This window comes from Mytilus edulis, chromosome 2 (assembly GCF_963676685.1).
Source record: "Mytilus edulis chromosome 2, xbMytEdul2.2, whole genome shotgun sequence".
Lineage (NCBI taxonomy): Eukaryota > Metazoa > Mollusca > Bivalvia > Mytilida > Mytilidae > Mytilus > Mytilus edulis.
The window spans coordinates 84,869,977-85,100,714 of NC_092345.1; the positions used below are offsets into that span (position 1 = coordinate 84,869,977).

At 32.6% G+C, this 230,738-nt stretch overlaps 10 protein-coding genes and 1 long non-coding RNA gene across 18 annotated transcripts; 5 read left to right on the top strand and 6 right to left on the bottom strand.

Annotated features, from left to right (window-relative positions):
• The first annotated feature begins 6,259 nt into the window (after positions 1-6,259).
• On the top strand, positions 6,260-25,075 carry LOC139513199 (uncharacterized). Its single transcript, XM_071301481.1, has 8 exons — positions 6,260-6,346; positions 9,498-9,583; positions 11,129-11,443; positions 11,817-11,895; positions 16,918-17,042; positions 17,927-18,001; positions 18,786-19,010; positions 22,538-25,075. The coding sequence occupies exons 2-8, from the start codon at positions 9,517-9,519 to the stop codon at positions 22,687-22,689; spliced, it is 1,038 nt and encodes a 345-aa protein (XP_071157582.1). The 5' UTR covers positions 6,260-6,346; positions 9,498-9,516; the 3' UTR covers positions 22,690-25,075.
• Positions 25,076-27,187: 2,112 nt separating this feature from the next.
• On the bottom strand, positions 27,188-33,010 carry LOC139513200 (uncharacterized). The gene is made up of 5 exons (XM_071301482.1): positions 31,716-33,010; positions 30,901-30,996; positions 30,260-30,370; positions 29,146-29,241; positions 27,188-27,705 (listed from the first exon to the last, which is right to left on the bottom strand). Exons 1-5 carry the CDS (start codon positions 32,962-32,964, stop codon positions 27,329-27,331), a joined length of 1,929 nt encoding a protein of 642 aa, XP_071157583.1. The 5' UTR covers positions 32,965-33,010; the 3' UTR covers positions 27,188-27,328.
• A 1,723-nt stretch (positions 33,011-34,733) lies between these two features.
• LOC139513202 (uncharacterized) lies at positions 34,734-39,949 on the bottom strand. The gene is made up of 6 exons (XM_071301485.1): positions 39,793-39,949; positions 39,040-39,205; positions 37,794-37,879; positions 37,383-37,460; positions 36,281-36,295; positions 34,734-34,965 (listed from the first exon to the last, which is right to left on the bottom strand). Exons 1-6 carry the CDS (start codon positions 39,860-39,862, stop codon positions 34,850-34,852), a joined length of 531 nt encoding a protein of 176 aa, XP_071157586.1. The 5' UTR covers positions 39,863-39,949; the 3' UTR covers positions 34,734-34,849.
• Positions 39,950-51,037: 11,088 nt separating this feature from the next.
• On the top strand, positions 51,038-63,399 carry LOC139513201 (tRNA (cytosine(72)-C(5))-methyltransferase NSUN6-like). Of its 2 annotated transcripts, none has more exons than XM_071301483.1 (11): positions 51,038-51,191; positions 54,162-54,311; positions 55,789-55,890; positions 58,027-58,120; positions 59,111-59,267; positions 59,439-59,599; positions 61,260-61,300; positions 61,693-61,822; positions 62,112-62,269; positions 62,816-62,941; positions 63,227-63,399. In XM_071301483.1, the coding sequence occupies exons 1-11, from the start codon at positions 51,105-51,107 to the stop codon at positions 63,383-63,385; spliced, it is 1,365 nt and encodes a 454-aa protein (XP_071157584.1). In that variant the 5' UTR covers positions 51,038-51,104; the 3' UTR covers positions 63,386-63,399. The 2 variants fall into 2 exon arrangements, with proteins under 2 accessions (XP_071157584.1, XP_071157585.1); XM_071301484.1 differs by lacking the exon at positions 51,038-51,191 and adding an exon at positions 53,714-53,755.
• Positions 63,400-66,838: 3,439 nt separating this feature from the next.
• Positions 66,839-67,396, bottom strand: LOC139511050 (uncharacterized). Its single transcript, XM_071297620.1, has one exon. It carries the CDS (start codon positions 67,394-67,396, stop codon positions 66,839-66,841), a length of 558 nt encoding a protein of 185 aa, XP_071153721.1.
• A 10,419-nt stretch (positions 67,397-77,815) lies between these two features.
• On the bottom strand, positions 77,816-193,574 carry LOC139513206 (putative ferric-chelate reductase 1 homolog). Of its 2 annotated transcripts, none has more exons than XM_071301495.1 (13): positions 193,565-193,574; positions 91,691-91,807; positions 89,357-89,548; positions 87,328-87,429; positions 86,206-86,356; positions 82,412-82,516; positions 81,897-82,012; positions 80,970-81,047; positions 80,332-80,403; positions 80,027-80,126; positions 79,367-79,522; positions 79,035-79,135; positions 77,816-78,249 (listed from the first exon to the last, which is right to left on the bottom strand). In XM_071301495.1, exons 2-13 carry the CDS (start codon positions 91,748-91,750, stop codon positions 78,157-78,159), a joined length of 1,326 nt encoding a protein of 441 aa, XP_071157596.1. In that variant the 5' UTR covers positions 91,751-91,807; positions 193,565-193,574; the 3' UTR covers positions 77,816-78,156. The 2 variants fall into 2 exon arrangements, with proteins under 2 accessions (XP_071157596.1, XP_071157595.1); XM_071301494.1 differs by lacking the exon at positions 193,565-193,574 and adding an exon at positions 93,619-93,817 and having other exon boundaries at positions 91,691-91,805.
• Positions 104,504-106,734, top strand: LOC139510698 (uncharacterized). Its single transcript, XR_011661960.1, has 3 exons — positions 104,504-104,685; positions 105,571-105,651; positions 106,454-106,734. It is a non-coding gene; the product is annotated as an uncharacterized lncRNA (long non-coding RNA).
• On the bottom strand, positions 111,358-112,720 carry LOC139511051 (uncharacterized). Its single transcript, XM_071297621.1, has 3 exons — positions 112,651-112,720; positions 112,132-112,207; positions 111,358-111,955 (listed from the first exon to the last, which is right to left on the bottom strand). The coding sequence occupies exons 1-3, from the start codon at positions 112,718-112,720 to the stop codon at positions 111,466-111,468; spliced, it is 636 nt and encodes a 211-aa protein (XP_071153722.1). The 3' UTR covers positions 111,358-111,465.
• LOC139513203 (arylsulfatase B-like) lies at positions 132,649-153,493 on the bottom strand. Its single transcript, XM_071301486.1, has 14 exons — positions 153,181-153,493; positions 146,339-146,450; positions 144,915-144,966; positions 143,412-143,515; positions 141,770-141,876; positions 141,452-141,510; positions 140,666-140,767; positions 140,260-140,323; positions 138,985-139,082; positions 137,362-137,498; positions 136,691-136,749; positions 135,994-136,117; positions 134,479-134,615; positions 132,649-134,220 (listed from the first exon to the last, which is right to left on the bottom strand). The coding sequence occupies exons 1-14, from the start codon at positions 153,287-153,289 to the stop codon at positions 134,048-134,050; spliced, it is 1,437 nt and encodes a 478-aa protein (XP_071157587.1). The 5' UTR covers positions 153,290-153,493; the 3' UTR covers positions 132,649-134,047.
• LOC139511052 (uncharacterized) lies at positions 157,088-193,839 on the top strand. The gene is made up of 30 exons (XM_071297622.1): positions 157,088-157,222; positions 158,389-158,506; positions 160,737-160,848; positions 162,217-162,268; positions 162,860-162,963; positions 163,301-163,407; positions 163,680-163,738; positions 164,141-164,242; positions 169,391-169,454; positions 170,073-170,170; positions 171,317-171,453; positions 171,748-171,806; positions 172,221-172,347; positions 172,600-172,730; positions 174,824-174,995; positions 178,977-178,995; positions 181,477-181,594; positions 184,504-184,615; positions 184,929-184,980; positions 185,632-185,735; positions 186,670-186,776; positions 187,008-187,066; positions 187,583-187,684; positions 188,953-189,016; positions 189,747-189,844; positions 191,466-191,602; positions 192,027-192,085; positions 192,341-192,467; positions 192,801-192,931; positions 193,617-193,839. Exons 2-30 carry the CDS (start codon positions 158,410-158,412, stop codon positions 193,787-193,789), a joined length of 2,883 nt encoding a protein of 960 aa, XP_071153723.1. The 5' UTR covers positions 157,088-157,222; positions 158,389-158,409; the 3' UTR covers positions 193,790-193,839.
• Positions 193,840-197,315: 3,476 nt separating this feature from the next.
• Positions 197,316-221,813, top strand: LOC139513205 (arylsulfatase B-like). 6 transcript variants are annotated; one of them, XM_071301488.1, is made up of 17 exons: positions 197,316-197,412; positions 199,737-199,823; positions 200,192-200,386; positions 201,468-201,585; positions 202,125-202,236; positions 203,309-203,360; positions 204,006-204,109; positions 204,448-204,554; positions 204,797-204,855; positions 205,358-205,459; positions 207,944-208,007; positions 209,935-210,032; positions 210,397-210,533; positions 210,816-210,874; positions 218,972-219,098; positions 219,386-219,516; positions 221,579-221,813. In XM_071301488.1, the coding sequence occupies exons 4-17, from the start codon at positions 201,489-201,491 to the stop codon at positions 221,749-221,751; spliced, it is 1,422 nt and encodes a 473-aa protein (XP_071157589.1). In that variant the 5' UTR covers positions 197,316-197,412; positions 199,737-199,823; positions 200,192-200,386; positions 201,468-201,488; the 3' UTR covers positions 221,752-221,813. The 6 variants fall into 6 exon arrangements, with proteins under 6 accessions (XP_071157589.1, XP_071157588.1, XP_071157593.1 ...); XM_071301489.1 differs by having other exon boundaries at positions 197,340-197,412; positions 199,737-199,758; XM_071301487.1 differs by lacking the exon at positions 200,192-200,386.
• Positions 221,814-230,738: the final 8,925 nt, after the last annotated feature.

The following is a 230,738-nucleotide window of genomic DNA, read 5'->3' on the forward strand; positions in this document are numbered from 1 at the left end:
GATGAAACAACTAATGGACTAAAAATATAATTTATTACAAAACCATTTAAATTTTATGAAAAACATCTTAAATGAGATGAAGCGATAACAACCACATGCACTAGACTCCTGACTTGGGACATGCTCTTAAAATGTACCGGTAATGTGCTTAAACATGTTTGTTAGCACTCGACCCTCCCATAACCTGAGACAATGGTTTACTGTAATAGCACACAATAAGAAATAACCCCTAAAATCAGCCGAAATTGGTTTAATTCCAAAGATCAGTATGAAATATAAAAACAATAGACACAAAGCACTGAGTTAGAATACTCTAATACTTAATATCGAATTGCTACCATATTGGGATATATGTATGGGCACATTTGACAGTTAAAAGCCACAGCTACCAGACTGAATTTAAGCAGAAAAATGTTTTTGGTGATGCTTAATCGAATTCTACATAAGTGACTGCTTATATACTTGGATATCTGGATATATGGTTACATGATGCAATGAACAGAACGTAATTAATGATTTTGAGGTCACTACATCACTGGTCAAGGTCGAAGCTTCTTAAATAAATCAAATTTGTGCAGCAAAATGATTTCCAGATGCTACAATTGAAAATCTAAAAGTCATGCCGTCTCATGGAATTGCAACCTTAAAAGATCTTAAAATAATGATTACAAATTTAAAGAATGAGCGGTGAAGATTCCTTTTGATTTTGAGTCCCGCTTATCAAAGGTCATGCTACTAAGTAGAGACTAAAGTTTGTTTAGAAAAGTGTTTTCTCATGCTAAATCAGTTACTACATATGGGATTGCAACCCTATTTCGTTATATGGTTGCACATAATTAACGGAAAATCTTTGAGTTTAATGTTTAAGGCCACAACATCAAAGGTAATAAACTATTGTTAGTTTTCTCGGAGCCTTTTTTAGCAGACGGTGGTATGAGCTTTGCTCATTGTTGAAGGCTGTACAGTGACCTATAGCTGTTAGTTTCTGTTTCATTTGGTCTCTTGTGGAGATTTGTCTCATTGGCAATCATACCACATCTTCTCTTTTATACTGAATTTGTGCAGATTTTTTTTCTGTATGCTCAATCAAAATGCTTCATACCTTACTTAGATATATGGTTACATATGATAAATATACTACATGTCTCTGCTACCAGTAAGAGGAAGACCCTTAATATTTATTATCACAACATTTAAGGTCATAGTTATTTAAAAAGGTTTTGGGTTACAATACTATTGTCTGAAATCCTTACCGAAATGAAATTAACCATATCTGAAAGTAACTTGAACAGAAAAAACTATGCCTTCAGGCTAATATTGAAGCTTCTCCTCTTTATATAAGGTGCTTTGGGTATGTTAAAATTAATTAATGCACTTGTATGTATTCACACTCACCGGCCAGCAAAAATTGTGAAATTGTAGAGAAATTTATGTTCATATATCCAAAATAGGTTTTCGTAATTTGGTCACCATATAATTTCATTTATAAGACCAAGGCTGTACTCCATTCAAACGAAATCCCCGTGAAACAGGAGTTTCTTGTTGATTGAAAACCCCCACTTATAATGCAATATGAAGAGCATAAAGATTTATTTAGATAAGATAAGCTATTTATTAGTTTAAAATGCAAAAAAAGTCAGACCAAGCGTACTGTAACGTCACGAGGCCATCTGTCACACAATCTTATTTTTTGCATAGTTTTTAGAAACAGTTTATTGTCATACTTTACTGATCTTTACTATAATCAAATTCTCATCATTAAAAAGACCATTTTCCGAAAGATGTTTCGCAAATTGTAATTTTCCTCAAGCATTTTTTTCTTGAGACGGAAGCAGTCTATCTTTTTTTTTTTTTTTTTATTGAAAAAGTACATTGATTTGCCAAAACATGGGATTCTCCGAACATCTACCAATTTGGATAGAAACATTTTAATTTTTGGAAGCATATCCATCAGGTGATTGCTGAGTAGAGGCTCCTTTGAGTTTAAAATTTCAGTCATAATCCTATAGAAGATTTTAGAGCCTGAATACGAATGCAATGGAGAGCATTCTTAAGTGAGCTAGTTAATACAGCTGTATTCACTAGACTTTGAATGAACTCCAAGTAGTAAAACAAAATGAATTGAAGTTTTACTGATTCCATAACATCGGCAGTTACTGAGTATTGTACATTCGATTGAAAATACAGACCAATTACAATCAATCATATTATTTCAAATGTATTGTGACTGGTATGTAGTTTTATAGAATTTTTATGAATGCGTAATGATTTTTGTCGAGCCTTCGACTTTAGTCGGCGGCGTCCACAAATATTCACTCTGTGGTTAAAGTTTTTGAAATTTTAATAACTTTCTTGAAATATCCTGGATTTCTACCAAACTTGGACAGAACCTTGTTTATGTTCATAAGATAGTATCCAGGAGTAAATTTTGTAAAAATAAAATTCCATTATTTCCGTATTTTACTTATAAATGGACTTGGTTTTTCTGCCAGGAACCATTACATTCACTCTGTGGTTAAAGTTTTTAGAATTTTGATAACTTTCTTTAGTATCCTGGAATTGTACAAAACTTGACCAGAAGCTTGTTTATGATAGAAGAAAGTATCCAGAAGTAAATTTTGTAAAAATAAAATTTCATTTTTTCCGTATTTTACTTATAAATGGACTTAGTTTTTTCTGCCAGGAAACATTACATTCACTCTGTGGTTAAAGTTTGTATACGACCGCAAAAATTGAAAATTTTTTGGTCGTATATTGGTATCACGTTGGCGTCGTCGTCGTCGTCGTCGTCGTCCGAATACTTTTAGTTTTCGCACTCTTACTTTAGTAAAAGTGAATAGAAATCTATGAAATTTTAACACAAGGTTTATGACCACAAAAGGAAGGTTGGGATTGGTTTTGGGAGTTTTGGTCCCAACATTTTAGGAATTAGGGGCCAAAAAGGGCCCAAATAAGCATTTTCTTAGTTTTCGCACTATAACTTTAGTTTAAGTAAATAGAAATCTATGAAATTTTGACACAAGGTTTATGACCACAAAAGAAAGGTTGGGATTGATTTTGGGAGTTTAAGTTCAAACAGTTTAGGAATCAGGGGCCAAAAAAGGGCCCAAATAAGCATTATTCTTGGTTTTCGCACAATAACTTTAGTATAAGTAAATAGAAATCTATGAAATTTAAACACACGATTTATGACCACAAAATTGAACTTTGTTTGATTTCATCAAAAATTGAATAATTGGGGTTCTTTGATATGCCGAATCTTACTGTGTATGTAGATTCTTAATTTTTGGTCCCGTTTTCCAATAGACAACTTTCGAGTTCGATGCATTTCCGTCAAAAACTCTGGTTTTAGTGAACGTCATTTGTGCGTTTAGGGGCGTCGTCACTTCCATTCCAATGTTGAGCGAGTGGTTGGAAAACTATAATTCTATATTGTACGAATTATTCGGCAAATTGAATTCTCAAAATTGACAATCAGCATTGCTGTCATTAGGGAATTGTCATTAAGTACCTACAGAACATCCATTATTTCTAGTTTATCCTGCACAATGACGATCACTAAGACGCTTGATGAACGTAAATAGTGCAGGGATACAGGCGACCCCCCTCTATCTGGTAAATGACGTCATAAAGGCTCGTATAATTGAGGAGTTTTTTCCGGTGACGGATGAACTCGAAAGTGGTCTATTGTCTACGTCTACATTAAGGTCCAAAGGGTCCAAAATTAAACTTAGTTTGATTAAAAAAAAAGAATCCTTGGGGTTCTTTGTTATGCTGAATCTAAAAATGTACTTAGATTTTTGATTATTGGCCCAGTTTTCAAGTTGGTCCAAATCGGGGTCTTTCATTAAAAATTGAATAATTGGGGTTCTTTGATATGCCATATCTAACTGTGTATCTAGATTCTTAACTTTTAGTCCCGTTTTCAAATTGGTCAACATTAAAGTCCAAAGGATCCAAAATTAAACTAAGTTTGATTTTATCAAAAATTGAATTCTTGGGGTTCTTTGATATGCTGAATCTAAACATGTACTTAGATTTTTTATTATGGGCCTAGTGTTCAAGTTGGTTCAAATCAGGATCCAAAATTATTATATTTTATATCATTAATACCTTTCACCAAGTAAGTTTTCAACAGATTCTGAAAACCTCAGTATATGGTCCGAGACCACAATTGTCGTCCCTTGTTTTTCGTACAACGAATATAGTCCCTAGTGTTGACAGTGGGTTACTTGCCATTAATTTTTATACCCCTTCCAAATTTATTTCTCCATGTTTATTGCCTCAAATTGCAAGTATGGGGGTGAAATTACACTGTAAAAAAATTTGGGTCCAGAATTTTAAAGGAAAGTAGTGATTTGGTCCAGCTGAAAAAGGTTGAAAATTAGCACTTCGGAAGCTGTCAAAAGATTTCAAGACGCCCTAAACATAAAATTGTCCATATTTTGAGTTAGAGCCGATGAAGTTTTTTATAATTTTGATATAATTTGTCCCAAAAGTAGTACAACACACTGTAAAAGTTTCTTTGAGAAAGCGCAGGTGCGATTTTTTTTATTTTCATTTATGTTCTAAAACTACGAAATAATTGTGTTCTCGGACCATATCACCCTTTGCATGATTTTTAGGTGGATTGGTACTTAAGTATTGTGCAATAGCAAGAAATTTTCAATTGCACAGTATTCAGCAATAGCAAGAAATCTTCAATTGCACAGTATTGTGCAATAGCAAGAAATTTTCAATTGCACAGTATTGCGCAATAGCAAGAAATCTTCAATTGCACAGTATTGTGCAATAGCAAATATTTTCAATTGCACAGTATTGCGCAATAGCAAGAAATCTTCAATTGCACAGTATTGTGCAATAGCAAATATTTTCAATTGCACAGTATTGCGCAATAGCAAGAAATATCTAATTGCACAATATTGTGCAATAGCAAGAAATTTTCAATTGATTGGAGTTATCTTTCTTTGTCCAGAATAGTCGTTGAATCAACTTAAATCATTGTTTTATACAATACACAATGTATATTCACTTTTACTACTAACTGATGAATTAAAACAATCTTTACCATTTAGTGATAACAAGCACCTTTTGTTACAGTTTAATATTTTATGATGTATTTAAATGAGTAGTTATTGTTGCAAACTCCATTAGAAATTTGAATTGAGATCAGTTTTGGAAAAAAGGAAAGGGGGATGTGAAAAAAAATGGGGGGGGGGGGGTTAAATTTTTCTCATTTCAGATTTCATAAACAAAAAGAAAATTTCTTCAAACATTTTTTAAGAGTATTAATATTCAACAGCATAGTGAATTGCTCAAAGGCAAAACAAATATTTTAAGTTCATTAGACCACATTCATTCTGTGTCCGAAACCTATGCTGTGTCAACTATTTAATCACAATCCAAATTTAGAGCTGAATCCAGCTTGAATGTTGTGTCCATACTTGCCCCAACCGTTCAGGGTTCAACCTCTGCGGTCGTATAAAGCTGCGCCCTGCGGAGCATCTGGTTTAAATTTTAGTAACTTTTTAAAACTATCCTGGAATTTTACAAAACTTGGCCAGAAGCTTGTTTATGATCAGAAGATAGTATCCAGCAGTAAATTTTGTAAAAATAAAATTCCATTTTTTCCGTATTTTACTTATAAATGGACTTAGTTTTTTTCTGCCAGGAAACATTACATTCACTCTGTGGTTAAAGTCTTTTAAATTTTAGTAACTTTTTAAAACTATCCTGGAATTGTAGGACACTTGGCCAGAAGCTTGTTTATGATCAGAAGATAGTATTCAGAAGTAAATTTTGTAAAAATAAAATTCCATTTTTCCTGTATTTTACTTATAAATGGACTTATAGTTTTTCTTCCAGTTAACATTGCACATTTTTAAGATTCTTAAACTAGCCTGGATTTTTACTAAACTTGGACAGAAGCTTCTGACAATCAAAAGATAGTATCGAGAGGAATAATTTTATTGATTTTTTCATCATATTTGTTGAGTGTGTGATTAGAGTAAAACTAGGCGAGACACTGGGTTCTGCGGAACCCTTAAACATTTTTATATATACACCTATTGATTTAAATAAAATGTTTCATTACATTTTATGCCCTCAGAGTTTTATAATTATACATCTCAAAATTCTCTTTATACTCTATGCTGTATCACTTTAGAAGCCGATTTATTAAAACACAGTTGTAGATTTAAAAATAACTTATGTACCGTGATTTAAATAAAACATGACATACTATTTTAGGTCTATTTATAGTACAATTAAAACCGTGACGGTCTATATTACTATGAATAGACAATGGAATTTTCGAGACATTAGCTTTCGTATTGTGAGATTAATGGTAAGTTCCACTTTTCTTCCCAAACTGATACTAATCCTAATAAAGCAATCGCTTCGACATTAATCTGAACACACAACGGTTAAAGTTTAGAGCAATACAAGCGTATGTACAGTATGTGGAACTGCGTCCATATATTATATATATAGTGCTATAATGATCTATAAGTGATTGTTCATGGCGGCGAGCCGATGGTTCATTCTAGATGCATTTTCTTTCTATAATAAAATGCCTGCATTACTGAAGCACCTATAGATGATACTTCACAAACGTATCAAGATCCTTTGCATAACCAACTAGATGTCACTGTCATTAAAAGCATTTGAGAGCTCACCAATAAGCTTGAAAACATCAGGCTGTTTAGGGAATGAAAATCCCAGATAGACTCAAAAGTAGTTTCATGTTTTAATAAGAACCTAGATATATTCAGAACATCAAGAGCACAGATGCTGAAACGATTCGTCTCAGTGCTTTACATATCTATGATTGAATTCATATTGAACATAAAGGTCTAACTACAAATATCATATTAACTTAACATTATCAATGATCTCCAGGAAAATCAGATGAACCCATGCCACACAGACATGTAAACATTACACTCATTCTCTATACCGAATATAGTGGTCATACTGCTTATATAGCTATAGTACCTGAAAACCAAATATAGTATTGATCAATGAACCGTGAAAATGAGGTCAAGGTCAGACAAGCCATCACAGACAGATGTACTTTTTTTCAATCAGTACACCAAATACAGTTGACCTATTTCTGAAAGTATTGAAAAAACTGACAAAAACGCGAAAAATTATCGTTGACCAATGAACCGTGGAAATGAGGTCAAGGTCATATGAATCCTGTCAGACTGACATGTACACCTTACAATCATTACATACACTCAAATATGACATATTGCTTATAGGAATAATAATATCTGATAAACCTGACAAAAACCATAAAACCTGGCATTGGCAAATGCACTATGAAATGAGGTCGTTGTCAAACGAGACGAAACACAAAATTAACAGAACGATTTGGATTTATAATTTCACTGACTGCACCAATTTTGTTTCATAGGAAGCAAATTATTGCTGATCAAAGATATAGGAATTTACAAGATATTTTATATATCTATATCTGAAAATAATTAAATCGTGAAACAGAAAGAAAAACTAGATGTGACAAAGCGACATGAATGGTCTCAAAAAGTTGAAAAATCTGCAATTTCAATAACACATGTGGAGACAAACATGATGGTAGTTTCACATAAAAAAAATCAGCTCAAAATCTGGAGGCATACCAGTCCTGTGATTTTCAACAACTTTCAAAGTTGTAAACTCTTAATTTTGGCAAAAATTAGCGGAGCGGAACGAAACTTAAACTTGATCTATAACTCATCATGGTTAGCTCACATATAAAACAATCAGCCAAATATCTAAAAGCATTTAGAAAAGGGGTCCGCATAACTGTGATTTTCAAAAATTTATCAAATTCCATAGGCCGTAATGTCGGCAAAAATTAGCGAAGCGGAAACTTAAACTTGATCTGTAACTCATCAAGGTTAACTCACATTCCAAAAATCAGCCCAATATCTGAATGCGTTTAGAAAAAAACTCTGTATAATGGTGTGTTGCGGATTGACGGAATGACGGAATTACGGACAAGGGTAAAACTATATGGCACCGACATATTTGTTGCGGGACAATAAAAACAATATTAAAATCCATATTGAAATTAACAACTGACAACTGTCAGATGTAAAGTCAACGTGAGATCGACATGACAATGTCAGCTGGTAATCAATCTAATTAAAGTATTGATCTCTATTTTAATTAGATTGAGTTGTTAATTCCAATATGGATTTAAGCCAAGGCTACGTTTTGAAGGCCGTACATTGACCTATAATGGTTTACTTTTATAAATTGTTATTTGGATGGAGAGTTGTCTCATTGGCACTCACACCACATCTTCCTATATCTATTAAATATTGTTTTTTGTGTGTCCTTTATAGTATTTTTTTAACAAATTTTTGGAATGTTTTGTAATCTTACAAAAGTCTTCTCCTCTGAAACTACTGAGACAAATTTAAGCAAACTTGGTCACAATCATTATATCAAGGGTATCCAATTTAAAAAAAAAAAGTCCGATGAACCCGCCTGCCAACCAACATGGCCGACATGACTAAAAATAAAACATATGGGTAAAATGCAGTTTTTGGCTTATATCTCTGAAACTAAAGCATTTTCAGCAAAGTTGATCTATCTGTTCTGAAAATTTCAGACTGTTCAGACAAACTGTTGTTGGGTTGCTCCCCCTAAATTAGTAATTTTATAGAAATTTTTCAGTTTTTGGATATTATCTTGAATATTATTAAAGATAGTTATAAACTGTAAACAGCAATAATTTTCAGCAAAATAAGATCTACAAATAAGTCATCCTGATCAAAATTGTAAATTTACCTCATAAAGAGTTATTGCCCTTTTGAGTCAAATTTTAACAGTTTTTCGTAAATGTTTGTTATCTTTTACAAAAGTCTTCTCACGAAACAACTGAGACAAATTCATCCAAACTTGGCCACAATCAGCATTAGGGTATCTAGTTTAACAATTGTGTACGATGACCCTGCCTGCTAACCAACATGGCAGCCATGGCTAAATATAGAACATGAAAGAAAAATGCAGATTTTGACTGAATCTCTGAAACAAAAAAGCAAAAGTACAACAGTTATAAAATATCAGGTGAGCGACACAGGCTCATTGGAGCGTCTAGTTTGAAATTTCGAATGCAAACTTCGGTTTGTGTTACATTCGCTATGGATATTCATTGTCAACAGTTACACCGTCATTCCATTATGGCCCACCAAATCATGATGGTATGAAAGTATATTTATGATGCTCATTAAATGTCGAAAATGGGTAGAGATACACGATACAGACTTTTCTTTAAAGCAAAAATAAAAACCCTCTTAATTTATTCACACAAACAATGTTAGATGAATACAAAAAAGTCAATGAAAACGTAGATATCCGTACCGATGTCATTACACATACAATCATAATAAAACCAAATATATAATGTCCTTTTGCTGTCCTGTTATGCTGTGGCTGTGCAAGTTTTTATTTTGAATAATACATTTTGAAAATATATTTTGTAGGTAAAGTTTTCCTTAAAACATGACACATATGCAACAGCTCGTTATTATTCTATTCCTGGGAAATGTTTTCTTTTGTCTAGCAGAAGGTAAGTTACGGACAATGACTGAAATGCTAATACTACTTTCGTTAAATGTATTCCAAGCTTTCTCGGACTATCGGCTTTGTCATACACAAAAAGTTTTTTTAAATTATATATCTCTTTTCAGCCTGAACATCTTATTAGATTATTCTTAAAATATTCAACTGGTTTTGAGTTATGACTGCTGAACAACGGTATACTACAGTTGCCTTTATGTATCATGCAGATACAAATAAGAAGATGTGGTATGGGTGCCAATCACAGAGACAACACTCCATCACAGGTCATTTTTCATAAAGAAACATTTTTTAACAGGTTGTCCTCTTCAACAACATACACAGTAAGAAGAAAAACAGTCATGTACAATTTACTTCAATCTGATTACATTATAGATCCTACATGTGTCTATGCGTTGTGTTCAAATCTTGAAAGCGAAGCCTGGACAGAGGATTTGTATTTCAATAAGATTGAATTGATTTGGGATGGTGGACGATATACACCCGTTTTCATATGAAAATCAATATAACAAAGTCTTGGACATAACTAAGAGATTTAATGCAAAAAGTCAAACACAAAAAAAAAATGAACTCCGAGGAAAATTCAAAACGGAAAGTACCTAGTAATTGAATAGAAAAATCAAAAGCTCAAACACATCAAATGAATGAATATCAACTGTCATATTCCTGACTTAGTACTGGCATTTTCGTAGAAAACAGTGGATTAAACCTGATTTTATAGCTAGCTGATCCTCTCAATTGTATGACAGTCGCATCATATCCCATTATATTGGCAACGACGCGAGAACCAAGAAACAGACTGAGACACAACGAGCAAACAAGTCAAAAATAGGGGCACATCAGCCAACATTGTGCCACAACCTTAATCAATATAAAAACAAACAAATATGTAGCAGAGAAGCACAAGAAGTCACATAGACAATGCACACTAGCAAAACTGAAAGACAAGATTACAAAATTTACAATAGCACAATTACGTGATGTATAAGTACAGAACAACGTCATATGTATCAAAGAAACACAGAAAAGCATATAGACAAAGCACATTAGCAAAAATGAAAGACAAGAATACGAAAATTATCATAGAACAATAACACAATAATGGGATGTATAAGTACAGAACCACGTCATATGTATCAAATAAACCAAATTATAATCTTCATCCTAGTTTTTCTTTAGTGACAAGAACTAAAAATGATGGTTTATATGAATTTCTGAAGTAAATAAATAAAAATTATGATTTTTTTTTAAAACATTATAGTTTTGCCCTGATTGTTTCTAAGTGTTTTTAAAATTCAATGTGTTTTTTAGTCTGATAAATAGGCAGCTGATTTTGAACATCGCAACTTCTCTTCATGTCCAAATACTTTATACATTTTATGATTGTAACAAATAAAAAGAAACGGCATTCTACACACACAACACTTTGTATTTGTTTTAGTTTTTGGTATGCTGACCATATAATATTTTAAAGATTAAATGAGTTCTTCATGAATAAATCAGAAATATATTGCTTTTATTTTATTTATTACAGTAAAATGGAGTGTTCAACAGAAGGTTAACAGTTATGGCCAAAATCTTAAACTATTCTGTAAAGTTGACAATTGTTGTGTTGCAAATATGACAAAACGATGGTTTGGAGGGCCTAAACAGAAACCTTTATGGTTATCGTCAAGTAAAGATTCCACCGAGAAATCTGAAAACGCGAAATATATTTTCACAATAGAGAAGAATGGCTTTGGACTTGTTATAAAAAATGTAACTGTTGAAGACATGAATGTCACTTACAAATGTTCCTATAATTTTGAAGAGGATAGTGAAATGTTATATTCATACAATGCCTTCAGTGGTATGTATATACACTACTGACACTACTATAAGAATACATTTGTCTATATAGTCTACCTTATCCTACATTGATAATAACATCATTCATTTAAATATAAGAACGAACGGTGCATTTATACCAATAAGTTCCTTTTTTTTTATTACCGGGTCGTCCGATTTTCTCCGCACAAAAAAATCTGGCTGCCATTATCAAGGATTTGTATAGTGAGACTATACAAATTTTATAAATTGGCATTTTTTTTCGATTTCAAGGCGAATCTTTTTGGAAATATTGAAAAGTCGAATTTAAGGCATCATTGTTGTAAATGTGTATCATGAACAAAGCATTTTTCTCGTTAGATTTGCAAGTTGTAACATTTTATTTTGACTTGTAGATGAACAGGAGGATAGCGAGAAAAATACCAAAGGACAAAATCCTGACGAAAACAGTTTTAACTATTTCCATGTTATTGTGTATGTATAAATTTGATAGATTTGTCTTTCCTATGCTTAAAAATAAACATGACAATTCATACTGCATGATGGCTTGTGGCACCGTTAAAGTCCACAATTCCTCTTAAGTCCACAACACCGCTAAAGTTCACAACAATTTAGAGGAATTGTGGACTTTAACGGTGCCACAATGGCTAAATATTCAGTCATTGAACTGGTCGGGACCACTACCTTATATGGAAATGCATAAATTAGCATACTTATGTTCTCGCACATGTAATTGTTTATTTACATGTGACGCAATTTATTTTTACAAAGGTTTTTGACCAATCCACTAAATAAGTCACAATGCATGATAGACTACTACGTGTTTACAATCAACCAAGAACACGTGTTACAACCAGGGATGGGGTAATCGTAATCTGTAATCGTAATCGATTGTAATTGATTACATTTTTTCAAGTAATCGACAGTAATCTGTAATCGAAGACATTTTCGATTACATGTAATCGTAATTTAATCGATTACAGCAAAAATTTGGATGTAATCATCGATTACTTTTCGATTACATTTCGATTACTTTAGTAAAATAGCTTGATGAAAAATAACCTATTTCAGAGGAAAATATGTATGTTATCCCTTTGTAGTACAGATAAAATATTATGCATCAACAATACTTGAAGGCTAAGCAACTGCCTTATTTCTGTCTATTGTCTCAAGCTGCATTATGAGCAACCAGATCCCCTACCTAAATTTACTTTATATCTAGCTTTTGAAACAAATGGATGTATGTGCTTGTCAATAATTCAAGAGCTATGATATTAAAATAAGAAAATAGATTTAAAATAATAAAATAGATCTTAAATAAGAAATGTGTCTGTCTTTTGTTAAGTTCTGTACTAAATTTTTTAAAGTAGTCAGCTTATTTGTATTAAATTTCCTGAAAACATCATTTTCAATCAGAGTTGAAATTAAAGCTTAGAATAGATACACATTTGATTTCTTAAATGTTATGATATACACGCATGTAAATAAATTAAATTAAAAAAGAAAAGCAAAATCCTTTTAACAATGAACCAACAGCAATGCATTGCAATTCTTTTAAGAAAGAGATACATGTATCCCTTTGACACTATAAATATATTTTGTATATAATGATTGGAGAAGGTAAAAAATCTTAACAACATTTTTGCCTTTACTAATGAGATGATCAAAGTCTTCTAATCAATAACAAACATACTTTGTTTTTATTTCAATTATCTTATGTCTAATAAAGAAGGAAATTTACAATATTTAGCCCCAGGTTATAAATTGTATTCCAGTGGGAGTTAAATAATCTGTAATTAGGGTGGTTATTTAAACAAAAGGTTTAAATCATGCATGTCATTATAAAAATATAACTATGCTAAAATATTTTGTATTTAAAGAGTAAAAACAATAAAGCCAACGTAAGTCAGTAAGAAAGCAAAACTTTTGAAAAACAATTAGTTATGATTTAGTGATTGTTGTAATGCGATGACATCTTTCATTTATGTTGAAAGTCAAAATTTTAAGATTTTTTAAATATTTCTAATCTTCATTAAGAGATTTGATCTAAAAAACAGCTATTAACTTATAATTTAGAAACAATGCTTTAAATGATACATTTGGTAAATTTCTTAATTTCCACAAAACAAATGTTGAGCAATATAATGGTGTTTTACTCATGTTATTTTTTTGTTGAAACGTTGAAGCATGTAATTGACAGTAATCGAAAAGTAATGTAATTACTTTTGATAAAGTAATCGATTGTAATCGATTACATGCTAAAATTTGAGTAATCGATTATTAATCGATTGCACAAAAATCTTTCATGTAATCGATTATTAATCGATTACATTTGTCAGTAATCGTGCCCATCCCTGGTTACAACACATTTTTTCGTGCAATGCGGGATTCACAATTTCGCTTAGTTTTTCATTTTGTGTATCCTCATTTATAGTTCGTGATATAAAGTATTACTTCCATGCTCAGATTAACGAAGAGTTGTTTCTATGTGAAGAAAAAAGGGTTTGAATAAGCCATTAACATGTTTGATGATGGCACAGAGATTTCATGTATTTATCCACCAGAAGCAACGAAACAACAGCGAAAAAACACAATTACCCATGAGACAAACTTACTGGTGTAAAGTAAGCCGTCGATAACAGCCGGTGCTGATATTCAAGAGTACAGCAATGTTCGTATAGATAATTAAAGGCAAATGTGGGATCCTTGAATTTTGTGTTCGTAAAAAAGACGAAGAAATATTTACATACATGGAGTGTTAACAAAATTTATAAGTATTTTTGTTGGTCACATTTCAGTATATGGGACTTCCAAACTGTTCCCCCTTTTTTTTTAAGGTAGTGAAGTCAGCAACTGTAGTTTCAGTTTGTTCGTTTTTTAACGGGCTCGGACATTTGCCAAACTGAATAAAATTATTACAACTGATTTCTTAAACCTGCAAAGTAAAACTTTGGTTGGCTTGCTTGCTTTGTTTGTATAGTTGTTTATACAAACTTTGAAAATAAGATTGACATCTTTAAAACAATATATATATATATATATATATACAACTCGTCTAAACATCAACCCAACAATGTTAGATCTGTAAATTTGCTTTTGCAAATTTTTGGTTCTTCCCTCGCCGAGATTCGAACCCATGCTACTGTGATATCGTGACACCAAATCGCCTGCACTGCAGCCGTCCCGCTAGACCACACGACCACCTGGGCCCTCAAAAAATGAGCTTTCGGTGGGCATGTGTTACCTTTCCACGTCAGTTTTTAATCTAGCGGCGTACTACAGTACATGATATATAAGGCATGAAGATGTTATTGTTACAGATCAGCTAAATTATCTATAGTAAAGGATCCTACAAATTAATGTAAGATACAGTCACAGAAAATAATTATATTCATAAGTACGTCTGAGTCAGTGACAACCCTACAACAGATGTATCCATCGGATCGCCATCAATGATGGTGATACATGGCTGTGTACATAATGTATATACAACTCGTCTAAACATCAACCCAACAATGTTAGATCTGTAAATTTGCTTTCGCAAATTTTTGGTTCTTCCCTCGCCGGGATTCGAACCCATGCTACTGTGATATCGTGACACCAAATCGCCTGCACTGCAGCCGTCCCGCTAGACCACACGACCACCTGTGCTCTCAAAAAAAGAGCTTTCGGTGGGCATGTGTTACCTTTCCACGTCAGTTTTAATCTAGCGGCGTACTACAGTACATGATATATAAGGCATGAAGATGTTATTGTTACAGATCAGCTAAATTATCTATAGTAAAGGATCCTACAAATTAATGTAAGATACAGTCACAGAAAATAATTATATTCATAAGTACGTCTGAGTCAGTGACAACCCTACAACAGATGTATCCATCGGATCGCCATCAATGATGGTGATACATGGCTGTGTACATAATGTATATACAAGTCGTCTAAACATCAACCCAACAATGTTAGATCTGTAAATTTGCTTTCGCAAATTTTTGGTTCTTCCCTCGCCGGGATTCGAACCCATGCTACTGTGATATCGTGACACCAAATCGCCTGCTGATCTGTAACAATAACATCTTCATGCCTTATATATCATGTACTGTAGTACGCCGCTAGATTAAAACTGACGTGGAAAGGTAACACATGCCCACCGAAAGCTCTTCATCAAAAACTACCTCGACCAAAAACTTTAACCTGAAGCGGGACAGACGGACGAACGAACAGACGGACGAACGGACGGACGGACGAACGAACGGACTCACAGACCAGAAAACATAATGCCCATAAATGAGGTATAAAAAGTAAAATTCTTTGGATGTTTTAGTTTTTAAAATTAGGTGCTTTTGATTCTGTTGGTTGACAGTTTTGTATTTTCAACTCTTTACCCTACACTTCCAAACAATTTTATCAAAAAGTTTTCTTTTGAAATAGTTGTTTGATAAATCTGATTGCAAACATATTTGCTGCAACGTATTTAAAGCCATCTTCTCTACAGACAATGACTATGAGGCAGGTAAATAATCTGCTAGATAAACTAACTGGAGGTGTGCTCGGATAATTGAAGCTGTTAATTTTTATCCTAGATGATGTTCATGTATGTTTCTGCTATATAGTTTATCAACAGATTGTAGGTATTCCTATGAACACAAAAATGCGAAACTTTAATAGCTGACTTGTTCTTGTTGACTTTTATGAATCACAGATTATAGCCAAACTCAACAACACGTTTTCTTGATCATATTTTGTTCGTTAAATAATTAACAATTTACCAAATATACTGCCGAAATTTACACAAAGGAACTATAACTTTATTTAGAGTCCATTTTGTTGTTGGGATGTATAAATACCCTGCCACTTCCGGTCTGTGGTTTTGTTAGATGTCTTTCTGCTTAAAATGTATTCATCTGATGAGTAAAACCCTCTTTAAACGATTTTTATAGTTTTTTTGTTGTACTATTACACCATTTTTCTAGGTTAGAGGGATCGAGGGTTCGGCGCCAACAAACTATTTTTGTCCCGCCACATTCTATATGTGCCCGTCCCAAGTTATAGAAGCATGCCGTTATTTTGGGGTTGTCTTTTCTTGCTGTTTCTTTAATTTGTTTTTCGTTTTTTGCTTTGTATAGTTAGTTCTTGTTCTCATTGTTCCAAGTTAATGTCCAAACTAGTTTAACCCCACCACATTCTGTATGTGTATACAAGTCAGGAGACTGAATTATTCAGGGGTTGAAGTTTTGCTGCATATCATCATTGTGTACATAAACCAGACTGTTAGATTTCTCGTTTAAATTGTTCAAGATTTGCTATTTGTTTTGGGTCTTTTATAGCTGACTATCCGGTATGGGTTTACCTCATTGTTAAGGGTCGGACGAAGGCCAATAGTAGTTAACTTCTGTATCATTTGGTCTCTGGCGGAGAGTTGTCTCATTGGCAATCATACCACATCTTCTTATTTTTGTATTATTTTCAAATTTTATAAATGTTTAATTATGCTTTCAGGCCATGTGTTGTCGTCTTATTTCTCCTCGCTTCCATAAGTATATTCGTAGTCTGGAAACATGCCAAGTTGAATTCATTACTGTTTTTATGTAAACAGAGAAGAAAGAAGAGACAAGAGGGAGATGGTATGATATCTTTTGCTAAATGCGTCTGCACACTTTTTTGTGATATCATTATTGCAGCTTTTGAAAGTTAACTTAAGGGTAAACATTGTAGTTAGTTTATTAAAAGTAGGTTTTGATGAAGAATATGGTTATATGATCTCTCCATTTTTTAAAGCCAAATTAGAGTTTTGAGCCCCAATTTCACGGTTCACTGGCCATTTTCTATCGCGCAAAGCGAACACGTTTATTTAGTTTTTCGACACGATCAGTCAGACTATTTTTAAATTTACCACTATAAGATATGGGGGGGGATTAGCATTCATAATATGTTTTTTTGTCATCTGCTTGACCAGAATATTTTTTTCATCATATTGGGGATCAGAATATGTTCCCCCCTGGAAGGTAACTTAAATTGTCGTTCCCTTAACCCGTCCTTGAATTCTATTTGATTTTGTTTTGCATGCCGATGAGAAAGAACGTTAAAAGTATTGCTGGTAGAATCCTTTAACATTTTTGAAATGGCTTTGTCAAATTGGTTCCATGGATAAATAAAATTTATAATTTCATCGTATATGTTTTGGGATTATATTTTTAAGTTGATGACAGTTGCTGCAGACATTTTTAAGTTTATTTGAGTTATGTGCTGATCTCATGTGTACAATTCTTACCAGAATTTCATCAAATTTATATCATAGGTTTATATCAGCAATGTGTCGGACAAAATTGAAAATCAGTGCCTATCCATTTTTTCTTAAAGAGTTATGCCCCTTGTAAAACATAGTTTTTAACCGGGGTTTGAATTGCATTTGCTTTCAAGCTTTAATTGTCTAGGATAATAATTAAAAAAAATAACAAAGCAAGTTTTGTCAAGCACTATCCATGATCAATTTCTCGATTATTTGCAGATGTTGAGATCGCGCTAGAACTCGAAAATTTGACATCAGAAGATAAGGAAAAGGAAAACAGTTTACATGGAAAAGGTATGTTTATACACAAGATGCTAATATACCAGAAGTAGTTGTAGTTACCAATTTTAATTTTTACGACCACAGCAGTGCTCGGTGTTCTTTTTAGCCATAAACATATGTGTACTTTAAGTTTTAGTTAACTTAGTTTTTCCTTTAAAAATATCAGTTTCATTGGAATTTACAGATACAAGTTTAATGTACTGAACTTCTGTGAACGTCTATTTTTTTTAAAGCAAAGATCAATGAAAAGGTGTAAGGACATATTAAAAGGCCGTATTCGCGGAAAAAAACATAGTTCTTTGAATACGAGCAACATTAAAAAATGCTTATAAAAACACGAAAGATCGAGATCTTTCCCCAGAATAAGAATCTGAGAAATTTTTTTTATTAAACACTGCAAAATTGATTAGTTCTTAACTTCTAAAGTGGTACATATTATTACTTATAACAAATTAACTGGTATAGATAAATAATGCTTGCAACAATTTTAATACAAAACATTACACATAAGTGATTCAAAAATACATATTTGAGTAATTCCTCCAATTGATGAAAATATAGGAAAAAAAATATTTGTGATTCTTCATCCTTTGAGTGGCACGTTACCAAGTGATTCATATTGCACCACACTTATTTTTGTTTTTGTTAAAATTTTCTCTAGCTAGATTTATTCTACTGAAATTTCTATATTTTTTGAAAACTTTATTTTTAGTATAATGAACGGAGGACAGATTAGATAACGTTTGATCGAATGTTACTGTATGTCTGTCTTGTCTTGTTATATTTACATTTTCAGGCATTGATGCTAATGGTAAAACTGACAGCGAGTCAAATGAAATAAAGAGAGATTCAAAGAATGAAGATTATACAGAAGTCCTTGTTGAACAAACTGATGCTATCAGAAAACCAAAGCCTAAATATCCTACCTTTAGTTCTGAAGAATTAAGAATAAAGAGTTTCACCGGTATAAGCCATGAATTACCGCCCAGCATATTGGCGAAAGCTGGATTCTTCTCTTATGGTAAATATTACTTTGGTTTTTGGAATTGTATGAAAACAGTACAAAAATATTAGGGTGATAAAAATTCACCTGCTTCCTTGAAGTTTCACATATATTTTAGCGCTTTCTCTAACAGCGAATATCACGATGATTAATTATAAACTAAATGTTTTTGAGTAACTTTACTTTTCAAGTACAAAGACACATATTATAATAGATAGATATAAACCTTAAAGGAGCACTAGCTGTCAAATTCATATTTACTGATTTGACTCAAATTCTCATATTTGCTTTAAAAATAAAAGATATTAATAAAATAAGTTATAATACATAGGCTCAATAATATGTATCAACCTTTTGTGTGTATTTTAGTCTAGACGCCATCTATTTAAACATCGTGGTGACCTCCAAAAACTGCCGACGGTCATATAACCCGATATAAACATATTAATACAGAGATTAATAGATAATGAACTCGTGCAATTGAATTTTCTAGATCTGTTAGATTTCTTATAATAAGTAAAAGATATTTGTTAATCATCTTTTTTACATTCAGAAGACTGAGTTTTTTGTGGATCAAATCGGTCAATGAAACGTTACCCATTTCTTGCTAAGGAGTTAATTTGAAATTCACATGAATTGCAAGTGAATAATTCCTAACCGTTGTTTCATAGCTTATTTTAACAAACAGGCTTTTAAAAGCGAATTGTTATTTCACTTTTTCACTTTCATTATTGATTGAAAAAATAAAATCTTATTTTTTTACATCTCGTAGCTACTGCACCTTTAAAAAGAAATAGAAAATCGACAAGACAAAACAGATCTACAAGTCAACATAGCCAAAATCGCCCGTCGATAGATATAAGAATATGTGGTATGAGTACCAATAAGTGCTAATGAGACAACTCTCCATCAAAGTCACAATTTGTAAAAGTAAACTATTATAGGGCAAAGTACGGTCATCAACACGGAGCCTGGGCTTACATCGAACAGCAAGCTATAAAGGGCCACATAATTACTAGTGTAAAACCATTCAAATGGAAAAACCAACGGTCTAATCGATATTAAAAACGAGAAATGAGAAACACTAATCTTATGATCCACATTATCAAGCGACAAACCACAACAACAAACGACAACTACTGAACATCAGATTCCTGACTCAGTACAGGTGAAAAAAAAATGCAGGTTTAAACGTATTGCATAGGTATACGGTTGAACTTTCACCTTTATCTGAAACCATAGTGTAACATCACAACATAGAAAGAAAAACTATAAAGTATCAATTGAACTCAATCAAAAGTCTCCTTATTGGATTTATTGCCCTTTAATGACTTTTTTAGCTCACCTGGCCTAAAAGGCCATGTGAGCTTTTCTCATCACTTGGCGTCCGTCGTCGTCGTCGTCGTCGTTAACAATTTTTCAAACATCTTCTCATCTGAAACTACTGAATGGATTTGAATGAAACTTAAAATGATTGTTCCTTAGATTATCCTGCACAAAGTGTGTGCTTCGATTTTTGATCCGTCAAAAAACATGGCCGCCGTTACTTAAAATAGAACATAGGGGTCAAATGCAGTTTTTGGCTTATATCTCAAAAACGGAAGCATTTAGAGCAAATCTGACGGGGTAAAAATGTTCATTAGGTCAAGATCTATCAGCCCAGAAATTTTCAGATGAATCAAACAAACCATTGTTGGGTTGCTGCCACTTAATTGGTAATTTTAAGGAAATTTTGCAGTTTTTGGTCATTATCTTGAATATTATTATAGATGAAGATAAACTGTAAACAGCAAAAATGATCAGCAAAGTAAGATCTACAAATAGGTTAATATGACCAAAATTGTCAATTGACCCCTTAAGGGGTAAATGTCCTTTAATGACAAATTTTCACAATTTGTTCATCATATTTGCTAACTTTAAAAAATCTTCTCCTCTGAAACTACTGAATGGATTTGGATGAAACTTAGCATGATAGTTCCTTAGATTATCCTGCACAAAGTGTGTGCTTCGATTTTTGATCCGTCAAAAAACATGGCCGCCCTTACTTTAAATAGAACATAGGGGTCAAATGCAGTTTTTGGCTTATATCTCAAAAACTAAAGCATTTAGAGCAAATCTGACAGGAGTAAAAATGTTCATTAGGTCAAGATCTATCAGCCCAGAAATTTTCAGATGAATCAAACAAACCATTGTTGGGTTGCTGCCACTTAATTGGTAATTTTAAGGAAACTTTGCAGTTTTTGGTCATTATCTTGAATATTATTATAGATGAAGATAAACTGTAAACAGCAAAAATGATCAGCAAAGTAAGATCTACAAATAGGTTAATATGACCAAAATTGTCAATTGACCCCTTAAGGGGTAAATGTCCTTTAATGACAATTTTTCACAATTTGTTCATCATATTTGCTAACTTTAAAAAATCTTCTCTGAAACTACTGAATGGATTTGGATGAAACTTAGCATGATAGTTCATTAGATTATCCTGCACAAAGTGTGTGCTTCGATTTTTGATCCGTCAAAAAACATGGCTGCCCTTACTTTAAATAGAACATAGGGGTCAAATGCAGTTTTTGGCTTATATCTCAAAAACGAAAGCATTTAGAGCAAATCTGACAGGGGTAAAAATTTTCATTAGGTCAAGATCTATCAGCCCTGAAATTTTCAGACGAATCAAACAAACCATTGTTGGGTTGCTGCCACTTAATTGGTAATTTTAAGGAAATTTTACAGTTTTTGGGTATGATCTTTATGTCGGTTACGCAGGTTTTATTTGAACTTGACCTCATTTTCACAGTCCATTGCTAAGTTTTAAGTGTTTGTGTTTTGGTCTCATTTTCTTTATTTATAAACAGTAAGTCATATATATTTGTAATATTGAAGAATTGTTAGCTGTACATGTTTGCCTGGCATGGTTCAATATGTTCAATAAGGCATTGTTTACCAGGTGAGCGATTCAGGCTCTTGAGAGCCTCTTGTTTTCTTTTTATTTTGGTATTTTCCCCTATTATCTTGAATATGATAGTAAATAGCTAGAAACTTGAGGAAGCAAACATTACAATCATAACAAGATTCAAAAGTAAGTCAGTATGGGATAAATCGTCAGTCGACTCCTTGTTGGACTTATTGCCCAATAACAAGACCGTTTTCAAAGATTCCTGACTTGTTCGCTTACATACAATTTATTATTTACTCATCAAATTCTAAGAAATATATTTATTAAATTTTACAACCATATATAAAATAATTGGTTTTATTAAATGATCATACAGATTTATAAACGTTGTAGTACTATGATTCGAGAAAGACAAACATCTCTATAGCTTAAAAAACGCGTTAAGTGACTTTTATATAGTTCATCTTTACATTGCTTATATTTGCCATTAGATGTAAATGTAATTCCATAATATTCATAAAACTTTGCACTTTCAAGCTTTTTTTCTCAAAAATAATTTCGACATTTTTAGATTTTCCTGATTAATCTAAAAGATACCCAATATTTTTTATTATTCATTAGTGCCAGAAAAAAGTATTTTTTTTTACAGGAAGAGACAACTTTGTTCGTTGTTTCCACTGTGGTGGTGCTTTGAAAGATTGGAAGTCAGGAGACGATCCTATGAGTGAACATGCCAAATGGTTTCCACAGTGCAGTTTTGTTAAAGATAATTATAATGAATATGTTCAAACGCCACACTAAGATGGTGCCCACGTATAATTTAATTGTATTATAAAGGCGACGGTTACCAAAATATACCTTTTTGGCAATTGAGAACGTTGATCTTGAATAACAAGCTTAGTAATGAAAAACAAACGTATAGCTAACTTTAATTAGTATTAAGGGTATGACTTTTAGATTTTTCGGAGGGATTTATAAGGATGAATAAAAATATTCGAAAGCTGACCTGGTAAGAACTGAAAGTATGACAGTATGAAAATGAATAGTCTGTCATACAGAATGCAGGATATCATTGTGTACAAAATTGAAAATATTTTGATAATTAAGTCATACACCAACCTGTCAATAGGTGATCCGTCCGTAAAAAACATCTCCCCTCTGAAAAAATCCCTTAATTCAGATATCTATAACGGTTTGTTTCAAAGCGAAAGCAGACATAATCTACAATTATTGTTTGTCATCAGTAGATTCACAACTTTAAATATTGCTGGGGTATTCTGCTTTTTTTTTTAGTAACTGATCAAATTATAACTGATTAAATTTAGTGAAATTACGTATTTATAGGTAAACGTAACTATATAGCCTACGTATGTTTCAGAATTCAATAAAATTACTTGACAAGATATCCCGTGATGTTGATAACAAAAGCTACTTATTAAATATTTGTCTAAAGCTTTTAAAAATCTCAGTCGAGAGAATAGCTGGAAAGTCAACGTCTCAGTATCTTGTATTCAGATGAAAAGGAATGAAGATGTCCTTCTGATTGGATAATTATTTTTGCTTATGTTCTGTGTCAAAGTTTTTATGCCTTTACTCTGTACTTATACATCCCGTCATTGTGTTATTGTGCTTTTCTAAAATTTTGTATTTTTGTCTTTTTTTTTAGCTTGTATGTTTTGTCTGTGTGCCTTTTTGTGCTTCTTTGTTACATCCAGTTTGTTTTTATAGTAATTTATAACACAATGTTGACTGCTGTACCCTTATTTTTGACAATTTTTACCTATTATGTCTGTTTATTTTGTTCACACAACGTTGTCAATATAATAGAATTTGATGCGACTGTAACATAAGTGAGGGGTTTGGCTAGCTGTTAAACCAGTTTTGATCCGCCGTGTTCTGCATAGGAGAATTCTTGTGCCAAGTCGGAAATATGACAGTTGTTGTTCATTCGTTTGATGTGTTTGAGCTTTTGATTTTGTCATTTGATTAGGGACTTTCCGATTTGAATTTTCCTCGGAGTTCGGTATTTTTGTCATTTGTCATTTTACTTTTTAATCACTTTTATGACTTGACTTTACATTTTGTTTTGTGTACATCATTATGACACCTGAATATTGTTCCTGTTAGAAAATACAAAAATACATTTTTTTTTATCTTGAATGATTGTTTGACATCATTTGTAGTTAATAATACTGGCATTCATTTTTATTTGAAGTCAATTTTTTGCATACTAGTTATTACGGGATTTGTGCATATATTTGGCCTATAAGCTTTTTTAACATTATAAACCTCATGAAAGCTATTCCTCTGAGACCATTTGATCATACTCAAGGATTCTCTCTTATGTATATACTATTTAACCATTATGTGCTGTTAACTTTATACAACGTTGAAACTACGCCATTTAAGTGATACAAGAATAAGGACAATATTTATGCTCTATGGGCAATTCTATTTAAGAACCATTTACCTCAACCCTTTCGTTCATGGTAGGATTGTGTGTGATTATGTCAAGCAGCAGATACTATATAATTATAGTGTTGAGAAAGAATTTGATATCACTTAATTCATCAAAATGTTTATTGTACAAATCTTTCTTAATAAACATTTATATGTAAACCAATTCCTGACGTTTACAAAAAGGTCAGTGTTCTAACAACGGTAAAAGTAGGTATAGTTACCGCTCGAAACTGTCCATCCGTACCAAAGTAGAAAAGGTTTGTCACAGTTTGCTTGGCAAACAGGGAATGTGTTTACATTTTGTTAAACGTGTAATCAATTTTGAATTTGCAGCTGCAACTCATTTTTGTTTATCAATAGTTTGAAATTCTATAACACTCATTGAACAAAAAAATGGAATTACTTTATTCATGTCCAATTCAACGTTAAGAGCATCATCTTCATTCGTTATGCTAATGTACATATTTAACTTAATCTATTGCTTGCAGACCCAGTATTGGTCTTGTTTATTTTAAAACCTGCATTACTTTGCGTTGATTTGTCTTTTACCAGAACAAGTTTTTCATTTGTTAAATATCTTTGCTATTTGGTTGAAATCATATTGATATGTTTAACTGCATTTGTATTTACCGCTTTTGATTGTAAATGCCTTTTATTTATGTAATGTTATAAGTATTGATATATACGTATGTTGTCAAACATTTTGTAAATAAAGAATTGCATTGAACTTTGTTGATGACCATTTGTACCGCGATTTTGATTTGATAATATCCAGAGTGAAAATATTTTTTATGTGTTCATGTAATTGACTGCAATATACCTCATTTTGATTTGACAAGTTTTGAGGGGGTTAACTGATGTTCGACATTTTTAGCATTTGGGCTATAATTTCTGAAATTTCCTGACAACTAGTTTCAATCAATGTTATGTCACTTGAACATTTTTATTATTTTGAAGACCATAAATGTTAAAAGTGACTATATCAGTGTTCATGAAAAGTGACAGCCAAATTCAGACAGGTCTGCCATTTTTGAGTGTGCTGGTGGTACTCATGTTCAGCTCAAAGTGAGGTTGTTTTACTCTTATTATAGGCTGTCTAGTATTTGGGTCAAGAAAGTATCTCTTCCTTGCAATAAATATGGCCATTTTGGATATGAACCATATAATATTAGTTATTGTGCACATTGGCAAAATTTGATATGAATATAATTGAAAACAAAACTTTTCTACAATTACAGGTAAACCAACTAAATTTCCACGGACCATCAGATTTGTAGTCTTGATGGTCACAAAGACCACCAAAAACTATTTTTTTTAGAAACTCTGTCGTAATTCCATACGAAATTAACACATAGTAAAGAAACACTTACTCGAGCTTCGCACTTGGATGATAATGTGATGTGTGTAACTTATGTCACACAAACTACCCCACAATGCCGTGTAAGGGTCGATTACATGTCACTATGAGATAGATATCGAGTCCCAATTTTTTTTAGAAGTACAATAATGAGTGAAAAGAGACTGGAAACACTAATGTACCACCTTTCATATAATTTAAATCAATTAATGCTTATACATATTTTAAAGAAGGTCGTTTGATCTAACATTGGGATGGTGGGGTTTCTGATTTTTTTCTTTATCAATTTTACTGTTTTAAATTTGAATTTTAAACACAATGTTTTTAAAAATGGCTTTGAAAAGTTTTATTTTGAGTGTACCGCATGAATAATGTTCCAGATTCATATTTCGTACACACTGGGTGTCGTATCACTGGACTGTATCAAACCAAACAGAACTAATGGAAAACTTCTGTCATAGTCATGACTTGGTACTCGCACTCCTCGAAGAAAATGGTGGTTCTACTTAGCCAAACCTCCCACTTGTATTACAGTTATTGATATTTCCTTTTTAATGACAAATTTGGGTAAGCAACCCACAAGTAAACCAACGACCTAACATATACTGATAAAGCAATAACAGAAAAGGTTAAATGACATAAAGCAACCAACAACTACCCTGAATTACTGGTCCCTTACTTAGAGAATGCAGAAAAATGAATGTATGGAGCATTTCTATCCTTTTGTACATTGTGATAAGTTAGCATTGATAATTTGTATATTCTCTACAGTAACAAGTCTAGGTAAAAAGTAAAATCACAAAAATACTGAACTCAGAGGAAAATCCAATCGGAAAGTCCATAATCACATGGCAAAATCAAATGACAAAACACATAAAAAACGAATGGACAAGAACTGTCATATTCCTGACTTGGTACAGGCATTTTCAAATGTAGAAAATGGTGGATTAAACCTGGTTTTACAGCGCTAAACCTCTCACTTTGATGACAGTCTGATCAAATTCCGTTATATTTACAATGATGCGTGAACTAAACAGACATAATAAATGAAATAGTAAAAATATGGGTACAGCAGTCATCATCGCGTAACAATTTATAAGGAACAATTTAACAGAACACAAAAAACATCTATCTACAAACACATAAATTAGATTACATATAGTTGCTTATCTTTTCTTCTAGATTTTGTGAAATATCTAATGCGTTTTAGATTTATCTTAAAAAGAACTGTAAATATTTTGGTATACATATAATCAGATCATCAACTAAAAATAATCAACACTCTTATCACAATCTGAATTTAAATTTTCAAACCTGATAATTTATTTTGAAGCTTGAAAAAGTGACCTTTGCCAGCGGATCACCCCTACCACTCCACGTCATTGGTGGATGCCATAGAATTGACGTCGCATGTTTATGAAGGTCAATGTTCAAAGCTTGACGTTTAATGTTACATTCTATTCAGAACGGAAGAAATCGAAGTTTTATCTGTATAAATTTTATTATCATTCAATATTACAAATGTTGAACAATACATATTTTTCAATGTCCGCCGCTGCTATCTGCCATTTTAATCTTTGAATCTCGCATTTCTTTTGTTCTCTGGATTAAAAACACATGCTACTAAACTTGAAGAATAGAGAGACAAGATTCTTCACCACCAAATACATACATGTGAAAGTGTCTTGGTGATAATGATATTATGTCATTCACCTCCAATCTTTCAATAATTGATGTCGAGGTGGTTTGGTAATATCCCGGCATAGATGAGAACGCATCCGCTATTGTGTAATTGTTCTTTAGGATATTGAAAGAATACCTGGTAGTGTTGGTTTGAATGAATACAGTGATCAGATACAAACCAGCTTTTTCGGCGGTAAATATTCCACTCTTTTCAAGTGATTTTGTGTTGTTAATACCATGTGCAGTTCTAATTTTTTTGAACGGTATTGCTTGTCCATGAGACACATTTGCGTTTATTGAACATGCAGTAACAACGGCTGAAATAACAAGAAAAATAATGACTCATTGATATGGTTTTAAATATAAAATATATGGTGTGTTTGAAAAAGATGATGTAGCGGTATGACGTCAATGACAGATGAAAAGCGAACGACACATTTAACCAGAAAAGACATCCAAATTCAACATACACAGCCAATTTTGCATAGGTACTATTTTTGTACTTAAAGTCTGTAGTACTGAAAATTTACTTTTGAAATTTAGTACTATTTCTTTACTTTAAAATTATTGTACTTTTTACGTACCTGTATTTTACAGTACTTGATTTGTACTTAAAATGTTGGTACAGAAATAATACCAAAAGCGATCACAATATTCCATGTTTAAAAATCATAATTTTAAGAGAACTATCAAAATGCTGAAAATGTAACGTTGTAACCAAAAATATGTAGTACTTTAATTTTCAAGTACAAATCAAGTACTGTAAAATACAGGTACCTAAATATTACAATTATTTTAGAGTAACAAAATAGTACTGAATATGAAAAGTAGATTTCCAGTACTACAGATTTTTGGTACAGACATAGTACCTATGCAAAATTGGCTGTGTAGAGTCCTAAGACTTTGCCATTTTATTTTTTTATTTGTCTCGGATGAAGATAAAATTCAGTAACAATTAATAGAGAATATTAACGCCATATTTTGTTTTTTGACCAAAGATCACTTTGCATTCACAGGCGACGGAATACGTTCATTCCCGAACTGCATTGAATATTCACCAAATGTACTTTTTTCATTTGTCAAAACTTTAGTATAGATTGAGGCGATAAACAAGCTATACATGAAAAAAATACATTTCTAATTTTAAATAATTACCACTTCGATCAATTTGATGTTTATGACGACTTAAAATTAGGAAATATTCACAGTTTCAGACAAAACGATTTTTTTTATAAGATGTTTATGTGAATACCTATCTTTTTGTGTTGGGTTGTTGCTGATTTTAATTTTTATCAAAAACATATGAGCTGCGTCAGGTAGAAATCTACCTTATGCATGAGCATGTATAAGACTTCGATTGATTTTGACCATTCGAATACGAAATAAATATTATACTGTTTTGTAGGGGTTTTATATCAACTGATTATAAGACAATTACAGGCTTTGCATAAAAAAAAATTCAATCGGAAATTAGATGACAAACATATTGAGATATTTATTTACATGTGGTCGAATTCTATTCGACACTGCTCATATGTGGAATAATCGACTATTTTTTAATCATATACCTCATATGACTAGTAAAAGACATTGCATGTGACAGTTCTGCTCTATTAAAAGTGACAAATCATTATTAAAATGTGCATGCTTTTTAATGAAAAGAAGAATTTCTATATTTTTGGGTAATTTCAGGGACAAAATAATGGTTCTTTTCTTATGTATTCCTTAATATTTCTATATATACATCATTTCGATACCTTTTTGTGCTGTTTGTTCCAATTGCTGAGTTATGTTACTTTGGTTTGACTGTAATCTGAGTATTCTTTTATCAACATCGTTGTCTGTTTCCCTTGCTTAAACAAATGATATGTGAAAAATGTTAATTGTGCTCAATTTCAAAAATGACTATAGGCGAACATTAACTGCCTTACCCCTAATTTTGACTTTTTTACCCTTTATGTCTGTTTGTCGTTGTCAATATAATGGAATTTGATGCGACTGTCGTACTCGTAAGAGGTTTAGTGCTATAAAACCAGATTCAATTAACTATCTTCTACATAAGAAAATACCTGTACAATTCAGAGTTAAAAGAACAAGTCAACATTATCCATTCGTTTAATGTATTTGAGCTTTTGATTTTGCTATCTGATTATGGACTTTCGGTTTTGAAATTACCTATGAGTGCAGTTTTTTTTGTGATTTCACTTTTTAGAACAAGAAGTATTACATTTATAAAACGATAAATTCAAGCTAGAATTAGCCGTACTTTGATACAATTACCCTTTTCCCTGCACGGCAAGTTATCAGTTTAGATTTTTTACCTAAATAGGACCTTTAAAGCAAATTTTACACCATACTCTTATTGCTCATCAATACAACGTTAATGTATGATCAATTCACCGTTAATAGGCATACTAAAGCATTTAAACGCAATTAAAAACAAAATTCTATATGTTTCTATCGTTTCTACCACGTTTTGTTAATCGATAAATTTCCACCAACTCCTATCTGATTTATCGGTTTTGACAAATTATTCTTACAAGCCTGTTTGATGTTTGCGTGATTCATATACATGAAACCTATGTCACGTATGATCTCGAATGTAACCAATGTATCGTAGGAAGCAGCTTTGTTCACCACTGTCACTGAATATGATGTATCATCAGCTATTCACTTGATCATTATAAAAGGGTGTCACTATAGGACACAGTACACTATAGTGTACTTGAACTTTCTATCACTTCAACGCACCTGGTTGTTATCACGTCTTCCTTTTTTTCTCTTATCTATGACTAAGAATTTAATTTTTCATTCGGTGTTATTTTTTAGAAATCACTGTCATTATTAAAACCTATATCGAATAATTGTTACCTTTCTCTGATATATTGTGGACTTCTTCCAGTAATGCCTTGTAAGCAGCAACATTCTGAGCCTTTTCTATAGTCTTCATTTTGTTTTCTAGATGTTGATCCATTTTATTGACTGAAAGGACATTATTTGAAATGTGTACCTTTATATGAATTATATCATTTGTCTTTATTCATTTTTTATACTCAAGTAACTATTTTTGTTTTCGACGTAGGAATTAAGAATAAAAAATAAAATAAAACGACTTGAAACATTAAAAACTTTTCATCGGTACATTATACAAACGGTCATCGTTAGAAAAGAACCTAAAATCTATTTTATAATGCATTTTTATTTGAAAAAAGTAAGACAATCAGTAAAATAATTTAAACATTTGCGTTTATATTTAGAACAAATTTTGAATTTGTACTTTTTAATGCCCAGATGTACATTTATTGTGTCAGCATTGTTCAGAAAATTAATGTTCACAATGTATAGATGTGAATTTTGAATGTATATGTTATCCACTTACCCTTAATGTTGAATTGAAATGAACAAAAAATAATAGTTAAAATATTGTTCAAGTTCGAATTTTATACAACAAATGTATATAGCAATATGCCTTACATGTTAAAATGTAACGCATGATTGAACATTATGTATACCTTGTTCAAAACATTGGCTGATATTTTGTTCTAGATTGGAATATGTTATATTCTGTTGCTCTGTAAGACGTAACGTTGTGTATTCCAGTTTCCTGTCTGAAATATGAAGGTGGTATATCTAAGAAATGTTTAAACCAGCAATAGATAGAAAACAGGTTTAAAACTGCCATAATCTACTGAACCCCAATTATTGGTTAAATAGAAACACATCAATCAATTCCAATTGTATATTAAAAAAAATATCACAGACCCGACATGTATGTTTTTCTCACACACAAAAAATTTGACTAACCAGTTTTACTAAAAAAATTTAATGTAATATGATAATAGCTTGACCTGCTAATAATTGTCAATTTTGCTCAAAAAATTGTTTTGGGTTGATAAACATGTTAAAAACTGTAGAGTATCAATATACTCAATTTAAGCAAAAATGGCTGTGTGTGGCTTGTTTTCAAATCCCCGGATACGTTTTTTTTAAATAGATTCCGTAAGGAATATACAGGTAAAGTTTGGTATATTTATCTCAGTTTCAAAAATGCAATAGCTAATATTTGCTATTTGGCCACGTGAGACAATATGTGAGGGAATTGTGTTTGAATAAGTCGTTATGAGATTTAAGAATAAACGGGTACACTTGTTAGTCTATTCTTTAGCCATTCCAAAAGTTTTCTCTGTTTATCAACGAAATTTTTATCGGTGTCTATGCTCTTTTTTCATTACTGATTAAATAACTCTTGCTGAAGGTGAAGGTGTATAGCAAACCTTTGTGTCTGTTCAATTAAATAATAATTTTCGAAATTATCTTGTGCTTTTACCTGTTTTCTGAATCATGTCCAAAAGTGCCAGAAAATCTTGACTCCTTGCGTTGATTTCGCTCTTCATAGAGGCAAGCTTGTAATTATTGTCCTGTATTACTTTCTCCAAATGTTTGGTGTCATTGGATAGTGTTGGTACACTGTTCAGACATTTCTGTAAGACCACTATATCTGTTTCCATTTGACTTCGTTTAGCATCTATTACTGCTTTGTTTTGTTCAGCCGCAATCCTATACTTGTTCAATGAGATGGTATTATCCCTTAGAATATTAAATTCCCCTTTTAGCTTCATTATTTCGCTTAGAAGAATTCCATCAGTCTTTTTTTGTTTTCTAGATTCATTTTTTGATATTTCGACGTGTTCATACAACTCAGTTTGAAATGAATCAAAACTCATATTTAAACTATGAATGATAGTGGTAAGAACATTAAACTTGTTTTCAACCAATCTATTGTTCTCTGATATTTTTTCACTGTCGTTCTTGTATTTCTGTTTCAGATCAGTAAGATCTTCATGTAAGCTTATATGACTTTTGTTCAAAGATCTTGAATTGTTTGTTAATTTGTTAAGTTTTTCTTGAACCAAATAAAGGCTAGAATTATTCAACACATCAAATTGCTGTCTTAGAAAATCTAATTCAGTTGTCATCAGTTCTTGTTTGCTGTAAATATTCAAAATTGTCTTATTTTCTGCCCATATTAAATCAAAGGAATCGTTTACGTCTTTTCTCAGCATCTCAACTTCATACTTTAATGCAAGACTGTATCCAAAATATTCATAATTTAGATTGTCCACGTCTTTTTTAACATCTGCTAATTCTGCCGTAGCGGCTTTGCAAGTCTCTGTCATATTAGTAAATTGATCTTTTAATATCATTGTTTCGTTATCAAATTTATTACTAAGCTTTTCCAAATCTAATTCAAATAACCGGTATGTATTGTTCAATTTTTTTTTAAAAGCTAGCATTTTTTGTGAGAATAATTTTTCGAACTCCTCATGTATGAATTCCGTAAGATTTTCGAAATGCGGGTTGTTCTCAATTATTGATACATGCTTTGAATCTATTTTCTCAGCCCTGGTCGATGTCGTCGGAATATTACTCTGGCTGTTCAATGTTATTACAGGCACGTTTGTTTGACCACCTACTGTCGTCAATCGGTTTCTTGTTGAAGTCGTCGCATCACCAACAAAAAACCCATTACACACAACCAGAGTTGCAAAAACTGTCACAGTTATACTTCCAAACATGATTTTCTACCAGATAGCTTTAAATTGAGTACTGCGTTCTTTTTAACATGTATATATATGTATCGGAGATCCCGGAAGACCAATGAAGAGCTTCATATACTTCCTTTTAGATATAACAAGGGTGTGAAGCGGTTCTTATCTACTCAATGCACAGAGGAATGACGTGACAACCTTAATCCATAAATAGTTTGTTTTATCCAACAATCAACAATAGTTATTATAAAGGCTGCATAATTGTTACAGAAAATGACAGTACTATTGCATGTCTGTATATTTACAAAGCCAAATGAACAATTCTTTCGTATTATGACATGTAAATCTCATAGTGATAAGGGAAGCAGGTAAACAAAGTAGTCCTTTCAATAAGGGTCATTTATCAGTGTTTGTTGCAGCCGTATTAGTGTTGACATGTCCATGTTAAACAATGATTAATTGTATAATATATGTTAGTTTTTTTATTTGCGTCTTTTGCGCCTCGTGGTTGTTTAGAGTTGCTCACTGGTAGATCTTACAAGGTATTATTATTGAAAAAAAAACGTAAAAGTGTTTTATTGAGCCATAGGATTAAATAAACGGTCAAATGTAAATATGTCACATCCTGTCTAAAAGTAAATGTATCAAGCTCTTCGTTGGTATGTTAAATTTACTCATCTGTTTGACAACATAGGGAAAAAATACAAACGGAAGGTAGACTTGTGAAATACTATTCTTAATTTTATCTGAGAAACTGCTGTTGAAACAAGCAAAATACCCATATCAGTACATGCTACAATGAAGCATAAAGTTTAACGGTCGTGGATTTTGTCAAATACCTGATAATAGAATAATCTGGTGTCCTTATTTTGTGATAATGACCGTAAAGATTTGTTTGCGCTCTGATTTTTGCTGTAGTGGAATTTAATAATGTACAAAATATGATGGTTAACATTACATCATTTTAATCCTTTATTTTGAGAAATCCCTGTATGAACTTTGGCTGATGTAAAAAAAAAGAAGCAATTCGTCAAAAAAAGATTCACGGTTGCACACAACTTCATTTAATCATTTTGGTATTGGTTTCTTTCCAACTTAAACTGTTGGAGAGGGATTGGATATTCAGAGGGTCCCATTTGGTCCTAAACTTAATGAAAAATGTCTGCATCTGTTACAGAAACTGTATTCCTCTGTCTGAAGCTCAAGACTGGGACTATTCTTAAAATATATCTATATCTCAACGATATCTGTACATAGAAAATCGAATGAGGCCAATTTGTGATTATAATGACTCATAGTGTGGGAAAGTTCATCACATTAAGAAATTGTTAAGTCATTTTTCTATGAAAAAGCTAAATATAAAAAAAAACAATGTATATAAAATGGTAGAGCATATCAATTTGAATGTACACATACCATGAAGATGTCGTATCGAAGTTATTCCGTCAAGTTTGGTTTATTCTAACAAAAATTGTAAGATTTGCTTACAAATTTTACATACAGTTATAAAAAGAACCATACTTTGCTATATATGAAGCAAAAAATCAATCTGATCAAAATACAAGACACAAGGTTTGACCTACATAGGTAATGAAGTGATTATATCAAGTTTCGTTTCAATCCAACGTAAGTAAGAGAAGATATATTACGGGGGATGAACAGATGGACGGACGGATGATCAATACCACTCTGGGGTACAGAGAATAATGGGATATTTGATTGGATAATCTTACTTACTAATATAAAGTAGTGGTGTGGTCAAGATATTCACCCGTATTTAAATGCAGACGACAGTATTATGATCTCATTTTAATGTAATTGTTTTCATAATATAAAACTCTATTTTTTCACTATAGTGACCTTCCATACTCTGTCGACCATCCTTCGTGAGAATACCATTTCTGTGCCATTGCTATCCATGTGTTTTACAATTTTGACCGTTATCTGGAGTATTACTCTCGGACCCAGTGCATCTCCAGTCAGTGCCACTAGTTTTAGAACATGTAGATGGCACGTTGCATTTTAGTACTAGAACCAGAAAAGATATTACTGGTTTGAATCATGCAGTATGTACATATACAAAAATAAGCATTTTACATATATATATATAATAATAAACTCATCATAGAAACCAGGACTAAATTTTGAATATACGCCAGACGCGCGTTTTGTCTACAAAAGACTCATGATCAGTGACGCTCGAATAAAAAAAAGTTAAAAAGGCAAAATAAAGAACGAAGCTGAAGAGCATTGAGGACCAATATTCCTAAACGTTTTGCAAATACAGATATGGAAATCTATGCCTGAGGTAGAAAAGTCTTAGTATTTCAAAAAGAATTTAGTGCATTTACCTTGATTTACACTATTGGCCACAGAAACAAAACCCAGATTGCTTGTTTCTAAAAATACACTATAACTTTAGGGAGAACAATACTTATTTAGAAAAACTTATACCGTATAAGAAGAAATGATTGCCTTATACCCGAGTTCTTGAAATCAGAAAGTACTCTCACTTTATTTTATTAGCATTATCATGTAAATGCAGTGAGCCAGTGACCTCACTTAAAATTTGCTTATATGTTGGTCAAAGTCTAGCCAATGAACTCATATGTATATATATAATATTGAAACCATGTGTTTGTGGCATAACATCTTGGCCACAAGTTCATCGTATTCTGTTTAGTATTAAATTTATATTAAGATCCATTTTGTTACATCTCGTGATCAATTTTATTTGGCAATCGCCAATGGCAGTCAGCAGGGTTTAAGAACATCAGTTGTTCGACCTGTTAGTCAAATGCGTTTTGTTTAAATATACTTTTTCACCTTTTAGGTCTTTTGGAAAATGTTGTTTGTGCTGTATTTAGACCCTTCAACAACGAAATTTGTTTTACATGCACACATATAAAAATTGCGATTTTTATCCAACGCAATCGTAGGTTTGAACGTAGTTTTCAATTTAGACTCATCTATATAAATATATATATGTACCGAAAATCTTTAAATGTTATTTTCACAATTTTTCTCATATGTTTGTTCTTGGCGATAGCGGTTATTTGTTAAGTGTTTCCAATAGAATCGATAGCAATTCGAATTGAAAATTTTAGCAAGTCAAACTGTTATAAGAACTTCAGTTCGAAAGCAAGCTATATGGCCAAATAGTTTTGAATTTATTCAGGTTGAAAAGATCCCTGTATCAACAGTATATGAAATGCCGATTAAGTAAAGACCCTAATATTCGACTTAACTTGTAACGTTAGCACGAGCGCGAAAGAGTTTCCTGAATGTTAACTAGGAGATTTATCATAGGTTAGTTAATAATAATAATATATGTAACACTTACATGTCTTACTCATCGCTGAAATGGTAAAAAAATTATGTTGACAATTTGCACAAGAAGTCGAAACTTAGAATATGCATACGAATGAATTATTTTTTATGTGTAACAATAAACTATATGTCACAACGTAGATATAATTGACGAATGAATATGAACTTAAATTAGATTTTTCTTTTCTGTTCTTACAACTTTTAAAAGGACTTTTTTGCAGTCCTCAATAAGATCGGACGAGTTCAAAAATATTTTAAACCTGGATGGATTCAACGTAAACTCAAATATAAGATGTCGATCAGAACACTCACAAATTTGAGAAAGAATATTATTTCATAACCAGTGAACATTATTTCGTCTATTAAAAAAACGGAAAGTTTACAAATTTTTTAACTGGTCCAATCTTAGATATATCAGCGATGGAAAACATTTCTCATTTAAAATTGACAACAAAATCAGCAGCTGAAGGGGCCAGATTAAAATCCTTCTTGATTCTCAAAACAGTTGAATAGATTCGATAAAAACCTTTGAAATGTTTTTTTTTTCAAATATTTATTGGAGGCAACTGCATTTAATTACAGCAACATTAAAATCACAAGAAAAAAAACCATAACTCTGACTTCAAGTATAAGTATGTGAAGTGGGTTTCAGCTTTGAAAGTTAGGTATATCACAAACGTATGGTGAGCTGTTAAAGCCAATTCGAGTTTTCATGTTTTCGCCTTATCCAATCAAAGGTGAAAACGCAAATTCAAAAACGTAAAAACGTGGATTCGAAATCGCAAAAAAACGAAAAAGCTAAGTCGATAACGCAAAAACGCAAAATAATTTCACTTCTCGTTTTCAGTTTTAGTTTGTTACCCCGATTTTGTTTTTTGTCCATAGGTTTACGAGTGTTGAACAGCGGTATACTACTGTTGCCTTTATTTATTTCAACTTTAATGAAAAATTCGTATATCAAGTGCGCTATCGTATCTTTTTAACTAGAATTTTACACGTAGTTGCATACATAATTCCGTTGATATGAACAAACATTTTTTTTTTCAAAATAAAATATTCGATAACATGTCAAATTATCTAAAAATATGCAGACTATAAGGAAATAGTTTACTTACAAACCCATAGTTCAGGTTGTGATGTCAGCTTGTCGGGTGTACAGATCTCACAAAGTTTTGGCGGAGTCGTCATTGTAACTTATAAAGAAATAAATAATTAAAATTTATGTGTATGTAGTTTATATGCAAACCAATTATTCCATGTAAATTAACAAGGAATAAGTAGCATAAACATTTACTTCTTATAGTAGCTTAGCGTATCAACAAACTAAGAGATCTTAACAGGTGTCTAAATAGAAAATTTTCATTGGGGTTTCATAGAATGCGGATTAACTAAAGCAAACGATTTGCATAATTGATAAATTATTAGAGTTTTTTTTTTTAGAAGAGATCGCTATCAACAAAAGATAATATAGAGAATTAGATAATGTTTGTTTTAGTCTTTGTTGTACAAAACTTAATCCATCTTACAGAGTTTTGTCTGTATCACTACTATTGCATCGTCGCATACATCAATGATCTTTATACATCTATATGTGTCATTATTGGCCCCTCGTCTGAAATGAGAAAAAAAACGTCACATCATTTACAGTTAGAAACAATCATACATTTTCCCTCTAAAAATCTTAAAAATACTGAACTACGAGGAATTTTAAAACGGAAAGTCCCTTTCAAAGTGCAAAATCAAAAGCTCAAACACACCAAACGAATGAATTACAACTGTCATATTCCTGACTAGGTACATGCATTTTCTTATGTAGAAAATGGTGGATCAAACCTAGTTCCTCACTTGTAAATTCCATTATATTGATAACGATGAACAGACATAATAAACCAAAATGTCAAAAATAGAAATAAGAGCAGTCAACATTTTGTTTTAATATTAATCTCTATAAAAACAAACAAATATGTAACAAAGAAGTACAAAAAAAGGCACAAAGACAAAGCACATTAGCAAAAATGAAAGACAAGAATTTAATTTAATGATTATTTACGCTATTTATATCGAAATAACAATATCTTAAAAATGAAAACTTCGTCTAAGATATTTAATATTTCGGTAATGTCATTGGCTGATTGCTTCCAGGGTCAAATATTTGATTCATTTTAAGGACGAGAACACATTATCAATTTATGTTCTGAAAAGAAGGTTTCATAAACTTTAACTCATAACAGGCCACCGGCTAGTGGTTGCAAGTGTTTCTTAACGTTACCACAACCCTAGTCTCTACACGAGGCAAAGATATATATATATATATAACATCTCCGTTCCGACCAGACGTGAATGCGTTTTACACATCCCGCACAGCCAGACGGTCGCTCTGCTTTATAAAGGATATTACTGCCGGACAGGAGAATTATAGGGATTGCAATATTTCCACACCTCATTAAATAGTTATCAAAGTTACCAGGATTATAATTTAGTACGCCAGACGCGCGTTTCGTGTACATAAGACTCATCGGTGACGCTCATATAAAATATAGTAAATGTAAAATAACAAATTTTGTAGATTAGCAAAACCACTGCTTAATATAACAAAAGTCATTACAAGTTGCGATGAGGAGAAAACTTGTACGCCTCTTTGTAGCCTTACGATCAGAAATCGAGTTCTGAATTGACTATTAAAGGGATACAATGTTCATGTTAAGGGAGCGAATGAACAGTTCAACAAAACAGAACAATCGTTTCTAATTTCCCTCAATTACATTATTGTACCTGTTTACAATGAAAGATCCAGATCTCTCAAAGCAAATTATTTTATTATTTTGCTGTGTTGATAATTCCAGTGTATACGGGTTTGGAGTAATAACCGTGTCGTTTGCAGCTTCATTATAAAAGAGGTTATCTTGCAGTTTGCACGGATAAGAACAAAACCCACTGCCTAAAAACGAAAATAAAAAAGTTGAAATTACAAAACATGCGTTATCTTTTGTAAAATACTTATCATTTCTGTTCTATAGGTAAGTAACAAATTGTATGTAATAGAATCTTAACAATTACTTGAATGTGACCTATCAAATGAGTATTATCACCTGGTTTGTACTTACATGAGTAACACGTCAGGTATGTGCCAGATATGGAGCATAAGCTGCCTACCCTTCAAGCGTACCTTATACTTTTGGCTGAGTTCGTGTTGTTACGTCATTAGTTTTCTATTTTGTATTCTGCTGTTTGTCGTAAACTTGCTAATATATTCAGTTTAAGAGAAAATATTTTAAACGTTTTATGTAAAATACCTAAGTATATGGATTATTGCTAATTGAATTAATTTTCGGCATTTCTTTTCGTTAATATTTTCAAAGATTATATGCATTCAAGTTAAAAGAAATGATAATCCAACAGTGGAAAAAGTATTCTTTCAAAAAACATACAAAGCATCTCAAACTGAAATAAAACCGGTTGTATATAGGAATCATATCAATATGACAACAACACATATTTCGTAAACATAAAAATAAGATTAAAAACCTGCTGATGCTGGTGGATCTAACAGCAATCCGTGACACGAAACAAACAATATTGGTAACAATAGAATCATTCTTCTCGTGGAAAGTAAGTGCAAATGTCTCAATATTGACACGTATTATGTAATAGATTACTATCTGTGCAAACAGTTCCTTGCAAAGTTCAGGGATTGTCTGTCTCCTTACTAAAAGATAATGTGGGAAAATTAGGTTATGTAGTAAACTTTGAAGGATTCGGCAGTGTTAAATTATGAATTGAACAAATTCCTAAAGAGTCTACCTTAACTATACCATATTCAACTGTTACAAAATTTAAGTAAATCTTTATTGTAGAAAACCACAATTTTAGAAATTTTTTGACTTATTGTTTGAGTGCAACTAGCATTGTGGCAGTACCTGCATTGTTTTATCATTAGGTTCTTTGCCCGACTAATATCCAATACTCATCAAACCAGTCAAATCAGTGCTTTGTATGAAACTGATTTGAACTTATTGGTCAATATACCATCCAGTATAGTAGTAGTAGTTAGACTAATGCTCTGACAATCCATTCAGTATGATTAATTGCACTGGTCATCACCAAGATTTACCATCTCATACAATCAGTGCTTATACTTTGGCTTTGGTTTCCCGCAGTGTAATACATCCAGTATTTTCACTGATTGGCCTCCACCATCCCCATTATTCATCCCATCCAATATAGTCAATACATCTGCCTAAATTATTCATCCCAACCAAAATAGTCAATGTTCAGCCCCCAATTATTCATCTCATCCAATAAACTAGTTCTCAATGCCACTGTCTCAATTATTCATCCCATCCAATATAGTCAATACCCCTGACCCAAAAAGTCATCCCATCCAATATACTAGTTGTCAATACGAATCCTTTTTGTCAGTTATTGTCGGCGATATCTATAAGCCTTTCAAAAATTCGAGGAAAATTAAAAAAGGAAAGTCCCTAATCAAATGGCAAAATCAAACGATAAAACACATCAAACGAATGGACAACAACCGTCATATTCCGGACTAAATACAGGCATTCTCAAATGTAGGAAATGTGAATTGAACCTGGTTTTACAGCGCTAAACCTCTCACTTGTACGACAGTCGCATCAAATTCGCAACAACTGTCATAGTTCTGACTTGGTACAGGCAATTTCTTATGTATCATCCATCAAGTAAAACCATCAACATACCCCAAGATGATCCATTATTATCCCCAACGTTATACTGACTTAACTGGATAGTTGATGATAGGAACAATCAGTGTCAAACGGGTTTTGGGCTATACAGACAACAACATCACGCACAAAAAGTCATTACGACAGTAACGAGGAAAAATTGTCAAAGGTTGAACACGGACTAAACTGAATAGATGACCATAGGAGCAAGGGATAAATGCTTGACACTAATTATGCTTGATAGATTGCACTGAATGTTCCTATAATTATTCATCCAGCAAAATAAGTGTCAAGCATTTATCACTGTTTTTGAGAAATGAGAATGTTGTATTGGTGGCAATTATACGGTTGTGTCTGACAATTTGTCACGACTCGGGCCGATGTTTAGCTTGTCTCACATTGTAAACATTAATATAACTTAATTACTGAGAAAAAAAAATCGTTTTTAACAGCAAGTTTGGTTCAAATTCGTCAAAATAGGAAAAGAACATCGTTGATGAATTATTCATTTGCCAGTGAACAATTCTACCTCATTTAATCTGTATTCATGTGACCTGAGACTACTATACGTAATCTCAGATGTGACCTTCAACTTTACAACTTGGGTTGAGATAGGTTATGCGTAAACTAGGTGTGTTCAGTTATGAGAATGAAAAGAATGTCAACATAGAAAGTGAAACAGTAGTAAATCATATATTTCACTGATTCGATCCACAAAACTTATTTTTATAAGGTAAAAAACAACGATAAACATATTTTTCAAAACAAAATATAAAAATCAAACAGACATAGAAAAATCCAATTGAATGTAGTGTTCGCTATCTATTTTTATATCTATATCCATGTATATAGCTGGTTATATGATTTTCAGCAGTTTCCTGGGGTCACCTTGATGGTTTATCGGATTGTATCTAGAATAAAGTACAAACGAAATGTTGATACATATTTACGAGTCTATGCATCATCAAATGTTTATTATAGACTTTTTTGCAATTTGGATATACGTTTTAGTGTGTCATACATCAAATATGAGCCTTTGAATAAAATCAGTTAACATAAATTTTACCGTCAATGTCCCTTTAAAGACTTCAACCAAAATAATTGTATGTACTTCAACTTATAATTTGTCAAATAAAACGTAACTTCATTAGCAGAAACTGATGGCTATATAATCGGTGTCATCCAGCACGAATCTGCATTTCATGAATCATTTTAAAAGGGATGTACCTTCACGTACATTCCAGGCCTTGAATACGAAAATGAAAATTTATTAAAATCAATCAAATAATACACACTGTCAGAAATGAATTTTTAATTGTCTTAATTGTGTCTTGTGTGTTTACTTTAGAGCTTCAAACTTCATGCATTTCATGTAAAATTTCAAAATCTAATGAAAATAACCTCATTATATGAGATCTTAAAGGGAAAATTCGCGATTTTTTACTTAAGGTTTAAATATGTTCATTATGACATAATATATATATTCCCAAAGTTTTGTTGCTATATGCGCAGTAATAAAGAAGAAATTCAATAATTAATGAAAAAATATTGACTACTTCCTGTAGGTCGTGACGTTTTCTCCTGGTTTTTGCATGCCGGGATTTAAAATACAATCCGATTAAAAGTCTTGGTGTTTTAATCATATTTTAACGTAATCGTAAGCGCGCCGATGACTAATGATATATCTTATAACCATCCGATAATACGAAAATAAAACGCACAGACGTGTAGTTGTACACATTCATGAGATAAATTTTCTATATTGACCGTATATATTTCGATTTATTTTTGCAGACAGCACAAGAAATTATTATTAATTGTTTTGCTTTAATATATGCTTTTTCAGACTGATAAAGTGAATAAATTAAATTATTCCATATTGGTATTATTTTAGTAGGTTTCTCTATATGAATTGGATTTTGAATAAAAAAGCATATTCACCTAAGAAAGTGTTATTCACCGCGCTAAACGTCACGCGCTTTTACATGCAACGTTATGGTAAAATGTTTCATGTAAAAAATAATTGGTATATGTTTGTCATTAGATACATTTTTTTCTCTCGGACTATGGAATAAAACAATTACTGTCTTTTGTTTCGGTAAATATGGGGTTTTATTGACTTTTGAAAAACTGATATTCACTTCGGCCGTCGGCCTCAGTGAATATCAGTTTTTCAAAAGTCAAAAATTACAGGTAAAAAGGTAGTGAAATGTTGTGGGACAATCGGGAAGATGTTTGTGGGACAATTGGGAAGTTTGATTGTGGGACAATCGGGAATTGTTTTGATTGTGATTAATCAGCTTTTATAGTGTGAAGAAGGTAATTACAGGTAACTAATCATTTTCTTGTAAAATCTGAGAAAAAAAACATACAATACAATACAATACAATAATATTTTATTAACGTCTCACCATCAATAATACAGTATAAACATTTCACATTATAAAAGTAAATCTTTTTAAAATTATTGATGCCATTCTAAAAGAATCATGAGAGACGGAATAAAAGAAACTAGTATTTACAAATTTTCAAAAAGCAATTATAAAACAAAAGTTAAATGGTAACACATATTTACATCAATTATCGGTATAAAAAACGTCTTCTACGGTCTAAAATAAGCTTGCAGGTTTTGGCACTTTTTTGTATCACATTAATATTATCACTCGCTAAAATAAATGAAAGTTTCAAAAAATTCGGTAATAGACTAAAATTTTCGTGTTCAAAGTTTAAAATCTTATACAGTTCGTCTCTTAGATCGTCGTATAACGGACATTCAGTTAATACATGCTCCTCGTTTTCAATTTTATTGTCACAAACAAAACAAGTTCTTTGATCTACTGGAAGACTCTCGTAGCGTCCTGTCTCCACACGTATTGGGGCAACACCACAGCGAAACTGAGAGTAAGCTCTTCTGTGTGAAGGTATAATCAGCTTATCTAGGTAAAGTTCTGTATATACATCCTGTTTAAATGTTCTATATGTACGTAGTTTGTTACCTCCTGGTCCATTTCGTCTAGTAGTGTCTTTATGTAGATCTTCATTCCATTTCTGTTTAAAGTCAGACATAAGTTTTACGTGTATAGCATTGTTAACTTGCTGCTTATCAATATCAGTGTCATTAAACCAGTTCGCTATACCACATGATTCGAATAGACTATAAATTCTAAAGTTTGAGTTTTTGCACACTCGATGACGCCTGAAATTCTGCTCTGCCCAATTGTCTATTTTCTTATTTATTCTATTTTCATCCATATATCGTAACCGATTCCAATAGTTTATGATAACCCGCCATTGTTTCCCAGACGGTGGTGTCCATCCCGAATCTCCATTTACTGCAACGTTTGGGGTATAACGACCAACTCCCATGAAAAAACGGATGGCTTTGTTTTGAACTGCATTTATACACGAGAATGACTTATCTCCCCATACTGCAGCACCGTAACTGATAGTACTCCAAACCATAGAGTCGTACAGCTTTGTAAAAGTTCCAAAAGGTAAACCTCCTAGTCCCTTGTATTTCGATATTACAAGTCCAAGTGCTCGACTAGCTGCTGCTGCAATATACTTTGCCATGACGTTATAGTCCAAGTGTTCTGTAAAAACAAAGCCTAAATAAGTGTAACGTTCTACTGTCCGTAAAATGTGGTTTCCGCAATGAAAGGTTGTTTGACTTCTCGGGAGCGAATTTGGCCGAAAGTGAACTATATTTGACTTGTTGTCGTTTATTGTCATCTTGTTATCGGTACACCATAAATCTAATGCATCAAGTAATGTTTGTAGCTCTGTTTCTGTGTTTGATAACAACACTAAATCATCGGCATAAAGTAACATGGACACCTTTTCCCCATCGATGTCAATTCCAATATCTAGTGAATCGATATATGTAGCTAATCCGTTTATATACAAGTTGAAAAGTAATGGCGACAACAAACAGCCTTGTTTAAGACCACATTGAACGTTGAACCAGTCTGTCTGATGTCCATTTATGCGAACACAACATTCCACGTTGTAGGGATGACTCCACTCGAAAAACACTTGTTGAACAGTTTCTTATTAAATATTTTATTTTGCACATATTAATATGAGATAACAGCAAACATAGAATATAATGTAAAGTCATGAAATATCAGATATCAAGCACTACTCATTTCTTCATTAATGTGGTCCGAGTACACAGTTATTTCGTAGTGCATTTCTTTTAGACAATAAATGAAAATTAAAAAAATCCCACCTGCGCTTTCTCAATAATATTTTTACAGTGTGTTGTACTACTTTTGGGACAAATTATATCAAAATTATAGAAAACTTCATCAGCTCTAACTCAAAATATGGACAATTTTGTGTTAAGGGGGTCTTGAAATCTTTTGACAGCTTCCGAAGTGCTAATTTCTGACCTTTTTTAGCTGGACCTAATCACTACTTTACATTAATATTTATGACCCAAATGTTTTTACAGTGTCATTTCACCCCCCAACTTGCTATATGAGGCATAAAACATGGAGAAATAAATTTGGAAGGGGTATAACAAAAATTGGCAAGTAATACACTGTCCACACTAAGGACTATGTCTCAAACCAGTATTTTAGAACACAATTGATAATATAAAGCACACATACTATAGAAGGTTCAACAATAAACCATACATAATACATAAGTACATCACTAAAGCCTAATCATACACAATACAAAATATCATATAAATCGTAACAAATCTAGTCCAAATGTAACAAATAGGAGGCAGTGTCTGCAAACTGAAATACGGTAATATCACCATTCTGCAGTTGGGTGCGGCACTTGGGTCATCTTTTTCAAACTGCTGTGCCATCCTTCTAAGTGGTTTGTTGTCCTTGGTCCTTCTGTTTGATAATGATTACATAGCTGTTCGTTTGCTTCAACCCAGTACGTAGTGACGTCATCTATGAAGAAAGTTGTTGGATTGAGTAAAATCTGGTGTTGGGTGCAAGCAGTCTTTAGGTTCCAGTAGTGAGAAGAATCTGGTATAGATGTCCTTTGACTTCCCATGTAATAGTGCAAACACCAGTGGGAACATCAATCAGTGCATGCAGAGTGTATAGCTGTTCAAAGATTGATGGACATGTGTAGAAGGTACCATCATCGTAGATTATATTGTTGTCGTTGTTTGCCATGTGTTGTAGGTGGTTGTCAGTGGCGAATACAAGTATCTTGTCGTAAGTACCATCATTGATTGGCAGAAATCTTTCAGCAGCTGTTGTTTGAGTCCACTCATCCTTGAGGTCAATGTTCAGTAGAGATGTTGGTAGATGTGGTTGACGATAATGAGTAGATTTTATCGAAGGGAAAGTTGTGAGCTGTTCAACCATCTGTTGAGTATCGTCATTCCATTCTGGTGTACGAAGCTTGGCTATTTCCTGTTTGTAGATTGCTGGCACATAAGTAGTATCTGCTCTTCATCTTTTCTTTTTGTGTTGCTATACTTTGGTGACCTCTAGTTTGGCTGGGTTTGGGGGATGGTTGTGTACTAGGTTGCATCCAATTGGTATGTTGTTCAAGGTGCAAATAGTTGAATTTATACTCTTCTTCAAATGTATGCATTTTAATTTTTAGAATTTAAACAAAAAATATTAAACCTGTTTACTTTTTTTTTTTAAATGTATGCATTATTTTTATATTTATTTAGAATTTAAACAATTCTTTTTTTTTTATAAATGTTGGTATTTGTATTTATTCTTTAAACAAAAGTAACATTTTAGATATTATTTTAAATACGGAATGTTATATTATTTAGTGAAAAGTGAATAAATTTCTTAATTAAAAAAAATATATCATTTCTTTTACCAAATAAAATGGATGCAATCCAAAAATAATACTTTGAAAAGGAAATAATCAATTCTTGTTATTTTAACAAAATAAACACAAAGTCTACTGTTTATTTAAGAACATTTCACTTAATAAAATAATGTGGGACAATCAGAACTTTTCATGTGGGACAATCAGAACTCTAAAATTTTAAAAAGTGGGACAATCGGGAATAAACCTGTATTATTCCCCGACAATACCTGTGAAAGGCCTGTATAAAGGTGAAATGTTATTTGCAGATCGGTAATAAGCTTGGCCTCCGGGGCACACCGTGCAGGTGTGACTGTCTATTCGGATTAGTGGATTATACGACAGGAGACGGTCGCGGGTGTTGACAAATACAAGTGAATCGCCGTGGAATTATTTAATTATATTTGGTAATTCTGTTTTATTTGAATTCAAATAAGTTTTAAAACTAAGAAATGAACCGGGTAAAGTCTGGAAATTAAATTTAGTTGTAATGTCGGAATGAAATGATATACACTTCTATCATTTATTTATGTTTTATAAACAGGGAAAAAAGAACTAGTTTGACAAAATCATTTTAATTGTCCTAAATAGGCAAAATATGTACGGGAACACTTAAATCTAGACATTTAAAAGCCATGACCAAACGAAAGGTGTACCTGTATTTCATTTTTACTTCTAGCGTTTGGCATTAGATTTTAGCTGATACTACTATAACACATAGTCTCAGATTTTAAATTATACCTAAACCGTAATTATCTTTTGCTTAAAGATCATCATGATGACTTATACCCAAAGGTTATTGTTAAAATATAGTTTCGGGTAATGCCTTCCCTCATAGCTGATTAAACCCAAAACTTATGTTTAAAATTGCCATTTTTAATGTCTTATAAGTCAATTTCAACATGCTTATAATATGTTTGAGACATCACAAATGACATTTTTGACCTGAAACAGAACTAAGGTTATTCTTAAAGAACGAAGAATTTTACCATTGTTTCACTACGGGCCAAATGATGGCTCTGTTCATGATACATCTTCTTTCAACAACTTAACTAGTTAAGTCTGCTGTTTACTTGTTACAGCAAACTTTATTTAGTTAACTTTATCATGATATACCGATTTGGTATTAGTCCGGATTATAATCAATGACATCATAATTTAGTCTGAAATATGTCAAACAAGACCATATTTCGATGTGCTACTTAGAGAGTTAAGAATAATATGAAGAGACAAATATCCTCGTGTGCAAAAATGGAGACTTTCCGGAGGATCCTCGGTAAGTTTAAGTTTCAGTTGGAAAATTTCAAGTTTTTTGCGGTCATATGGCGGATTGTGCGTTTTGTCATTTGATTCCGTTTTCACCGACTTAACACACCCACATGTATTTATTCGTGATAGTTGATAAATAATTGTGTTACTGTGACAAAACATTATTTTTAATTTTTAACTGCTATCTGTATTGTGGATACTTTCCAGCACATCAGCAATGTGACGTATCTCTAATCCTAAATACACACATTTTATGTTTTCATAATATCTTCTTGTCAGTGTTTCTTCCTTTATAGATAGAATTTTCATTGGTTGAGAGATGTTATTGTTAGTGGTACATGTAATAGTAGGCACATGTGCACGTAAATGACCTTAAAGATAAGAGAACAAAAATAAAACGAACTGTAAATGGTCACCTTTGTAATGTTCTGATATTTAACGTATATTCAAATAGTTTTAGCAGAAAATGCTACTAATTTATAACCTTATTTTCGTGAAATGGGTAAACTCTATTTAGAGAGTGTACATCATTTTTAGATAAAGTGTTTTGTTTGTCTTCAATTTCTGAAACAAAATGATTTGACCTCAGACCTAAATACCATAAGGATTCGTTCAAATACGATGGCGTTAAAAAAATGTTGTCAACCCTGAAAAAAATACATCAGAAACATTTTTGCATGATTTATGAAATCAGCTTTGTATTAGCAACGATTTAATGATAGCATATTAAACGATACATGACCTGAATAAGGTTGTTCGAAATCAGTGCTTAAGAATATTGTCCTTTCCTTGGCATAAAGGGGCACCAGCTAAGATTTATACAAAGAATTGACATACGATTATTTTTGTTTCAAGTATTAATAAAAAAGGAATTAAGAAATAATATTTCGTTATAGGCAGTCCATAACTTTGGCCAAAATGTTTCAAAAATAAAGCTGGTCTTTCTGTGTTGTGATGTTACATTAATATTTCTCATTTTTTATATATAGATTTGACCGTTGGTTTCCCTGTTTGAATGATTTCACACTTGTCATGTTTTGGACCCTTTATAGCTTGCTGTTCGGTGTGAGTCAAGGCTCCATGTTGAAGGCCGTACTTTGATCTATAAAGATTTACGGCCATTCAAAATTGTGACTTGAGTGAAGAGTTGTCTCATTGACACTCATACCACAGCTCCTTATATCTATAAATGTCGCAGATGTATTATTGACTTACAACTGAATAACGTAACCTCAATGAATCTGTATTCATGTACCCATCAACTTAATTAACCCATACTGAGCTAGATATCGTTAACGCATGAGCCAGGCGTTTTCAGCTTTTAAATGTAAAAGAGTAGGAGTCAAATAATTGATTCAATGTCAATAGTAAAAGTGAAACAAGGATTAAAAACAATTGATAAAAACAAAGATTAAGATAATTTTTTTTAACCTTTATGAAATAAAAGTGACCTACAAAAAATGCAATTGCACGTGTTCGGTATCATTTATATTTTAGATTATATTTATGTTTTATCGGGTATATGACTGTTATCAGTCTTCAAAGGTCATCTCGGTGGTTCATTAGATAGCTTTCAGACTAAAATACACACGAAATTCTGATACATATTATCAAGTTCATGCATTGCAGTTTGTTAATTGTTTATTTTCGACTTTCAACATCTGAACCATGTTGCCAACTGCCATTACCTTGAAGTTAAAATTTTAAGAAAAAGTACCGAACTGGGAAAATATCGGACATTATTATCTTTATAGGAAACATATCTATACGGTCTCTGTTGTAAATACCTATATATATATATATATATATATATAACCTACGTCATTTTTGAAATATAAGAATTGCTTAAATCAGAATACTAGATTGATGTGATTCATTTTACAGCATAATCATGCTGATGAAGGATATATGTAAATATAACATTTAATGTTTCCTTTTCATTGCTTATAATTGTTTTTGCAATCTTTTTAGGCGTATGTTTTGTATGTATGTATGTATGTATGTATGTATGTATGTATGTATGTATGTATGTATGTATGTATGTATGTATGTATGTATGTATGTATGTATGTATGTATGTATGTATGTATGTATGTATGTATGTATGTATGTATGTATGTATGTATGTATGTATGTATGTATGTATGTATGTATGTATGTATGTATGTATGTATGTATGTATGTATGTATGTATGTATGTATGTATGTATGTACGTAGATCCCTCCGTTTACGGAGCACCCCTCGAGAGCTGCGAGGGTACAGTGGAATCCGTGTACACTCCCTATCGGGATTAATGGAGATGTGTCACTAACGTATTTACAATGTTCAATATTTACAAGGACAATCCCCACCCAACACCAGGGAGTGTTAGGACACCGGGCAGAGTCTGTTATTATGGTGGAGGAAGCCGAAGTACTCGGAGAGAACCACCGGGCTGCTCGGCGGGAACAGACAAACCGAAGAGATATCAGCAGATTGATCTCCAGGTCAAAGTCGGGAGCAACTTTGACCAACCGAGGCCCCCATAGTACCCATTCTAGTTTAAACTCCGGTCTGGGTACCAGAGATGTGTGTGAGAGGGTGAAAATCGCCCTTCTGATGTACTGATATTTTTAGTACCAGTTTTAATAGTATATAATGTCTCTGATAATATCAAAGACATATAATTATGTGTCTCTGATAATACTTAAAGACTAGATACAAATGAGTACTTGAGAACTGTGATAGACTAGATTACCACTGTAGCCCAAGACATTAGGATGACCCACACAAGTTATTGAAACGTATTCCCTATGGGGTCCTTTATTATGTTACATGTCACAGGCACTTGTTTTCTATCCATGGGAAAATCTACTATCCCTATATATTACGAGTTCTTGTAATATATAGGGATAGTAGATCTTCCCATGGATTGAAAACAAGTGCCTGTGTTACATGTGTACGGATCTCAGTGTCTTATTATGAGGTTCTCCCACACTGGGAGGAAATGTTTTCAGTAAAAGGATTTATACGTTCAAACGCGTTTCGCTCCCCTGTAGAATTTGGAAATCACGATCATGGAAAAAGAAAATATACAACCTCACTTATTGTTAAACGAAGATGTTAATTCCTATTTAAGAGACAATTATTTAACTTCAAATATGGTAAACTACTCTTAATGTTACTTATATCTTACACAGGTATTTAGGGCATGGATCCCCCTTTTTTGGACCTCACTAAAATTGGTGTTTTTTTTATATATTTACAATTGTCTACAATTTATAGACATATATCAAGTCTCAACAATCCATAACTAGTCGATTACAATACCTTTTTTACTATCCATACGAGCCCCAAGTGAAAAAAGAATAAGCTTATTTTTTCACTTGGGGCTCGTATGGATAGTAAAAAGGGTATTGTAATTGACTAGTAATGGATTGTTGAGACGTGATATATGTCTATACATTGTAGAAAACTGTAAATATATAAAAAACACCAAACAATTTTTTTTTTAGTGAGGTCCAAAAAAGGGGGATCCAGGCCCCAAATACCTGTGATATCTTATAACTATCAACGTTATTTTGTTCTACTTGTAGACCTACAATAGGCTATCAGAGAGTTGTAATTATGGTGGTCACTTTGTTTACTTGTATATTCTATTTATATGGGGAAATCGGTTAATGTTAGTATTACTAATACTTCCGTAACTCTTTCTCACGAGACTGGCCATGTTATTATTCTTGTCTGGACTTCTTGCATGTGCCCGACATCCGGCAGGCCGGCCTCGTTGTCCCTAGGAACTATAAGTTTGACGTCACTCACTGACGACTGTGTTCAGGGCAGTCTACACTTAGGATTTGAAATGAGCAGAAGCTCATATCATTTGGCTTGCAAATATGGAACTTTACAATGACAAGTAGACTATCCACCAGCATATATTTTATTATTCTTATATGTAACTTATATTCAACCATAACGTTTAAGTTTCTAAATAAACATCTTGTTTATATTTACGTGTTTTACATAGTTTGTCCAATATCCCAGAACTTTGGTAGACAACGGGAAAGGAAGGCAGTGGAAACTCCACTCCTGTTACAGAGGTAGCAAGTCATTTCGACTTTTTGTACCATGTGTCATGAGTGGATCTTGGTCTAGTGGTTACGACCGATGACTACAGTGCTGAAGGTCCCGAGTTCGATTCTCACTCAGGGTGCTTAAAATATCAGTACATCACTCACACACAATGACACACATCTCTGGTACCCAGATCGTACCTACCTACCTTCTTACCTAGCATCTATAACCATTTTGTACCATTGCCATTTTATACCTGTACCTCTACCATATTGTACCATATGGAAAAAATGCTTGATGTTACACACAATTATGGTGTCACTTTTGGGAACATTGTATGTTAATGTCAAAGTCATGTTCTAGGGACGTGTTGTAATATTGCCTTTCAGTATAGTCTATAAAAACATTTTTTTTTTAATTAAAGAAGATAAGGGTATACCAATGTTCAGTGAAGCAAAGGAAAATGTGAGGAAAACATATTGTTTCCATGATTGAAAGAAGATGTGAAATATACAGTACATGGCCCGATTATTGGCCATAAGGATTTGTCACCTACAATTTGTTTCTATTTATTTCATATAAGCATGATAAATCTAGTATGTTTTTTTTTAATCAGTAAAATATAAACACCTATTTGTATCAGTAGAAAACAAAAATAACTGAAGAAAAAAATATGACCAAATAAACAAAAATACTTCAGACCTTTCAACCCATACTTTGTAAAAATCCAACTGTACATGTTGTCAAAATATAGTTTTACATAAAATACTCATAAATTTAAGTTCACTGACTGATTGATTTTTTAAGTCACTTTCAGCATACTTTAATTGATATAGAAGTAGATTTTTTATTTTTTATTTTCATCAAATGGACTCACAAAGAGGTTATTACAAAATAAGATATTATTTTAGACATCAATAAAAAACATACATATATGGTGTCTAATTTTTTTTATTGGTGGAGGAGGCTTGATTGCACAGAGAAAGCAATTAATTGATGGATAGTTTACTAAATGCGAAAGGTAATTGCTTTCTCTGTGCAATCCCGCCTCCTCCACCAATAAAATAAAAATAGACACCATATGTTTTTTTATTGATGTCTAAAATAATATCATTTATAACAAAAAAATTTGTACTGTATAACTGTTGCGTTATAAAAAATCTCCTAATTTGATTTTTTGCAGTTGTACCAAAGTTTGGGTCAAATTATTATAAGTTAAAAAATTGATCAACATTCTAATAGACAACTTTCGAGTTCGATGCATTTCCGTCAAAAACTCTGGTTTTAGTGAACATCATTCGTGCGTTTAGGGGCATCGTCACTTCCATTCCAATGTTGAGCGAGTGGTTGGAAAATTATAATACTATATTGCACGATTTATTCGGAAAACTAAATTCTCATGATTAACAATCAGCACTGCTGTCATTAGGGAATTATGCTCAAGTACCTACGAAACAAAAAATATTTCTAGTTTATCCTGCACAATGATGACCACTATCAACGCTTGATAAACGTTGATAGTGCATGGATACAGGCGACCCCCTCTATCTGGTAAATGACGTCACAAGGCGCGCCTAAATGACGAGTTTTTTCCGGTGACAGATGAACTCGAAAGTGGTCTATTGAAATGATTATTTTACATGTACATGAACATGTATGTTGCAAGTTATAATTGAGTTTTCACTTTGGTCTTTGGACAATTTGTGTAAAAAATGTATTTTTTATTGTTGTTTGTTCTTGTTTTCTTTAACCATACATGTACATGTATGTAGAATTATAAAAGATTAGAAAAAAAGCTACAAACTGAAATTTATATTAGTGGTGGCGAAAAAAATAATTGAAAGTACATGTAGCCTAAAAATATTGTTATGGCTGAAGGGGTGGGCGAGAAAGAAAATTATTTTGTGTAAGTGTGAATCAGTTATATAAAACTGAAAAACAAATGCATGGAGGTACAGTACTACCTACTGTCTCTTAATTTTGATCATTATTGCTTTCTGTTCACTTTTAAGTATTGTGATATCTTACATATACATATATATACGATCTTTTTCTTTTAGATTTCTGCTGAGGGTGATCGTGGTGATGACAGATTTGAACATTTATTATTTAGACTAGGCTGTCCACCTCTGTTTACAACATTACGTATCAATACACTTATTCATGATACAAACACAGTCATTGCTTCCCTTAGAAAGGAAATAGAAAAGGTAATAAAATACACTAATATCCCTTTAGAATGATTCAACTAAACTTTGCTAAGGAACTGGAGTATATGCAAATTTATTGCATGTTATGCATTCTGAATTTATCTGGTCAGAAGGCTATGTGATTTTTTAGTTTACTCTTCAGTATGATCTATAGAAACAATAACTGATCAGCAGGATCAGGCAAAAACCTTATGATATGAGTTATGTTTTTGTGTGTTTTGTTGCAAACTATGGACATGATTCAATGAATAAAGACACTTAACAGTTAATGGATGATACAACAATAATGATTAGCATGTCATGATCAACTGAAAAGTCAAAATGACCAACATCATAAGTCCACTCCTTATAGAAGTTATTGTCAATAAAGTGTGATTTTTACCCATGTTTATTTTGCACTGTTTTCCTGAAAATATTCAAAATTTTCCTATTTCTTTGTATTTATTATATGCAAAAATATCAGATCAGCAAAAAGAAGCTCCTTTGTCATTACATATATTAAGTGTTATATTCTTGTGACATGTAAAGCACATAAAAAAAAGAATTTTGTATTCCTGTATTGAATTTTTGTGATGTTTTTGGAAATCAGTAGTATGGGTACATTATAAAATATGTAGATGAATTGTAACCAAAATCACTCAAACCAGGAACTTTTGTAATAACTGTTTTCTAAGCATTGCTTTTTTTTACCAATGTTATAGAATAAATTTTCTTAATTAGTGATGATCAAAATTTTCCAATGTCACTGATGCCCAGGAATTTAAAAGGGAAACCTTGCCAATTGGTAAAGACCATGTGATATTCATCCATTAGATACCAAGCCCTCAGAACAATGTCTTGCATCAAATAAAACAAAAAAAATTTACAAGTTTACTTTCAAGCAAACAATTATATGTATATCTATATATATTTGCCCTATTTTTAACTTCAAAAACCTTTACTCTTCATTATTTTTCTCACGTTGAGAAACACATTGTGACATTGTAATTAATTAACCAAGCTTTGTACGTCAGTGCCTTATTTCAGTATCTAATGTCCTGATGTTGACTGGCAGGTGAAACATGTGGACCTGCTTTTAAATAAAATTGCAGTTTCATGAAGTGTTTGTGTCAAATGGGTACTTTATTTGATAAAATTATTGACAACCATGTATACCAAGGTATCCATTTAGGGAGCTTCTAGCAAGAGTAAACACAAAGACATTGGTTCACTAGATTGAGTTTTCTTACTTGATCAAAGAAAGACAACTGCAGGTTTTCATCCTATTTCTGATCAATATGTGGATAAACAATTTCATACTTTGGTGAATCGATATGCATCCAATAGTGTCATTGAAACATAGTGGATTTAAAATCTGATTGAGATTTTGTTTATTTCAAACTTAATCAAAATTTTATTGTGTAGTCATTGTCCCATATTGTTATTGTTTATCTTAAATAAAGACAGATCAATTTCAGTTTTTGAATTTAAATTTCAGAATTACAGATTACGAGGATTAGACATGCCAGATATATGCCTACATCCTGTTCTCCATGATACAATAGTTATAAAAAACAAAGGACCAGTGTGCAGAGAAAAAGTAAGGTATTAATGTGTAAAACATTTTTCTTGGTTTTCGCACAATAACTTTAGTACACACAATGTATAAGTAAACAGAAATCTATGAAATTTTAACATAAGGCTTATGAGCATAAAAGGAAGGTTGAGATTGATTTTGGGAGTTTTGGTCCCAACAGTTTAGGAATTAGGGACCAACAAAAGTCCCAAATAAGCATTTTTCTTGGTTTTTGCACAATAACTTTAATATAAGTACATAGAAATCTATGAAATTTTAACACAAGGTTTATGACCACAAAAGGAAGGTTGGGATTGATTTTGGGAGTTTTGGTCCCAACAGTTTAGGAATTAGGGGCCAAAAATGTCCAAAATTAAACTTTTTTTGTTTGATTTGATAACAAAATTAATTATTGGGGTTCTTGTATATGCCAAATCTAACCGTGTATTTAGATTCTTAATTTTTATGCCGCACCTATGATAGTAGAGGGGCATTATGTTTTCTGGTCTGTGGCTCCGTTTCGTCCGTCTGTCCGTTTGTTAGTTTGTCCCACTTCAGGTTAAAGTTTTTGGTCAAGGTAGTTTTTGATGAAGCTGAAGTCCAATCAACTTGAAACTTACTGTAGTACACTTGTTGCTTATGATATGATTTCTAATTTTGAAACCAAATTAGTGTTTTGACCCCAATTTCCCGGTTCACTGAACATAGAAAATGATAGTGCGAGTGGGGCATATGTGTACTATGGACACATTCTTGTAAGTCCTGTTTTCAAATTGGTCTACATTAAGGTCCAAAGGGTCCAACATTAAACTTATTTTGATTTTAACAAAAAATGAATTCTTGGGGTTCTTTGATATGCTGAATCTAAACATGTACTTAGATTTTTGATTATGGGCCCAGTTTTCAAGTTTGTCCAAATTTGGGTCCAAAATTAAACTTTGTTTGATTTCAACAAAAATTGAATATATGGGGTTCGTCAATATGCTAAATTTAACCATGTATTTAGATTTTTGATATTTGGGCCTGGTTATCAAATTGGTCCACATTGAGGTCTAAGGGTCTAAAATGGAACATTATTTGATTTCATCAAAAATTGAATTCTTGGGGTTCTATGATTTGCTGAATCTAACCATGTATTTAGATTTTGGATGTTGGACCATAATAGGTAAATGTCCAATTTAAAATTTTAAGCTTTTAAGTTTAAGTTCTTATACCACATTCATTCTGTGTCAGAAACCATTGTTGTGTCAATTATTTAATCACAATCCAAATTCAGAGATGTATCAAGCTTAAATGTTGTGTCCATACTTGCCCCAACTTTTCAGGGTTTGACCTCTGCCGTCGTATAAAGCTGCGCCCTGTGGAGCATCTGGTTATGACATAATGTAAGTAAATATGAAGACATATATTCTTTCCCAATTAATGAAATCTATGCTACATAACATTAATGGCATTTTTTGGAGTGCCAGGATGTTCTTAAGCAACATGTTTTAATTGTGTTTAACCTTATTTGAGAGATATAAACATGGACTCATGTGTATGCTTTTTGTGCTCTAGGCAATTTTTGTTCAACATGTACATAAAAGATATTTGATAACAAACGAAAGCTGACTGCAGTAATATAAATAATGTTTTTATGTTTATACAAGCTTTTTGGAAAAGCCTATATCGGGCAACATCCACTAAATCAGTTTCTCAACTTGATTCTAACATAGAAGAAGTACAATGACTTGACATAGCTTGTCTGTTTATACTTTGACGTTTCTGCACAAACATTTTACTTATGATATATATAAATGTAAACCTAGATGGTTACAATTAGTCACAGTCTAACTTTATATAACTTATTTGACCTGGAAAGACGACCCAAAACAATCAAAAGAACATTATAATGTATTCCTTGTCATCTGAAATAGTTAGCAAAAAAATGCCTTAAATTAGTCTGTTTCACATAATTTGACCTGAAACATTATTTTTTTTGCTACAATTGTCAAAATACCAACTGCATGTTGTTAAAATAACTGAATCATAAGAAAAGATAAGCCTCAAGCTATCCAATTGAAGACTAGACATGTACAATACCTTGAATCTACCGTTATTATTTAAAAAAAAGTTTTACCTACAGTACATGTTTTATTATTAGTGCCATTCTATTTATAGGTTAAGAAAGAAGTCATTGTAGATTTACTATGTGGTATGGCTGTGCTGAGAGGAGCTGATGTGTTTGTACAGGGTATCTTAGGGTGCCCCTCAGGTAAGTTTGTTGATAAACTTTCTGACTCCTAGCAAACGTGAAAGATCGATATTTATATAAACTATTGTATGTATCAAATATGCTGTTTTCATGTCATTGCAATTAGGAAAAATCTCTTAGACATTTGGACAGTAGACAGGGGGACAGCAGTTTATTTGCACTTTATTATCAAATGAATAAAAAAAGATATGGGGTATATGTCAAGAGACAGTTACACAACAGCATAGATAACGAAATCACTAGAGGGAAACACATTTTTATGATTTCATGGCCTAAACTTATATGGCAGGGATGTTCCCTTCAAAAAAGTATTGTTGATTTGTAGAAACAATTTGTAATGGAGATAGTTTAAACATTGACAGTGATTGCCAATAGATGTGACAGTGGTATAACAGCAAAACATAGGTGCAAACTGTAAAAATCAGTTGGAAATAGTGTTACTCATCAGATTTTCATGAAGCACAAAAAAACAAAACAAACAAAAGACCAAAGTACTAATCAAGAGTACCCATTGTTTCTGAAACTCTGTATGTCATGCACAGATAATGTAAGCAAAAGATCACCTATATTTGATAAATGGCATGGTTGTACGGTGTACATGCTTGTCTGGCAGTTTTTATCTGATATTGACCTGATATTTTCATATTTCATTGGTAAATATTAAGTTTTAGTGGGTGTCTGTTTCTCAGATTCTTAGAAAAACTATATTAGGTGTACGGATTGATTTACAGCATACATATTCATCTTTTAGGGTTCATTCGACCTCAACCTTATTTTCATGGTTCATTGGTTGATTAGGCCATTTCCTCAAATACAATAAACAAAAGGTAAGCTTTCTATGGTTTGTGAAGTGATAGGATGATGTTCATGGTAGTCTGGCAGGGTAAATTAGACCTTGATTTCATTTTCATGGTTCATTGGTCAATGTTTAGTTTTATGCTTATGTCTTTTCTTCAGGATATTAAGAATCATGTTGATGATATTTTTCAGGTACTAGAGCAGGAGACAAAGTATCAGTGTATGCTGATGTAGATGGTAAATGTTTACGAGGACTAACTAAAACATATGATGGACAGAAATTATTTGTTGGTAATGGAATTGTGCAATTTTCAAGAGAAGAAATTTACTGCAATGAACAACCACTTAGGTAAATTCTTTATTCTGTTTTTATTATTATCTGTACACAAATATAATGTATTCCAGTGATAAGTTATTCTTTAAAATGAAGTTATGAAGTTAGAGACTAGATATTTCTTAGTAGAAGAACATATTTTTAATATGTTTCAATTGATATACATGTATATTTTCTTTATTTTAGTGGTATAGGTGTGTTAATGGCAGAACCACTGTATGAAGCCCCTAGTTTGAGTGGAACATGTGTCGATATGATATTTCCTCAAAATTTACCTTCCATTGTATGTAGTCATATACTAGATCCACAGCCAGGGGAGACAATTCTTGACATGTGTGCTGCTCCAGGTAAATGAATGGTGAAAAAAAACCAATATTTAGTAGATTCTTTTTTATTTGCCACTTTTCATATCCAGCATATGATATTGTTAATTTTTGGTATGCAAGGTAAAGAGAGAATCTGTTTTGGTTTATCAACTTCTTCAGTTTCAATCTTGAGTCTTTAAACTTTCTAAAATGTTTATCTGAATATTTGCAAATATCTCTTATCTAAACATGAGAATATTTGTTTTGATTTTCTTTCTTAATGGTTAAAATTATATTTCTACAGCATTCTCAATGGAGAGTACCCAATTTTAACCAGTTTTCACTGCTAGTTAATATAAATAAGGTCCTAGAAGAATTTTTTCCTTAGTTTTTACAATTTATACAAATCGGTGGATATCACCTTATCATTTAGCATTCTAACTGATGTTCCCTAAACAGGCCTTAAGTATTACCATTTGAATAACCTGTACAAATCAGAAGTTTTTCTATCAAGCTGATCTTTAGTCATTGCCCTATTTTGACTTGTAACTATTTTTAATGTTCACATTTATTACAATTCCACCTCCTATAAATTAAGGACAATAGAATGTTGATAGATTCTCAAAAAGGTACTTTTATCCGTAAATGTTTGTGGGGTGACAGGCAAATCTTTCTTGATAATGGCTACTTTAAACTTGATTATAAATGAGTAATTGAAGGCACTCGAAGTATTTATTTTGGTGATGGTAAAACTTTTTTGATCAGGCTACTCCAATTTTGATATAAATAGATTATTTGAGGCACTAGAAATACATGTTTGAAATATGGTATAAGTCTCTATTGATAAGGCTACTCCAAACATGCTTGTAAATAGGTTAATCAAGGCACTAGAAATACCTGCTTGAGTGGGTGTTGATAAGGCTACTCCAAACATGCTTATAAATGGGTTATTTGGGGTACTAGAACTACATGTTTGAGTGGGTGTTGATAAGGCTAGTCCAAACAATAGGTTATTGAAGGCATTATAAATAAAAATTTATGTGGCAATAATTCTCTCTTTACATGGGTAGTCCAAATATCATTGTTAATATGTTATTGGAGGTTTTATAAATGAAGGGTTGTTTTGAAATTTCAACAAGAAATCTGTGAGAGTTAAATATACATTGAAATTTTTATACACTGTAGACACAAATAATGGATGAACATTATTGATTGGTATTGTCATATAGCAACTCAATGAAAATGCACAAACAGAAAGTGTGCAAGTGTCATAATTTTAATATAAACATGTTGCAGCAAAACTCATATAAGTCATAAGCTTTATTCCTGAAATTAATTTCACATTAAGCCCTTTATCAGAAATGGAAGAATAATCGTCTATTATTTAAGTAAAGCTAAGCTATAATATCGAAGTATTACAGAAGATGTAAAAAGTTCACAAGGTGTAGTTGATTTAAGTTATATTTATACATTTATTAAATCAACAAGAATCTGAGAAAAAAACACTAAAATACTGTTGTTGGAATTTGATGTGAATGTCATACAAGTGAGATGTTTAGCTAGCTATAAAACCAGGTTCAATCCACCATTTTCTATATAAGAAAATGCCTGTACTTTCTGTTTTGAATTTTCCTAGGAGTTCAGTATTTTTGTGATTTTACTTTTTTTTCAATTCAAATGAGTATAAAGTTTATATTTTCAGGTGGAAAAACAACTCATTTAGCTGTGTTAATGAAAAATAAGGTATTTAACATTGATATTATTAAATTTCTATTTCTAAGATGTAGTTGGAAGTGTAGTCTAAAAGTTTGCAGGTTTAATTAGAAAAAATAAGACTGAATACAATTAGGTGGGTGATATACATTTTTTTTATATATATTTACTGTATTGATGAAAGTTTGAGATATGAATTATTACATGTATTTACACCTTCGAAATTTTTCAAGTTTATAATAAATAATTTGAACTTTAAAAAACCTCAACAACATTATTCTTTACAACATAAATTCTGTAATAAATTGGAAGGTGAATAAATCATTCATAATACAGATTTTAAAGGGAAAATAGAATGAAAATATATGACAAAAAGATTCTATTTTCTTAAAAAAAAACCTTTTCATATTTATTTATTCAAGGGGATATTAGTGGCAATAGATAAAACTGTACAGAAAATTGAGAAGATACAGACACATGCTAAAGAATGGGATATACATATGATTGAGACATATCCTTATGATTCCACAAAGATGGTGGACAACAACGCAGGTAACAAACAGAATTACAATCACTCTTATTAATATTATTTAGTTTGGTATTTTTTGTTATACATTTTCAAGAAGATTTTGATTACTGATGCAAAAATATGCATTTATGCTATAAGGCAATGGAAATATAATTAGCAATATGTAGTTTGTATACTGTCACTAGGATATGGAATAACCATACAGTATTCTGCAGTCAATATGATACGGTTTCCATGTTTTATTTTGTTAAAGTCGGTTTGTTGTAATTGAATATTATGTAGAGTGAGTATATATTGTTATTTTCATTTCAGATTCTTTGAGTGGACCTCCTTTTCCGAATGAAACTTTTGATAAGGTTTTATTAGATGGACCATGTAGTGCATTAGGACAGAGACCATCTAAAAGAAATAAAATGTCATTAAATAGCTTAAAATCTTATTCTACTTATCAGAGAAAATTACTAAAAGCTGTAAGTAAATTTTTAAAATCATGCAAAAAAATGGATTACATCTAACTAAAGGAAAACAGACTAAGTGTTTATAGTATGAACTAGAACATTTATGTTAGATGATTTTTAAAGTTTGGAGAAATTATTTGTCTGCCTTGTATGATTCTATTGATTGAACTAATGACTAAAAAAGATATTTTGTATTTACTAAAACCTTTAATTGATTATAAGATTTTTATTCTTTTAAAGAAAGCATTTTGCCTTTTGAGAATTGGAAATTCAGATATAATATCAGCTGTAGTAACTGTAATTCTCCCTAGGTTACAGGTATGTAAATAACAGATATCCCTTCATGAAATTTTACAAGCAACAAGAGCATGCAAAACTATAATAACAAATTTAATAACCCCCAAATATAGAACTGATAAATTAGATGCAGATATATATCTTAAAAAGATATTGAATATTTTATTGTCAAATGGCTTTTTTGTCATCAACAGTCTTGTGATTGAAAATTAATATACAGTAAAAAGGTTTAATCTTTTTTATAACATTTATCAATTTTAGGCAGTTCAGCTCTTAAAACCTGGTGGAACATTAGTTTACAGTACATGCACTTTTAACCAAGAAGAAAATGAAAAACAAGTTGTTTGGGCATTGAAGACATTTTCTGAGTTATCTCTCGAACCACAGGTATGTTGTCGCATATCATAGAAATAATAGTTCTTCCTTCAAATGCTTTGACTTAATTGGAAATGGAATAACTGAAACTGTTATAAAGTTAGTATATTTTATTAAAATAATTGTTTTTGACACAGATAAGTTGACTTGCATGAATCTCATCCTTTTGAGTTTAAGTAATATTTTAAGATTTAGGTTTGAAAAATATAAAGGGTTGATAGGAGCTTTCTGAAATTAGTACTGTTCTGATTGTGACTTCAGTAGTTATGTATTTGACCTTTAACCTATCATCTACAGGTACCACATTTGGGACAGATAGGACAAGTATGTGAAGGTCTGACTGATGACCAAAGACAAAAGCTTCAGTTTTATGATCCTGGTGCAATTTCCTCACAGCTATCTGTTGATAATGACACTATAGGATTTTTTATTGCAAAATTTAAGAAAAATAAATGAATGATTATAAATTGCATGACATTTGTTTTACTTTTTAATTCAATAAGTTGAGCTACCTTTAACAAATTATTTGAAGTTTTAAAAGGTTGCTAGGGAAGACTTATCACTGGTTGTGTTGGAAGTATAATTTTTTCAAAAATTTTTTCATTTCAAAGTTGTACATGTACCCTTGGAAAAGCTAAAACTATCAAAATTTTAGGTTACCAATGAATTGCATTCAATTTTTCATTTAAGTATTAGGGCAATGTCTTGATATCTTAGGGGACGAAATGTCAACCAGTAGTTGCATTGTTTCAGTTGCTTAAAAACTCAAAATCAATATTAGGCCTTTATCTCAGTATGCAAACACCTGCCTATCAACTGAAGACTCATCAGAACTAGACTCAGTTGTACCCAAATCATAACAAATGGAAGGCAAAACCAAGAACGAAACAGAAGACCATCAAACATGAGAAATTTCGGAAAACTGTTGTAACTAGCTTAGGTCATGTATGTCTGGGTTGAACAAGATCAGTGTATCGAATGAATTTAATGATCATGAAAATAAAAATATTTATATTTTGTAATGGCCTTTAGTTATGGTTTATTGACTTTAAACTTGAGGAGTGAATATGGTTAATATGGTAATTGATCAGTTTAGGATGAACCACTTTAATGTGACAAGTCAAGGATATTCTGAACTTAGTTGTATTATCATAACCACATTTTATTTCAATGATGTAAATTTGGTATCGTACACTTAATCATGGTCTATTTACTTTGAATGTTCCTGAGTTAATATGTTAAGTTTGTAATCAGGTCAGTTTAAGGAGAATCATTAGTTTCAACTATTTGAAATATGTTGTATGTAGTTGTATTTGGATTGGCGCATCTTATATCCAAACAGTTTACATGTCACTGTCCTTCATCATGGTTCATTGGCTATGCATCTTTGATTTGTCTTTACTGTACATTATAACTATTCCACATGCTCAATTAAAAGATCGTATCGTTTCATCAAACATAGCTTTTTTTGTGACCACAATTGGAATCGATTGAAGCACTATGCAGATCACTAATATAACTCAAAAGGCCATAAAATAAGGCCTAGAAAAAAGAAGATGACGTTTTTCTACATTAGGTCATGAATAATCTTATTTTGTGAAGAACCACACTAATGCCTACAACAATTAAAGATGTTTTCACAATGCTGGACTTTTTTATCGACAACATATTTGTTGAGTTTAGTGTATTGATATTTCGGAAGTAGGTTTTCCAATGGGTGTTAATTGTACACCATTACTGTCCGACATGGTTTTTGTACACGTGTGTGGGGACGATATCTTATAATATAACTCTGATAAAATACACAACAGCTTTGTAGTTTGACGTTTACTAGGTACTAAGAAAAAGATAAGGTGACGTCGCCATTGTGACGTCGACCTTGGTTACAATATTTCTTCCGAGATGTTGCCGGTCCCGCGGTCTTCTCGACATTCTCGGGGCCTCAAAAAAAAAAATTACTTTCCGTAGAAAAGAAAATTGAAATACAATATATATATAACACTAAATTAAGATTAAAGTCTTTCAAAATAAAAAAATCACAGTTCTTTCACAGTTGAACTAACGTAGTTCATAAAACAAATTCGCATTACAGTCCATATTCATCGCGTAACACATTTTTAAATAAATATGCTTGATCACTTTACTTCGAGAGTCCATAAAAATATTTAATGTTCCAATTAATCGTTGTCGTGTTTCAATGGTAGCTTTTCATAATCTTTGTAGTTGCCAAACTCTATATAGCTCTCTTTTCCGTGTACTCCTGGAGATTCTATTCCTTGATCTTGATCTTGATAGGTTTACGGTGATACATCCAAGGATATTAATACACCGCGCGTTCGTCAAGTAATTTACTTAAGTTGGACCCCCTTACAATTTCACTAAAGGTTTCAGCTGGTTCTTCTGCTGTCTGTATTTTGGTGAAGATATCCGGTGGTAGTAGGTTCCAGTCTTTAATGGTATTTGGAATAAAACTGTATTTTAATGTGTCTGTTTTCGTTTGGAGTCTGAGAAAATGTTGACTGTGCATGTTCTTGGTTGTACGGGACGGTTTTTTCAGTTGGTCAGATGGTAAGTTTGCTTGACCGTGTATATTCTTGGAGAAAAGAATTAATCTGTTTTGTGTACGACGGTCTTTTAGAGAGGGTAATTGTAGCTGATTTAAGATCGCTGTCATACTTCCTGGTTCGTAATCAGTGTAGTTTGATGTTATAAACCTAGCCGCTCTTTTCTGTACATTTTCCAGTTGGTCTTTGAGATATAGTTGATGTGGGTCCCAGGCAGTGCTTGCATATTCTAGGACAGGTCGTATCAGTCCTTTATAGGCCTGGAGTTTAACTTCAAGTGGACATGCGGATAGATTTCTTTTTAGTAAACCTAATGTCCTGTAAGATTTATTGCATATCTCCTCTATGTGCTTACCCCAGTGATGTTAACTCCTAGATATTTTATGGATGTTAAAAATTGGAGCTCCGTATTTTTCAAGGTGTATTTAAATGATGTTATTTTCTTTTTCCGACTCTATGTCATCATGTTGCATTTAAGGGAGGTACCATTTGATTTTTAGGGGGGGGGGGGGGGGGGGGGGCTAGGATGAAAAATTTTGTCCTGCTTTTTTTAAGTTGTAATCTCTGTCCTGCCTTTTTATTTTTTACTCTATTCGGTCCTACCTTTTTTTTTACTAGTTTATCCCGACTTTTTTTACACAAATTGTCATCCTGCCTTTTTTTTTAACAAGTTTCTCATCCTGCCTTTTTTTTTTACTCAAAACTCCTGTCCTGTTTTGTCAAATTTCATCCTAGCGCCCCCCCCCCCCCCATAAAAATCAAATGGTAGCTCCCTAACTGGTTGAAATCTCATTCCCCAATCAGTCGCCCAATTACCAAGGGTATCTATATCCTTCTGTAGTTCAGCACAGTCATCTTCAGTTTTAATTTCTCTGTAGCATACACAGTCGTCTGCAAACAGCCTCTGATGTTACGTTTTCTGCTATGTCGTTGATATGGACCAGAAATAGGATTGGACCAAGAACCGTTCCTTGAGGTACTCCTAATAGGACTGACGATGTTTCCGATTTAACCCCATTTACTATCACACACTGAGATCTTGTAGATAGAAAAGCGTCAATCCAATTTAAGATGTTTTTGGGCACGCCATATTTGTGAAGTTTACTTTTTAAAAGCTCGTGTGGTACGGTGTCAAATGCTTTTTCAAAATCCAAAATAAATATATCTGTTTGTTTCCTTTTATCAATAGCAGTTGCCCAGTCATGTATAACGTTGATAAGTTGGGTTTCACAGCTGTGTCTTCTTCTAAATGCATGTTGACGGCTATTTAGGATGTTGTGCTTTTCAAAGTGCTGCATTAGGTTTGAGCAAATGATGTGTTCTAGTAATTTACAAGTGATACATGTTAGTGAAACTGGTCTGTACTTGGGATGGTTCTGTCGTTCTTTTTGAATAATGGGCATATATTAGCAATTTTCCATTCATCTGGGATGGTTCCTCTGTTGATGCATTGTTGGAAAAAGTGAGCCATTACCTCTGATATGTTAGGTGCCAGTTCTTTAAGTACTCTTGGGTGTATACCATCAGGGCTCATCGCTTTTGATGCATTAATATTTTTTAGTATCTTCTCTACCCCCTTGGTTGTTACTATGATGTTTATTATTTTGTCTACAGGAGGAGTTTTGTATGGAATAGATTCATATTCTGTCTCTGTATATACACTTGTAAACTGAGTGTTCAATGCCTCAGCTTTTTGTTGGTCTGTATCTGCGGTCTTTTTATCATGAGTCTTAAGTGGTGGTATTCCCTGTTTGTCTGCTTTCTGGTTTTTGATATATTTCCAAAAGGGTTTAGAGTCTTGTTTTAAATCGCCTATTAAGTTGTTGACGTAGTTGTTGTGGGCTAATTCAATTTCTTTGTTAATTTTGCATCTTAATTCTTGCCATTTTCGTTTTAATCTCATGCTGTTAATTGGTTCTTTTATAGTTGACGTGTGTTCTGTTCTTTCGTTTTATCATGGTCTTGATGTTATTATTTATCCATGGTATTGACTGTTTTCCTTTTAATATTTTAGTTGGTACATTTATTTTGGTGGTTCCTAGTATGAATTCTTTTATCATGTTCCAGTTTTCTTCCACATTTCTGTTGTTTTGATGGCCGTTGAAGTATTTGTCTCTGGTAAAGTCCCTTGAGTCATCTCTCATCTGATTGTAGTTTCCCTTCGAGTATTGGTAGGAGGTCCTTTCTGGTCTTATTTTTCTTTGAAGTGTGCATCGCAGAGTACCCATTACAATGTCGTGGTCGCTCAACCGATCAGGTGAGTGGATATCTGTGAACTGCCCTGGTAATGTTGTAATTAAAAGGTCTAGTGTATTACTTTCCCTGGTTGAAAATAGGACGAGTTGTTCAGCACTAGCTTCCTTTAGTATGTCTATTAATGCTTGGCCGTCACTACCATTAAGGCATGTGTTGGTATCTTTATTTAGGTTTGTCCGCCAATTTATTTTACGGTAGTTAAAATCACCCAAGATGTGAATGCATGGTTACTTGTTTGCTTTTCCTAGTTTCTTGATTTTATCCATTTGGTCCTTAAGAAGTTGTATTTGATCCAAAGGGGCATCAGGTGGTCTATACCAGCTACCTATGTAATGCTGTTTTCCTTGCAGTACTATTTTGCTCCAAATAGATTCTGATCCATTTTCGAGCATCTTCATAGGTGCTGAGTCAAGGTGTGTTTTGACGAGTAGCATTGTGCCTCCCTCATTGCCTGTTCTGTCGTTGCGGTATATATCATAGCCCAATGTGTCTGGAATTAATGCATTGGTTGCAATGCTGTTGTTGATTTTGGTCTCTTGCAGCGCTACTATGTCGGGGTTTTCAGTTTGTAAATATGCCTGCAGTTCAATTATTTTCCTCTTAAACCGTTGATGTTGATGGAAACCATTCTGATCTTACTGGTATAAATGTGTCTGTTTTTATCTGCAATACTACTACATGTGTGGGTCTCTTTGTTGTTTATGAGTGTATCAAAGATATTGTTGATTTCTATGCCTGATGAAGTACTTGAGTATGATGTTGATAAGTTTGTTTCATCACATAATGGACAAATCCATGTACAATTTGTTGCTTGTATGTTTTTATATTCATCATTTGACACTATTGCACAGGAGTTATGAATCCATGTTTTACATCGGTCACATTCGATTGCTGGATCACATTTATGTATGTTGCCCGAGCTAATTCCCTATGGTGCAACGCAGTTTTGGCAGAACCATTGATCATTTGTGTTCTGTAATTTAGTGTACGTTGTGTTGTCAATCGATGTACATCGTGCATGTATCCATAAACCACATTCATCACATTGTATTGCTTTGTCATTTCTTTTGACTAATTTACGACATATTCCGCAGCTGTTTTGAACAGGACCTGGGTTTTGTTCAATTCCTGATATTATCAGAAGAATGCGAATTAAAAGGAGAGATGGTGGATTTTGTATGATAGCGATGTTCCAGTGTTTTTTACTACCATGGTGTGTGGTGTTAAGGTAAAGATGTACATACCTTTGTATCTGCAGAACAGTTGCAAACACAGACCTTTTTGTAGAGTGATCTTGGAGAGACGATGTTCCTGTGTCTTCATCCATCCATTTCCAAAAAGTAACAAAACCATAGCTGTACCCATGATGTATTTGGGATTCATGTTGTATTTCAAGATGTCTTCTTGTCTTCCGACTCTGATAAGATAAACTCACGTAAAAAGTCGGGGAAAACAGTTCTATTTTTATCTTGACTGCACAATAATCAACTCCTGTAGCTTCAATCTTCCTAAACGCTTCTAAGTATATATTTCACAGACTTAAGAGGTACTGAGTGAAAATAAAGTATATATTCATCATTTAACACCATTTAAATGTATTTAAATAAGTTGGTTCGAGTTAGCAGTGGTACGAGTTTGCATTGGTACGAGGTTTTTTTTTGGTGGTACGAGTTGACGTTGGTACGAAAATTACAATGGTACGGGATAACTATAATTCATAATTCATTTACGGAAGCAAGTTAACTCGATATAAGATGTCGTACTTTCGTTCGTACAACTGTGAGCGGAATCTTTCGGGTCAGTGAAAAGGTTTTCACTTCTCTGGTCGGGGTTCGCGGTTTGTCCAAATTCATTACATAGACTAGTGATGTCGTTTACCACAGTTACGACATGAGCTTTTCGATTTGCTGTGTACCGAGGCAGTTGAAGCATAAATTGTTGCGTTTAACAATAGCGATGCGTTCATCTAAATCGCGTACTTTCTTGCAGTTGGCAGCTAGGCGAATGAATATCTTTGCAGAAAATGCACGGCTTTTCTGTTAAATGCTGATTAACATTTCTAGTACTTGCGTTGTGTTTTCTTTGTGAGTTAGCACCGGCGAAAAGGGTAGAATACGAAATATCACTTTCTGTCTGTGTAACTTGTCCGGCTTCCATGATTTGTATCTCTTTGTGTATACTTCTTCTAAGATCTCGTAATAGCCAACTTGTCGTACCATGCTCCCGCGCGAGATGCTTTCTAATTTTGCCTGGCAGTTTGTTGATTATAATCGGGACTAATAAATTACCGTATGAGTCCTGTGTCTGTCCAAGCGATTCGAGTCCTCTAACTAAACTCTCAATTATGTCATAAAACATTCTCAGGCTTATGAGGTCATTCCGGGGTGGCGTAATATCAAGCAGTGCTTGTAGGTGTGCTTGTGTTATTTTATGAGTCTGTCCAAATCTCTCTATCAGAACATTTACGGCTTCGGCATAGTTAGCGTTAGTTAGAGAAAATCCGGCAATTGTCTGAGCGGCTTCGTTTTCTAATTGGGCCTTCAAATAATTAAACTTCTGAACATGTCAATGTTGGGTTGTAATGAACTACCAATTCGTAAGAATCCCAAAAGCTCGGCCATTCTAATATATTGCCATTTAATGTAGGTAAAGTTAATTTTGGCAAACGGTGATTGCTGGATATAGCGTACGGGACAGTATAGCTTGACGTGGGAATTGATGTGGCAATTTGGCTTGTCTCTGTTAAAATTCGAGCGGCATCATTTGACTGTGGCAATGACGGGGCGGCATAACTTGTCTGTGCAATTTCGGGTGAACTAGTAGGGATAAACGGTGGACTGTCTACATTTAAAACTTGATAAGACGAATGTGATGGTTAATTGGAAATAGGTTGTGATGTTTTATCTATGAATATCTTAAAATGTCTCAGTTTAGTAACAACATTTGTAGTATACTCATCTGTGTCTACGATTTCCGTCTCTATATCCTGTTTCCGATGCGTTCTCAATTTGTTCATTCAGTTTGTCGAATACTTTCTTCTTCTGTTGTAGATTTTCGTATGTGGCTAACAGCTCCTCTGTGTCGAATTTAGAACTTTCTTTTGCGTCGGCAAATTTTCGTAAAAGTCTGGTAACGGCACTACGATTTCCCGTTCTTCTTGATTTCAGCTTTGGTAACTCCATTAGTCACGGCACCATAAATGTGGGGACGATATCTTATAATATAACTCTGATAAAATGCACAACAGCTTTGTAGTTTGACGTTTACTAGTTACTAAGAAAAAGATAAGGTGACGTCGCCGTTGTGACGTCAATCTTGGTTACAATGTTTCTTCCGAGACGTTGCCGGGTCCCGCGGTCTTCTCGACAACGTGAAGCAGAATTCACATTAAACATTATCTTGGCAGGTACTTTAATTTACTTACATCTATATTGATGATGTTTTGTCAGTCAATAACAATTAATGCTTACATCTCATATATCAAAGCAATCTTAAGATTAAAGATAGTACCAAACGTATAAGGTATGTTTTTATTTTGATCTTTTCCTCGATATTGACAGAGACCGACGAATTCAAACTAGAATCTATGACACACATGATGATTTCAACTGCAATTGTTAACTTCCACTTTCTTAGCATTAACATACCCCTGCTCCTGAAATATCTTTGACATATGTTTTAACGTTGAGTATTGAGATTATGCAAGTGTACAATGTCTTAAGAACAGTTGCCCTGTTTCAGTTGGTAAGATTTCAGGTAAGTTTCATTAGCCATATAAAAACAAGTGTATTTGAAAGGATAAGCAAACGGGAAATGTCCATCTGAGGCTGTCTTTGTTCTAGAAGTAAAACCAGAGATGAACATGGATAGTCCCTTAGTTTTAACACTCAATAAAAGCTGTATCATTAGATAGCATTTTGGTCTAATGCGGGAAATTGCTGGCTTCTCATCGAGAATGATAGCCAAACTTGATTTAAAAAATAAGACGACATTTAACTATAGCAAAATGAGTAAATGTATTCCAAGGTGTTTGAACGGTGAAGTATCATCCTCAGACATGCGTTTATGGTGCTTAGCATCACGTTGCTAAATTCATTTGGACAAAATCGTCTTAATATGTCATTTATGGTCGGTATTTACAATATGCGATTTTTGTATCCTTAAAATGATGTTTCCTCTAATTTGCAATCGTTGATACATCTTAAGCTTCTTACAACCCACTTATAATGAAAGCTTTGTCAAATTCCTTGTCCAATTATGCAAACAATTAATCAGATATAAAATATTTATTCCCAATTACGGAAATACAACGTATAATACCGATACTTCATTAATAAGTGAAATATTTACATTTTCTTATAAATTGCATGCTACTAAAGTGCTTTTCTGGAATGACCTTCATCAGGAACGCCCAAAGGCAAATATTCCGAAGCCAAGAATGTATTATAACCGAAACAGTTGAAGTACTCTATTACCAAAAATAAGCTTAAAGTAACAACCAAGTCCAATTAATATCAACTTTGCCCGAGGAAACTGAAAACTTTATAAAAGGACAACAGTAAGAAAGGTTGGTTATTAATCATGTCAGTTCCGAAGTAGAAACTACTGAGTTTATCACACCTTCAGAAACTTATGAAAAAAAAATAGATTTATAATAGTTTGTATTATGTCTTGTTCGGCTGTAATGTCCTGTAGTGTTCATACAATAAACATCGGGATAAAGCACAATTTGATAAAAATTATTGCACTTTTACAATGTGTAAGATGTGTTGCTAATATGAAAAAAGTAAAATCACAAAAAAACTGAACTAGAAAAATTCAAAGCGGAAAGTCCCTATCAAATGGCAACAAACACGTAAAACGAATGAGCAACAACTGTCATATTCTTGACATGATACAGTAATTTTTCTTCAGTAGAAAATGATGGATTAAACCTGGTTTTATAGTTAGCTCAACTTTTTTTTTGACTCTTTTATTTATTGTGTCTGTTTAGTTAACGCATCAATGTAAATATAACGGAATTTGACGAGACTGTCATCAAAGTGAGAGGGTTAGCGCTATAAAACCAGGTTTAATCCACCATTTTGTACATTTGAAAATGCCTGTACCAAGGCAGGAATATGACAGTTCTTGTCCATTCGTTTTTGATGCGTTTTGTTATTTGATTTTGCCATGTGATTATGGACTTTCCGAATTGATTTTCCTCTAAGTTCAGTATTTTTGTGATTTTACTTTTCACTTGTATGACAGTAGCGTGAAATTTCATTATATCGACAACAGTGTGTGAACAAAGCACACAGACATCATAGGTAAAAATGTCAAAAAGGGATGCAGCAGTCAACAGTGTGTAATTGTCTTAATCACTGTAAAAACAAACAAATATGTAAACAAAAATTAACCATGGCACAATAACACAATGACGGGATGTGTAAGTACAGAGCCACGTCATATGTTAAAAAAAAAAACACAAACAGGAATAAAGACAAAGCATATTAGAAAAACTGAAAGACAATAATACAAACATTAACATAGAACAATAAAGGTAACACAATGACGGGATGTTTAAGTACAGAGCCACGTCATATCTAAAATACAAACACAAAAGGCATATAGACAAAGCATATTAGCAAAAATGAATGACAAGAACACAAAACTTTTAAAGAAAAATATCACAATGACGGAATGAATAAGTACAGAGCCACGTCGAATGGGTACAATAAAAATAGACTAAACAGTAAAAGTAATATTCGTAAAGACAAATAAAAGAATACTGTAACATGTTATTAAGATGATAAACAACGTCTGAACCCAGAATATTATACTTCCATACCATCATGTCTTGAATATGCATGAAATATTTGCCACTGGACGTTAAGCAACCAACAATCAATCAATCATGTCTTATTTGTGAAGTTATGAAGTGGGAGTATTTATCAACAAGATATTGATACTGTCCGATGAACATTTTTAGAAAAAGGACGAGACGTTATTTGACATTGATTTTCTGTCCAGACACTAAATGAAGATTCATTTCATATTTTTTATTTTCTTAGTAAGAATGTGTATGATATTAGAGAAGATTTGATTGAAATTTTAAGGGTACTAAACTTACATCATCAGACTAAACTTGCATCATCAGACTAAACTTGCATCATCAGACTAAACTGTTATTGTTATTGACTGATCATGACTAGAACATGAGGTACATAATAGGTAACAGACTTTTTAACATCGGTAAACTACTGTCGCCTTTATTTACGAAGGAGTTTAATTATCAGATACCGAGTCACCTTCAACTACTAAACTTTTATATATATCTATCTATCTACCAGGGCACAGTGGTCACAATCCAAATAATTCATCATTTCATTAACTTCATTTAATACTTGTGCTGTTCTAGTTTTGCCTTTTTTTAAAATTAGTGTACGTACGTGATTTTAGCAAGAGCAAACTTTTCTAAAATTGACAATTGTATCAAATTGCACATGATCTACTAGTATGTCTAAATTGTATACCTAACCACTTGGGCAGCAATTATGTTGACAAACAATATCATTGCTATGATCATTATCTGTTTACAACATTTTTAATTATTCCAAACACTAAGAGTTTTATACCACAGGCATATTGTTGGCATTAACCGTATTTGGCACAATTTTTTTCCGATTTGCAAACCTCTTCTATTTCGTGTTTGATTTGACCTTACAACTTTATTTATTCGGTTATCACTTATCTGTCTCTTCTATAAATCGAGTTTCCGTCATAAAATTCACAACCTAGTATCTTTGATGAGTTCTCGACGTTACTACTGATGTACCTTTTGTTCTCGATGGTATTATCAGCTAAATTTCATCATTTTGTGTTGAGATATACAACATATTGTCAATTTTGCTGGTAAAATTTTATTGCAAGTTTTTTTCCACCCGAGGTGAAGATAGCCTTAACAGTATTTGGATTTCTTTTTTTTAATTTTGTTTGCGATCTTTAACTTCGTTTTCATTTTTTGTTTAGTCTAGCGTCACTGGTGGGTCTCATTTAGACAAAAAACGCTTGTACCTTTGAGCCTTACAACTAAGTCGATCCCACTACTGGTGTTAGTCCATTTCGATGGTATAACCAGCCAAATAATTCGTACATTGTGTTCAAAAGAATATATCCTTGGTAATATGTTTGTTTTGTTTTTAAAAATCAATTATTCGAAACACGCAGGTTTTACATAGTCTTATCAAAAAAATATGTTCGGATATGCAAATAGGTCAACTCTCCACCTGAAACATTACGACGTCGAATTATGTCATATTTTGAATTATAACATACACTTCCTTAACTTGGTGTTTGATTTGCCCTAAACTTTTTTGTTATTATTTACACTAATTACTAAATAATCTGAAGTTACGCGTTTGAAGTAACAAATACGTGGTACTTTAATGAGTTTTTACAACCATTGAGTCGATTCCATTGCTGGAAGACATTTCATCACCAGTCAAGTAGTCAGCAATGTGTGTTGACACACATATTAACATTAAACTTGAGACCAAAGATACCAGAAGAACATTCAAAGTCTAAAAAAAAACCATTAGACAAACAGTTGTTAACAAAACACAACATAGAAAAGTAACAGTTGATTTGGTTCCTTCAGTTGTTTGTAACCGAGATTTGTTTTCGCTTAATCAATTTTTGAACACTTATATACCACTGTTGCCTTTATTTGTCGTAAAATTTTGTTTTCAACGACCCTCATTGTCAATTACTAGTCGGAAGTCAATATATTAGGTAGACTTAACAGTATCTATTGTATCCTTTATCACAAGTACGATGCGATAGATGCGTAAATGTTCAAGTTCTGTTTGACATATTAGAAATATTCCGATCCCTAAAGCCTTTCTGACCTATTGCTTATTGTGCCTTAGACGCATTAAACAAACATTTTGGTGTACAATGCTCGTCAACTAGTGGTGCTTGATTTGGCCTTCAAATTGAAAATCTAAAACAGTTAGATTTGGTATATCAAAGAACCCCTATAATTCGCATTTTGATGATAGACTCTTTTGACCTCAATGGGGACCAATTTAATAACGGGGCCCAAAAATCAAAAATCTAAATACATGGTTAGATTAAGCATATCAAAGAACCCCATATATTCATTTTTTGTTGAAATCAAACAAATTTTAATTTTAGACCCCAATTTGGACCAACTTGAAAACTTGGTCCATAATAAAAATAAATAAATACATGTTTAAATTCAGCATATCGATGAACTCCAAGAATTCAATTTTTGTTAAAATCAAACTAAGTTTAATATCGGACCCTTTGGACCTTAAATTTGAAAACGGGACCCAAAATATTTTTTTTTACGTAGACCAGTTTTCAAATTGGTCTACATTAAGGTCCAAAGGGTCCAAAATTTAGCTTCGTTTGATTTAAACAAACTTGAATTCTTAGGGTTCTTTGATATGCTGAATCTAAACATGTTTTTAGATTTTTTATTATGGGCCCAGTTTTCATGTTGGTGCAAATTGGGGTCCAAAATTTTAACTTCGTTTGATTTCAACAAAAATTGAATGTATGCTAAATCTAATCATGTATTTAGATTTTTGATTTTTGGGCCTGTTATTAAATTAGTCCATATTCAGGTCAAAAGGGTCCAAAATTAAACTTTGTTTGATTTCATAAAAAAAAAATGAATTCTTGGGATTCTTTGATATGCTGAATCAATCCATGTATTTAGATTTTGAATATTGGACCATAATAGGTAATTTTTAACGTGCATTAGACCACATTTATTCTGTGTCAGAAACCTATGCTGTGTCAAATATTTAATCAAAATCCAAAATTAGAGCTATATCAAGCTTGAATGGTGGGTGTGTCCATAGTGGCCCATATCGTTCAGAGAATGACCTCTGCGGTCGTATGAAGCTGTGCCCGGTGGAGCATTTTTTAACCTATAATGTCAAATCAAACAGACCTAAAAAAAATCCAATTGCACGAGTTTGCTACCTATATATATATATATATATATATATATATGTTTATATCGCTAATATGACCGTCGTCAGTCTTCAAAGGTCAATGCGATTGTAAAGTAGATTGCGTCTAGACTAAAATACACACAAAACGATGAAACAAATAATCTATACCATGCATTAAACACATTTATTTAAAACAAACAGTTGTTGACATGACACGGGTTATGTTCTTCTCATATATTTCATGATAGTATGATACTCAACCCCTAACGGGAGGGATTGTGCCTGATATTCATATGATGAAGATATAATCTTTCAATCATTTTAATTGAGGTCTGGAGCTAGCATGTCAGTTAACTGCTAGTAGTCTGTTGTTATTTATGTATTATTGTCATTTTGTTTATTTTGTTTTGTTACATCTTCTGACATCGGACTCGGACTCCTCTTGAACAGAATTTTAATGTACGTATTTTTATGCGTTTACAATTCTACATTGACTAAAGGTATAGGGAGAGGGTTGAGATCTCATAAACACGTTTAACCCCGCAGTAATTTTGCGCCTGTCCCAAGTCAAGAGCCTCTGGCCTTTGTTAGTCTTGTGATTTTTAATTTTAGTTTCTTGTGTATAATTTGGAGTTTAGTATGACGTCCATTATCACTGAACTAGTTTACATATTTTTTAAGGGGCCAGCTGAAGGACGTTGTCTGCTCTATGGTCGGGTTGTTGTCGCTTTGACACATTCCCCATTTCTTTTCTCAATTTTATTGTTAATAGTATATTTTAGACTTATTATAATATGGCTATTTGTTTCAGTATGTTACATTAACTCAAATATTAGAAGTTTAATCAAATCGATGAAAATGAATTTGACAGCCTATGCCCCTTTAAACTTAAAGTTATATTCCAATGAAATAAAGTATCGTTAAACATCCATTGATGTGTCGTTGTTTTGTCACCGTAAATAGATAGTTCGATATCAACAGTCAAATATTCAGCAGCATTGCTTTAGCATCGAACGGACTGCAGTTGATGTCAACTCGTTGACGTATTATTACATTAAATCATTTATCTAAATGTATGGCAATAATAAGAAAATAAAGTATGAGCATATTTTTTTTTAATATCTTACATGTTAAAAAGAGGAAGTATAAATCGAGATAATGCAAAACATAAATATTTTCCAAATTAACCATCACACTTTCAAACAATTAAATATCACATATACATGTATATAAATTCTTTAAAAAAAACATTTATAAAAATATCGAAAAAATATAACAAAACAACAATCAGTTTAAAGTTTCAGTATAATTCCTCATAACGTGCACATGATGTCTATAGATGAATAAAGTGAGTAGAGATATACTAAAAGGTAGTGTTATGAGTAGAAGCTTCTTGATGTATATCAGATCACTGCATCCATATATTACTTAATTTTCTTTAATATGCAGCTAAGACAATCATGATAGACAAAGTAAAGGCAGTAATAATCCCAATATGAAGAAACAAGAGATAAGTCTTCAGTTTTCCACACTACAAAGAAAATAATATTTATGAAATTTCATAATGATACTCATGCAAAAGCATTAGTCGGAAAAAACGTGTAGCTCATTATCTAACATGTTTTTCAATTGAAAATAATTTTCAAGTTTCGAATCGAAAAGCGATTACAATAGAATGTTAAAATTAATTTGGCATTCATTGTTTTCTTTTTCTCTACGCAATAAAGTCGAGGGTATTGCACTTGAAAGCATGTAAGAGTAATGAGTTCAAATTACCAAATATATGTTTGAAGTAAGGTATGAGATTTTAGATTACCTTTGCATAAGTTTGATAATATCTCATATATTTGTATTCGGATCGATGCCAAATCATTGTTCCCTTTATTTTGTTACTTGCTTTGAATCACTTTTTTTCAATGTTGATGCTGATTTTGATTGATCAAACAAGACAAAGGAGAAAAAGCTTGTCGCAAATGATAAACCATACTCACCCTATTTTCAATGAGGTTAAAAGAAACTATTATCATTGTATCTTAAATTTTATGCAACTGTCATACAAATGAGAGGTTAAGCTAGTTACAAAATCAGGTTTAATCCACCGTTTTCTACACAAGAAAATGCCTGTACCATGTCAGGTATTCATTGGTTCTGTGTGTTTGAGCTTTTGTGATTTGTTTAGCGACTTTCTGTTTTGAATTTTCCTATGAGTTCAGTATTTTTGTTATTTACCTTTTTATTGTTCATTCTAAAGAACATTATCTTGTGAATTCTTTTTGTGCAATTTTCGAGATTTTAAACACCATTATAACTACTTACATATTGATCTTGTTCTTTCTTTTCTGGTTCTTGTGCCTTCTTTTCGTTTTCATCAACATTTGTCTTACTTTCACCGATAGAATTCATCTTTGTATCGTATGCTGTAACATGTAAAAAAAACCGTATAGTTACATTACCAACATTTTAGCATGATAAATATTTGATTTATGCACTTATTACTCATATATTTAGTTTAGTTATCGAAATAAACAAGCATACCTTGGAATAAATTTTCAGAATTTTATCCGAAATAGGACAGCAATTCAAGTTATCATTAAAAAATACATCTAGTCAAAAGGTCAACCAATATTTAATAAAAGAGCAATACTTACATCCTGCTTGAGATTGTTTTCTTTTTCCTGTCCGATCAATGAACTCCAAAATAACTTCAAACGAAATCTGGTAAACGACAAATGCTACCAAGACATAGATGACATCGAACGGTACATGAGCATCATCAATAGACAGACCAATACCAATGGTGAACACTGCAAAACATAATTCAGATTTTTTTCAAATGATATCACAGTACTTTATACTTTTGAATTGACACAAGTTGAAATAACCACACAATCCAGTAATAAAATAATTATTTTCACGGTTAACCAATTTGAAAACCCATTTTCGTATAATATCTGACAATTAGCTTTAGTTCGTTTCTGTGTGTGTTACATTTTAATGTTGTGTTTCTGTTGTGTCGTTGTTCTCCTCTTATATTTGAGGCGTTTTCCTCAGTTTTGGTTTGTAACCCGACTTTTTTTTCTATCGATTTATAAGTTTCGAACAGCAGTATACTACTGTTGCCTTTATTTAGCTTTAGAAACGTAATGTTTTCGCAAGAGTTTAAAATATATATTTGATTCATTTATGTTCTACTTTTCAATTCCAGTGTTTATTTGCTGACAAATTTTGTATTATGTGTGTTTCTGTGGTCTATATATATAAAACTCAAACACACACTTTACCATCTCAACAACTTAAATATTACTTACCTCCAAGAATGTAGGACAAAAGTCCCATTATCAAGTGGGCCCAGTTGAAATAAGGTCTGAATTTGTGTTTTGGTCCTGGACGCAGAAATCCACCAATGCACTGAAAAAGTCAAAATAAATTTGGTTTGATTGAGGAAGTGATAAAATGTTTGCTCTTTCTTTGGTTACTTCATGTGATTGTGATGTTTAATTATTTAAAAAAAAATATAATTTGCTTTTCTTCCATAATTCATTATGAACAGTGCCTTTAATGTATGAACACATTTTCTATCACTACGTGAGTACTTTAATAATTGTTTACTTACGTTTAGAACTGACACGACTGTTACAATCATTCCTAAAACAGGATGTGCGTTCTGGAAGCTAGATCCATAAATCTATTAAAAAAATCAAGATGTACATAGAAATAAGAATATATTTTCCGGATTAACTGTAACGCGGATAAAATATTATATATATGAAAAAGAAACAAACGTTTGGTAGTATGCTTATGTACTGAATTGTCTGCATGATCAATTCACATTTGACAACGTCGAAACTTAGTTTGGAATATTTTCCATATTAGGCCACAGATAGGGTATCCAATAATAAAGATTTTGTTTCTAAATAGCCAAGATGCATGATGCACATTGTCATTCCAATCGGATCTAGCTTTTATATAAATTATCAACAAAATCATTATTTACCGTCACAAATTCATATCCAGAAAGAGGGAGAACTTTCCAAATATCTCGAGTTAGGTATTTTGGATTGAATTCAATTCAATAATAAAGCATTTATCTCGTTTTCTACTTTAGTTTGTAAGCAAACTTGCAGAAAAGTTAAGTTTGCCACATAAAGAAATGATTATGTTTTAATGTTAAACATATAATTTTAGTAGCATTTTTTTTTAAAAGTAGCACATTACCTGCATTAGTTTGCTTTTAGTATTCGAAACACCTACCTCGAATTCTCCTTCGAATATAACTATAACTGCAATCAAATTAAACAAGGCCGCAGCAATCATCAGTGCTCTGTGGACCTGGAATTTGAAAATTTTGAAATAGAACTATAGATTGGCAAACATTTTTTTACACCAGTTCCATTTGAATGGTGACTGTAGACTAATCAATTCAATAGACTAAAATGGGGACATTTTCCCCGTTAAACTTGTCCATTAGTCTTAATTGTTGTTTCATTAGAAAAAATATTACATTTACCTACTTTAATATTAAATTTTGAAAGAAAAAGCCTAAAGATGACATGTTGCTACAAATTTGATAGATTTTGACAATGTTCAACAGGACATCATAAACAAGATCTTTTTATTGGAAGCTAATCTCTGAATTATCTAGCAGATACAAATTAAGGTCAAGCGTGTCCTTTGCGGCATTTTTTGAAAAAACTAAAAAATTTGAAAAGATATCTATCATTGAGACATCAATAGGTTTATAACTCAAATTCCAGAAGGATCCAACAATCTTGCGATTTGACTCTGCGAGTAAAACAAGTAATTGGTTAATTTGCCATACATGTTTTAAACATCACATAAGTAAAATAACATTTTTGTTAAATTGTTGGTGCCATAAAGGTATTTTCAAATTGTATTATGAAATATTCAATCAACAAAGAATATAATACATATAGTAACTATGTTGTTTAAGCTGAAACGGGTTCATCAAAGTGTAAACACGGGAATATTGATTCAGTGTACAACAAAATCGACTTGGACATATTATTGGATGTTAAGTAATATGAAAAGTTTGACTTCGGCATAATCATTGCATATAATTATATAAAATAAAAACCTTCCTAATACGACGACGACGACAATTTTTTGGAAACAAATCAGATTAAAAATGTTCATATCATTTGGACTGAATTACCGTACCTGGATCCATATAGCTGCGCCAAACAACTTCTTGCTGATCCACATAGGCTTGTAATATCGTGCCAGTACAACACCAATACTACAGAAACCAACCCAGGCGATAATGGTCAGGCATCCTGGAATTCAAATGAGTGTACCGTTGCAGATAATGAAGTGAACGTGGTTTGTTATAATGTTAAAAAACATAGGTTGGTTTTGATTCTAATTAACTATGTCAGAAACCTAAATAATCTCTTATTTCTAAAGATAATATAGATTGATGTCTAGCTAAATGCTATATTACATCTTCACCATCCCATCCTAGATGCGAATAGAGAAATTATTGCCTACTGATATATAGTTATCAAAAGTACCAGGATTATAATTTTATACGCCAGACGCGCGTTTCGTCTACATATGTCGTTATTCAAACTAATTGGAATCATATAATTTTCAACAATTGTCAAGTAAGACGAAAAGGTAAAACCGTTATAATCTAAATCATAAGAATCTCAATTATACATCTAAAGACTTACCGTGAGCTTTTACTTTTGGCTTTCCTAATTCCCCTACATCCTCGTAGGTTTGCAGATCAACAACCTTTGAGGAAATACCCCAATCTTCATGTTCATGTTTTTCGGCTACAAAATATGAATAAATCAGCAAATTTGGACTAGGGGCTATAAGGGCCATTTTTGGCCCCACCCCCAAATTTCATTTAATTTGTCATGTTGTAAGTCTATACCAAAGACCTTCTGAAAATAATTGAATTTTGGGTCTAGCTCGTTTATTCTGTTGCCTAGCAACCGCTATAATGGCGGAGTTAAACTCATCAAATATGATTATTATACAGCTTTAATATATCTATATTTGAAATTGAACCTGTTTAGCATGTAGTGAACTTTACACTTGTACACTATTTAAATATTACATAATTAATTGCATATTTTGGCTAAATTCACTGTTGTTTCTCCCTAGCAACACATCTGTGCCCATGGCAACCGCAATTTGTTTTCTATTTAACAAGATTTAATTTTAAATATATTGCAACTGAAACGCAATTTAAGATGCAAATTGTAAAAAGAAACAAACTCCAAGGTTAATATTAAGGGGGAAAGCAATATTGAAACATCAACAAACAAAACAAAACACCGGGTATTGCTGATATATACAGATTGTGCATCTGATGCTGAGTGGAGTCTCACTTATCAGCGACAAGAAGAATAATATAAAGACAAGACACATTTACCGCTAAGAAATCTTAATATTGATTATGTTGAATAAATAGATACAGACACATGCATTAAAGGGTGTTTTCAAAAGTCAGTGTATTTCCTTTACAGTAGTTATGTTTCAGGAAGGGGTTGGGGTTGAAGGGGGGGGGGGGGGACACTCCTATTTACACCTTTTTAAGCTTGAATAAGTGAAAAGTTAAGAAAACTATCAGAAATATATGATAAGGACAATAAAGATCCCATAACTTCTTTGACTGTCAACTTGTTTGGTGTTCCCGGTGTGTCTTTATCAACCAATTTTTCTATTTTGACACTTAAGTATTACTCTTTTACATAAAACCACATGAAACCAAATCATTATGGGAAAAGGTAATGTTTTTTCCTACGCAATTTATGAAAAGGTATCTATTTTTAAAATGTAAAACTAGGTGAGGTGACAAAACAGCGGCACCACCTATCAATTAAGTATTGAAGTACACCCCCTCTAAACATATGTAAAGGATCGTTAGGGTTGACTTTTCGAAATTCATCTTATTTTTATTATCTATTTCAGACGTCTAGACTTATAACCGTATCATTCTATAGCATTACAAAATTGGAACATGCTACTATATCAAATAAATCTGTATTCTTAAATTTTTATTATAGTTCTTGTCAATGTGACTAGTTTACTTTTCGCCTTCACTAATCTTAGTGTCGTATGACTTGGTCTTTGATCATCATGACAATATTCATTATATATTCGTCAAAATTATTGAAAACAAGAATGTGTCTTTAGTACATGGATGCCCAAATCGCAAGACTTACAATGGCCAGAAAATCCTGAATTAGGACAGGCCCAAAAATTCGGCAGGCTTAAACATGTTACTTTGAGATCTCAAACCCCCTCTCCCTTTACCTCTAGCCAAAGTAGAAAAAAATCAAACACAATACACACAGTAAAATTTACTTCAAAAAAAGTTTGAGTCTGATGTCAGATTCAACTACCTTGACCGAAAACTTAAACCTGAAGCGAGACACAAGGACAATCGGACGAACAGACTAACATACGCACTGACGAACAGACGCATAGACCAGAAAACATCATGCCCACAAATGGGGCTTAACAACAAAACCGGGTCACATTTAAAAATTTACACTTTATTTTTACGCATGATTATATAACTATTCAAAACATAACCTTTAAAAAGGTAACAGACATGTAGTATGCTTACAGACTTAAGGCCTTGCGGCCATAAAACTTTCGAGCACGATTTTTGTACTCAGACTCAAGAATCAACCAATCAAAATACTAGATTGTTTGTTTCGAGCATTTATTTTGTACTCGGAGTACTGAGTACAGTTTTATGACCGAGAGCCCAGGCTCTTGTTTCTATGCATGGAAAGGTCAATTATCCATATATATATACATTTGCGAAAGCAAATTTACAGATCTTACATTGTTGGGTTGATGTTTAGACGAGTTGTATATAATACATAATGTACACAGCCATGTATCACCATCACTGCTGGTGATCCAATGGATAAATCTGTTGTAGAGTTGTCACTGGCTCAGACGTACTTATTTATATATACCGTACATGTATATACGGATATATGGATAATCTACCTTTAAATGCCGTTTCCGTTTTCTTACCATCAAATTTTATAGAACTTGTTCTCTATGCACATTACCCACAAAGACACATCCAATTGGAATATAGGTAGTTTCATTTTCAAAATAAATCTCGTGTTTCTCGCCAATTATGGAAATTTAAGTAAAATAATCCCCCCCCCCCCCCTTTTCGTAACATAGATCATGGATCTGACCCTAATTCCAGAGAGAGAAGATTGCCCCATTCAAACAACAGATTTTGAATTGATAATTAGCAAAAACATCAGAAATGTACAGATTTTGTTATATTGAAGGTCTATCTAAAATTTCATAATTAAAAAAAAAAAATGTCCTCAAAGTTGTTATTGACTCCCTTACATGTACATATGAAGTTCATTGCTTTCAGATTTTTTAAAGAAATTTAACTAGATAAACTTACGGAAATATAATTAGGAATACACTTTACATTCATAAACAAAAAAATAAGTTTCTATAGGCATAAGAATGTATAAACTAAACTTTGTCAGATGAAAAGGTCCAATTTGGACGGCAAATTTCAGCTTTTTATTGCTCCGCTTGGCTATGAAAAATATAAAATAAACTATCGCACCAACCTTGCACCAAAAAGATTTTTTATCCGAAGTTTGATATGAACGAACTTGTCAAAACGTTAAAATTTCTATTTGGTGCAAGCATGGTGCGGTGGTCAAAATTTATAAAAACCATCAAATTTTCTGTATTTTTGCTTATTTTCCCAAATATGACGTCATTTGCACCTACCATTGTGACGTCATTGAACATTTTTTAGTTAAATAAAAACATTTTTTTTAAATCATTGACTCATATTCTAATAATTTATGGAGAAAAATCTGCTCTGTTAGAATTCTTATTATCTTGTAAATCTGGGGCCATTTTATGCCATTAAAGCCCCTACTCCTTTATAGATTATATCATTTTTCAACGGCTGTTCAAGAGTTTGCAATATGATGAGATTCGTTAAATTAAAATATAAAGACACTAAGCCAAATGTTCCAAATTAGTTGATAAACATTATATCGTGCTTTACATCCGTTATGTCATTCAATATCAACGTAAAGGAATTAAGATCTCCTTTAATATTAAATTTATTTTTATATGTTATCCCCCCCCCAAAAAAAAGAAAACCCCAACAAATAACAAAAATATTAACTTCCAGAAGCAACCAATTGATTTCTCACCTTTTGAATTGATCTTAATTGAATCATTCAAGACGATTCTTTCAATGAAGAGCTCTAGTTGAGTAACCTAGTTGCAATTGTTAGATCAAACTTGTTCATATTATTTTTTCAATTTCCTTTAGTCTGAAATTGTCTATCATAATTCAGAGGCAATAGTTGTTTACTGCTGTTCAAAATTTAAATCGATTGAGAGAAAACAAATCCGGGTTAAAAAATAAAACTGAGGGAAACACATCAAATACTAGTATAAGAGTAAAACATTTAAACCGATAAGTAATACGTACAATCCTTCATTCTTCCAATGGCCCAAAAAAGATACCAATCAGTAAGGAGACTAGTAATCTGAGGATCTGCTGTAGTGTTAGCACGTTGGAAAGAACAATCCAGTATACCATTGGTGTAACTTCCACTTATTGATGACAAACCAGTGGCTGGCTGCAAAACGTAAAATACACTGATAATAACAAAGTCATAAGCATGGTTAGAATAATATGTAACATTGCCGTAGCAGCATGCCAAATAATAAAACACTTGACGTCCTGACATTGAAAATGTCTCCACAGACCAACTAGCAAGGAATTGAACTTCAATGAGTTAAACTTGGTAAACATTTAAAAACTTCCATTATGTCTATTTGCGGTATTATAAAACTTAATTATAATTATAAAATGATGATAAGATAATGTTATGAAAAGAAAAAAATATGAGAACCAACTACATACAGGAGCGTCAAAACAATATATAAAATGGAACTTGGATTATCTTTATACTTCATTTTTTTCTATACAGATGGTGTCCCCGCACGAACAATAAAATAATTCTTAATTTGGTGATTATATTGTATACATCTTTCTTATCGAATAAATGTAACAACAGACATAGTTCAGTTTACCTAATATCGTGACTTACATACAAAGGAAATGACAATATGGGTGGTTTGAGAACAAAACTGTACAACAAAACGGATGACCGTAAAACCTTCGAACTTTTGAAATTCTCTTTTCAAGGAAGTAAGATTCAAGCAGCGTCTGTATATATGGAGCATACACCTCCCAATTTGTATGATATTCCAGAGCGTTCGTATCCTTTCTTAATTTCATTAAAAGAGGGTTGCTTAAAAGGAAGCTATTCAACCAAAGGTTCCTAGTTGTTGAGTTGAAGTTATTGCTCCGACGGTTATATAAAAGCAAATTTTGATGTGATGTGGATGAAGCTATAGGAACACAAACAATTACAGGATAATGTACTCAGGGGCGGATCCCGCTATTTTAAAAGGGGGTGTTCCAACCCAGAACAAAGGGGAGTTTCCAACTATATTTCGCCATTCAAATGCATTGATCGTCCAAGAAAATGGGGGGGGGTCCAACTCCCGGAACCCTCCCCCTGGACCTGCAAATGGTACTTACAGTTGTGGTCATTTCGTTGTCATCATCATCAACATTAAACGAATTAACGACGCTGAAGGTGTTACCATTGGTCATTACACATTCTGTTACACTATCATCACCCTGTAATTTCAAAATATTTAGTTAATGCACCATCGTCGTGTAATGATTTGACAATGAGATACTGTACCACCATTATTTAATGGTATCAAAATCAATTACAATCAAACTGTAATAGCAGGAAAATGATAGTTATCAAAGGTACCAGGATTATAATTTAGTACGCTTATAAGTTACATACACACTGTATATGATTCTCAAAGTGTAATTGTATTACAATCCGTTACAGTCAATCTGTAACCATGGTATGATGAGAAATAACTGTATTGTGTTTTAAGCTCCGATTGCATCAATATTGTATTACAATCCGTTACATTCAATCTGTAATCATGGTATAATTAGGAAATAATGTATGGCATCAATTGTGATTTGATGGTCGCAAATCAAAATAAACCGTATTTGGCACAACTTTTGGAATTTAGGATCCTCCATGCTCTTCAACTTTGCACTTGTTTGGCTTTATAAATATTTCGATATGAGCGTCACTGATTAGTCTTATGTAGATGAAACACGCATCTGGCGTACTAAATTATAATCCTGGTACCTTTGATAACTATTATAAACGACGTTGCATTAGAATAATCAGCCGTAAATCTGAGATGGTATGACAATCGGGTAAAACTGTTTCCATCAATTTGTAATGGTATAACAATAACATTGTTTGAATAAAAGATACCATAATATGTAGCAATCAGTTAAGTGCGTAAATAGTCTTGCACCTGATTATCTTTGTCAATTATTTAATACTAACCAAAATGTTAATGCAAGATATTCATTGCGTTCATCGGACAGTAATTGTCTTTTCATACCACGTCCGAGAACAAATTTTATGAAAAAAAAACCTTTTCAATATTCCAGTACAGTTCTTTGGAACAGTATTCCTGTTCGAATAAAAACGATAGAAACGATAGAACAGTTTAAAAAAAGTTTTTTTTTTTTTTTTTATAATTTCTTGTTTCTAAACTAAAAATGTAATTATCAGATGAAATTTACCTATTATATAAAAGTCCATTTATTTATCTTTTACATTTAACATTAACAAAATATGTTCATGAACCTATTCTGTATGTTTTTCACCTTTAATTTTGCATAAAAAGTATGTACGTAAATGTATATATTATATTATTGTATATTTTGAAGTACTCAGAGGGCATCAGGGGAAATTAGTATTGTACTAACTGATTTTACCCTCTTTAAATAAAGTATTTATTATTATTATTATTATTATTATTATTATTATTATTATTATTATTATTATTATTATTATTATTATTATTATTATTATTATTATTATTATTATTATTATTATTATTATTATATGTTACACTATCCTGGTCTTCCATCACCTTGTAATTTTACAAACAATCAGTTAAACTTCCATCACCCTGCATGTAATGCAATGAACATCAGGTTACACTATAGTCTATAACTGTTGAAAAGTGTTCTTTCTTTGAGGAATGACTGTAATATTTTTTCTGTCTTTGAATAAATTACATAAAAAATTTGGTGCACACTGAATAACGCGCGTAGCGGGTTATTTAACAGTGTGCACCACATTTTTTTATGTTATTTCAAATAGACAGAAAAAATATTACAGTCTTTTCTTATAATTTAATTCTAAATTCCATTTTAAACCGTAGAAAACCATGAAAAACGTTGATGACGTCACGGTCACATGACTTAATTATGTCTATGGGCTGATAACAAAATAACGTCAGCCAATCAGATGACGCGTTACATCCAAAATTAAATTATTTCTGTATATTCTGAATAAGGGTGAAATACAGTACGGACAATCAAATGATTCTACCAGACAATACAATGTATTGTGTTATTTCAGTTTAAGAGGGAGATTCGAATAGACGGAACTAGGTAAAACTTACAATATCATGTTCCTTATAAACAAAGCTGAAGAAGTAGTAAGACTTACCATTTTCTTGTCACTCGAGAAACCAACTGCAATATATTGATCTATGGATGACATTAATGACCCCTTTATGGTAAAGTCTACACCAGCTGATGTTTGTACCCATGTTATAAGATACGTACATCCGTCCCATGATCTGCAGTCACTAAAGCATCCTTTTGTCACACCACAACCCGAATCTTTAGAAAATCTTGCCTGAAAGGTGTTAGAAAATAAAATAACAAAAAACTCCAAGGAAAATTTACATCGGAAAGTCCCTTGTCAATATCAAACTCAAAAGCTCGAACACATCAAACGAATAGAGCTCTTTAAATTTCAACTTATTTGCAATGATTTAATCAATTATATTGTGTTTAATATTTTCATTTATCATATACTTAGCATTGATATGATAGCTTTTGCATATGTGTAATGAGCGGAAGTACACAAGCCATAATTTCGCACCCGGCCTGATAACCCATATCAGCCCGGGCTGATAACCCATATCAGTGGCGTCTCGTGCAAAAACCCATAACAGTGCTTCTCGTGCAAGTTACTTCCGGTGTTTCTGGTATCGATTGTTTCCTTTTCCATTGTGACGTCAGATATTTTTTATGACGACGTCAAAATTTACGGGAACTTTTGTCCCCAAGTTAGTACTTCACTACTTGCTAACAAATGCCATTGACAATTAAGATTCATTTTATAGTACAACAAACATTGTGTAAAATGATCATAAAACTCTTCCAAATTTTCAATGTTTCAAAATGCCTCTATAGGAAATGTTACGATACATATATATGGAGATAGTGATGCTATTGTTGGAAAGTTATAGTATATTTGATTCATAATTTAACTTCTTTATAAAGTTTTTGACTGTTTTAGTTATTGCATTTGTTTATTTGCCTTATTTAGTCCTGGTATCTATGATGAGTTTATTTACATAAAACTATTGTCGGAAGTATATGATAAAGCGATTAATACATGGCCTTTTCCATATCAGCCTGGGTATCATCCCTCGACCCATATCAGCACCTCGACTCCGTCTCAGGTAGTCCGAGATTACTCTGACGTCCAACGGCTGTTTTGCCAGACAAGCTGGGGCCGTGGGACGTCAGAGCTCGTCCCATATCAACAAGTGGATATTTGCCCACCCAAAATAGATGCGCTGCTTCGTCGCTTCTGGTGCCGATTGAGGGCCTTGGAATTGTATAAATCGGGCATCAATCTGTTAATTTTTCATTTATCTCTTCATTTATGTAAGTTTCACCTACCTGCCAACATTTATCTTTCCATATTTTAACAGTTTTCACGGAGACCCATCGATTTCTGCATTTTGACTTTCATTTTCAAAGATTATCACGTGATCACGAGAAAACAGTGCAAATGACCATAATGTAACACCTCGTGCATTTACGAAAGCTTCCGATTGTTAACGTGGTCGGAACTAAATGATTAATACCGATCTCCTGTAAAGGAGGTGACAAATCATGGTTGGCTTTTAAATGTTAAACATCGATCTCCTATAAAGGAGAGGCCCCTCATGGGGGGGTCCTAGTAATCACATAATCACCATTTTTTTGCCAATATAATCACATAATCATTAAATATTTGCTTATCTTTAGTAATCAAATAATCATAAACTAAAAATACAGTCCTAGGTAATCAAATAATCATGAAATATTTGGCTTAATAATCAAATAATCATTAAAAAAACGGCCAAGTAATCACATAATCAAAAACTCCATGAGGGCCCTCAAAGGAGGTAAAACAATATATAAATATTTGCATATTTGAGTCTCGAGGTCACGAACTCTCTCGTAACTTGACGTCCATTTGAAAGTGAAAGTCAAAATGCAGAAATCATTGGGTCTCTGTGAACACTGTTAAAATATGGAAAAATAAAGGTTGGCAGGTAGGTGAAACTAACATAAATGAAGAGATAAATGAAAAATGAACAAATTGATGCCCGATTTATATAATTCCAAGGCCCTCAATCGGCACCAGAAGCGACGAAGCAGCGCATCTATTTTGGGTGGGCAAATATCCCCTTTTTGATATGGGACGAGCTCTGACGTCCCACGGCCCCAGCTTGTCTGGCAAAACAGCCGTTGGACGTCAGAGTAATCTCGGACTACGTCTCAGGCCGATATGGGGGTCTCGGGATGATACCCAGGCTGATATGGAAAAGGCCATGTATCTCTATATAATACCTATATATCCTTACTTGTATGACCTAAAACAGAAACAATTATTTTGGACAAGTGACAGAATGTAATTCCAAAAATTGCTTTATATCTATTTTTAAATACGAAGCACTTGTAATAAGGCACATACAAATAAACATAAACAACTTACATTTGCAAATAAGATAAATCCCAAAAGGAAGAAGACCGTTACAATGCCGGTAGAGTCCATTCTTACTAACTACTGAAAGTGAAGAATGGCGGTATCCGTTGGGCTTGAATGTCTCCTACAAAAAATAAGATATTATTCTACATCTACCTGCCAAAAATTATCAGCTAAAAAAATCAATTATTTTATCAGAAAAATGTAATCTTTTAAAAGGGCATAGCTATTGGTAACCTTAACAGTATTGGCTATCAGTAATGGAATGTCTTTTTGGACTACGGAGTTAACTTTTTATCATCGATTTTTGTATGTTTGATTGTATTTATTTGAACGTTTTCACAGAGTTATAATTAATCTATTTTTGAATATTTTATCATCATGTACATTTAGTGAGAAGAATAAACACTGCACACTTTTAGTTTGCAAAACACTCATTTGCAAATCCACCGCCGCCTTTCCTCAGAGCTACAGAGTCATGTATATAACCAAATGTGCGGAATTACATGGGATTCAATAAACTCATTGCATGTTTTCTGTTAAAATGAATTTATATGGCAAATTTCAAAAACGAAAATCCCCATGAGACAGAGTAAAATCCCTTGGGATTGACCATTATCCAATGAGATTTTTTTCGTGTCCCATGGGATAATTGAAGCCTAACTTGGCTTTAGTTGCTGAATTTCTAAAGCTTTTAAAATGAAATAAAGCTGACTTTACTAATTTTGGTCCGTCCGAAAGAGCCTTTATCAGAATAACTCAAATCCCAAAATTTGAAAACCAGATATATGTATAACTACTTCCCTTCGCGGTTTCGGATCTTAGTTTTTCAAATTGATTTTATTGATCATGTGAGATTTTTACCAAAAACCGGCTCAGAATATTCAGATGTTTCCATATTTTTTTTGACGTTTGTATGAATTATAATGGCCATGCGAGCCCTACGAACATGCTTTTTCTTATTCTTTCGATAAACATATATACAAAATTGAAATAATTATTTTGAAACCAAAAGTTTTGTCGAACGATACCATGATACAAGTGTATCATTAAAATACTCAAGAATCAACAGTCGTGAGAGAGCTCATTAATTTGGGTTGTCTTTTGGCAAACTGTCGAGCACTTTCCAATGAATTAGATAGGAAGTGATAATATTAGGTTCAACTGAAAAATTGGAAATGACAATTGCATTAAAACCTTTATTGTATTAATATTTACATCCTTCGGGAAATAACGTTTTAAGTTTTAAAAGACTAAAATAAAATTTCACTTTGAAAATTTTGATGTCGAAAAAAGACTTCTAACTATCTAATAAACACGACTGTATCGTTGCTGTTGAAGAGTGTCAGTTAGTTTAAACATATTTTATTGTCCAAAAAAACATTGACAATAGGATTAGACACAAGTTTTGCAACTTAGAACGTCTTCTCCATTACATACAAATAATAAATAACCGAACAAAAATGAAATACATTATAATAACATCATAAACAATATTAATATGAAGACATGAAATTAACGAGAATTTAAACGACATGGCTCATCTATTTCTAAAAGTGTCAGTTGTCATGCGATCGTGCCTGGTGGAGTATCAGCATGCTTAAGCACAACGAACAGATAGTCGATCAATCAACAAACAATTTAAATCATCTGCGTACAAATAGGAGGAGACGTATACCATAACTTGAAGTCGAATTGACAATACTTTAAGCAAGTCACAAAACATGTTGTTTACTTTTCTATATTTTTTGCTTCAAACAAAATCAGTTAATGTTGCATTATCAAACTTCGTCTTGATATTCTTAAAAAAATATTCTATTCAAAACTACAATTTCAAAATTCATTAAAACACAATTATATTATTAATTTGAATCGAACATACGGGGTTATAAACTAATTTATTTCATGTCAGTTTGTTGAATATTACAATTTCTTACCTTCAGTTAAACAGTTCACATAGCAGAATGAAATACGAAGAAGGCGGGTTTAACTATATATACTGGTTAGCATATCTTGTCATTTTAAAAGGCTAAAATTAGAAAAAGACTGGGTCGATTCAATCCTATACTTTTAAGACTGAATATACGCCAAGGTAATATTTACCTAGTTACGTTTTAAAGGTATATTTTTAAATTCGATCGTGATATGATTCAATAGACATCTCGTGGTTCGTACTCGCCGATTTTATAGCTATAAATACGTTACCATCATAAATTCTGAGTGTAACCCCAATTGCGTCATAGGTCAGATGGAAAATCCCAACTAAAAATAAACGTACTCTCACTGGTCCGGACATATACCCCTGTTTGCCCATATTCTTCCATTCAATTTCCATCTGCGACATCGGTCACACGTGCACATCAAGTTTTACAGATTCAACAGAGAAGTGTTTAGTTTTTTGAATAGCTTAATTGCTTTTCATATATATTGTGTATTTTATTGGAAATATATTCCCTTGTTTTGTTTAAATTTCTAAACAAATTATTTGTGTTTTTGACTAAAGTAATTTATTATGGACTTTAATTTGAATAGTCCGTATGTAAGTATTCCTGGTTCGGACTATCTCTTAGATGGGTCACTACCTTTAAGTCCCCCCCAAACTACCAGTACATTGACCGGAGTTTCGACAACGGTGTCTGGTATTGCTACCTATCCGACCTTTTCACAAGGTTCGGCCATGCATTTTGGGGGGGTACCTACGTCAACTTCGGTGACTCATACTTTATCTAGGTCTGTTAATTCAGCGGGTACTATTAGTTCTGTCCCAGGTACAGCTATGGGCTTGAACTTGCCAGGTTCTAGACCCCCATTATCCTATTGTGGGTATATGCTTCCCAACACGGGCACACAACCTTTACCCTCATGGTCTCAGCCACCTTGGCCACAGTCTTACCCTTATGGTGGGTTTATGCCAAACCAACCTGGTTTTTGGCCTTATAGGGACAATTTCTATGGTCCCCCTTCTGGGGTAGCTACTGCACCACCTTTAGCTCCTGCTCTACCCGTAGCAGTATCTTTGACTTCTGCAGTAGCTCCTTCTACCACCGTACCTGACTCTCAAGCTTCTAGTTCTTCTCATGGTACTCAGGTTTCTGATCATGCATCACCTTTGGATGGTTTACAGAAGTTACTTTTAGACTTTGGTGAGTCTTTCAAGGCTGAATTTAGTACTCTATCCAGTCGTATGACTCTACTGGAAAATAGAGTTTCTTCTCATCAACCTTCTCCAGCTAAGTCTGTAGAATGTGATGAGAGGGAGGATGACGAGCTTTCTGTTTCCCCTGGGAGTCATGAAAGGGCTTTCCTCACTGATGAGGATGTTGAAAGTTCTTCTTCTCCCAAGGTATCGAAGACGGCCCCTGAGCCTTCTTCTAAGTCAGCTCAACAACCTCCCACCAAGGAGACTGAGGATCCTCCTTCCTTGAAGGATCTTAGGGATAAGGTGTATACCTTGATGAGGGATGAAGCACATATCCCTTTTCTCTCTCCTTCCAAGCCGAAGAAATCTTCTTCAACTTTTGAAGCTTCCTGTGGTATTTCTCAGGATACTGTGACTTCTCACAATTCTTTTCCTGAATCTGGCCATATGACTTTTGCTTTACAATTTATTAATGAAGGTATCGCTAATTCTGCTAGTGAAAAGGTTGCTAATAACAATATCTCAGGATTTGGAATGTCATCCTTTTCTGATCAGGTTAAGTACAAGGATTTTGATATCTTTGATTCTTCACTGGGTAGACTTGTTCCCAGTTGTGACAAATCTATGTCATCTTTATTGGGAAAAAAGCCAGTAGATGGTCTTCGTCTCACTCAACCTGTTTGGTCAAAGACTGAGAATCTCCTTCGTAGTGCTTCTCAAGTTCTTGGCACAGCCGAACATTTTCTAGCTGCAACCGGACATTTGCTTAACAGCGAAGATTCGGTTGTTCCAGCAGAAGTACGATCTTTCTTACTTCAACTGGATAAAGCTTTAGGTTCATCTCAGTTGCTTTTAATGGGTTCTATTGCTAATTGCACCCTATCTAAAAGAGCAGAGTTTCTTGAAAACATTTCTATCGCTGAGCCTTTGAAAGATTCTTTACTGAAATCTCCACTCTCTGACAAGATGTTTGGTTTACCCTTACAGCGGGTTCAAGAGGAACTCAGCAAAAACCCTCCTCCAGTCAAAGTTAGTGTACAAGTTACTAATGGCAAGAGGTCGGTTAATGCTACATCTAGTTCTAATAGTACTTCTGCTTCAGGTGGTCCTCCTTCTTCTGCTAAGAAAAGGAAGAATAACTACGGCAAACCGCAGAACAAACCCAATAACTCAGGAAAAAGCTCAGGTAAGCCTTCTGGTGGTTTTAAGGGTTCCAAGAAACCTGGGTCTAGTACCTAGGTTCTTGCCCCCTCGTACGTTATTGACAGCTTCCCCAGGGAAAAATTTACAACAAGTTCCTCAAAAATCAATACCAGTAGGGGGGAGGTTAAGTTTTTTCCTAAATCAGTGGAAGAAAATTACCTCAGACTGTTATGTGCTGTCAATAATTCGAGGGGGATTAACACTTCAGTTCAAGAACCCACCTCCTCTATCTGCAGTTCCAATAAGTTTGTCTCATACACAAGACCCAGTCAAGTGTCAACTTCTATCAGTAGAAGTGGACACTATGTTACAAAAAGCTGCAATAGAGGAGGTGTCGATCTTAACTCTGTCTCCGGGATTTTATTCCCGTCTTTTTCTGGTTCCAAAGAAGACTGGAGGAATGAGGCCAGTCATAGACCTATCTATTCTGAACAAATTTCTTATTGTTCCCCACTTCAAAATGGAAACAAACAGATCCATCAGGGCTTCAATCCTTCCAGGAATGTGGACTACTTCTCTGGATCTTTCAGACGCGTATTTCCACATTCCCATTTCCAAAACTTACAGGAAATACCTTCGCTTCGTTTGGAACAACAAAGTTTTCCAGTTCAAGGCTCTCCCTTTTGGCCTGTCTACAGCCCCTTTGGCTTTTACCAAAATCATGCAGGCAGCTATAGCTCACCTACATTCCCTGTCTATTCAGATTCATTCCTATCTGGACGATTCCCTTCTCAAGGAATTTTGCCCAATCAAATTGAGGGTTCAGACAGACTTGGTCATCAATTGTTTTCTGTCCCTAGGCTTCCTTATCTCTTGGAAAAAGTCAGAGATAATTCCGTCTCAAGACTTTGTTTTCCTGGGAGAACATTTCCTAACCAGTGTAGGCCTAGTCCTCCCACCAGAGGAGAAATTTACAAAACTATGTCAGAAAATACATTTATTCCTGACGGTTCAATCAGTCACAGCACGTCAATTCTTGCAACTTCTGGGTCTATTGAACTCTCTGGCAGATGTAATTCCATTGGGACGACTTCACATTCGTCCGCTTCAGTTTTATCTGCACAAGTTATGGATTGCAGCTTCACAAGAATGGGAAGCATTGATTCCAATCACTCAGCCTTTATTTCCACACCTTCAATGGTGGTTAGTACGGGAAAATGTAATGAGGGGCCTATGTCTGTCCCCTCAAGTTCCCAGTCTAACATTATTCACAGATGCCTCCACCCTCGGTTGGGGAGCATATCTGGAGGGGCTTACAATCTCGGGAGTCTGGAGTCCAGATCTTTTGGAAGAGCATATCAATGTATTGGAAATGAAAGCAGTTCTGTTTGCACTGAATCATTTCCAAATGTCTCTAAAGAATCAGTCTGTCATTCTGGCCACGGACAACACAACAGTTGTAGCTTATCTCAAGAATCAGGGAGGAACTCATTCACCTTCTCTTTATCAGATAGCCAGAGACATTCTCCTTCTGTGTTTTCAACTCCAGGTTCATCTAGTGGTGAGACATATTGCGGGGCACCTCAATATTCTAGCCGACACTCTATCCAGATCCCTTGCTCCAGTAAACACGGAGTGGGAACTACTTCAAGTAGTTTTCAAAGCTGTGACTCTTCATTGGGGGTCACCTCAGATAGATCTGTTTGCGACCAGTCTCAATCACAAACTTCTAACATTTGTGTCTCCGGTTCCAGATCCAAAATCTTTTGCGGTAGACGCAATGAGCCTATCTTGGAAAGGAATGTTCGGGTACGCCTTCCCTCCTTTCAGGTTTCTCTCCCCAGTACTTCAGAAAATAGCAGGGGAAAATTGCAAGATCATAGTTATTGCTCCAGCATGGCCAAAACAGTCTTGGTTTCCAGACCTTCTGCGCCTATCATGTGCTTGTCCTCTAGTTCTACCTCTGAGACCAGACCTTCTGTCTCAAATCAAGGGCAAGGTTCTTTATCAAAATCCAGAAAAACTTCATCTACACGCCTGGCTTCTCTCAGGGTTAGCCTCAGAAAGAGAGGTTTTTCTGAAGGAGCAACCAAGCATCTCACAAAGTCTGTCAGAGACTCCACTAGCATTGTCTATGATGCAAAATGGTCAATCTTCTCAGATTGGTGTAGTGAGCGGGAAATTGATCCTTTCCAAGTCACTGTACAACAATTAGCAGACTTTCTAGTTTTTCTTTTTGAATCCAAAGGATTATGTCCCTCTACTATTAAGGGATATAGATCAGCTATCTCAAGAACTATTCATATTTCTGGTGGCCCAGATTTTGGAATCAATGAGCATATTTCTCTTTTGGTTCGTAGTTTTAGTCTTGAAAGACCAAGACAAAAAACTTTAGTTCCTAAGTGGGACCTTGGACTAGTTTTATCCTTTTTAAAACTTCCTCCTTTTGAACCAGCAGAAACAATAGATTTAAGGTTTCTTTCCTATAAATGCTGTTTTCTTTTAGCTTTGGCTTCTGGACGGAGAAGGAGTGAAATCCATGCCTTCTCTATTTCTGATGCTTGCCTTCGATTTAACAGGGATAAATCTTCTGTTACTCTTTTAACGGATCCTGCTTTTTTGGCAAAGAATCAGATTCCAGATAAGGGTGCAGAACCAGTTGTGATTCCTGCACTCCCTAGCGATTCTATTTCTGTACTTTTATGTCCAGTAAGAATCCTATCTATTTATCTGGAAAGAACGTGTAGTTTACGTTCTGTTTCTAACTCAAGACTCTTTATTCCTATTAAAAAAGGAATCTCAGATCTTTCTGTTAAAACTATTTCTACTTGGATATGCAAATGCATATCTTTAGCTTATGGTTCTTCTAAGGCAGAACTTTTAAATAGTTTTAATGTTAAAGCTCATGATGTTAGGGGTATCTCTACATCCTGGGCTCTGTTTAACAGTGCATCTTTAGAAGAGGTACTGTCTGCAGGTTTCTGGAGAAATGAGAACTCTTTTATATCTCACTACCTCCAATCTATGGCTACTTTTGCCGAAAGTTTATACTCTCTTGGACCTATAGTTTCAGCACAAAGATTGAACTTTCCTCCTGTTTCTTCTGTTACAGGGGATTCAGCTTTACGTTAGATTCTGTTACTCAGAATTTATGATGGTAACGTATTTATAGCTATAAAATATTCAAATTTTAAAGTAAATTTGGATTTTATTAGATAAATACTTACCATCATAAATTATAGGTCCCACCCACCTCCCCTTCATCCCCTTTCCTTATGTTTCTGTCTTGAGGAAATTGAATGGAAGAATATGGGCAAACAGGGGTATATGTCCGGACCAGTGAGAGTACGTTTATTTTTAGTTGGGATTTTCCATCTGACCTATGACGCAATTGGGGTTACACTCAGAATTTATGATGGTAAGTATTTATCTAATAAAATCCAAATTTACTTTAAAATTTGAATAGTTAGTCATAGTTGCATTACGTAATACAAAAGAACACATGACATTTAATTTAGATTACAACGGCAAAACCATTTATTGCAAGAGTATAATACTAAAATGTACGAACTTTCTTCTTCAGTTGACCTATTGAAAGATACTGCACGATAATATCAAAAAAACAAACGCTGATTAAACCTACCTGAATAAGATTTGAAGTCCAAAGACATTTTACGATCAAGATCACGATCGCTGATACCAACAAAAAATAAAAAATAAATATGTATAAATATTTGAATACTTGGGAAGCTTAGTTTCTTAAAAATTTCCATATGTATCAAAGGATAGTTATTTAAAGATATACAGTACATTGAATAAAAAACTCGCTCTGGTTCAGTATTGGATCTGCGGGATAAATCGACAGAAGCAAGAGAGATGTACAAACAAATACATTGTGGTGGATACTAACTGATTTCGACGCCGAATGTATGTAATATTGCAGCTGCAGTTGTGAGATGGACTGGGAACGTGCTGAAACCTTTACATTGACAAGTCCGAATTGCAGTTGATATCTTTTATTTATTAAAGCAACCTAACTTCCTTACTCTATTAAAAGATATTTACAAATATGGCAAAGTTGAGATATGATATATATCCTAATTATTATAAATATTGACCACGCCTTCAAATAAGAAAACGTCACTTTGACCATCTTTTTAACTGTTTTTTTTAACCCTACTGTTAACACATTTGCTACCAAACTTAAAAACAAAATTATGATATATTTTGAGCAAATTTTGTTATCAAATATCTGTCACTATATAAACACTTGGAAGTTATGACGCATGTCGTGTTACCTAGCATTCATAACATTAGTAAGTAGCAGGATAATGATTGGTCACTGATATAACGGTTTGCGCCTAAAATATACCCTTTTGTGCTACAATTTTCACAAAAATGTATCCTTTTGTGCTTCAACTTGCGCCATGCAGTTGTACTTTTAAACCACTAGATTTCAAACTACCTAGTATCATGCGTCATTTTATCATGTATGCTGAAAGCTTATCTAGCAGTTACCATTGGCGTATTCATTTCATTAGATAACATTAAAGGTACCAATTTTATTGCATCAAATGCACATGTGACATTTTTTTCAACGACAAAAATGTCAAATTTGTCAAAATCAAGATGTGCCAGTTCATTCTTCAAAATTAGAATTAACAAAAATTATGATAATTTCAATTTTTGAACACACCCGTTTTTTCAATGTGTATTCATTCTTAATGACCAGCCTAATCTAAACGAAGTATATTGATTTAATTGTATCTTATTATTGTTTCCTGTTAAGGCACATAATTACAATATGATCCTCAATAAAATTGCACTAGAGTGGTCACTAATCAAGACTAAATATTTAAATAGTCGTTATAAATACCAATGAGCACAAAACTAATCTAAAACTTATATTTATTTTCAGAAATGTCAATAAATAATTATCTTAGTTGACTTGAAGACATTTATTTAGTATTTACATGTACAAAAAATCCAGATAATAGCACAGTAAGAACAAAGAGATTCTGCCTATGTCAAGCGATAAACAACACTAGACTGATTTGTTCCTTCAAGGTACCATAATTCATTTAGAAGTGAAGTATATAACTGGTAAATATAGACATTTTGATAATCATACAAACAGTATTGTTCGAAAATGAATTCCATATTTTGGCGCACTTATGAATACCCATGGAAAAAATTGGTATATCTTGAAAATAACAAATAGCAAAAAGGACTGGAGCTTTTCTGTAATGGTTGTGATATATTATATATGATGCTTTTTGAAATTAGCGTTTGCCATATGAATTAATTATATTGGCGTATTAAATTTGTGATGAAAATACGATCGTGTCATATAATCTGACGGAATGTATCATATTTTCACCCTTTTCATAATGAAATTGAGCCAAAGTTTTCTTTTATATTTATCATCCGAATCACCAAAAATTGATTTGACCAACTTCGAATGTTTATTCAGTGCTAAAACACGATACAGTTAACAGTTGTCGCTTTCAAAAAAGTATTGTTAATCAGAGATTACTCACAAACTTTTTAGCTGTTTCGATTTAGTTCCATTTTGATAAAAGACTACAAGGTATACGTAATCAAAATGTTTTTATGACATACCATACTAAATTAAGCGATGAGTTGCTTATTTGTTTTGTAACGATTTCCACAACGATCTTTGGACGAGTGATTAAGTAAAATACTATTGAATAAATTGAAAAATCAAAATTCTTTCCCCTTGTTTCCCTTTTATATGCAGATACACTATCTAACAAGCAACACATGTAATTGATTTTTGACAGGAAAGAAGCGAATTGTCTTTGTACAAAAGGAACTGTCTTCTAGGAATTATAATGATCTGTTCTTTAGCTTTAGAAAAATTGTTAAATATAAAATTGATGACTGAGAATAATTGGTATATATTTTTTTTTATCAATGCATTACATCGGTACAGAGATAACAAAAACAAATAATAACAATATGTACAAAACAAGTGAGAGAGGTTACATAAGTTACAAGCCAGGAGTACAAACACAAGTATTTATATTTTTTTATAAAAGAGCAAAGTTTCTTAAGAACTGGTTTTCTTGTACTTGACATAAGTTCAGAGAATTTAACTGTATTTTAACGTTTTGTTTAAAGATAAAAAACGAATAAAAAAATAAAGAATAGAAAATAATGGAATGCTATAAGATATAAAGAAAATGCAAAAATAACAGAATACAAAAATAAAGTCCCCCTCTCGCAGTCTCTCATATGTTGTCTGCATCTCTCTTTTTACAAATGAACCTCTCCTTCAACTGTATGGAAGTTTGTTGAACAGGTCTAGTTCAGTATACATTCATCTAACCAAGGACTTGTCTTACTATATAAATTCTTGATCTAAACCTTTCTTTTTATAAGGACCAACCAATTAGTTATGATTCCTGTGTTTTAATGTCCTACTTAGTATTCAAAGACTATGTATTATAGCTAAAACTATATCTGGAATTTTCAAATATTGTATTTTGAATACTTTTGTACTATAGAATGAGGGTGTATAGTGCAGTTTAAGGTGAATTGAAAAATACATTAAATACCGTAAGATCGTGACGAAATTTTCATATCTATAAATTGAATCATTCTTATAGCTTTATAAGTAGTTATTTTTGCATGATCGATTTTTCCGGGATTGTTTAATATTTAACTGGACGATCTTGTTATTCAAATCGAAATATTAGGAATGTAAAACAATCTTAAAAATGTGTTTATCAACACAGGGTATCGTGAGATCACAATAGTATTGTATTGAAGAGCTGACGTCAATCGAACGGGGTTTTACTATATGCAGTGTTTACAAAGTGTGAATACTGAAATACCATTTCTACTAAAAACAAGCAAACGAAAAGTTTAGTTAATTACAACAGCTATTAAATTTGAGCTAAGTATAACTGTTCAACTGTAAAATCGGAAGACATATCGGAGCTGTTTAAAAAACCGATATTATACCGTTTGTAGAGACAATGACTGGTGTGTTATTTGATCGACAAATAGATACACACAACATGTATATTGAACTTGCACCATTTTATGGACACAACTGGAACCGTCTATAGAGACAATGTAGGCCTCCGACAATGAAAACAACCCAAGACATGATCAAATGTGAACTGATTCATTCGATAAAACCAGACAACGGGTGCATCAAAATCTAATAATATATGCTGCCACCTGTTATTTACAGATTTCTCATTTTGGATAGTAATATATATAAATGAAGATGGGTTAGCCATTGTTCTAGTTGTGTTATCGAAGTATCCTGCTTTGAACATGAATGGTCCCCTTCTTATATCATTTCAAAGTATTGCAAGTCATGCTTATTGTTACTCTTAACTACGAAAAAAAACCAATTTCATTATCTTATGGTTTGTGCACGTTAAACAAACAAAATGTCACTCAGGCAAATGAAGTTGATTATGTTTTTAAGTTTATATAAATGATGGTATTTAAACACTTAACCTTAAAAAAAGGAGAATGAAAATCAGGACAAGTTCAATTAACACCCCCTCATTTTATACAATCTATATCATTGATTCTTTTTAACACATATGCTTATGGCTTAGGCCTAGCTGTAGCTTAAGATCGTAAAATAAGGTGATTTTTTTATATTAATATATGATTGTAAAAAAAAATATTGTGTATTGTCATAAAAAAAACTCTGCTAATTATGGGTCTTTGAAATAATTTTGATAAATCACTGCTCACTGGGATCACATCATAGACTGTACGAGTTTTGATTGACGGATCGCAAAACATGATATGTGTACATTAACATCGGAAAAGTACGAGTATAAGAGAATAAACCTGAATATGAAACGTACGCAACTAAAACATATATTTGAACTGACTCAAATACTCGAAGGCAATGCGTTTTTGAGAGTTGTGAAAGTGTAAATAACATAGGAGGCATGATACAGACTTCCTAAAGTATATTCTGGCACCTCTATTTCTAGATACTCTTACACAAAGCTTCGCATGTTCGCATTTTTCTTCGTAAATTGTACACTGCCACCCTTATTTCTAGCTACTATCACACAAGGATTCGATGTTCGCATTGTTCTTCGGTAATAATACACTGTAACCCTCATTTCTAGATACTATCACCCAAGGATTCGCCTGTTCGCATTGTTCTTCGTAAATTATACACTATCCCCCTTATTTCTAGTAGCTCTCACACAGGATTCGCATGTTCGCATTGTTTTTCGTAAATTATACAAAGTCACCCTCCTTTCTAGATACTCTTACACAAAGCTTCGCAGGTTCGCATTATTCTTCGTAAATTATACACTGTCACCCTCATTTCTAGATACTCTCACACAAGGATTCGCATGTTCCCATTGTTCTTCTTAAATTATACACTGTCACCCTTATTTCTAGATACTCTCGCAAAAGGCTTCGCGTGTTGCATTGTTATTCGTAAATCATATAAAGGATAACTTAAAAGAATTAATATAATTCATGCGCCGACACAATCTGATCAAGCAGTTAATTAACTGGAAAATGAAGTTAATCGGTTTTATATGTATTTGGAAATTAATCGGATATTTCGCTCCTCTATAAAGTTATCGGAAGAGATATTCTCTGCATTCATAACCAGAAATTTCTTTAATTGAACATAGGAACAGAATGAAGTATAGCAGTTTTATGTTTTTAGTGTGTTTATTGACACTGACGGTGTCTGGTAAGTTACTTTTTAATGTATATAAGAATTAAGGTATGTGGTATGGTAGTCATTGAAACGACCTGCCGCAATAAAAAAAAAACTTTGTAGCATGGAACTATAGTCATGAAAACAACTCGGCATGACAATGTAGGAAATTCAAACGAGTAACAAACGGTCGGTTCTATGCTGAAATAATAAACGTAAAAAAACACAGATATGACGGACAGAAAAAAATGACAAACACTGAATTAAAGGCTCCTTCCTCACATTGAACTTGCTATCAAATGTGTTGGGTTAAATTACTTTGCGAGCGCTCAAACCTCTACGGAACCTGAGAAGATGATGTAACAGCACAACAGAAGAACGAACCGGAAAGGAATTGAGCACCAATTAAATTGACGAAAAAGACTAAACACAACTAACTGTAACACACAAGTCATTTAGTTTCAGTAATAGTGCAAAAAACTTATTACAGCTGAAGTTTTGAGCTATTTATAGACATTTTCAAATTTGATCATCAGCATTATCAAAATTCAAAAGACTCGTAGATGAAGCTCTGATACTGTGTATTTTTTGTCTAGATCAGAGGAATTTTTGAAAATAATATCAGGGGAAATAAGTCTTACCTCTTTCACTGGTTTTGAAGATTTGTGTAGCACCAGTTTAGTCTTTACGTTATTTCAGCCAGTAATAATTAATGGAATAAATGTTATTTTGGTCTAACATGGGATAGGGTCACGGAATAAAGGAAAGATTTTAAGTTTTATCTCCGCAACAAAGAGCATACAAATCCGACCGTGCAAGACCCTTATGCATAGTCAAGGTCGTTAAAAACCATCCTCGTCATATACAAATCTGTAACAGAACAAGGTCATTCAGTCTTCACTATCTAATGGTTTTCAGGATCATTTACCTTACCAAGCAGTCTATTGCAGAAAATAGCAGATTCAGGGTCTTTGAAGATTGCTGATAAAAGAGTTCAGCGTAAGTAGTTTGATCTATGGGGCCCTTTATAGCTTGTTGTTCGGTGTGAGCCAAGGCTCTGTGTTGAAGGCCGTACATTGACCTATAATGGTTTACTTTTATAAATTGTTATTTGGATGGAGAGTTGTCTCATTGGCACTCATACCACATCTTCCTATATCTATGAAATATTGATGTTTTAACAGAATGTTCTTTTGTTGACAAATCTCTTTCTATACGTACAATTTCTTGATACTACCTAAGAAAGAATCCGTAAGGCAAATTAACTAACACTTAAGACAAAGATAGACAACATCATTGTATCAAAAGACGTAATGATAAACAACGTGAGCCAACAAAACATTACATAGAAAACAATGGTTAAAAATTTGAAACTCGTCAACTAAAAACAATCGCATTGAATTCAGAAGAACACCATTGCTTGTAAATTGTTGGTGCATTTGATCTTTTTTCGTCTAAAGAGTTGGCAGTATTCACCAATACTTCAATTGATCAGAATTAATACGAAATACAAGTTTGATAAATTTGACAAGTTTTGGTAAAATTTTAATTTATGCAGTTATTGGGATAACGTTAAGAATCATTGGTCAAGTAACTCTATCATGAGTCTATGTTTGTAGTTTGACAATTAAAATACATTAAACTTCAAACACAAGTTAAAACTTGAACACTGTTAGCACGTTATACAGTCTACATGTAAGATTAACCTTCTAGTTTAAGAATGTTCTTCCGTTTCCTCCAACAAAAGTTAAAGAATAAGAAAATACATTGCCTTGATTCAGTTTTATTTTGCTATTTTCAGAAAAGATGAACTTTGTTCGACAAAATGGTGATGGAAAATCTTTTAATCAACTGGTATCTTACTTATATAATATTGGTAAAATGTAACTTTGTTTTAAATTTTGAAAGATAAAATCTGTTTCGTCGTTTGTATTTGTTGAACAACATTGATGACGTGTCCATGAACTGGAAATTTATCAGCACACTATCTAATGACAGCAGTGCAAAGACGTCGTTCGTTGTTTTCTTACATTGTAGTAGATTTTTCAGTTATTCTCAGACAATATGCATCTAGGGGGTACAATATTTTCATTATTTCTAATGTGATCCACTGTTATTTAACCAATTAAAGGCAAAACCAAAAACGAAGTGGGAGAGCAATAAAAACATTAAGTTTCGAAAAGTTATGAGAAATACTGTTGAGATCTGATGAGGCAATTTATGTCTGGAGGAAGAAAAATGCCTCCGTGTTTCGAAAAATTCAACATTTTGTAAGAGTAAATCTACAGAAAATGAACATATAAATAATATTTCTTGTCAACACAAACATGTACGTGCAAAAGTGGTGAATACAATCTGGTGATACACTCGGATACGAAACGTCCACCAGGTGGCATCGATTTAGTGGTGGTCAGCAAAGATACCAGGCTTTTAATATGGTACACCAGACTCGCGTTTCATCTATATATCATGCATGAGTGACGTGGTATGGACTATTTAACACAATATTATAGGTACTTACGTAGTTTCCGGTAGTTATTTCCTTACTGAGATAACACAGATCAGGACGGTTGTGTATATTCTAATTAATGTTAGTATTTTTAAGGTCTTTCCTCTCCGCGAGGAAAGACCTTATTGTTTTTCTAATGTTTTTTTTTCTTTTTTTTCTTCCAGCATTTTTTTGCCACGCCCTCCTACCGCCTTTATTTGACTTATCAATACCAAAATTGGACCTTAGATAGACCGCAACATGAACTTTTACCAGATGAACTTTTGTAGGATTTCACCATCCCTTTTAGAAGTTATCTCCCTTTTATTGATTTTTTTCAACATGGTCCCCCCAAAATAAGTTAAAAGATATCATGACTTTATTTGGACAAAAGGTAAATTTCATCATGATGTATTACCATATGAGGCTGCATAAAATTTCATCATCTCCTTTGAGAGTTATATCCCCTTGAAGCAATTTCTTTTATTTGCATTTTTCTCAAAAAGTATTAGAGATAGAATTTAATTGAAAATGACAGCATGTATAAGAACAGATGGCAATGTTTATAAACATAAACAATTAATTTGTTACTAACCATTATAAGGAGTTATTTCCCTTTGAAAATTAAAAATAATTTTTCAAAAATTCTATTTCGAGAACCGGAAGTCATAGAGACTTGAGACCTACACCAATGATCTTAAGTTCATGTGACCTTTAATTTGCACCCAAGGTCAAAGGTCACCGAGTGCAAAGAAAAATTACGCTGCAATTTCAAGCTTGCATATTAAGAAAACGATAAGAGTTTGCTGCATACTTACAGCGTATAAAATGTTCCTCTCGACGAGCTCTACATTTTATACACTGAGCTCAAAAGAGTCCAACTGTCTGTTCAAAAGTTACGACGGGATGATTCTCAAAAGTATAGTATTTTGTGTATATCTTTTTAAAGGTAACAGATATCAACCTACTATAAACTGCAAAGATGATCAGTAGTTCAATACCTTCAATTTGAGGTCAATATCAGGTCATGATGAAATTTCATCTTGACCTTCACATTATACTATGACCTTGACCTTGTGATATTTGAAAGGTCAAGTGGTCCTGAGTTGAATGATGATAGTCCCATGTCTCTACGACTTCCGGTTCTCAAGTTTGGTATTGCATCATATATTTGATGATTAATTGTGACCTTGGTAAACTTTGAAATTGTCCCAATTCTTTTTCTATAATGTTGTCCTTCAAATGCAGATCATTTATCATTTAACAGATTTGAGATATCTATTGTCGTTTAAGAGATAATGCAGTTTGAAGTTTTGCAAGCGGAGGCATGTATTTCTGAATCAACAAGAGCTTACCATTTAAAATGTTTTAGAAATTGAAGAGGTTGACACAGTTATATGTTTGACCAAATACCAAAAACATTCCATGGAAAAAAACACCAAAAAATCAATTTGAAATTTTCAAGTTTTGCATTGACTTTGTAAGTTTCATAACTTCTATTTATATAGTTGATATTGAATCATTATTTGCACTTTGTCAAATGGGGTCATTTGATATATCAAATTGAAGGTCTTAATAAACTCTACTTAAAAATGAAAATTTTAAACCCCCTTTTCATCCCAGGGGGACGGGTGGGGTCATTTAGTGCAAACATTCAAATTTCTCAGATGGTAAGGTTGTCGCATATCAAATGAAAGAACATAAAGCGTACATTTCAAATTTCAAATTGACGTCCCGCAAAAATTGGTTGGATGGGGTCATTGAGTGCAAAAAATAAATTTTCTTTTACGATAGGATTGTTGTATATCAAATGAAAGGTCATGATGTGTACATTTGAAATATCAAATTCCCAACCTCCAAAAATTGGTTGGATGGGGTTATTAAGTGCAAAAATCAAACTTTTTAGAACATGGCGTTGTCGCATATCAAATGAAAGCTCATTTACCCTGTGTTACATATATCATACTTCCGATCTCAAAAATGTAGGTGGATGAGGTCATTAAGTGTAAAAAGCGAAAAGTTTCAAAAGGTATGCTTGTCGTATATCAAATTAAACGAAAGGTCATACAAAGAACATTACGAAAACATCACTTTTACAGGAAAGACCTTTCAATTGTTTTACAAACAATTGAGATACTAGTTTTTTAACTTTTTTGTTTAAATAACTTATACTATACCAACTTGACCTAAGCTGTTATCTTTTTCTAATGTTTTTCAAATAATCAATCACATGAAATTGGTATTTATCTGTATTCAAGTTCAGAAAATATAAACTAAGTGTTATGTAAATAGTACGTTAAGTAAATGTTTAAAACATAAGGCCTTAGTCCTATAAGTAAATGTCATTCACCTAGTCGCACTCTGATCTCAATAATTGACAAATTTACCACTTAATTAGCTTCATATCTTATTGAGTTTAAAAATGGAGTTTAAGTTTCAGAACTTTTACTAGTTTAACTGAAAATTTCTACTTACTTACGCTTTAACTAACGCGTCTTAATCTTCTAGAAGTGTCGATACAGATTTGAGCTGACTAGCTTTTTAAGTGTAGAATCCGACTAAATATAATATGGCTCAAATTAACAAAAGTTCATTAGGTTCACCATTCACACAAGTTATAGCAAAATTACTCATCTGGTCTTGCACCCATTTTATAGGTTGTTCTTATCTTGTACTTATCACGCCAGCGTCTCATTTAAGGAAAAGGGCTTGGCGATCACAAACATGTTTAATCAATCTTTATTTGCCTTTATCAAGCCAAGAGCTCGCAGGTCCAATGATTGTCTGCCATAAAACAATTACAATGTTAAAATTTCAAGTGTCAATTAAAGGTGTTGGGTTTGTTTTTGCTATTGATCACGTTGGCTCTCATCCATACCCAGGGTACCCTGCGATGAAGAGCCTTATCCCTGACAATCATGCAACATCTTCAAATGTTTATACTGATTGTGATTTGAATTGAAGGAATTTGATATATAAAAAAAACTAGCCTAGCCCCTTAAGCCTGTAAACATATTCGGCATAAGTCGGAAATCTCGTCAGTTGTTTCATTTGAAATTATATCTGTTCTTCGATAGTCTTTGACTGCAAGATTTATTAACAGCTTTCAAAAATCGTTTCAATTTCAAGCTTGACAAGATGTGAAAAAGGTTGAAGACTGTTTGTTGACATACATCTAGTGTGTAATTAGCTATTTGTAGCGTTATGTTGCTCTCTCATTGTCAGAAAATAGAATTGAGAATGGAAATGGGAAATGTATCAAAGAGACAACTATCCGACCAAAGAGCGGAAAACAGCCGAAAGCCACCAATGGGTCTTCCATACAGCGAGAAAATTCCACACCCGGAGGCCTGCTTAACCTAAACAAACATTTGTACTAGTTTAGTGATAATGGACGTCATACTGAACTCTGAAATATAGAAAAGAAACTAAAATTTAATAATCATACAAGACTAACAAAGGCTAGAAGCTCCTGACTTCGGACAGGCGCACAAACCCGGCGGGGTTAAACATATTTTTTAGATCTCAACCTTCCTCCTATATCTCTAGCCAATGTAGAAAAAACACACACACAGCAATACGTACAGTAAAACTCAGCTTAAAAGAAGTCCGAGTTCGATGTCAGAATAGGTAACAAAAGAAACTAAACAAACTGACAATGATGCAAAGACAATATGTAAATTTATCTTACCTCCTATACATTTCTAGGAATATGATTGGTTAAAAGCGTCCGCGTGGAGACAATGTATATTTGATATTAGGTTAGTAGGGAGGCGGGGCTTATTTCATACACGGTTAGTAGTGGAGTAACGTCCCTTTATATTCCATATTGGGTAAGAAGGGAGGTGGGGCATATTTCATACACGGTTAGTAGTGGAGTTATGTCCTTTTATATTCCATATTAGGTAAGAAGGGAGGCGGGACTTATTTCATACACGGTTAGTAGTGGTGATGCGTCCTTTTATAAAAACAAAGCGGTACTGAGAAAAATCTTAAAGGTTCAACAGACGAAGAAATTGATGATTAAGATTGAAATAAATTCATAAAACACATTTAAACCTATTAAGTTGTTATTGCTGGCATCTAGCTGTTTTTGTAGGATCAATGAAAGTAGTTTCTTAATGCTAACAGTACTGAAGACTTGCTCATTTTGATAGGTCACTAGTCTAAATTTCACCCTTAAGATAGTCGGTAAGATAAATTTGTTACATAGTGTGCTACTAACACACTATGTAACTATAATACTGGACTATAAACCATACAAAATATCGATTATTTGTTGCTATAATTGAGTTAGCCGATAATGACGATAAAATTATTGATTATTAATCAGATTCATAGCTATCGATAAAATCGATATCATAATACGTGTCCTCGTTGTATTCATCAGAAGGTACTGTATTATATACATTGAATGAAGTTTGTTCATCCGACAAGTCACCAGGTTGTTCCATTTTAACTGTAGACATTCTGTCATAGTCTTTATTGGGTGCACGATCCTTAGGAAAATGATTTATGGCATGATAACCGTCCAGGATCATCTTGTCTTCATTGGAAACCATGACATGATATTTACTCGTTGAAGATTCATTGATTTCACGGTGTCGTGTATGATCGATGTGATTATATCGATCCTCGTTATCGATACAATCGATTGGTTCAGAGTACGCAATATCTGTCATTTCATATCCACTAGAAACTTCATGTTCGGTTGTGGTAGTTGTAGTTGGGAAGTCACCTGACGACTCATAATAGGATATTTGCCTTGGTAAGTTATTCAGTCCGTTCATATTCTGTGCTTTCTTATGAAACCATCTGAAATGATACAAGGTACAAATGTTCATGAAAGTTTATTTTTATTTGAAATGATTTAAATGTAATAAATGATTAATTGTAAGTAACTCAATATCCGATGATATCTAAGTTTATAGTTACAAAAGAATGACTATGCAACTTGAGTTTGAAATATGTCTAAATGTTGAAATAGTTACCTGTAAGTGAACCAACCAGTGACTGCAGCGACAACAATAACTAAACAAGGTACTGAAACAACTACAGCTAAAACACCTACAATATATAACATTTTCATATATAAAACAGCTATGGTATTTTTAAAACTCATCAAACATTTCGAATATCGAAAGTTTTTAAAAAGTAACTGACCGACTACAAAATGATCCCCGAAAGCATGTATCGCATGGGTTGCATATCACTGTTGATCGGTCCAAGTTTATATCATAATTTTGATGCACCGTGGATAGTTAAATTATAAGCACTCACGATTTGTCATAATTCTATTTAAACTCTTTTAGCTAGCATGTTTAAACACGACCTGTCTAATTTTTGAGCAGTGTCTTTCATATCACATCATGACATTATTGTAAAGAGTTGTCAATATACGTCGAGCACACTTATCGAGATTTGCCAATTTAACCGTGCTCTATTTTCATGTGCAAGTCAGGAGGTTTATTTGTGATTGTTAGATATGCAATACGATTTTAATATTTTACATCCAACTTTTTCAGAGTAGTTCTGGGTTATCCATATGTTTCTGCTGTTCTTTGTCTTTTCTTTGTCCATTGTTTGTTATTATTCGAAGTATGTGTATAATTGTTTCCCTTGTTATCTACTTTTTTGTATTACTGTGGTCTTAGAACTTGACAAAACCTTACTAAACAAACACTTGATTATCAAAAACAAGTGAAACTGTGAGCTACTGCTCACTGATGATACCCCCGCTGCAAGTGGACAATCTTAAAAGTGTAAAAATATGTAAGACTAAGTGTTCGGTAAACAGGAAGTTGTTGATTGATGAATCTGAAAAGGCATCACACGGTATAGCTGACTTATATAAACCCTGAAACCAAATGTCAGAAATCCTTGTCAAGTAGTTCCTGAGAAAAATGTGACGAAAATAGTCATGGGACGGACGGACTGACGGATGGACAGACAGCGGCTAAACAGCTACTGTATACCACCTTTTTTAAAGCGGGGGTATGAAAACAACAACAATTTTTAGGCAGTTAAGCTGCCTTATGCGAGCACCCTAGATTTGTGTTCTACCCAATAATATTTAAATGCTGAAATATGTGCCATTGTTATTATCTAGCTGGATGTTATGTTATTCATAACTAATTGGACAGTTTTTCATACTTTTAATTCTTGGTTACAAAAAATATGATCAGAAAAACCTTAAATGATCGTCGATTTATCCAAAAGTTTTAAAGTTGCACATAGGAAGTACATTAGGAATCTTTATGTAGTTTATTATCCCCTAAGATTTTGGCTAAGCTGTCAAAGAACAAATGCATGAAATGTTTAATCGCCGAAAATTTCTAAAGACCAGTAGTTTAGATTTCCCAAATGGCAAAATTCGTAGGAATATTGTTTGTCGTCAATACGTAGTCAACTACGTCAGTAGTCTTAAATTCCACTGTTCATGCTGTTGGCGGCAATTTTTAATTATAAGATGAAATTTTTGTATCTTTTCAATTTGGAGGCAGGGGTTCAATTAGCGGTTGTTCGAGGTCTGCGAACTTCCACTTTTGCAGTCGGACTTTCGACTTGTTTACTAGCTACATGTACGCTCGACATGCACGACTTGAGAGGAAATAAAAAAATAACTTTGCAAACCTTTTTACCAAAGTCTCTAATAAACGATCTCAAAACTTGTTTTTAGCATTATTATTCATGACAGCGATCTGTATCTGTAGTGGTACGTGTATAATCCTGTTAGGCTTTTATACACGGCGGAGAAGAGCGCCGTTGTTATGAGCGGTGTTCTTGTAGAGCGGTCTTAAATGCCTCTACAGAACCTGCATGCACAACTTTATCTGGTAGAATCCAGTGAATAGTTGTTTCCACAAAAAATGAATGTTTGTACTGTGGTTTGTTGCTATTTGGTACTTTAAGCCCTCTGGTGTTATTGATAACCTGACGTTCGATGATATTGTCAGTTTCACAGTTTGAATAAGTTTTGGCTTTTATTGTTCGTTTAGGTCTTGCTGGTATGACAAAATTGTCGGCTGGTAGAGCCGGCACCAGACCCTCAACCACCTTGTAAATCAGGATAAGACGGAGGCTGTGTCTTCTTTCCTCTAGCGTCTCCATTTCAAGCTGGCGTCTCATATTAGTTATGGACCCTGTTTCTGAACTCCTGTAGTTTTTCTTGATGAATCGTAAGCCTCTGTTTTGGATACGTTCTAGTTTGTCAATATCCCCTTTCATATATGGGTTCCAGATTGTTGCGCCATATTCCATTGTTGATCTTACTAGGGATATATATGCTACTTTCCTACATGCTTCTGGTACGTTCCTCAAGTTCCTTCGAAGAAAGCCCAAGATGGCGTTGGCTTTCTTGCTGATGTTATTTATGTGGAAGCTCCATTTCAGATCGTTTGAGGTTTGGAGTCCTAAGTAGGGGTTCACTTGTACTTCTTGTAGGATGTGTTTATTAAGCGTGTAGAATTTGTCTGCTTTTTCGTTTATGGATAGAACATAGCACTTTTTAGCGTTGAAACGCATTCCCCATTTGTCGGCCTAGATTTCTAGTTGTTCCAAATCTGTTTGTAGCTTTTGTTGGTCTTGGCTATTTTTAATTGTTCTGTATAGTAGACAGTCGTCAGCAAATAGTCTTACTGATGATGTTACACTGTCTGGTAGGTCATTGATGTGGCACAGGAATAGGATTGGTCCTAAGACTGTGCCCTGGGGGACCCCAGAGTCAACTGTTGTTTCGCCAGATGATTCGCCTTCCACGATGGTTCTCATTGATCTTGCAGTTAGGAAATTCTTAAGCCATTTGTGTGTATTTCCTTTAATTCCATACTGATCTAATTTATGTAATAATTTGTTGTGTGGTACTGTGTCGAAAGCTTTTGAAAAATCTAATATGCCTACGTCGATTTGATGTCCCTTGTCATGTTCTTGTAGGAAGTCGTTGATGGTAGTTATGAGTTGGTTTCACATGAGTATCCTGACCTGAAGCCGTGGTTTAAGTTGGTTAGGAATTTTTTTTCAGATGTTTTAGGATATGCCTATATACGATATGTTCTAGTATTTTGCTGATGACAGATGTTAGGGATACAGGTCTAGTTTTCTGCCAGGTGTTTGTCTCCTTTTTTGAAGATACTGGATATGTTTGCGTCTCTCCAGTCTTTTGGTAGTTCACCTGTGTCTAGCGAGCATTGCATTATGATTTGTAGGATGGGTGCGAGTTGTTCAGCACATTCCTTGAGTATGCGGTTTGGGATGTTGTCTGGTCCAGAGGTGTTTTTAAGTAGTTTTTCCAGTCCCTTTTGGTCGATCGTTAATGGTGTTATATTGATTTTAGCTCGTATTCTTGTTGTTGGTAGGTTAGTGTCTGATGTTATTGTGAATACGGAATTGAATTGTTCTAGTAGGAGTTCGGCTTTCCCTTTACTGTCACTGACAAGATCAGTCCCCTTTTTAATGGTGCTATTCCTCCTGAGTCCTGGCATTTGGATTTAATGTATTTCCAAAACGGCTTTGTGTCATTGTTGTTTAGGCCCTCAAAGATGTTTTGGTTGACATATTCATATTCTGCTTTCCTCAGTTGTTTCTTGCATCCCTTTTGAAAAGACCTATAATTTGACCATTTGTTTGTTTTTCTGGCTTGTTTGTATAGCCTCTGTTTTTCTTTAGCATTTTCCTCTGTCTGTGTTTGATCCATGGGATGTTATTTCTTGATGTTATTTCTTTGTTCGGAATATTTGTATTCATGGTTTTTTGAAGCTGACTTTTGAAGGTGTCCCAAAGTTGATGTACCTCAGCTCCTTGATGATGTTTTTCTTTGACCTATTCTAGGGTGTGTTTAAGGTCTGTGGTGATTTGGTCCCATTTTGCCTTCTTGTAGATGTAACATTTTCTTGGTAGGCTTTTTTGATGGTGTACTTTTGTTTCCAGGTCGGTGATTATAATGTCATGGTCTGATATACCTGGTACGTTATTGGAGGATTTAACTAGAGTTGGGTTTGTAACAAATACAAGATCTAGGAGGTTTCCTTCACGAGTTGGTATAGTGTGTATTTGTGTCAGATTATATGTTTCAGCTATATCAACTAGTCCTTGTTGGATTTCTCTGTCTGGTCCAAGGGCTGTTGCTGTGTCCCATATAATGTCGGGGCAGTTGAATCTCCTGTTAGAATGACATTGGTGTTCCCATTAGTCCTGGCCTTTTCAAGTGACTTTTGCAGTTCGTTTAGGTGTTTTTGATCTCTGTGTGGCATGTAAAAAGATCCAACTAGCAAGTCTTTGTTGTTTTTTATTTTGATCTTTACCCATTCAATTTCTCCGTCAGTAATTAAGGATGTTTGTTCGACTTGTGTAATGGATTTCTCTACAAGTACAAACACACCCCTCCAAGGGTCCCTCTGTCATTTCTGTATACATTATAGTTAGTTGGAAATATTTCACTTGATATTATGGCGTCTTTTGTTGGATTTGATCTTTTCTTTTTGTTCAACCGCTAGCTTTATACAGAAAATCGCCGACAAATAATGTGTAAATTCGAGTAAAATCGTATCTGACAAATACCTCAGGAACAACATTGATAATAAAATGGCTGACATGAGAAGAAAATTTTAATATCGGATCCGATTCCGGAAGCGGATATGGGTAATTCCGGGTTTTGGCGATCTTTGAACTTTTAAAAAAATCAGACAGATGACAAAATACATCTCTGCATGGTAAATAAATGTAAACACTAGAATTGAAAACCAAAAGATATATGTAAAAGAATGAAAAAAAAACAGAAAATATTTGTACTGAAAATGTGGGAAACGTACAATTAAATACAATGATGATGAAGTAGAGCAGAATATAATGGTGCAACAGTGCCAGCGTTCTGAAGATCCATAGGTATCCATAGGAAACTCAAAATTACTTTTTGACAAATTTAATGTCAAAATCCAATACAATGTGAGTCTTTGTGACAGCTGGGAACAGTATATCTAACAATATATATGGTCCTGGTGACAGTATAAATTTTCTTTATCAGTAATAAATGTCGGTTAAGCAAGTTAGATGCTTTTAAAGTGTAAACATATTACTAAATGGGTATTTTTTTTCTCAATTTTGATGGGTCAGTTAAAATAGCTGGAAGTTTCTTATTTTACACATATAGTGCAACTAGATTATATGATACCTGAATGTAAGCAAATTTTATGTATGTGGAGTCCTTTGGGGCACTCTACCTCCTCCTGTTTGATAACTTTAAAACGGATGAGATCCCCACCTCTCAACCATATACATTCATGTATGGGACTATAGAACTAATCAAATGAAATATAGGTGAAGTCCCTAGGGTCACCCACCACCTCCTGCTGCAGAACTTGGAAACAGTTGAGATCCTCACCCCTCAAACATTTTTATTCATGTATGGGACAATATAACCTATCAAATGAAATACAGGGGGAGTCCCTGGGGTCACCCCACCACTCCTGCTTGGGAACTTTGAAACAGTCAAGATCCCCACCCCTAAACCATATATATTCATGTATGGGACAATATAATAAATCAAATGAAATATAGGGGGAGTCCCTGTGGGTCATCCCACCCCTCCTGTTTGAGAACTTGGAAACGGTCGAGATCCTCACCCTTAATCCATATATATTCATGTATGGGACAATATAACAAATCATATGAAATATATGTGGAGTTCGTGGTGCCACTCTACCCCTTCCTGTTTGAGAATTTGAAAACGGTTGAGATCCCCTCCATAAACCATATATATTCATGTATTGGACAATTTAACAAATAAAATGAACTATAGGGGGAGTCCCTAGGGTCACTACACCCTCATGTTTGAGAACTTGGAAACAGTCGAGATCCTCACAACGTAGCCATATATATGTATGGGACTAAATAACAAATCAAATAAAATATAGGGGAAGTCCCTGCGGTCACCCCACCCCTCCTAGTGTTTGAGAACTTGGAAACAGTCGAGATCCTAACCTTAAATTAAACCATATATTTTCATGTATGGTACAAAAGAACAAATCAAATGAAATATAGGGAGAGTCATAAGGGTCACCCTACCCAATCCTGTTTGATAACTTGGAAACAGATGAGATCCCCAGCCCTCAACCATATATATTCATGTATTGGACAATATAACACATCAAATGAAATATAGAGGAAGTCACTGGGGTCCCCCACCCCTAAACCATATATATTCATGTAAGGGACAATATAAAAAATCAAATTAAAAATAGGGGTAGTCCCTAGAGTCACTCACACCCTCTTGTGTGTGTTTTGAGAACTTGTAAAAGATTTAGATACCAACTCCTAAACCATATTCATTCCTGTTTGTCATTTCAAAAAGATTGAATGACATATACAAGGTCAATCTCATAGGCGTCACATATGCGTATCACTTTGCTAGACCTAACACCCGTCATTTTATTCCAAACTTAGACATCATGGACTTGGATTGAAGGTGGGAGTCATTTACATTTACTATGGACAGGTCAGTCACACCTCACTATTGATCCCTGTAGTTGTAAACATTTGTCTGATTTGTGTCTCATAACTTTTGTACTGTAGAACACAAACTCAGTTTTCTTTCCAGGGAAACAAGTCTTTTACATACTTTTACAAGCTCGTACTTAAGTCAACTTGAAATACTAAGTCAACTAATACGAACAATTACGATCAACTAGAAGAACTGCAATCATTGCGAATTTGTACCACTGCTGACTCGAGACTCATGACCATGAAAAAAAAAATTCTTGATATAAACGTTGCTATTGAAAACCTTGATACAATATGAATTATTTGCCTTAATGATTAATTCATTAAATGAACATAAATGTACAATTATATATGAATGTTTAATGTTTGTTCTTTTAAATCTTTAAAAAAAAAATTGAAGCAACATTGCCACAGTTTTCATAATTATGTTTGCCTTGGTTTTTGGTTAACTGCCTACAGTGCTTACAGCGCTTTGATTTTTTTAGGCATCTACATGACAGTGTATTCGTATTAGCCGTACTGTACGAAAATAACACAAATACTGTCGATTTCACACCATTTATTTTGTCATTTTCATTTTATCGTAATCGTTTTCAGCTGATTGGTCAGTATGTTGCTCTATCACTTAATGACTGTGCCCCGCTTGTTCATTTTTATTCTTCGTAAGTTTTCTGTAAAAAGGATATGTTCTTTTTGTACATTTTTTGTTGTTTTGTCATAATAAGGACATATCTTTGATTAAAATTTGTTTATGCCATGAAAAGCATAAATAACTATATACGTAGTTTATAGCTTGGGCACTAAATTGGTTGATTATCTTCTATACATACTTACCATCTGAAACAGGTTGGTGTTGTGATCCATCTTTACCTCTAGAAGGAGTAGAAAAGCTATTTGTTCCGTTTTGTGTAGTACCTGGTAGCTGAGGCGAAATATTAAAATAGTACAATGCAGGTAACAGTTGGTCACATGATCTAAGTAAAATGTCTAGATACCCATCCGATTTTACTCGTGCAGCAAGACAGTAGTTCTCAGTTCCGGGTATAAAGTCTATAAAAGTCTAACATGTATTAATAATTTAACATACGGAGTATTCTATACTAACAAATACGAATTTTACATTTTTCTATAATATTTTTAATTAAAAAAAAGGAGATGACAAAGGTAGGATTGCCAATGAGAAAACTTTCCATCTAAGTTGAAATGAAGTGGATGTAATCAAATATAGGCAAACGTACAGCCTTCAACAATGAGAAAACCTTATACCGTAAGGTCGGCTATCAAAGGTCCCGACATTAAATATATAAAGATATGATTCCTTCACAAGTAGTTTATTTACCTTTGGATAAATAGTACTGGACTTTTCTAATTTGAGCTAACCAGTATGATCCAGGTTGTTGTGTTCCTTTCGACGAACTAGCTATATGGTATGGAGATGTAATTTCACCATTGGGGGGTTGGCAGAATTGTGAGGCACCATTCCATGTAGTTTTTACAAGAGATATTATAAAAATACCCTGTGGTTTAAAAAAGGAAATAGCGTCACTTATGAAATTGTAATACAAACACACACGCACGCACGCACAAATAAATATATACATTAATCATACAATAACATTTCAATTGGGTACTTGCTGCACCCGTAGTACTGCAGAGGCTCCTGACTTGGGACATGCAGAAAAATGCAGCGGGGTTAAACATGTTTATTAATATATCAACCCTCCCCTATACCTCTAATCAATGTAGAATAAAGAAAAACACATTAATTTGCACAGTAAAACTCATTTTAAAAGAAGTCCGAGTCCGATGTCAAAATATGAAACAAAAGAAACTAAGTAAAATGACATTAATACATGAATTAACAAAATATTGCTTGCAATTGCTGACATGCCAGCTCCAACCCTCAATTAAACTGATTGAAAGATTATGTCTTCATCTTATGAAAACCAAGCACAATTCCTCCCGTTAGGGATTTTGTATCATACCATCATAGAATATATGAACATATAAACCCGTCTCGTGAAATCAACTGGTTTTATAATAAAATGTGTTTATTTCCGATGCATAGACCGTATGATAAATCATTACTATTACCAAAAATACCATCTATAATGACCTGACAGCAGTACCGTAGCTATACCCCTTCGTTAATTTAAGCACGACTGTAGTGAAACGTAAACATGATTACAAGAAAACCTTGTTGTTATTTTCAATAAGATTTTGAAATATTTATATGCTGTAATAATATCCAACTAAGCTAAGAATTACCGTTTTGTAACAATGAGGATTAAGATATGTACCACATGGAGCGGGTTCGAAATAAACGGAAGGATTTGAGGTGCTGCTAACTGTCATCACAAGACAGTCTCCGATACCACTGTTTATAGAACGTGTAACAGGACCTAAATGATAAAAATATTTCTATATATGTATCTCAGTAGCACTCACAATAAATAACTTTTTCGAAATCCACAGAGTTTGCATCAATTAAGCCCAGTGCCGTTTTATTTCGATGATAGGTAAAAAACAAACAGTTATAAAACATGCAATTGCAAGAACTCAACAAGAGTCGAAAATTAAATGAAAAGTTAATTGAATAAAGCAAAAACAAATCTGCAAAACACTATTCGAAAACTTAACCTGGGCAACACGAACCCCTTCGAAATCCGGAAGTGTACTTGTGGTCCGAAACGGTAAGCAGATCCTGCTCTACACGTGACACTTGTCAGTTTACTCTTTAAATGTGTTGTGTTTAGACATTGTCCAAAATAATTTAAAATCCACAATTTTAAAGCTAATGATCCATTGGGATACATACTCGAATATATTAATCTAAGTAGTTTTTTTAGTGTTTAATATTATTTAAGTTTAATAAATTTACATAAATGTACTTACTCCTTGAATACAAAGCGAATTGATATACCCCAGCTTGATCAGGAGCACAAAAAGCATTTTCGTCACCATTACAGAAACGTCTGGTAGCTGCACCAGTGACATCAGAACTTGTCAATGAGATTGTACTTAGACAAACACACTTACTTTGCTACAACATTCATAATTCAATTTGTATAAAATAATGTTTAGTCTTAGATGCACGAGTTTTTAATAAGTTGTTAGTGGCTTTGAACTAGCTAGCTGTCAGTAACTGCGAGTACTCTCAGATCTGTACTTAGTGCTTTTTGTTGTTGGGATATACAAAAAGTCATGTACCCGTCCACGTCCACTTGTATTTGTATTTTTATCCATCTAATGAGTTGAGCCTTTTTCAACTGATTTGTATAGTTCGTTCTTATGTTGTACTGTTAAACCACTGTCCCAGGTTAGGGGAGGGTTGGGATCCCGCTAACATGTTTAACCTCACCACATTCTCTATGTATGTGCCTGTCCCAAGTCAGGAGCCTGTCATTCAGTGGTTGTTTATTTGTTTATATGTTACATACTTGTTTTTCGTTCATTTTTTATATGTAACTTAGGCCGTTAGTTTTCTCGTCTGAATTAATTTACATTGTCATTTCGTGGCCTTTTATAGCTGACTATGCTGTATGGGCTTTGCTCATTGTTGAAGGCCGTACGGTGACCTGTCGTTGTTAATTTCTGTGTTTTTGTCTCTTGTGGAGTGTTGTCTCATTGGCAATCATACAACATCTTCATTTTTGTATGTACTGTAATAATTGTTTAAAAAATATGAAGTCTGATGATAGTTGTACAAGGAGACTCAAAGTTTCCTGGTTTTATTCCTTAGTATATATTGAGGCACTTTTAAATCATTTTTCCCATTTTAAGGAACTTTTTTTAAAGACATCAGAAGGCAGGCAGAAAGTGACTGAATATTAGAGCCTAATAAATGTTAAAATAAGTAATTACAGCGGAATCATACTTTATACGGGTCCTACCTTTTGAATTACATAACATTTTCATTATCGAAGGATGGTAGTAATTAATATAGAGATATGGTTATCTGTAATTGTCCTGGCAACAAACCCCTTCTTATTATGAGAGAAGTGTTCGTTTGTGTGGGATGAATAAATGCAATGCCACGGCCGATCGCAATGAGGTCATTGAATTTAACGCCGTGGTACGAGATTGGTATAAACTTTAACGGAAGTCAAATGTATTTACTTTTCAAAAGTAGTATTTCTAATTTTACACTGAAATTGACCGGAACTACCTTGTTTCGATCCATGCCGAACTTGAAAGACAAATAGTTCTTTAATATACCACTTACTTGCAGACCAATATCTGACGATGCAGGACATGCATTTACACACTCTAACAGTTGTGTGCTGGCATTTACAGCTACCTCTTTAATGATTTTTGACGGATTGATAACAAAACAACCTAAACAAAAATTTGTAATTAAAAACAATGCTAATTCAAAGCATTTATAAACAAGTACGTATCACTCAACTTATATTTCATACCAATGAATTGCTCTAGAAAATTTCAAGATCACCCCCAGTTTTTGGTTGGATTAAGTCTTTATTTTTCCATGTTGTGTTTTGTGTACATTTGTTTGTCGTTTTCTTTTGTAGTCATGGCGTTGTCAGTTTATTTTTTTTATCTATGAGTTTAAAAATTCCCTCTTGTATCTTTCCTCCGTCTTTTCTCGAGACTTCAGAATAATGATGTAACAGAATAATTTTACTATGCAAATTACTGATTATAAAATTGCTAAACCCGATATTCATGAAATTTCTTCATGCAGTGCAAAATAGTTTCATGAAATAAGTAAACATTTCCTGAAGTCCACATTAGTTATGTCTTCCTTACCTAAATATTCCATCCACGGCTGGTATGCAGCATTTGCGTCTATCCACCCGTATGTTGATCCTGGAACAACACTATTGTTTGTTTCCAGTGTTAATTGAATATCAGATATATCATCATTGATTCTGTCCCCAATAAGACGGTGACTTGATCTTGCCTTCTCCCAACTGTAGAGAGTACTCGATAACTGGGCATCATATCCTACAGTTACAGGAAAAAAACATGTATAGGAATATGGCAACGAGATATAAAAAGATCAGACTCACAAATACTGATCCAGTTAGAATTTACGTCAATTTAAATGTGAACACTGAAAACCACTTAACTATAAATTTAAGGAACAGTGAGTCCAGAGAGGAGCATATCTATCTAATTTCCTTATTTAGAAACGTACTACGTACGTACAAAAATGTCTACAGAAGAATAAGGTTTATGACCCCTTCTGTAGCCATTTTCGTAGGTTTATGACCCCTTCTGTAGCCATTTTTGTACGAACTTTTCAAACTTCAATTGTATCAAAACTACAGATATACTGAATAATAGAGATAGGCCATTTTGCACATATTCCAAGGGGAAACTTGATGCAAAGCATTATGTTTTACTGTTTCATTGCATTAAATAGAAAAAGAGGACTTTATGGCAAATAAATCAAGATTTTTATAGAAAATCCACATCCTTTATCCTTGTACTCTCATTTTTGGCAATTTGATAACTGATAGATATAGGATTATTGCATGCAGTGCTAGCATTGATTTTATTAAAACAAGTTTTTATATGTAGTTATTGGTTAAACAAATATAAATATGGACAAAATCAAGTACACCTTTTAGGGTGCGCTCGACTTAAGTGACTCAGCACGAGGTGTTTTGGAATTCACAGGTTGTTTAGAATTTTTTGTGAAAAAAAACACTAGCACATCATAGAAAATCAAGTGAGTGATTTATGCTTCAAATTTTATAACAAAAATCACTGTATTAAAGCTGTGGATTTTCTATAAAAATCTTGATTTATTTGCCACAAAGTCCTTTTTTTCTATTTAAGGCAATGAATCAGTAAAAACAATGCTTTGCATCAAGTTTCCCCTTGGAATATTTGCAAAATGGCCTATCTCTATTATTCCTTATATCTGTTGTTTTGATACAATTGAAGTTTGAAAAGTTCGTACAACAATAGCTACATAAGGGGTCCTAAACCTTAATTTCAACACGACTTTTGTTAATTTCAGAATAAGGAATATATCTGTGATATATTTAATAATATTTTGTTAAAGGAATCATAAGTTCCTGATAGCACTGATGTGTATTTTCTGATGATTTTTTTTAATGATTTTGGAGAGTGGTTCCCATAAAAGATACAAGACTTTTTCGTATTTTTTTGTTTACTAGATGTCAAGGACAGATTTACATATATGTTCTCATACCTATCTTAGAGTTGTTTCGAATATCACATTTTCTCCTTTACCACTGCATATTATACTTCAATTAATCTATCAGTTTATCTAAAGGATATTGCGACATTGGCACGTTTTTTTTAATGATTTAAGGGATCCCCCATTAGCATACACGATATCAACTTGTTTATGCCTATGCAAACGAGACCGAGAAGATGTGTCTGAAAAACCTACGTGCCTGTCCCAAGTCAGGAGCCTGTAATTCAGTGGTTGTCGTTTGTTTATGTGTTACATATTTGTTTTTCGTTTTTTTTTTACATGAATAAGGCCGTTAGTTTTCTCGTTTGAATTGTTTTACATTTTCTTATCGGGGCCTTTTATAGCTCACTATGCGGTATGGGCTTTGCTCATTGTTGAAGGCCGTACGGTGACCTATAGTTGTTCATGTCTGAGTCATTTTAGTCTTTTATGGATAGTTGTCTCATTGGCAATCATACCAACTCTTCTTTTTTTATACTTTAAGAACTTATTGTAAACTGTTTTCTGAAGTAAGTTCTATTTAAACTTTTGATAAATAAATTATTTTGTTAACTTAGTAGTGAACTAAAAGGTAAAACATGCTACACAGTGGAACAAGTTATCATGGTATGTGTGAGTTTCTTATTAACAACATATTTGTTGAATTTAGAGATACACTTTTTCAACAATTGTCGGCATTCCTATGGGAATTAATTATGTGCCACTCCATGCCGACCTCTTCTTATTTCATATGAATCAGACTTTCTTCAGACCCTTGTCAAAAGAAAAAGATAGAAGAAGGCAGGTCATTTCATTTCACTTTCAGATATATTGATGATGTTCTTTCCATTGACAATTCAAAATTTCTTATTGGATTCCATTGATATGTCCCCAAGAACTTGAAATTAAAGAAACAACAGACACGGCTTTGTCCGCCTCAAGTGTATACTTTTACCTCGAATTAGACATACACGATCATCACAGTTTCAGAATCTATGAGACGCTTTTAATTTTGAAATTATCAATTTCCCGCACCTAAGTAGCAATATACCAACTTCACCTGCATATGGGATATTCATTTCCCAACTTATTCGGTATTCAAGAGCTTGCAGCTCTTACTCAGACTTTATAAAACGTCACCAGTCGATGTCTGAGCAGAAAGTTAATTAACCAGGGGTATGCCAAAGAGCTTCTCGCCTTTAAAAAAATCGAAAGGTACCAAGACCTTGTTGATAAATATTCCGTATCAACTTAACAAATAATACACGATGGTCTTGAAGTATATATTCTGGGTACTGACGTTGTTTATCATCCTAAAAACGTGTTATACTACTCTTTTATTTTTCTTTATAGCATTACTTTTACTGCTTAATCTGTTTTTATGGATATCTTTTTGACGGTACTTGTACATCCCGTCATTGTGTTATTGTTCTATGATAATTCTTGTATTCTAGTCTTTCACCTTTTGCTAATGTGCTTTGTCTATATGCTTTTTGTTGTTGTTCCTTTGATACATATGACGTGGCTCTGTACTTATACATCCCCTTATTGTGCAATTGTAAAATATTTTAGTATTCTTGTCATTCATTTTTGGTAATGTGATTTGTCTATATAGCTTTTTATGTTTCTTTGATACATATATGACGCGACTCTGTACTTATACATCCCGTCATTGTGTTATTGTACTATGATAAATTTGTGCATTCGGAACTTCCTGTCCTCAATTTTGCTATAAATGATTGGTCTATGTCAGTGTGTGCTTCTTTGTTACATATTTGTTTGCTTTTATAGTGATTAAGATTATAACACAATATTGACTACTGTACCCTTATGTTAGACATATTTACCTTTTATTTCTGTTTGTTTTGTTGTCAATATAATGGAATTCGATGCGACTGTCATACAAGTAAGAGGTTAAGTTTGCTTTAAAACTGCCTTTTTCTACATAAAAAATGCCTGTACCAAGAATTGACAGTTATCGTCCATTCGTTTGATGTGTTTAAGCTTTTGATTTTTCAATTTTAATTAGGGACCCTCCTTTTTGTATTATTCTCAGATCAGTACTTTGTGATTTTACTTTTTTTTGTGAGGTAACACACCTTCTAACAGTTGTGTCAGACAGTTATTTCTACTTTTGTATCATTTTGAGTATGCAGAAGGTGTTAAATGTATATGTTTCATTTATATTTAGTTTTTTGAGCGAGTTACACGCATATCGTTTCTATAGAGTAGGTAGACAATTGTCAACTTTCATTTTTTCATCCTTTACTATAGATGATTTAGCTGATCTGTAAAAATAACATCTTCATATAAGTTATCTACGTTCATATCCGTAGATATGGATATTTTAACACCCTGAAGTACCCAAGTACACCATGAGGCGTAGCCGAAGGGTGTACAGAACGTAGATAATGAATTTATCCCCGGTCTTAGTCCGAATCGGGCGAGTTTTATGGAACTTCGGGTACAAAGTGTAACGTGAAAACAACGTTTTTTTCATTATCTAAAACAGTTTTATTGAAATTTGGAAATTTTACATAGTTTCTACGGGGTGTGGCAGTCAAGTGATGCACTTAATGGAATGAGTGTAAATAATTGGCATAATAGGACAAAATCGTTAATGAATTAAATATTTAATTACAAACATCATGGATAATCTACAGAATTCAATATTTCACAAGGAGCAATCATCAAACTAAGGAAAACTTGCGTGAAGTTCCCCGGGATAATGGTTAGTAACGTCCACGGATATTGGCGATTTGGGTCACGATATCTCAGTAGCATGGGTTCGAATCCCGGCTAGGGAAGAAAAAAAATTGTGAAAGCTTTACAGATCTTACATTGTTGGGTTGATGTTTAGACGAGTTGTGTGTATATAATACACAAGTCTAAATTGAAAACTACGTTCTGATTGCGTTGGATAAAAATCGCAATTTTTATACGTGTACATGTAAACAAATTTCGTTGTAGAAGGGTCTAAATACAACACAAACAACGTTTTCCAAAAGACCAAAAAAGTGAAAAAGCGTATTTTTAAAAAACGCATTTGACTAACATATATATATAAGTAGAAGATTAAAACGTGAATGTTATCAGGATGTAATAGTTCAGAAGCTTATATACTACATCACAATAAATAGATAAATGTTGAGGATTTATATAGCATACATATTGTAACTATTCAAGTAATTAACTTTTAGTTTCAAAGGAAATAATTATATGTAATTGAAAATTGTCAAAAAGTGGAGATATTAGGAAGCAAGAATATACCTAAGTTACTCGAACTCTGATATGAAATTAAATTGAATGTTCGACATAGATGCATTCGACTACGTTATTAGGTTAACTACATAGTGTGATATTTCATACAGGATGATTGCATTTACTTGGACTGCTTAATTTGTTGAAATGTGATACATATTAAAATTAAAACTTACTTTTACTATTTACAAAACATAAAAATCCAAAGAATATAAACATTAAACATTGAAATTGATTGTACTCCATATTGATATGTCAGGGATTAACTTGTTATATAATTGTTTACATCCTTCTACAGTCAGAAAAGGGGAGATTAAACATTAATCCATTATCTAGCGTAAAATGACCGTCACTTAATGATACATTCCTAATGTCGATGTCATGATTTTTTTTACTTATATGAAAAGTACAAGGCACACACATAGGAGGCTGAAAGCTTGGTTGAGATATTCCTAAATGAAAAAAATATATAGATACTTTTATTTCGCAAATATAGGCATTGACAGTAGTATACCGCTGTTCTAAAGTCATAAACCAATTGAGAGAAAGTAAATCCGAGTAACAAACTAAAACCGAGGGAAAAACATCAACTATAAGAGGAAAACAACGAAACAACAGAAACACTCAAGTGCAGCAACAAAAACCAAACAAAAATTGTAACACACACAGAGAAAAAAACTATACGACAACAACTGCCATATTCCTATCTTTGAAAAAGAAAATGTTTAATCTCAATAAATGAAATGCTTACTATTATTTATCAATTATTTTTCTATAATTTCTAGATATAATATACATGTATACTATTATATTGTTAAACAGAAATGTGTTGAATACAATTTTAATGACATGAGTAGTCAGTACTAGTTTCGAGAATATCGATTATAAAAGTTTCAATGTATTATTTACCAATCAAAATGTCAACAATGTAGGATATCTCTACAAACGATCATCAAGGAAACAATTGCATGGCGATTGAATGTTTCGTCGTCTTTTCCTTTGCACAAGTCAACCTGCAGTTTACAATGTACTAAATATAGTTACATGGGTGCGGTAAAATCACAAACAGATATTGAGCTCCAATTAGACAACAGCAATTTTCCATAAATAGTTGATTAAAAACGGCATTTAAGGAGATATATGTAATTGCTAAAAATAGCAATGCCGCCAATGGTACCAACATTAAGTACTTTATAATCAAGATTCAAGTTTTTTTATTTCTCAAACACAATAAAGTTACAATGGTACAAAGAAGTTCATCAAAAGTTATATACATAACATTAACACACATGACAAGATGAGATGAAAATATAATATAAATAAAATAAACAGTAGTAGCGAAAAGTTGTGATTAACCAGGAAGACTTGCTTACAAAGTTATAACCCTGATAAATTTGCACAGCTTTTTAACTTATTTTTTATTTTTAACTGAAATAGTTTTCAAACTTTGGTATGTTACATCTGTGCAAGAAAAAAGTGTCCAAATATTGTGCTCGAAAATTTGCCAAAGAACTACACTGCAAAATGTAGTGAAATTCATCACCAATCTCGTTACAATGACATAAATTATAATATCTAAAGTTACGTTCAATTTTATTCCATCTACCAGTTTCGATGGGTAACTTGTGGATACCCGTTCCAAATCTACAATATGTTATTCTATCTTTATCACTTAAAATATTCAGATATTCCTCAAATTCAAAATTTTGTTTAAAGAATTTGTAGGCTGAATCTTTTGATGAACAGTCAATATCAGCTCTCCAATTTTGTTGAAACTGATCTAATAACTTTTGTTTTAAACTAATACCCAACCATTTATAATTGAAATTTCCTTGTGAAAACCATATATTACTATATCCACATTTATCTAATGTATCTTTAACGTATTTCAACCAATATGACCTAAATTGGTTGTCAGAATTCTTCAACAAAATGTTTCTGTATAATATTTTACCAATCCTGTTATCATCCCCATTTACCATTTTTGACCAAAAATTAACCATGCACAGCTGTATATATGAAGATCTCTGATAAATACCAAGTTCACCATACATCATAAACTTAGGTGTCGACTTCTTTGGGTTTAATAATAGTTTAAAAAATTTAAAGTGCACTCTTTCTATAATATCAGTATTGCTGAAACCCCAAATCTCACACCCATATAGAATTTTTCACAATTTTATCAAATAGATAATATTTTGATTGCACTGACAAGTTGTGTAACCTCCCTTATTTCAATACTTTATACATTTTGCTTTATTTGCTTTTCTAACTAAATTTTCTTAGCACTCATAAATCTGCACAGTCACTCTGCTCATCTAGGATTGTGATTGGATTATCGCCCTTTCCTTTGTTTTCTTTTGCTTATGTCATTCTGCTCATTCGCTATAATGCCATTTTGAAGAAGTTTGATAATTCTTCTCTTTTCTTGTCTTGGACGAAGTTAGTATCATGTTTAATTATTTGAGGCACATGCGACAGACGTATTTCAGATAGAGTGGGCCAATGGCTTCCTCTCTTGCTAATCAAAATACTAATGAATAGAAGTCTAGAACTTGAATTGGTTATATATGAGATTCATTCCTTTATGCATTTAAATACATTTTTGTTAAAGTAATTTTGTAGTTCACAGAAAATAATTGTCCGTGGACACATTTATCTACCTCCGATGTTTGTTGTCTAAATGTAGTCCCCTTTTAAGGTAGCACAATACAAAGATTTTTTCACTCACAATCAGACAACTTTAAACTGATGTAATTATTTCATCCTTCTTTATATTTTATAGATGAGGTACCAAAAGAAAGAAGAAAGATTAATCTTTCAAATTGTGATTATTTCATTATGACATAATTATTACATAATTAATTATTATGTAATTAGTTGCTATATTGTGATGTCCACACTAGAATGAATTTAGCGTCTTTGTTCTTCATAGCATCCTAAAATATTTTATAGATTCTTGTACAACACAGCTTGACCTTCAAAACTGTGTCTCAGATTTCCAAAAACATCAATAGAACAAATTTATACCCAATTGAATTTAGTGGTTTCTTATGAATGGATCATGTTGCAAACTTCATTGAAGATTTATGAGAGAATGAAATGCAATAGGAAAAACCTGAGACACAGTTTTGGAGGTCTAACTGTGTTGTGCAAGAATCTATAAAATATTTTGGGATGCTAAGAATAACAAAGAAGCTAAATTCATACAAGTATGGACATCACAATATGGCAACTTATTACATAACAATTAATTAACCTATGCATATATACTTTAAATACGATAAAAAAAAAATCATGTCTTTTTCAGGACTTCTGATCCAACCATGTAGTATGGCATGTTATTGAGATATGGTTCTGGTTGATGGATGTTCATGAAGGACCTGTTATACAAATTATATCACTGGTTTGAGCTCTCTGTCTAAGTGTATTATTAAAGTGCTTTGCTTTGAGCTCGGCTCATTGTTATGCAATTCATTGTTTGTGAAATAAAGATTTTACAGACAACTCTCATGTACAAGGATGTCTCAAAGTATTATCATTTCTATGTACAATGTAGGTAACAGGCAGATAAAAGCATTTTATTTTTTGTTTGTTCCAAACATTATTTGTCCATTGACCAAATTTAAAAAAAAAGAACAAATTTACACAACAATGCTACTCCCGCTACTAGCAAAATGATGCTAGGTTGTATTAATACATCTGTAATGCCTACTGATGACTCGGTCCTGAGTGTAAAGGGTCATTCAGTTATGTTAAAAATTAGACCAAATTTTATAAGGCCTATCTGGCTTAATTGATGTCTGAAACAATATTTCATTGTACATGTTCAACATTTTTCACTCGTTTGTTTATTTTGTGTGAATTAACATTGTAACAGTAAATGTTAATTACAACAATAACACTTTCATACCACAACAAATACTGTATTGGTATCACTTATATTTGTATACACATATTAACAAAAAAAATGAAAAGAGAATAATATTGCAATACCATTTTCATATTGAATACTATAACTTTTTAGATATTTGGACATATTAAGTAAATGTTTATAATATCCACTTGACATGCTTGAAATTCTATCAGATTACTTCTGGAGCAGTAATGTGTATTTGAAGCATGCTCACAAAGGTTCTTTCGGTGATACCATTTTCATATTGGTCAAAACTTTGTTTTGCTTTCACCAGCTTTGAAGGAGATATTATCAAAGAATTGATAGAAAACAGCACAGATGCTTACTTTCTAGCTCATCAGGCCCAAGCATCATGTTAGGCATTGTCATTACTAAAAACCAATAAATGTCTTCTAATCTGAGGATCAATTCAACATTTTAAAGTGTTTTACTAATGATACTGACAGCCACCACAAAGATATATAAATAGAACCATACAAATAGTTAGCAAATACATATATAAAAAGATGTGATATGATTGCCAATTAGACACTTCTCCACAACAGACCAAAATGACATAGAAATTAACAATTACAGGTCATCGCACAACCTTCAACAATGAGCAAAGCTAATACAGCATAGTCAGCTATAAAAGGTCTCGCAATGACAATGTAAAACAATTCAAAGGAGAAAAATAACAGGCTTATTTATGTACAAAAAATAAAGAAAAAACGAACATGTAACACATAAACAAACGACAACCACTAAATAACAGTCTCCTTATATCATGTTCTCAGATATCATCTCTCAATTTAAAAAAAATCACGAAAAATTGAACCTGTTATGTGTTGCTCTCCTAGCTATAAAATGTATCCAAAATCAAAGATGTGGAACACATTCTATCATAATCATTTGGTACCTAATGCAATTAGTGTCTCTTCCATGCCCGTCTTGAACATAAAAACTAAACTAAATATAAAATAAACAACACTCCTAATGCTCAGGTTGGTTGTCATCGTGCAACACAGTTAATAACACATATAGAAAAATCATAGAACTACATTTATCATAAAACACTGTCAAACATCCAAACATACTATCCACACTCATCTGTGTCCACACTTGTTGCATAACAATTAATTATGTAATAATTATGTCATAATGAAATCATACCAATTTGAAACATTAATTCTTCTTCTTTCTTTTGGTACCTCATTTATAAAATTTAAAGAAAGATTAGTGGAATTACAACAGTTTTAAGGTGTCTGATTGGGGATGAAAAATCGTTGTATTGTGCTACCTTAATTCAGAGGTTTTTTTTTAACGATATGTTTGATTTTTGTATTATTTGTTTGTATTTAACACTTAAAAAGTAATTTGGTCGGTAAATAAAGTTGTGATTTCCTCTTCTCTGACTTCATTCTTATGATTGTCCTTATATTTAGTGTTACAAGGAGCGAATGAACTCGTGGACTTTTCTGAATAATTTATATGTTAAGGGGAAAGCGGAAATGTTTGTTCACACCAAATCGTATTGCAAAAAGCAGCCAGTAAGAATATTTTTAATCGCATTATGTTATAATAGACACATTTAGGGGGGGGGGGAATGTTATCGGCCAAATTTCCTTATATTGAAAGCGCAACCTTTTTGTTAAGACGGAGGACTAACATTACTTCAATACCTTTCGATAATTGTCTTTTCTATAGTCTTTGCTAGTTATACTTGCTAGAATGTTTACTGCTAAATTGAAGTGACTGAATGAAATGGAACTGCCAGGGGTTTTTTTTGTGATTAATCCTTTAATGTTCAAAAGATCCGTTCGTATATCACAAAGATTTATCAAAAACAGTCATATGCCGATCTCAACAGTAAACACATATACGACAAGTGTATCTTTGAATACTATTTATCAGGAGAAGGACAAAAACTTTGGAAGGCAAAAAATAAAAATAACATGGAAACAATTAATAAACGTGAAACAAAGAATACAAAACAAAAATGGATGAAATAATCAGAATGTTAAAGACATTTAGCAAATAATGTCAAGCCAATGTTCTTCGTGATATCGAGTGCACGTAACACCTAACACCAGCCAGGAGTCCAATATCCACCATAATCACTAGGTGCACTCTTCTTGTCGTTTCCTGGATAATCGGCAGGTACCATATCCTTCTTGTATTCCTCCATTCGGGAGTTTAGCTTTTTATATATTTCTCTTTCTTTCCAAAACAAATTGTTATGTTCATTAGGATCCTCTATAAAGTAAATAAGTTATATCTGATTAAACTTAACGTCTGATAATTTTGGCATTTGATTATCCTTAAGATGAACATAAGTTATTGTGAAAAATACAAATTATATATAATTAAGAAAATATAAAAATTGACATCTGTTCGGTTTGCTCTGCATAGGTGAGAGACACATAGAAATGAGGAAACTTGATTAAATGAAGCACGCATATTTATACCGTCAGTTAGGACATAAACAAACCAATGTTAAAAAAACCCACATACCTTTAAGATTATACAGCTGTGGAACTAAGGGAATTTCGTTAAATTGATCTGTATCTAGAATTGATTCATCTTCCGGTGGAGGATACCATCCATGATAAAGTCCGGGGTTACCCTCAATCAGTTTATAGTCACCCATTCTAAAAAGGAAACAGAAAAAGACAGGTGAAAAGTTGTAAGTACTCCCCAAAGCTCACATTTATTGACAGAAAATGAAAGCCATGTGTATAGTCCGTCTTGTATTTTAAGGGTTCACAATTGTTTGTTTGGAGGAACAAGGAAAAAGTAGTATCATCAGTTATTTTTTATCTTTTTTGTTTGCACATTTTGATATTTGGGTAATCATCTAAAAGATTACATGATAAAGCTAGGACTTTACCTGGGAGCATTTTGAGTTAGTACAGAGAAACCGAATGTTACCCACTACTTCCCCAGGAACCAACATAAGCAGAAACAAGAACGTGTCCCCAGTACACGGATGCCTCATCTGCACTATCATTTTCTATGTTCAGTAGACCGTCAAAATGGGATAAAATCTCTAATTTGGCATTAAAATTAGAAAGATCATATCATAGGAAACATGTTTACTAAGTTTCAAGTTGATTGGAAATTCAACTTTATCAAAAACTACCTCGACCAAAAACTTTAACCTGAATCGGGACGAACGGACGCACAAACCAAAACACATAATGTCCATAAATGGGGAATAAAAACATACTAATTTAGCTAAATGTAGCTTGGGGACGAATGCTTGGTATGTTTTCCTTTCCGATATTCCATTCATCCTTAAAATTCAGCCAAGGATTTACATGACCCTGTCTCATTGCCAGTCTTGGAACAAATATGCCCAATAAAACAAATAAATATTTTAAAACTTATATTTTGATTTCACTCGTTTAAAGCTATCATATGTTAAGATTGCTTCATCCAGAAAAATAATTTACTGCAAAACTAAGGATGATAAAAATTATATTTTGATCTATTAAATCAAAATGAACTGTTATCACAGAAATATAGCTCGCCTTTTTTTTTAATTTTGCAAATGCTAATGTTGAAATCAAAATAGCTATTACTTTAACATGTAAAGGACGACATGAAAAAAATCTATTTAGGATAAAAAAAAAAATATTCAAATAGTTTGGGGTGGCGGATAAAAATTGCTGCAAGTTTTGTTAATTTGACATCGATTTTACATAATATCCATATTGGTCAATAAATGTTTCCCAAGTTAAGTTAGGAGGGAGGTGGGGTGGGGAATCAGAGAAAAACTATGGGAATTAAGTTTTTTTCTTCAACATTGAACTTTTGATAACGTCCCTAAGTTATGCAGATATTCAATGAACCGTGACTGAAGGTACAGGGCTGAACAATCCTCATGGTAACGATATTTGCTAATGCTTCTACAACTACATAAAAAATGCCATTGACATATCAAAAGTTATTTTTAGATAAAAAAAACCTGATATATGCAAATTAGGCTGTTTGTAAATATTGCATTGTCAGTGAACCATACAATACCTTATGGCTGCGTGTCCTGTTAATTCGGGCGTTTTGTCGTCTAGATTGTATATAAATTCTGTTCGTTTCGAGGGGTTGTTATTTTGAAGACTATCCCACATGTCAATTCCATCAATAGAACTGTCTGAAGAAAAACAAAAACAAATCAACATTATTTTAAGTGGTTGATGTTTACTCTCTTTATTTATAGTAGAGTAAAAGTCTACTGCAATTGGTTTAGTATGTGGAATTTACAAATAAATGATAACAACCGAGCATTTCATATCCAATTCATGGTACTTTTACGTCTATGTAAATTCTGATTTTTCGGTCTCAATTACTTTTATACTATGAAATCGGAATAAATCTTTTGTAATTATTTGTAAAAATTAATATGTATTATACACACCTTGTTTTCAAATTATGCTATCCGTCTTGAATGTTCATGCTATGTTTAATTTTATAAAATTACTTCATACAAATTGTTTTTTTTCAATTGTCATCTTATAATAATGTATGTTGAAATAATTTGTCCCGATATTGCACAGGCGCGGATCCAGAGGGGGAGGGGGGGTTCCGGGGGTTGGAACCCCCCTTTTTTTGGACGATCAATGCATTTGAATGGGGACATGTAATTGGAACCCCCCTTTGTCCTGGGTTAGGAACCCCCCCCCCCCCCTTTTAAATGGCTGGATCCGCCCCTGTTGCATGTTCTTACCCAGATTTACACTAGCCGCAGACAAAATTGTTGGCATCCAATCAACTGCATGCATTAATCTACAAAATAAAGTTATTGTCGGTAAGATATTTGACAATTGTGGAGACACTTAAATTGTAAAAAAAAAGCGGATTTCACATGAACGTTATTATCCTTCCAGACCCTACATTTGCAAGGCAAAATGCATGTCTCTATTCACTATGCCTTCATCTTTACTAGTGATAGTCCAAATTTCCTACATTTTGCTCCAGATGTCCAAATCTAGAAATCTACCTTTTATATCAGATTCATTGTTGATTTTTCATCCCGAATATGCATAAAAAGTAAAATCACAAAAATACTGAACTCTAAGGAAAATTCAAAACGAAAGTTCCCAATCAAATGGCAGATTCATATGATTAAACAATCAAACGAATGGACAACAACTGGCATATTCCTGACTTGGTACAGGCATTTTTAAACTTGTTCATTCATTATTATAATCTAAATCTTTTTAAAAGTACATTTTTGAATACGATTCTATAATTTTGGAAGATTGATTTTTTTCTGATAAAATAACACGCACACAAAATGACAAAATGAGTGGTTGTTTTTAATTTAAAAGTAAGAAGTGCATTTTTCCCTCTTTTTTTCTCTCATTATTTTGAAAACGGTGCCTGTTAATGTCTTACCCTTTATATGTTGTACCATGATTTTTTATTCCTTTACCAGACACGAAAGCTGAAGCTCTAGTGCCTCCTTCATACACTGAAATCTTCGATCCTCTCAAAGGGTAATTGTTGCCAAAAAACTGAGGCCAGCCACCATTCTACAAAAAAAGTTTTAGATTAAGCAGATATACAATATCAACTCTACAAACATCCTATATGTTAAAATATGTAGTCATGGCAATAATTTACATTATACGTTCCACTACCTATTGACATAATGAATAAAAAAGGAACTACTAAATAAAACTAATGTAGTATCGATTTCAGTCTTTCTACCTAAATACTCTGCTTGAGTAGTATTTGTTAGCTGCAAACTCATACGTTCTGTATATTGACTTCTAGTCTAGATGCCACCGTGATGTTAAAATGATAGTTGGTAAGATAATTTCGTTACACAGTGTTGTAGTGATCTAATACGATTCGGACGCATGAAATTATTAAACGTGTTATTTTCAATGTTTTACATAACTGGATCGATACTTCTGTTTTTGGACTATCAGTCCCCGAGGGTATCATCAGCTTAGTTGTCAGTACTTCGGTACTGACATGATTTATAACAAACCTTTCTAAAATTGTCCGTTATAAATTTTGAAATTATAAAGAAACTAAGGTTTCAATTCCCTCAGACGAAGTTGACCTTAGATGAATTTGGCTATTTGTTTCAGGTATTTTTTTTTTTTTGTCATACAGCTCTTCATCTGTTTCGGTACCTATAACTCCCTAGGATTTCAAATGTTTGGCTTTAAGCGTTCCGATGAAGGTAAATTCAGAAATGCGCTTCGGACGCATGAAATTATTAAATGTGTTGTTTTCAATTCATTACATAACTGGATCGATACCTCTGCTGGTGGACTATCAGTCCCCGAGGGTATCATCAGATCAATAGTTAGTACTTCGGCACTGACATGATTTATAACATACCTATAATATGTTGAAGGCCGTACATTGACCTATAATGGTTTACTTTAATAAATTGTTATTTGGATGAAGAGTTGTGTCATTTGCACTCATACCACATCTTTCTATATCTATCTACTGTCTAAAATTGTCCGTTTATAAATTTTGAAATTACAAACTAAGGTTTCAACTTCTTCACGCAAAGTTGAGCTTAGATTAATTTGGCTATTTGTTTTATGCATTTTTGTCATATAACTGTTTCCCTAGGATTTCAAATAGTTGGCTTTGGGCGTTTCTGATAAAGGGTAACCAAGAAAAGCGTTTCCGACGCATGAAATTATTAAACGTGTTGTTTTAATTTTTTTTCCAAATGGAATGCATTGACGTCATACATATCATGATTATGGTGATACAGTGAGAGGACTTTCTAAATATATCAGAACTTCACTCCCATCCCTTACAAAATTTACTGACCCTATATATTTGGTATAAATTCACTACCACACTTTCCATATGGTATTCATTGACCCGTTATATATCGTATGATTCTGTTTTCTGAGAAGGTTTTAAATCAGATTCATATCAATATAAAGATCGGCAAGTAAGGCTGCTTAATCATTAGATTACCGACAATTTTTCAACTGCCAATCCATTAAATTCGACAGAGAGTATGTGGGTGTTACTCACATCGGATGTAAATATAATCAGTGTGTTGTCAAAAAGACCGGCTTGCTTGAGAGATTCAGTAAGATTGCCTATGGCATCATCTAATGCTGTTACCATGCCTGTAAATATAAGTGAAATGTTTAATATACAGAAACTCACTGTTAGTTTATTTCAATATACTCAAAACAAATGCATTTTCGGGTTTATACTTTTAAGTAACTGATTGATATAATAGAAAATCTAGGTTTATTTTTATACACTACTGGAATTAACTCTGTGTTGTAAAGTCATAATGTTTTATTACGGTAAATCTCAGCAAAGTTAGAGAAAGTTGTTCAGCAGTCATGAGATTATTCCTTGGAAAATATATGGATCAGATAAATTATATATTATTACATATTGTATTAGACATATGGTAAGCAACATTACTAAAGCAACATTCCGCTATATACTAGTAGATGATGTCCTTTCACTAAGAAAAATCAAAATTTGGTTTTCTCCATTCTTTCAAACTTGAAATACAAGATACAACAGTCTGCCTTATATACCGGTATTGACTTGCATCTAGAAATTGACAATTATGGTCGGTTGAGAACATAACTTTACGACAAAAGAGATAATTAAAGCTTCCCAATTTGTTAGCAATATATCAGTAGCATCTGTATATGCAGTATTATGAGTTTACATAATATCCCAGAGCTTTCATTTTCTATCATGATTTCCTTAGTAGAAGATTTCTGCTTACAAGGAGGTTATTAAAATAAGAGTCATAAGGAGTGAAGACAGAATTCAAATCATTACTGCAAAAAATTTGCAGACTCCACATCCAATTGGCTTAACGTTACATATACCATTTGTTTCTCAGTTGACTACAGATATGTTCAAATTCCTTAACCACAATCCTGTCCTCTTTTCGTCGAATATGACCTACCGAATTGAACTAGTCACCGGGTTTGGTCTAAATGAGCAACACTTTGTATATTAAGTACTTTTAGTAAGTGAATTTTGTGTGCCCAACCTGTCAAAGTAGCCAACAAAAGTGTAACAGTTATATTAATAGTAAAGTTAAGATATATGAATTGCGTGTTGAACCATTAGGAATACATCTTTCGCTCCAATTCATTTTTCGAATTTGTGCTAAATTCGTCCTCGGTTTGTAAATGTCAGATTATCATTTGCTGAAATAATCTTACTTGTCATTGTCAAATTAGCAGATGTACTAGTCCCATGTGCTTAAATAATATGGTGAAGTATACAATAAAAAAAAAGACATGCTTGTAAAGTATTTTTCCTTACCTAAATATTTCCTCCTGCCTTCATTTTTTATCCAACTGTATTTATCTTCGTACGACTTAGGAACCTACAATCAGAATACATATTTGTTTTCTCATGTAGATTTATGATGACTCTTCATGATTTTAGGATATCGTCTTTTAAAAGATCTGTTATATTGAAAATTGTATAATTGCTGTTATATTTCACTCGCTTCTAGTCCGTCAAATACCACTGTTTGCAGACATCCCCGTAATTATCTGCTTTGCGTACGTGGTGGCTATGATTGTTTGCAAATTATCGTTACATAAAAACCTTCTTGCGCTTTTTATTAATTCCGTTTCTCGTTTATCAAACTTTCCCCTACTTTTAAGACAGCTATGCTACACATATTTTGTTTTCGTTTATGACACTGGTGTTATAAGCATACCTCTATTGGTTCGTGCACAGATTGGAAAGCATAATATAGAAATAAGGGTTGACTCTTATTGTGCGTTCTCAGTATTTCATCTGCACGCTTAGCGTATTCAAACTAAAATGAAAATACAAGGAAAATGAAAACATGTCGGATATTATTGTAAGTATACATTGAGAATTGTAGAATATTCAATTCCTTAACAAAGTTCATTTGACAAATATTGGTTATTCGCAGATACGTGTATATCTAAAATCTATTCGTATGTTTTTCTTATATTTATTTTCCACTAGTAGATATTGACAGAAATATGATTATTTCAGTGTAATTCTGGATAATTCAGGATATCCATTTTTGTACAAGTAGAATTCTTTGTTGGTAATTTAAAAACACACAATAAACTGAATAATCCTCACAGAAATCATAGCAAGCAAGCATGCATACCCCTCACTCCAGAAATATGAGAAGAGCTTATAGCAATAGCAAACGTGTTTCTATTTTCTATTTAGGTACGAGTCTTTCCTGTTGTGAAAATCGAAGACTTTTAGTTATATTTGGATATATGCCACACAACAGATAGATATTATAAACAAATGAGTGATCATAAACTGTCGAAGATGACAGCAGCGATCATATACTTCTTTGTGCCTCATAACTCTACTTTATTATCTGACATTTTATTTCAATAAGATTGGCGTTATACGAAATCTTAAGTATACTCGAAGAAATATGTCAAAACGGATAAAGTACAGCAAAATAATTGATTCATGGTAAAGTGTTAATATGGTAAATATCACTTACTGTTGAATATTCTTTAGGTCTTATTGGCTGTTTATTGTCACGAAAATCGATCCCATTCACTATATTTGAACAAATAAAAAAAAAATATATAATACAAAAGAATGTTATTGTTTTATTTCAGCTTCGATTTCCGTTCAAAATAGAATGAAATCAAATAAAAATCATCGAATCACTTAAGATTTATAGAAAGAAGAAATGCTTATTATTAGAGTTATCATACCTTATTAACTTTCTTCGTGGTATGACCATTGGCTTCTAAATTTTCGATTATCGACTTGCTAACATTACAACACATGAATTACCTAAATAACTACTTACAAATAGTATAATTATAGTAATCAACCTGGCCATTGTAGTAACCATAAAAACTGTCAAATCCTCGGTATGTTGGTGTACATTCCCATTTACAGAAACCAAGATGCCACCTGCAATATATGTCCCAGTTGTAGTCAGTAGAAAACAAATGTAAAAGAACTATTGCAGAAGTGGGAATTGCACCAACAACAGCCATAAAACCCAAAGATATCACAGGGAAACAAATTTTTTAACAACATGCAAATTTCTTTACAGTTGTCAACGAGACGACAACAAGAAAACCCTCACACATCATAGGATACATTTTTTTTTACAATATGTAGATATTTATACAGTTGTCAAAAAAAACAACAGCCATAAAACCCAAAGATATCACAGGAAAACATAAATATTTTGCAATATGCAGATGTGATACAGTTTTCAACATGGCAACAACCATAAATTCCAAAGATATCAGAGGGAAACATAAAAATATACAGATGTCTATACGGTTGTCAAGGTTTTAAATGTATTTAGTCTATGTGCGTATTGTTATGCGTTTATTTTTCTACATTGGCTAGAGGTATTGGGGAGGGTTGCAGAGGCGGATTTAAGGGGGGGGCAGGGGCCCGGCCCCCCCTATTTGGGAAAAAAATTGGTTGCTTATATAGGGAATCACTGAAGCGTGACTCTAGCGGGCCCCCTCTTAGGTCAGTCAGTGGGCCCCCACTTGTGAAAATTTCTGGATCCGCCACTGGGTTGAGATCTCATAAACATGTTTACCCCCGCCGCGTTTTTGCGCCTGTCTCAAGTCAGGAGCCTCTGGCCTATGTTAGTCTTGTATTATTTTTTATTTTAGTTTCTTGTGTACAATTTGGACTTAGTATGGGCGTTCATTATCACTGAACTAGTATATATACTTGTTAAGGGGCCAGCTGAAGGATGCCTCCGGGCGCGGGAATTTTTCACTGCATTGAAAACCTGTTGGTGACCTTTTGCTGTTGTCTGTTCTATGGTCGGGTTATTGTCTCTTTGACACATTTCCCATTTCCATTCTCAATTTTTATTAACAAGTTGTAATGGAGTTAAGCAAATACTATGGTCAACATTAAATCTTTAGAAACCACTGACGAGGTTCATGACTTGGCACAATTTTTATATCTCAGTTAACTCTCCCCCTTTTTTTTTTATCCCAATTTGCGTACTTATACAAATTTGTATCAGTACAAAAGCGGCACGTAACAATTAAATAATGGTATGACAGATGACAAATACCAATGTGCATATTATCAATTGCAAATGCTCATATTTTCGTAAAGAATCTTAAATTACTTTTAAAACCGTCAACATGTGTATGTCCAAGGTGAATTCATCCAAATGAGTCATGAATTTCCCGGAAGACACCAGCTCTTGCAATGCATGAAACAAACATGTACAGAATTTTAACACAGATACATGAAGATAAATATTAACTTCTTCATACTGTATATTGCTTAATAAGAATTGATGCATATCCTCAAAAACTCTAGACAAAGTGATTCATAACCGTTATCCAAAGATGTATTTTAAGTGCAAACTTAAACTTCTTTCTGACTTTTACAATTTACATGAAAGAAAATAACATTTTGTTTAATTATAATTACTATAACTTGGAAATTTTGCTTACTTTCCAAGCATGTGTGTACTATATCCATTTTCTTTGAGTTTTTGTGGCAGTATCACTTTGTCCATGGCGGCACAAGACGGTTGCGCTGGTAACATCGCCAAATGCTACAATAAATGGAATTTGTTTACACATACAAGTATTTATTTACAGATTACTTAAAGGTATATGCAATGAGCAAATTCAACGGAAACGAAGGGAATGAGTGTACAAATGCAAGACACAAACTCTTTACAAACATTGACAAAACTAAAGGCAAAGGAACATTGCTTTTATTCTATTCTGAATATTATATATATAATATATACTTGATTTAAAGTCATTTCAGCATAACTAACGACCAATTTCGGTATTCGGGATCTTATTTTATAAGAACCGCTAATATTAGGTTCTATTTGAAAATCAAATAGCAGTTGAAGATAAAAAAAAAAAAAAAAAAAAACTTCCCTTAGACAAAAGGACAAGATTGTTCATAAATGTTTATTCTTTCATTTTTTCAACTAATGGATAAAAAAGAAAGACAAGAAAAACGATGAGTGCCGATAAATTGTGCGTGCACAGTGATAATATAATCTTTTTAATTATCTTTGGATATATACCACACAGTTTGGTTGTACCTGTAGAAAACTTATAGCAAACGGTATAGCATATCCTATTTTTACGGAGATGTTGTTTACCGATCCGGAAATTTAGATGCAATCCTTTAAATAAACTTCTTCTTAAAGATCAACCTCCCCCTAATCTTCACTATTATTTGATCTTTGAAAATTGCTTTAAATTGTGTTATATTAATTTTGTTGTTAAAAAAATGTTATTTGTATATACTATTTGTATATTGAACATATGCACATGCATGACTCTACAATCTGTCGATATCTGTATCTTCGCATTGCACAATGCAAAGTTCATCTCTGAATATTAATGACGTCTTTACACTAAATCTATTGGATATTGGATGTGTACTGATTTGTATATTATGCATGTTTTTTAACTGTAGTTGTTATGGGTGTTTAAGTAGCTGTTAGTAACTGCAAGTACTCTCAGATCTGTCTTTTTGTTGTGGGATGTATTACTACCCTTCCACGTCCACTGTTGTGTTTTTGTTTGATGTATTTCAGTTTTGTAATTATCAGATGAGTTAAGGCCTTTTCAACTGATTTTCATAGTTTGTACTTATGGTGGACTGTTACACCACTGTCCCAGATTAATGGAGGGCCTATAGTTGTTAATTTTGGTGTCTTTTGGTCCTTATGCAGAGTTGTATTATTTGCAATCTTCCACATCTTCTTAACAAATATAGAATTTCCGAAGCGATATGAATTTCATCGTTTGTTATTGTTTCTTTCCACCTTACACTTTTCTTCTTACGCAAACATGTTTTGGTTATATTTGTAATAATGGTGGTTTTCAAATATTTACTTACCATAAATGGTGTATATTTGTTTTCAAAAAGCGATTGATCAACATTTCCTTCTTTGAAAACATAAAAAGTTTGACATATATTACCTGCTGCCCAACTTTAAATGGATACACCCCTGTCATAAACGCAGTTCTTGATCTGAAATTAGAACAAAATATTTATAAATATTTGCACAAAATCAAATTAAGGACTACAACGGTGTGAGAATGGGACAAGGAATAATGACAACACTAGATTAAGATGTGAAAAATATATTACATCTTTACGAACTTTTACCCGAGTTATATCTGATTTGATAATATGGACATATGTTCTTTTTTGTTATGAAAACGAGTCGAATGAATTTGAAGTAAAAGTCCGAAAATCATTCTCTATCATTGTCTAACAGATAACGCAGCAGAACCAACAGACTCATTTGAATATGTAAGATTCTTATTAATCAACCCCTAAAGTGAATACAAATTTATCTTCCCACAGGCGACACTGTAGTATCATTGGAACAAAACATCAATTCGGAATTTAGAAATATCTTCTTTGATTTAAAGAAATAGGTATTTTCGTTGTTTTTCGTTTTTAGAAGTAGCAAAAGTTTTCATGATTACAAATATGTTTCGTTTAACTTTCACAATCTTTTCGAATATATATAACCAAGGTGTTCCAGGTTTTATATTTTAATCTTTATTAACTGTGTTCTATTTGTTTTTATACCCCCGCTTTAAAAAGGGGGGGGGGGGTATACTGTTTTACCTCTGTCTGTCAGTCCGTCCGTCAGTCAGTCCGTCCCATGAAACTTTCGTCACATTTTTCTCAGGAACTACACATCCACCCTTTCTGTAATTTGGTATCAACATTTATATATGTCAGCCATACCGTGTGATGCGTTTTCAGATTCAGCACTTGACAACTTCCTGTTTACCGAACACTTGTCTGATTTTACACATGATAGCCAAGTTGAAAATTTTCGTCACATTTTTCTCAGGAACTACAATACAAGGATTTCTGAAATTTGGTTTCAGGATTTATATAAGTCAGCTATACCGTGTGATGCGTTTTCAGATTCATCACTCGACAACTTCCTGTTTACCGAACACTTGCATATTTTTACACTATTAATATTATCCACTTGCGGCGGGGGTATCATCAGTGAGCAGTAGCTCGCAGTTTCACTTGTTTTTTTTAAATCTTTATTAACAGTGTTCTTTTTTTTAATCTTTATTAACTGTTTTCTAGGGTTAAAACTCTATGAAATGTGACATGCAATGGGTATGATGAAATAAAGGCATTTGGATATGTATCTTGTACCAAGGACAAAGAAGCTGTCTTTGTTTAAGTTTCTCTGCAATTTTTCTTGGATGAATTGATACTTGAAAAACCTTTCTGTTTGCTTTTTCTCTTATTATTTTGTTAATTCGCTCAACTTGTTTTTAAACATACAACTTTATAGATACGTGGATTGAAGGGGTTCATAAGAAGACATGTATTACATAATCATTTTGTTACTAGTACTCACGGGGTGCAGACTGGTTGAACATATGATTGGTCCAGAATCATACCCATTCCCGCCAGTTTGTCGATGTTTGGTGATATAACATGTTTATTTCGGAAACCGAGATCATTCCAACCTGTTTGCATAAATTATACATAAGCCTAGTAACTCAAACTACATCTTCTTATATCTAGTAAGATATCAACATAAATTATACATAAGCCTAGTAACTCAAACTACATCTTCTTATATCATGTAAGATATCAACATAAATTATACATAAGCCTAGTAACTCAAACTACATCTTCTTATATCTAGTAAGATATCAACATAAATTATACATAAGCCTAGTAACTCAAACTACATCTTCTTATATCTAGTAAGATATCAACATAAATTATACATAAGCCTAGTAACTCAAACTACATCTTCTTATATCTAGTAAGATATCAACATAAATTATACATAAGCCTAGTAACTCAAACTACATCTTCTTATATCTAGTAAGATATCAACATAAATTATACATAAGCCCAGTAACTCAAACTACATCTTCTTATATCTAGTAAGATATCAACATAAATTATACATAAGCCTAGTAACTCAAACTACATCTTCTTATATCTAGTAAGATATCAACATAAATTTTGAAAAACTACCAAGGTTTAAATATACTTTAACTTGTATTTTCGAAGTTTCATTTCATTAGAATCCGTATTATTTTTCCTTACAATTGCGTCCTGCCCAAATTACGTTGTTTGTTTTCTTTTTCTTTCAATTAATGAATGGCTGTTATTTATTTTGAGTTTATTGAACCATAAAATTATTTTTTGACTCTTCACATTGAATAATCCGCGAAGCGGATTGTGTTAAATGTGAAGAGTCAAAAATTAATTTTATGGTTCAATAAATTCAAAATAAATTATTGCCATTCATTATAAATAAATTCTATCAAAAATAAGGCTCAAAGATATATATTAATAAGGATAACAACGTACACAGATGTTTGCGTATGAATACACAACGTTAGAGTGGGCGTGTCGCCATAATAATTGATAACATTGAAAATAAACCTAATTCTTTTAACCAATCAGAAGACAGTAAATACACCAAATTTATTTATAAACAAATGTAAAATTCGTGAGTGACTGCACGTGCTTTCTAAGACATATATTGCTAACGAATGCAAACGAAAAGTTTTATATGACTCTTAATTTCAGGTCTGTATAATGGAAATGTAATTATAAGAATTAAACGTTTCTTTCTTCTAACTTCTATGGTTGTAATATCGTTGCTATGCGCACAGTTAAGTATGATCAAGGAGGTTATATTAGAAGGAGAGAGGACGAAAGACGATAATTACACATAAAATGTTACCGACTTTTCTGTAAGTGGGTGTTAATTACTTGAGATCGACTCTGTCACAGAGGGAGATTTTGTCCTAATTACATACCCGAGTAAGAACGGAAACACCCGAGGTGTCATAAACTGACCGGAAATATAATTCAGTGGCGTAGCTGGGTCATTTTTACGTGTACGCCCGAACCTTGGCGAGGGATATGAGGGGGCTAACAGCTCAATGCTAAAGCACCTGCTGGTAGTGGGTTCGAAAGGGACGAAGCCCCCGAAAGCTATCGAGAATGAGATACCATAATGATTCATGTCAGTAAAAAATCATTGATAGCAACATACTTTTTAATCTAAATGGTTTATTTGTTTTGGTTAAATTTTGTAATATGGTAAAATTGAGAATGGAAATGGGGAATGTGCCAAAGAGACAACAACCCGACCATAGAGCAGACAACAGCAGAAGTCTTCAATGCAACGAGAAATTCTCGCACCCGGAGGCGTCCTTCAGCTGGCCCCTAAACAAATATATAGCTTATTCATCGTGTTAAACTGGAAGCTATCGTAATGGTCATTGGTTTTAGAGAAAACGTCCAAACCAATATTACTGTTAAAAAAGTTTAAAGGGTGCCGTGAGTGAGCATACAATCGACAAAAGCACCTTTTAATGAACACGAAAAAAAATATTTCTAAGAGGTGCAATATAAAAAAAATTCTGGAACACCTAGGATTTCTTCCCACAAAAAGTGAATCAATTTATCATTTCTTTAAAAGGATTTAAAAAAAAATCTAAAATTTTCTTTTGATATTTTGTTTTTGTTCTGGAATATTTCACGACAACCTATGAAGGTTTATAAATTGAGCATGTAAAACAATTAATTGCGTAAAGAAGAGTCCGGCTATCTGTCTATCAGAAAAGAACAGAAAAATGAACGAAAAAAAATGTTTTCAAAATTTTAGCTTTAAACATTAGTCATAGAAAAAGCTTCTTATGCATTTTCATAAATTCAATAAAGGTTCGACAAGTAGTTAATGTAATTGAGAAATAAAAAAATGTAAGCCTAAACTGCGACCACTTATTAATTGCAGAAAGAAATACATTTTGTCCTTAAAATTCAGGAAAATTAAAGCTATAATTGCATTATTATATTGCTCTGGATACTCTTTTGATCATAAACAGTTTCTGTCCAACTTTCGTAAAATTTCACGGAGAGTCATTCAAAAGAATTTATCCACATTCGGAACCTAAATATTGACGCCGCTTTATCTCGCTTTTAGGACATAAATCACAGGCTCGACAAAAATACAAACATCATATCGAATTTGAGCAGATAGTGAATGGCTTTAAATATAAGAAAAGTACGTAGAATTCATAGTAGATTCAGACTTTTACAAAAGATTCGACCAAATATATTAAATGATCTATTTGAGTAAATTTAGTCCTTTTTATTCAAAATTACAATCCATTGAAAAAAGAAGCACAAGGCTGATGTGCTTTTCACCAGTTTTTCTTATTCTATGTCGATTATTTGTTTTATTTTCAAAATCCAAGTGTACGCCCGGGCGTTTTGACGTAAACGTAGCTACGCGCATGTAATTATTGACATATTAGTACGATTTTTTGTGATATTTTTTATTAAGTAATTAAAAATTAAAATTTTATGTTAAAAGTTAACTTCTAACCAATAGAAATGAAACGAATACTCATTGCCGTCGATGTTAATACCAACAGAAAGCACTTTTACGTTGTTCCCGATAAATTTCTCTATGTTTCAATTGCAAATATTCTTTCCGGTCGTTACCGGTCACCGTAACTAAAGTACTTTGCATATTCGTATATTTTCTATAATTATTACCTGCCAATTCTCATCAACAGGAATTGACAGGTGAAGCGAAAATCTTTGTTTAAAGCAATGTAGTGTTGAATAAAAATCGCACACTAACTTTCCTTTAAACCCTCATAACTTTGTCATTTCTTTATCTTTTTTCACGGTAGACAGATGATTGATTTTGAAATTGCGCGTCCAATCTTTTTCCATATCATAAACACCTATACACTGCATTGTTTCCAAAAATACACATGAACTCTAATGACCCACTCACTGATAACAACCACGTGACATATGCGATTTATCTATTAGCCCGAACTGCTCGCGGTAACAGCCCGGTACATCAGAGGGCCATGTCAAGTGGGTGATAAACATGTCGGTTTCTTTATATTTTCATCATTTTTCTCTGATCGAACTGCTATCCTGGGGATGTTAATTTTGTATCAAGCAGAGTGTTCACTCTCCTTCTAATATAACCTCCTTGGTATGATACACGTTTGCTCTTCATACACAATGTTCTTCGGTCATCAATTTTGCACTCAAAAGACTTAGAGCTAATTTTGATAAAACTGAAGCCATATGGATTGGGTCAAAGATTCACTCAAGGGATAAGCTAACAACTACAAGAAATTTGAACTGGAATCATTCAGGAAAATTTAAACTTTTAGGAATAAAATTTGATCTGTTCAGTGAAAATAAAACGCTTGTAAATTTTGTTGAAAAAATAAAAAAAAAATGCAGTACTTACTAAATTCCTGGGTTTATAGAGATTTAACATATATGGGAAAGATCACTGTCATTAAATCACTAGCTCTACCTATTCTAATTCAATCATTGACAGTTTTGCCAAACCCGCCTGGTGATAAAATAAAAGAAATTCAAATATTTTTTTCAGTTTCTTGTGGCCAGGAAAACCAGACAAGATTAAAAGAAAAGTTATAATAGGGTTATTTGAAAATGGGGGATTGAAAATGCCAGATATAAGATCTTTTTGTTATTCATTAAAGATGACATGGATAAATAAACTTGTAGACCCTTTGAATATATCCCCATGGAAAACATTGTTAATAGATCAATACAACAGATTAGGAGCAGACAAAATATGGTTGATGACCACTGATGGTATCCAAAAGATTTCTTCAAAATTTAATAAGTTCTGGAAAGATATTTTACTAAACTGGAATATCCTAGACACTGTCACTAATAGCACTGCTGAAGGGATCATGAAACAATTCATATGGCTAAAAAAGAGTTTGAAAATTAATAATAAAACTGTCTTTTACCAGAGGTGGGTTGAATCCGGAGTTTTCTTTGTAGGTGATTTACTTGATGAAAACAGTATTTTTTTTAATTTAAAAGAATTCTGCGAAAAATATAATCTTAATATTAATTTCTTGGAATACCATTCTTTGCTTCATATAATACCAAAAGACTGGAAAAATCTAATCACTACTTCAGAGAAAATTACGCACATATCTATCGATAAATTTGAATTTATAAAAAACAATAAAAAGTCATGTCAGTTCTTTTATAAAAAAATCTTGTCAATGTATACAGAACGTTCTACAAAACAAGAAGACAAAACGTGTAAGGAACTAGGCACTCATATAGAAAATTGGGATTTTATTTATAGCTTACCCTTTTGTTGCACTAAAAACAACAAATTTAGTATGTTCCAGTTTAAGATTTTACATAGAGCTCTCGCTACAAATGCATTATTGCAGAAATGTGGGTTAAAAGAAACTAACTTGTGTAGTTTCTGTAATGAAACTAAAGAAAATATAAGTCACCTTTTCTGGGAATGTACTCTAGTTAGAAATTTGTGGTTAGAAATTGCAGCACTTTTTCTAGTTGAAAATAATTTAACTTTAATATTTAATGTGGAAAATATTGTTCTTGGGTCATGTCGCTTTAATAATTCATTACCGACTCTTACAGGTGTCATAGCTATGATTAAAAATTCCTACCAAATAGAAAAAATATCTACCTCCTTTTACAGATCCCCTAAAGCAAGAGAGAAATTTGATAGTAAATGGGAATTAATTAAAAACTTAGTTCACATGTGAGGAGAGATTTTCCTATTTTGTACTAGCTTTATAATAGTTCATGTAGAATTAATAATATGTTGATGCACATCACAACTGGACAGTGATTTGTGTGCATCTTAAAAGTACTATCTATGTTTATTGATATTGTTACATATAAATTAATATAATAGTTTTTGTTTGATTGTATTTGAATTATCTCCCCTTGACTTAGGTTGACATTTACTATATGTGATTCTGTTCAACATGTTATCTGTTAATGATCTCTGGTGGCCTCTCCTGGTACCTCTCATGTTCAACATCATTGTATAGACAGTGATGCATGTGGCTAGAGGAGAAGGCTGATGCCATCATTAATCTCATCAGCATATTCAGGTATTCTAATCCAGAGTGATAAAGGATGGGTATGATCGAGTAGAAAAATTAGAACAATTAGCATAAATAACTTTTTAATTTTAGACTGTTATTGAAAAATTTAATATCAATACATGTATTATGAATTAACTATAGATATAATTATGTATCACAATACTTGGTGTATTTTCAGATGAAATAAAAATAAATTACAAAAAAAAATTTACACTCAAATGCAGTTATTAAAAGAAGCCTTAAAATCATTAATATAATCTTGATGTCTTTGAATATCATTGATTGGAATGCTAGAGATAACACTTATTATCCTATTAAAATACAAACCGAAATTTTGCAATATCTTTAGTAATATATGCCAAAATTAATTGCGTACAAATTTTGAAAGAAATGAAACATCTTTTAATACAAAGCTTGTAATAACGATGTCTTTATACCAGGAAATAAAAGTTGTGAATCTACAAATTTGATAATTTACAAAAAACTTGAACTCATTTCCAGACTGAACTGTTTAAAAATGATCACAGAAAAAATTGTAAAGTACAAAGTGAACAAAGCTCGATGGATTTTAAATCCATCTTTAATAGTGAATTTGTTTTTTATTTCTTATTAATTTTACTGAGGCTTTCACCATTAACTGTGACAATTTTATTGGTTTGTGTTATTTATATGTATCAACCTTTGGTGTGAACTGGAAGTCTCTTTTTTAACAAACCTATTGGTAGTAAGTTTCAATAGATTATGTGGGTCAAAGTAAGGTATTTAGGTTACAGAGATAATACAGTGTAAAAAAATCAGTCCTTATAATTAAGCTTTTGACAATTTCCCTAATTTTATTTTACTTATAATTTTTAGTAAACATGTAACTATTCATGTCTAGTCCTATATCTATATGTTATTTTAATTTATTGTGTCTAAAATTCAGGCCTTTTAGCTTGAAGAAATATATAACAATAGGTGATTTAAACTTAGTAAATATGTGGACCGTGTCAAATGAAATACAGGTATTTGCTAGTTATTGTGGCACCTGATGTAGAACGAAAAATTCCCAAAAAAGGGTAAGTTTTTGATTTTCGGAAACTTTAAATGCTTTTTAAGTTTGCCTATCTAGTCCTTGCTGTTCCTACACACGTGGTCACTTTAGTTTTGAACTAGTTTGTCTGTTCTCAGATTGATAAATGATTGCTTAATTGGTGTTTTACACCACTTGCTGAAGATGCATCTTTTGTTCATATTCATCTTATTGGATAAACAAACACATATAAAAATAGCTTACCTAGATCGTCGGCTACAATAAAGACAATATTTGGATGCTGTCCATCACACAATGCCACAAAAACAGTCACCACAAGTAAACCAATGTGTATCGTCGGTAACATATTCATAGACCTCTACAAAGGTAATACTAAAGTCTATGTTAGAATGTTGCACTCAATCAGGTCATATGTTGATTATTTATACTGCTGTCAACATGTGGACTGTCCCTGTGTCGAAATGTAGGATGATCATAATAATGTCAAAATGTAGATCGTTCTCGTTCATAAATAAATCAAAACATTTAGGTGTTTCCCAACAGTTATTTAAAGATTACAAGTACGTTCGAAACACAAAAAGTTTATTCAGATTAAACAAGTGTGGATAGTATGTTTGGATGTTTGACAGTGTTTTATGATTAATGTAGTTCTATGATTTTCCTATATGTTATTAACTGTGTTGCACAATGACAACCAACCTGAGCATTAGGAGTGTTGTTTATTTTATATTTAGTTTAGTTTTTATGTTCAAGACGGGCATGGAAGAGACACTAATTGCATTAGTTACCAAATGATTATGATAGAATATGTTCCACATCTTTGATTTTGGATATATTTTATAGCTACCAGGAGAGCAACACATAATAGGTTCAATTTTTCGTGATTTTTATAAAATTGAGAGATGATATCTGAGAACATGATATAAGGAATCTGTATTTCAGGGGTTGTCGTTTGTTTATGTGTTACATATTCGTTTTTTTTTCTTTATTTTTTGTACATAAATAAGCCTGTTATTTTTCTCCTTTGAATTGTTTTACATTGTCATTTCGAGACCTTTTATAGCTGACTATGCTGTATTAGCTTTGCTCATTGTTGAAGGTTGTGCGGTGACCTGTAATTGTTAATTTCTATATCATTTTGGTCTGTTGTGGAGAATTGTCTCATTGGCAATCATATCACATCTTTTTATATGTATTAATTTAATTTGCTAACTATTTGTATGGTTCTATTTATATATCTTTGTAGTGGCTTGTCAGTATCATTAGTAAAACACTTTAAAATGTTGAATTGATCCTCAGATTAGAAGACATTTATTGGTTTTTAGTAATGACAATGCCTAACATGATGCTTGGGCCTGATGAGCTAGTAAGCTTCTGTGCTGTTTTCTATCAATTCTTAGATAATATCTCCTTCAAAGCTGGTGAAAGCAAAACAAAGTTTTGACCAATATGAAAATGATATCACCGAAAGAACCTTTGTGAGCATGCTTCAAAGACTCAAAGAACTGCTCCAAAAGTTATCTGAAAGAATTTCAAGCATGTCAAGTGGATATTAAAAACATTTACTTAATATGTCCAAATATCTAAAAAGTTATAGTATTCAATATGAAAATGGTATTGCAAAATTATTCTCTTTTCATTTTTTTTGTTAATATGTGGATACAATTATAAGTGATACCAATACAGTATTTGTTGTGGTATGAAAGTGTTACTGTTGTAATTAACATTTACTGTTACAATGTTTATTCACACAAAATAAACAAACGAGTGAAAAATGTTGAACTTGTACAATGAAATATAGTTTCAGATATCAATTAAGACAGAAAGGCCTTATAAATTTTGGTCTAATTTTTAACATAATTGAATAAAATTGAGAATGGAAATGGGGAATGTGTCAAAGAGACAACAACCCGACCAAATAAAAAACAACAGCAGAGGGTCACCAACAGGTCTTCAATGTAGCGAGAAATTCCCGCACCCGGAGGCGTCCTTCAGCTGGCCCCTAACCAAATATATACTAGTCCAGTGATAATGAACGCCATACTAATTTCCAAATTGTACACAAGAAACTAAAATTAAAATAATACAAGACTAACAAAGGCAAAAGGCTCCTGACTTGGGACAGGCGCAAAAATGCGGCGGGGTTAAACATGTTTGTGAGATCTCAACCCTCCCCCTATACCTCTAACCAATGTAGTAAAGTGAACGCATAACAATACGCACATTAAAATTCAGTTCAAGAGAAATCCGAGTCTGATGTCAGAAGATGTAACCAAAGAAAATAAACAAAATGACAATAATACATAAATAACAACAGACTACTAGCAGTTAACTGACATGCCAGCTCCAGACTTCAATTAAACTGACTGAAAGATTATGATTTCATCATATGAACATCAGGCACAATCCTTCCCGTTAGGGGTTTAGTATCATACCATCATAACATATATGAGAAGAACATAACCCGTGTCATGCCAACAACTGTTTTTAGAATAAATGTGTTTAGTTCCGATGCAAAGACCTTATCAGTGACTCAATATTAACGCCAAAATATGCAATCTTTAATGACTTGACAACAGTATCGTAATGACCATTTACACTCAGGACCGAGTCATCAGTAGGCATTACAGATGTATTAATACAACCTAGCATCATTTTGCTAGTAGCGGGAGTAGCATTGTTGTGTAAATTTGTTCTTCTTTTTTCTTTTAAATGTGGTCAATGGACAAATAATGTTTGGTTCAAACAAAAAATAAAATGCTTTTATCTCCCTGTTTACACTTACATTGTACATAGAAATGATAATACTTTGAGACTTCCCTGTACATGAGAGTTGACTGTAAAATCTTTATTTCACAAAGAATGAATTGCATAACAATGAACCGAGCTCAAAGCAAAGCACTTTAATAATACACTTAGACAGAGAGCTCAATCCAGTGATATACTTTGTACTACAGGTCCTTCATGAACATCCATCAACCAGAACCATATCTCAATAACATGCCATACTACATGGTTGGATCAGAAGTCCTGAAAAATACATGATTTTTTTTTATCGTATTTAAAGTTTATATGCATAGGTTAAAACTTTCACAAATTTTTCAGATTAAATTAAGGAAACTGAATATATAGGCGACCACACTAATGGGTAAAAATATAGGCGGAATCTAGGGTAGCCTTATTGGGTTCTGCCTTTCATTTGATAACATGGTTGGAACAAAAACGATCAAATTCTAAATTTACATCATATTCAGGTGTGAAAAAAAATGCAAAATACTATCGAGGTTCACTGCTTTTTTGCGCTTATTGTGTTTTTAAAATTATACAAAGAAAAAATTTTAGCGTTGCACATGAAAGTTTCCTCCATTCCATTCTCACTATTTCAGCTTTCTAATGAATTGGGCACAGATAACAAATTTACTTCTGGCTATTATCTTGCACCGCTGCAATATATGCCAGTTTATGATAAATTTATATCTGGGTGTTATTTTATCACGAACAGAAGTATTCTCACTGAATACATTTACAAAACATGAAACTTTGGCACCATTGCGTACTATAAATAATAGTTTTCACATGAGTAGTCGGTGCATGCATATATACTAAACCTGATTTAAACTATACATGGTCCTGCAAGCACGCTTTTGACTGTCTTACAAGTGAGATGTTTTGCGCTATAAAACCAGGTACAATCCACCATTTTATACTTTTGAAAATGCCTGTACCAAGTCAGGAATAAGACAGTTGTTGTTCATTTTCGTTTGATGTGTTTTATCATTTGTTTTTACTATTTGATTAGGGACTTTCCGTTTTTAATTTTCCTCGGAGTTCAGTATTGTTGTGATTTTATTTTTTTTGTATATAAATTACAAATCTATAACTCATTATTGACGAATAAAATTTTATTCAGGTGTATCGCAAGGTAATTAACTTTCGAGACTATCGCCGAAGTTTACCGGTATGTAAAATTGATATACAATAACAGGAAAGGGGGGAACTATAAAGTCTAAACAATTACAAATACAAATAGTTTTTTCACCCTTGTAAATGACCAGCTACGATTCGCAATAGTATAAACTAGTAATCGATCTACGTATTAACCTTAATATTAGATATGAATATCATATGATATTCACGATGTAAAAAATTTAAAGTGTTCTTATATAACACGAAAAATTATTGACTGATACAGTTACACGTGATATACATTTACTATACTATATAACCACTGTTATATGTCGTGATCGTCATCTCATCATCGTTTTCATAGTAACTTATTGCCTTGGTGAGTATATCTTTATTTTTTTTTATCAATTCTATTTTTAGATCAGTTGAACTGACCTGGAGGTTATTCTTTTATTTATTATTTCTTCTTTTCAATCCTTTATATCAGTCTATTGCAATACTATAATATAATAGGATGATATTTTATGGTTAATTTCGTGAAGTGATGTCACTATGGTCATATTACTCATAGTTTAGACAATATTGACATAGACATGGACCACGACAATATCTTAACAGAAATGCCAATACTATCATTAAATTAGAAGGCTTGAAGCTCTTATGAAAAATATATTTTGCAGTTGCATATATCTAGATATCTAGACAACATGCTGATGCTCACATCTACATACCAATGACAATTTCCCAAAATGGCCCTGTTTAGGTATTCAATTTTCCACTTTTGCATTGAAGAGCAAATCGTTATAACCAGTTCTGACAACAATTCGGTTTTTAAAATTTGGTTTCAAAATGGGTTTAACTGCATTATGGAGCTTTAACTTCTAATGGGTGCCAATAATACACATTGCATTACATTCACATGTCTGTTATGCAGCAGTATTTTTACGGGGAGCACAAAAAATATGCCAAAGGTTTCCTTTTAAGTATATGTCCGGCCAAGTAAATCCTGAAGACACTGATATCATAGTGATATATGGTGACTCATCAATAGCCCAATACGAAGATTAATTAGTATTTCATTTATATATGTCAATATTAACAACTAGATTTGATAGTATAACGCTGCATGTTCAGATAGGTACTATAGGGTGATAATTCAGAGTACATACAAATCATGTGACAATCTTTAATTTTTATCTTATGTTATCCAACGTAAGGTTGTCTTAAGATACTTGTAAATTAGAATATGCAACATTAAAATCTTTTTATGAAAACGAAGAAAAATGCTCGACAACAAAATGTGTAATTTGCATACAATGTTAACACCTAAGCACTGGAGGAGACCCGAATTTATATTTTTAAGTTTGTTTTTGCTCTCACATATTTACTTTTATTAGGAATTTTGTAATTTTCTTCCTATTCATCATTTACTTCGTGGTTTTATTTTCTAAAGCCTTACCCAAGTAAATCTTTAATATATGAAAATGGAAAACACTGATAAAACTGAATATTTGTAAAACTGATATTTACAATATTACTTGATAGATATTACCTATTAGACTGAGGATGGATGTGTTTGTGTATGGATTGCTTCTTTTAACACTGTCTAAATGCGTGGTATCAAAATCACCACATATTGTGTTTATTGTGGCTGATGATTTGGGTAAGTTTATTTCAAGGATTGTTAACCTTATGGAAGTACAAATAAACAAAATATTGAGGTAAGTACTTGGAGGAAAAAACACAACATATATAGTTCGGGGATATTCTTTTCTTTTTAATAGGGTCGGATCAAAGTGTTTAGTGTTTGCATTCTTCAAAAAGAGAAAAAATATAGATAAGAACTAAAAGGCTGATTAAAAAAATATATATTGTACATCAGCCTTAGAAATTTCCTGCTACTTGCACAGTCTGTCCGTATGTTTTCTATGTTTGCTTTTCATAAAAATGTGTATAACTGGAAACGCTTTGATTTTGAGATTAGCACACACTGTTGGTAATGTAATGACTCCACCTTTCAGACACTAATATCTAATACAGTTGTTGTCAAAGTCCAGGAAGACATCTTTTATTATTTAACTATTCTCAAAGAATATAGAGAAATATATTTCTCAAATAGCTCTCAAATTGTATAGAGACAATAATTCCTTCTCTTGTTGTTCTTAAAATTTATATGTAAAATTGAGAATGGAAATGGGGAATGTGTCAAAAGGACAACAACCAGACCAAAGAACAGACAAGAGCCGAAGTCCATCAATTGATCTTCAATGGAACGAGAAACTCCCGCATCCGAAAGCGTGCTTCAGCTGGCCCCTAAACAAAAATGTATAGTTAAACAAACATGTATACCTTATTCAAAAATGCATCAAAAATGTAAACATACCTAAACAAAAATGTTTACCTTAACAAAAATGTATAAATGGTATACAAAAAGGTGCATTCATTCCTTATGTTGTTGTTTTTTATTCATATGGTCATCAACACATCCATCTGATATATTGTTGTTTTCAAAAGTAAAAAATACATCCGTTCTTATCTTATTGTTCTCAACATTTATAGAAACATACAATATTATCTTGTTGTCCACATTTCTTCTATAGCTATGCAAGTTTATAGTTTATATAAAAATTTAAAGAGACATCCATGCATTCTGTGGATGCAGTATAATGTATCTCCGTGCTTGTAGTGTATGCCCTTATGTATTACTATCATGGGTAGTGTGACTCTACTTTCACATGTTTATTATATTTTTGTTCTTATTTTTTTATGGTTCACTTTTTACAAATTGTGATGGAGTGTTGATTAATTGTCACTCCTGCCAAAACTTCTAATATTTATTACCTTTTTGTTATCGAAATTAATAGAGGCAATCATTTCAAATGTTCTTGTTCTCAAAATTAAAAAAAAGAAATTCATTTCTAATCTCGTTGTTCTCAAAGTTCATGGAAAAAGATATTGTTTATAACTTATAACCTAGACAGCCAGTGACTATACATTATGTATTATAGACATGAAGTCTCCATTTTAGAACAGACATTGGCTAATTGCTGTTAGTCCAGATGTAAAGTCCTTTTCAGTGGAGGTCATTATTTAGAAAGACTGTTATTTTAATACTATAAAATATATAAATTGATGTTATATAGTGTAATGAATGGCAGTTGCGTCTAGTCCATAAAGCCAGAAACGACAGACTGAAATCAAAAGTCAGTGATGTTTTACCTTTAAGTTAATGGTAGTTAATACTGTAGTCTAAAGTTAAAATTTCCTTTATTTTACACATTCATTTATATCATTGACCTCACAGTATTTTATCATTTTAGTTTTTCTCAAGGTTGAATCTTACCTGACTTGAACCAGTGTATAGAAAGTGTTTTGTTGATAGCTAATTGTCTGTGTATTATTTTCTCCTTGTGGTATTGTTTGTCTGTGATCCAAACAACGTTTTGGATTGTTACTGTAGAATTTAGTTTCCCATTTGAACAACATAAGAACAAGTTTCGAGTACTCCAGACTAGCCAGTTAATATATGATTTATTTATATCACTTATATTTGAATGTTTATTATTGTAATGCACATATTTCAGATAATAAGTAAATTTTTACGTGTTTTCATGTTTCAGGATGGAACGATGTAGGATTCCGCAATCCGGCTATTATATCTCCTAACATATAAAAAAGAAGATGTGGTATGATTGCCAATGAGACAACTATCCACAAAAGACCAAAATGACACATACATTAACAACTATAGGTCACCGTACAGCCTTCAACAATGAGCAAAGCCCATACCGCATAGTCAACTATAAAAGGCCCCGATAGACTATCTAGCAAACTATGGGATAATATTGAACATTTTTATATCATCACTCAATATTACGTATTCAATGTTTCAGGATGGAATGATGTAGGATTTCGTAATCCGGATATTATTTCTCCTAATATAGACTATCTAGCAAAGAATGGAATGATATTGAGCAATTCCTATGTACAACCAGTCTGTACTCCGTAAGTATTCATAACTACAAATAATGCATAAAGTCCTTGTTTCATGCGCGAATCTGGAGATATTGACATAATCCCATAGCTTCAAAATGTTAAAATAGATTAATACAACATATAACGGATATCTACCCCTAGATTTAACAAGACTTTCAGTATGATTTCTTGAACAGCGTTGTCTGCATATCACTTTGTGAAATTTGTTAGTGAACTGTGTTTTTAAATTATTTCAATTATATATATATGTTCTTAATTTAGGCATTATGTACAATAATTTAGTATTCAGGGAATTTATAAAATGCTTAACCTATAATGGCTAAAAACCTAGTAATATTGATTTAAAGCACACTTCAAAGTACAAAGAATTTCAAGAAACATGGATATCGTAATAAGAAAGCAATTCAAGCAAATTTGACACAGTCATTTATTTTAACTTTTGACTGATTTAGAAATGCTAAATATTAACGCTAAACCCGTCTATTAGAAAAATAAACTTGAAATGAAAAAGAAATCTTCAAACGTTTGCATCTGACATTTATGTTTATCATAAATGAAATGCTTCACTTAATCATGTTAATTTTAATAAAATTCTATGAAAGTTTGACAAACTTATTGATGTGAATTAATCAGTAAAAATTAAAAAAAAAGTTCAAGGAAAAAAAAATATCTTCAACGTTTTTTTTAAGACACGGTCTTTTGGTCATAAACAAGTTTCTGTCCGAAATTTGTAAAATTCTTTGTATGTTTGACAGTTATATATGTCTAAATTTGTCTTCCACGGAAATTCACCGTGTAGAACTCCACACTCTCCTTACACAAGGCATCATATTTAATGTACCCATTTATAACAGTAATTGCATTTTATACATCCCCCCCAACCAAAATGGTTCCCGTCTATAGCATTTGGTTCAACTTAAAATGCTTTTTATCCATTTCAGTGTTTGTGTGAATTTTAAACAATTTGGTATAGAATTTACTATTTTTAGTTTAAACTCTGAAAATGCAAGCATTGAATTTATTTAATAACAAATGTAAAACCTTTCTGTTGTTCAATACTTTCAACGGCTCATTTTTTGAGAACCTCTCATTCTTAAAAATAATTTCAGTCATTTTGTGAAAACATATTCTAGTAATATGCCGAAAAATTGCTCCAATCTTACAATACGCCTAAATCTAGAAAATGCCTGTAACATATATATCATATTTCAAAATAAAATAGAAGAAGAATTGAATTTTATGAAATAAACAATTGATTTATTTGTTTTTGAGATCAAATATGGACAGGTTTAATGTTCATCCAAATTTTTGTTCGCTTTTCATGTTTACAGTTTCGTGCATGCAAATTTGTAGAAGAATGATACTTTCTACTTTTAGGTCAAGAAACGCCTTTTTATCAGGATTTTATCCATTCAAATCAGGATTACAGGTAAGATCAATTCTCTGGTAGAAGACATACTCTAATTAAAGATATATGTTTTTATGATATTAAGGTCGAAATTTTTTATTTAAAATTCTTTTTCCAATTTGTCTAAGATTTGCAATTCAAAATGAGTTGGAAGGTAACACCAATATTTTTGCTAATGCGCAACTTATAACTCATATCAACTATAAGCAACTAAAAAGGAAGAAGAAAAAAACAACAATGCACGACAATGTGCCTAAATACATATATCATAAGAGCAAATCAGCGACAAATTAGATTAAAAAACAGTTAAGGTAGAGAAGATGTTTACTCTTGTTCCTATAGAAAATAACAATTCCGTTGTTTATTATTTCAAATTGAGTAATAGAAATGAGCACTTCAGACACAAAATTTATTTTCCATACATTCAACGTTAGATGTACGTTTGAATATTTAGCCTACCTTGATTCCTTAAATGCAAAACATACAACGTTTAAGCATTATCCGTTAACCACCTTCAAATTACTGGAAAAATAACCGTGAAAAGTGTTATATTAAAACAATTTAACTTTACCTTTGACAACATATCACCATTGATTTTGTTGTTTATTTCAGAACATGGTTATATTGCCACAGGCGCCATCATGTGCACCTCTTAATCGAACGTTTCTGCCGCAGAAACTGAAAGAGCTTGGATATGCAACACATATCGTTGGAAAGTATACATATTATTATTGTTTTACTTAAATTACTTGTTTCAAATAGCTAATAAATAATGTTATTGAAATACTTCATTTACGCTAGCGTACGTCATTTGACGTATTCACTATTTCCTGATTTGTCATTTCTATCGCATACCAAATGATCTTCAGATTTTATATTTCAAAACTTTAAAAAAAATGATTACTGATTAATTCTGAAATATTTACAACTTGTTAGATGCCAATCAGTTTACACAGAAAGTTTATGATTATTAAATATTTTTTTTATAAGCCATGTGTCCTCAAAAATTGAAACCAATAAATCGCGAATAAAACATGCATATATGTCTTTTAGGTGGCATTTAGGAATGTGCAAATGGGAATGTACTCCGACATACCGTGGGTTTGATACTTTTTATGGATATTATAATGGAGCAGAAGATTACTATAACTATACAATTTGTAAGTCTGAGCACTAAAATATGAAAAGCAATATATATTGAATGTTATTCCTGTCGTCGTTACAAAATGCACTACATGTATAGGTCAAATATACAAAGTTAAACGCTAACAGAACACTTTTAAAGTCGTAGATTGATCTATGTTTATCTGATTTAAGTAAATAACCAAATCGTATTTGAAAATAAACATGCAAATGAAAAATACATTACTTTTCAGATTAATACTGCTTCATGTGTTTCTGATATTCTAAATTTTATTTCTCCTTATTTCAGTAAATGGGACAGATTTCCATGATAATAAAGAACCAATGCGACCAAACGAATACTCTACGGTAAGACGACATGGTATATTCTAGCAAGAAAACCTGTCCGTAGGACTACTAAAGAGCAAAAACAAGTTCAAGAGAAAAGAGACTTGTTGTTTCAAAAAACCTAATTTAGCATATGCTTTAAAATTAATATTTAAATATGACTATTAGTATTAAGTTTCATATTGACATGAGTGCGAATTACAATATTGCAAATATGAACGTACCTTAAACAAAAACTTTAACCCGATACAGATACCTGTAATGACAGACGAACGCAGAAAAAACGTCACGCACGTGTATTTTTGAAGGCGGCCACTTAAGTGGATGGAAAGTTTTAATTTGTGTGTTTTTCTCTGTACGTCTACTTACAAAAACAATAATATCAAGTCTATATATTTATATATCAGTTTCTTCATTTTACAGTATGCCTATGCCCGACGAGCAGACAAAGTCATCACCCAACACAACAAAAGTCAACCTATGTTCTTGTACCTTCCTTTCCAGTCAGTTCATGAACCAATAGAGGTAATTTGTTACTGATATCTTTTCTACACTATTTGATATGTAAGATAAGTCATACAAATCCAATCTTGAATTCCATCCAAATTCTTTCTTAATTTTGGGAACTCGTTTTAGAAATTCAAATGTGAAGTCAATATACTTTGTGCGTTGCACTGGTTTGGCTAACACGGCTGTGTATTGTTGTAATGTATCCGTTTTTATTCTCTACCTAGTCACCACTTCAGTTTAATCATGTATATCTATTATATAGTCATTCTATAAAATTTACAGTTTGCAAAAGTATGAATTATTCTAAATAATAAGGATGTTCTTGTCAAAGGCGGATAACTTTGACCGTATTGGTCACAACTTTTTTGGAACTTTTGGTCATCGGCAATCTTCAACTTTGTACTTGGTTTGAAACTTTGAAACTTTTTTCATCTGAGCGTCGCTGGTTTGTCTTGTGTGGACGTGGCGCGCGTCTGGTTTATTACATTTTTATCCTGGTACATTTTGTTGGCTATTATTCGTTTGTTTCTTTGTCCTATATTTTCTCCCATTTATTTGTATTTAATCCTGTCATGTAATGTTGTCATTTTAATATTATAATTAACATTGCCATTAAAGAGGGAGGTTTGGCATGCCACAAAACCAGGTTCAACACACCATTTTTAAGAAAAAAATGCCCTGTCCCAAGTCAGGAAAATGGTCATTGTTATATTATAGTTCGTTTCTGTGTGTGTTACATTTTAATGTTGTGTTTCTGTTGTGTCGTAGTTCTCTTATACTTGATACGTTTCTCTCAGTTTTAGTTTGTAACCCGGATTTGTTTTTTTCTCTATCGATTAATGAATTTCGAACAGCGGTATACTACTGTTGCCTTTATTTACTTATATTTAAAAGAAAGTGAGGCTGAAAAAAACAACCCAACACAATCAATGGGAAAGCACAAACCACTGCCACTGACATTTACCCTAGAAGATCAGAAACATTTAGTTTACTCTAGGTATAACCCAATGTGTTGTTGAATAGTTAACATTGTGTGGTCACATGTCACTTATAATCATTGGGACAGTTGGCGAATCATTTTAAAACAATAATAAAAAATCTTGTCCTGCAATTGAGATTGTTAGAATAGGTAAGCCAAGATTTTGTTTTCTATGGTTATATTGCCGATTTAAAGTTATTCTGATACAGCGATTATATATTTGTTATTTTTTTTTATAACTGTGTCTTCGAATATACGAGTAAAATATATATATTCATGCGCGTAGCTACGTTTACGTCAAAACGCCCGGGCGTACACTTGGATTTTGAAAATAAAACAAATAATCGACATAGAATAAGAAAAACTGGTGAAAAGCACATCAGCCTTGTGCTTCTTTTTTCAATGGATTGTAATTTTGAATAAAAAGGACTAAATTTACTCAAATAGATCATTTAATATATTTGGTCGAATCTTTTGTAAAAGTCTGAATCTACTATGAATTCTACGTACTTTTCTTATATTTAAAGCCATTCACTATCTGCTCAAATTCGATATGATGTTTGTATTTTTGTCGAGCCTGTGATTTATGTCCTAAAAGCGAGATAAAGCGGCGTCAATATTTAGGTTCCGAATGTGGATAAATTCTTTTGAATGACTCTCCGTGAAATTTTACGAAAGTTGGACAGAAACTGTTTATGATCAAAAGAGTATCCAGAGCAATATAATAATGCAATTATAGCTTTAATTTTCCTGAATTTTAAGGACAAAATGTATTTCTTTCTGCAATTAATAAGTGGTCGCAGTTTAGGCTTACATTTTTTTATTTCTCAATTACATTAACAACTTGTCGAACCTTTATTGAATTTATGAAAATGCATAAGAAGCTTTTTCTATGACTAATGTTTAAAGCTAAAATTTTGAAAACATTTTTTTTCGTTCATTTTTCTGTTCTTTTCTGATAGACAGATAGCCGGACTCTTCTTTACGCAATTAATTGTTTTACATGCTCAATTTATAAACCTTCATAGGTTGTCGTGAAATATTCCAGAACAAAAACAAAATATCAAAAGAAAATTTTAGATTTTTTTTTAAATCCTTTTAAAGAAATGATAAATTGATTCACTTTTTGTGGGAAGAAATCCTAGGTGTTCCAGAATTTTTTTTATATTGCACCTCTTAGAAATATTTTTTTTCGTGTTCATTAAAAGGTGCTTTTGTCGATTGTATGCTCACTCACGGCACCCTTTAAACTTTTTTAACAGTAATATTGGTTTGGACGTTTTCTCTAAAACCAATGACCATTACGATAGCTTCCAGTTTAACACGATGAATAAGCTATATATTTGTTTAGGGGCCAGCTGAAGGACGCCTCCGGGTGCGAGAATTTCTCGTTGCATTGAAGACTTCTGCTGTTGTCTGCTCTATGGTCGGGTTGTTGTCTCTTTGGCACATTCCCCATTTCCATTCTCAATTTTACCATATTACAAAATTTAACCAAAACAAATAAACCATTTAGATTAAAAAGTATGTTGCTATCAATGATTTTTTACTGACATGAATCATTATGGTATCTCATTCTCGATAGCTTTCGGGGGCTTCGTCCCTTTCGAACCCACTACCAGCAGGTGCTTTAGCATTGAGCTGTTAGCCCCCTCATATCCCTCGCCAAGGTTCGGGCGTACACGTAAAAATGACCCAGCTACGCCACTGTATATTGTCTTACATTCATTTTGTCCTGAATTTGCATGAACTATTTGACTCTGATCAAGAAAAAACAACGAAATAATCTTCTTCGGAACAGTGTAATCTTGCAATAAAATCATAAATGATTATAAGATTTTAAACTTAGTTCAAATTGTTAAAAGAAAATACATAGGTATATGTTTATTACTGATACAGTCATTTGTGTAGTTTTATATTTTCAATGTTCTTCAACTTTGTATTGGATTTTACCTTCCAGCTGTGTTGAGTCAGATGCCATTAATGCGTCTCAAGCTTGTTAGACAGATCATGCGTTTGGCATAGTAAATCATAACCTTATTATCTTATATGACAGTTCTTGTCCATTCGTTTTTGATGTGTTTTGTTATTTACTTTTGCCATGTGATTATGGACTTTCCGAATTGATTTTCCTCTAAGTTCAGTATTTTTGTGATTTTACTTTTTTCTGAGTTTAAAAATCACAGGGTCGATATAACTACTGGTGCATGTTTCGTCCGTACAGGTATGGCTAGATCAAAAGTGTTCACTAACATGTAGTATGGATAATCAGTTTAATACAATTTACTGTCTATGAAATGACCAATTGCTCGAAACTCTTAGATTTTTTTTTTATCAGACTGATTTGAACTTACGTTAGGGATTTTTGAGGGGGTTTCATCTTGTTTCCGGTCTCATATTGCTTTTACACTTCGTGTTAAATTGTCCTCATAACTAACTAAATACACTCCTTATGGATACCTGGAGAAAAATTTTGTATATGCGCCAGAAGCGCGTTTTGTCTACAAAAGACCCGTCAGTTCTATTATAAATTATAAACCTATTATATTGTTGGTGAAATTTTACAAATATTTAGTCGATACTACTGTTGGTTGACGTGTCCTTCCAGATGGTATCATTATTCCAGTTGATAGCACTTCTAAAAAGTAAAATCACAAAAGTACTGAACTCGGAGGAAAATCTAATCAGAAAGTCAATAATCACATGGCAAAATCAAATGACAAAACGTAGCAAAAACGAATGGACAAGAACTGTCATATTCCTGACTTGGTATAGGCACTTTCAAATGTAGAAAATAGTGGATTAAACCTGGTTCTAAATTTACTTTAACTTTCATTGATGCCGTCAATTTGCTATTCATATAAATGATGAATTATTCGAAACCAGTAGGATTTTCGCCCCACACACTAGATGGTTGTTGCAAATTGCCACTTTTTTTTAAATTTTGGTTAATTGTGCTCTTCAACGTTGAATTCCTTTGTTGCTAATTTATTTTATTTGAGTGCCACTCTTGAGTCCTGTGTAGCCAAAATTGCGTGTTTATTTTATTAACTTGTATCTTTGATAAGCAAATTTCAAAATATAAATAACCGTTGTATTACCAGTATGGTCGCTTTTGCTATTCATTATAATCTACCAAACTGTACTATTAAAATAGCATTATTTAGGCCGTTAGTTTTCTTTTTGAATTGTTTTACATTTATGATTTCGGGGCCTTTTATGGCTGACTATTGGCTTTGCTCATGGTTGAAGGCCGTATGGTGACATATGTATGTTAAATTAAAGATGATAGATTTGAAAAAAATCGAGGCCAATCTTATATTAGATCACCTCAAGAAATAAAATATGCTGACTACGTTACTTAGAACACCGAATATATGTGGAGAGGTACACATCGAAACAGCAAGGTCTATAAAAGACAAAAAAATCATTATTTTCGTCAAGTCAGGGTGTGTTGTCCGAAGATATAATATTTCAATAAAGAGAGCGTTTTGGCAGAGTTTAGAGTATCTAATTTGATTTTTGTTTCACTAATACTCCGTTTAATGTTTGAACACTTACTGACTGATTGAACCAATCGCTGACACAAACGCTGAGATCATATTTATCATTTGTTTCATACGCTCATTTGAAACATATCTATCGTTAAAATATATGGCCCTTCCTATGTTTCTATGTTATACATCATTCGCTTTTATCATTCCTGATTAAGCTAGGACGCCTACAATCTATTATCATCGTATATCTCATTTCAGTTCGATACTGCTACTTGTGGACGTATCTCCGATGTTATTTGATCAGTAGTCGTTGATTTTGTACTAACAGTTTTATTACATATTCTTCTTCGTCTTTTGAATAGAAAAATACAAAGTTGGCCTTGGGTGTATTTGGCTGATATCTTTATGAGCCTTTTTCATATAGCTCTTCATGTGATTCAGTTCTGAAATAATTTGGACTACAAATATTTGACTTTGAGCAACTGATTAAGGTGTGCACATTTTTAGAATGAAGCGCTTCTGCGCTTCATACAACATGTACTTCGGTCAACGCTTTTACACCCCAATAAAGTTACAAAAAGAAGCATTCAATTCTTAAATATCTACGAGCATACATTTTCATTCATCCACGAAATTTGGTATTCATAAAAAAAAATATATCGATAGTAAAAACTATTTATCTTTTAGGTTCCTAAAATTTACGAAAATATGTACGAAGACATCAAGAATGATGGAAGACGAAAATTTTCGGGTAATATTTTCTATACATATTTCATAAGAAAATGTGGTATGAGTAACAATATAACAACTCTCAATTCAACTCATAATGTTTAAAGTGATCAAAGTACGGCCTCTAATACGGAGTCTTGGCTCAAACCGAACATCAAACTATAAAGGACCCAAACAAGTACTAGTGTTCCACAATTCAAACAGGAACAACAATGGTCTAATCTATATTAAAAAACGAAACACGAGAAACACTCATGAACCACACCAACAAAGGACAACAAGTTAACAACAGCATCCTGACTTAGTACGGGTGCATACAAATGCAGCGGATTAAACGTTTAAACAGGCACCAACTGTCACCCTAATCTGAGACAGTAGTGTATCATTTCAACATAAAAGGACACCTTAAAACATATCAATTGAAATGTCTTAACTGTATTAAGAAGACTGGATCTATATTTATTCTCTCCAATTTTCCAAATAGTCGGCTAATGGGCATGTTTTTAATCTCTACACTGAAACATATTGCTATGAATTAGCCAATGAAAACTTGACCATCACTGTTTATTGTGTATTTGGCTAAATTGTAGAGCAGGTCTTATAGAACATAGTACATTGTTTTGAATTTTTGATTTTACAGGAATGGTTACAGCATTAGATGATGCCATTGGAAACGTTACAGATTCACTGAAGCGTAACGGAATGTTTGAAGATACCCTGATCATATTTACTTCAGATGTAAGTATATGACAATTTCAATATTACCATTTATATAAACCACTATATCTACTGTCTTTTTCATATTGAATACAAACATAAGTGTTTATTTATATGTTATAGACATACAATACACAGTCATTTTTATATTGCTATCATCAGTTGTCTTGAGATACATTACACGGTGATCATTGTTGAAGGCATATACTAACATGTAGTCACCAAATCCACGTCATTTTGCCTCTGGTGGATATTTATCGCATTGACAATCATATAATATTTTGTTAATTTGTAAAGATGAAAGCATTGAAACATTTAAAAAACATATTACAATAATGAAGAAGCTAATCGAGCATTATCAAGTTTGAGATTTTACTGTTCATTTGTTACACTGAAATTTATATGAAGTTATCTTAATTCAAAAGAAATTGTAATGAAAACCTTTTGTGTCATATTGATCTATCATATGATTGGTATGTTCCCATTCTTCTTATTTGTCAAACTGTCAAATGTTTTAACTAATATTGATTGAATAAACTTTGTTCCTTTTGCCATCTCATTTAGAAATATTTATGTTTGATAGTAGTTTTTAAAGGTACCAGGATTATAATTTAGTACGCCAGACGCGCGTTTCGTCTACATAAGACTCATCAGTGACGGTCATATCAAAATATATTTAAAGCCAGACAAGTTCAAAGTTGAAGAGCATTGAGGATCCAAAATTCTAAAAGGTTGATATTTGACCTAATGTTTACTGATAACCACTTGGTAGATGCCACTGTTGGTGGAAGTTTCATGTAGATTGAATCAGCAGCCTTGCAGTCAACACTGAACACGAATAATCATTGATATGATCATAACTATAATTGGACTTTTTACAAATTTTGTTTTTTTTTCAAATACAAGGGATAGCAATGTTTGACCGCAGGAATAGATTACCCTAATCTGTATTTGGCACAATCTTTTGGATAGTTTTTTACAATCCTTAATGCAAATCGTTATTCAGTATTGATTATTCTTTTGTAGATGACATGCTCGTACACACTTTTAGTCCTGGTATCTATGCAGAGTTTATTCAGTATTTAAACATTTCTTAGGGTTTATTAATTAATTGTTTACAAATCAGTATTAAGTTATTTTTCAAGGAAGAAAATAACTAATTTTTAGAATGGTGGTATGCCAAGCTATTCTGGGAATAATTACCCACTGAGAGGGAGTAAGGCAACAGTATATGAAGGAGGAACTCGGGCTTCATCTTTCGTTTACGGTTTGGGACTTCAGAAACCGAATACTGTTTTTGATGGGTAATACATATAATAGTAGCAGTACCTTTTTGTGTCTATTGTTGTATTGAGAATTTATGACTTTGATAATTGAAACACAATTCCAGTTAGTACGATAGTCCATGGTGTACTTGCTTTGTTGCTTTCTACAACAATTAAAAAAAAGAATTAACTTGAATGAATTTTCGAATTAATGTATTTATTAAACTACAAGTTTTTTCTTCAACATTGACATGATAATCTATACAAAAATGTAAATTTAACCAAACGACTTCCACTATTGAGGTGATTGTTTACTCAATATTGTTGTTTTAGTATGATTCATGCTGTGGACTGGATGCCAACAATCCTCTCTGCTGCTGGAGGAGGTCAAGGTAAATATATATATATATATATATATATATATATCTCAGTCAGTTTCAAATATGACGAAATTATAAATAATTGGATAATAGTTGGTAATTTTCTTTGAAAGATCAAAGTCTGAGACAAAGCCGATGATATACACATCTACTGTTTGACAAACATTTCGACTGAATAATTAAGCAAATAACAGATGAAATAAATATCACTTGGTCGGTACTTGTAAAAAGTACCGTTATAAAACTACTTCAAGGAAACACAAAACGGGAAGTCCCTTCAAAAGATCAAAAGAAAATATCTGAAATACTCTAACTGCTTCTAATCTAGTCTTCCTCAATTTAAATTGATGACTATTTCTTCTGAATTAGTGAGAATAGAATATTCGTGTAACATTTTAATCTTTAATTCATCTTTTTTTTCTCAAGTAAGTGGAATTGATGGTTTGAATATGTGGCCAAGCATAAGTGAAGGAGTTCCATCCTCTCTGAGATCAGAGTTCATCTATAACCTTGACGATTCTTTAGTACCTATTATGGGGCGTGCAGCTATTAGGTCAGTGTTTAGCAAAATAGTAAGACATTTTAAGAGTAATGATTTGACGATTGTTTTTACTCTTCTGGTAAATACATGCAATGCCGAAAACTGCCACTATGTGATTGTGTCTATTAATGTTGATTTAGATTCAAGTTTACATTTGAGATATACTCTAAATAGTCAATAATAACAGAAATACCTTACAAAGGGTTGCTTTCATGATACTAACGTAATACTACATTGAATAATTGCATGTACTTTTTGCTATAGAATGGGTGATTTCAAGTTAATAGAAGGATTTGCTGGTGCTTTTAATGACTGGTACCCAGTTCCGGAGACCGAAGAAGACACAAAAATAGATGAACCAAAAGTAGACTACTACCAGTTATATAACTTGAGAGGTAACTTTAGGCTGTAGTAGTTGAGCAAGATCGTTCCAATTGTCACTTAGTTTTTTTTATGAGAAATATATCATTTATGTCTTGCTATATAGATTAATGCAACAGTATTGCCATGAGGAAATTATCGTAAAATACCCCCCAAAACAGTAGGGATTTTGTCATGGAATACAAATTCCTCTATAATATAAGTTCAAAATGGAGGATACATTCTGAAACATTACAGTATTTGTTCGTGTCGGAAAAGAGAGGAGAGAATATTTGTCACGACGGATATGTTTTTTTAGTATTTTTATTACAAAGATTCCATAGGAAACTCTTTGGTAGGAATACAGGCAATAGTAATTTATTGATGTTAATATCCCATAAATCGATCAATAAGACAATCATTGTAACAAAAAGAACTGATAAAAATTCTTGAACACAAAAATGATCGAGACACGTATTGTCGATAGGGTATGCGTTTTCTACATATATGTTAACATTTTCAGAAGAAGTATCACTCCGCGGAATTAAAATTCTACTTTAGGACACATTTTTGAGAAATATGTGACATTTGTATCCCCTCCTTTTACAACAACTTTTAGCAAATACATAAAGAGCCGTGATGCAGCGCATTGGAATACTAAACATTTTTTTCTGGTTCAATCCCGGTTCCTGGGAGAAAATGTTAGGAACTGAATATGTTGTTGAGATACGATAAAAGTTCTTTGGAAGGGGACAATACATGGCTGACCCGCGTTAAGGGAGAGTCATGTCTCTTGCACGTTAAATACATCCTTGTAAATTTCGAGAAAGAGCAGGCTAATGACGCTACAAGCAGTAATCGCAACCGCAATGTGGAAAGAAATTAATATAAATTGCAATAAATTGTTTTCACAACCGACTATAAATAAATATGTTTCAAAATTAACCATTTCAACTACTTGGTATCAAATCTACGAAAGATACTGATTACATATATATTTTTCCCTGACTGTATATTGCTACCTAGATATATGACAATTTGAAATAAGTCCTAATTTGGTAAAATTGTAAATTCCCTGTTTACATCGGTATATGAACATTAAGACTGCAACTACATGTTGGTAATGAGTCATGAAAAAGATTTTTACTATTGTTCATCAATTTTTAACAATGACCGTAAATTTATGAAGTGTCAATTGCAGTGGTTCTTCCCAATTGATAATTTTTTATAAGGAAATAATCCCTGCTTATGAGTTCCGTATAGCATGACTGTGCACGAAGTTTATCCACATGTAAAGTAGGATCTGCTTACTCTACCGGAGCACCCGAGACCACTCTCGTTTTTTTGTGGATATCATGGTGCCCAGTCTTTAGTTTTCTTTGTTGTGTTTTATATACCATTATTATTTTTGGGTTAATTTTTTATCATGGCGTTGTCACTATATTTTTAACTGAGTTTGAAAGTCCCTTTGGTATATTTCGCAGTTCTTGAAATATAAAAAAGCCATTAGATTGAGATTATGGTATGATCCTATTGAGAAATGTAAAAGTAACTATCGGAGAGTTGATATAAACACGTTTGTCGTAGATTCTAGTTTAAAGTCGTCCATTTATGTCAAAATCGATAAGGAGGTTAAGTTATGAAACATAACTTTATGTTTCGATAGTTTCCTTAATTTCAAGTTCTCTTGTATATATGGGATACATTGGCATTTAGAAGTACACATATACGTTGAAAAAAAGTTTAACAAAAATACCGAAATCAAAGGCAAATTTATAAATACCGAACTCAAAGACAAATGCATAAAGTGGAACCCTGAAGTCGTCCATAAAAACTAACAAAATCAGACGCCATTAACCCACGAATCAAATGAAAAACAACTGCCAATTTCAGTGATAAAATAACAGTTGTTTCAGGATTTTGAAACAGGATTATCAACAAAGCCATGTTAGAAATGGGGAAAAATGTATGCATTATCCATAAATATTGCTCTATAAGTGATTCCAGGAATCAATCCATCTCTGAGTACGCAGTTTTAAAGCACTCTAAGATTTCGTTTTTCTAGTTTGCTATTTTCTATTTTGATTATTTTGTATTCTTTAGTAATTATTGTTTTGGCATTTTGTAGATGATCCTAATGAACGCAATAATTTGCACACCAAGGAACACCGCATGCTTAAAAAGATGAAAGAAAGGCTTGAAGAATACAGAAAATATATCGTTCCACCTGTAACAGAGAAAGCAGACCCTGCATCGGACCCAAATAATTATAATGGTTACTGGACACCTGGTTGGTGTTAGTTTTTATTTATAAGGCAGTTGACAAATAAATAATCAGCATCAAGTATTTGGTGCAGGATCAGAACCAGACAATTGAATCATAGTGTATATAGCATTTTAAATAAATTCATCATAGATAGCAGGCTTTTCGTGCTTTTTTTAAGTTTAACTCATGCTATCGGAGTTTTTTTTGCAAGTTTTTTTGTCATGTTAATGTGAATCATAGGTATCTTTGTATGCAGTCGATTTACTAATGGTTCATATATGTAAACATGTTGTAGATGGTATGCAAGTACTACGACATTTTATGATTGAAATTTATTCACGGGGAGGATTGTGCCTGATATTCATATGATGAAGACATAATTTTTCAATCAGTTTAATTGAAGTCTGGAGCTGGCATGTCAATTATCTGCTAGTAGTCTGATGTTATTTATTTATTATTGTCATTTTGTTTATTTTCTTTAGTTACATCTTCTGACATCAGACTCGGACTTCTCTTGAACTGAATTTTAATGTGCGTATTGTTATGCGTTTACTTTTCTGCATTGGCTAGAGGTATAGGAGGAGAGTTGAGATCTCAAAAACATGATTAACCCCGCCGCATTCTTGCGCCTGTCCCAAATCAGTTGTTAGTCTTGTTTTATTTTAACTTTTAGTTTCTTGTGTACAATTTGGAGTTTAGTATGGCGTTCATTATCACTGAACTAGTATATATATTTGTTTCGGGGCCAGCTGAAGGACGCCTCCGGGTGCGGGATTTCTCGCTGCATTGAAGACCTGTTTGTGACCTTTTGCTGTTGTCTGCTATATGGTCGAGTTGTTGTCTCTTTGACACATTCCCCATTTCCATTTTTTAATTTTATGGTCATACAATCTAATAAAAAAATTAATCACAAAGATATGCTATTAAAAGCTTAATGCAAAGTAATCGAAAAGCAAAATCACAAAAATACTGAACTATAAGGAAAATTCAAAAAGGAAAGTCCCTAATCAAATGGCAAAATCAAAAGCTCAAAAAACATCAAATGAACGGATAACAACTGTCATGTTCCTGACTTGGTACATACATTTTGTCATGTAGAAAATGGTGGTTTGAACCAAGTTTATAGCTAGCTAAACCTCTCACTTGTATGTCAGTCGCATCAAATTCCATTATATTGACAATGATGCGTGAAAACCCCCCCAGATATAAAAGGTAAAAATGTCAAAAATACAGCAGTAAACATTGTCTTATAATCATAATCACTAAAATAACGAACACATATGAAACAAAGAGGCACAAATGGCATATAGACAAATCATATTAGCAAAAAATGTAAAGACAAGACTACACAAATTAACCATAGTACAATAACACAATGACGGGATGTATACGTACAGAGCCATGTCATATATGTAACAAAGAAACAAAAAAAAAAGGTATACCAAATGACATATAGCCAAAGCACATTAGCAAAGAACACAAATACGAGAATATCATAAATACTGACGAAAATGAGATTTTCCAAAAGACGTCTAGTTATAGACTTTAATGCATCCATCTAACATACGGCGGTATTTTTTATCATCCACAAGCTAAATATCTTTGCTTTCTGTTTTGTATAGTCTTTAAAAAAAAATACTGTGCAATTATAGTAAAATCAAAGTCAAATGTCAAGAAAAACATACGTAGAACGTAAACACGGAACATGCACAAAACACGCTTTAGATATTCAAGAATGCGCATAAAAGATGGTCGAAAGATATCAGAGGGACTTAATAAGTGTCTGTCTATCAGTTTGCCTAAAAAATTAATTGTTATCAAACATGATTTTCTTGTAAAGAAGACAGAATATGCAAAAAGATGACACCTTGAAATTTTTGCACTTGTTTGACCTTGACCTTTGATTTTGAATTGACGACAAAGCATAATGGTGGGTGCATTGAAAAAAAATTGTTATGGTGAAAGTCACTCCACTAAAATAATTTATTTAGATCTAAATGAAGTAACTGTCTATATAGCTAGTTGACTATAATTAAGGTAAAAATGAAGTAATTGTGGTGAAATGTTGGGTATGCATTTTCGCTTTAAATTTTCTTTGAAAAAAACTGTCTAATTCTGAATTGTCGTCACTTTTTGGTGTGAAGAAACTTGCTTAACACGCTTAAGTGGCATAGCTTTTTTTATTGGCCAATGGCATTATTTAAGGGTATTTAAAGTTTCAGAATTTACGTACAAATAGGAATGCACCTTGCTGAATTTGGCACACAAAAGTCTCAATTTCTCGCTATTTTTGCAAAAATAGCCGACATTCCTTCATCACTATTTCAGTTTTCAAATAAACTAGGCGCCGTAAATGAAATAGTAATACTTTTAGCTATTATCTTGTGTCCATCATCTTAAAATTGTAAAGTTCCAGCTGCAATATCCTTTAGTATGCCAGTTTTGTCAATTTTGTAATCTAACTAGAAAATAATACATATTTAAAGATAATGTTTTATATCAATATACATACTTATATCATCAGCTAACATCTCTCCGTTCTAGAAGTTACGGTATAACATCATGTTACATATTGTATGCGAGATTGAAATAAAACTACTCCTCTCGCATTTGGTGTTTGAAGCATTTATAAAAACTTATGATCTGGAAAACCACAGTGACTGTCATCGAGTAAATAATAATAATAATAATAAAAAATGAAAAAATCAAGCTCCTTTTTATAAGTGCTTTTTCAAATTTTCAGTAGACGTAAGCTAGATATTCAATTTAACACTAGTGTTATTGTAATATTGTTTTATTTTTTGGGTGCAATAATAGGGTTTATATTGACTTTTCTGATTTTTCTAACTGTTTCGTCAGTTTTCTTGCTCCTTTGGGCTTTTTTTGTCACTGTAATAATTCATACCAATTAATCTGTGGTTAACTTGTTGAAATGTACTATTATATTATTTATAAATATTTTGATATGAGCGTCACTGGTGAGTCTTATGTAGACGAAACGCGCGTCTGGTGTACTAAATTATAATCCTGGTACCTTTGATAACTACTGTACCAAGTCCGGAGTATGGCAGTTGTAATTAATATTTTGTTTCTATGTACTTTGCATTGTCTTTTGCAGTACTTCAATGTTTCTGTTGTTTAGTTGCCTTCCTCTTATAGTTGATGTGTTTCCTTCGGTTTTAGTTTGTTAACCGGATTAGATTCTCTCAATCGGTTTATGACTTTTGAACAGCGGTGTTCTACTCTTTATATCATATATTACTGACTGTAAAAACAAAGATAGCATGAAATTAACTTGAAAAAATTATGACTCCATGTATTCGGTCCTATAGACCGTTTTAGAAGGAACCATCAATTTCTTATGTATCGCAATACTGTAAGTTTAGGGTAGAATGTTTTCTGAATTAAAAAAAATATTTTGTCTTGCTTAAATGTTTATAAAAGATGACCCAAATAATTTTTAACCTATAATATCATGAAATTTAAATTTTTGGGGAAGCCGCTCACTTTGAATTTTATAGTATTTTTTTTTTTACATTAACAAACCTATACTTCATTTATAATAAGTTTAAGCATTTTTAAGAGTAAAAATGCTTACCATTTTTACAATGTTAGGGGGTAAGAAATAAGTCCCGTCATATGTTTTTTTTTCTGAAATAGTCTCCATATGGAAATGAATGTTTGAAAATATACATAATTGATTCAAGAATTTCGGATACTACCTTACTAAAGGGTATCTTGTTTATATAGAAATTGAGAAGTTAATATCAACAAAACACGTTTTCACTCTTCATACGATACCACAAAAAGGGGAAATCCTTGGTCGATACTTTTACAAATACAAACAGATTATTTCTTAACCATGATTAGTTACAACTCGTAAAAGTATAAGCTATTGGTCTATCTGCGTATTGACCATAGCATCAGATAAGAATATCATATGATGTGCATGATGTAAAAAAAAAACCAGGAAAACGTTTCCATAGTAACACTTGTTAGTATATGTTTATTATAGTATAATTATTGATCTGGAGGTAAATCTTTTATATATTAATTCTTCGTTTCAATCCTAAATCAGTCTTTTGCTATATTTCAATTAGATGATATTATATGGTGAAGAAGATGTTTTATGATTGCCAATGTGACAACTTGCAACAAGAGATCAAATGACACAGAAATTAATAACTATGGGTCACCGTACAGCCTTCAACAATGCGCAAAAATTTTACCGCATAGTCAGCGATAAAAGTCCCCGAAATTACAAATGTATAACAATTTAAACGAAAAAAATTACGACCTAATTTATGTACACAAAATGAACGAAAAACAAATATGTATGTAACACATCAACAAACGACAACTACCGATTTACAGGCTCCTAACTTGGAAAAGGCACATTTATACAGAATGTGGCGGGGTTAAACATGTTAGCGGGGTCCAAATCCTCCCCTTACCTTACAATTTTACTGATATTTATGCAACATTAGACATGACAAACATCATTTAACAGAAATGCCAGTAATATCAATTTATGTGGCATGAAGTTACTATACTTTATATAAAACTAAAAGAGGGATGAAAGATACTAAAGGGACAATCAAACTCATAAATCGAAAATAAACTGACAACGCCATAGCTAAAAATGTTTGCAAACAATTTAGGTCACGAAATACCACAAATTCACAAGAATAAAGAGAATTATACAAATAATTTAAAAAAAAAAAGAGTTTATCATTTCCTGTTTCATCTACTAATAGTAAACTGTTGCTTATATTAAAATAACAACGACACTCAGTTTTCCCTCATATTTAGATACCAATGACTATATCTCAAAATGAACCTATGAGTGATTTTTTTCACATTTATTCCCTCCAAGTATGCATTTATCATTTGAAACCAAATAAATGTGACCAGTTCTCTTCATAATGACTGTTTTAAAATATGGTGTCAAAATAGGCTTCACTGCAAAATGGAGTGTTAACTGCTAGTGGTTGCCAATAACACATATTTTGTTACGAGTCTGTTTTTCAGCATTACATTATGAGAAAAGCACAAGTTAAAAATGCTAAAACTTCCATGTTAAGCTTACATCAGGTCCAGTAATTCAGTAATTCACGAAAACCTTTCTTTCAAAGTGATTTTTGGACAATATATACGAAGAGCAAAGTGTCTTTAAATGCATTTATATATTTTTACATAAGCCACTGGATTTGATTGCGTAATGGTGTATGTTCAAATATACTATAGAGTACATGCAAATCATATGACTAATATTCACCATTTATCTGATGTTATCTAATGTAACATTGTCTGAAGACCACAGTAAATTATAAATAGATAAAGATATAACATTGTTAGGTTGTTTTTTTAGACGAATTATTTATCAAATAAGCAGGGTTTAAGTTACATCCATTGTTCGATGCGTTTTGTTGAAATATACTTCAGGCATAGATTACCTTAGCTGTATTTGGCAAAACTTTTAGTAATTTTGGTCCTCAATGCTCTTCAACTTCGTACTTTATTTTGGCCTTTTAAACTGTTATGGATCCGAGCGTCACTGATGAGTCTTTTGTAGACGAAACACCCGTCTGGCGTAAATACAAAATTTAGTCCTTTTATCTATGATGAGTTTATTTATTAACTTTTTTGGAATTAGGGAAAATGTTGTTTGTGTTGTATTTACACCCCTCTACCAAAAAATTTGTTTTCCCAAGCACATGTTAGAAAATTGCGGTTTATATCCAACGTAAGATACTAAACTTGATTTTTTTTTTCGCTTAACAAATATTACGATAAACTTTCTATTACCATATGTAAATAAAAAATACAAATATTAGAAACAGACTAAACCATTCAAACACACATCGAAGTGTCCTTTTTGCATAATTTTGACCTATTGAGCAAATGTGACTTAGTGACACGGGGGTTTGGCGTATATTCAAAATTTAGTCCTGGTATCTATGATGAGTTTATTTACCGTACGGGAGACCGGTATCTCCTAGACATTTAAGCTTACCCAAAATATTCTATAATTAGAATTAATAATGAGGATCAATTTCAATTTGTCAGTGAAAAAATTATTTGATAACCTTTACTATTTCTCATACCGGAACCTTTACTGTTTTATAAAGTGGCATACTTTATATTGATTTTCCGTACGTGTTCTTAGAAACAAACAAAAAATAACAAAGTAGATTTGATAAAACCATCTGACAGTTTTGTTTTCTTTGAACAATTTTTAGATCCTTTATATTCTTGTCATGAAGTTTAGAACATAAGCTGAAGCAATCCTTATACAAATTGCTTCATAGAGCTAATACCCTATACCGTAATTATGTTGGTAACAAATTTTATCTTAAAGATGATAATTGATAAAGCCTTGATTGAGATTTAATGTCAATATCTATGGCAGATATATAAATACATACGAGATACACATACTACATGTCTATGGTGTATACACACTGATAATATTGAATATTTGTATAATTGATATTTACTATATTACTTGACAGATATTACCCATTAGACTAAGGATGGATGTGTTTCTGTATGGATTTCTTCTTTTAACACTGTCTAAATGTGTGGTATCCAAGTCACCAAATATTGTGTTTATTGTGGCTGATGATTTGGGTAAGTTTATTTCAAACAGGATTGTCAACCTCAATGAAGGACGATAAAACACAATTTTAAAGGAAAAAACACCTTGTTTGTAGTAAGTGGCTACTTTTAAACGAGCTTAATAAAAGGGTTGAGTCGCAATGTATAGTGTTTTCAAGCTTTTAAACGAACAAAATAATTACTGGTAATAAAAATGAAAAGGTCTATTTCAAAATGCAAATTTGTACATCAACCTTACATATTTCATTACACCTGTGCAGTCTGTCGTTCTTTTTGGTTTTTTTTCATACAAAATGTACACCACTAGAAAGAAGCTTTGATTTTTAAGATGCCCATAAACTGTTCATTATGTGCTGTAATGAATCCACCTCCACCCTTTAGACAATAATTTCGAATCTAGCTGTTCTCAAAGTTCTAAAGGACATCTGCTTATGTGAGAGGTTAAGCCATCTACAAAAACGATTTTCAACATAAGAAGATGTTTGTACAAAGTCTGGAATATTACACTTGTTACCCAATCGATTCATATTTTGGGGATTTTGATTTTGCAATTTGATAACTTTTCGTTTTAAATTTTACTCGGAGTTTGGTATTTTTGTTGTTTTACTTTTTAGTCGTTTAGCGAATGTAGAGACATCCATTTCTTGTATAGTTTTCAAATTGTTTAGAGACATGACTTCCTTTTCTAGTTGTTCTCAAAGTTTATAGTGATATTCATTTGTTATATTGCTGTTCTTAAAGTTGATACATTTTAATTTTGTGTTTCTGTTGTGTCGTAGTTCTCTTATATTTGATTCGTTTTTTCAGTTTTAGTTTGTTACCTGGATTTTTTTTTCTCAATCCATTTATGAGTTTCGAACAGCAGTATACTTCTATTGCCTTTATTTGTAGGTACATTCATTTTTTATGTATCTAGTTATTCTCAAAATTCATAAAAACATCCATCGATATCTGTTATACTCTTGTTTTTAAAGGTTTTAGCGACATCTGTTCTTATCTTATTTTTGTCAACATTTATACAGACATCCAATATCATATATCATCAAAGAATATAGAGATGCCCATTCTTATCTAGTCGTTCTCAAAATTGAAAAAAAACAATAACTTTTGATGTCCATTCGTTTGATGTGTTTGAACTTTCGATTTTGCCATTTGATTAGAGACTTTCAGTTTTGAATATTCCTAGGAGTTTTTTGTTATTTGACTTTCTCCCTCTTTAATTCTCAAAGTTTTTAGTTTTATAGTTGTTTTCAAAGTTAATAGTTCTGCAGTTATTTTCAAAGTTAATAGTTCTGTAGTTATTTTCAAAGTTTTGGCTTTGTAGTTGTTCTCAAAGTTTATAGTTTTGTAGTTGTTCTCAAAGATTATAGTTTTGTAGTTGTTCTCATAGTTTATATTTTTGTAGTTGTTCTCAAAGTTTATAGATACATATATTCTAAACAAACGCTTTCGTTCAGAATACGATTTCTTATTTTTTGTTAAAATGTCCTTTTGATGGAGTTGATCAATTTCAATTGATGTTTGATAGTCTCTCTTTTTGTGCTCTTTTCTTATCTCGTTGTTCTCAACGTTAAAAGACAAATTTGTTAATAAATTTTGAACTAGATTGTCAATGATTAGGTGAATTATATATTATAAACGTGATATCTCCCTTTTAAAACTGGCATTAGCTAAGTGTTGTTATTCCATGTTTCATGTCCTTCACAGTCGAGTTAAATAATAAGAAAGACTGTTATTTTGATACTATAACCCACTGATTATGTGAACCAATGCTATCTTTAGTTATAAATTGTAGTTGCTTTAAAAGAGGTACGAAAGATACCAAAGGGACAGTCAAACTCATTAATCGAAAATAAACTGACAACGCCATGGCAAAAAACGAAAAAGACAAACAGACAACAATAGCACATACAACATAGAAAACTAAAGAAGAAGCAACACGAACCCCATAAAAAAATAGGGTTGATCTTAGGTGCTTCGGAAGGGTAAGCAGATCCTGCTCCACATGTGGCACCCATCGTGTTGCTTATAATATAACAAATCCGGTAAATAGTCTAATTCGGTAGGTCACATTCATGAAAGGAAATCGAATTGTAGTTCCGACGTAAGGAACATATTCGATATCATTTGTGAAACGGTTATTCTATAACGGTCGATTACGCCAGAAACGACCGACTTACAAAATGACAGTACCTATAGATAATGATAGTTAAAACTCTGATTACCATCATTTTCAGTTCTTTTTTGTTTCGTTTACTCATTTATCTAACATAACATTATTCTAGATCCATCCTTTTAGTTTTCTCAAAGTTAGAACTGAACCAGTGATGGTATAGATGTTTGTGAAGAGCTATCCATCTGTACATTATCTTCTCCTTGTCCATTGTCTGTCTGACATCTTTTATCTAGACAAGTTTTGGATTATTGCCTTAGAAAAAAAAATCCGTTAAAACTGCACAAGGACGCGAAGGGAAATCACCGGACCCGTCGATTAATATATAAGTAGTTTATATCACTTTATAAGTTATATGGTTCGCTACTGACCCCCTACTGATCCATAGAGGGCTAGTAAAATCCATTGGGAGTGAGCAGGATGCCGAATTTGCCTATGGATTTTATTCACCCTCTATGATTCCGTAGAGTGTCAGTATTTAACCGTATAACGAAGTTATCGCACGCTGGACTTTTTCTGCTTTGTTTTGTTGAAAAACTAACAATAAAACACAACAACATTAACAGACGACGTCACCATTAATAGTAGGCGTGACGTCATGAACCCCTATGAAATTTACTACCCCCTACGAATCCATATAAGGCGTCTTCAAACCAATCAAAACGTGATAATGTTCCCGCGGTGCGATAAATAGTTTAATGTTGTTGATTGTATTTAACACTTAATGTATACGTATTCTATGTTTCAGGATGGAACGATGTAGGATTCCACAATCCGGCTATTATTTCTCCTAACATAGACTATCTTGCAAAGAATGGGATGATCTTGAACAATTCTTATGTACAACCAGTCTGTTCTCCGTAAGTATTGATAAGGTTTTGTCCCTAGATTTTGAAAAACTTTCAATATCATTATTTGTACATGCGTTGCCTGTATATCATTTTGTGAAATGTGTAAGTGAATATATTTTCCACTGTTTCAAATATACATATATGCTATATTAAACTATAAAAACAATTTTCAATGAATTCTATAAGTGATTTTTTTATTTGGAGATCAAAATATTCAAAAGTTTACTGTTAGGTATGGTATATATGGAAATAAATATATGCTTTTCATGTTAACAGATTCGTGCATGCTAATTTGTGAACTAATGATACTTTCTTCTTTTAGGTCAAGAAACGCCTTTTTATCAGGATTTTATCCATTCAAATCAGGATTACAGGTGAGATAATACTCTTGTCGAAAGCATAGTCTTCTTAAACAAATCTCTACTAATTGACAACGTCACGAGTATTTATGAAACAAAAATCCGGAAACTATTACACAGTTTTAAGCGAATGAGACTTGTGTTTTTAAGATATTCCAGTTAAAAATTTTATTTATGATCCTTTTCTTTTTTCTTTTTTTTTAAATATGCAAATAAAAAAATTAATTTGAAGGTAACTACTATAATTTTGATAAAAGTCAACGTAACCAGAGTTCTGATGCTAAAATGATTATTGATTATTGATACAAGTACAAAACAACTGTGTCGAATATGTGACAAATGGGACGAAAGAATATGTTACCCTCATCTCTATAGAAATTAGCCAAAAATTGCATTATCTATTATTAAAATCTAAACAAAAATATAAATGATCAGTTCATAAACAAAATAAATTTGAAGGTATCAAACAGTTTCCCAAACATTCACGTATAGATGTATGTCTTCATATTTAGCCCACATTATTTTCTTTTGAATGTAAGAAACACACATTTAAGCATTATCCGTCAACTAACTTAAAATCAATTACTGTGAAAAAATCGTTAGACGTTATATATTTAAACAATTAAACAAAATATCACCATCGATATTTCTGTTGTTTTTTTTCAGAATTTTGTCATTCTACCACAGGCGCCTTCCTGTGCACCCCTTAATCGAACATTTCTGCCACAGAAACTGAAAGAACTTGGATATGCAACACATATGATTGGAAAGTATGCTAACTATTGAATATTTTGTTTTCAAACATAGCTTTAGATATAGGAAGATGTGGTGTTAGTGCCAATGAGACAGCTCTCCATCCAAATAACAATTTTAGAAAAGTAAACCATCATAGGTCAATGTACGGCCTTCAACGTGGAGCCTTGCTCACACCGAACAACAAGTTATAAAGGGCCTTGTTTTTATTTACGAAGTCCTTTAAACAAAGCTGTTGCCTCACTTCCTTTACATATGCGTACGTACTCTATAGTCTACACTTTTCCTGATTGGTAATTTCTATTATAATCTATATAAATTCTATATATTTGTTTAGATTAAATTTCATTCTTTTTAAATGAGAACTGATTTTTTCCTGACGAAACTGTAAAACTATTTAGGTATACTGTATACTCACAACATTTTAACATTTGAGATTTCTCAAATCAAAGATCGTCACGTTATTCGTAATTGGCATCTTTTCTGCTGAACACATGCGAAATATAACTAAAATTAAGTGCTAACAACTAGCATACTCTTTAACTTAAAGATTATTAAATAATAACTTAATTTTGGATGTAACGCGTCTGCTGATTGTCTGACGTTATTTTGTTATCAGGACATATATATAATTTAGTCATGTGACCGTGACGTCATCAACATTATTTTTGTGGTTTTCTACGCTTTAAAACGGAATTTAGAATTAAATTATAAGAAATGACTTTAATATTTTTTCTGTCTATTTGAAATAACATAAAAAAATGTGGTGCACACTGTTAAATAACCCGCTACGCGCGTTAATCAGTGTGCTCCTAATTTTTATGTTATTTCTTCATAGACAGACAAAAATATTGCAGTCATTCCTTATATGTGTTTGAGTTATTTGTCCTAAAAAAAATGTTAAAAGAAAAACCGGAAGTCGTGGATAATCCATATATTTATGTCTTTCAGATGGCATTTAGGAATGTGCAAATGGGAATGTACTCCGACATACCGTGGGTTCGATACATTTTATGGATATTATAACGGACAAGAAGATTACTATAACTATACAGTTCGTAAGTTTGAGTAATAAGATAAGAAAAGCAATCTATATCAAACATTGATTATTATCAATTAAATCTACAAAGTTAAATAATGATAGTCTCATTTTAAAGTAGGAGATTGATGTATGTTTGTCTTATTTGAGTAAATAAGAAATAAACATGCAAATGAAATTACATTAGAAAACAGATTAATACTGCTTCATGTGTTTCTAATATTTTAAATTTTATTTCTCTTTATTTCAGTGAATGGGTCAGATTTCCGTGATAATAAAGAACCAATACGACCAAACGAATATTCTACGGTAAGATGGCAAGGTGTTTTGGGAAGATTAGTGCTTTCGTGTGCTTTTGCATATGTGTGTATGCGTGTAAAGATATGGTCTATTGGTTAAAGGATTTAGTATTAACGCGCAAAAACACAATCTATTCTAGCAAGAAACCATGTTTATATGATACAAAACCAGAGTCGCTCAATTACATTGAAAAGTTCTAGCGAACAGAGAAATTTTTATTCAAAACCCTTATTTGGCATATGCTTAAAAGTTCACATTTAAATTGAATATTAGAAATAATTTTCATATTGATATGAGAACGAATTACCTCATTCCAAACAAAAAACTATCTTAAACCTGATACGATAATGACATACGTACGCAGAAAACGTAACGAACCTCTTTTTTTAGGCGGACCAAAAAGTGAATAGATTGTTATAAATTTGATTGTGTCTATTCGTCCACTTAAAAAAAACAAAATCAAAAATATATATTCATGTATACATTAAGAAAAATGTCAAATGTGTCTGTTTGTCTATTTTACAGTATGCCTATGCCCGACGAGCAGACAAAATCATTACTCAACACAATAAGAGTCAACCAATGTTTTTATACCTTCCTTTCCAGTCAGTTCATGAACCAAAACAGGTACGTATAACTGATATTGCTTTACTCTCAAGGTAAACAGCGAAAGCACACAACATTACAATTAACATTGACATTGATACAGCAATTATATAATTGTGCTTTGCTAATAATTAAAATTCAGAAAGGAAATGGGGAATATAGCAAAACGACAACAACCCGACCATAGAGCAGACAACAGCAGAAGGCCACCAATGGGTCTTCGATGTAGCGAGAAACTCCCGCACCCGTAGGCGTCCTTCAACTGGCCCCTTAAAAATATGTATACTAATACAGTGATAATTGACGTAATACTAAACTCAGAATTATACACAAGAAACTAAAATTAAAAAATCATACAAGACTAACAAAGACCACTCCTGACTTGGGACAGGCGCAAAATTGCGGCGGGGTTAAACATGTTTGTGAGATCCGAGTCCGAGTCCGATGTCAGAAGATGTAACAAAAGAAAATAAATAAAATGACAATAATACATAAATAACAACAGATTACTAACAGTTAACTGACATGCCAGCTCCATACCTCAATTATTTTCAATGACCTTCACATATATATTAAATTTTGCATTCTAGATGTTTTGAGTCAGGTGTTATTAATCATAAATCATACTAACTCATAGCCTTGATACCTTTTCTAAGTTTAAAAACCCTATGTTTCGCCCTATGGTATAACTAGTTCAATAGTCTTCACCGCTTTACTGGCATGTTGTATTGATGTACTGTCTATTAAATATTAAATTGTTTGAAACTCTTTTATTTTTTCACCCAAATGCATTGATCGAATTTAACAAATTTGGCCTAGCATTTTTGATACTTTTTTGTTTGTTTTTCTCATTCCTCTTTGAATTCTTGTTTTATTTGGTTTCCAAACTGTTTTCATCGGAGCGCCGCTGATGAGTTTTGCGTAGATAAAAGCAAATCAGGCTACGTAAATTATAAACCTATTCTACTAGTACTGTTGGTGGAATTTAACAATCATTTGGGCGATATCACTGTTGGTAGACGTTTCTTCAAAAACGATATCGTCATTCCAGCTGATATCACTTCTGAACTGACATGCTTTGATTCCAGAAGTATTATTAATTACTTACTTTATTTTGTCGACAAAATATTATGTATCATAATGTGCAGTAAAAATCAGCACACGGCACTGTCATGTGGGTAATAAACTTTAGTTTGGGATTTATTAGTGTTACGAGCCTAAGGTTACGTGTTTAGAGTTGGGTATTCTATGCCGTTAGTACTTGTAGAAGACTATTATTTGTAATTTAGGTTCCGGAAATTTACGAAAATATGTACCAAGACATAAAGAACGAGGGAAGACGGAAATATTCGGGTAATATTGTCTATTAATAGACTTGGCTTATATTTTTTTTATTTCAATTAGTCGGCTTAAAAAAAAATTGTCATATCTATAAGTTTTTAACTGCAACACATTACTATGAATTAGACAATTTTCATACTCACACGGTAATACTTTACCGGAAACTTACTGATAAAATACATCACAGGACTCAATACTTAAATGAATATAAACATCTTCCTATATCTATAAAGACGTTTTTTCCTTACTCACTCAACAAATCAATCATCTTATTTAATAGCCTTGCTTCCATTGTTCCGATGTCTCTACTTTGGATTATGTTGTTGATTATTGAAGGCAGTACAGTAACTCTGATATTCAATTGCTCGGTTTTATGCGGTCTTTGTGACAACATGCAAATTTCTTAAAAGTCAAGAGGAAATATGAAATATTATACTAGTATTAGTTTTAAGTTTTGTTCGATTCATATTTGGAAATTCAATTTTAATTCATTCACAACTTATATAGACTTGTGACAATTTAGATTTAAACGAAAACTTGACCATCACTGATCATTGCGCATTGACCTCTTACTGTTTGTTTGTGTTTACTTTCTTTCTGCTGCCTAACTGACTTTACACAACACTTTCTTAATTGCATGAATGAAATAACGTGTTTGCAAAAGTTGAAAACAGAGCTTATATTACATAAATCATTTTACTGAGATTGTCTATTGAAGACAAATTATGTTTTGATTTTACAGGAATGGTTACAGCAATGGATGATGCAATAGGAAACGTAACAGAGTCACTAAAGCGTAACGGAATGTTTGAGGATACCCTTATTATATTTACTGCAGATGTAAGATTATGAATATCTTAATATTATCCTTTTTTAGGACTATATTTTTTATTTATATTTCTTCTTTTTTATAATATTCATTACAAACATACGTATTTGTAATGCAATGCATAGTCAATTGATCGTCTCATCAGCTGTCTTTAGGGACTTTACATTTGGCATTGTTGAATGTCATATGTGACATAACATTGCTTTAAGCCATATGACTTTGACTATGGTGCATAGTTATATCATTAACAATCAGTCAACATCTCCTAACCTTTATATGGAGATGAGTTCCATAGTTTCAACATATTTATTCATATTGGATTGAGAAACAAGTTATTGCAACTTCTATTAATCCTTTTCCACTTTACAGGTTTGAGTACTGCCTTGTATCGGCATAAGCCTGCTCTTTTTCGCAATCTACAAGGAACTCTTTAACGTGCATAAGATATGGCTCTCTCTTAAAACTGGAGAGCCATTTATCGTCTCCTTCCGACGAACTACCATCGTTTCCTCAAGACCATACTCGTGTATAGTGTCAAGAGAGAGCCGAAAATAAAATTCAGTCCCTGAAATGTTCTACCCGCAGCGGGAATTGAACAAGGCACCGATGTGTTAGAAGTCCGATGCAATAACCACTACACCTTGGCTCTCTTTTAAAAAAAAAAAAAAAAACCTATCCGATCATTATCAAAATAGTTTACAGCTTAATTATTTGAAATGAACTTTACAAACATCTATCCTGATCATCAGAGAAGCTTTTGCTTTCCGTTGATTGGTTTGCTATTGATCCATATATGATAAGCAACTATTCTTATGATTTGTCACACTATTTGAGGTTTGAAGCTTTATTGATTGGCTTAAGTATGTGGATTTTGTTCCTCTCTCATATATTCATACAAAGTGTACTGTATATATTGGACATAATGTAGTTTAGAACAACTGTGTCGATGCCACTGCTGGTAAAGGTTTTCTTCATAAAAGTACTACCAAACAGTTGTCAATACTTTTGTGTTGACATGAATTATCATTGATATGGTCAAAGTTATAATTTAACTTTACAAAACTTTCAGTTTTTCGAAATACTTAGAATGTTCTGCCCGAGGAAAAAATTGCCTTGGCTGTTTTTGACAAAACCATTTATATTTTGGCCCTCAATGCAAATTCGAACTTTATGTAGTCTTTTGAAATTTTAAGATTTGAGCGTCAGTAGTGATGCTCGTCTGACGTGTAATTTTTTTAATACTGTTATATATAAAATTGAGTAAAAAATGGGGGAATGTCAAAGAGACAACTACCCGACCAAAGAAAAGACAACAACCGAAGGCCACCAATGGTTCTTCAATGCAGTGAGAAACTCCTCCCGGAGGCGTGCTTCAGCTGACCCTTAACAAAAATGGAAACTAGTTTAGGGATAATGGACGTCATACTAAACTCCATAAGCCAGGGTGTTGTCAGTTTATGTTCAATTTTTTAGTTTGACTGTCCCTCTGGTATCTTTCATCCCTCTTTTATACACCAGAAACTAAGTTAAAAATATGTAGACTTTATTCACTATTGTATACTTGTTACTGATAACTCTTATACAAATAAGGTTAAAGTGATTGTTTAAGAAAGAATAAACTTGTTTTTATAGAATGGTGGTTGGACAACCTTTTCTGGAAATAATTACCCACTTAGAGGTGGTAAGGCAACAGTATATGAAGGAGGAACTCGGGCTTCAGCTTTCGTATACGGTTCGGGAATTCAGAAACCCTATACTGTTTTTGACGGGTAATACATTATAGTAGCAGTGCTGTGTTTTTGTTGTATTGAATATTTATTTTCATTACTTAAAGAAAATAATTCCAGTATTAATTGTAGTTAATAAACTCATCATAGATACCAGGACTAAATTTAGTATATACGCCAGACGCGCGTTTCGTCTACAAAAGACTCATCAGTGACGCTCGAATCCAAAAAAAGTAAAACAAAAAAATGCCAAATAAAGTACCAAGTTTATTAAACAATAAAATAACAAGTTTATTTTAAATTCTTTTTAAAGTTATGCATTAAATAACCTAATTATCCCTGATTTATTCTTTAAAATTTACATAAAGTTTAAGTATATGAAGATATTTAAAAAATAAAAATTAAAGAACCGAGTAATTTACCACAAATATTGAGGTGATTGTTTGCTTTAATATCATTGTTTTAGTATGATTCATGCTGTGGACTGGATGCCAACAATTCTCTCTGCTGCTGGAGGAGGTCAAGGTATGTATATATATAGTTCATATAAAAAGAAGATGTGGCATGATTGCCAATGAGACAACTGTCCACAAGAGACTAAAATGACACAGACATTAACAACTATAGGTCACCGTGCGGCCTTAAACAATGAGCAAAGCCCATACCGCATAGTCAGCTATAATATTCCTCGATATGACAATTTTAAAAACAAGTAAAATAACAAAAATACCGACCTCCAAGGGAAATTTAAATATTTGAATTTATCTTTTTATTTTTAAGTAAGTGGAATTGATGGTGTGGATTTGTGGCCAAGCATAAGTGAAGGCGTTCCATCATCCTTGAGGTCAGAGTTCATCTATAACCTCGACGATTCATTAGTACCTATTGTAGGGCATGCTGCTATTAGGTAAGTTTAACGCAAAATTGTTAGTTATTTTGGATGATGTAGTATCTACTGGTAAATGATGCCGAGAGGTGACACTATTTAATTGTCTCTATTAATGTCATTTTTTTTTTTTTTGTCTTTTCATTTTTAGCCATGGCGTTGTCAGTTTGTTTTAGATTTATGAGTTTGACTGTCCCTTTGGTATCTTTCGTCCCTCGTTTAGATTCAGTTTTACACTGAAGATATACCATACACTACATGGTTATTAATATAATGTAATATTTAACAAAAGTTTGCTTTCCTGTTTCTTACGTTATACTATACATAAGAATTCTTGTATTTTTGGTTATATAGAATGGGGAATTACAAATTAATAGAAGGATTTGCTGGTGCATATAATGGCTGGTACCCAGTTCCTGAGAACGAGGAAGATTCAGAAATAGAGGAACCAAAAGTAGACTACTACCAGTTGTATAACTTGAGAGGTAAATCACTGCCGAGTATATAATCAATCAGTACTTCCGTGCGATATGTGTAAAATGAGGCAATGGATATTAGAGGGACATTCAAACTTATAAGTCGAAGACAACACCATAACTAAAAAAGAAAAAGACAAACAGAAAAAAAGTACACAAAACACAACATAGAAAACTGAAGACTAAAAATCCCGAAACCCACTTAAAACTGAGGGTGATCTTCAATTCTTCAGAGGATAAATAAATCTTGCTCGACATGTGGCAACCGTCGAGTTGCGCATGTTTGCATAAACCCTGTAACAAATCTTATTCGGTAGGTTACGTTCGGGAAAAGGGACGGGATTGTAGTTGCGACATCAGGAACATAATGTGCTATCAGCTGTGAAACGGATATTCCGTAACAGTTAACTAACTCGTAATGGCGATCGTAACATTTTCGAAGGTATGAGTTCAGCCTCACCATTTGGAACCCTTGGTGTAACAGCTTCCTTCTGAGCAGCGACCCTCTATCAAGGAAATTATGATAGGTTTTTTTTCTGTTTTGTTTAATGTCTAGTCATGTAATTCAAACATTGTCTTAGTATTTTAATTTTATTATACGATATACATTTTCATAATTTAGACATTTTAGTTTTTAGAAAGTCAGTCAAACTATTATGTGCAGTATCTTATTCTTTTATATAAAACGTTTTAGATGATCCTAACGAACATAATAACTTGCACATCAAAGAGCACAGCATGTTAAAAAAGATGAAAGAAAGGCTTGATGAATACAGAAAATACATAGTTCCACCTCTAACAGAGAAAGCAGACCCTGCAGCAAACCCAAATAATTATAATGGTTACTGGACACCTGGCTGGTGTTAGTTGTTAAATAAACTAATGTTAACGAAAATATTAAAAAGTCATACACTTGATTATGCCATTTGTTAGTAGATCAAAGCTCCTCATTCATAACCCGTTTTTTGAAGACAATAACAATAAAAACCAAGGAGTAAACAAAGCATAAACAAAAGACATTTACATCAACAGTCATAAATAATAAATAAGAAACAACACAAACTCCACTAAAAACCGGGAGTGAAATCAGGTGCTCCAGCATTTCTTGCACCGTATACGGCACCCGTCGTGTTATTTCTTTGTTCAGTTCAGTTCGGTAATGATGGAAGGAAATTATGACTTAGGAAGAATATCAGATTCAATGCCAATGTCTCCTACGTATGGAGGGATTGATATATTCCTAGATGTTCTCTAGATTAACTTCAGTGTAAGTAAGAAGGAATCTACCAAATAGTTTTAGAAACGGCTATTGACAAATAAATGATCCGCATCAAATGTTAAGTGTGAGATTTGAACCAGATGCTGAATTATGGCGTACATAGCATATGATATAAACTCATCACAGATACGTGACTGTTTTTGTTTACCAAAAATTAATGCTGTCTGAGTTTTGAAAGTTTGCTTTTGTAATGGTTTTGTGAATAATGACTAACTTTGTATGTAGCTGAATTACCAGCGGGTCATATAGAATTAGTTACATAGTGTGCTAGTGACCTAATACGATATATATGGGGTCAGTAAATTCCATATGGGGTGAGAACGTTCATTTTTTGTGCATAGGTTGACCCTTTGTTTTTTCTAGTTTCGGTTGTTTTGCATTTGTCGTTTCGGAGCCTTTTGTGGCTGGCTGTGTGGTAAAAACAGACCTGCTTCATAAACTTCAAGTCTTCATTATCAACTGACTCAGGCGCATCCTTAACATCAGATGGCCTGAGAAGATATCAAACAAAAATCTTTGGGAAAAGACCAATCAATCCCCAGTTGATGAAAAGTTGAAAAAATGAAAATTGCGATGCATAGGACACACTGAGGAAGCTAAAGACTAACATTACAAGGCAAGCCTTACAGTGGAACCCACAAGGAAAGCGTGGCAGGAGCACACCAAGATACACCTGGAAAAGGAAGGGTACAAGTGGCATGTTCTGGAGAGGCTTGCAAAAAACCGAACAAGGTGGAGAATTTATCGTTAGTGGCCTATACTCAACCAAGGGCAAAGATGATTTAGCAAAAAAGTAAGCATGCAAGTGCGATATTGGCTTTGCTAATTGTTGAAGGCTGTACGGTGACCTATAGTTGTTGATTTCTGTGTATTTGGTCTCTTTTGAAGAGTGCTCTCATTGGCAATCATACCACATCTTCTTTTATATATATGTTGCCAACACAGGAAAAATAATCCCAATGTCTTCGCTTTCCACAACTTTTGTCGCAGGCGAGACGAAAATCAGATAGAACCTGAGACAAATTTGTACCAGGAATATTAGTTCGTAGTAAAAGACAACAGCCTACACTTTGATAGAAAAACATAGATTGTTTGGAATATGTTTAAGACAATCTTTTACAAAAAAAACTTGTATTCAAAAATCCATTTATAACGTCGTCGTTTTCCTTTCCCGTGATGTGATACTTCAAATTTTAATTTATGAATAAACTATAATTAAATGAAACTAATCCTTTTTTCATATCGTTGATTTTCCCTTCCTTGATGACTGGATTCAGCTGCCCACTTAATTATTTTTTACTTGTTTAGAATTCACGCATGTCAATAGCCTCACGGAGTTGAATTAATATTATTGTAAGCTGATTATCAGGGATGACAATATTATTAACTAGACACTATTGTTTTAGAAAAAAGGAAAATACCAAAATACCGAGGAAAACGGAAAATTGAAAGTCAATTATCAAATGGCAAAATCGGAAGCTTACAAACATCAAACTGTCATGTTCCTGACTTCATACAGACATTTTCTAATGTAGAAAATGATGGATTAAACCTGGTTTTATAGCAAGGTGAAGCTCTCATTTTTATGAGAGGTGTATGCAATTCCATTATATTGACATCGATGTGTGAACTAAACAAACATGCATAATAGGCAAAAATGTTATATGTCAGGATGTTTAAGTAGCATCGTAGAAAAAAATCGCTTCAAATCTTATGGTTTTGTTCTTCTCTACTAAACAGATGAGTGAATAACCCCCAAAATCAATCCTAACCTTCCTTTTGTGGTATGTATCCTTGTGCTAAAATTTCAAAACGATCCTCACACTTGTACTCTATTAAAGGAATGCTGTCATTTTGATACTTCTTTTGGACGTATTACATTAGTTATCCGTCGTCTGTCCTCAAGTTACCACATTTAAAAAGGCAAACAGACAAATAACAGTACACATGACACAACATAGACCACAAAAGAATAAGCAACACGAACCCCACAAAAACTAGGGGTGATCTCAGGTGTTCCGGTAGGGTAAGCATATCCTGCTCCACATGGTGCACCCATCGTGTTGCTCATGTTATAAACAATCCGGTAAATAGTCTAATTCGGTAAGTCACATTCATGAAAGGCGAAGGGATTGTAGTAACGACCTAAGGAACATATCCGATATCATTTGTGAAACGGTTATTCCAAAACGGTCAAGTTTACGAAGGGATGATTTCAACTTCACCATTTGGAACTCTTGGTTTAATTATTTCCTTGTCAGCAGCAACCCTCTATCAAGAAAATCATGATAGGAAATGCAAGCACGGGAATATCGTATCTAAATGACAGATAGATAACCCGTATGCAGGAACTGCTGGAATGTTGCTACTTAGAAATGGAAAGTTGACAATTGGAAAGCTGAAATCATCTCTTTTTTCGAAAAGTTTTGTTTTCAACCGACCCTCATTGTCAATTTCTCGATGTAAGTCAAGATATGAGACTGACTTAACTGTATCTGTTGTATCCTTGATGCGTTCAACATAGTCACCAAATTTTGATTTTTTTTAAAGGTTTGAAAGGTAAGAATTGTCACTTCTTATTTTTTCACAAAATTTTCCAAATATATAGTACAAAACATGTTGTTTAAACAACCTATTCCAGAGATAAAATTGAAGATTTACGCACTACACTTTTTTTTTTCATTTTCAACAAGTCTTTTATCGAAGAAAATTGCGTTTAACGCACGGCTACTCCAGATAAATTTATTATTTATCTTATAAAGAATAACATTTTTCAGTATCATTATAAATCTATATTTTTATTGATTCATAACTAAGGTAATTATGTGAATAAAGTAAAAAAATGTACCATATGTCTATTTTGGGACATCAAAATTCAATACGATCGTTTTACGGTCAATGTCGTCTATCTCACAAAATCTAGTTAGCCACTATAGTAAGTCATAATGTTGACTGTTTATACTCATGTGTCAAAATGTGGATTGTTTGTGTGTCAAAATGTGGGATGCTCCTAGAATGTCTAAATGTAGATCGAACTCGCTTATGAATGAATCAAACATTTAGGTGTTTTCCAAACAGTTATTTAAAGTTTACACAACGTTCACAATACACAAAAATGTATTCAGGTGTAAATGATAAAAAAATAACTTAATATCTTAACGACCATACTTAAACATGGTAAAAGGGCACTAGCTACAAGATATGGAAAAAGGTATGATTTCGTTTGGCTCGACCAATAATAAAACTGAAATACTGAAATCATTATTCGTGTTTAGCAGCCAATTCGGTTCAATTTTCTGAAATTTAGCTAGAGATTGGTTATGCATGCAGTCGTAGTCAGCCATTAATAGAAAAATAATGTCAACATTGAAAGTGAAAAAAAGGTGAACAACTTCTTTGACTGATTCGATCCATAAAACATCATTCTTATATCGGTTGTAATCTATTTAAAGTTATGTTTATAGACATAGGAAGATGTGGTATGAGTGACAATGAGACAACTCTCAATCCAAGTAAGAACTTATAAAAGTAAACCATTATAGGTCAAGGTACGACCTTCAACGGAGATTGGCTCACACAGAATAGCAAGCTATAAAAGGCCCAAAAAATATGTTTATATTGGGTGATGTGACCGTTAATAGTATTCAAAGGACATCTCGATAAATACTTAGTTGGTATCTGCACTTAAATACACACAAAATTTTGATACATATTAACGAGTACATGCTTTCTTAACTGTATATTTCAGACTTTTGTAATCTAGATATACGTTTAAGTATGTTATAAATCAAATATGAGAATCTGAGTCAAATCGGTGATCATGAATTTGACAGCTAATGCCCTTTTTAGGTTAATATGAAGTATTTTCAAAACGATATTTGTATTATAATCAACGAGGGGCGAAATACCAATGGAACAGTCAAAAGTAAAATCACAAAAATACTGAACTTAAAGGAAAATCAATTCGGAAAGTCTATAATCACATGGCAAAATCAAATAACAAAACGCATCAAAAACGGATGGACAAGAACTGTCATATTCCTGACTTGGTACAGGTATTTTCAAATGTAGAAAATGGTGAATTAAACCTGGTTTTAAAGCGCTAACCCTTTCACTTTGATGACAGTCTCATCAAATTCCGTTATATTTACATTAATGCGTTAACTAAACAGACACATTAAATAAAATAGTCAAAATATGGGTACATTAGTCATCAAACTCATAAACCGAAAATAAAACTGACAACGACATGGCTAAAAATTACAAAGACACAGACAAATGATAGTACACAAAAAACAGCATAGAAAACTACAGACTGAGCAACACAAACTTAACCAAAAACTTGGGGTGATCTCAGGTGCTCCGGAAGGGTAAACAAATCCTGTACCTCACGTGGCACCCATAGTGTTGCTCATTTAGACCATGTGAGGCATGTAGCTTCCTGCTCTGCTTCTTACCTCTAAGTACAAAAACCGCATTTGACAAAGAATAAATGCAAAGACAGACGAATTTGAATCTTACACTTGAATTTGTGTTTTAATATCGGAGGTAATTGTTCTAAGCAGGAACAGAATAAAACAAAGTCAATGATAGTCCTCGACTAAAACAAAATCCTTACTTCGTAAGAAAAAAGGTAAATATATGCATGTGAGAGCAATAAAAAAAACTAATTTACTATAATTGTTTTAAGACAATCTTATGTTGGATAAATTTAAAATTAGGTAGATAATAAATATTGGTCGCATGATTTGTATGTATTCTGACCATGACTCGATGATAATTATTTGATATTCGGCGTAATACAGTGGCTTATTACATAATTCATAAATGAATTAATAGATAATGTGCTCTACGTATAGAGCTTTTGATGATGCATCAAGAATTAGTGTTTTCATGATGTACTGTACCTGATATAAGCTTAAAAGTGAAATTTTAGCATATAACATAATAGTACTGCTGTAACTAAATGTATGTTATTGACAACTTCTAGCAATACACGCTCCATATCACAGTAAAGCCTTCTGCGAAACCACGTTGAAAACAGTTTAACATCAAAACTGGTTATGACGATTTGCTCTTAATAGATATAAGAAGATGTGTATGAATGCCAATGAGACAAAGTCACAATTTGTAAAAGTAAACCATCATAGGTCAAAGTACGGAACAGCAAGCTATAATGGGCTCTGAAAATAACTAGTGTAAAACTATTCAAACAGTAAAACCATCGGCTAAATAAAAAAAACGAGAAAGGAGAAACTCTTATGAAAAACATCAACAAACGTCAACCACTGACTTAGGACAGTGAAAACAAATTCAACAGGTTTAAACATTTTAACCCTCACACTCGGTTAATCTATGAAAAGGTTGTGCTATAAAATGCAAAGCGAGTGCCTGTCCGAGTACTTAATTTCATTTCAAAAATGTATATGGTAGATAAAAGGTGATCATGTTTTATTAATATTTAAAACCCGAAGCGTAGCAATTTTAGCACATATTTACACCTTCAAGTTACAAAACTAGCCTCTCTCGTTGTAGGAATGTTGAGGAAGAGATCAAGGTATGAAGCAGTTCTTCTTGTATCAGTAGTATCCTTAATTTCAAGTTCACTATAATATATGAAATGTAAGTACTGGTTCAAATATGGGTTATTCAGTGATAGGACATCATCAATATCTCTGAAAGTAAAATAATAAAATTTCTCAAGTTGCTTTTCCTTTTGTCATTAGAAGGTTTTGAATTAATTATGTTTCATACGAGTACAAAAATAAATCTGCCAGTAGGGGTACACATTTAATACCCATTGAAATACAGATTGTCTGTTGAATTATCAATCCTATGAACTCAACAAATATATTGTCGATCAAAAAGTCCAGCATTTTGATAATATCATCTTCAGTATATTTTTTGGTGGAATCAGTGTGGTTCTTCATAAAATAAAATTATAATAACCCAAAACAGAAAATTTGTATCTTGGATTTTTATGCTTATAGAAAAAGCTCTGTTAATTGAGATGACGAAGACGATCCTTAAATTGAGCATAGGAATAGTAGTGTAAAGCGTAGACAAATTACAAGTAAAAACGTTGCTGCAAAGTTGCAGATATTGTCATCTAAGATTAAGCAGTGGAACTTTTGAACTTTTGAGAATCCACACCTGTAAGAATATATACACCTGTGATATATATTGTAAGCATTAACTTTAATAGACCATTTAATAAATATATTATAATGTAATTATGTGCCTTTTTAATATTTGTAGCTAACATGGTCTAAAGGGCCAAGTGAGCTTTTCCCATCACTTGGCGTCCGTCGTCGTCTGTTAACTTTTACAAAAATCTTCTCCTCTGAAACCACTAGGCCAAATTAATTCAAACTTGGCCACAACCACCATTGGGGTTCTAGTTTTGAAAATATGTTCGATGACGCAGCCAACCAACCAAGATGGCCGCCATGGCTAAAAATAGAACATAGGTGTAAAATGTAGATTTATCTCTGAAACCAAAGCATTTAGAGCAAATCTGAAATGAGGTAAAATTGTTCATGAGGTCAATTTCTATTTGTCCTGAAATTGTCAGTCGAATCGGACAACCCATTGTTGGGTTGCTGCCCCTGAATCGGTTATTTAAACGAAATTTTGCAGTTTTTGGTTATTATCTTGAATATTATTATAGATAAAGATCCACTGTAAACAGCAATAATGTTTAGCAAAGTAAGATCTACAAATAATTCAATATGACCAAAATGGTCAATTGACCCCTTAAGGATTATTGTCCTTTACAGTAATACACGTCTCTTCTCTTATAGGCTAGTAAAAAGTGAAATCACAAAACTAGTAATCGATCTACGTATTAACCTTACTATCTGATTAGAATATCTGATGATATGAATGATGAAAAAAATACAACTGAAAATATTCTTATCTTAACACGAAAATGAAGAAATAATACAGGAACACGTGATTTACATAAATCTATATAACCACTGTCATATGTTTGGAGAAGTATCTCTACATTGATTTCATAGAAGTGTATAACATTGGTAAGCATGTGTTTATTACATTAATTTTAGTTAAGCTTAAGTGACATGTATATACTTATTTTATGTATCATTTCTTCCTTTCAGTCCTTTGTGAGTTAATTGCAATAATATAATAGGATGATTATTAGAGAAAGACTTAAGACAAATCTTCATTTACCATATAAAAATGTATAAACCACTTATCATACTGTATATTTGAATAACTGATATTTACTATATAACTTTATAGATATAACCTGTTAGACTAAGGATGGATGTGATTTTGTATGTACCGCTTCTTTTATCACTGTTTGAATGCGTGGTATCAAAATCACCAAATATTGTGTTTATTGTGGCTGATGATTTGGGTAAGTTTATTTTCTCACAGAATTGTTAACCTCAATGAAGTACGATAAAACTAAACATTGAGGTTAGTCATTGACTAAAAAACACTTTATAAGTAGTATGGGGAGATTTATGAACGAGCTTTACAACACAACCGGAATTAGTGTTTGCAGGATTTAAAATGAGCAAAAAATAGATAAACTTTGTGCCAATTTAAAAAGCGAAATCATTCTTCAACCTAACAATTTTCTTGATACTTGCTTAATCTGTTTGTATCTCATAATGTCCTCATAATGTTTTACTAGTTGTTATCGATCCATGTTTACTTTCTTTATTTAAAATGCGTATCACTTGAAAGACGCATTTATCATTTATCAATACATGGTTTGAAAAGTTGCTGTATAATTTAGTTTCCTTTTTTAATCACATAATGACGAGTGTCTAGAACACCGGACCGGGTCAGTTAATATATATCTGGTTTAGCTACTTATAGTTCGATGTTGATAATTGTATTGATCTTTTTTATATCATCAGTCAATATTACGTATTTAATGTGTTTTAGGATGGAACGATGTAGGATTCCGTAATCCGGCTATTATTTCTCCTAACATAGACTATCTAGCAAAGAATGGAATGATATTGAACAATTCTTATGTACAACCAGTATGTTCTCCGTAAGTATTCACAACTACAAATAATGCACAGAGACATTTTTTCAGGTTCGGGTCTAGGGCTATCTACATAAGTCCTGTCAGAATATTAAGTAAGATTATTGTAACAGCATACGATTGTTTGTCCATATTTTTACAAGAATTTCAGTAATGAGTATGATTATTTTACTTGCGTTGCATCTACACTAGTACTTGAAACCAACATATTTCCGCGTGCGATTTATTTTCGCGAGTAGACAAATGACGCGAAGATTAATCTTTAATAAAATGTTTCATAAAATTCTAGATTTGACAAATTAATTGATGTCCATTTTTCAGGAAAAGTGAATAAGAATAAATATCTTCAAAGTTTTGCTGAAGATGCTGTGTTTTAGTCATGAAAAAAAGCTTCTGTTCAAATTTCATCAAATTCATAGTAGGTTCGACAATTATTGATGTCTTAATTTGATTTCTACAGAAAGATCAAATAGTTCTCAACGTACAGAGCTCCGCACTTTCCTAATACGAAGCATAACATTTAATATACCAATTTATAAATAATTTATACATCTTCCATAGCCAAACTAATTCCCACCAATAGCATCTCAACTTACAAAGCTTTGTCCAGTTGTAAACAATTATTGAGTTCAGTACCTGTGTGAATTTTAAACAATTTAGTATAAAATTAATTTTCTGTTAATGCAACCGTTACAATTCATTTATTATCAAATGTAAGTTGCTATGTTGTTAAATACTTCCAATTCATCAGTTTCTGAGAATCTTTCATAATTTTCATGCATTTTTAAAATGCCTTTATATTTTCCAGTCATTTTGTAAAAAAATCAGTCAATATATAAAATGCCTGAAACTTCCAGTCATTTTACCAAATGCCTAAATTTAGAAAATGCATGTAACATATATATCATATTTCATAAATAAAGTGAAGAATTACTGAATTTTAATAAATTGTTTTAAAATAAATTTGTTTTAGATCAAATATGGACAGGTATGATAATTTTGGAAATATTTGTATGATTTTCATGTTAACAGATTGGTTAATGCGAATTTGTGAACGAATGACACTTTCTTCTTTTAGGTCAAGAAGCGCCTTTTTATCAGGGTTTTATCCATTCAAATCCGGACTGCAGGTAAAATAATACTCTTGTTTAAGGCATTGTCTAATAAACAAAACATATTATACTTAATACAAGTAAGAGTATTTATGAACAACTACCATGGAATCTACCACACGATTTAAGTGAACGAGAGTGTTTTTTATGATTTTCTAAAACTTGCAATTAAAAGATATGAATTGGAATGAATCAATATTTTTGCTAATGCGCAATGTAACCGGTGTTTTTATGATAAAATGAATATAAATTATTCTTAACAAAAAGTTTGAAACAGCAATGCACTACGATGTGTCTAAATGCAAATAATTTGGAGCTAATATGTGACAAATTAGACAAGATAACAGTTAGGTGACGAAGATGTTTATCCTATTGCTATAGAAAATAACAATTTCGTTATTTATCATTTCAAATCTAAAAAAAATAGAAGTTCAGACACAAAATTGGTATCAAGGAATGAAAGAGTTTGCTATACATTCACCCACAGATAAACGTTCACTATTTAGCTCACAATAAATTTTCAAATGTAAAAAAGACAAAGTTTAAGCATTGTCCGTGAACTCCCTTTACATTTCTGGGGGGAAATTGTGATACTTTATATTTTAAAACACTTTTACTCCACTTATGACAAAATATCACCATTGAGTTTATTTTCTGTTCCAGAATTATGTCATATTACCAACGGAGGCAGCATGTCCACCCCTTAACCAAACCCTCCTGCCGCAGAAACTGAAAGAGCTAGGATATGCAACACATATGATTGGAAAGTATGCAAACGAATTTTGTTTACTTAAATGAGTATTTTCTTCAAGATGTCAATAAAACAATGTCATAGACTTACTTCTTTTAGGCAAGCGCACGTTCTATGTAGTATGCACTCTTTCATGATTTGTCATTTCTATCAAATCCCATATTGATTTTTTAAGTTTTGTTTACAAAGCTTTTCAAAAATGGTAACTCATATAATTCTTAAATATTTTAGAATTGTTGGAAGAATATAAGTATACACATAAGGTTGAATAGTATCAAATAATCTGTCAATAATCTATGGTTCCTCAAAAAGGGAAACAAAAATCGCCGATAAACATGACTATTTGTCTTTCAGGTGGCATTTAGGAATGTGCAAATGGGAATGTACCCCGACATACCGTGGGTTCGATACATTTTATGGATATTATAACGGAAAAGAAGATTACTATAACTATACAATTGGTAAGTCTGAGTCTACATGTATAGTTCAAAACTACAAAGTTAAATGAAAACACTTTTAAAGTAGGAGATTGATATATGTTTGTCTAATTTAAGTAATTAACAATTTCATTTTTGAAAATAAACTTCCAAATGTTTATACATTATATATATAACTCGTCTAAACATTATATATATTTTAGAAGTCAGATTAAAACTGCTACATGTGTTTCTGATATTTTAAATTAAATTTCTTTTTTTTCCAGCTAATGGGTCAGATTTCCGTGATAATAAAGTACCAATACGACCAAACGAATACTCTACGGTAAGATGTCAAGGTGTTTTGAAAAGATAAGAAGTGAATGCGTGTGCTTGTGTATATACGTGCTTGGGTGTTATGATATGGACTATTAGTTAAACTATGGTGTTTAACGCGCATAAGCACGATCTATTCTAGCAAGAACACCTGTTCATAGAAATTCAAAAAAATCAAAAGCACCAAACAATGCCGGTTCAAATGAACAAGGAGTTTTGTTTCAATACCTTAATTTTTGCATATGTTTTAACATTCATATTTTAAGATGAACTCTTGGACTGAGTTTCAAATTCATATGAGCACGAAATACCTTATTACAAACATCAACTTTCCTTAAAAAACACTCAAACATGATACGATAATGAAATATGGACATAGAAAAAAACATCATGTGTATCTATTTTGTAGGCGGAAAACAAAATGAATAGAACGTTACATTTTGTGTTCGTCTCTGTATGTCTATATAATTAAATATAAACTATAAATGTTGAGTTATTTTTTCATTTTACAGTATGCATATGCCCGACGTGCAGACATAATAATCACTCAACAAAACAAAAGTCAACCAATGTTCTTATACCTTCCTTTCCAGTCAGTTCATCAGCCAATACAGGTAAGTTGTTACTGGTATGTTGTTCTAGCACTGCTTTACATGTTTTCCAATATCAAAAAGAAAGTGACGCTGAAAAAAACCCAAGAACATTACGAAGGCACAAACCATCGCCATTTACATTGATACTGCAAGGCCATGAAGATTTAGTTTACTCTGCGTGTAACCCTATGTGTTTTGAATAATTAACATGCTGTGGTCACATATCAGTTACAATCATTGTGAAAACTCGCGAGACGTTAACAATAATAAAAATTCAGGTGTTTAGAATTGGTAAGAGAACATTTTGTTTACTGAGGTTATATTATTAATTGAAAGTTATTTGAAAAAGCAATTATATACTTGTGTTTAACTGATAACTGTGTCTTTGAATATACAAGTATAATTTTTATATACATTTTCTTATGTTCATTTTGTCTTGAATTTGTATGACCTATTTGCCACTGGAAATGCACACATAACTTATTTATCTCTCCTGTCAAAAAAAAACCCGCATTTAAATCTTCAAAACAAATATAGAGATCTATATAAAAAGGTTAAACTTTGCTTCATATATTGCTGTTATAATTAGTGTTGGCTACATTTAAAAGATGATTAATTAAGAGACTTGCGTCTTAACTTAAATTGGATTACCTCAAGAAATGTTGTATGCTGTCTTCGATAATTTGAAAACCGAATATATATGAATAAGTACACCTTAAACAACCAGGCCTATTTAAGACAATAACTACTAAATATGTTAACATGAAGATGAGATGTCATAAGATGCAACATTCTATTAGTGAGACTATTTACATTTTTGATACATGTTGTTAGAATTATGTATATTCTAATAAATGACAATTCGGCAACAGGGGCTATGTTTTGTTTGGGTTTGTTTTAAGGATTTTTTTTGCATTTCCAAGTTTTTGGAGTATCTTATTTTATTAGCTATCAAAGGTACCAGGATTATGATTCAATACGCCAATCGCCCGTTTCGTCTACATCAGACTCATCAGTGACGCTCAGATCAAAATAGTTATAAAGCAAAACAAGTACAAAGTTAATTTTGGTTTCACTGATACTCCGTTTAAAGTGTGAACACTTGCAGAATAATTGAACAACCAATCACTGACACAAACATTGAAATCATGTTTCACACACTCATTTGAAACATATGTCTCGTTAGAATATATGACCCTTCGCTACTTTCTTTGGGCTATTCGTCATTGTATTTGACATATGAAGGAAGCTAGGACGTCTACAATCTATCATTTTCGTTAACTAGCCTTAGGTCGATATCGCTACATGTGGACTATTTTCCCCAAAATTATTTGACCAGTAGTTGATGCTTCGGAACTGCCATATTTATAGCATATTCTCTTTCGTGTTTTTAAATAGAAAAATGTTGACATTGAGTGTTTTGTGCTATTATTCATAAGAGCCTTTTCATAAAGCTTTTCATGTGATTCAGATATGAAACATCATATGCTTAAAAATATTTGACTTTCAGCGTTTGATAAATATAAATTTACAAAAGCTCTTCGGACACATACATTTTATAATATGTTTTTCCATTTCTATCAGCTAATAAAGACTACCAAAGTAATGATTAAAAACAATTTGAAAAATTGAAAATCTCTTGCATGAACGACAAAATATGGACAAAAAAAGTGAAAAATAATGTTTTACAACTAAGTAGTATTTTTGCTGTGGATCATAAACCCCAGTTTTTGGTGGGGTACGAGTTGTTGTTGTACCCCTTATTTGTGACACTGTGTTCACGCATCTTTGTCAATATGATGGTATTTAATGCGACTGTCGTACAACTGAGAGGTTTAGTGCTACAAAACAAGGTTCAATCCACCATTTTCTACATTTGAAAACGCATGTACCAAGTCAGGAATATGACTGTTGCTGTCCAATCGTTTGATGTGTTTCATCATTTGGTTTTGCCATTTGATTAGGGACTTTCCGTTTTAAATTTTCCTCGCAGTTCAGTAGTTTAATGACTTTACTTTTTTTATCATTTATTTTCGCTGGATACCAATTTTCGAGGAATACATGTGTACAGATGAACCATGACATCAAATGTTCAACGAATGGCAATTTTTCTTTAGGATTTTATCCAATCTACGACAAACCACGGAATAAAATTTCTACGAACATGCAATAGACATAAGGAGACGTGGTATGAGTGCTAATGAGATAACTCTCTATCCAATTTACAATTTATAAAAGAAAAACCATTATAGGTCAAGGTACAGTCTTCAACACGGAGCCTTGGCACACACCGAACAGTAAGCAATAAAGGGTCCCAATAATGAAAGTGGAAAAACCATTCAAACGGTTAAACCAACTTTCTGATATATATGAAAAACGAAAATAACCTTACAATTGTATCAACATGTCAAATTAAGTCTTCATTAATCAACGAAAATTGGTATCCACTAAAGTTGGTACCCACCAAAATTAATGAAACGACTGTATATGTTATTTATATTTTAGGTTCCTGAAATTTACGAAAATATGTATCAAGACATAAAGAATGACGGAAGACGAAAATTTTCGGGTAATATGCTCTTTACTTGTAAATATAGATAAGAATATGTGGTATGCGTGCCAAAAACACAACCATCCATCCTGGTGACAATGTATCAAAATTTGAAAATTGTAGACCAAAGTACGACCTCGAACACGGAGCCTTGTCTTACATTGAAGAGCAAGCTATGTAGAGCCCAAAGTTTATAAGTGTGAAACAATTCAAACAGGAAAACCAATAGTCTAATGTTTATAAAAAACGAGAAAGGAGAAAGACTTATGAACCACACTAACAAACGATAACAACTAAATATTAGCTCCTGACTTATGACGTGTGATAAAATGCAGCAGGTTGAATCTTTTATATAAACTTTCGATTTCAAATATTTTGACCACGAGCATCACTGAAGAGACATGTATTGTCGAAATGCGCATCTGGTGCAAGAAAATTGGTACCGTTAATTTTATTACTACCACTGGGTCGATGCCTCTGCTGGTGGACTATAAGTTCCCGAGGGTATCACCAGCCCAGTAGCCTGTACTGGCATGAAAATACTGATTTTTTGTGTTATTAAAATGTGCTGTTACAAAATGATAGAAATTATTATAAATTAAGGAATGTATCTCCCTCATGCAAAGCTCTGATTCCTTCCACGGATTTGGCTATACTTTTTGGACCTTTTGGATTATAGCTCTTCATCTTTTATATAAGCTTTGGATTTCAAATATTTTGGCCACGAGCATCACTGAAGAGACATGTATTGTCGAAATGCGCATCTGGTGCAAGAAAATTGGTACCGTTAATTTTATTGAAACGTTTTAACAGGCGATAATCTTAATTCTAACATGAGACAGAAGTGTAACATTAAAACATAAAATGACACACTAAAACGCACCAATCGATCAAAAAGACTTGGTTTACATTATTTGAGAGTGTTGACACTCATATTTAAAACAAATAACTGGACAAACTGGAATATTTTCGGTGAAAGATAACACAGGACTTAGTGCGGAAATAATGAAGAATGCCAAAATTAATCATCTAAGTCATTATCTTTTTATCCATTGTTCTTTATAATGGACTGGTTATTAAATGCAGTGCAGTTATCACTAAAATAATTGTGATGTATAATTAGTTCATTTTTTTATTGGTTTTTTACTAAGTGACATCATACCCATTTAAGTATAGGGGAAATATAAATGGCGCAGAATCAGGCTCAAAATTATCGATTTTATGTCAAATGAATTAAGCTTATGCTAAAATGATTTTAGCTTATGCTTTAATGTTTTTTAGCTCATCTTAAATTGATTGTGTGAGTTAATGCTAAAATGAGGTTTAGCTAATGCTAAAATGAGTAATTAGCTTATACTAAAATAAATTTAGCTTATGCTGAATTATAATTTAGTATATGCTAAATCAAATGAACTCTCAAATGAGTAGATCGCTTTCTTAATAAGTTGGTTGGAAAGTTGCTGCATGCGGTCCTATCTTATACTAAACATATTGCAAATAAATTGATGATCAGTGAATTTCATTATTATAATCAATTAAGCATATGCTAAATTAGAATTTAGCATATGCTTAATAAGATAAGTATGACCTTGATTCGGCGTCATATGCAATATCATGCCAGTGTTAGTTGTCAGTTCTGTTCAATTCATATTAGGTAAATCAATTAGAAATTATCGGATAGACTATCAAGATGTAGATGAAAGTTTGACCATCACTGCTTATTGTGTATTGGTCTCTATTGGTTGTTTGTATTCACTTGATGCATAATTAACATCTTCACAACACTTCTCATATTGCATGACTGATATAACTGTTTTTGCTGAAGTGGAAAGCAGGTCTACTTTTCTACTAAAACTTTCCTCAGAATTGATTTTCATATTTTATAGCCGATCATAGTCATTGAAAATTAACCAACCTCCAAAAACATTGATGTTTGATTTTACAGGAATGGTCACAGCAATGGATGATGCCATAGGAAACGTAACAGATTCACTGAAGCGTAACGGAATGTTTGAAGATACACTTATCATATTTACTTCAGATGTAAGATATTGAAAGTGTTCAGAGTATAATTTTTTTCATGACTGTATTTACATATCTTTTTTAATCTTGAATACGAACATCGTATATATATATGCTGACAAATAAACTACAACGTTATTTGATTACCGTCATCAGTTGTCTTAAGGAACATTTCACGATGATCATTTTTGAAGTTCAAACAGTTATCTATAGTTGCACTAATCCATGTCATAATTACTCTGTTTGATAGTTTGGCGTCAAATAATTATGCTGTTATCGATGTAGAGTTTATTGCATACTTTAAAATATTCTTAGTATTTACTTATTAATCTTATACTAATAAGTTTAAAGATATTTTTAAAGGAAGAAATGAACAATGTTTTAGAATGGTGGTTGGCCAATCCATTCTGGAAATAATTACCCACTGAGAGGTAGTAAGGCAACAGTATATGAAGGAGGAACTCGGGCTTCAGCTTTCGTATATGGTTTGGGAATTCAGAAAAATGATACTGTTTTTGACGGGTAATAAATCTAAAATTAGTAGTACATTTTTTTTTACTGTGTTGAGAATTTATGCAAATTACTAAAAGAAACATACTTCCAGTTTATATTGTAGTTACTTCAGTGGTGTACTTGCTTTGCTGTTACTATAACATGGATTGTTTTCGAATTAATGTATTAATATAACTACAAATTATATTTTTTTCTTCAAAGTTGACATGATAATATATTAAAAAATGTAAAATTTCAACCACACGACTTCCAATATTGAGCTGATTGTTTGCTTTATTATTGCTGTTTTAGTATGATTCATGCTGTGGACTGGATGCCAACAATTCTCTCTGCTGCTGGAGGAGGTCAAGGTATGTAGATATATTTCAGTCAGTTTCAAATTTTCAGTTTTATGAATAAATTGGATAAAAGATAGTCATTTTCTTTGAAAGATAAATGTATTGTAGCGGGCAGGGGCTTGAAATGCTTCGACCCAAAAGTTTTTACTCAAATTATATGAGTAGTTTATAAATAACAAAGTCAGTACGACAAGATATGAGCTGGTCAGTATAATATAGGCATTTGCTAAAAGTCACGTAAATAAGTTTCTATCCTTTATTCATTTCTAGAATCATATATTTTCATTTATATTCAAGATAAACAACAATTTAAACTAGTAATATACTTAAACTATAGACTTAAATGATATGACAAGAATCTATTCCGTATGATACATGTACAAAGTTATCTCTACACTCAAGAGATATTCATTAACTTATCTCTAAACTCAAGAGATATTTATTAACTTATCTCTACACTCAAGAGATAATATGTTGGTGTGTCAGAAAAATACATAAAAAGGCTGAGTCCTGCTATCCTAATAAGAAAATAAATTACCTAAGAGAAAATCCTAACTTCAAGTGAATTTAATCAGAATACCTCTTTCTGACATTTGTACATATAGTTGTAACTGATAACTCACCAGTTACATAAAACATGTTTATTATTATTAGTTATATTCAGAACCTTTCCTGAATAACTAACAACTGTTTTGTTTATCATAATTTCCAGACCTTTAGGAAATTATCCCTTACTTGCCTAATGTTTTCTTATTTAATCCTATTTATTACAAAATGACAAACGTTAACAGTAACTATAAACTTCAATGAACAATTTCAATAATTCTAACTTTAAAAGATAAACTAGAAATAAAACTTCAAAAAGTCCGTTAAAATGAAATATATATTCCTTTTAAACTTTGAAAACGCTAACTTTACTATTTTCCTTTACAATTTAACCTTTAAATAAATGAAGTTTCTAAGAAAATTTAACCATTTTTACTGAAATAATTTACGAGCAAATAAAATACTAACTGTAAGAACCAAAAGTTTAAGCAGAACTGACGACCAAGCGTCGAAATTACGTCAATGTTGGATTGTTGGATGGTTGGATGGTTGGATGGTTGGATTGTTGGATCGCGCGCTTGCCGTCCAACCAAATATTTGAATACTTAAATAAATTACAAAAATCACAATAATATACAATTTTAGTAACCTTTATATAATAAACAAAGTTTGCATGGTACTAAACAAGTTTCTATAGTAACTAAAAATACAACAATATATACAGCGCCACCGGAAGTCACAATACGTAAACAACATTGCGAAAAGTTATGTGTGTCACCGGCGGACCAAAATGACAAATATCTAGGATAGTGAGCATTAACATCTGCAAAACATTGAAGACGTTGACTACAAATACTAAAAGGAATTACAAGAAGTATGTGAAAACAGTTGCCAACACGTAAAAATAGTGTTTTTATTGAACAATCGTCCCAAGTGACACATGGATTCTACTGCGCATGTCAATACATTACATTTCATTCATAAAATTCAAGCACAGGTGCGTGGAATTTACTACGATTTACTACAGTTTCTACAATTGGATCTTCACAAAAATACAAGACATACAGTTGGATTATTCAGTGGATTATTACTATGAACTGGTAAATTATTACATGAACTTCAACTGGTTTATCAAATATATACAAATGACAGTAATTCAATATTTCTACAAGAATCATAATATTGTAAATGTTCTAACTTTACTTTATTAAATGTTAATTAAAACTTATTTGCTTCAATTATCATATGTTCCAGACTACAAGCATTACAAGTAGTATAATACAAGTTATTTCACACAGTTACTGTTTCCTACATAATAACTTTCAACAGAATATTAAACAGTATGCTTTATAAATACCAATTTAAAACATACATCAAAAATATCTTACATGTCTATCACACGTCATAATAAAATACATGAAAATACATGTACCCTAGTCGTCGTACTCTACATTTTACCCCCTTTCCATTATTTGCGTCCCCGCAAATACTTTAAACTTTTGCAAAAGTTTCCATTTGAAATTTTTCTATGTCTTAAATACATATTCTTCTTAAAAAGAAATTATTTCTAAAACTGAATGAAATTAGCTTTCTTATTAATACAATCTATGATTATAACACAAATACATCATAATATATTAAATTATGTAAAAATTATACATAATTATAAGTCTTTTCATATTATATTTTACAGATACACCTGAAGTTTCACCATTATGACCATCAGCACGAGGGCAGTAGATACCAGACAGACAGATATATATACCAGATGTGGAAAATTACTGAACGTTATGAACAAACTGGAACATGGCTAAGAACCAGAGGTTTCCTGAAGGAAAAATTTTAGTTACTATGCAAACAGTACCAAAACATTTAAATATAAGTTCAAAAATATACCCAAAATTAACTTTTAACACTTAAAAGCTTTGACTGTATATATCTAATATAAATAACTTTTTAACTTTTCAACTTTCCAAAATAAATTTTCATTCTAAATTAATTTTTCAATAACTTTTAATCTTATAATAGCCTTAAATTACTTTTGATATTATCAATTCTAATAAACAATACCATAACATTTCTATAACATTTCTATTAAAAATTAAAATTACATGTACATCTTTATTCAATCTTAAATTAAATGTCTCTTCATGTAGCTACCAGGGACTTCTTCTGTTTCTTTTGTGCAACTGGAGCATTGTTGCTACATGTACAAAATGTATTGTAGGGGGTGGTTCTGGTGTCAGATCTTTTTCCTTAGTTGTCAAATGTCTATCTATTTCTTCTTTGGATACCCCCTTTCCAGACTCTAAATTTGAGTCATGAAATTGCAGTCTTCTCATTGCAATTTGGTTATTTACTTCAACTTGTTCAAGTGTGTCTTCACATTTTGATAGCATCTTTGGTTCATGTTCAACAACTTCTGCTGAACCAATTACTGTATCTTGATCATACATGTATGGGTTCATTATACTACATGTACTAGTATTACAAGTAACATCTTGGCTTATGTTAGCTTGGCTACTAATACTATTTACTAAACATGGTGCCATTACTAATGGAAATCTTTCTGAAAATTTCTCAGTGGGTTGTAAAATGCAATCTTGAACTGTTTCAGGAGAATCATCATCAAGTCGGTCAATGAAAACATCAACAAAATTTTCAGACCTTGGGGGAGTTTCATAGTAAGCTTCCCCATAAATTTTTCGTATAAATTCATTTCTTTGGCCAATTTGTGTACAATGGACAGCATGACCACCGAGCAGTATAATTCCTTCTGTTAACTGTATGTCAGCAGGACCCCACTGAGATTTTATCAACACATCTAGTCCTAACAAAGCTTCGTCTTCTATATTTGCAACTATCATTTCTGTATCAAAACATAAATTTCCTAATTTAATTTCAAAAATAGCTTTCCCTAGCTCCTTTAGGGGTTTGCCATCAGCACAAGCTAAAGTATTAGACTTTTCCAAGATTGGTCTATTAACATGAGGAATTTTATTAAAGGCATACACGGATAATACTGTCCGGACTGCCCCTGTATCTACAGTAAAATTAACCTCAGACCCTTGGATATGTCCTTCAACATAGACTCCATCACTTCGGAGTACTTGTCTTGCAATAACATTACCTGCAACTGATTGTTCACTTCCTAAAATTGTGTTAGAACAAACTAAATTTGTATCTTCTATAAAAGTGACAGAAGATATATTACTATTACTACTAGTTTCCTCTTTACTATTACTATTACTACTATTTTCCTCTTTACTATTACTATTACTACTAGTTTCCTCTTTACTATTACTATTACTACTACATTTACTAGTTTCCTCTTTACTATTACTATTACTAATATTTTCCTCTTTGCTATTACTATTGCAAATATGTTTCTCTTTACTATTACTATTGCTAATATTTTCCTCTTTGCTATTACTATTGCAAATATGTTTCTCTTTACTATTACTAAAAGTTATACTGCTTGTTGGCTCTTGTACATGTACACCAATATTGTCCAATTTTATATGACCGTTTTCATTAAACTTAAGGGCTAACTTCTGGTCAGCTGGGTTAACCCGTTCTAGTTTAATGTATATCCATCTGATTTAACTTCACCTTGTGACATACTACTGTTGGGGGGAGTGTAAGGCATATTCATCTGTCTTGGAGGATTAATAGCCATATTATTTCTATAATCTGATTGCCTATTGGGATTGCTATAGCATTTTCTTGCATAATGACCGGGTCGACCACAATAGTAACATTTTGGGATGTTTTCTGGGTTATTGTTTCTGTCACAATTGTTATTCCTATAATTCCCATTAGGAACATAGGGTGGGGCGTTGACATTGAAGGGCTGTCTGTCAAACTGTATCTCATCATTTCTTTTCTTGTCTAGGTACATTTGATCAAACATCTTCTGTAATTCAGCTTTGGTTACTGAAATTACATCTTTTTCTGAACTTGTGGAATCTTGCTTGTTGAAATTGGTGTTCTCTTTCTTTAGTTGCCTTACTTTGGTATTTCTTCCTGAATTAATGCCCTCATGTGTTTCAGAAGTTATCTCCTTATAGGTAATGACCTCTTGGACTGCTTCCTCTATAGTTTTGGGGTCTTTATTAAGTTCAAGATGAATTCTTGCTTCAGTATCCGACAGTCCCATTAAAAATCTTTGGAGCAAGTCTTCCTGTCTAATTTTTGCCTGTCTGTTGGAATACGCCTTATCATATAGGCGTTTTAATTCTGCAGCATAGTCTGCAGTGTCTTCATTAGGTTTTTGGGTACGTCTATTAAATTGTACCTGATATGCTCTTTTATTCTCAAAAACCCCAAATCTATTCTTAAGTTCTGTGGCTAATTTTGAATAATTCTTTAATGTTTTACTATTAAGCTGATCAAACACAAAATCACCAGCTTCCCCTTGAAGTCTGGTTAACAATTCACCCAATTTAGTTCTGTTATCCCAATTTTGAAGATTTGCAACTGCCTCAAATCTATTTATCCAGACCTCCCATTTTTCTTTTCCTGTGAAAGAAGGGAGTTTGGCATTGGAAAACCCCATTTTTGATTTTGATCGTTTACTTTGGGTTATTACATCTGTATCAATACTATTTGTATCCATATCAGAGCATGCATCACTAAATATTTCATCATCAGATTCATCACACTCAGATGCTGATGTGAAATCTAAATTACTATAAGATGTAAAACTTGGTTTAATACTTTTTCTAACTTTAGATATAGAATTGCTATTATTAGCAATTGTTGTACTTTTAGCATGTTTTTGCTGCTGACTTGAAGCATTATTATGCCTATATTGTTTGGTAATACCAGTAAAAGCATTTTGAATGGCTGATACTACTTGACCAGTCATATCTTGTATCGCTACTTTTATACTGTCATATACCCCAGAATCACCTTGATTTTGAGGTTCAGACTTGTTTTCTATATCATTTTGCTTTTGATATCTGGAGGACCTTCTTGGAGAGCCAGTTTTTCTAGGACTTGGCCTCTTACTCAATTTCGATCTGGGTCTTAAGACTATTGTTTCTTCTTCTTCAGTCTCAATACAAGACAAGTCATTAGAAACTTCATTAACTTGGTCACTTTCAGAATGACATGTTTCATCATCAGTGGTATAGAGAGTATTAACTTCACTGTCTTCTGTGTCATATTGGCTACTATGTCCCCTATTAATATATGTGTCGGTCTTTCTTGAACGAACAGACCTTGGTTTACTCATTGCACTGTTTATCTATTACACTTCAAAAGGTTCGTATCACAGGATCCAATAAAGTTTAATGAATCCCACCGAGGATGCCAAAATTATGTAGCGGGCAGGGGCTTGAAATGCTTCGACCCAAAAGTTTTTACTCAAATTATATGAGTAGTTTATAAATAACAAAGTCAGTACGACAAGATATGAGCTGGTCAGTATAATATAGGCATTTGCTAAAAGTCACGTAAATAAGTTTCTATCCTTTATTCATTTCTAGAATCATATATTTTCATTTATATTCAAGATAAACAACAATTTAAACTAGTAATATACTTAAACTATAGACTTAAATGATATGACAAGAATCTATTCCGTATGATACATGTACAAAGTTATCTCTACACTCAAGAGATATTCATTAACTTATCTCTAAACTCAAGAGATATTTATTAACTTATCTCTACACTCAAGAGATAATATGTTGGTGTGTCAGAAAAATACATAAAAAGGCTGAGTCCTGCTATCCTAATAAGAAAATAAATTACCTAAGAGAAAATCCTAACTTCAAGTGAATTTAATCAGAATACCTCTTTCTGACATTTGTACATATAGTTGTAACTGATAACTCACCAGTTACATAAAACATGTTTATTATTATTAGTTATATTCAGAACCTTTCCTGAATAACTAACAACTGTTTTGTTTATCATAATTTCCAGACCTTTAGGAAATTATCCCTTACTTGCCTAATGTTTTCTTATTTAATCCTATTTATTACAAAATGACAAACGTTAACAGTAACTATAAACTTCAATGAACAATTTCAATAATTCTAACTTTAAAAGATAAACTAGAAATAAAACTTCAAAAAGTCCGTTAAAATGAAATATATATTCCTTTTAAACTTTGAAAACGCTAACTTTACTATTTTCCTTTACAATTTAACCTTTAAATAAATGAAGTTTCTAAGAAAATTTAACCATTTTTACTGAAATAATTTACGAGCAAATAAAATACTAACTGTAAGAACCAAAAGTTTAAGCAGAACTGACGACCAAGCGTCGAAATTACGTCAATGTTGGATTGTTGGATGGTTGGATGGTTGGATGGTTGGATTGTTGGATCGCGCGCTTGCCGTCCAACCAAATATTTGAATACTTAAATAAATTACAAAAATCACAATAATATACAATTTTAGTAACCTTTATATAATAAACAAAGTTTGCATGGTACTAAACAAGTTTCTATAGTAACTAAAAATACAACAATATATACAGCGCCACCGGAAGTCACAATACGTAAACAACATTGCGAAAAGTTATGTGTGTCACCGGCGGACCAAAATGACAAATATCTAGGATAGTGAGCATTAACATCTGCAAAACATTGAAGACGTTGACTACAAATACTAAAAGGAATTACAAGAAGTATGTGAAAACAGTTGCCAACACGTAAAAATAGTGTTTTTATTGAACAATCGTCCCAAGTGACACATGGATTCTACTGCGCATGTCAATACATTACATTTCATTCATAAAATTCAAGCACAGGTGCGTGGAATTTACTACGATTTACTACAGTTTCTACAATTGGATCTTCACAAAAATACAAGACATACAGTTGGATTATTCAGTGGATTATTACTATGAACTGGTAAATTATTACATGAACTTCAACTGGTTTATCAAATATATACAAATGACAGTAATTCAATATTTCTACAAGAATCATAATATTGTAAATGTTCTAACTTTACTTTATTAAATGTTAATTAAAACTTATTTGCTTCAATTATCATATGTTCCAGACTACAAGCATTACAAGTAGTATAATACAAGTTATTTCACACAGTTACTGTTTCCTACATAATAACTTTCAACAGAATATTAAACAGTATGCTTTATAAATACCAATTTAAAACATACATCAAAAATATCTTACATGTCTATCACACGTCATAATAAAATACATGAAAATACATGTACCCTAGTCGTCGTACTCTACAGTATCATAGTCCGATACATAGCGGATTACATAAACATTATCTATTTGACTAAGAACAATCTGAAAAAAGAGTGAACTTTTTAAACACATTGTCTGTGTGTGTATACACCTTGAAAAATCTTGGTTTAAAGTGTTACATTTTATCAAGGAAATTGATATGTAATTAATGATCAAATCAACAAAACTGAACATTAGAGACACTTTTGCTATGATGTGAATAGACTCACTGTATCTACTCTCGTCTTCTTTGATTTTAATTAATGATCATTTGTTCTGAATTGGTGAAAATGGAATATTCGTGTTTCATTTTAATAATGGATTAATAGATTTTTTTTTTTCTCAAGTAAGTGGCATTGATGGTTTGAATATGTGGCCAAGCATAAGTAAAGGAGTTCCATCCTCCTTGAGGTCAGAGTTCATCTATAACCTCGACGATTCTTTAGTACCTAATATTGGGCGTGCTGCTATTAGGTAAGTGTATAGTAAAATATAAAGACATTTTAGAGCTTATAGTTTCATGAATTATTTTTAAATATAAGAGTAAACAATGCTGAAAACTTACACCATTTAATTGTGTCTATTTATGTTATTTAAGATTCAAGTTAACATTTGTAACATTTTGAACAGCGGTATACTACTGTTGCCTTTATGTAATATACTCTAAATAGTCAAAAATGTATATAATATTTCACAAAGAGTTGCTATCTGGTTACTAACGTTGAACTTTAAAAAACAATTGCATGTACTTGTTGCTATAGAATGGGTGATTACAAGTTAATAGAAGGATTTGCTGGTGCATGGAATGGCTGGTACCCAGTTCCGGAGACCGCGGAAGACGTTACAATTAATGAACCTAAGGTAGATTACTACCAGTTGTATAACTTGAGAGGTAAATATAGGGTATTCAAGTCACATTGTCATATATATAATCAATCAGCAGTTCACTTCAGCATAACATAGGTTGGAGGTATACAGATTATAAAAAAGACAAAACAGAGAGGTACATTTTAGAAATGTTTATAACAAAGTTTCTATATGAATCTCTTTTGTCAGGAATACAGTAGTTAGTAATAAGCCAATGCTAAAATCCCATATATTGATTAATGAGACAATCAAAGTAACAAACTATTACTGAGAGACATTCATGAACACAAATCTGATAGAGACAGGTAGTGTCGATAGGGTGTGCGTTTTCTGTCTGCAACATCCATTGTGCGAATCCAAACTCATATAAGGTAGCAATACCAAGTTAGTAGTTTAGTTCAGTTTTCAGTTTGACTGTCCGTAATTTCGTAGCCAAACCGTCCATAGATCCAGAAATGTTTATCATGAATTGTTTTACGCAATTTTGCAATTTTGTAAAAAAAAAAAACAAAAAAAACAAAGACATAAGATTTTAACTTGATTTCCTGATAGATTGATGTAAACAGTCCCATAAAAAGGTATAACTTAAAGCGATAGAAATTACATTTTTGGACATATTTTGGAAAACTATGTGACATCTCTTCTACTTCCTTCGTTTACAATAATTTTTAGCGAATACATGCAGATTGTTGCCATGAATACAAAAAAAATCATCTTGAACCATATCAACTATACTGGATATTAAATCTATTGAAGATTCTGATTACGTACATATTGCTACCTAAATATATCTCAATTTGGTATTGGACATTATTTGGTAAACTAATTAATTACAGAACTACAACGGTATTTAAGGCGTAAGACTGCAAAACATGTTGCTAGTGAGTCAAAACACAGATTTGATCTATCGTTCAGGCAATTTTATTGCGAAGACTGTAACAAAGGACCAGAATTATATTTTAATACGCCAGACGTGCGTAAACTTGATGATTGTGTCGATTGCAGTGGTTCTTACACATGGTTAATTTTGGTTAAGAAAAACCCTGCTTATGAAATCGGTGTAGCATTATTTTGTTTCAAGTTAATCCACATATGATGCAGAACCTGTTTATCATTTCAAAGAACCCGATATCATCCTCGGTTTTTGATGAATAACTTGTTGCCAAGTCTTTAGTTTCCTATGATGTGTTTTGAATACCTTTAGCTTTTCTTTGGGTATTTTTTTTGACATGGCGTTGTCACTATATTTTCGACTTTCGCGTTTGAATGTCCCTTAGGTATATTTTGTTTCCCTTAAGATATGAAAACGCCATAAGATTTGGAAAATATATGGTCCTATTGAGAAATGTTCAGTTGACTATTGGAGAGTTTACATCATCAAATTTGTCATAGGTTCCAATTTGAGATTGTCCATATATGTCAAAATCGAAAAAGAGAGCAAGAGATGAAACATAGTTTCTAGTTCGGTAGTAACCTTAAGTTCTTTGAACTATATGGGAGACATTCACTTGCTAAAATGTTGACTATCAATATATCAATATAATCGATCAATAACCTGAAGTTCTTCTTCTAGTAAATAGACAGGACAATCCACTATGTAGGTACAAATATAAGTTGATAAAAAATATACCAAACTCAAAGGCAAAATCATAAAGGGGTAATCCATAAAAACTGACCAAATCAAACACCATTAACCAATTATAAAGTTGTACACTACTGCCACATTCATGATAAGCTCAAGTTCAATGATAGATAAACAGATGTGGATTCTAGATTTTTAAAAGGGGTCATTACCAAAGCAACGTTAGGAGTGGGACTTTATCCATAAATATTGCCCTATAAGTTATTCCCGAACTCAATCCGTCTCTGAGTAAGCAGTTGCTTGTTAGTAGAGTTTAAAAATATCTCCTTATGTAGAGCATTATTTTCTATTTAATTCTCTTAGGTCATGTCCCTTGAGTTTTGTCTTGCTGGTTTAATTTTTATTATGTGATATATATTTTATTCATTCACGAATTTGAATTTTCTGAAAGTCAGTCAAACTACATGTTATAGGTAATATTTTTTTTTTTGTATTAAATTTGTAGATGATCCTTATGAACACAATAATTTGCACATCAAAGAGCACAGCATGTTAGAAAAGATGAAAGAAAGGCTTCAGGAGTATAGGAAATATATAGTGCCACCTCTAAATAGGACACGAGACCCTGCATCGAACCCAAATAAATATAATGGTTACTGGACACCTGGATGGTGTTAGAGTTTATTGATGAAAATCTCAAAGTTATAGAACTTATTAAAAGCATCTGCACACTAGATTAAGCAATGTGTTAGTAGTTCTACTCTTTCATAAGCCTCATATCGTTTATTCTGCCGCTATTCAATGTCTAAGAGGTTAATTCTTATGTAGATATAGGAAGATGTGGTGTGAGTGCCAATGAGACAACTCTTCATCTTAATAACATTTTAAAAAAGTAAACTATTATATATAGGTCAATGTACGTCCTTCAACACGGATCCTTGGCTCACACCGAACAACAAGCTATAAAGGGCCCCAAAATTACTAGTGTAAAACCATTCAAACGGGGAAACCAACGGTCTAATCTATATAAAAACGAGAAGCGAGAAACACGTGTGGACTACATAAACAGACGACAACTACTGTACATCAGATTCCTAACTTAGGACAGGTTCAAACATTCAATTAGTCTATTACATAACTTATTTGCTTGTAAAGACAATATTCAATCAGGATGTAAGGTAAATCTGTATTGAAGAGTCAACGGTGTTAAGTAAGAGAAACTTGTAGAAATCCCTTTTTCAGCGTTAGATAGAATGGAACAAAATAACGCATTTAAATAAAAACTATGTCATTGAAATAGACAAGGTTGACACCTGAAGTTAGTTCTAACAAAACTTTTGAATGTTCACCCCTGTATATCCCCATTTCCTATATGAAATTATGTTTTTGAAAATACTTTGAACGACAAAATTATTTCATATTTCATATTTCTTCCTGTGTGACGTTTACATTTTGGCGTCAAACACGCGACTCTACACTGATATGAACCTAGTCATTCAGTCAAAGGACTTCAAATATTTCAATCCTTATCCTTTATGGATTGATTTAAAATACATATAGAAGTAAGCAATGAATGTGGTTGTTAAGTTTGATAGATGATTTTTGTGCTTCTGTGTTAAACATTTGCTTGTTTTTGTTCTAATTGAGATTTTGACACAGTGATGAATGCTGTACTTCTGTTCTGACAATTTTATCCATTATGTCTGTTTTGCTCACGCCTAGTTGTATAAAATGAAATTTGATGCGACTGTCATACAAGTGAGAGGTTCAGCGCTATAAAACCAGGTTCAATCCATCATTTTTTTACATTAGAAAATGCCTGCACCAAGTCAAAAATATGACAGTTGTAATAGATTATTGGATTGACAAATGACACTTTTAAAGGATATTTTACAAAGAAATAAGAGTGTGTCTTGTTTAATTTTGCACACAAAAGTGTCCTCCCAATTTTTCCCTATTTCTGCAGAAATAGCCGATTTTACTTTTACACTATTTTAGTTTTCAAATTATCTGAGCAGCAGACAATTGAATAAATTTACATTTAACTATTATCTTGTGCCCGAAAAAACTTGTAAAGGTCCCGCTGCAATATATGCCTGTATTTGTCAATTTATTTTGTCATCCTACCGGAAAAAGAAGTACATGATGTAAGACATTGCTTTATATCAAAATAAATACATAAACTGGCAATTACTATTTTTCATTCTTGAAGCAAGGACCTTTTAGAATAACATATCGTATGTGCATAAACTCATCATAGATACTAGGACTAAAATTTTGTAAATGCGCCAGACGCGCGTTTCTTCTACAAGAGACTTATCAGTGACGCTCGAATCCAAAATAAATTTAAAAGGCCAAATAAAGTACGAAGTTGAAGAGCATTAAGGATCAAAATTCCTAAAAGTTTTGCCAAACACAGCTAATGTGTTTGAAAAAAAACCTCTGCTTTTCCAATTCGTGTTTGACGCATTTATAAAAATTCATGATCTGATAAACTACTATCACATAAATAATTTTCAAAATATGAAACTTAAGCCCGGTAGCCTAACAGCATGAATACAAGTAAGATTAATAATATTATACGGGATGACACATCGCGCAGGATAAAAGGTGTCAATCGGATTTTGTCAAGGACACACCAACACCAATTGTATCAGGTGTTTGCCGGATCATCTTAACGGATAATATGAAAACGACACATATTGTAGCGGTCTCGTTATTTGATTTACAATTATCACGGTTCTGTTATGAACGTTGGGAGGGCTAAACAAGTTTTAAGCATTTACTGGACTTATATTCGTGAAATAACATCGTTATTATTAACTGTGTCGGAAATGTCAGGATCATTTCATTACTCCAACTGAACGTTTATTTTATGTGTAATGTATAAAGAATTCTTACCTTTACGATTTATTGTTTGCATTCCGTGGTAGCATCTAAAAGTACTCATGTCTATAATTTGGAGTCCCGTTATTTTTATGTACATTGATTTTCATGTACGACGCTCTGGTATCAGATATTGTCGTCGCCATTATTGTTGACAAATTACGTCACAAATTGAACCTTGGGAAAGTGCAGGTGGCATGACGTCACACAAGTGAACGTCAATTCTACTATATTCTTATACAAAATGTGTGTCACGGTGTGTCTTAGTGTGTCGTCCTTGTATATAAATTTGCGACACCCAAGCACTCGGGTTCAGTCTTGTTTCGTCTGGGCGCCATTCCTACGACTTTCAAATAACTAAAGCTGCTCACATATTCTCGTCTTAAGGTTAGCATTTAGGATTATAAAAATATTAAAAAGGGTTAAAAAAAATATTTCGGGATATTATTTACGATTTATCATTGTCAATAATTTGCATTAAGCGAATTATACTGATTCGGTACAAATCAACACTGCGACACGGTGCTGACACACATAAGTGTGTCGTGTTTCTAACAACCCACATAAGGCAGATTTTTATACATTCTTTATGTAAATGAAGACACGAAATACACTTTTGAAAGTTATATAATACAAGGTGTATTTAAACAAATAGAAGATTGTATTGGAATTATTAGCTCTGAATAGGTTTTATGTAGTATTTAGGCCTTATAGGACGACACACTTCTAAAGCAGTAAAATATTAATAACTCGACACACATACTGATATCATATAAGAGAATATTGTTTTAGTAAGGGAATAAATTGTATAAATCCAAATTCAAATATATTTTATTGCTAATCAAAGCGCCCACAAGGAGCAGAACAATCAACATTAATTACATACAAATGATTACAAGTGATTCAATATGATTAAGACACAATGTTAAAAAAAAGAAAACAAAAAAACAACCAAACCAAAAAAATATTTATTAAGACAAGTACAAGAATACAACAAGCACAGTGTTTAATAATGTAAGGGGGGTCACTGGACATTTCTATATATATATATATATCATTTAAGGAAACTTTCCTATATGAGGATAAATTTTCCAATAATTCTCCGAGTTTCTGGAGTATGAAGGTATCTTCAGAGGACATTAGCCAAATAAATTGTGATTTAATATCTAAACCACTAAAATTTTTAAACTGTTGTTTTATTTCATTTAAAAAGTTGAAACGAATATTTGAAAGTTTGTGGCACTGAAGAAGAAAATGAATTTCATCCTCAACCTCAGTACCGCACAATTTACAGATACGTTCTGACACTGTCAGATTTTTGTACCTTCCCCTCTCAATCTCTAAATCGTGAGCACTGATACGGAATTTTGTTAAATAATGTCTATATCTAAAATTTTCCTGCAAAAGGTAATTTTCTAAGCAAAATCTGCTTTTAAAAAGTCTATAAGTTCTGAGCTTGTTACCATATAGTTTATTGCCTCTGAAATCATTATTAAGCTCAGTTTGCCATATTAAATCATATTTTGATTGCATCTTTTTGCATAAATAGTTTTTTAACTTTGTCTTTAAATTAAGTGCATAATTTTCATTGATGCTAAAGTATTTAAATAAAGTTTGAATACTGGTATACCAGCTCTTTTTCTGCTCATCATGTAGAGATTTTGAGAGGTTGAAAGCCTCTTTTAATAATAAGTCATCAGATTTTTTTAAACGTATATAATATTTAAACATATTTAACAAAACCTCCAAAAATAGAGGATATCTGCCCAGTTCACCCATAACTGCAATATTTGTTGCTTTTTTACTTACGCCAAGTATAAATTTACAAAAGCTTAAATGAGCCTTCTCTACTGCCAGGTCTCCACATAGTTTTTTGAAATAGTTATCCCCTTGATTGTTTAGTTTGTGAAAGTTAATGTCACCCCATATTTCACTGCCATACATTAAGACGGATTTAACTGTATGGTCAAAAACATGAATGAGAGTTTTTATTTTTGGTTTATGACCTGAGAAACATTTTTTTAGTTTAAATAAGGCCTTTAACCCTTTATTATACATTTCATGTTGGGCATCTGTAAATTTGCCATTAATACTAAATTTGACACCCAAGTAGGTATAATGTTTTGTGTTCGTTAGGGGGTATTATTTAAATGAAATTGAGTAGAAAGAAGTCTACCAGAATTGCTAAAAATCATGACTTTGGATTTAGTAATATTAACTTCCAGTCCCCAATTATTGCAATATATCTGTAGTTTATCAAGACATTCTTGTAGACCCCTAGGAGTTTCAGAAAGCAAAATTAGATCATCTGCATACATCAGACAATTAAGTTTTGTATTATTTAGTTTAACTGGAAAGCAATCCTCATCAAATATTTCTGGAATATCATTAACAAAAATGTTGTATAAGATGGGACTTAAATTATCTCCCTGTCTCACTCCTATAAAAGATGAAAAAGTGTCAGTTACATGATTAGGGTCAATTTTCACTGACAATAAAGTTTTACTATATATATATCTTTAACAACATTATAAAATAGATCACTAACACCAAGTTTTCTTAATTTATAAAATAAGCCTTCATGCCAAACTTTATCAAAGGCTTTTTTGAAATCAATAAAGCAGGTATACAAATGTTTTAAACCTGTTTGAGTATATTTATCAATAAGACATTTCATGACAAACATATGATCTGAAGTACGCTTGCCTTTGCAGAAACCAATTTGCTCAGGACAAATGGTATTTCTTTTAATACAAAATTTTTCTAATCTTTTAGTAAGAATTTTTGTAAATACTTTACTGAGACAAGTAGTCACAGTTAGTCCACGATAATTTGATGGATCATCCTTTGAACCATTTTTAAATAAGGCAGTTATAAAACCATTAGCCCATATCTGAGGATAGTTTCCAGTTGAAAGTATTTTATTAAAAACATGATTTAAACTTTTAATTAGAAAACTTTGACTGTTTTTTATCATTTCATTTGAAATACTGTCTGGGCCACATGATTTTTTATTCTTTAAAGTATGAATTGCATCAGAAATTTCTTTATCTGTGACAAGGATGTCTAATTCAGTAATATTGTTATATTATTTGTTTATTGTCATAGTATTGTTATAGAGATATACTGATACCAGAGCCATTCATTTGCTACCATAGATGTAAATAAGATACCATAAATCTATTTAGGGCGTTATTAGTAACTGTTTCTTGGTAATTAATCGACTTATTGTTAATTGTTATAAAAGTTCATAATATATTTCACTTCTAGTTAATAAATCGTTAACTTATTGAGCATCTCCTTATACATGCTTTACGTAATTCCACGTTATACTATCAACTGTACCTAGAGGCGTACGTTCAGGATCATTCCGCTAAGGTTAAATAATAGGAGTACGTTATTACCCATCCTCCCTGTATTAAACGCTCTAGGTCCATCGATAGATACACTAAGTTTCTTGGATATAAAATTGTTATCGGTGAGGAGATTGTCGCTGATTACACCTCACAGGTAGCAGGTCGGACCCGCTTCAATGGTGGCAGCGGTGGGATCTACTAATAACAAACAGTAGGAATCCACACGCAGAAAAATAAACATGTATCAAGAACTGGCTGATATGACAACCTTCGACAATGACCGATCACCAACATTAGATCAAGATATACACGACACGCGAGCCCAGATGACAGGACTCCCCGCACCTGTTAGAGAACGATATATCGATGCAACACCCTCTGGAGAAGTACAGGTGCGGGTTAAGACGAAACCAACTAAACCAAGCCACGTAAGGAGCTCACTCTCAGATATCGGACCTTGCGGATTAAGGAGTGGACACAGTGAGTCGGATAAAGAACGTTTTGGCGGAGCGGAATTTTCTAGGAACAGAAATGATTCTGCATTTGATAGATCAACGGCATTCATAGTTGATAATCAACGGTTATCCCATGGAAGGAGAGATATATCATCTGAAATCAGTCCAAATGATAGTAAATTTACTTCGGGGGACCCCGCGGACACTCGAGCGTTTGTTCAACGCCATCTGAATATATCTCACGATCCTATATCGTTGGCTATGCCAAGTCGGGCTACCACGAGAGAGGAAAGGGTTACCCCATGGAAGATCCGCACTGACACTAGAGATCCCGATTCATTTGGAAATCGGAAACGGGACTTTGCGGACGTTATGTCAGGGTTTGAGGATAATTATCCTGGTCGTTGCGACAACCAATTAGGATGCCAACTTTCCGCATTGACGGACAGACGGAGGGCAGAGGATAATATGACATCATTGCCGACCAACAGGCAACTAAATTCAGCAAGTACTACGCAGAAATAAAAGAATCCAACCAATTATGGCGGGGAGAGTAGTTTGCAGGACTATCAAGTCCACTTTAAGATGGTATCTGAGATGCATGAATGGCTGGGACGACACAACAAAAGCTCTTGAATTGGCAACAAGTTGGAGGGGCTCTGCCCAAGCAGTTCTGAGTGACTTACGACCAGACTTAAGAAGCTATGAACACTTAGTAGCTGCTCTTACATCAAGGTTCCAACCAAGTAACCAGTCAGAATTATACAGAGCACAAATGAAGAATCAAACTCGTGGGAAGGGACAATCGTTGCCAGAACTAGCACAAAGTATCAAATTACTAGACTTGCATACCCTACAGCTCCTATTGAAGTACGAGAACAGCTAGCGCGCGATTGTTTCATGGATTCACTGAACGATCCAGATCTTGAATGGGCAGTTTTTCAAGGGAAACCAAAAACCATAAACGATAGTGTCAAAATAGGGCTAGAATACGAGGCATTTACATCAGGACATAGAAGGAAATACTCAAATAGAGCGCCTCTTATACGCCAAACAACGGGAATTTCTATAAGTGACTCAGAGGAGTCAGAAGATATGGATAACATCATTGAAAGGTTGGCTAGGATAGAAAAACAGGAAACCAGAAAAAAAACAGCAGGATCTTGTTACTTTTGTGGGGCAAAAGGTCACATTAAAATGGAATGCAGAAAATTTCAGGCGTCGCTGGGGCGACAACAAAATAATAATGTTAACCAGAAGGCAAATACTAGAACCTACACACAAGGCACACAAACAGCCAATCTTACGGGTGTGTTACCGCCGGGAAACTATGAAAGGTCGAGGGGGGGGGGGGGAGGGGTCTCACCTTTGGCCGACACTTTCATTATTAATGAGGGATTATGTATTGAATTTTCTAATGAACAAATGAAGCATGATAGTTTATATTTAAAAATTAATTTAAATGGAATTTTTGTCAATTGTTTGATTGACACTGGATCAACAATGTCCATATTACATAGTCGAAAATATTTTTCAATACCAGAATCTCAAAGACCCGTATTGTCTAAATCTGGTGTCCGTTTAAAATTAGCAAATGGAGACCTCTAGGCAACTATTGGAAAAGCAGAATTTTCCATTACAATAAACGGGAAATGTTTTCAACACATCTTATTGATACCCGATATTGATACGCCGGTTAATTTGGGATATGATTTACTCAACCGACACAACTGTAAGATTGACCTTGGCAAGGGTACTATAACATTTGGAGGCACTGAGATTGCATGTCAGAAAGAGTCGCTAATGGCGTCTATTTTTAAGGTTACCATTGACGAAAATATTACGCTACCTCCTTTTTCGGAATCCATTATCCGAGCAACAATAGTAGGAGATTCGAGTCATATTTCTGACGCTATTATTGATCCAAGTACCGACACGAATTTTCATGTCGCATGATCGGTAGTTGACCCTAGCAATTGTATAATACCGATGTGTATTGTTAACATGATTGACACACTACCATATGGTTCCTTTCAGTCGGAACCTCCTGAAAGGAGTGTGGTAGCAAGAACTAATATAATTACCACTAATAAACAGGACACAGATAAGATTTATTCAATCTTATCTCACCACCTTGAGGATCTTTTCGTGGCAAGTAGTCGTGTGTTGTCCGAAGAGCAGAAATTGCAGTTGAAACATCTACTGATCCGACATAGCGATGCTTTTGCAAAATCAAAGAACGATTTGGGTTATAGTGACCTCATTGAACACCGAATGTGGCCGAATCTGACAAAGAAAAGACGAGTATTGTAACAACTAAAGGCCTTTTCCAGTTTAAAGTAATGCCATTTGGTTTATGCAACGCTGTTTCGAAAGACTCATGGAGTGCGTTCTGTCAGGGCTGAATTGGCAAATTTGTCTGCTGTATTTGGATGATGTCATAATTTTTGCAGATTCTTTTGAAGAGCACCTGTCCCGTTTAGAACAACTTATATCAAAAATCAAAAATCAAAAATGCAAATCTAAAAATATCACCAAAGAAATGCTCGTTTTTCCAGGAAAAAAATAATTTCCTTGTCACGTGGTATCAGAAGATGGAGTTGCTACAGTCCCTTATAGGATAGCAGCTATAAAAGAGTGGCCTACCCCTAAAACAGTTCACGAGGTGCGAAGTTTCATAAGTTACCTGCTCCTACCATAGGAGGTACATTCGTGGATTTTCCGACATAGCTAGGCCATTTCATAAACTTTCAGAAAAGGGAGATCGATTTAAATGGACACAAGAATGCCAAAAAGAGCTCGATACACTGAAGGAATGCCTAATCTCAGCTCCGATACTTGGATATCCGGATATTAGCAAACCTTTTATCTTGGATACCGATGCTAGTGGGTACGGAATTGGGGCGGTGCTATCCCAAGTAACAGACGAAAAATAGCAGGTTATAGCGTATTTCAGCAAGAGTATGAA

Bases quoted from the DNA above. Each gene is read 5' to 3' on its own strand.
- LOC139513206 (XM_071301495.1), bottom strand. From the start codon at position 91,750: ATGGACTCTACCGGCATTGTAACGGTCTTCTTCCTTTTGGGATTTATC. The intron at 87,430-89,356 runs GTAAGTCTTACT...TTGAAATTACAG, and splicing joins TCTCGAGTGACAAGAAAATG to GGTGATGATAGTGTAACAGA. The intron at 86,357-87,327 runs GTAAGTACCATT...TACGTTTTGCAG, and splicing joins ACAACGAAATGACCACAACT to CCAGCCACTGGTTTGTCATC.
- LOC139511052 (XM_071297622.1), top strand. From the start codon at position 158,410: ATGGATGTGTTTGTGTATGGATTGCTTCTTTTAACACTGTCTAAATGC. The intron at 170,171-171,316 runs GTAAGTATATGA...ACTAATTTTTAG, and splicing joins TGATCATATTTACTTCAGAT to AATGGTGGTATGCCAAGCTA. The intron at 192,932-193,616 runs GTAAATCACTGC...AAAACGTTTTAG, and splicing joins CCAGTTGTATAACTTGAGAG to ATGATCCTAACGAACATAAT.
- LOC139511050 (XM_071297620.1), bottom strand. From the start codon at position 67,396: ATGAGATTAAAACGAAAATGGCAAGAATTAAGATGCAAAATTAACAAA.
- LOC139513202 (XM_071301485.1), bottom strand. From the start codon at position 39,862: ATGATTCTATTGTTACCAATATTGTTTGTTTCGTGTCACGGATTGCTG. The intron at 37,880-39,039 runs GTACAATAATGT...TTCTCATTTCAG, and splicing joins GGATCTTTCATTGTAAACAG to ACGAGGGGCCAATAATGACA. The intron at 37,461-37,793 runs GTAAGATGGATT...TTTCTTTATAAG, and splicing joins AGTGATACAGACAAAACTCT to TTACAATGACGACTCCGCCA.
- LOC139511051 (XM_071297621.1), bottom strand. From the start codon at position 112,720: ATGGACAAAGAAAAGACAAAGAACAGCAGAAACATATGGATAACCCAG. The intron at 112,208-112,650 runs GTAAAATATTAA...TATATATTGTAG, and splicing joins CTACTCTGAAAAAGTTGGAT to GTGTTTTAGCTGTAGTTGTT. The intron at 111,956-112,131 runs GTAACTATTTCA...GTATCATTTCAG, and splicing joins ACTGGTTGGTTCACTTACAG to ATGGTTTCATAAGAAAGCAC.
- LOC139513203 (XM_071301486.1), bottom strand. From the start codon at position 153,289: ATGAATATGTTACCGACGATACACATTGGTTTACTTGTGGTGACTGTT. The intron at 141,877-143,411 runs GTAAGCAAAATT...CATATATTGCAG, and splicing joins AGTACACACATGCTTGGAAA to GTGGCATCTTGGTTTCTGTA. The intron at 140,324-140,665 runs GTATGCTTATAA...TTCTGATTGTAG, and splicing joins CTGTGCACGAACCAATAGAG to GTTCCTAAGTCGTACGAAGA.
- LOC139513205 (XM_071301488.1), top strand. From the start codon at position 201,489: ATGGATGTGATTTTGTATGTACCGCTTCTTTTATCACTGTTTGAATGC. The intron at 205,460-207,943 runs GTAAGTTGTTAC...TTTATATTTTAG, and splicing joins CAGTTCATCAGCCAATACAG to GTTCCTGAAATTTACGAAAA. The intron at 210,534-210,815 runs GTAATAAATCTA...TTGCTGTTTTAG, and splicing joins AATGATACTGTTTTTGACGG to TATGATTCATGCTGTGGACT.
- LOC139513199 (XM_071301481.1), top strand. From the start codon at position 9,517: ATGACACATATGCAACAGCTCGTTATTATTCTATTCCTGGGAAATGTT. The intron at 9,584-11,128 runs GTAAGTTACGGA...TATTTATTACAG, and splicing joins TTTCTTTTGTCTAGCAGAAG to TAAAATGGAGTGTTCAACAG. The intron at 11,444-11,816 runs GTATGTATATAC...TTTGACTTGTAG, and splicing joins TTCATACAATGCCTTCAGTG to ATGAACAGGAGGATAGCGAG.
- LOC139513200 (XM_071301482.1), bottom strand. From the start codon at position 32,964: ATGTTTGGAAGTATAACTGTGACAGTTTTTGCAACTCTGGTTGTGTGT. The intron at 30,371-30,900 runs GTATACATAATG...ATGTCCTTTCAG, and splicing joins CAGCCAATGTTTTGAACAAG to TCAATAAAATGGATCAACAT. The intron at 27,706-29,145 runs GTATCGAAATGA...TTGTTATTTCAG, and splicing joins GGAACAAACAGCACAAAAAG to CCGTTGTTACTGCATGTTCA.
- LOC139513201 (XM_071301483.1), top strand. From the start codon at position 51,105: ATGGAAAAAGAAAATATACAACCTCACTTATTGTTAAACGAAGATGTT. The intron at 55,891-58,026 runs GTAAGGTATTAA...TTCTATTTATAG, and splicing joins GACCAGTGTGCAGAGAAAAA to GTTAAGAAAGAAGTCATTGT. The intron at 61,301-61,692 runs GTATTTAACATT...TATTTATTCAAG, and splicing joins CTGTGTTAATGAAAAATAAG to GGGATATTAGTGGCAATAGA.